At 42.9% G+C, this 225616-nt stretch overlaps 1 protein-coding gene across 1 annotated transcript; it reads left to right on the forward strand.

Moving 5' to 3' along the window:
- The first annotated feature begins 13326 nt into the window (after positions 1-13326).
- Positions 13327-190964, forward strand: FES (FES proto-oncogene, tyrosine kinase). The gene is made up of 19 exons (XM_073653191.1): positions 13327-13533; positions 47677-47957; positions 66503-66676; positions 79282-79378; positions 84159-84342; positions 86683-86820; positions 88852-88971; positions 90563-90679; positions 93639-93825; positions 95411-95488; positions 106862-107071; positions 108621-108743; positions 124344-124397; positions 131969-132087; positions 165828-165922; positions 177919-178042; positions 182796-182953; positions 185336-185458; positions 190094-190964. Exons 2-19 carry the CDS (start codon positions 47727-47729, stop codon positions 190234-190236), a joined length of 2475 nt encoding a protein of 824 aa, XP_073509292.1. The 5' UTR covers positions 13327-13533; positions 47677-47726; the 3' UTR covers positions 190237-190964.
- The last annotated feature ends 34652 nt before the right edge of the window (positions 190965-225616 follow it).

Here is a 225616-nt window from a genome sequence, read left to right on the forward strand (position 1 = left end):
TTATTGTAGAGGTGAACAAAAAGATTTGCCAGACCCAGGTCAAACAGCCTGTAGGACAGACAATATATAAGAAATTCATATACCCCATAAATACGGTAATAGTAAATAAATAAGTGTAAAATCGGATACGCATAAAATGTAAACTGATTTGAATTGGAGTGCTAAAAGAATGATACCATGAAAAAAGGTAAAAAAAAAGTATAGAAATAATAACAATAACATAGGAATGGTTCACCCACCAAAAACACCTGTCATGTGTTTCACAAATGCTTTGTCAGGTAGTAGAGGTTTCACAAGGCTCTGGACTGCCGATATGGCTGCTGGACCAGGGTCCTGATAATTGGCAATGAGCAAAACTATAACAAAAGCAATACCAGAATTAGTTATTGTTTATTTCGTCTTACAAAAGAAAAAAGTCAAATGTACCCTTAAATCAGGAATGTCAAACTCAAACACACAGAGGGCCAAAATGAAAAACTTGGACAAAGTCGCAGGCCAACCAATATACTGTATCATGGGCCCCACATAGTCCTCCATACAGAATAATGGGTCCCACACAGTTCTCCATACAGTATGATGGGCCCCACATAGTCCTCCATACAGAATAATGGGCCCTCATAGTCCTCCATACAGTATATTGGGCCCCACAAAGTCCTCCATAAAATATAATGGCCCCACATAGTCCACCATAAAGTATAATGGCCTCACATAGTCCTCCATACAGTATTATGGGCACCACATAGCCCCCCCATACAGAATAATGACCCCACATAGGAGTGGTGGTTCTGGTGTTGCGGGCCAAATAAAACCACCCTGAGGGGCCAGATTTGGCCCACGGGCCAGAGTTTGACATGTGTACGTTAAATGGTACTAATAAAAATGTTAACACATCCTACAAAAATCAAGCCCACGCAAACTCCATTGACTGAAAAGCTCCATTGTCTGTACTTGCTTCCATTTTTCTTGCGATAATTCACACAAATTTGTCGCACATTTGTTAGACCTGTCACATAATATATTACAGGGAAAATATATATTTTTGTACCGTGTTAGCCAGTAGATAGAAATATATTAAGATTTGAGAGATTTTAATGGCTAACTGGAAAGATGGTAACTGGTTGCAAGCTTTTGAGATTAGTCAGGTCTCTTCATCAGGCTAGTATAACACAAAATCTGAAGACTCACATATTTATACACAATGGGACACAGAAATAATGTAATAGATGAGACAGGTAACGTAAAGCAGAGCTATTACTGTGAAAGAAAGATAAACAGTTCTAGCCGTAAATATTGGATTAGTTCATAGATAAGGACTGTGAAAGTTTTATTGTCCAGTGATTGAGGTCTGGTCCAGGGTTATGATGACCTCAAAGTTCTGAGGACCACATTCCTTAGTTGATGTAGAATGACATAAATCCATGCACCACATTCATTCCTGCTCTGAAGGTGTCAAAGGTCACATCAGTTTATATTCCCAAACTTTTCTGTCTCTCTGAGATTTGAAGTTACCTTTTAATACCAATAATTTTATGTCTGTGATGTTGTGATCAGGGAAACAAAAATGCTTGGCCACAGGTAGATCTATTTTTTCTTCTTTTATTGTGTGGCGATGAGAATTAATCCTTGTCCTAAGTTTTTGCCCTGTCTTCCCTACATACAGACCCCCAGATGGACATTTGATGCATATAATTAAGAACACTACATTAGATGTGATGCAGCTGAAAGTACCTGGGATCTTGTAGGCCAGATGTGAATTGGGGATCTTTATCTTGCCTGTGGTAATAATAAATGGACAGGTTTTAAATTTTTTCTGGTTGCAGGGAAATGTACCTGTAGCTGGTGGAGATGACTGGGAGCTTCTGACAATGATGCTTGTTAAATTTGGGGGCTGCCTGAAACACAGAAGTGGGGGGGTCTGGAAATATGGATTGTAATCGGGCATCTTTATGTAGTAAGGGTTGTAGTTTCCATGCAACTCTCCTTAGCACCGCCAGATTTGGATTGTAGGTGACTACTAGAGACACCCGGTTGCTTTCTTGTTTAGTCTTGTAATGTAGGAGATGATTCCTTGATATTCTGGTGGCTCTTGTAATCTGGTTCTCAATTGTTCTTGGATGGTAGCCCTGATTTAAAAAGGTGTTTTTGAGGCCACCAAGGTGTTTGTCTCTATCCATAGGGTTGGAACATATCCGATTGTATCTTAAAGGTATTTAAAAGGTATCAACCACTGAGGACTCTCAAATCTTAATATTTTTCTACATATATTGGCATTCAACAGAAACACATAGCAGATATGTAGCATCCTGTATGGTTCAAAATCACCGATGGGATTCGGATGGCCACTACTCCCTACAATTTTGCTAGACTTATACATCAACCATCTTGAAAATCTGTATGCCGTATATGTGCTATCTTAGACAGTGATGAAAAGCAGACAGCTTCTCTCAGGCCCACACAAAGCAGGCAATGGATTGCAACTAAAGATGAGCGAACCCCATCTTAAAAGTTAGGGGTTCGTACCGACAGTTAGTGTCCGATGCTAAACGCAGAACATGGACTTTCCCCGAGAGTCCATTGCAATGTTCAGATTTCAGGGAGGTGAGAGAGAGAGAGAATTTTCCAGCTCAAAAATTCAGGTCCCCATTCTTTTCAATTGGTTCGGGTTCAAGTTCAGGTACAGTTCTGATACCTGAACCCAACTTTGGAATAACGTTCGGGTCGGGTACCAGAACCTGAATTTCCATGGGTCCGCTCATTCATAATCGTAACACATTATATATTTCACACAGAACCTCCATATTATGGCCAATTGATATGTCTTTGTATTATCATCACCTACAAGGAGCGTAATCCTGACTCTATAATTGATGGTTCAATTTACAGAAAAGATTTTCTTTGCGGACACTCGAAGAGTCAGACACTGTGAAAATAAAAATGCAGAGAGAATTCTGAGAATAACCCATAGAAGATAATAGAGACTCCAAATAATTGCATCTATAAACGGATGAGAACATACAATTTTGATTTGTATCACAGACCGGACAATAAAGGATTTTATTCTTCATCATTTCTGAGAATATGTGCAGACATTAAAAAACAAAACGGATGCGATACGCACCAAATATATATACAATGAGGAAAATAAGTATTTGATACACTTCAGATTTTGCAAGATTTCCCACCTACAAAGAATGGAGTGGTCTGTAACTTTCATCGTAGGTACACTTCACCTGTGAGAGACAGAATCTAAAAATAAAGACCAGAAAATCACATTGTATGATTTTTAAATAATTAAATAGCATTTATTGCATGAAATAAGTATTTGATACAGTAAAAAAAAACTAAACTTAGTATTTGGAGCAGAAACCTTTGTTTGTAATTACAGACGAAAGACGTTTCCTCTAGTTCTTGACCAAGTTTGCACACTGCAGCAGGGATTTTGGCCCACTCCTCCATACAGATCTTCTTCAGATCTTTCAGGTTTTGGGGCTGTTGCTGGGCATCATTGAGTTTCAGCTCCCTCCAAAGATTTTCTATTGGGTTCAGGTGTGGAGACTGGCTCGGCCACTTCAGGACCTTGAAATGCTTCTTACGGAGCCACTCCTTAGTAACCCTGGCTGTGTGTTTCGGGTCATTATCATGCTGGAAGACCAAGCCACGATCCATCTTCAATGCTCTTATTGAGGGAAGGAGATTTTTGGCCAAAATCTCCCAATACATGACCCTATCCATCCTCCCTTCAATACAGTGCAGTTGTCCTGTCCCCTTTGCAGAAAAACACCCCCAAAGTATGATGTTTTCCCCACAATGCTTCACGGTTGGTACAATGTTCTTGGGGTTGTACTCATCCTTCTTCTTCCTCCAAACACGGCATGTGGAGTTGATACCAAAAAGTTCTATTTTGGTCTTATCTAACCACATGAACTTCTTCCATGCCTCCTCTGGATCATCCAGATGGTCATTGGCAACCTTTAAATGGGCCTGAACATGTGCTAACGTGAGCAGGAGTACCTTGCGTGCCCTGCAGGTTTTTAATACATGATGGTGTAGTATGTTACTCACAGTAATGTTTAAGACTGTGGTCCCAGCTCCCTTCAGGTCATTGACCAGGTCCACCTGTGTACTTCTGGGCTGATCTTTTTCAGAATCATCCTTATCCCACAAGGCAAGACCTTGCATGGAGCCCCAGACTGAGGAAGATTGACAGTCAACTTGTGTTTATACCATTTTCTAATAATTGTGCCAAGAGTTGTTGCCTTCTAACCAAGCTGCTAGCCTATTGTCCTGTAGCCCATCCCAGCCTTCCACAGTTCTACAATTTTGTCCCAGGTGTCCTTAGACAGCTTTTTGGTCTTGGCCATGGTGGAGAGGTTAGATTGTGATTGAGTGTGTGGACAGGTGTCTTTTATACAGGTAACGAGTTGAAATACACTACCGTTCAAAAGTTTGGGGTCACCCAGACAATTTTGTGTTTTCCATGAAAACTCATACTTTTATTTATCAAATGAGTTGCAAGATGATTAGAAAATATAGTCAAGACATTGACAAGGTTAGAAATAATTATTTTTATTAGAAAGAATAATTTTCTCCTTCAAACTTTGCTTTCGTTAAAGAATGCTTTCGTTAAAGAATGCTCCCTTTGCAGCAATTACAGCATTGCAGACCTTTAGCATTCTAGCTGTTAATTTGCTGAGGTAATCTTGAGAAATTTCACCCCATGCTTCCTGAAGCCCCTCCCACAAGTTGGATTGGCTTGATGGGCACTTTTTGCGTACCATACGGTCAAGCTGTTCCCACAAGAGCTCAATGGGGTTGAGATCTGGTGACTGCGCTGGCCACTCCATTACACATAGAATACCAGCTGCCTGCTTCTTCCCTAAATAGTTCATGCATAATTTGGAGGTGTGCTTTGGGTCATTGTCCTGTTGTAGGATGAAATTGGCTCCAGTCAAGCGCTGTCCAAAGGGTATGCAATACGTTGCAAAATGGAGTGATAGACTTCCTTATTCAAAATCCCATTTACCTTGTGCAAATCTCCCACTTTACCAGCACCAAAGCAACCCCAGACCATCACATTACCTCCACCATGCTTGACAGATGGCATCAGGCACTCTTCCAGCATCTTTTCAGTTGTTCTTCTGTGTGATCCAAACACCTCAAACTTTAATTCGTCTGTCCATAAACTTTTTTCCAATCTTCCTCTGTCCAATGTCTGTGTTCTTTTGCCCATATTAATCTTTTCCTTTTATTAGCCAGTCTCAGATATGGCTTTTTCTTTGCCACTTTGCCCTGAAGTCCAGCATCCCGGAGTCGCCTCTTCACTGTAGACGATGACACTGGCATTTTGCGTGTACTATTTAATGAAGCTGCCAGTTGAGGAGCTGTGAGGTGTAGATTTCTCAAACTAGAGACTCTAATGTACTTGTCTTGTTGCTCAGTTGTGCAGCATGGCCTCCCACTTCTCTTTCTACTCTGGTTAGAGCCTGTTTGTGCTCTCCTCTGAAGGGAGTAGTACACACCGTTGTAGGAAATCTTCAGTTTCTTGGCAATTTCTTGCATGGAATAGCCTTCATTTCTAAGAACAAGTATAGACTGTCGAGTTTCACATGAAAGTTCTCTTTTTCTGGCCATTTTGAGAGTTTCATAGAACAAACAAATGTAATGCTCCAGATTCTCAACTAGCTCAAAAGAAGGTCAATTTTATAGCTTCTCAAATCAGCCAACCCGTTTTCAGCTGGGCTAACATACTTGTGCAAGGGTTTTCTAGGGTTTTCTAAACATTTATTAGCCTTCTTACACAGTTAGCAAACACAATGTACCATTAAAACACTGGAGTGGTAGTTGTTGGAAATGGGCCTCTATATACCTATGTAGATATTGCAATAAAAACAAGACGTTTGCAGCTAGAATAGTCATTTACCACATTAACAATGTATAGAGTGTATTTCTGATTCATTTAATGTTAGCTTCATTGAAAAAAAATGTGCTTTTCTTTCAAAAATAATGAAATTTCTAAATGACCCCAAACTTTTGAACGGTAGTGTATGTGTGATTAATACAGGTAATGAGTGCAGAGTAGGCGGGCTTCTTAACCCCTTTGTGACGTGAGCCATAATAATACATCCCTGCGTCATGGGCTTTATGGACCAGGTACGTATTATTACGTCTCACATATAGCGCCCACACAAAGACTATGCGGATGCGATCGCAACCGGCAGTTAGCTGATTCTCCCACCACTCCCGGCACTTTAACCCCCTAAATGCTGTAATCGTTGCAATCGCAGAATTTAACGAGTGAGCAGGGGGACAAAAGCCCCTCTGCTCTTGGATCGGAGACCCTGCAACTTCATCGCGGGGTCCCGATCGTTGCCATGGTGACCCGATGTCGTCATGATGACATCTGGGTCACCATGCACTAGCAAGGTAGTTTGATCATGCACAGTGCATAATCAAACTATCTTGTTTCTGCAGGGCTGACAGGTTATAAGGTATAGCAGTGATCCTGCACTGCTATAGCTTATAACTGTGATCAGATTGCAGAAAGTGAAAGTCACAGAGTGAGACTAAGTAAAAAAGTGGAAAAAAAGTAAAAAAAAAAAAGTTGTAAAAATATATATATATATATATAAAAAAAAAAAAAAATTATATACAGTATATATATATATATATATATATATATATATATACAGTTTAGATATATATATGGTATCCATAAATATCTATTATTATGAAAAAAAAAATCAATAAAAGTACACATATTTGGTATCGCGTTGTCCGGAACAACCTGACCTATAAAAATGTCCCACTAGTTAACCTCTTTAGTGAATAGGGTAAAAAAAAAATAAACAAAAAGCAAAACAAAAACTGTGCTTTATCATCATACTGTCGAACAAAAAATGGAATAAAATGAGATAAAAAAGATGAATGTAAATAAAAATTGTACCACTGAAAACTTCACCTTGTCCTGCAAAAAAACAAGATGCCACACAGGTCCATCAGCCGAAAAATATAAAAATTATAGCTCTCAGAATAAAGCGATGGAAAAATTTTTTTTTTTTCTATAAAAAAAGATATGTGTGGTATCGCTGTAAACATACTGACCAGAAGAATAAAGCTGCCTTATCAATTTTACCACACACGGAACAGCATAACAAAAAAAATCCTGAATTGTTGGATTTTGTTTTTTCTGCCTCCCAAAAATCGGAATAGAAAGCGATCAAAAAATGTCACGTGCCCGAAAATGGTACCAATAAAAATGCCAACTTGTCCCACAAAAAAACAAGCCCTTACATGACTTTGTCGGCCGAAATATGGAAAAATGATAGCTCTCAAAATATGGCAATGGAAAAACTAGTCTTTGTAAAAAAAAAGCTTTTTAGCGTGTGACAGCAGCCAAACATAAAAACTCGATATAAATCTGGTATCGCACCGACCCAAAGAATAAAGTCATCTAATCACTTATACTGCATGAGGGACGGCTTAATATATATAAAAAAAACATAGAAAACCAATTCTTCACCTGCTGCTGATTTGTTCATTCTGCCTCCCAAAGATCGCAGTATGGCTCTGCTCACATTTATCCTGCACTCTGCTCTGAGCGCTTAAACCGAGGTTTCTGTGTAAATCTCTGAAACATGCGGGCCCCGGAGCTGCGCTCAGCGAGCGGTGTCCTGTCACTCACTGAGCTCAGCACAGAGCAGGGGCCCGCTCGCTGGAGCTAGTCATTCTTCCTGGCTTCTCTGCATGAGCGGTCAGGTGGATTACAGCAGGGGGACATCTTTGGACAGGTGAGTATAAGGATTTTTTTATTTTATTCTTATTTTTATGCCAAGACACAGCAGGAGCAGAATACTACTCTCATCATTGTCCCTTGCTCGCACTGATTGCAGTGTTGGCAGGGGACAATGATGAAGGCAGCATTAAGCACTTGGCACTTGGGAACAGCGCTATCTGTACGCTGATTCCCTGGGCGCCGGTACGTGTCACACTGATGACACAAGGATGTCATCCGTGTGTCATCAGTGTGGGATGTTTTGGGGCCCATGCAGCGCAGAAAAAACGGACATGTCATCGTGTTTTACCCATGGACACACGGTCCTCTTAGGAGTTGTATATGGAGTCTGAATACTATTGTAGGAAAATCTGAGCTCCAGGAGGCAAATAGAGCTCAGTCCATCCCGAGTCTTGCCATGTGGCTAAGCTGTACTACACAGTCACATATGGTTTATTTCTACATTCAGCAAAATTGTGTGACACATTTTGGTGCCATTGTTATCCATTTCCCAGTGTGAAAAATGTAAAATCTGGGGCTAAAACAAAACTTTGGTGGCAAAAATGTAATTATTCTTTCTTCACCGCCCAATGGTGTAAAATTCTGTGAGGCACATGTGGTGTCAACATGCTCACTGCACCCCTAGAGTAATTCATTGAGAGGTGTAGTTTGTAAAATAGGGTTTCTTATGAAGGGTTCTGCTGTTCCGGCACCTTAGGGGCTCTGCCAATGTGACATGGCACCGTCAAACCAGCCTAGCAAAATATGAACTCCAATATGGCACTTATTCCCTTTTGAGCTTTGCACTGTGCCTCAAAAGTAGTTTTCTGTGGTATCTGTGTGCTCAGGAGAAATTGCACAACAAATTTTGGGGTCCACTTTCTCCTTTTACTCTTGTGAAAATATATATTTTTTGGCTAAAAAAACATTTTTGTGGAAAAAATTAGATTTTTTTTATTTCATTTTCACAAGTCAACATTATAATTTTCTGTAAAGCACCTGGGGGTACAAAGTGCTCACCACACATCTAGATAAATTCATTGGGGGGTCTAGTTTCCAAAAAGGAGGCACTTGTTTGGCATTGCCCAAACAGTAGTTTTCTCCCACATATGGGGAATCAGTATTTTCACAGCTCTACGTTATAAACTTTGTGAAACACTTGGGAGTTCAAAGTGCTCACCACACATCTAGATAAGTTCCTTAAGGGGTCTAGTTTCCAAAATGGGGTCACTTGTGGGGGGTTTCAACTGTTTAGGCACATCAGGACCTCTCCAAACGTGACATGGCGTCCGCTTTCAATTCCAGCAAGTTTTGCATTGAAAAAGTCAAATGGTGCTCTTTGCCTTCCGAGCCCTGCCGTGCGCTCAAACAATGGTTTTCCCCCATGTATGGGATATCATCATACTCAGGAGAGATTGCACAACAACTTTTGTGGTCCAATTTCTCCTGATACCCTTGTGAAAATTGGGGCTAAAAGATCATTTTTGTGGAAAAAAGTGTTTTTTTTTTATTTTCACGGCTCTACGTCATAAACTTTTGTGAAACACTTAGGGGTTCAAAGTGCGCACCACACATTAAGATAAGTTCCTTAAGGGGTCTAATTTCCAAAATGGGGTCAGTTGTGGGGGATTTCCACTGTTTAGGCACATCAGGGGCTCTTCAAACACGACATGGCGTCCGCTCTCAATTACAGCGAGTTTCTTCCCTTTCGAGCCCTGCAATTCGCCCAAACAATGGTTTTCCCCAACGTATTGGGATTTGGCATGTTCAGGAGAAATTGCACAACACATTTTGGGGTAAATTTTTTCCTATTACCCTTGCAAAAATAAAAATAATTGGGTCTAAAGTAAAATTTTGGTGAAAAAAAGTTAAATGTTCATTGTTTTCTTCCACATTCTAAAAATTTCTGTGAAGAACCTGAAGGGTTAATAAACTTCTTGAATGTGGTTTTGAGCATCTTGAGGGGTGCAGTTTTAGAATGGTGTCACTTTTGGGTATTTTCTGTCATAAAGGCCTCTCAAAGTCACTTCAAATGTGATGTGGTCCCTAAAAAAATGGTTTGGTAAATTTTGTTGGAAAAATTAGAAATCACTGGTCAACTTTTAACCCTTATAACTTCCTACCAAAATAAAATTTTGGTTCCAGAATTGTGCTGATGTAAAGTAGACATGTGGGAAATGTTATTTATTAACTATTTTGTGTGACATATCTCTCTGATTTAAGGGCATGAAAATTTCAAACTTTTCACCAAATTTCCAATTTTTTCACAAATAAACGCAAGTGATATCAAATACATTTTACCATTATCATGAAGTACAATATGTTACGGAAAAACAATCTCAGAATCAGTGGGATCCGTTGGAGTGTTCTAGAGTTATTACCTCATAAAGTGACAGTGGTCAGAATTGTAAAAATTGGCCTGGTCACTAACATGCAAAAAGCCTTGGGGGTAAAGGGGTTAAAGAAATACTAACAGGTCTGTGAGAGACAGAATTCTTGCTGGTTGGTAGGTGATCAAATACTTATTTCATGCAATAAAATGCAACTTAATTATGTAAAAATCATACAATGTGATTTTCTGATTGTTATTTTTTGATTCTGTCTCTCACAGTTGAAGTGTACATACGATAAAAATTACAGCCCTCTCCATTCTTTGTAGGTGGGAGAACTTGCAAAATCGACAGTGTATCAAATACTTATTTTCACCACTGTACATATGGTTGTAATATGCAGGACAGCACAGTGGCTCAGTGGTTAGCACTGTTGCTTTGCAGCATTGGGGTCCTTGGTTCAAATCCAACCAAAGACAACATCTACAAGGAGTTTGTATGTTCTCCCCGTGGGTTTCTTCCGTGTTCTCCAGTTTCCTCCAACAGTCCGAAGACATACTGATAGGGAATCTAGATTGTGAGCCCCAATGGGGACAGTGATAATAATGTCTGTGAAGCACTGTGGAATTAACAGTGCTATATAAGTGAGTAAAATAAATAAATAAAAACTAAATAATATACATACGGGTGTAATACACAGGACATGCTTACAGTGCTATATACAGTACAGACCAAAAGTTTGGACACACCTTCTCATTTAAAGATTTTTCTGTATTTTCATGACTATGAAAATTGTACAACCTAAAATATAAGACATATTTTCAGTTGTTTCACACTTTTTTGTTAAGTATATAATTCCACATGTGTTAATTCATAGTTTCAATGCCTTCAGTGTGAATGTACAATTTTCAAAGTCATGAAAATACCGAAAAATCTTTAAATGAGAAGGTGTGTCCAAACTTTTGGTCTGTACTGTACATACGGGAGTAATACATGCGTATATGCTTATGATGCTATATACGGATAATATACAATGCTGGGCAAAAGTATTGGCACCCCTGCAATTCTGTCAGATAATACTCAGTTTCTTCCTGAAAATTATTGCAATCACAAATTCTTTGGTATTATTCTCTTCATTTAATTTGTCTTCAATGAAAAAAACACAAAAAGAATTGTCCTAAAGCCAAATTGTATATAATTCCACACTAAACCTAAAAAAGGGGGTGGCCAAAAGTATTGGCACCCTTTGAAAAATAATGTGATGCTTCTCTAATTCGTGTAATTAACAGCACCTGTAACTTACCTGTGGCACCTAACAGATGTTGGCAATAACTAAATCACACTTGCAGCCAGTTAACATGGATTAAAGTTGACTCAACCTCTGTCCTGTGTCCTTGTGTGTACCACATTGAGCATGGAGAAAAGAAAGAAGACCAAAGAACTGTCTGAGGACTTGAGAAACCAAATTGTGAGGAAGCATGAGCAATCTCAAGGCTACAAGTCCATCTCCAAAGACCTGAATGTTCCTGTGTCTTCCGTGCGTAGTGTCATCAAGAAGTTTAAAGCCCATGGCACTGTGGCTAACCTCCCTAGATGTGGACGGAAAAGAAAAATTGACGAGAGATTTCAATGCAAGATTGTGCGGATGGTGGATAAAGAACCTTGACTAACATCCAAACAAGTTCAAGCTCCCCTGCAGTCCGAGGGTACAACAATGTCAACCCATACTATCCGTCGACATCTGAATGAAAAGGGACTGTATGGTAGGATACCCAGGAAGACCCCACTTCTTACCCCGAGACATAAAAAAGCCAGGCTGGAGTTTGCCAAAACTTACCTGAGAAAGCCTAAAACATTTTGGAAGAATGTTTTCTGGTCAGATGAGACAAAAGTAGAGCTTTTTGGGAAAAAGCATCAACATAGAGTGTACAGGAAAAAAAGAGGTATTCAAAGAAAAGAACACGGTCCCTACAGTCAAACATGGTGGAGGTTCCCTGATGTTTTGGGGTTGCTTTGCTGCCTCTGGCACTGGACTGCTTGACCGTGTGTATGGCATTATGAAGTCTGAAGACTACCAACAAATTTTGCAGTATAATGTAGGGCCCAGTGTGAGAAAGCTGGGTCTCCCTCAGAGGTCATGGGTCTTCCAGCAGGACAATGACCCAAAACACGCTTCCAAAAGCACTATAAAATGGTTTTAGAGAAAGCACTGGAGACTTCTAAGGTGGCAGGCAATGAGTCCAGACCTGAATCCCATAGAACACCTGTGGAAAGATCTCAAAATGGCAGTTTGGAGAAGGCACCCTTCAAATATCAGGGACCTGGAGCAGTTTGCCAAAGAAGAATGGTCTACAATTCCAGCAGAGCATTGTAAGATACTCATTGATGATTACCGGAAGCGGTTGTTCGCAGTTATTTTGGCTAAAGGTTGTGCAACCAAGTATTAGGCTGAGGGTGCCAATACTTTTGTCCGGCCCTTTTTTGGAGTTTTGTGTGAAATGATCAATGATTTGATTTTTGCTTCATTCTCTTTTGTGTTTTTTCCTTGCAAGCAAATTAAATGAAGATAATAATACCAAAGAATTTGTGATTGCAATCATTTTCAGGAAGAAACTGAGTATTAGCTGACAGAATTGCAGGGGTGCCAATACTTTTGGCCAGCACTGTACATACCGGTCTAATACACAGGACATGCTTACGGTGCTTTATACAGATAATATACAGTACATACGGGTGTAATACACAGCACATGCTTACTGTGCTATATACGGATAATATACATACAGGTATAATACACAGGACATTCTTACAGCGCTATATACAGCAGATAATGTGGTGGACATTTTCAATGCACAATGTTTTTTCATACAGTTGAGTGAATTAAAAATCATCATCATCATTATCATTATCAGCACATAGGAGATGCAGAATGGACCCTAATAGTTTATGGGTGCCGTACTGTAGCCCCATAAAGCACAGATCTGTAATGTACGTCCTGCAGGAGCCTCAGCTGCTGAGAGAGGACTCTGACAGCCCCACACTCCAGCAGTATCATTAATAGACATGCAGCCCCCTAATAACAACTTCTCATTGTTGGAGCTCTGTTGCTCCCCCTTCGTCTCGCTTGCTGGCGCTCACTGTATTCCCGTACAGGACACTCGCGAGCCGCAGGTCCTCCTGGCACTGACAGGGTTAATGTGACACGAGGAGGCAGAGTTACAGGCAGGCTTAGTGTCAGGGTGGGAAGTGCTGCCGTGACATTGCCACTCACCACAGTAAGTCTGTGAGCAGGAGCAGAGGAGGCAGCTCAGAGGGAGAACCTGCACCCGGACCCGCCGACCCCACAGGAGTGCAGCTCTGAAGGACAAGGGATGTAAGCGGAGCCGGTACCGGGCGCAGGGCATAGTGCCAGGCTGTGGGCAGACAACACAGGTACGTCCTGGCATATAATGTGCAGTGTGTGCCATAGTGTTAAGGGCAAAGGAGCGCCCGCGGCTAGGGGGCAGTAGCAGTCAGTGGGGCAGGAGTGACAGCCGGTCTCCTTGCCCCTAGTGCTGCCCGCCCGGAAATGTGCCAAGGCACAGAGCAGAAACCTGTGCAGAAGTGTCCCAGCAATACCGCTCTGCCTGCCTGTCATTGTGGAGGGGAAGTACCAGACTGCCCAGATGTTGTATGGGGCACAGGGGCCATTGTGTGGAGTGGCACAGCACAGGTACCATAGTGTGGAGTGGCACAGGTGCCATAGTGTGGAGTGGCACAGCACAGGGGCCATTGTGTGGAGTAGCACAGCACAGGTACCATAGTGAGGAGTGGCACAGCACAGGTGCCATAGTGAGGAGTGGCACAGCACAGGTGCCATAGTGTGGAGTGGCACAGCACAGGTGCCATAGTGTGGAGCGGCACAGCACAGGTGCCATAGTGTGGAGTGGCACAGCACAGGGGCCATTGTGTGGAGTGGCACAGCACAGGGGCCATAGTGTGGAGTGGCACAGCACAGGGGCCATTGTGTGGAGTGGCACAGCACAGCTGCCATAGTGTGGAGTGGCACAGGTGCCATTGTGTGGAGTGGCACAGTACAGATGCCATAGTGTGCAGTGGCACAGCACAGCTGCCATAGTGAGGAGTGGCACAGCACAGGTGCCATAGTGTGGAGTGGCACAGCACAGGTGCCATAGTGTGGAGCAGCACAGCACAGGTGTCATAGTGTGGAGTGGCACAGCACAGGGGCCACTGTGTGGAGTGGCACCTTACAGCTGCCATAGTGTGGAGTGGCACAGCACAGGTGCCATAGTGTGGAGTGGCACAGCACAGGTGCCATAGTGTGGAGTGGCACAGGTGCCATTGTGTGGAGTGGCACAGTACAGATGCCATAGTGTGGAGTGGCACAGCTCAGGTGCCATATTGTGGAGTGGCACAGGTGCCATAATGTGGAGTGGCACAGCACAGCTGCCATAGTGTGGAGTGGCACAGGTGCCATAGTGTGGAGTGGCACAGCACAGGTGCCATAGTGTGGAGTGGCACAGGTGCCATAATGTGGAGTGGCACAGCACAGCTGCCATAGTGTGGAGTGCCACAGGTGCCATAGTGTGGAATGGCACAGCACAGCTGCCATAGTGTGGAGTGGCACAGGTGCCATAGTGTGGAGTGGCACAGCACAGGGGCCATAGTGTGAAGTGGCACAGCACATGTGCCATAGTGTGGAGTGGCACAGCACAGCTGCCATAGTGTGGAGTGGCACAGGTGCCATAGTGTGGAGTGGCACAGCACAGGTGCCATAGTGTGGAGTGGCACAGCACAGGTGCCATAGTGTGGAGTGGCACAGGTGCCATTGTGTGGAGTGGCACAGCACAGATGCCGTAGTGTGGAGTGGCACAGCACAGGTGCCATAGTGTGGAGTGGCACAGGTGTCATTGTGTGGAGTGGCACAGCACAGATGCCGTAGTGTGGAGTGGCACAGCACAGGTGCCATAGTGTGGAGTGGCACAGGTGTCATTGTGTGGAGTGGCACAGCACAGATGCCATAGTGCGGAGTGGCACAGCACAGATGCCATAGTGTGGAATGGCACAGGTGCCATTGTGTGGAGTGGCACAGCACAAGTGCCATAGTGTGGAGTGGCACAGCACAGATGCCATAGTGTGGAGTGGCACAGCACAAGTGCCATTGTGTGGAGTGGCACAGCACAAGTGCCATAGCGTGGAGTGGCACAGGTGCCTTTGTGTGGAGTGACACAGCACAAGTTCCATAGTGTGGAGTGGCACAGCACAGATGCCATAGTGTGGAGTGGCACAGCACAGGGGCCATAGTGTGGAGTGGCACAGGTGCCATAGTGTGAAGTGGCACAGCACATGTGCCATAGTGTGGAGTGGCACAGCACAGCTGCCATAGTGTGGAGTGGCACAGGTGCCATAGTGTGGAGTGGCACAGCACAGGTGCCATAGTGTGGAGTGGCACAGCACAGGTGCCATAGTGTGGAGTGGCACAGGTGCCATTGTGTGGAGTGGCACAGGTGCCATTGTGTGGAGTGGCACAGCACAGATGCCGTAGTGTGGAGTGGCACAGCACAGGTGCCATAGTGTGGAGTGGCACAGGTGTCATTGTGTGGAGTGGCACAGCACAGATGCCATAGTGCGGAGTGGCACAGCACAGATGCCATAGTGTGGAATGGCACAGGTGCCATTGTGTGGAGTGGCACAGCACAAGTGCCATAGTGTGGAGTGGCACAGCACAGATGCCATAGTGTGGAGTGGCACAGCACAAGTGCCATTGTGTGGAGTGGCACAGCACAAGTGCCATAGTGTGGAGTGGCACAGGTGCCTTTGTGTGGAGTGACACAGCACAAGTTCCATAGTGTGGAGTGGCACAGCACAGATGCCATAGTGTGGAGTGGCACAGCACAGGGGCCATAGTGTGGAGTGGCACAGGTGCCATTGTGTGGCGTGGCACAGCACAGATGCCATAGTGCGGAGTGCCACAGCACAGATGCCATAGTGTGGAGTGGCACAGGTGCCATTGTGTGGAGTGGAACAGCACAGGTTCCATAGTGTGGAGTGGCACATGTGCCATAGTGTGGAGTGGCACAGTACAGGTGCCATAGTGTGGAGTGGCACAGGTGCCATTGTGTGGAGTGGCACAGCACAGGTTCCATAGTGTGGAGTGGCACATGTGCCATAGTGTGGAGTGGCACAGCACAGATGCCATAGTGTGGAGTGACACAGCACAGGGGCCATAGTGTGGAGTGGCACAGGTGCCATGGTGTGGAGTGGCACAGCACAGATGCCATAGTGCGGAGTGGCACAGCACAGATGAGATAGTGTGGAGTGGCACAGTACAGGTGCCATAGTGTGGAGTGGCACAGGTGCTATAGTGCGGAGTGGCACAGCACAGGTGCCATAGTGTGGAGTGGCACAGTACAGGTGCCATAGTGTGGAGTGGCACATGTGCCATAGTGTGGAGTGGCACAGCACAGGTGTTATAGTGTGGAGTGGCACAGCACAGGTGCCATAGTGTGGAGTGGCACTTTTTACAACTGAGAGAACAGGCTACAAACAGAAGAACTACCAGTATGTCCTATGGTGCCCGCTGTGGGTTATGCCAGGTGGTCCTAGTCCACTACAGCCATCACTTAGGAGCAGAAGGAAGGAAAGCGGTGTGGCTTAATTCCCATGATGAGAGTTTGGTGCATATTTTCTGTTGCTTATTTTTGTAAACAAAAACCGCAGGGTCTTACAGTTCCAACAATGTCTCTGAGATTAAGTAAATCTCATGCCCCCCATGCTGTTTTTTTCAGGCTGTGGAAGCTGACCTGCGGTGTGTTCTTGAGATTTGCAGTGTGTCAATTTCTCTTGCTGTAAATCTGCATTTTATTTGCGCCTTTTCACGATAGACTTGAATGATGTGCGAAAAATCCACAGATAAAAACCACGTAAATGTTTTTAGTGTACTACCGCACCTGACTTTATCAATAATTAGATAACGCCGCAAACAGGAAGTTTCCAAAGCAAATCTGCTTTATATAAAACTTGGTATAGTAAGAAGAGACAAAAACTGCAGCTGAAAAACATTCAGCTGGTAAAAAAAACCACTCAGAAGCGGAAGTAATCTAATTTTGCTAATTATGCAGAAATGCTGTAGAAAATTTGCAGCATTAAAAAAAAAATACTCATCTTTGGAACTTGGCCATAGAGAACAGCGGACCCTGCAAATCTGAGGGTCATCTAGGATTCTGCCTGGGGCGCCATCTGAATCCATGAAGGATGGGATTCAGACTAAAACCCCAATGGAGCCATAGTCTGCATTGTCAGTGTTTGCTGATGGTGTCCATTTTTTTCAGATGGACATAGGACGGACATCTTCAGAAAACAGCACCGAGTACAATTGGATTTCATTTTTCACCATTGCACTCTGCTGTTCCTAGTGGGGGTCCCATGTGGTTCCTGTGTTTCCGTAACCCCGGCTAAGTCTAAGGCGCACTGCATAAACTCAGTGTGAATAGGTCTTAAGAGTTATGCTGTGACTAAAATGGTGCACAGATCTCCTACTGAACCCCGTGCACAGTCAAAACTGCTGGCAAGTTCCTTTTAAACCAAAACCAAATCCATATAGAAACATATACTGTATTAGTCCCATCTGTTTCTATGGAATGAAAGGCTAAAGTAGTGATCAAGTAGTGATCCAAACCCATAACAGCCTTTTCTGCTTTATGTAAACATACAGTACAAAGTCTGAAAAGGAAAAAAAGGAGTAATACCACTTCCACTTTATATAAAAAGGATCAGTTTTCTTAATAGACATCAGAAGTTATTTTTTTCCATCCTGTTAGAGAATCGTAAGTTGCTTCTTAAAAATTAACTTTTGTATCTCCTTCTTTATGCCAAAAATATGGTGTGTACATGAATGCAGTTAAAGGGGTCTTGCACTTTAAGAAAAGTGGACCCCAAACTTTTTCATGTATGTAACATAGTAAACAGAGCAGGTACTTTCCACTAAGTCCAGTGTCGGCTCTCCGCTGCAGTGATGATGTCACCCCTATGCCATCTACATCAGCGGAGCCACTGAGCTCAGTGATTGGCTGCAGCGGTGAAGTGAGCTGTCGATATGATGTCACTGCAGCAGTGGCGGAGAGCTGGAGGTGGAGCCAGGGTGGGTGACTTCCTGATCTGTTCTTTATGTCACATATATAATGCCATTTGGGGAACACTTTATTTAAAGTGGATAACCTATTTAATGATCAAGAAAGTGAAAACATGACCAGTTAAGGTTATATTTATAGATTTATATTTATAGAAATCCCATCCCCACTGTGCTTCTTTTTAACGCTGCATAAACTGACCTGCATTATGGGTTTCCGAGCTGCAGCATGTCAATTTCTGTAGCGGAGACGCTAATCTCCTCTGCGTATTTTCCCTAATAGACTGTCATTAGATGCGGTAAAACCGCATAGTTACAAAAGACAAGTGCGTAATGTAGAACGCAGCGTTTTGGACACAGTGAAAATATGCTGCATCCAAAACGCTACTATTCCTTATCGTGGGCATATACCTTAATAGTCCAAATGATCATAGATCTCTAATACTGCTGGTATCCAATCATTGTAGTGATTACATTCTGAGACATCATTTTATACATTTTGCAGTCCTTTTTGTTAGAAGAGCCTTTCCAGAATAAGGTTTTCAAAGGTTGTCACACTGTTGGGACCACCAACCATCAGCTGTTTTAATAGGGGAAATGTGGCTGCAACTGTGAATTTCTCTGCAGTGCCTTTACAGGGGAAAGAAAGCATTACACAGTTCCCATTTAAAGGGAACCTGTCACCAGTGCATTAAATGCAAAAGCTGTTGATTTAAAGGGGAACCTGTCATTAGTTTTTTCATGTCTGAACTAAGACTAGCACCTTAATCAGCGCCTGTAGTGCATTCCATAAAGGGGTATATAACCCCCCTGACTCCCGCTGTATACCCCCCCAAAACCTTTTGAAAATCTCCTGTATCATATCCGGTCTGAGACTACAATCCTCCTTCAAAATGTGAAGCTGAAACAGGACACCTGGCTGAGCAGGTGGTTCACCCGCCTCATCAGCTTCAAAAGGAAAAAACCTCACACCCTCACTCAGGATGACCCCCTGCCACACACTGTGTAACTGCTTTATTCCAATTCCCCAGTCAGATGGGAATTTCATAAGGAGATTATGAAGTTATGTATGTCATAGCTGTATACCGGTTACATTTTCAATATTTTGGAAATGGGCCGAACGCCTGTCAGGGTCTCGATCCGTTCTAGCACCCCAGGGTGGGGAGATACGTAGAATGGCTAGTAGAAGCCAGGTAGCAAAGCTGAGTTTGGACTCCAAGTGTAACAGGGGCCCGGCTGGATCCGATGGCACCAAATCCGCCACCCTATGACATTTCGTTGAGAAGTTATGATCCATAATAGGTTTTGGAACTTCAGCTACCAATAGCCCAGGTGAGGGGAGACTAGAACCATCCTGGGGGCTTGAAAGGGAGAGTCTGACCAAGGGGTTAAATGATCTTGTGAGGCCATGTGGCTCTCTCTTCTTTTCCTGCTGTTTACTTCTGAGAGGGGTCACGGCGTGTATCATGTTGGAAGGAGCTGGAAACAACTAGCACCCCACAACCCCCATCTGGTCCAACTCTAAACCCGAACATCAAGCTGGTAACTAACATGTTTCATCTGCTTATACCTTGTGTACTACCTCCTGTATTTGCATATCTGACCATTGTATATGTATAACCATTGTGTATATAGTCTTTTGTCTAGTGTGCCCTTAAGGCAATTAAATATATAATTTTTAAGAATGGGAGAAGTGAGAGGAAAGTCAGCTCACCGTTGTTTGTTGCACCTTATCTGAGAGGAGATCACCACATGGAGCTGCCCTGGTCAGGGATGTTTCAAATGTGAACAAAGGAAGGAAATAAATTCTCCAGCGTTGTCCATATAATTAAAACTTCACATTTATTGCTAAGTCATAAAAGCTAATGTAATGGCATACCACCAAGTGCCCAAGTTACAAACCGATGCATTTCAACTGAAAAGTCTTATTCATTATACGGACAACGCTAGAGAATTTAATTCCTTCCTTTGTAAATATATAATTTAACCTTGGGTTGCTCTTTCATCTCGATCCACGAATTCACACGTCCGTATTCTTGGTTTAACTTCACATGCTAATGGGGCTGATTTCTGGCACAATATAATCCCGTTAACGGACCGGGGTTATATCTAACGAGGAACTGAGGCAGTCCTGCCAGGCTGGCAAGGCTCTGTTTCACTGGTGCTAGTGAAACCCTCTCAGCCTGTCAGAGTTGTGAGAGAGTGTTGTGCCATGCCAGCGGCTGCGTGGGCCACCCTCTCTCACTCCCCGTGCATCCCTGTGCCTGTGTGGACAGGTGGTGTCTATGTAAAACTGTACTATGCTAACCTTACATATCCCCAGGGGGGGCGAAACGTCATGTTGATGAAAGTGGGGAGACCTACCGGGTGATCCCTCCGATGTAATAGTGACGTCAGGCGGGGCTGCGAAGTGTGGTTCATCACATATTTGTGGCAGCGGTGCTCTGATTGACGTGGATGACGCCTCCTGCGTCATCCACATGACTAGTCAAAATCTCGCGCCTGCGCGGAGACATCGCCAGCTCACGCCTGTGCACTTTGCTCTGCCCTACTGTGGGCAGAGCCTAAAACATAAGGGCGCATGTACACTTATGTTTTAGGCTCTGACCACAGCAGGGCAGAGCAAAGTGAGTAGGCGCGAGCCAGTTATGTTTCGGTACAGGCACAAGATTTCGCCTGGCTATGTGGATGACGCAGGAGGCGTCATCCACGTCAACCAGAGCAGGAGGACGGCGATCAAAAGCCGGGAGTAAGGAAGGACGCCTATCGGACCGGCAAGATTTACATAGAGCGCAGGAGAATTGCAAAAGTTTTTTGGCCGGTATACAGGGGGAGTCAGGGCGTTATATACCCCTTTATGGAATGCAGCACAGGCACTCATTAAGGTGCTAGTCTTAGTTCAGACATGAAAAAACTAATGACAGGTTCCCCTTTAAATCAACAGCTTTTGCATTTAATGCCATGTGGTCTTAGGTCTTGTCCTCACAGAGAGACACTCTTTGTAACTGCTTTAACTAATTCATGAGAGACCTGAACAAAGGTCTTCTCTACTTAAACTCAGAATTTGAAAATATAACCTTAGTCTATATTCACATTATGCTAATACTCTGCGCTGATCATTCTGTCTCTGAGCCCATTGATTTAGAGTACACCAAAAATGTAGCAATAAGTATAGACCTGAGCCCACTGCAGACATTTTTTGTTTTGTTTTTCGCCTTTGTTTTTCATTCCAGTCTTCCAAGAGACATATTTTTCCACCAACAGAGTCGTCTTTTCGAATGGCACCATTTTTTTTACTATAATGTATTGAATAGTGAGGAAAAAGTCTCCGTGGGGCGTTAAGGAGAGAAAAAAAATACATATCCCACCATATTTATTTTTTTTACTTATGGCATTCACTGTGCTGTAAAGATTACATGTTATCTTATTCTGTGGGTCACGATGATTACGGAAAAAGCTAATTTCTATGTATTTTTTATGTTGTACTGCTTTTAAGAGAATAAAAAACATTTTTACAAAATTATTTTTTTTCTGGCTTATAAATAATGGCATGATTTCATCTTTTGTCACATTTCGGGCATTAAATTGGCATTGTTCTAGAAGTACCAGCTCTTTGCAAATGGAATGTACAACGTCTACATGTATTTATAAAACAAATATATAAAATGTACCAGTGATGCTATTCTCAAATTGTTACAGGTGTTCAGTCTTGCAAAATGCCCCAACCTCTCTCCCACTCACAATATTGAAATGTTTGTTTTTCCTGGTACGATTGCCTTGTGTACCTTACTTTACCTTTGTCATTGCTGCTGACAGGTTATTATGGTTTCCTTGTAGCATAGGATATTGAAACCTGTTTTATACAGTTTGATTATCCTTTTATGATTCAAGTTAAGCCTCATTCAGTGATTTTTCTCATATGCAAAAAAAAAAGTTAGATTTTCATCAGTGTTTTGGATCCTGGTTTCATCAGTGTTTGCTCCGTTTTTTCACTTTGTGTTTCATTAGTGATTTACTTTTAAGCAGAAATTTTTTTTTTCAAAGCTTCACCTACCCATTACATGGTTAAAATCTTAGTCTATGGAGCTTCATTCTTGCTCTCATAGACTTGCATTGAGAGCTTGTGACCGTTACCTGTGACTTCCGGTCAGTAAGGAGTTGCAGTCACAAGATGGCACCACGGGACCGGAGCGGCAACAATAAAAGGTTAAGATTAGTAGAACCACTCCAGTGCTGAAAAAAAAACCCCACTGGAGTGGTGTTTTAACCCGTTTCCGACATGTGTTGTACATGTATGGCACATGTCGTGTCTATCCCTTCAGCACGGGCTCCGGCGCTAAGCCCGCACCTTTCTGGGGACAGGATGGCTGATCTGATCAGCTGTCATGCGCTCCTAACAGCCGCGGCTGGAATCGCGATCCACCCGCGGCTGTTAACATGTTAAATGCCGCTGTCAATCTCTGATAACTGCATTTAACATGGCCACGACGGAAGGACATGATAAGTCCCACCCATCGACGCCTGTGTCACATGACCGCGGGTCGCCGATGGGTTGGCATGACAACCCAGGGTCTGCAGGAGACCCCATGCGGTTGTCATTGCCAGGATGCTATGAGCAATTCTGCTATTTACAGGCGATCTGATCATCTCAGCTTCTAGTCTACCATGGAGACTATTGAAGCATGTAAAAAGTAAAAAAAAAATGTTTCTAAAAATTTAAAAAAATATATAAAAATTCAAATCACCCCCCTTTCGCCCCATTTAAAATAAAGCAATAAAATCAAATACACATATTTAGTATCACCCGATCTATCAATATATAAAAAGAATTAATCTGATTGGTAAACGGTATAACGAGAAAAAAAAATCAAATACTTCAGAATTACGTTTTCTTGATCGCCGCAACATTGCAATAAAATGCAATAATGGGAGATCAAAACATCGTATCTAACCCAAAATAGTATCAATAAGAATGTCAGCTCGGCGCACAAAAGATAAGCCCTCACGCAGTCCCAGATCCCGAAAAATGGAGACGCTATGGGTCTTGGAAAATGGCAACTTTTTTTTATTTTTTTATTTAACTTTGGATTTTTTTTTTCACCACTTAAATAAAAAAGAACCTATACATTGTTGGTATCTACGAACTAATGACCTGGTGAATAATGGCAGGTCAGTTTTATTATTTAGTGAACATGGTAAAAAAAACAACTGTGGAATTGCACTTTTTTTGCAATTTCACCGCACTTGGAATTTTTTGCCCATTTTCCAATACACAATATGGTAAAATCAATGGTGTCATTCAAAAGTACAACTTGTCCTGCAAAAAATAAGCCCTCACATGGCCATATTGATGGAAAAATAAAAAAGTTATGGCTCCGGGAAGAAGGGGAGCAAAAAACGAAAGCACAAAAACGGACAATGGCCCGAGGGTGAAGGGGTTAATTTAATCTGTGACTCAGATCAAAATTGGACGTTTTCATGATTTTTTTTACAGACACACAGTCTGTAAAAAGCACGGACATGAAAATAGCATCATAGACTACAAAGGGTAGCTGTTCTATCCAAGAAAAGCACGCACAGAACACGCGTGTGAAATGCTGGAGTCTGAATGAGGCCATTTTAAGAGGAACTCACAAAATGAAAACCCTTTAAAACCTACTTGTTCTTTCAAACAAAACCTGTAACAAAAAAGCACAGATTCGCTGCCATCATTTTTCATAAGTAGTTTAAAGTGCTTTTGGGGCACATACCTGACTGATATGTCCAGGAACTGTCACAATTTTCATGTTCTTCCCATCCACTCTGAGTGGGTGTCTCTTCTTCATCAGCATTCTACCAGCACTATAGGTGCAGGAATGTTGCTTCACTTCCCAGCACGTGATTTTTTCGTCACTGTCCAATGGCTTGCCTACCCAGATCGTTGTCCTCCCTATTATGTCTGCATGCAGTTTCACAAACTGGAGAGCAGTAGCAGAGGGAAAAAGACCTGCCTCTGCTTTCTGTCTCAGTGTCCCTGGTGCTAGAAATGAATTACATTTGAAAATAGACAATGAATCTTTCACATGAAACTAAGTTGCTTAAAAAAAACATTTATAGTAGGGTATATTGCTACTTTGGCATAGTCCAAGTCAAAGAGGTCCTATGGAGCCATTTTGCACATGTGCCAAGTGCCTTCCCAGTACATGTGTAATGTAATTCATACGTACACAAAAATGAGAGGTAGTGGGTGTCTGCATAAAATGTTTTGCAGGTGAGTGAATGAGTGACCAGAAGGCCTAGTTTCATAACACCAAAATGCAAAAGAGACGCACACGAGCAAGTGTGAGCTTCATTGTTTAGGAATAGGTTACACTGTTCTACATATTTTCAAAAATTGTCAAGTTGAGGAATGAAATGAGTCATTTCTTAATGATTTTAACCTGAATTCAAATCTGACAATGAACATTTAGTTGCCTCTAGTTTTTATGACATCAAAGAGTTTTCCTTTTACTGCTACATATAATTAATGTAGAAAAGTTGCAGTGCTTTGATACATTATTATTTTTAGAAATATAAAGATGCAGAATATTTTGTTATGCCAATTTTCTGATATTTATTTACAGGAAACTTAGCAACAATTCAAAAAACTAAAACATGTCTAAATGCTATTGCGAATTATTATTATTTTATTATTATTTATTATTATAGTGCCATTTATTCCATGGCGCTTTACATGTGAAAAGGTGTATACATAGCAAAAACAATTACAATAAGTCTGATATGTTGGGGTAGAGAGTTCCAGAGTAGGGTGGATGCACGGGAGAAATCTTGTATGCAATTGTGGGAAGAGGAGATAAGGGGGGAGTAGAGCAGGAGATCTTGTGAGGATCGGAGGTAAGTACCAGGAGACTAGGTCACAGATATATGGTAGAGACAGGTTGTGGATGGCCTTGTATTCCAAGGTTAGGGTTTTGAACTGGAGTCTCTGGGCAATGGGGAGCCAGTGAAGAGATTAACAGAAGCCGGCGAATTGCGTGGGCATAGGTGGATCTGTCGGGCAGCAGAGTTTAGGATAGATTGGAGGGGTGTGAGAGTGTTAGAAGGGAGGCCACCGAGCAGGAAGTTGCAGTAGTCGAGGTGGGAGATGATGAGGGCGTGCACTAGTGTTTTTGCAGATTCTTGGTTGAGGAATGTGCGGATCCAGGAGATATTTTTGAGTTGGAGTCAGCAGGAAGTGGAAAGGGCTTGGATATGTGGTTTGAAGGAGAGATTAGAGTCCAGGGTTACACCGAGGCAGTGAGCTTGTGGGACTGGGGAAAGTGGACAACAGTTGACTTTGATGGATAGGTCAGTTGGGGGGGGGGGTTGAGTGAGATGGTGGAAAGATGATGAATTAAGTTTTATCCATGTTAAGTTTGAGAAATCTAGCAGAGAAGAAGGATGAAATAGCGGACAGACATTGTGGGATTCTGGTTAGTATGGAGGTGATATCGGGTCAAGAGAGGTAGAGCTGTATGTCATCAGCATAGAGGTGATATGTATTAATTATATAAATTAAATGAATTATAAACAGTTACAGAAATTGCACTATAAACTTTGGTCCGCGTTCAGTGACAACTCTTTTTTACTTGTCTCTTGTTCTTCTGCATCGGATCATCTCTTAAAATTGTCCAGCAGTAATTTGCAAGCATTGATGGTTCCATTTTCCTTGATATCTGTTCTCCAATATCTTGGTGAACACATAATGTGTCATAATAGCAAATAAAGAAAAAAGAAAAAATACAATGCAGTTTAGCAGATATTAACATAAATGAATGCAACTCACACTGTACAAATTGATATAAATTCTATTCGGCTCTTTAAATTTCATATATTGTTCAAAATTTATATCATAGCCTGTTAGAAGCAAAAATATGAGATCATCAGAATATGAAGCCAGTATACAGACATAAGTTACATATAGGGAAGGATACATGATATATAATACCCAGTATAGGTCTCTTTGTACCCAGCAAATGGTAGGACCTTAGAGTTATGGTGATAATCATATGCACGACGGCGCAGCATAGTGTGCAAATTAAAGCTAAATCCATAAAAAGGAGGTGGGGAAGGGGGAAATATATACGTATATGAATGTAGGAACCCAGTATTAGATAAGCGTTAGCAGATTAATTACGAGCTATTAAGTCTCCTCTTAACCTTCTTTTTCTCAAGCTAAACATTCCCAGATCCTTTAACCGTTCCTCGTAACACATACTTTGCAGTCCACTCACCATCCTGGTAGCTCTTCTCTGAACTTGCTCCAGTTTTTCAGTCTTTTTTAAAATGTTGTGCCCAGAGCTGGACACAGTATTCCAGATGGGGCCTGATCAAGAAGGAGTAGAGGGGTATAATTACTTCACGTGATCTAGACCTTATGCTTCTCTTACTACATCCCAGAACTGTGTTTGCCTTTTTTGCTGCTGCATCACACTGTTGGCTCATGTGCAGTCTGTGATCTATTAGTGTACCCAAGTCTTTTTACACATACAGTTGTTTAGTTCTATTCCTCCCATTCTATAGATGTAATTTTTTATTTTTCTTGCCCAGATATATATAGAATCTTGCATTTCTCCATGTTAAATTCCATTCTATTAGTTGCTGCCCATTGTTCAAGCTTATCTATCTATCTATCTATCTATCTATCCTTTTTCTGTCTTCTCTAGTGTTAGCTATCCCTCCTAGCTTTCCATCTTCTGAAAATTTGATTCGTTCACCTTCAGTTCCCTTATCTAGATCATTTATAAAAATGTTGAACAGCACTGGGGCCAGGACAGAGCCTTGTGGTACCCCACTTGAAACACTCTTTCAATTGGATGTGCAACCATTTATTACCACTCTTTGAGTACGATCACTGAGCCAGTTACGAATCCTCCTAACTGTAGCCTTGTTGACAGATCAGTTGACAGAAACCCTTCCTCCCCTTTTATGACCATTGTATCTAGAAAATTAATTTCACAGTAATGACGATGCATTTCAAATTTTAATGTGGGCCAGACAACATTGATATATTGATCAAAGTCAAGCAAAGAGTCCAAAGAGCCCACCCAGATGCAAAAAATATCGTCAATGTATTGACGCCAGCATCTCAAATGTGTTCTGTACAAGGGATGTGTGTAGACAAATTGTTCTTCAAAGGAGGCTGTAGAGATCTGAGGTTGTGGGTTGTAAGTAATCACCTAGGCAGGTTAACGATGCAACAATATTTTATTAATCACAGCCATGATAATAAAGCAATTCCAGGTAAATGGCCAAAATACAGTTGTCTCAGTCCTTAAGTTCTCAACCTGGGATCAGTAGTTCCCCTGGCTTTGTATCAGGTGATACTGTCTCCCAACTATTGGTTGGCCCACAGATTTCGTATCTCCAGCCAGTATGGTCTGTAGCCACAGTCCATGATCCTCCAGACGACAGATAAAACAATTAAAGCACAGATATCCAGTAGCAGCAGTCCTTCAATAAAGTTTAAATCCAAATGACATATCCACAAATGAAGCACGTTTATCCACTTTAGTTGATAACAGCTCTTCAACACTCCGTAAGCCATCCATCCATCAGCACCAGGAGCACAGCCATAGATCCTAACCCTCCGGTATCCTTCCACCAACTCCCCAAACTAAAACATGTCTCTCCTCTCCTTCTCTGGGGTCAGCCCCCTCCCAGCTCAGAAGTGATGACACCCTTTCCCTTAAGCATTTACTGTTCGCTAAAGCAATGAAGAATATTCTAGAAGCCTTCATCTGAGACTGCCTGTAAGACCGCCTGTGGTGACAGCTACACTGTGTCTACAATCTACACTCACCTAATGAGATTATTGACTGTTGAAACAATGGACTCCTGAGATAAAGATGAGATTAGTGAAATGCTGGACATTTTACAAGTGAATCTTACATACTGACAAGTAAGCAGAACTATATAAAACATAACAAGTAAATCATTAATAACACACAATAATAATATTGACGAAAATGGTGGTCCGTGCTGGAAAAGTATCATAGTCTTTAGTAAGTGGGCAGCTCCTCACAGAGGCCATGTAGCATTTTGCATATGGGGGGCCACATTGTACCCCATTGCCCTGTATCTGCAAAGAAAACGTGTTCTGAAAGAGAAAAAATGTTGACCTTAAGAACCGTAATTCAATACAAACATCTGTAGCCTCTTTACAATTCCCAGAATGATGCACTGTAGATATACCTTTGTTATGTGATATCAAGGTGTAGAAGCTAGACACCTCCCAAGTTATCAAGATGGCTTCATCTGTTAATTTGTCAAGATTCTTTATGCATGTAAGAAAAGACCCTGTGTCAAGCAGAAGCAAAGTAGTTTATTTAATAAGTGGGGTTAAGACTCTTTCTAATAGTATGGCCAGTGGTGATAATGTTCAATTGGTTGAAGAGACTATTGATCTTCCTGGAGGTTTATCGAATTGTTTATGAATTTTGGGTAAAACATAAAAAAGGGATGATGGGATTCTTTTTTTTTACAAAAATTCTGATGTTTTCTTATCAATGATTTGTAGTGTACTGTTGTGATAGATTACCCTTTTGATTTTATCCTCTATAGATTTAGAGGGATTGTATGGCAACCTACGATAAACCTCTGTTTAGATAATTGTGACAAAATTTGCTCTATATTATTGATTTTGTCCATCACTACCGTTGGCCCACCCTTATCTGCCGATATAATGACTAAATCCTTGTCATCTATAATGTCTGTCTGTCTGAATCATTAAGATTGGAGGGACAATGTAGGTGACTTCTGTCTATGTTCCTCCTTAATTCTGCCATATTTTTTTCTGAAAGAACCATAAATGTCTCCACCGGGTGAATATTGTTTGGTGACATAAAAGACCTACTGTGTCTAAGTCACAAACTCTGAAGATTGGTAGACCCTTCACTTCCCGTGACACCTATCATTCTGCCTTCTTGTGAGGAGAATAGTGCTTTTAATCTGAGATTACGGTAAAATCTCTGTAAATCGATTTCCAATTGTAAAAAATTAAATTTGTATGTCATAATTAATGGAGTCCCGGATTCCATTTTATTTTATATTTTAAGAGGTTGGGACCCTATCGGTGCACCTACCAGCTAAAAGGAGTTCTGTAGTTCTTTCTATTTCTGGTGATTATCATTGTTTGAACTATACAGCTACATCAGCGCCGCGCATGCTAGTCCGACTCCGCCCCTTCCTTTGATAAGCAGCTCACTGTCTATAGACTATGGACATAGATAGCCTGGTGTTGGTGGGGACATCTGTGGTGTGGGCGTGATCAGCTTTCTCAGCTCTGCTGTATGCTAGATCTAAAAACTCTTGCTTGTGTCATAACCGCTTAATCCAATAAACTAAGTGATACATCGTTGGATTCAGAGTCTCTTTTTCTACATCATGCTGCTCTCAGATGAGATAGCAAAAACCTGGTGACAGATTCCCTTTAAGTAGTTGAATGTATTAAACATTAAGTTGGATACTTACACTGTAACTCTCACCAGACCATACAAATAGACTGAAATCTATCACTAATGTAGAAGTCCATTAATCTATGAATTTATATCCATTATGGATTATTCATCTTTTTAATTTTTCCTTATCACAGTCTAAACATATCTCAAGCTTTCTGCTGTTAACTCTCTCCTGTAATCATTTGGAACACATGCAGAAAACCGTTATGTGCCGATAAATTGCCTTTTCTGTTTTCTCAGTTCAAACATTTGCCCTGCAGCAACCAATTCAATTCCCAGCATAACTAGCATAGTTTGGGAAACATTGCTCCTTAAAGTGGTTTATTGAAATGAAAAGAATTACAGGACGTGCAGAGACCTGTGGATGGAAAGCTTGAAGAAAGCTGGTGCCATTAATGATAATAATACAATAATTGTACTATTTACAACCCTGTAACTGCTGTACTGCTGTCTGCACAGGAATCAATTACTACCACTCACTGCTGTTTGTCCATCGCTTTCTGTAACACCTATAGGCTTCAGTGAAGACGATAGCATGCATGTGCGGCCACCTTTCCTAAAACTCTGTTCAGACTTGAGGCCACAGTCATCACTCATCAGACTCTGTTTTTCTCCATATTTGAGGGGCATAGACCTATCAAACATATGTGGCATACCTACAGGATGCTTAAAGGGCTATTCACTTCATTGAAAGTTACCACAACTTCCATAGATATGTGATAACTTTCTAATCAGTGGTTCTCATTCCTTTGAGATCCCCATTGATCTGAAGAACGGGGCTCTGAAATTCTAAACACTGCTTCATTCTTTCTCTAAGGGACAGCCAAAGATGGTCAAGTGCAGCAATTGGCTTTTCCAGCAATACTATAGAAATCTGCAATTTAAACCCCAGGGTCCCTGACTTCTACTGCCAGTCAATAAGTTCTGCTTAACTGGCCTGTAGCTTTAGTCCTTGCTCTTGTATTGTCTTCCTCATTTATCCCGTTTTCTGACCTGAGGTTGTATTTTCAGCTTTCACTTGCTTTTCTGATTTTGTCCATGACTTGACCTCTTGGCATTAACACCACATGGCGACCCTTCTTTCCTTCAGATTGCTCCACAGGTCAGCAGCTGACTTGTGTCCGTAGCCCAGGAGATCCCTGTACAGTGGTTAAAGGGTGAAGGCCAGGGCAACCCTTGGGATCTGGTAAACAGAGTGTCCTGTCCTTGGAAGCTCTATTAACAGCCACCAGGCTTCCACAAACAATGCAACAGTCTCCCTTTTAGGGCAAATTGGCTTATCCCTTTTGTTTTTTTGCCTTTATCTATATCAGTGTTCCCCAACTCCAGTCCTCAAGAGCCACCAACAGATCATGTTTTCAGGACTTCCTTAGTATTGCACAGGTGATGGAATTCTTGCCTGTCCAGGTGATTTTATAAGGGTGGCACTAGCAATATATCATTTCTTATACAGTACTGTGCAAAAGACTAGGCAGTTGTGGAAAAAATGTTAAGAATTCTTTCAAAAATAGAAGTGTTACTAGTTTATTTCTATGAAGTAGCAAAACACAAAGTGAATGAGCAGAAAAAGAAATGTGAATCAACTCAATATTTGGTGTGACTGCCCTTTGACTTCAAAACAGCAACAATTCTTCTAGTTACACTTGCACGCAGTTTTTGAAAGAACTCAACAGGTACGTTCTTCCAAACATCTTGGAGAATTAACCACAGATCTTCTGTGGATGTAGGCGTGCTTTAAATACTTCTGTCTCTTGATGTAATCCTAGATATCAATTCCTGGACTCTTTGCAACATTTCTCCACATTTGCCTACAACTTTTGCACATTACTGTATATATTGAGAATAATGGTTGGGTTGTGCATGTTCAATTTGTAAGATCTGCCAGTAAATATGCTACAACAAAAGCACAATTTTCACCTGTCCCAATATTTATAAGGTAACGTCAAAAGGGCATTTTTTAATTTAGACAAGAATTAGACATGCTGTGCATCTGTTACAGCCCTTGCAAATACTTTGATTCACACTTTGCTTGGACAACCTAAAAATGGTTACTGCCATGATGTATAGAAGAGCTACATACTACTGTCTCAATGTAACACAAGCTTTAGAATAGGTGAGAAACTCTAGAGCACAATATTGGTGGATAATCATGGTCACTGGATGGACAAAGTGATATCAGAGAAGAATAATAGGTATAATTAATAAGCACCGTAATTAATATTTGTAAGTATCGTATTACACACATTTAGCTCCTGTTTTTTCTGCTATGGTGGCATGTATTTCCTAATGAGAAGATACTGGAGGAAATTCAAACTATTTCACCATTTTATCAAATAAAAATTTGCAGACCAGCAGCCAGAAATGTGACAAGAAGATGGTTGAGATTATTATCTGTGATAATTTTCTTCAAAGTTTGTAGGAAGTATTAAAATAAATGTGAGAAAAGTTTTTCTGTAAAAGTCTGACAATGTATATGACAGGGCAGGAGCCTGTGTTTAAACCAGCCATTTATGTTTTAAAGCATATACTCAATATCAGGGTCACAGGACCACTTTCTCTCCATCCCTGAAAAACGGTCCAATTAACCTGATCACAGTTTGATCAGAGTGGCATCAGTTTTTCTCAGATGTTGAGAGGTAAAAAAAAAGATTCTCCACCTTCTCCAGTCTGTTAGCCGTGATGTCATCCGAGTGCGATCCGATTTTTTTCACTGACCTATAGATTTGCATTGCCGACACTTGGATCAAAATTGGACATGTTTCCGATTTTTTTTCTGCTGACCACTCAGTCCGAAGAAAAAAATCGGATATGTACACAACCCGTAAGATATCATAGGTACGAATGCTATCCATGAAAGCTACAAATAACAATCATATGAGATAAACGGTTGAGTGCACAGACCCAAACACTGAATTGTTGCAGAGGAAAAAAAGAAACATTATAAGAACATTTAAGGGGAGAATAAAATGTCACGTTTTGCATCTACACATAGATTGTGTCATTGGTTTGCATAATACACAACAAGGAATTATGAAAATGCAAGTACTAGTTTCCTTCTGTATTTGTGTGACACATGAAAGGCACAAATTCCAGGAAGCCCACTCATCACCCATTTACTCACATTACATTTCATAGTCCACAGACACTTGTAAAGTGACGGTGCATTTGCCTTGCTATAATAGGGAATTGTTTATTGGGTGTGCCGAACTTGGAAAGTGAGTATAAAACGAAGGAGTTTACAATTGACTTGGTTAGAAATTTGTTGGAATTTTTGGATCAAAGAAACATTTAAAGGGAACCTGTCATGTACAAAAAGGCTTTTTACCTGCAGATTTGGGGTTAATTTGCTGGTAAATAGTGTTAAAATGCTGTCTGGCCGCCTTACTGAAAACGCGACTAGTGGGAGTATTGTGAGCAATAACTCTAACCGCTCCGTGCACACCACTATGACTGTAAGCAAGCGGCTTCCAGGAGGATATAAGTTCATTCCCTCCCTGTAGCCATGCTTTCAGTAGGGCGGCCAACATGTTACTTAATTCGGTCTTGGGTTCATTGGAGGACATAGTATCAAAACTAGTGATGAGCGAGCATGTTCTGTTAACCCTTTCGGTGAGCATGCTCTGTGTTTTCCGAGTATCTTCAGCGTGCTCGGGTGTTATGTTTGAGTCACTCCGTGCACATGATTTGCAACTGTTTGACAGCTTTAATACATGTGACGAATGCGTAAGAAATAGGCATTCCTCACATGTATTAAAGCTGTCAAACAGTCGCAAATCATGCACATGGAGTGACTCAAACATAACACCCAAGCACACTGAAGATACTCTGAAAACACCTGAGCATGCTTGTAAATCTCGAGTAATGAGCATGCTCGCTCATCACTAATCAAAACCCAGCATTAGTGTGCCATAGTATAAGGACCCTGTGCTGGATGAAATTCTTGTTCAGGCATCAGGAGCTTAGCGCGCTCCATTCCCGGTAGATTATGGCTGTGTCATTTAGCCATCATCTGCCTCTAACAGCCGTGAGTGGATCAGAGCTGCACGCCGCTGTTAACCAGTTAAATGACGCTGTCATTCTCTGACAATGGCATTTATGGCGCTCTGTTCTAGCTGCTTATCAGTGGCCCTGTGAAGTGATTGCACAATGCCAATGTGGGGCCATGACGTCCGACGACCTCTTATGAAGACCCCCGTTCCTGTCATGACAGTACTCCTGTGAACCACAGCTTCTGGCTGGGGATAATGGGAGACTATGATTTGTGATACATACAGCATTACTGTGGTGTTTCTGTATATAGTACAAGTGATCGGATGATTGCAGGTTCAAGTCCCCTAAGTGGACTAACAAATACAATAAAAAGTGGGAAAAAAGGTTTTAAAAAAATCACAAAAATTCAAATCACAACCTTTTCCCACATTTAAAATAAAGATCTTACATTTTATTTAAAAATAATGCACATATGCGGTATCACTACACATATCTATAAAAATATAAAATTAATTAACCTGATCGGTAAACGCGGTGAACACACAGTAAAAAAAAAATATAGAAACGACAGAATTGTATTTTTTTTGTTCACCACAACTCTTCAAAAATGTAAGTAAGAAGTGTTGTTACCAAATTAGTATCAATAAAAACATCATGTCGCCCTTCAAAAATCAAAATCAAGCCCTCACTCAGCTCCATCAACTGCAAAATGAAAACGTTATTGGTCTCGGAAAATGGCTACAAGCATTTTTTTTTTTTTTTCAAATGTAAAAAAAAAATGTCACCACTTAAATAGAAAAACAAATATGCAAGTTTGGTATCGCCTTAATCATACTGACTTGTAGAATTATATGTCAAAGTCAATTTTACTGTAAAATAATGGCATAAAAAAAATAGAGATTATATGTTGCTGAACACTCACTGGTCTGCCGTGAAAAGATTTCTCCTTGGATACCATTGCTTTATCAATGTACGGAATTTCAGAATTTATAGCTTATTATTTTCTTGTATCTTTTATTCTATTTTTTTTTCTGAACGGTAGTATGTGTATTCTCTATGTCTGTAATTAACCACAAGAACTGCCGACTTTTCTCTGTTCTACTAAAAATGTCATCGCATTCAGCACATTTTGTTTTTTTAACACCACACATTTCCTCTACACTATTTGGAAATGTTGTGGTAATTTAACCTGTTCTAGCACAGAAGTAAATTCTTGTAAGTAAATCTTCCGGCGGCCGGACCTGGTCAGTTGGGGAGCGGCACAGATCAGCTCCGTCAATTGTATAGTGTCCACAGCTGGGTACTGAACATCCATCCCCTATTGGAATCAATAGGGAGCAGATGTTCCATACCTGGCCACGGGCACTGATCTGAGACAGCTGATCAGCGGGGGTGCCAGGTGTCACACCTCCAACCAATCAGACATTGATGACCTGTCCTATTGATAGGCCACAAATCTTGCAAAGTCCAGAACAACTCCTGTAAGCAGTAATTAAGGGTGATACAGCCATTTTTCCTGAATTAGTCCTTTGTCATCCCAGTTTCATGTGCTTACTAGACACAGAGCATTGTAATAATGGGAAGATAGAGGCCAGTGGTGCAGAATAGGAGGTGAAATTAGTAAGCTAGTATATTGCAGAGTTACAAACTTTTTAATTTTCTAAATATTCATGGGGCTTTTAGCTCTGTCCAGATCGCAGGCATCAGCAAAGATAGAAAGATGGCACCCAATAAGGCAATGTAGAAATTACAGATCTGTTACAATTTCCAAATTTATTATTATAGATGAGCGGACTAGTGGAAATTTGGGTTCTGGTACCCAAACTTGAACCAGAACCCAAACCCCATTGAAAACAATGAGCACCCGAACTTTTGAGCTGGAAAATTTCCCTCTCTCTCCGGACTCTGAATATTGGTACGGACTTCTGGGAGAAGTCCATGTTCGGCGTTTAGCATCGGACACTAACTGTCTGGTACGAATCCCGAACTCTAAGTTTGCGTTCGCTTATCTAATTAATTATTATTTCATGTGTAACCTAGAAATCAAGATGTAGAGTGAATTTCTAGAGCTGTTTCCTTCTCCTGAAGATATTGCCAACGACTCATTATTGCATTTGGATCAGTTTTTGTCTAGTTTTGTGCCTTTTTTTGCATCCAATTCATTATTGTATTTTGAAATCTATTTTATATGAGCTCACCTGTTTTTTTTTCTTGGTTTTCCGTTTTGTGGGGGGAGTTTAGCGACCTCAGGTGTTTTCCACTAATTTATCCATTGAGACTTTTTAAAAAGTTTCAAAATTTGGCACAACTTCACTCCAGCCCCCCCCCCCCCCCCCATCCTATTGTATTTCTGATGAGACCCAATTTTTGGTACACTTTTTGCAACTTTTGGAGCTAACATGCAACTTTTGGCACCAAAAATCACAAAACAGTGCAAGACAAGAAAAAAGCCCCTTTTTAGACTGTGCCAAATTCATGGATCACATGCACCATTTTGATGAATTTGGCACCAACCAACAAAGGCAACTAATACCACAAGACAAAAAAGGAAAGTGATTTAAAAAAAATACAAATTATGAATCTGGGCCATTGTTTCAGGATCTCTATAAATCATGTAATTACTGTATATCTAAAAATACTTCTCAAGTTCTTTAGTCAGAGCAAAAAGTTGTCTTATCCCATCAGGATGAGTCATTGTGAGAGGAAACATACTTCTATTGATGGATAATGATCCCTTACAGCTAAACTCATCATGTGCTAACATACAACAATCTGAAGATCTGCCATGAAGGTGGAATTCCCCAATCTGCACCCTTTGTTTCTGACTTAGTTTTGCCTTTCTTTTGTACCATAAAAGCATACCGCAAAATGTATATTCTTCACTTTTCTGATACACCCAGTCACCATACCTATGCTGAGATGCAAGGCAAGGGTTCAGTCTATGCTTGCAGATTTAAATAGGTTAGATGCTACTTTTAGCTCATAGGAAACCTTCCCAAGCTGGTTACACTGCATTCCTTGAGTGTCTGTTGGCTTTAGCTACCAAGTGATCATGCCATAGTGCGGTAATGCTTTGTCTTATTGTGTTAGTAGTGTAGAGTGGTGCAGAGGCTCAATCATAGGTGATGTGTACTTGGAAAGTAGTTTTGACAGAAATAAGCATATGGTATACAGGCAATTCTATAGTTATACTATTATATCCTACCAATAGGTAGGCAGCCTCAATTATGACAGTCCTCCTGTTATAAATCTGTCCTGGCTTTGGCGCCGACCCTGCTCGCTTTTCCTATTGCCTTCTTCCTTTTCTGTGGTTCACACCAGGTTTCACAGGTTGCACAACAATATCAACACTTATGGCCTTTTAAGGCCTTCTCTCACACCCATGTGTATGTGAGCATTGAGTAAACTAGTATTGTTACCCTGTGCTTTGGAGGTAGCTTCATCAATTCTCTCACCTGCCTATTTTCTCTACAAACTCCTCTGAATTTCTACAACCTGAATCTATCTTCTGGCTCAGGCTTGCTGATTAACCCTTTGTCTGCTATAAGTATAATAAACTGTTCTTTGGACTTGTTCATATTTGAATGCTGCTGCTTCTAAGAGTATCTTATCCATTAAACAATTTTGTTTCTTCATCTCTGCTGCCATTTTCTTGCTGATTAGCCCTTCATCTGATGTAAGTATAACTCTCCTCTGGATTTGTTCACACTACAAACACTGCTGCAATTCCTGGACTTATATATATTCACTTCCTGTGTTTTCATACAAGCCTGGCTCTTTGTCTTCTAGTGTGTCCTGCTCCACTTGTCTATCTGCCATCCAGCTTATCCCATTGTCCTGGTTCTCACTGTTCTTCTTGCGCAAGTCCTGCTCACTTCCTGCTCATTGTGCCATCGCCTTTGGTCTGTTAGTTCACCCTGACTTGCAGCTTAGTGAATCTACTTCAGCAGTTGAGCCCTTACACCTCTACTACACCAGGATAGTACCAACTCTTACCCCTGAACCACCCACAAACACACTCAAGCTGTCCACTAGAGCTGTGGAACAAAACAGTCTCTCAGTCTCCCTTAATCAAGACTATTGGTGAATAAGATAATGACATTGATTGCAATATGAACAGAAAGATCGAAATTTTTCAACTCTAGGAGCTGTATTTTTCTAGACTATATCCTGGAGCTGCCAAATATACTTTGCATTTGCATATATCATTATTTGGGGAGTCTGACGTACAATTTTCACAGATTTTACCACCATTAATATTTTGTAATATTTACAGTTATATGAAAAAGTTTGGGCACCCCTATTAATCTTAAGCTTAATGTTTTATAAAAATTGGTGTTTTTGCAACAGCTATTTCAGTTTGATATATGTAATAACTGTTGGACACAGTAATGTTTCTGCCTTGAAATGAGGTTTATTGTACTAACAGAAAACGTGCAATCTGCATTCAAACAAAATTTGACAGGTGCCTAAGCATAGGCACCTCACCAGGAAAGTGACATTAATATTTAGTAGATCCTCCTTTTGCAAAAATAACAGCCTCTAGTCGCTTCCTGTAGCTGTTAATGATTTCCTGGATCCTGGATGAAGGTATTTTTGACCATTCATCTTTACAAAACAATTCCAGTTCAGTTAAGTTTGATGGTCCCCGAGCATGGACAGCCCTCTTCAAATGATCCCACAGATGTTCAATGATATTCAGGTCAGGGGACTGGGATGGCCATTCCAGAACATTGTAATTGTTCCTCTGCATGAATGCCTGAGTAGATTTGGAGCGGTGTTTTGGATCATTGTCTTGCTGAAAGATCCATCCCCTGCGTAACTTCAACTTTGTCACTGATTCTTGAACATTATTGTCAAGAATCTGCTGATACTGAGTGGAATCCATGCGTCCCTCAACTTTAACAAGATTCCCGGTGCCGGCATTGGCCACACAGCCCCAAAGCATGATGGAACCTCCACCAAATTTTACTGTGGGCAGCAAGTGTTTTTCTTGGAATGCTGTGTTTTTTTGCCGCCATGCATAATGCCTTTTTGTATGACCAAACAACTCAATCTTGGTTTCATCAGTCCACAGGACCTTCTTCGAAAAGAAATTGGCTTCTCCAAATGTGCTTTTGCATACCTAAGCCGACTCTGTTTGTGGCGTGCTTGCAGAAACGGATTCTTTCGCATCACTCTGCCATACAGCTTCTCCTTGTGCAAAGTGCGTTGTATAGTTGACCGATGCACAGTGACACCATCTGCAGCAAGTTGATGCTGCAGCTCTCTGAAGGTGGTCTGAGGATTGTCCTTGACTGATCTCACCATTCTTCTTCTCTGCCTTTCTGATGTTTTTCTTGACCTGCCACTTCTGGCCTTAACAAGAACTGTCCCTGTGTTCTTCCATTTCCTTACTATGTTCCTCACAGTGGAAACTGACAGGTTAAATCTCTGAGACAGTTTTTGTATCCTTCCCCTGAACAACTATGTTGAATAATCTTTGTTTTCAGATCATTTGACAGTTGTTTTGAGGAGCCCATGATGCCACTCTTCAGAGGAGATTCAAACAGGAGAACAACTTGCAAGTGGCCACTTTAAGTAGCTTTTCTCATGATTGCATACACCTGGCTATGAAGATCAAAGCTCAATGAGGTTATAAAACCAAAAAAAGTGCTTTAGTAAGTCAGTAAAAAGTAGGTAGGAGTATTTAAAACAAGAAAATGATAAGGGTGCCCATACTTATGCACCTGTCAAATTTTGTTTGAATGCAGATTGCACATTTTCTGTTAGTACAATAAACCTCATTTCAAGGCAGAAACATTACTGTGTCCAACAGTTATTACATATATCAAACTGAAATAGCTGTTGCAAAAACACCAATTTTTATAAAACATTAAGCTTAAGATTAATAGGGGTGCCCAAACTTTTTCATATAACTGTATATTTGATATCTCTAGGGTTTATCAGTAGGCTGTGCTTAATCCTGGCAAACACTGTCTGTCACAGATGGCTTCTCCTAAGCAAAATTCTTCCCCTTACACAAGTCTCTGGCAAAGGTTGTTACTAATGTTGATCGAGCACTAAAATGCTCGGGTGCTCGAAGCACGGGCCGAGCTCACTGTGATACTCGAGTGCTCGACCCGAGCAATGAGCCCAATGTTAGTCTATGGGAGACCCGAGCATTTTTGCGGCGGCACCCCTAGCAGTCTGTAGAAAGCCTGAAAAGTGCCAAAAACTATAGTGACAGTGCTCAAAAGACATGGGGAAAGCATGGCCATCTCCCCAGGAAGCATTTTTGACCCCCAGGTCACTGCTGTCAACAACGTCGTCAGAGGTATTAAGCCTCTTTTACGGGCTCACAATAAAACGTTCAAAAACGAAACTGAAACGGTTTTCTTGTGAAATATGTTAAGGAACTTCCTTTCCAGAGTAAAGACTTGTGTATAAGGTAAAATAAATAACCAAAAACAAAAATACTCCTCCACACCTTGGGCTATGTTCACAAGTATCATTTTTTATGCGTTTTTGCACTTTTGTATTGCTTTCAACCGTGACAAATGCATTCACCGGGAAATGTCATTTTAACATTTTACAACCTTATCTGGCCATGTGCTGTGTGACACATGCATACAGTGCTGAAAAGACATGGGAACAGCATGGGGAAGACTCCTGGAAGCATCTCTCTCACCCAGGTCACTTCCTAAAAGTGTGCCCATCAGAAGTGATCCTTGCCGCATCAGGAGATGCAGACTTGCAACTATCCCCGTGCAAGTCCTTGTCCCAGGGCAGTGTTCAATTGTACCTCCCCCATTCCTTGCAATGCAAGCACAAGTATGCAGCCTGCCACCCACCCACCCCCAGGATGCAATACCATACTGCTTGCTTGCTTGAACTTGAAATTGGGCCTTTTAGGCATGTGGAGGCGGAATCTGGCCACCACGTCATGGCTGCGTCGGTGGCCTGGTATCCATACTCAGTCCCCAGCCGCCCGGCTGCCGGGTGTCCACGCTTGGTCCCCAGCTGCCAGGGGGCGGCCGGATGTCCATACTCGGTCCCCAGCCGCTCCGCAGCCAGGTGCCCACACACAGTCCCCAGCCGCCTGGGGGCGGCCGAGTGTCCATAAACGGTCCCCAGCCGCCCCTATTTGGGGACAGCCTAACCACAAACACGTGGACAAGTGAATGTGGCCAGGGATGGTCCATCTGACTGACGCCGTCACACTGGATTAATATTGTGGAAGCCGGGACACAGCTGGACACTGGGATGCAAGACGTTCTCCAGACATAGAGAATTGTGGGTCCTGGGTCAATCGGGCTTCAACACAAAGTTCAGAAGGTAGAAAGCAGCAGTGGTCGACCTCCTACACAACGAGTAAATTATTCATGATCATGAGGCCATCCATCTCCTTAGCTTTCTGCTCCTTGGAATGCAAGCGCATGTATGTAGTAGCGGCTAGGCCTGAGGTGGTCAGATTTTTGGCGCATATCCTACCTCCTCCGAGGATTGCTGGATGTTTTCCTGCTACTATCCTAGTTCTATGACTCCCGTTAAAACAAAGCTTCAGGTGATGAATGATGGATGAGGTGGTGGCAAAGGAGAAAGAGCAGGAGGAACAGGGACCATTCGCATCAATATTAGACCAGTCAACCACACATGTCTTGTAGGATATGTTTCTGTACCAAAAGGAGCAGTTCGGCTACACAGTTAAAGGGCATACAGTGAGTGCAATGCCTACCAAAAATTTCGAGACACTCCAGTGCCCCTTGGAAGTGACATGGAGGTCAGATGGCCTTAACTAAACCTTTTTTTCCATTTATAGCAACTGGGTCTCCTGTACACTGTTGGCCTAAGCAGTGAATGGAAGGCTTTCCAAAAATTATGAGGAACTGCAATGCCCCTTGAAACAGACGTGTATTACAGCGTACTAAGAACCTTCTACCCATTATTGGGGAGTGGGTCTCCCTTAGTGTTCGCCTATGCATTGAAAAGCAAAAGCTGACTAAAATTAGGAGGAATTGCAATGCCCGTTGGAAGAGTCGTGGAGGTTAGAGTTAATTAAAAACAACATTTCAATGCCCCTTGGAAGAGCTGTGGCGTTCAGAGTGGTTTAACAAGACGCTTTTAATGCCCCTTGGAAGAGTGGTGGAGGTCACAGTAGCTTAACAAGACGGTTTTAAAGCCCCTTGGAAGAGACGTGGAGGTCACAGTGGAATAAAAAGACAATATCAATGCCCCTTGGAAGAGTGGTGGAGGTCTCAGTAGCTTAACAAGATGGTTTTAATGCCCCTCGGAAGAGATGTGGAGGTCGCTGTAGCTTAACAAGACGGTTTTAATGCCCCTTGGAGGAGTGGTGGAGGTCACAGTAGCTTAACAAGACAGTTTTAATGCCCCTTGGAAGAGTGGTGGAGGTCACAGTAGCTTAACAAGACGGTTTTAATGCCCCTTGGAAGAGACGTGAAGGTCAGAGTGGTTTAACAAGACGGTTTTAATGCCCCTTGGAGGAGACGTGGAGTTCAAAGTGGTTTAACAAGACGGTTTTAATGTCCCTTGGAAGAGTGGTGGAGGTCGCAGTAGCTTAACAAGACGGTGTTAATGCCCCTTGGAAGAGTGGTGGAGGTCACAGTAGCTTAACAAGATGGTTTTAATGCCCCTTGGAAGAGACGTGAAGGTCAGAGTGGTTTAACAAGACGGTTTTAATGCCCCTTGGAGGAAATGTGGAGTTCAGAGTGGTTTAACAATACGGTTTTAATGCCCCTTGGAAGAGACATGGAGGTCACAGTAGCTTAACAAGACGGTTTTAATGCCCCTTGGTAAGGTGGTGGAGGTCGCAGTAGCTTAACAAGATGCTTTTAATGCCCCTTACAAGAGCCATGCAGTACAGCATATTCAAAACATTATTCCCATTATTGGGGAGTGGGTCTCCCATAGTCTTTGCCTATGCCTTCCAAGCAAAAGCTTCCAAAAATTAGGACGGAGGAACTTGAAATGCTGGCAAACAAGAACCATGCAGTACAGCATATTCAAAACATTATTCCCATTATTGGGGAGTGGGTCTCCCATAGTCTTTGCCTATGCCTTCCAAGCAAAAGCTGCCAAAAATTAGGACGGAGGAACTTGCAATGCTAGCAAACAAGAGCCATGCAGTACAGCATATTCAAAACATTATTCCCATTATTGGGTAGTGGGTCTCCCATAGTCTTTGCCTATGCCTTCCAAGCAAAAGCTGCCAAAAATCAGGACAGAGGAACTTGCAATGCTGGCAAACAAGAGCCATGCAGTACAGCATATTCAAAACATTATACCCATTATTGGGGAGTGGGTCTCCCATAGTCTTTGCCTATGCCTTCCAAGCAAAAGCTGCCAAAAATTAGGACGGAGGAACTTGCAATGCTGGCAACACGGACCACGGTCACCCTGGTGGTATAGTGGTGGTGGAGGCTGAGGATAACGAGAAGAGCAAAATACAGCCGAAATGCATGTGTGGGTGTGAAGCGGTGCATGGGAATACACCTCCCGAAATAACACAGTGGATTTGACTTTATGTTACTCTGCTGTCATTTGGTGGTGATGAGAAGTCTGGCCCAATCCAGCCCTTGTTCATTTTGATAAGGGTCAGCTTGTCAGCATTGTCAGTTGACAGGCGAGTGCGCTTATCTGTTATAATTCCCCCAGCGGCACTAAAAACACGCTCCGATAACACGCTAGCGGCAGGGCAGGCCAGGACCTCCAAGGCGTACAGAGCGAGTTCATTCCAAGTGTCCAGCTTGGATACCCAATAATTAAAAGGCACAGAGGAATCACGGAGGACTCTGGTACGGTCGGCAAGGTACTCCCTCACCATCTTTTCAAACTTTCCACTCCTTGTGAGAGTACCCCCCTCCTCAGGGCCTGTAAGCTGGGCGGGTCTCAGAAAACTGTCCCAGAATGTTGACAGTATTCCCCTGCCTCTGCTGGATTGGAGTTGCGTCTCTCTCGCCTGTATGCCTTGGTTGGTGAACGAACTGTGACCTCTGCTGCTAGCGTGTTCAAATGGGAAATTTTTTTAACAGTTCTGCAGGAAGGGCCTTCTGGTACTGCCCCATTTTTGTAGACCTCTCCGCCTCAGGAATAAGAGAGTGAAAGTTCTCCTTGTAGCGGGGGTCTAAAAGTGTCACCAACCAGTAATGACTGTCACCCAACATTTTGACAACACGAGGGTCACGGTTAAGGCAGCGTAACATAAAGTCAGCCATGCGTGCCAGACTGGTAATGGGTAAGACTTCCGTGTCCTCACCAAGATGACCACTGACCATGCTCTTCTCCTCCCCCCTGTCCTCAGGCCACCCACGCTGAACCGACGGTATGACAGTTGTACAGGTACTACCGTCTACAGCGCATGATACCGGCTCCTGTTCTTCCTCCTCCTCCTCTCCCTCATTGTCCGCCAAAGCACGTTTGGATGAGATGAGGCTGGGCTGTGTGTAATCGCCCGCTACAGCTTCTTGATCCATCTCATCATACTCTGGCTGTAATGCCTCCTCTTTAATTCTCTGCAGAGAGCGTTGCAAAAGACAGACAAGTGGGATGCTGATGCTAATGATGGCGTCATCGCCACTCACCATCTTGGTGGACTCCTCAAAGTTTGTCAGGATGGTACATATGTCAGACATCCAGGCCCACTCCTGAGGTCTTATGTGTGGAGTCTGACCTGTATATCGACGGCCTTGTTGCAGCTGGTACTCCACAACTGCTCTCTTCTGCTCACAAACCCTTTGCAACATGTGGAGGGTAGAATTCCAACGTGTGGAGACATCAGACACCAATCGGTGTGTCGGAAGCTGCAAACGCTGCTGCAACACAGCAAGGGCGGCAGAAGCTGTAGCCAACTTCCGAAAATGAGCTGACAGGCGGCGTACTTTAACGAGCAGATCTGGCAATTCGGGGTACGATTTAAGAAACCGCTGAACCACGAGGTTAAGCACATGAGCCAGGCATGGTACGTGTGTGATCTCGCCTCGCCTCAGAGCCGCCACCAGGTTACGGCCATTGTTACACACGACCATGCCTGGATGTAGGTTCAGCGGTCTCAGGTACAGATCTTCCTACTCTTTCACAGCTGTCCACAATTCACAAGCAGTGTGAGGTTTATCACCTAAGCTCATGAGTTTCAGCATAGCCTGTTGCCACTTGGCTGAGGCAGTATTGCAGTGCTTCCAGCTTGTAACTGATGTGGTGATATCTGAGATGGAGGCTGAACATGAGGAGGAGGAGGATGATGCGCAGGAGCTGTACACTGTGGGGCCAACCCTGACTGACATAGGGCCCGCAATCCTCAGTGTGGGGAGGATGTGTTCCATCCCAAGGTCCGACTGGGTCCCGGCTTACACTTTGTTTACACAGTGTGCCGTCAGGGAGATGTAACGTCCCTGGCCACAAGCACTTGTCCACGTGTCCGTTGTCAGGTGGACTCTCCCAGTAACTGCGTTGTTGAGGGCACGGCAGATGTTTTGATGTTTTGGGACACGTGCTTGTGTAGTGCGGGGATGGCACACCGGGCAAAATAGTGTCGGCTGGGGACCGAGTACCGAGGGACGGCCACCGCCATAAGGTTGCAGAAGGATTCCGTCTTCACCAGCCTAAATGGCAGCATTTCCAACGCAAGCAGTCGTGAAATGTGCAAATTTAGGACTGTGGCCTATGGGGCTTTGGCTGCGAATTTGCGCTTTCGTTCAAAGGTCTGGGATATGGACAATTGAACGCTGCGGTGGGACGTGAACGTGGACTTTGATGCTGATTCTTGAGAAACTGCCATAACAAGTGAAGACTGAGAGGAGAGGGCATCTTTGCATGCAGTATGGACAGGGGATTGCCTTGCACGCACAACAGCGGAAGAAGCAGTGGTGACACCCGTTGACACTGGTCGTAGACCCTGGGGTTCACCCCACAAAGTCGGGTGCTTTGCTGACATGTGCCTGATCATGCTGGTGGTGGTCAGGCTGGTAGTTTTGTCACCCCTGCTGATGCTGGCATGGCAGGTGGTACAAATGGCCTTTTTGGGGTTATCAGCAAAGTCTTTAAAAGAATTCCAGACTCTGGAAGACCTACCAGTTGTACTGGCAACGTCCCTCGTGTTGGTGTTACGGGAATTGTTGCCCGCCTTCTGTGTGCGGCCACCACACTGCTTCTTCCTGCCTGTTGGGGTACTCTGCCTCCCTCCCCCTGTGCGCTGCTGGCCTTGCTCTGCATGTCCTCCTGCATCCACCACCTCCTCCTCTTCCACTTGCGCACCACGATCCTCCTCCTCACTTCGTGGCAATTGTGTCTCGTCATCGTCCACCTCTTGTGACAAATTGCCAGCGTCGACTTCCTCTGGCCGTGGCTGTTCAAATATTTGGGCATCGCTACATGGGATCTCCTCTTCCACCACTTCAAGCGGAGCAGGCGAGGGGCAGAAATATGGAAATGGACCAGTGAACAGCTCTTCAGAGTGTCCAAGTGTGGGATCAGTTGCTGTCTGACGACACACGGCATGGTGGGAGGAAGGAGCATCAGGGTGAGGAGGAGCATGCAGTCGAGACTCACGACTACTAAAACTTGACCGTGTGGAAGACAGACCGGAGGTGGTGGTGCCCAGGTAACTGGAAATATTATCTGCTATCCAATTAATAACCTGTTCACACTGATCAGTTCGCAATACGGGTGTTGTAGTGTGCTTCCCTAATAATTCGGTCAAAAAGTGGGAGCGAGAACATGTGGCTGTTGGTTGTGGCACATGTTCACCTTGGCCACGGCCCCATCCTCTACACACACCATCACCAGAACGTCCAGTTCCACGTCCCTTGCCACGCGCCTTGCCCATTGTAAATGAAGTAAAATAGCTTACACTCGCACTATCAATGGAAAAAGGGTAATAAAAAGGAGATTAGAACGTGGAAGAGGAAAACCACAGTTCTATTTCTCTGGCCTACACCAGACTCTTTTAAATAGATATATTTGTGTCTGAACAGTCAGGGAGACACTATTACAGTTTTTTTTTACGGAAAAAATGCCAAAAGCAGGATAATACAGAGATTTGAACCATGGAACTGCAAAACCACAGTTCTAGTTATCTGGCCTACACCGGACTCTTTTAAACAGATATATTGGTGTCTGAAAAGTCACAGACACACTCAATTTTTTATTTTTTTTTGGGGGGAGGGGATACCAAAAGGTTAATAAGATGCGTATTTGTACAGTCTGACTGAGGGAAAAAAAAACTACAGGATTTAGATGAAAAAAAAAGTATTTTTCCTGGCCCGAGACCCGGGAATAAGTCTAGCAATTTGACCAGCAGGAGCACACAGGACTGTAATGCAGTGTTTGTTGGTATAACCACTGCGTCTCCTATACAGCCTGCCTGCCTGATATCTGGGATGGATATTAGTCCTGAGAAGGACTGTTTGTTTGATTTGGCAGGCTTTAGAGACCCTACACTAACTATTTCGGAGTATAAATCTCTCCCTAGCTCAGCAGCACTGACCCTGTACTGGCTGATCCGGAGCGACTGTGTCCAAGATGGCGGCGCCCGGTTTTAAATACTCGAGGTGACGCTGTGCGGCGAGCCAATCACTGTAATGCCCACATACAAGACGGCTGCGGCATTACAGTGACTGGCTGGCAATCCCTGCATGTTCATTGGCTCCCTCCCGAGTAACCCGGAAATGCTCGGTGCTCGCCGAACATCCCGAGTAGTGAGATGCTCGGGCGAGTACCGAGCAGTGTCGAGCATGCTCGCTCAACACTAGTTGTTACACAGATTGTTTTTTTTTAAGGTGTATCATTTTGTATCTTCATAGCTTCTTCTGATTATAGAATGCCATGTTACAGGTTGCTGCCTTATCAATAGAAAAGATTATGGTTTCTACCATTGTAGCTAGGTTTGACCATGAATGATCGGAAACCATTCATCTGTGTGTACTCTTTTATAATGTTATATATTTTCTTCACTTCCTGAGACCACCTTCTTCTTTTTTTTTACAGAGAAGCTGTGAACTTGACAGCGTGCAAAAAAGTTGTGATCATCTTAATTTATGATTATGGGGTTTGCAACTGAATTTAGTTGTCCCAATGGATACAATGCTTTGCTTCGCCTACAAGACTCTGAACTGAAATTGATGGAGTGTATGAGAAAGTGGATGATACAGCGTTCAAAGAGTGACAAAGAGTATGGCTCACAGCTTCACCAGATGTTCACTCTGATAGAGAAGTTGGATCAGTCATCAGTCTCTGGTTTGTCAGAGTACTCAAGTCCACTGAGTCAGGTAACATTTACTATGAGAATGACCCTTGATTCTAACTCTAAAGAAGGGTTATCAGCTCTCCTGACATGTCAGTTTTTAGCAAATATTTGGTATTTTTTTTATTAAATAAGATATTTTTATTAAATATTTTTATTAAATAAAAAGCCTGGAGCATCTTTTCATAGAACTGACTGTTGTGCCGTTCTTCTGTTATTCTTTCTAGAAATGTAAAAAATAAACTGGGAGTTACAATTATCCTTGTCAAAGGGGTGTGTCACTTAAGAGACTGAAACTGTCAGCACTGATTGGGCAAGAGATACACAACCCAACAATTAGTAACTTCCAGCTGTCAAATTATTGATTTGTTTCTAGGAGGAATATCAGAGGAACAGCACACGCTAGAGTCCTAAGAAGTAATGTGTGAAGATTGTCATATTATAGGGAATACCATTATTTGCTAAATCAGACATGTCCCTTGTCAAATTATAATAAGATATTAATAATGTCAGTGGTGACAAGGTGTGTAGTTTTATAGGAACCTGCAATCACAGATTTCCCAGAGTAACTACTGTCATGGTAGTACAGCGTGTGTTATTTCCTTTTTAACCATGCCCTTGTTGCAATTAGTGGTGTGACTGGATGTCAGATAATAACCTCTTTAGATATTAGTCATCTCCAAGCACTGAACAGTCATGGCTGTATTTAGTGTCTGGGCTGTAATGATGCCCACTGGTCCTTAAAGAGGTATTCTCATCTTGTTCATTTACAGTCATATGAAAAAGTTTGGGCACCCCTATTAATCTTAAGCTTAATGTTTTATAAAAATTGGTGTTTTTGCAACAGCTATTTCAGTTTGATATATGTAATAACTGTTGGACACAGTAATGTTTCTGCCTTGAAATGAGGTTTATTGTGCTAACAGAAAATGTGCAATCTGCATTCAAACAAAATTTGACCGGTGCATAAGTATGGGCACCCTTATCATTTTCTTGTTTTAAATACTCCTGCCTACTTTTTACTGACTTACTAAAGCACTTTTTTTGGTTTTGTAACCTCATTGAGCTTTGAACTTTATAGCCAGGTGTATGCAATCATGAGAAAAGCTACTTAAAGTGGCCACTTGCAAGTTGTTCTCCTGTTTGAATCTCCTCTGAAGAGTGGCATCATGGGCTCCTCAAAACAACTGTCAAATGATCTGAAAACAAAGATTATTCAACATAGTTGTTCAGGGGAAGGATACAAAAAGCTGTCTCAGAGATTTAACCTGTCAGTTTCCACTGTGAGGAACATAGTAAGGAAATGGAAGAACATAGGGACAGTTCTTGTTAAGGCCAGAAGTGTCAGGACAAGAAAAACATCAGAAAGGCAGAGAAGAAGAATGGTGAGATCAGTCAAGGACAATCCTCAGACCACCTCCAGAGAGCTGCAGCATCAACTTGCTGCAGATGGTGTCACTGTGCATCGGTCAACTATACAACGCACTTTGCACAAGGAGAAGCTGTATGGGAGAGTGATGCGAAAGAAGCCGTTTCTGCAAGTACGCACAAACAGAGTCGGCTGAGGTATGCAAAAGCACATTGGAAGAAGCCTATTTCTTTTTGGAAGAAGGTCCTGTGGACTGATGAAACCAAGATTGAGTTGTTTGGTCATACAAAAAGGCGTTATGCATGGTGGCAAAAAAACACAGCATTCCAAGAAAAACACTTGCTACCCACAGTAATATTTGGTGGAGGTTCCATCATGCTTTGGGGCTGTGTGGTCAATGCCGGCACTGGGAATCTTGTTAAAGTTGAGGGACGCATGGATTCCACTCAGTATCAGCAGATTCTTGGCAATAGTGTTCAAGAATCAGTGATAAAGTTGAAGTTACGCAGTGGATGGATCTTTCAGCAAGACAATGATCCAAAACACCGCTCCAAATCTACTCAGGCATTCATGCAGAGGAACAATTACAATGTTCTGGAATGGCCATCCCAGTCCCCAGACCTGAATATCATTGAACATCTGTGGGATCATTTGAAGAGGCTGTCCATGCTCGGCGACCATCAAACTTAACTGAACTGGAATTGTTTTGTAAAGAGGAATGGTCAAAAATACCTTCATCCAGGATCCAGGAACTCATTAAAAGCTACAGGAAGCGACTAGAGGCTGTTATTTTTGCAAAAGGAGGATCTACTAAATATTAATGTCACTTTTCTGGTGAGGTGCCCATACTTATGCACCTGTCAAATTTTGTTTGAATGCAGATTGCACATTTTCTGTTAGTACAATAAACCTCATTTCAAGGCAGAAACATTACTGTATCCAACAGTTATTACATATATCAAACTGAAATAGCTGTTGCAAAAACACCAATTTTTATAAAACATTAAGCTTAAGATTAATAGGGGTGCCCAAACTTTTTCATATGACTGTATGTATAGTAGATGCTGATTCCATCACTGGGACCCTCATCTGTCTTGAGAGAGGGGGCCACTTTGTCAGTGGAGTAGTTGTTGGAATTGCATGGAGAGAACCACACATGTGTATGGGAATTTCAACCACCTCTCCACTGACAGCTTCACACATCAGGCGTGTTCTGGAGATTGTGCAGATCCCTTACATTGCTGTATAATCTATAAATGTACAAGATGGAAAATTGACACTCCAGACGTCAATCAAGGAACAGTGGGTGTCAATTCATCTAAGACACTGAGCACATCATTGAAACATTGTTTAAAATCATATTTAGTGCAATTTCTTAATAGTGTATATAATATGTATGTTATAAGGGTGCATTCACATTGGGCAAAGCAACGTTCCAGAGAGTTGCAGCATTATTGCAGTGCAACTAAATGTCATCATTTTGGTTAATATGTGGTTCTACTGTAAAATTTGCAGCGGTGCATTAACAGTGCAGCTCGTTCTCACATCTTTCTGTCCTTTATGAATACACACTTAAAATTAAATAGTAATTGTGACATGCAGAAGTAACACATGCACATGAGACAGGAAGTGTTGTTCTCCAGAAGCATCCAGCAACTAGAGGGGTTAAGACAGTCACAGGAGAAGGGGAGTGTTTTAGCAGAGCCCCAGGGGGATTGTGGGGAAGTTTTTTACTGTCTGGCTAGAGCCGAAGAGAAAGGCGGTGTGTGTGTTCTGTATCTCCCAGAAGCGCCCCTGCAAGTGAAAAGGATTCAAGTCATGGAGTGAAGCTAAGCACAGGTCAGGTAAGTTCCTGAACTTGCAGTGCAGAGTATTGTCAGGCAGAAAGATAAGGACTGGAAGAAATGGGGTCACAGGGATCATCTCCCTCAGCAAACCCTCCCCCCCCTCCATCTCACTGTGCTGTAAAGAATGCTGTGTTCATTAATGTGCCTTTGCATTAGAATTGTGCTGTCCCGTACTACTGGGAAGACTGTAACCTGCTGTGCTTGTAAGGAAACTGTACTGTTTGTCACTGGAACCTGTTGCTCATAAGATTTAACTTGCACTGGCTGTGTGGCTTCTTATTAAATGCTACTGTTCTACCGTTTATGAGGACTCTTGTCAAGTGTGTCTGGCCAGCAAAGTGAAACAACATTCGTGTCTGTGCCTGAGGGTCAATACCCCTGTGTGCCTGAGAGAAGTTGCAGCACATGGTCTATGGTCGCCCTGAGTAACAGTTCCCCCAGGATTCCAAAGAATTCATGTAACCTGTCTCGCCCCTATCTGAACCTAGCGGCGTGCATGTAACATAATTTTTATAGTAAGATTGCATACCACATATCTCCATTGCCACTTTATAGTATTTATGTTGAAATCACTTACGGTACATCTGGAGGAACTGAGCGCTGCTGCTCTCTCACTTCTTCCGGATGTATGTTTTACATCCGAAGCTGGGGAGAGGGAAGCAGCCGCTGATTGGCTGCAGGGATTGCGTGACATAATAAAGTCATGCAATCCCCTGGAAACACAGTGATGACACTGCTGGAACAGCAACGGCACCAAAGGTGAGTATAAGCGTTGTTATTTTACTGGGGGAAAACATATGGAATGAGAAGGGGTTGTGCGAGTAGTGGACAACTCATTTAAAGCAAGTATTGTCTGTGTAGACAATGCAGCAGGGTGTGTGCTTTATAAGAACTGCAATGAATGGGAGCTAATGGTCAGAGAAATGTCACAGATTATTATCGTCTTAAGGAATGGGTTTCTGTCCCCTTACACCAAGTCTAGAGAGTAACATGGGAGATGGAAATGTAACCCTATCTTAGTTTATAGTGTGTAATGTTTCCATTCTGCTTTCCTTTGGGATCCAGCAGTACAATAGATCTCTGTTGATCTTGTCCCAGGCTACACAGCAAAGCTGTCAAGTGAACTACAGAAGGCAGCAAAAATCAACGCATTACATTTGCTCCTGTGGTCATTGTTAAAACTGAAATAGTCATACTAATCACCAGAAATATTTTTACTAATATAATATATTATATGTATATATAATATATATATATATATATATATATATATATATATATATATATATATATATAGTATAAAGTCAAGTCATTATATGAGAAGTATGACATTTTCTAATGCTACACTGCCTTTAACCTTTGCACAAAAATAAATAAATAAATCAGGCCTCATCTTTGAAATCAAACCCTGGCAGGACATGGTCATATGGCCTAAAGCAACAGTTCATAAATTAGGTTTAATTTTCTGAACTGCAATGAATAAAATGGAGCCAGGATTTTGACCTGTCACTATGAACTTTTCAAGGCAGTTTGACAAATACAGTAAGTGTAATTCAAAAAAGGGGTCGGCACTTCATTATGAATCGTGGTTCATGTGGAAACCAGCAATCCATAGAAATTCACAAAAGCCCGGGATGGGCTGAAACGTTTTTTCATGTGGACCTTCATTAAAGCGCATTAACATACAGATGTGTGCTGGGATTTATTTGTTTCTATGACAAATACAGTATGCCATGCTGACCACTTGTGAAAATGTGTTTATACACATCCACCCACATACACAAACCAGAGTTGCTAACTTGACAATTATTTTTCTGGACAGCTTATCAAAAAATCACGGACAGACAATGTTTTCTACGGACACATTGGAAAAGAATAATAAATCATTTTGAAGTGAATCATGCCTGCAGCCCATAATTCTGATATGAAGACATTAGCTGTATTCACTGTAAACTGTGAAATGCTGACAATTACAGTCAAAATAATCTGTATAAGTTTCTTGAGCCCCCCCACCCCCCCAAAAAAAATCACGGAAAATATAAAATGTTATTACAGACAGGGCTAAAAAGTGCCCTATTTTTACGCACTGATCAGGAATTTCTGGACTTTTGGCAACCATGACACAAACCCATCTACTAATGTCTAGAGCAATATATTTGTACGTGTAACTCAGATATGTCTGTCACCTTCATTATACAGAACAGATTTATTTACACAACATTGTGTTTTCCTGGCCGCTCGCCCTGCCTGAGAGCAAAGCAAACACCTGAGCAGCTTAGGGCTATAGTATATATAATATCATTGTTTTTGCTATTACTCAACTGCACTAAGTTTAACGATAATGGAAGTGACAATCAGGGTTGCCAGCTGTCCAGAAATACCTGGATAGTCTGTACAAAGGGGCACTTTTTTCCCTTAACCGTAAAGAAATTCAGATGTGTCTGTGAAACTTGAGAAACATGCAGAGATTCTTATGACTGTAGTTATCATCCCTTTATTGTTTAGTCTGAATGCAGCTAATATTTTCATATAAAAAATTTGGGCAGTGGACAGATATCACTTAAAATCTTAAAGGGGTTGTCCACTACTTGGACAACCCCTTCTTGATGAAAATGTTTTGCCCCGATAAAATAAAAAAGCCTATACTCTCCTCCCGTGCTGGCACCGTTCCCTTGGTGTCAGCACTCCCGGTCCTGGGGCGCCCATGCGGTTTTTGTGACACGTGAGCCCAGCCCTGGCATCACTGTCTCTGGCTTCGGGCAAATCGAACATGAAGAGGAAGTCCGGGCTGCAGCTGATCTCTGACTTCCTCTTCATGGCTCAATTCGGCAGGAGGGGGGGACAGTGACCCCAGCACTGATTGGGCTCCGGGGTCACGTGTCACAACACCGCACAGGAGCCCCAGGGAGAGCGAGTGCAACACCACGGGAACGGCGCCAGCACAGGAGGTGAGTATAGGCTTTATTATTTTATGGGGGCCAAGCGTGGGGGATGAACAGAGGTTGTCCTAGTAGTGGACAACTTCTTTAATGATTTACTTGGTTTTTCTATGTGTCAGTAAAAATAGTGGCTGTCCATTATTTTTTTGAAATCTGTCCAGAAAACCTGAGAGTGAAGTTAGCAACCCTGTTGACAATATCCCCAACACCCTTAGCCGTGAGGTCATAATACCTATATACTGTAATTTACTGGTTTTAAATGGATATTACTGTTTCTAGTTAATAGATCTCAATATGTTTGAGTCTAAAAATGATTAAGGTTGTGTTTTCCAGAAGAAACATCTATGCCATATCAGTTTAATATGCTATAGAGGGTCAGACCACCAGTACCTCACCAATGGGCAAGAACAGGGGTGACTGGTTCCCTATTTTGGGTGGCAAGTTGCCTGTTCACTGTCTTTTATAGGAGATACAGAAACCTAGTGCAATGAAGCAAACGTAAGGCCTAAGCAAAGAAAATCTTGACGTGCATTCCACTTATGCACCAGCGTTGTCAGTAGGTGTAGGAGGGTATATCTCAGTAGGTGTAGGAGGGTATATCAACACTCTTCGAAAATTTAAATTACAACACCAGAAGGAAAAGTCGTGGAATTATGTAAATAACAGGATCTATAGGCTTGTTAATGATATGCAAAAGATGAAAAACTTTAACAAAATTTTCAAAATATCCAGTTTATTCAGTACCGAGTATGATCGCCACAGGCAGAAATACATGCCTTGGCATGTTATCATTGCAATTATTAATGGTTGTCTGAGGAATGTTCTGCCATGCTGAATGCACTTGGGCATGCAAATCATCAAGATTCGCTGCTGACAGCTCCCTTTCCAATTGCTAACTTGCCGACTCTACAGACCATGGTAGCACAAGCCACATGTGTCCTGGCGTTGTCATGTTGAAAAGCAGCTGTTGGGACACTTTGACTTTCCCTCATGAAGGCCTCTTCATTGTGTTTTCTATGTGATCTCCAGACATATTTCTGGCTATCATTGTGTCCAAGACAAAATCGAAACTCATCGCTAAAGAGGATAGACCTCCATTCAGCCTACATTGCCGTCTTGCTCTGCACCCTTAAGAGTGGTGGCATGAGGTCAATGAAACACTTGTAGCTGGACATCTGGCTCGTAGCCCAACATCATGCAAACATCTTCTGATGCTTTGTGTAGACACTCATGCCTTAGGCTTGATATGTCATGTCTAATTTCATTTTCAGTGCAGATTGGATCACTGCTTGCCATTCTTCAAGTCTGATGAAATTATGTGGGGAACACCATGAAGAGGCCTACGCAAGGGAACATCACATTGCTCCTACTCTCGGGATTATGGTGTGAGGTGGCATGATGTACATTAGCCAGACCAATCTAGTATTCATTCCAGGTACACTATCAGTTCAGCATTACATTGATTTGGTTGTGAAACCAGTGGTATGGCCAAATTTCCAAAGTGTCCCAGGAGCCATTTTTCAGCACGACAACTCAAGACTGCATGTTGCTCGTACTACGGTGAGCAGCCAGCATGGTCTAAATGTGCTGCATGGCCTGCAGCATCTCCAGAACTTGTCTCCCCTCAAGTACATCTGCAATGTCATTAGTCAGCAATTTCAAAGGGAGCCGCCAGCAGCGAATCTTGATGATTTGCCCAAGTACATTTAATGTGGCAAAACATTCCTCAGACAACCATTAATAACCTCATTGATCGCAGCCAAGGTGTGTAAGTGTGTGTATTTCTGCACGTGGTGCTCATACTTGACAATGAATAAATCAAGATATTTTGAAATTTTTGTTTTCATTTTTACAACAGTAGCATATCATTAACATATCTATCCATCCAGTGATTTCCATAAATGCAGGATTTTTACTTCCTGGTGTTACAATTTAAATGTTGAAGAGTGTATATTTCTAATATTGTTCACTACTGTATAGTGTCATTTATCACTTCTGGTTTTTCTTCACTTCAGGGCAATGTCAGATACACGCCCCTGGTGCTAGCCAATGTTAGGGCTATGTGTGTGATGCTGAACACAATGTCCTGATGCTGGCCAGCGGCAGAAACTTGTTTACTGGGGTCTCAAAAGGATGGATGTGACAAAATAATTGGCTTTATGACTGGCAGTATTATAGGGCATTGCAACTGACACAATTATATAGTACTGAAAAAAGGATATTTTGAGTGTGTGTGGTGCATAGGTGTTATATTTTTTTATGTATTTATTTCTTAAAGAAGTTGTACTCTACTTATACATTAATGCCCTGTCCGTAGGATAGGGCATCAATGTCTGACTGGCCGGGTCCTGCACCCGGCACCCCTGCCGTTCAGCAGTTAGCGGTTACGGCGGCCGCCGGCTGGAAGTACTTACTTGCGGAGCTTGGCTGTCTAGTTGTAGTGGCCGCCGTGGGGTACTACACATACCCTCTCCCATTGAATTGAATAGGAGGCAGATGTGTAGTACCCCGCTGCTGCCACTACAGCTAGACTGCCAAGCTCAGCAAGTAAGTACTTCCAGCCAGCGGTAGCTGCCGCCGACACTGGAAACAGCTGATCGGCTGGGGTGCTGGGTGCCGGACCTCGGCCGATCAGACATTGATGTCCTATCATTCAGATAGGGCATCAATGTATAGGTAGTCGACAACCTCTTTAAGATTGGAGAATATGTATGCTCTGTTTTTTAATTGAATCTTCAGAATAAGAAAATTGCAAAAGAGGTGTGAATACATTTGTAAAGTTATCCCATGACATTTGCTGGTACCCAGGCATTTATTATTTTTAAGCCTTTGCAGAAGTTACATGGATGAGTCCATCTTATCAATGTTATAGAATAAATTAGTCAAAAACTTCCTGTATGTCAATCTGTAGCAAATGTAAAGAATTAATCAGCATGTTCTTAAGTCATAAGTTAAAACATCACCTTACATGACATAGTTTACCAACCTACAATATTTATACTGATGGATGAGAAATCTGTAAATGGTGGAGATGAGAAGTCTATATATGGTGAAGATCATGCTTATTATACATAGATGATATAATAGGTTAAAAAGTTTTTTTGTTACTATATTTGTTGTCATATGGAAAATGGAAGAATGCTGCTATTCTACAAGGCTTTATACTTAACATGGAAAAATTAGTTATGAATATGAGATTAAACATTTATTAGACTTGTTCAGTCACTATTAATAATGCGATCGGATAAAATAATCCAGAGAATCTGACCTGAATGAACATTTCACTGACTTCCATGCATTTGTGTGTTTATTTTTAATGTCTTACACTTTTTAGGGTTTGGCATTATTTCTCCTTTTTTCACCGCAATTCTATGAAATTGATACTGTGTGTTAGTATACCTTAAATGCTTCTTATGCTGACATTGCAGCTTATATATTTCTGGAATGTCATGGTTATGCGAACACTTATTTCTTAATTCTCCACTTAGATGAGGTTACAGCACAGTTCCTCTATTTTTAGAAAAATTCTATTCAGCTAAAAAAGTCAGGTCAGGTTAAGGGAGCAGCGGAACACTTGAATTTTTCAGCAAATTTATCAGCAAAATCAATTGGATAGTAGCATTTGAAAAAGGGGGTACAACTGAAACAGGTTGCAACTACTAAATGTAATGTTATATGGGCTCATTAGATCATTCAGGTTATGCACCAGTGACATTGAGCAGAGTTAAAATACTGAAGGTCTTACGAGGGAGCTTGTCTGCTTTGTTCAAATAATTGCAAAAATAGAGGAAAAATGAGTGGCACTCACCACTGGCGCATTATTTTGTGCTTATTCATTCCATGGTCATATGGGAATACAGAGTGAAGACACACAGACTGGGCTACAGCTGCTCCGCTTCTAATTACGCTTCATCCGGCTCTGTGTAAACAGGAGGAGCTGATCAGATTGATATACATTTTTCTTGGAAGTTTCAGTAAAACTTGAATTTTACTCATTGAAATCCCTGGTGTTTGTATGCATATTAGTTCAGTGGGTGGTCCTATTCATTGATTGACAGTTTCCCTGTAAGATTGTGCATGCAGACATCGCTGTCAGTCACTGAGTAGGACCACCCCACTGGACTCCTATTCATTTAAATCCCTGTATGCATGAAATACAAGTTATAAACTGATTTTTCCCCACAAACCTATATATCATTCTGCACAGCTTCTCCTTCTCTGTACCGTGCTATCCACAGATTAGCCTGCATGTGCAATCTGACAGGTTCCCTTTACAAGAATATTTCCATTTTATTAAGTGATGGCATGTTTTATTTTGTTTTTTTAAACTCCGTGACTTCCAACAATCTTGAGCATGAACGAACTGAAAAGTTATTCTGGTTCTCTTTCCTCTTTAATTTCTTTAATTCTTTCACTGCACAGTGGTGCACCAGCCACCAGCTGTGCAGCAAACTACAGTCATTTAAAGGGTTGTCCCACAAACAAAGTTCATTTCTATCAATACATCTTGGATTAAAAATAAGTTCTACAATTGGATTTCTGTAAAAAAATGTTCCTGTGCTGAGATAATCTTATAAATGTCCCCCTGCTGTGTACTGTATAATGGCTGTCTCTGACCGTACAGGGACATGGTCTGATCATACTACATCTCCTAGGCAGGGGGGGGGACACAAAAGAGTATACAGACAGGACAGCAGGGGATCACAGCTGATTCTTTCTGTGAGGTAAAACATTTCCCTGCCTGTTTTTAAAAATGTTTTACCTCAAAGAAAAAAATGGCTGTGATCCCCTGCTGTAATGTCTGTATACTCTTTTGCTTCCCCCCTGCCCAGTAGCTGTGGTATGATCAGACCATGTTCCTGTACGGTCAGACACAGCCATTACACAGTACACAGCAGGGACACATTTATAAGATTATCTTAGCACAGGAACATTTTTTTTTAAAAAACATCCAATTGTGGAAGTTATTATTATTCCAAGATCTATTGGTTAAAATGTACTTTGTTCATGGGAAAACCCTCCCAACTGGAATAGAAATGTGCTGTAGTTCTCTGTGCAACGAGTGACAGGTCGTGTTGCTATTCAGGGAAAATCGCTAAAACAGCCACTGTGGTAAATCACTGCTGTGGCCCCTTCATTTCAGGGCAAGGGATCTATCACAGCAATCACAAAGTGATAAGAGCCTGGCAATATACTATCTTTAAGGGGATTGTCCTTGACTTTAAAATTGATGGCCTATGCTTTGGATAGGTTATCAAAGTCTGATTGGTGGGGGTGCGACATCCAGCACCTCCGTTGATCATGTGTTCCCAGTGTCAGCCGGAATTGCTCAGTTATGGAGCTGCACAGGACAGCTCTATCGCCTGCATAATGGCCGCAGCTGGGTACTGCTCATTTACTCCCTATTGATTTGAATAGGGGGGGATATGCAGTACCCGGCCGCAGCCACTATGCAGGCGACAGAGCTGTCCTGTGCAGCTCCATAACTGAGCACTTCCAGCAGACACCGAGAACAGCTGATCAGCGGGGGTGCCGGGTGTCACACCCCGAACGATCAGACATTGATGGCCTATCCTAAGGATAGGCCATCAATGTTAAAGTCCCGGACAACCTGTTTAATGAGATTGGAATAACCCTTCAAGTGCAGGAACGATTTCACTTACTTCAGCTAATGACAGCCTGTATGAATTCATTTATATAACATATTTCCTTCTACTGGAAGTTATTTGTAATCCCCTATTACTCATTCAGTAAAATAGCTCTAACATTACTGATGAGCTGGTCTTGCCAGTTTTGTAGTGACTTTGAATCTTGAAATTCACTTTACACAAATGCCCTCTATGCCTATGCCCATGTCTGTCTTTGTTCTCATGTGCTGCTGAGGCTAAACTCTTACTGTCATTGAAGAGATTGGAGCAAATTAACAATTATGAGATCAGATGGCAATAAAGATAAGCACGCATGCTTTTTCTTTTCTCCCCCTCGTCTGATCCAATAACAATTCCAAGTACTTGATGACTATTAAATAGCATTGCCTATGGGAACACAAGCAGACTGCTGCCAGTGAACTCTGACTCACAAGCTCTTGGCACATATATCCAGCATGAGTTACTATAGACTCATCTATAACTCTGTCAATGCTACAGTTTTCATTTTAAAGTTTATATCTCTCATTTTTGCATAAACTGATATGTGTTTCCTGCTGAGTAAATATCATGAGCAGTTCTGGTAAAGAATTAGTGTTTCATAGACTTTTAGGGATAGTTCACTGAACCTTTCAGAACTTATTAGAAACTGAAAGTTCTGGAAAAAAAAGTAAAACATGGTGTAATGATTAAATCTTGCAGTTCCTTCAAAGTGATTACTGACCTCCCCGTGGCTTCTTTTCACAAGTCTCCTTGGTTTCTTCTGGGAGTTTTGAAGAATAACGTTTTCTAGACTTTTTGTGGTTTGATGTCTCAACAACTTTTGTTAAATTGGGCTTCACTAAAACATTACAGCACGAATATTGCTTTGTATTTTTTATCTAAAGTCACAGAATAAGAATAAGTAGATTGACAAATAGTAAATGATACATGTATTTAGTAACTGAACAAAATGCTATTTTGAATGGCTCTACACTACACAGCACTATACCTATTGCTAGACATGTAAAAACAGAGTTCTTGATTTAGATTCGAATAATGTCTATAAACCATCTGTATGTGTTCACAAAAATATAGAAATCCATAAAATGCCGTCAGTAAAATCCCAAACCAAGGACCTCATTAATATGTAAAATGTAATATAATGTCTAAATATATAAATTGCCTCTTCAGAGAGGAAGAAGATTTGAACTCTAGCGACACCAGTTGGATGCAGCAGTCCTAAAAGTCAATATCGACCCTTTAATGAGCTTTGCCACATGACTTAGGATAAGATGACAAACCAGAAATTGCTTTTGAGAACACATATTTCAGGGTGTTTGCCCCTGCTCAGTGCAAAGCAGGAGATCTGCTTTAGGTAGGTGAGAAGCCTCAGACTGGAGGTCTAAGGGGAAACGTTTCTCCTTGTGGAGAGAGCCAAGTAAGGAGACTTATAGGTCATGCAATGCCCCTGTGGGAATTTAAATATGCAAACAGCCTCTTCAGAGAGGAAAAGGACTTGAACTCAAGTGCCACCTATTAAATGTAGAAATCCTAAAAGTAAATATCAACCCTGTAATGAGCCTTGCCACATGACTTAAAATAAGAGGCCAAACCAGAAACTCCATTTGCAGAGACATGTTTTGAGGGTGTTTAACCCTCCTCAGTGCAAAGCAGGAGATCTGATTTGGCTAGATGAGAGGCCTCTGAGAGTGGGTCTAAAGGGAAACATTTCTTTTGTGTGGGGAGTGCCTATAATTTTCCTCTACGATGTCCCTTTTCAATTTAGACTGAATTAGCCACTGAATTAGTCACTATTATCTAGTTTAAGGCTATGTGCCCACGATGCAGAAATGCTCTGGATTTTTCCTGAGCGTTTCTGCATCTCCCTGGCTGAAAAAACACATGCGAATTGTACATGCGTTTTTCCTGCCAGGGACAAGCGAAAGTGAAGCGTTCTTCACATGCATTTCCACATGCGGGTTGTCAAGCGCTTTCCAAGCGATTTTAGCATCACTTGGAAAGTGCTTGACAACTTGGTCACACTATATAAATCCAAGCAACTGGCATGGATTTTATATAGTGTAACCAAGTTAGTTAAAAAAAAGAATAAAAATGGTTAAAAAAAAAACAAAAACATATACTCACCTTCCGATGGCCCCCGGTCTCCTTATCCGATGCGTCCGGTCTTCCCGGTATCTCGCGGTTGTGTAAAAGGACCTTCCATGATGTCATTTAGTCATGTGACTGGTCACGCGACTAAATGATGTCATGGCAGGTCCTTTTAGACCATCGCGAGCTGCCGGGGAGCCATGACGCATCGTTATGGAGACCGGGGGCCATCAGAAGGTGAGTATAATGTATAATCGCTCAATATCCGCATGTGCACATGTAGTCATGCGAATATTAAGCGATTCTATGCCAGTCAATGGCGGTGAAAATGCCGCGATTACGCAAAATAATTGGTAGTGCTGCGTTTTTTTCCTCAATGATAATCCGCAGTGGAAATTTCCGCTGCATGTGCACAGCACATGCGGATTATCATTGGGGAACATGGCAGGCCTTCTACCATGCATTTTTTAAGCTTTTCTGCAGCGGAATTGCCGTATATACCATACATCTGTATGAAGACCATAGGTCGGGCACAGTGCAGACTACTATTTTTCAAAAAAGATCTCGGGCAACCCAGTCCTTTATGCCAAAAGTTGTCATCCTGCGCACACTATAAAATTGTTACCTTATGGAGAAATGTTCAAAAAAATAAGATGCTCCGATAATAACATTTGTAAACATGAACAACGAATTTTCAACGAAAGATTATTGAAAAGAGGCTATGACGAACCTCTCTTTGATATGGTTATAGCAAAAGTCAGTGGTAAATCATGAGACTCACTATTAAAACTTGTAGTTACCAATAGCAACAAAAAAAGAAAATGCTCAAATGACTGTTCAGCACACAGTTTAATAAAACAAAAAACCTTGTTTTCAGGTATCTGCCTGTCCTCTACCAGGATGATACTCTGAAACATGCTTACTAATGGTTGTCAAATGGTTCCAAGAAGGAGCAAGTCTTTGGGATTTTATCTCCGAGCCTTTTTGTAGATAAAATCCCGAAAAAAAAGTGTCTCAGTCTGCATAGTTTCTAAAAGTGAAGGGGCAATAGAAGCAACGTTTGCAGCCCTGCGATTACAACATTGGAGGTGCAGATGCCACATGGAGTGGTTGGTGGTATAAACAGCTTTATTAACTGCGATACACACCATGTTATCTGTTGTGTAACATTCCTTACCTGCAATATCTGTTATGTAGGATGCACTGGAAACATAAGAAAAGAATTGCGGAACATTAATCTTACATCTCTAAAAAAGATACCATGTATTCATGGGTTACTAATCAGTTTTTACATATGCATCATGGTGATATATAACAAATTTAAGATTTTGGGAAATAGAGAAAGTGGAACATTCAGTGTGAGGTGGTGATTGGTGGAGATACCTGCTAATTAGGGAGGCATCATGAATGCTACATTTAAATTCTAGATTGCCCAATGAATTACAATCATGATTTATTTTTTATTTATTGAATTTCATTATACTGTTCTATACCTTTTTGAAATGTATCCATATTTGTCTAACAAATATTGTATTTAGTTTGTGTATATTATGCTTTAATTAAAGGGAACCTGTCAGGTACCTGTGCCCTCTAATCCATCAGTATTCAGCCAATTGTGATAAAACCCCCTCCCTAATCAGCCCTGTGTAACATAATTCTGTTTAATATATGCTTTAAAAAAAGCATTTATAACCTCCGCTTTCCGGAGATTTGACTAGTCAATGGGGCGTTAGTTACCCAGACTAGTCAACCCTCTTCCATGTTATCGCGCCCCTGTGGGCATGATAACATAATTTGCAAGAGCTGCATCATTGCAAGCTAATGTATATTTGCGCATGCGTGCTCTCCATTTTTCCAGAAGTTCAGAAGACGGCTTCTAGTCATGCGCAGTGCACCTCTGAAGCCGGGAAGCGTACACCTGGCTTCAGAGACGCAGTTACTTTGCCGGAATGAGTGGCGCGCCTGCACAGATCTGCTCGTGTAAATTATATTATCATGCCTACAAGGGCGCGATAACATGGAAGAGGGCTGACTAGTCTGGGGAACTAAGGCCCCATCGACTAGTCAAATCTCTCATTAGCATAGGGAAAGCCGAGGTTATGAATGCTTTTTTAAAGCATTTACTTAACCGAATTATGTTACACAGGCCTGGTTAAGGAGGGGGTTTTATCACACTTGGCTAAATACTGCGAGTTTAGAGGCGACGGGGGACCTGACAGGTTCCCTTTAAGAGGTTAATATATGCTCTATATATACAGTCATGGCCGAATTGTTAGCACCCTTGAAACTGTTTTAGAAAATGAAGTATTTCTCCCAGAAAATTATTACAATTACACATGTTTTGTCATACACATGTTTATTTCCTTTGTGTTTAATGGAAACAACACAAAAAAATGAAAAAAAAGGCAAATTGGACATCATTTTACACAAAACCCCAAAAATGGGCCAGGTAAAATTGTTGGCACCTTTCCAAAACTGTGGGTAAATAACTTTGTAGGATAGCTACTGCATACACTTCTTGGGAAAAAAAACTTACATATATGTTATTTAATTAATGTTCCCATCTACCAAAGTGACAGATTGTCTTCAAAATATTTCTATGACAGAACAGATTGTGAACAGTATACTCATACTCATATGTGACTATTGTAAAAAAGATTAGTTCTGATAGGAAGTTAAGATACTTTTGAATTTGAGGCTGTACTTGTGAGTTTAGAGAGTTCAGACCTTGCATATCATCTTGGTTATCAGTTCAGGCATTAATATTGCCCTGGATCAACTGTGCTTCGGTGCGGAGTCCCTGAGCTGATGGGGGAGAGTGCTACTGAAAGGGGTTGTCCACTACTAGGACAACCCCTTCTCAATCTGAATGTTTGCCCCTGTTAAAATATAAACACTTATACTCACCTCCAGTGCTGCCGCCGTTCCAGCGGTGTCGGCACTCGTGTTCCCGGGGTTACTGTGAGGTTGTTATGTCAAATGAGCCCCGTGCCCAATCAGCGCTGGCTTCACTGTCCGTGACTTCAGACGTATAAATAATCAAGAGGAGGTGAGCAACCAGCCGCAGCTCTCGATTCCTCTTGATTACCCCAGCACTGATTGGGCACAGGGCTCATTTGACAAAACAACCTCACGGTAGCCCCGGGAACACTAGTGCCGAAACCGCTGGAATGGCGCCAGCACTGGAGGTGAGTATAAGTGTTTTTATTTTAATGGAGGAAACATTCAGATTGAGAAGCGGTTATCCTAGTAGTGGAAAACCTCTTGAATTATTCTGTCTGATCATTTGGCTAGCCTCTTCTGTCTTTCCCCTCTCTACATAGTTCTCTATGATCTGTACATGTAGAACGTAAGAAGCTAAGCAATTATTGTTCAGCTTCTTATTACAATCAGGACAATGCTGGATCCTACAGAGGTAAGTAACCCACTGGACCCCGATATTAAGCATTAATGCTTTCACTGCCCTCCATGGGGAAACCTTATATTAACTTCTAAACCAATCTAGACCACCAGGAATACTGTAAATAACCTTTTTTGCAATAGGCCACCAGGAAGGCAGACATGATATACTATAAATGTCTAAGATAAGATAATCCCTTTAGGGTAAGTTCACATGTAGCAATATTTTTTCTAAACTCTTTTTGCAACTTAAATATCAACCATACATTTGAAATTTGCTGTTTCTGCAGGATATAGATGGTTTACTGCAAATTCCATTAATAATATTGGTACAGTCACTCATTTTCTGCAACAAAATCAGCCATATGTGAGAGTATACAAAATGTTCCAGTTATTAATTAATACATTGCTAGCCATTAATAATAGACTGACTGTTAATTATGATAAATGATCTGATTATTGACCATGATGCTTATGAACAATGACATAGTAGAAGGTGAAACAACTGTTTACTGAGAAAAAAAAATCACTTAATTAAAGGGTTTGTCTTACCAGAGACGAACTCTTTAATATCAAGTCTGGCTTCCAAAAGGCCTGCAAACAGCTGATGCCTTCAGGGTAAAATTCAGCCATCCATGTAATATATGTGGTTTGCTTAGGTCCATCAAATCAAGAGCTGCTGCTCGTGAGGTCTGGGATGTCTGTCTACATATACTATAGCATATGGACAATAATTCTCCTGATGGGTCACCCAATTATCCAGTAACCTAATATTGAAGAATATTTTATTTTCAGGCCAGAGACCAACTGATTTGTTGTTTGAAGGAAATACTATCAGGAAGTATAGCAAAATGTGTGTCCCAAAATTTTTTTAACATCATAATATATATGAACATTAAAAGTCATAGTAACGTAGGTTGAATAAAGTCCTCGATCCATCAAATTCAACCTTCCTCCCCAATTGTACATTTTCCCTAATTTAACTGTAACCCACAATCTTATGTGTATCGAGGAAATCATCCAGCCCTTACGTCATATAAGTCATGAGTAGCCATATAAGACAGTACAGTTTATGGGACTTCTGAATTAAAATTATAGAGATAGGAGCCTGCACCGTTAGTAGCATGGTAAAACTTGAGCTATGCTAATGTTTGGGAATGAATTTACCTCTATTATATGTGGCTACAATTTGACTCTTTAGTTAATACAAGTAAATTAGACCTGAATTTAGTAAACTCTCTCCACTTTGTCACCTTTTCCACATTGTTTTGCATTCACAGGCCTGGTCTAGAATGGTAACCCAGACAGAGAACCTGAGTCACATATTACGGAACCATTCCGACACTTTAAATTCCGGGCCTCTGAAGAAGCTCACTGATCTCATTAGGGAAAAACAGCAGCTGAAAAAGTCATATACTGAACAGTGGCAACTTCTCAACCAGGATTATTTGAAGGTAACTTATTCCATGTGCTTGAAAATTCGGGTTAGTGTACTGTATTGATATTGTTATTTGACAGGAGAATGAATTTCCATTGCGTGACTAGAGGGCCGGCATTATAGTAGTTTAATGCGCTGGCACAGGGAAAGGTCTGATCCTCTTTCCAGAAGCTGAAATACCAAAAATGTTCCCTCTTTAAGTGCGTATCACAAGGCCTATAGACTTAATGTTTGCAGTGTCACTAATCATACAGACTGGATTTTCAGAAATGGTAAGGGGACAGAATAGAAGTGGAACCAGACAGATACTTGTTTCCTTATAATGGCACAATATGTTTTAATTAATTTCCTGACCTTAGGTGTAAAGCTGTGCTATTCATTATAGCTTGGTATGATAGCCACAAGTATTAGAGTAGACTTGCCTACATGCTTGATTAATTCCTACCTATATAAGTACATTATATTCCAAAGCACTGTACAAAGAATGCTTTCATGAACACCAATAATTAAATTCTTCCCTTAGTCAATTGTGGATGTGCTTCTTAGTAATCTAGTGAATGCTTTTTCCTTTGGGCAAAAAAGACTCCTTATACATATAATATACACCTAATAGGCTATGTTCAGTTGCAAGATCCGTTATTTGAATGGGTTTTTAATTTCAGAAAATGTCATCTGTTTGCATTTGATCCGTCTCCTATATGTTTTGCCTGGATGAAAAAAAAAAGCAACTAGTCTGTACAACTTCTTTTTCCAGCTAAAGAAACAGATAGCAGACAAAATATATACTTACGTTTTATTTTTGAACTTTAAAGTCCATGGGAAACAGATTGTAATGGATGGTCATCCGTTTGGCTTTCCATTTTAAGCACTGTACATGTCAAGAACCAGGCTTTACAGAGACCCGTCTTGAATGAAGCAAAGGTGCGCATGCTGAACCTTAACTCATTTGATAGTCTATATGGAGATGGAGAAAGCCGAGCACATCACTTATCTAATTATGGCACTTTGATAGACAATGAATGGAGAGGACGCTAAGGATGAGCACCTCTGCGCCATTCAAGACAAGATTCTGTAGAACTTGTTCTCTGGATCCCTGTGGTCCAAGCTGTCAGTGCTCCAGTGATAAGAACGTTTTCACAAATCCTATGGATAGGGGGTAAACTAATATCTTGGAAATTACCCTTTAATGTTACAATGTGAGGATCCGAATTTGGGTTCGACTTCAGTGTTATTAGTAGAAAAAGCGAAAAAACGTTGATCATTAGTCCAAAATAATCAAAGAATCAAAATGTATTAAATAATTGTATACAGGACAAGGGGAAACAGGGATACACACATGTGAGGAATGAACATGTAGAGAGGCGCTGGTAAGGAGCAATGCCAAGTATGGTAAATATATCATATAGAATCAATCATCATGTTAATATTACATGACAGATCAGCCCAACATTTCTCCAAGTGGAGAGAGGTGTCTAAAGTGCATGTGCATATTAATTAAAGGCAAAATATAATGATGGTACTTAATGAAGTATAAAATACTTTATATGGACATCAACATGTACAGGGGCTCCAAAACAGCAGCGCGCCAGCCCCGACGCGCGTTTAGGACCTGATGGTTTGATTATTTTTGACTATTGAACGTCGTTTTTTCGCTTTTTGTACATTATTCGTATGACGATTTGTCCGCAACTGTCCTAGCATATAAATATCATGATTTACACATTGATATACCTTTCATTCTATTATTCATACTGTTGTGTATCATGTTTTTTTTCCATGAGTAATTTATATAGTGTTATTAGTAGGCCTGATTCCAGATCCTAGTGTGAAACAGTCCTGTGCGCGGAGATCACTGCTTGTCTGCACATCTTGGTGTGTGACTATGTTTTACTGTGCTAGCAGCAACATCGTATGTATATTATTTAAAACATGAAACCATTCAGCACTTCCTTATCCATAATTTATATTGTACTAGATAGAAGTGGAAGCAGTCCTCTGGTGCATAGTAATACCGTATGTAGATAGTGGTATATGAACATCAAAGGGAGTGCAAGGTTTCAAGTGAAGGCAGCAGATTCATTGCGTAATACGGAAAATAGCATTTTATTATAAGGTACAGTGCTGTCTCAAAGCACAACACATTTCTAGTAACTAACCCTCTTTTCCAAGTGATCATAGACATAATGCAGGGTGGACAGCAATCCTGACAGACTGTCAGCCCTGCATTATGTCTCTGTTACCTTATAAAAATTAGGCCAAAATGCATAAAAAGGTGTTGTGCTGTGAGACTGCATTGAGTCTTATAATAAAGAACTGATTTCTTTATTCTTTGTTCTCTCATAGACAACACAGGATTGCTTGGCCAAGCCTATCGTTCCTGTTTATGCGGGAGTCAGGAGAGATAGATGTCAGCTGAACTATAGTTTGGGGCTGAAGTTACCCCCCAGCTCATAAATGTAGTGGACTCCTGTGCTCATACATATAATTTGGACCACTTCTAATCTACATTATGATATGAGCAACTAATAAAAGTCCCCAGTTTGTATTGTTGATAAAGGAGAGGTGGTTGGAATTCTGATACATTTGCTTGGGAATTTGTCTTCAGTGACAGCAGAGTGCGTCAGGGACCCGATCTCAAGCGAAATTCAGTGTCAATGGTGGAATTCCCATCTATTATACACACATTTAGACAAAATTGTTGGTACCTTTCTGCTGAAGTTTGAAAAACCCACATTGGTCACTGAAATAACTTGAAACTGACAAAAGTAATTTTCAATTTAAAATTTACTGAATACCAACTGATGAAAATCAGACATTACATTAGAATTTTTGTTCAATAGAAAATAAAAAAAACTAATGAAAATGACCTGGTCAAAAATGATGATACCCTTAATTTAATATCATTTTGCACAATCTTTTAAGGCAATTACTGCAAACGATTTCTGTAACTCTCAGTGAGACCTCTGCACCTTTCCACAGGTATTTTTGGCCATCTACTCATGAGCAAACTTCTCCAGCTGTCTCAGGTGTGAAGGTGGCTTTTCCAGACTAAATGTTTCAGCACCTTCCTCAAATCATCAATAGCTTTTAGATCAGCTCTCATAGAAGGCCACTTCAGAATAGTCCAATGCTTTGCTCTTAGCCATTTTTTGATGTTTTTAGCTGTGTGTTTTGGGTCATTATAATTTTGGAGGACCTATGACCTGTGACTCAAAACAAACTATCCGACACTGGGCAGCAAATTTCGCTCCAGAATGCCCTGATAGTCCCAAGCCTCCTCCATTTTTCACAGTAGGTACAATGTTCTTTTCTTTGTATGCTTTATTTTTGTGTCTGTGAACATAGAGCTGATGTGACTTTCCAAAAAGCTCCAGTTTTGTTTCATCTGTCCAAAGGAATTTTTCCATAATCTTTGTGGTTTGTCAATATGCATTTTGGCAAATTCTAGTCTTGCTTTTTTATGATTTTCTTTCAACAGTGGTTTCCTCCTTGTTAGTCTTCCGTGAAATCCACTTTGGCCAAGACAGCAATGGATGCTGGAATCTGAGACTGATGTATCTTGGCCTTGGAGTTCACCTCTTATCTCTTTGGAAGTTGTTCTGGGTCTTTTGTTACCATTCATATTATCTTTCACTTCAGTTCATCATCAATTGTCCTCTTTTGGCCACGTCCAGGGAGGTTGGCTACAGCGCCATAGACCATAAACGTCTCAATAATGTGTGTAACTTTAGTAACAGGAATATCAAGCTGTTTAGAGATGATTTTATAGCATTTAGCTTTAACATGTTTGTCTATAATTTTCTTTATAATCTCCTGAGACAACTCTCTACTTAGCTTTCTTTGGTCGATTTTCAGTGTGGTGCACTATGATACCAAATAGCACAGTGACTACTTTTCGCCTTTGAACTAGACAGACTGATTGATTAAACGTTTGTAGAAACCTGTGATGATAATTACAGGACACACTATTGTTTAACATGTCCCTATGGTCATATTATTTGCCATCATTTTTGTCCAGGCCAGTTTCATTAGTTTGTTTTATATTTTTCTGTTGAGCTACAATTCAAAAGCAATGTCTGATTTTCATTGGTTGATATTCAGTAAATTTTAATTGAAAATTACTTTTTTCAGTTTCAATTTGTTTCTGTCTATTCTGGAATGCTGTTTACTGAATTGAATATTCACGTCCATTCATCACAATTCACACTTTCTGCCTTTTCTGGTGTGTCTGCTGTTTCCCTGCTGTGTATTTAGTAAAGTTTCGTATTCACTCCTGTCTGTTAATTTTTCCTATATCTCTAATCTTACCTGCATCCCTGTGGCTCCTCCCCTTTAGTTTCACCTGGTGTCTGTGTACAGCATTATCAAGTACACAACAGAAATATACAATAAATGTCTCAAAAATGACCAGAACGTAAGAGCTACAACTGATTATTAACTGTGCTTACCTCTTTATCTTCCTCACTTACTTTTCACCATTCTTGCTTATGCCCTTACAGTTTTTGCTCCACTAATCCTTACTCTACTTTGCTATCTCCAAACTTAAGCAGTCTCCAAACTAATAACTATCTCACCTTCCCTCCTACTACTCCACCTGATCTCATCTGCACATTTGCTTGTTAACCTCAGTGTTTTAGTAGAAGCCATTTCTACTAAAACACTAAACAAGGTGGCCACTCTCCTTCTCCCACCTCTTCTCCCTCTCTCTACTTCTTCTCACTTATGGTGATCTATCCTATCCAATCTCCACAGCTAGTACCCCCCATTAATTCTCCCTCCTATGACTCCCCGCCTACTAGAAACCACCGCAATCTCTGCACCATCAAACCCATTCCTTTGACCCCCCCCCCCAACTCTGCACACACCCTTTCTCTGGAGCGCTTTGGAACACCCGATCCGTCTTCACGTCATTCACAATCTCTTTACCTCTTGTAAGCTATCCTTTCTGGGCCTCACTGAAACATGGTTAACATCCTCCAACACAGTCTCACCCGCTGTGCTGTGTTACTGTGGCCTTCACTTCACCTACACTTCTCGCCCTGGCAATAGACATGGTGGAGGAATAGGTCTTTTTCTTTCTAACAACTGCACCTTCAACCCAATCCCACCTATACCCTCTGTCATCCTCTCTTCTTTTGAAATGCATTCTGTCCGTATCTACTCTCCCTGCAACCTCCAAGTGGCCGTCATATACCAACCCCCGGGTCTGATCACTGCCTTTATTGACCACTTCTCCACCGGGCTTCTCTCTGCTGACATTCCCACCATCATCATGGGTGGTTTCAACATCCCCACTGACTCCCATCAGCCTGCAGCCTCCAAGCTCCTGTCCCTTGCTTCATCCCTTGGTCTTACTCAGTGGTCCTCCGCAGCCACCTACACAGACCGACATACATTAGACCTTATCTTCTCCCACCTCTGCTCCCTATCTAACCTCATAGCCTCACCTCTCCCCCTATCTGACCACCATCTACTCACCTTCTCATCCCTGTCCTCTTCACCTACCCCCCCATGTTCAGAAACTAGCACACCCCCACAGAAACCTTGCACACCTAGACATTCACACACTCACTGACTCTTCTCTACCACTATCCTCCATATCTTCACTCCACGACACAGACAACACCACCATTTTCTGCAATGCAACAATGGCATTAGCTATGGACTCAGTTGCCTCTCTCGTGCATGGCAGAGTGCAACGAATCAATAGACAACCCTGGCACAACAACCTCACTTAAAAAGCTTCGTCAAGTGTCCAGGGTTGCGGAGCGGCGTTGGAAGAAAACACACTCTCAAGAAACTTCAAGACATTCAAAACAGCAACTTTAACATTTAAATCGGCCCTCACCTCTGCTAGACAGGTCTATTTCACAACCCTTGTATCTTCTTTATCCCACAACTCCAAACAGTTATTCAACAATTTTAACTCCCTCCACTACCCCGTCCGACCTCATCTCTGCCGAAGGCTCTGACGCACAATTAAATAATAAGGTCGACCAAACAAGGCAAGTCTTTACTGCCCATCCACCACAACCCCTATGTCTAAAAGACCACTGCTCCTCCCCCATAACCTTCCTCCCCACCATCACTGAATGAGAACTCACTCATCTCCTCTCCAAATTGCACCTCACCAGTTGTGCACTTGAACCCATCTCATCCCACCTCCTCCCTCAACACCATGCTTATCCCAGCCCTAACCCATCTATTCAACATATTGCTTAACTCTAGTACCTTCCCTTTTGCTTTCAAACATGCCACAATCACACCTATTCTAAATAAATCATCCTTCGACCTGACCTCTATGTCCAGCTATCGCCCCATATCGCTGCTTCCGTTCGCCTCCAAACTCCTCGAACAGCATATCCATGCTGAACTTTCCTCCCATGTCTCATCTAACTCACTCTTTCACAACCTACAATCCTGCTTCCGTCCTCACTATTCCACACTGCCCTGACCCAAATTACTAACAAGTTATTTACAGCCAAAGCTAACAGACAATTCTTTGAATTCCTCCTTCTAGAGCTGTCATCTGCCTTCAACACAGTCGACCACTTCTTCGTACTACAAATCCTCTCTTCCCTTGGCCTCAAAGACCTCGCCCTCTCCTGGATATTCTCATACCTCTCCAACTGCACATTTAGCGTCTCCCACTTCCACACTACCTCCTCATCCCACCCTTTCTCTGTTGGTGTCCCTCAAGGCTCTGTTCCGGGACTCCTACTCTTCTCCATCTATACCTTTGGCCTGGGACAACTCATAAAACCCCATGGCTTCCAGTTCCATATATGTCCTGATGATACTCAGCTCTATCTTTCTGGCCCAGACATCATCCTCTCTGCTGTCCAAAACCCTGAGTGTCTATCAGCCATATCCTCCTTCTTATCATGCTTCCTAAAGCTCAATGTCGACAAAACAGAACTCATCACCTTTCCTCCTTATCACCTAACTCCCCTACCTGATCTATCACAATAAATTATATCACGCTTTCCCCTGTACCGCAAGTCCGCTGCCTCGGACTAACCCTCGATTCTGCCCTGTCCTTCAAACCACACATCCAAGCTCTTTCCACATCTTGCCGCCTCCAACTGAAAAATATTTCCAGAATCCGTCCTTTCCTCAACCCTGAATCTACTAAAATGTTAGTGCATGCCCTTATCATCTCAATCTTCGACTACTGCAATATCCTCCTCTGTGGCCCCCGATTAACACTCTCGCACCTCTCTAGTCTGTCCTTAACTCTGCTGCATGACTAATCCACCTCTCTCCTCGCTATAACTCTGCTTCTCACCTCTTCAGATGTCTTCATTAGCTCCGAATTGCCCAACATTTCCAGTTCAAAGTTTTGGCATTGACCTACAAAGCCTTCCATAATCTGTCTCCTCCGTATTTCTCCGAACTAATCTCCTGTTACCTTCCAACACTTAATCTCTGGACCTCTCAAGACCTTCTTCTCTCTTCTACTCTTATACGTTCTTCACCCAATCACCTCTAAGACTTATCCCGAACATCCCCCATACTCTGGAATTCTGTGCCCCAACACGTCCAATTATCCGCCAGTTTCAAAACTTTCAGACAACACTTGAAAAGGCATCTCTTCAAGAAAGCTTACAGCCTGCAATAACCCGGGTGCCACCTCACCACCACCAGAGCTGCCGCAACCCCCAAACCTACTATCTCCCCATTATCTTGTAGAATATGCAAATTGTCTCTTCAGAGAGGAGGAGGACATGAATTCTAGTGCCCCTTATTGGGAGTAGCAATCATACAAGTCATTACAGACCCCTTAACGAGCCTTGAAATATGACTCAGGATAAAAGCCAAATCAGAATTTCAATTTGTAGAAACGGTGTTCTGGGGTATTGCCCCTTGTTAGTATAAAGTATGAGATCTGATTTGGCTGGATGAGAGGCTAAGACTGGGTGAGGTTTCTCCTTGTGGAGAGTGACATCCCAGGTCTAGCACGCCAGTATGAAGAGACTTAAATGCCTTGCTTGCTCCTTCAAACATGCCACAATCACACCTATTCTAAATAAATCATCCTTCGACCTGACCTCTATGTCCAGCTATCGCCCCATATCGCTGCTTCCGTTCGCCTCCAAACTCCTCGAACAGCATATCCATGCTGAACTTTCCTCCCATGTCTCATCTAACTCACTCTTTCACAACCTACAATCCTGCTTCCGTCCTCACTATTCCACACTGCCCTGACCCAAATTACTAACAAGTTATTTACAGCCAAAGCTAACAGACAATTCTTTGAATTCCTCCTTCTAGAGCTGTCATCTGCCTTCAACACAGTCGACCACTTCTTCGTACTACAAATCCTCTCTTCCCTTGGCCTCAAAGACCTCGCCCTCTCCTGGATATTCTCATACCTCTCCAACTGCACATTTAGCGTCTCCCACTTCCACACTACCTCCTCATCCCACCCTTTCTCTGTTGGTGTCCCTCAAGGCTCTGTTCCGGGACTCCTACTCTTCTCCATCTATACCTTTGGCCTGGGACAACTCATAAAACCCCATGGCTTCCAGTTCCATATATGTCCTGATGATACTCAGCTCTATCTTTCTGGCCCAGACATCATCCTCTCTGCTGTCCAAAACCCTGAGTGTCTATCAGCCATATCCTCCTTCTTATCATGCTTCCTAAAGCTCAATGTTGACAAAACAGAACTCATCACCTTTCCTCCTTATCACCTAACTCCCCTACCTGATCTATCACAATAAATTATATCACGCTTTCCCCTGTACCGCAAGTCCGCTGCCTCGGACTAACCCTCGATTCTGCCCTGTCCTTCAAACCACACATCCAAGCTCTTTCCACATCTTGCCGCCTCCAACTGAAAAATATTTCCAGAATCCGTCCTTTCCTCAACCCTGAATCTACTAAAATGTTAGTGCATGCCCTTATCATCTCAATCTTCGACTACTGCAATATCCTCCTCTGTGGCCCCCGATTAACACTCTCGCACCTCTCTAGTCTGTCCTTAACTCTGCTGCATGACTAATCCACCTCTCTCCTCGCTATAACTCTGCTTCTCACCTCTTCAGATGTCTTCATTAGCTCCGAATTGCCCAACATTTCCAGTTCAAAGTTTTGGCATTGACCTACAAAGCCTTCCATAATCTGTCTCCTCCGTATTTCTCCGAACTAATCTCCTGTTACCTTCCAACACTTAATCTCTGGACCTCTCAAGACCTTCTTCTCTCTTCTACTCTTATACGTTCTTCACCCAATCACCTCTAAGACTTATCCCGAACATCCCCCATACTCTGGAATTCTGTGCCCCAACACGTCCAATTATCCGCCAGTTTCAAAACTTTCAGACAACACTTGAAAAGGCATCTCTTCAAGAAAGCTTACAGCCTGCAATAACCCGGGTGCCACCTCACCACCACCAGAGCTGCCGCAACCCCCAAACCTACTATCTCCCCATTATCTTGTAGAATATGCAAATTGTCTCTTCAGAGAGGAGGAGGACTTGAACTCTAGTGCCCCTTATTGGGAGTAGCAATCATACAAGTCATTACAGACCCCTTAACGAGCCTTGAAATATGACTCAGGATAAAAGCCAAATCAGAATTTCAATTTGTAGAAATGGTGTTCTGGGGTATTGCCCCTTGTTAGTATAAAGTATGAGATCTGATTTGGCTGGATGAGAGGCTAAGACTGGGTGAGGTTTCTCCTTGTGGAGAGTGACATCCCAGGTCTGGCACGCCAGTATGAAGAGACTTAAATGCCTTGCTTGCTCCTCTGGGAAACTAAATATGCAAATTGTCTCTTCAGAGAGGAAGAGGACTTGAACTCTAGTGTCACCTATTGGAAGTAGCAATTCTACAAGTCATTATCGACCCTATAATTTGCATATTTACATTTCCCAGAGGAGCATGCAAGGCCGTTAAAGTCTCCTCATACTGGAGTATCACACCTGGCATGTCACTCCACAAGGAGAATCCTTACTCCTTAGATCCCAGTCTTAGCCTATCACCCAGCCAAATCAGATCTCATAATTTGTACTGATGAGGGGCAATACCCCCAAAACGCGGTGTCTACAAATCGAGATTCTGATTTGGCTTTTATTCTAAGTTATATTTCAAGGCCCTGTTAAAGGGTTGATAATGCGGTGGAGAGTTAAAAGACATGGCCATAGACAAACACACATTCATGCACACAAAAACACATACACACCCTTGTCAATCACAGTGCCCTCAAAATATAATCCATATTAAAGCATATTCCTTAGTATCCTCATTTTCGGCTCTAGCCAAAGTTCCCCATAACAATAACAACCATATTCCCATATTTCATTAATTTTTAGAGGCATGACGGATGATAAGTTACCACTTTTGTATGTGTTGCATCTATTCTTATGGTGAGGGGTTGACCCCATAACCTCACACCCATTTTGTGCTAGTCTAGATTTGGATGCAATACACCATGTGAATCTAGAGATAGTGTGAGGCTAATATGGTGCAGAATAAATAATAGACGTCTTAGGCCCTGTTATAAATAGTTGCCATGTTGTATATATATGAACCGAACCTTAGTCATTATATTGTTGTGATGTTGTTGTGAGATATACACTGTTCACCATTACAGAAGATCAAGTTTCCTCTTTCCTCTCCAAATCACACCTCACCACCTGCAAACTTGACCCAATCCCGTCCCACCTCATCCCTAACCTTACCACAGTTTTCATCCCAACCCTAACACACCTCTTTAACCTGTCACTAACAAGCGGTGTCATCCCCTCATGTTTCAAACATGCCTCAGTCAAATCCATCCTCAAAAAGCCCTCACTCAACCCATCCTCTCTGACTATCAATCATCCCATATCACTTCTCCCGTATGCCTCAAAACTACTGGAACAACACGTCCACCTTGAACTGTCCTCCCACCTCCCCTCATGCTCCCTCTTCGACTGCTTACAATCTGGCTTCCGACTGCATCACTCCACTGAAATTGCCCTGACTAAAGTCACCAATGACCTACTAACCGCCAAATCCAAGTGACACTACTCCAGCCTCCTACTCCTGGACCTGTCATCAGCCTTCGACCATTCCCTCTTACTACAGATTCTCTGATCTCTTGGCATCACGGACTTGGCCCTATCTTGGATCTCTTCATACCAACAGACCAGACATTCAGCGTCTCCCACTCACACACCACCTCCTCATCTTGCCCCCTATCTGTCAGTGTCACCCAAGGCTCAGTTCTAGGGCCCTTGCTCTTCTCCATCTACACCTTTGGTCTGGGACAGCTCATAGAGTCTCATGGCTTTCAGTATCACCTCTATGCTAATGACACACAGATCTACCTCTCTGGACCCAATATCAGCTCCTTACTAACCGGAATCCCATAATGTCTGTCCGCTATTTCATCCTTCTTCTCTGCTAGATTCTAAAACTTAACATGGATAAAACTGAATTCATCATCTTTCCCCCACTTCACTCAAACCCCCCCCAATCTGACATATCCATCAAAGTTAATGGCTGCCCACTCTCCCCAGTCTCACAAGCTTGCTGCCTCGGGGTAACCCTTGACTCTGATCTCTCCTTCAAACCTCATATCCAAACCCTCTCCACTTCCTGCCGACTCCAACTCAAAAATATCTCCCGGATCTGCACATTTCTCAAGCACGAATCTGCAAAAACACTAGTCCATGCCCTCATCATCTCCTGCCTTGACTATTGCAACCTCCTGTCTGTGGCCTCCCTTCCAACACTTTCGCACCCCTCCAATCTATCCTAAACTCTGCTGCCCGATTAATCCACCTGTCCCCCCACTATTCCCCGGCCTCTCCCCTCTGTTAATCCCTTCACTGGCTCCCCATTGCCCAGAGGCTCAAGTCCAAGACCCTAACCCTGGCATACAAAGCCATCCACAATCTGTCTCCCCCATACATCTGTGACCTAGTTTCCCGTTACTCGCCTACATGCAACCTCTGATCTTCACAAGATCTCTTTCTCTACTCCCCTCTTATCTTCTCTTCCCACAATTGCAGACAAGATTTCTCCCATGCATCCCCCCCACTCTGGAACTATCTACCCCAACACATCAGACTCTCGCCTACCGTGGAAACCTTCAAAAGGAACCTGAAGATCTGCCTCTTCCGACAAGCCTACAACCTGCAGTAACCACCGCTCCACCATACCACTGCACGATCAGCTCTAACCTCACCTACTGTGTCCTCACCCATCCCTTGTAGATTGTGAGCCCTCGCGGGCAGGGTCGTCTCTCCTCCTGTACCAGTCGCTGACTTGTTTTGTTCAAGATTATTGCAATTGTTTTTGCTATGTATACCCCCTTTTCACATGTAAAGCGCCATGGAATAAATGGCGCTATAATAATAAATAATAATATGCCAAGATTCAAGTAAATCAGTTATCCCTAAACTGCAGTACTGCAAGGGACCACAAAAGAGACCACAAAAATGAATTTTTCCTTTTCTGAATAATGGTAATTGGTCACTACGTCAATTCAACTGTGATTATACCGAGAAATTATAAATAAAATATGGTTCCTTTTCATTATAAAATGAAAGTTATACGCAATCTTCATATTGCAAGTGTTTGATATTTCAAAAACAATTTAATGTACCTCTGGCTTTTCATTCCACAGACGACTCAACAGGAAACTGAAAACCTGAAGACTCAATATCGTAGTAAAGTAAAAGATACAATACAAGCTAAAAAAAAGTACCAAGAGGCAAATAAAGGTGATTACACTACAAATAATAAACATGTAAAGCCTATCAGAGGTGTATGCTACATTTATTTTGGCTGAGCCTAAAAAGAGCCAGTAGCAACAGACTGACCCCATAATTTACTGAATGTGGGAGCAATAGTGCTAGTCCATATAGAGATTGTATACCAATATAGCCAGAACATATCCGGTATAGAAATGTATTGATATATACCTTTTAATTTGCAATCTGCTGTGGGACATATTGGTGCTATAGAAATAAAATTATTATTATTATTATTATTATTACTACTACCTTTTAACACCATTTGGCTTATAGGTCTAAAATTCTGTGCTGATTATTTAATTATATATATATATTTCTGCCTAACTGCAGCATTCGGTTTGGGACACTTAAAAGTTCACTGCATACACATTTATTGTTAGGTTAAATGTATAAATTAACATTCATTTGTGGGGCTACAACAGTCAGAATTTGTATTTAAAGAGAACATCTCAACAATTTAAGCATATTAAACTGGAATCGTTGATTAGTGACTTCAGGTTATTATTTATGTTATAGTTCAATTGGGTGTTAGCAGAGATTTGTCTCTGGGGGCTTGTACTTCTTCCCCTGCATGAGGATGACTAATCCTAAGCAGACAACAGCATGCAAGGGAAAAAAGAACACGGCCTCCTCTCCTTACTGATCTCTGTAGTTACTGTATACAGATAGAGCAGAGCTGAGTTCTGTATCATTGCAAACACTTCCAGATCTCATCTCGCAGCAGTCAGTATAGGGGGGTAGACTGAGTGCTGATAGCAATGTCAGATGAGATTTGGGAATGTAGGTGTAATGTCTGCCTGAGGTCGCAAGCGCAAAAGGCTGACTCGGTCAGATTTGGCACAAGCCACTCCGTCTGACAGACTCCAGAAAAATCCAATACCCTTTAACACCTGTACAGGGATCTGGTTTTACAATAGGACCCAGTGGAATGCTACCATGGAAGGGCTGACGTTCAGTGGTAGGAATGGTTGCCAAACAGGGTCAGAGCCGAGAGGTCACATCAAGGACAAAATGAGGATCCGTAAAAATAGTCAGAAACGAGCTGGGGTCAAAACAGGAATACACTAAACAAACCAGGAGGAGAAGACGCACACCTAGCCGGGAAACGCTAAGGTATATCTGGCAGCTTCCAGCAGCAAGCCGAAAGCTTCAGTAGGGTGTGGTGCTCTCCAGTTGTCTAAGGGCTCTTTCAAATGTCCGTGTTTCCAGTACATGTGGTGACAGTTTCCACACGTACTGGAGACACTGACACATGCAGACCCATTCAAATGAATGGGTCTGTGCACATGTCAGTGTGTTTCCACGGACCGCGTGTCCGTGTGCTCCACACGCTGATGTGTGTTTTTTTGCGGATACACGGTCCGCAAAACGTCCAACGTAGATGACATCCATGTGACGCCTGGGAATCAGTGTACAGTTAGCTCTGTTCCCAAGCACCGAGTGCTGAACACTGCCCTCATCATGGCTCGCTGCCGGTGCTGTGATCGGCACCAGCAGGGACAATGATGAGGGTAGTAGTAGTCTGCTCCCGCAGTGTCCCTGTGTAAAAATAAGAATAACATAATAAAATCCTTATGCTCACCTGTCCGGAGATGTCCCCCGCTGTAATCCTCTGACCACTGATGCTGAGAAGCCGGGGAGAAGGAGCCGCTCCGGAGCTGCGCTCAGTGAGTGACAGGACACCGCTCCTGAGCTCAACTCTGGAGCCGCTCGCTGGAGTGGCTCATTCTCCCCGACTCCTCTGCGTGAGCGGTCAGAGGATTACAGCAGGGGACTCCCTGGACAGGTGAGTATATGGATTTTATTATTTTATTCTTATTTTTACCGGTGGATACTGCGGGAACAGACTACTACTACCCTCATCATTGTCCCTGCTGGCTCTGATCGCAGTGTTCAGCACCCAGCACTTGGGAACAGCTCTAACTGTAGCGCTGATTCCCCGGCGCTGGTACGTGTGACCCTGATGCGACACACGGGCGGCACACGGTTGTCACACGTGTGACACACACGGACACACGGGACATGGACATCTCCGGTACCTGTTTTTCCGATACCAGAAATATACGGATGTGTGAAACTGGCCTAAAGCAGGGAGCTGATAACTTCAGCTGGAAGCACACACACATACTGCCAGACTGGGTGGCCCTACGGGTCCCAGCCACTCTAACCTTAGTGTCTGGACAGAGCCTGCCGTTCAGAGCTTCTGGTTCTTCCTCTTCTATCACCAGCACTGCTCACAGAGTAAATATTGTGACGCCTGGCGACAGAAGCAGAAGTCGCAGGAGAAGGTTCTGGTGGAGATGTGACAATAGCTAATGATACATAACTCTACGGCTACTGTTTAGCAATACAACTGAGCTAACTCTGTTACTGCGTTCACAAAACATATTAAACTAAAACCAAGTTTTAATCTGAAGCCTCTGGTTCTATTCACATTTCTTTCGCTGTCATTTATGACTTGATACAACTTATCATAAGCCCTCTTGGTAAAGACCATAAAAATTAACACTAAATAAAAAAGCTGATATCTATGGAATCTTATTGTAATGTGGGTGGGTGTGGACCCACTTCACCACGGGCCGGCTTACCCTGGAGGGGCGTAATAAGTGATTAGCTGGTATTTACTAGAGCCTCTGATGGTGAGGATAGGCCTGGCCACAAGTAGTTACCAAATACCACTCCAGGGCACTCCCTGGGTTTGCAGCAGCTGACCGGAGGGTCAGAGGCATGGGTATGAAGTACAGGGGGACGAAGGCAAAGATGTGGACAGACAGTCCAGAGTCAGGGCACAGGTTCAGTATACGATCAGAGTCAATAGCAAGACAGACAGAACAAACATGCACCCACAGGATCCAGAGACAAGCAACTAGGAACTAAAGATCGGGCAAGGAGTGTTGGAAGGAGCTGCCTAATAAATCCCCTGCAGCCTAGGAATAGGCTGGGGAAGGCAAACCCGGCAGGTCACAGCAGGGTTAAATCCCTGTAGGATCTAGTCTCGCATCCCTATAGCCAAGTGGAGATTCTCTCGGCGCAGAGATGGCAGTAAGCACAAGGCAGCTCAGGGAGATGGTCTGAAGCTGGGGAAGCAAAGTGTTGAATGCAGTGAGTAGGGCAACGCTGAGAAGGTGTGCGAGGCATCGGAGTGACACTTGTGGTAGACTTAATAAAAACACAAAAAAAACAGAAACCTCAGGGAATCAGTGGGAATAAAACAAGAGCAAAAATTTGCCACATTTGACTTGGTGAAAAGTCCTCTTTAAAAGGAATCTGTCAGCTGAGTTTTGGACTATAGACCCCCATATAATAGAGCTATTAAAGCACCACTCCAGCGTTTCTGTTTTTTTCACTGCTGGAGTTGAGCTTTAAAAGTAAGTCCCCTGCCCCCGGTCATGTACTCACCCTCCAGCGTCTTCACCATTTCTCAACTCCGCTCTGGTCCTGTGGCGCCATCTTGTGAGCCAGGTTCTGACTGTCCGGAAGTCAGAAACGACATCACAAGCTCTCAATGCAAGTCCATGAAAGCCAGAACAGAGATCTCATAGACTTACATTGATTAATGACCTCTGGCTTTCTTCATGAAACACTGGAGCAGCCAGCAGGTCACAAACTGTAGGAGATGGACCGGAGCGGTGGCGAAAACGCCGGATGTATCAGACAAGGGGGACTTGGATTTTAAGCACCACTCCAGCGGTGAAATAAAAAAATGCTAGAGTGGTGCTTTAAAAGACAACCTGTGAGCAGCTTTTTTTGCTATTTATTCTGAGAGCAGCATACTGCAGATCAAGCCTGATTCCAGGGACATGTCAGTTATTAGACTATGTATTGTAGTTTCAAAACAATCAGTGTTTTACCAGCAGATTATCCTTGCCTGACTATTAGTCTCACGTGCAAACTTAGTCTCACGTGCAAACCAGTCAGGCTAATCTATGTGACCCCACCCCACCACTGATTGGTAGTTGCTGACAATGCACAGTGAACACAATAAACTGCTAATCAGGGGTGTGGGCGGGTTATACGCAGCTCAGCATTCTGAGCACTACTACCTCTACAGCAGAGAAGTAAGTGACACATCGCTGGAATCAGGCTTTTGCCCCTACTTCATGCTGCTCTCAGACTATATAGCAAAAATCTGCTGACAGATTCCCTTTTTTAGCGTGGTTTTAGTTATGCAGGTTAATATTTATTATAGCAGAAAATGAACTTTTCACTGTGTGCTCGCTGTGTCATAATTACCCTGAACAAGTCATCTGGGAGGAGCAGTTTGCCTTAATACTCATGTAGTTCCATTGTCTATGATATTATGTTTCTTGGTCCTATTACCATACATTAGCATTGTCTAGGGAAGTGAACGGAGCAGGCAGGCAAACTCTCATTTGGTTACATAAGAATGCTTATTCCGCTCAACAGTGCTATGTAGAAGACAGGCACTAGATAAGGAAAAATAGGGTAAATTAATTTGTAAGTTAACTGTTTCCACTTTTTTGTATGGCACATTGTGATCCATATTAAATATCCGGAACAGAACTTATTTCTAGTACTAGAGACTGGATCATAGGAAGACATTTGGTAGATTAACATATCAGAGAAGAATCTCTGTATAAAAAATAAATGCAATCTGAAACCTTTCATGTCTCTAAGACGTAAGAATTCTTCCACTTTAAGCTTCAGAGAAATGCAGACATCTTCACTCATATCCTGTTTTATCTTGCTAGTTATCATAAACTATGTCTTATTGTGTCTTTTCCAGACAGAGATCGGGACAAAACTAAGGAGAAGTATGTGAAGAACACTTGGAAGCTGCACACTCTCCACAACCAGTATATCTTGGCTATCAAAGCTGCTAAACTGCACGACGAACACCACCACAGTCTGAGCCTGCCCAACTTACATGAGTCCATGCAGACCCTCCAGGAGAAGATGGTGTTCATCATGTAGGCATAAATCAAATTGTAACTTTGATGGTTTCCTTGGAGGGTTGACCTGTACATTTATTGGTTTATTTTTGATATCCTGTTATGTAGAAGTGCTTCTCACTAAATTAGAATATCATCAAAAAGTTAATTTATTTCAGTTCTTCAAAACTAAAAGTGTAACTAATATATTATATAGAGTCATTACAAACAGAGTGATCTATTTAAAGTGTTTGTTTCTGTTAATGTTGAGGATTATGGCTTACAGCCATTGAAAACACAAAAGTCATTATCTCAGTAAATTAGAATAATTAACAAAAAACACCTGCAAAGGCTTCCTAAACGTTTAAAAAGGTCCCTTAGTCTGTTTCAGTAGGCTCCACAATCATGGGGAAGACTGCTGACTTGACAGATGTCCACAAGGCAGTCATTGACATACTCCACAAGGACGGTAAGCCACAAAAGGTCATTGCTAAAAAAGCTGGCTGTTCAGAGTACTGTATCCAAGCATATTAATATATTAATGGAAAATTGAGTGGAAGGAAAAAGTGTGGTAGCAAAAGGTGCACAAGCAGCCGGGATAACCACAGCCTTGAAAGGATGTTTAAGAAAAGGTCATTCAAAAATTTGGGGGAGATTCACAAAGAGTGTACTGCTGCTGGAGTCATTGCTTCAAGAGCCACCACACACAGATCTATCCAGGACATGGACTGCAAGTGTCGCATGCCTTGTGTCAAGCCACTCATGACCAATAGGCAACACCAGAAGCGTCTTACTTGGGCCAAGGAGAAAACAACCTGGACTGTTGCTCAGTGGTTCAAGGTGTTTCTTTCAGATTAAAGTAAATTTTGCATTTCATTTGGAAGTCAAGGTCTCAGAGTCTGGAGGAAGAGTGGAGAGGCCACAATCCAAGCTGCTTGAGGTCTAGTGTGAAGTTTCCACAATCACTGATGGTTTGGGGAGCCATGTCATCTGCTGGTGTAGGTCCATTGTGTTTTATGAAGACCAAAGTCAGCGCAGCCGTCCAACAGGAAGTTTTAGAGCACTTCATGCTTCCCTCTGCCTACAAGCTTTTTGGGGATGGAAATGTCATTCTCCAGCAGGACTTGGCACCTGTCCACACTGCCAAAAGTGGCAATACCTGGTTTAAAAACAACAGTATCACTGTGCTTGATTGACCAGCAAACTCGCCTGACCTTAATCCCATAGAGAATCTTCCTTGTCAAGAGGAAGATGAGAGACACCAGACCCAACAATGCAGACGAGCTGAAGGCTGCTATCAAAGCAACCTGGGCTTCCATAACACCTCAGCAGTGCCACAGGCTGATCGCCTCCATGCCACGCCGCATTGATGCAGTAATTGATGCAAAAGGAGCCCCGACCAAGTACTGAGGACATTTACTGAACATGTATTTCAGTAGGCCAACATTTCGGATTTTAAAAACATTTTTCAAGCTGTTGTTATAAAGTATTCTAATTTACTGAGATAATGACTTTTGTGTTTTCATTGGCTGTAAGCCATAATCATCAACATTAACAGAAATAAACACTTGAAATAGATCACTCTGTTTGTAATGACTCTATATAATATATGAGTTTCACTTTTTGTATTGAAGAACTGAAATACATTAACTTTTTGATGATATTCTAATTTAGCGAGAAGCACTTGTAAATGTAATATTTGATATTTTTTGTCTAAAGTAAAATTACATAGTATATTTTTCTCAGTAATGCCATTTTGCACATTACATTTTTCATAGGTAGTATGTGTTAATAGACCAAGAGATATTTCTTTGTAGGCCTTGTATTAAACACTACAGATGATATAAACTTAAAGCCTAATATTGAAAAACTTCAAAATAAAATAATTTACATTTGGTCTGGGGTAATCTAATGAACCCACAAATACAAAATTCACAGCTCATCAATTTCTGACCTTGGCGTTATTTTTTTCTTTAATTGTAAAGTGCTGCGGAATATGTTGACGCCATATAAATAAAAATTATTATTATTGTTCTGAGCAGTCTCTGCATCAGCTGTCGGATGTGTGTAAGGTGTTCTATGTGTTTTGCACAGTGATAGACCTGGAGAACTGTATTTTTTCCACTTTAAGTCAAGCCAAATAAAATATTACCAATGCAAACGTATGGGGTTCATGTCAGTGGTGAGATCTCAGGAGACTTCATATGAAATTGCTTTCATGTGGCTGCTATTCATAGAATACCAACTTTTTTTTTTCGAGCGAACTTAAAAGAGGTTTGGGAAAGGGTCACAGGGCACAGACTACTATGTCTATCTGCATATGCTGTCAGCAGACGTGTCTGTGTCTTTCATTTACAGTACTTTTTTTTTTTTTGTTAGCAAAGACATCTTGCAAGAATACCACAAGATCACAAGTCTTGTACAAGAGGAAATAGCAACTGTTCACCAGGAGATAAATAATGCAATAATAAATATCAATCCAAGTAAAGAATATGAAAACTTCATCCAGATGAACCGGTAAATAATACTGTCATGGAAGCTGATATTGCTGTCAGTGGAATGTATCAGCAGTAAAGTCAGTGTATAATAATGCTTATTATCAGCGTTCTATGCTTTTATGTAAATGAAGGCTGACCATTGTAGATTGGAAAGTCATAAAACCTTGGTTACAATTCATTATCATTTTTAAGATCTCTGCAATCTTTTAGTAAATAGAAGCACTCTTACTTACATTTAAAAGGATGAAAACTTTTTTTGTAAAGTATGCAAAATTGCAGTGATCATTAAGGGGTTTATCCTGGACAAGTTTTTTTTAATATGGGACCAAAAACTAACAGGCAAGTAGTTGCTAACTACCTGACTGTTCTACCCAGCACTGGCACAGAGCGGTTACAGACTGCTCCTGCCAGCGATTCAGCTGATCGACCGCCAGCTCCCCACAGTTAGCAACTACCTGCCTGTTAGTTTTTAGGCCCCTAATAAAAAATAAATTAGTCCTGGATAAACCCCTTAACACTCCTTATCTTGAGAGCTACAGTCAGCAATAAGAGAGTGAAATCTAAAGCCCCCCCGGTAGTGACATCCAACTTTCTCAGTAGTGACATCCAATGTCCCCCATGCAGTAACAACACTCAGAACCCCCCATTACCTGTATAATAGCGCAAAAGCTTCTCCACAGTAATCACATTGAGACCTTGTCCACCACTCTATTACAGGTACCATACTTACCTCCTGGGCTTCCCAGCTTACTCCTATATGGTATTCTTATCTAACACTCCCACCACACTATTGCATCTAGCTTCAAACACCCCCTCCAACCAGCAGTATCATCCTATTTCCAGCTTACCATATATATCATTCCACCCCAATGGGCAGTATACGGGCATCCAGATTTGCTCTTCTGTGATGTTTTTTTTTTTCAAAGGGACAGTATGGCTGCAGAATTTCCAGTAACAGTCCCCATCTGGAGACCTGTTTTTTCATAGCAGTCTTGTAGACCTGGTTCTAATGCACCAAGTGAGAGGACAGTCACATATTGCTCCCAAGTCATAGGTTGCAGATTCCTGCATTAAGAAGTTTTTTTTCAGTTTATAAATACATTAGTGTCTTTATATACAAGGTGTGAAGTGGAGAATTGACTCCCTGGTAGCACCATTGAACAGCAGAGTAATTAATCCCTGTATTGTTTTCCTCAATGTTTGTCCAGACACAGGGAATTTCTCCATATGTGCTGCCATGCCTCTTAGGCTTAGTGCCCACGATGCTGAAATGAAGCAGAAATTTTCCTGAGCATTTCTGCATTTCCTTGGCAGAAAAACTCATGCGGTTTGTACATGCGTATTTGCATGCGTATTTGCCATGTGTTTTCCCAATGCATTGTATAGGCAAATGCGCATGCAGAAACGCACAAGAATTGGTCATGTCCGTATGTTTTCTGCGAGTAAAATCTGTGCAGAAAAAATCCTGACCATGTGCACAGAACTTGCAGAATGTCATAGGAATTCATGGGATAAGGTATGCAATGCGTTTCTGGAGCGTTTACGCGCTGCAAATACGCACCAAAAAACGCATCGTGGGCACAGAGCCTTACTTTCATCTGGATGAGGCTGAGGAGCTTTTTTTGATAATGCAACTTTGGCTCAGGCCACCTTACAATTATGATCGGAGGGTAGCCCTGAGGTTTACACCAGCACCAATGAGCAAGTTTTAGCATACCTATAGTTGACAACATTTCTGGAAGTGTTTAATTCCACCCCCAATTCTCCCACCGTCCCTCCTGGGAACACCCCCATCGATCCTAGGAATGTCCCAGACCCATCTAAGATGCTCACTGGGACATTCTCAGGATTTACATAAAGTCCTCCAACCAAGCATATCCTAGTGATATTTTGCCAAGTGCAACGACAGAAATGGTAGATACGGAGAAATAAGATTTTAAGTGAATTTATAGCAAAATGTTTAGGTTTAGAAATGGATTCTGCAGCTACTCCTGCTAGCTGGAGAATTGTGAATGAAACACGTCCTAAATCTAGATGTGTTGTTACACAGGTCATCAGCGAGCCTACCACCAATGGTAACCTTTGATACAAGTTTATTAGAGGACACTGACAACCTAGAGGAAGAGGAACTTCAGCTAAATGACCTGACAATAGAGAATGTTCAGCATACGTATGTATGGGTGGGTCTTATATGGCTATGTCTGGGTTTGTGTCAGGATTTATATCCATGTAGCCAAAATGTATCTTTGTATGTGTGTATATGAGGATGTTGTATTTATATTCCCCATTGCTTACCCCTGCTTTGCTTTTCAATGCTCCTAGCTTCTCTTGTATTGGATTGTTATGGGATAATGGTGGTGATCCCATCCATAACGCTCAAGATGGCAGCGGTCACATGATTTGCCTAAGTGAATGCCTAACCTGCATGCACGGATACAGGTAGCAAAAATCTCTTTAACCCCGTCTTTAACCAATTTCTGCTACCTTCAAAGCCGGCGTACTACTGCAGGCAACAAGGCAGTAAGTAAAATGCACAACCGCTGCTATCTTGAAAGCTATGGACGGGATCACTGCCACATTCAACCAGTTACAAATCCAGTCCAGGGATAGAGGGAGGCTTTACAATACAATGTAGGTAAGCAATGGGGGTACTTAGAATTGTCTTTGTCAGAACAGAGATGTTTAGGGTATTTTTGTAATTCTTTGGAAATTGACCATGTCTTCTAATATTTCTATGTGGCTAAAACTTTAAATGAACAGTCATTTTATATCTGCCTGGTCCACAAAACCAAAACTAGCAAGATTTATTGCTTTATTGAATATTCATTACATATTGTTATTTGGGGTCCATAAGGTTAGTTTGCCTAAAGCCCACAAGACAGTATTTTCTCTCATCCAAGAGAATGGGGCCGAATATACTATTCACACTCTGATCAGAGTTTGATCGTAGTGTGATCCAATTTTCTCAGATGAGAAGATGGAAAAAAATGTCTCCATCTTCTCCATTCTGTCAGTCAATTAAAATCGGATCGCACTCGGATGTCATCGGAGTGCGGTCAGATTTTTTGGGAAGGACTCATTGACTTGCAAGGCCAAGTGCGATCTGAATATTGGATGCAAATCGAGCATGCTGCATTTTTTTTACTCAGACAGACAAAGTCTTCTGCACCAGTCGTATAGAATAACATTGGTCCAATTGTGATCAGAGGTTTTGTCAGATCGCACTCGGACCGAAAATACGGTTGTCTGCATGAGCCCTTAGGCGGTGTGCCCACAATGAGTTTTTGGTGAGTTTTTGACGCTGCCTATTTTAGCTGCATCCAAAACGCAGTGTTAATGTTTGAGCAAAGTGGATAGGATGTATAGAAATCTCCTGCCCTCTGTGCTTCTTTTTAACTCACTGTAAACTGACCTGCGGTGCGAGTTTCAAATCTGTAACAGGTCAATTTCTGTTTCGGGTACACTGAGTTTTCTGTATGGAATTTTCCCATAGACTTGCATTAGATGCGAAAAATTTGCAGTTAAAAAAAAACACGCATTCATTTTTGGTGCGTATTCGTGGCGGAAACGCATCAAAAATGCATGTAATCCATACATGACTATATCATAAAGTTTTGTCACCGGGGAGTATCAAAAACTAAGCAGTTTTGTTTATACATGATATACCAAAAAGACACAAAAAATGCAAAAAAATCGCATCTAAAAAAATGCACCCAAAAATGCAAGTAGCCTAAATGTTGGCAATGTGCTGTTTTTTTCAGGTTGACATCCATTGAAGAGGAACTTGCAATGGTCACTGAAACAGTTAACATTAAACAAGATGCCGTACAACAGCTAAACACTGAGATTGTGTGTGACGAAAGAAGTAAAGTCGACCAGTAAGGAGCATCATCAGTTTTTTACAAACATGCTAATGTTAGATGGACAAAGTAGATGATGAAATCATGTCACTTAAAGGATAGTTTGTGATGAAAATACATTGTTAATCTGAGACACTGGGGCATATTTATGAATTTGTGCCTTTGTTGCCCAGAGCAACCAATCACATTGCAGCTTTCATTTTTCGAGAGTGGAATATGAAATAAAAGTGGCTCTGTGATTGGTTGCCATGGGCGACAAAGAGTTTTTCCTTTATGTAGTATCAGATATCTCCCCTAACATATACTCTGGATGACCTTAAAGGGAACCTGTCATGTCGGATAACGATATTAACCTGTAGATATAGGGTTAATCTGCAGGATAATAGCGTTAGGAAGGTGCCCGGCCGCCATACTGAAAGTGTGGCACCAGAAAATGAACTTTATACCACCTGGGAGTCTCCAGCTGTCAGTCATACAGGCATGTTGGCATGGCTACAGTCACCAATTAGTACACAGTGAACAACTGCTATAAGCATACCCCAGCACTTTGACTGATAGTCAGCTTTGCAGTGCATCAGTACAGAGCTGGCTGTCAGTCTGAGCGTGCGCTAACACACATGTATGACTGAAAGCCAGCGGCTCCCGGGAGGAATAAAGTACATTTTCTCCCGGGTGCCGCCCTTTCAGTATGGTGACGGGCACCTTCAATTACCCTGCAAATTAACCCTATTTCTGCAGGTTAATAGTGTTCACCGACCTAAATGGTTTCTTTTAATTTAGACATATATTAGAATTCCATGGTGCCATTGGGATTCTCAATAATACAGCAACTTACATACTTGCCTGCAAGTACCATATCTGGAACAATCATCACATGAGACTAAAGCCCTGTTCATACTTGCTGGACTTGCCACAGATTTCCCAATCAATACTACGCTCAAATCTGCATCCAATTTGATCTTTCCAAAGCTTATGAATGGAATTTCTGCTGCAAACACTAATCTGCAATGTAAATGAGAGCATGATGCTTTTTTCACATGAAAAAAAGTGAGGATTAACCTCATTGTATGACAGTGGAGCTAGTCCTTATGTGGATGTGCTGCTCAACCAGAAGGAAATCCGTGGCAGAAATGGTTTTAGGGCTCGCTCACACTGGCATATACAGTATTACGGAGGCGTGCACTGCAAGAAAATCTCGCATTGCACTCTGACCAGTGTTATTCAATGAGGCAGAACAGATTTGATTTTTACGCACCCATCTCCTAGAAAACCCAACATTTCATCAGCCGAGTACAGTAAATTCACAGCGTGACCCGTCAGAATAGTATAGATACTGTATATACTGTACATAGCATAGAAATATAGAAAGATGTCAGGGACATTTATAATTAGTGCAGGGCTTGTGTAGTTTAATGTTCATGTATTTAGCTAATAATTCAATAAATTAAAGAAAAAATGGCGTAGGATCCCCCACAATTTTGTTAACCGGCCGAGGGAAAGCCAACAGCTGGGGACTGATGTTTAAAGTGTGGGAAGTGGGTTATACACATGGAGCTTTCCAGGCTATTAATATCATCTCACATCTGTATACCTAGCCTTTACTGGTTATTAAAATGGGGAACCCCCCAAAAAATTGACGTGAGGTCGCCCCTATAATTAATAACCAGCAAAGACCTGGCAGACAGATGAGGGCTGATATTAATAGGTTAGGAAGGGGCCATGGATATTGGCCCCCTACCAAACTAAAAACATCAGCTCTCAGCCACCCCAGAAATGGCGCATCAATAAGATGCCCCAATTCTGGCGTTTAGCCCCCACTCTTTCCACTTGCCCTGGTGCGGTGGCAAGTGGGGTAATAGTATTGGGATTGATGTCAGCTTTGTATTGCCAGAGATCAAGCCCAGGCCTTAGTAATGGAGAGGCGTCTATAAGACGCCCCCATTACTAACCCCATAGTTATATTGTAAAAAATACACATCCAGAATAAAGTCCTTTTATTGAAAGAAAGACACAGACTCCATTATTTGAAATAAATACTCCCGTCCATCTATTTCCCATTTATTATTGTTAAATATAAAATTAAAAAAAAAACATATTCCTCACCTGTCCATCGAGAAGATAATCCATTTGTCCTGCGACGAGTCTAGCTCTGCTACATCTAGATGCCTTGCTGAACGGTGGAATGAAGCGACCGTTCAGCCTGACATCCATAAGAGACACTGAGCTGCGCTTGATAGCGCAGCAACAGTGCCTGGCGGTGACGTGAATAAGGTGAGTGGAGTTCATAGCCGATGAACTCCGTTCACCTCACTAACATCAGCACTAGCGAGAGAATGGGTGCGAATGAAACATCGGACTGCACTCGGATGTCATCGGACTGCGCTCGGATGTCATACGAGTGCAGTTCGATATACTCGTACAGAGTCAATGGAGAAGATGGAGAAATTAAGTTCTCCAGTCTTTTCTGCACCTATGCTGCGATTCTCCCATGTGAGAGAATCGGATCACAGTAAGATGACACTCACATCAATCTCTGACACAGTTTTATCCAAGTGTCATTATCATAATTGGCCCGATTCTCTCACTAGAGAGAATATACGCCAGTGTGAGCGAGCCCTTACTGTGGCAATATTCCAGCATCCCACAGGAAATAATGGAGTCAAAAGTGATTGTGATATAAGGTTACTTATAACATGAGACTGTTGTTTTCTTATCATTAAAGTAGTAATATTGCTTTCGCTCAGGAGATTCTCACTATATAGCCTAATATTAATTAGTTATTAGTAGCCAACCCCTGATGTAATTGGAAGGATCAGTATTCCTCGCTTAGCAATCCAGATAAATATATGTCCCTAGTGTGCAATTCTTATGAAAATAGACAATATACAGTAGCTATTTTTTATTTCTTATATATACACTGTATAAATGGTAAGAATAATAAGAAACCTTTACCATTGTTTTATTTTTTTCACAACAGAATTAGCCTCCTAGCCAAATGTCAGTATCTTCAGGAAGCCATTTTGCATTATAACATGTCACTATGTAGCAAGATCAAGCTGCAGGGTCAGAGAGATATTCTGAAAAAGAAGATGTGTGAGCTTGGAGCCAGAGATCCTCCTCCAGCACTTCAGCTGCAGGATGATGGACAATCGATTTGCTCAATTGTGAGTTTTTGCTTGTTTCAAATCATAAAAAAGACAAAACTAACCAACCTGAGTATGGTGCATTGTCACATTTTATAGCACATGTATCTAATTTGTAGAGATTCCTTATGATGGTATGTTCACTTGCTGCAAATTGAAATTAAAATCTATAAGAAAAGGGTTATTTCTGCAGCATGCAGATGTGAAACAGTGCAAAGTACATATGTATGTTTTTTACAAGCCTTATTAACATGTATAAGGCAGTCAAATGCATTACTGCCGCAAATCTGCCACATGAGTATGTTCATTCCCACTTCAAATACACTTTGAAAAACTTCCTATAGATTTCAAGCACCACTCCAGCTTTTTTTTTATTTTACCGCTAGATTGGTGCCACTAATCTAAGTTCCCTGCACCTAGTATCATACTTACCAGCCGCTGTCTTCTTCTGTTATCTCCGCCTCTTCGGTCGGTCTCCACCAGCTTGTGACCTGTTGGATCGCTCCAGTGTTTGCTGGGAGAGCCGGAAGTCACAACTCAATGTAAGTCTTTGAGAGACGGAATGAGGCCAGAACAAGGATCTCATAGACTTACATTGAGAGCTTGTAACTGCTACCTCTGACTTCCGGTCAGTCAAAAGTCAAAAATTGTGGTCACAGGATGGTGGCGTGGGACCCAAGCGGCGCCAGGAATAGCTGAAGACGGCAGCTTTTAAGTATAGTACTAGGGTCAGGAAACTTACATTACTGGCACCACTCCAGCACTGAAATAAAAAAAAATGCTGGAGTGGTGCTTTATAGGAAATCTGTCATGTGAAAAATCGCTATTAGCCTGCAGATATGGGGTTAATCTGCAGGTTAATAGCGTTTTGAACATGCCCGGCGCCCGCATGTAGAGCCCCGCTGCCGGGAAGAAACTTACTTTATTCCTCCCGCCAGCGTTCGGGGTTCAGTCATGGGGGCGAAGCCAGTGCAGGTTCAGCCATCGCTCCATGTATAGAGAGCGGCGGCTGTAATCGCTCCTTCAGCATTGACCGACAGCAGCTCAGCATTAGGTTTACAAAGGGGCTACTCCTCGTGTAAACCCAATACAGTGCAGATGGCACAATTTCAGCAGAATAATAAGAATACCATCTATTGGCCCTGTCAGAACTAGTATAAGCATATATAAACTTCATTGAGTAGCCATGAAGAAGTGATGAGTATTCACCCAAGACATGTCATGCTTTATCTTTTATGTTCACATTTGATAATCCAGTTCGTATGTAGACAAATAAAAGTGATGGCACTTGGCAGTCTTTTCAGTCTTTTTTTATTGACGCTTCACAGTGGATTACAGTAGTATTTTCCATTTGCAGGGGAGAGAGCTGGCGCCAAGAGGTGATGGCCTCTATTGCACTCCACACGCCTCTATGGCCCTCGCTGTAGAAAGTGTGTGAAACGTGAAACGGCTGTTGTCTTTGGGCATTAGCTCCTTCTCCTGCAAATAGAAAGATTGATATGAAGTATCAATAATGAAAGATTGAAGAGACAGATGAGTGCAATCACTTTTTCTTATCTACATATGAAGCAACGCAATTAATATTCATTGTTTTATTTTCTTTTAGGATCGGGAGAGTGGTATAAATCACACTCTGGAAAATATAAAGAATCACATTTCTGGGATATTTCGACCAAAAATTTCTGTGAGTACCATATATCTCGGGTTTTATTACCCAATTTTTTTTTAAAATGTAGCAAATAATCTGTGTCTTAGAAAATAGAGTGCACAAAGAATACTTACTGTTTTGCTCCATTTACTACTAAAACTCTAGACTTAATAGTGTCTGTCATTTTAGGTAAAACCCATAGTAACTTTTATTTCTTGAGTCATCAGTAGATAAATAAACAATTGGTCTGGGTTTCCCACTATATGAGGATCCCCTAAATCTTGGCAAGTCTACTTTTACCTGCTTTGTAAACTCTTGATGCTATCCTATGATTGTACACACAGACTTTCTAATAAATGAAGACTGAAAAATTTAGTAATTGGTCAAAATTAATAATTTCCAGCTTCAAGTTATGGGTTGGTGGGATTGTCCTTGCTAAATTGTAGTGGCATACTAGCGTGATTGTACATGTAGCACCTTTTGCCAATTAACTAGAAACCATTTAGCAAAAATCTCATCATTTTACCGCAAATTGCTCTTTCTACCTCAAGTGAAATACATAAATTTAATTTTCTTTACTCATACAAGACATGAAGGTCCCTCCCCTACACTCCGCAAAAAATTAAAAATGTGTCAATTCATGGTAAAACCACATGTGTTTTTGACCGTGCAGTTCTTGGGCAGGTATGGGGCACAACCACTACCTATATGGCCCCATTATTGTATCAGAACCTGAACCTGTTTGTTGACAATTGTAACAATAATAATATAAAATGCACAATTTGTTGTATTTTTATGACTTTTTATCCCTAAGGATAAGCTTACGTGGATAGGAAATTACAATGAATGATATAAGGTTTATTTGCCACATGAAAAAAAAATGGATTCACAGCTGGTGAGCAAATGGCTAAGACCATTAGACACAAACTGATAGTTCCCCAAACAGGTCAAGAGGTACACTGGTGTGTTGAAATAATTTCACTTGCTTTGACATCTGTTTTCATTTTGGGTGACTGTCAAAATGTTCCACATGAAGTAAGGGGTTTTCCAGGATTACATAAATATTGCTCATATGAAAGACAATGTAAACCATATCAAATCATATAATATGTTTTGGTATATTGTCTGATTTGCATTATATCTGTGCCATGATCCTAGTTTCCTAGTATTCACCAGATAGGTCACTACTTGGATTTAATAATGGTGGTGTGAAATGGTGGATTGTCCTTGCAGAGGAAGATGATAAATATGGTACATAATAGGTATATGAGTGTATAATGAATACAAAACCCTGATCTCAGGAACTCAGTGTGTTTTTAGACCTCAGACGAGATCATAGTGTGTTTTTAGACCTCAGACCAGATCTTCGTGTGTTTTTAGACCACAGACCAGATTTTCGTGTGTTTTTAGACCTCAGACCAGATTGCAGTTTTTCAGACCACACACCAGATCTGTGTTTTTAGACCTCACACCAGATCATAGTGTGTTTTTAGACCTCAGACCAGATTGCAGTTTGTTTTCAGACCACACACCAGATCTCTGTGTTTTTAGACCTCAGAACAGATTTCAATGTGTTTTTAGACCACAGACCAGATCTCAATGTGTTTTTAAACCACAGACCAGATCTCAATGTGTTTTTAAACCACAGACCAGATCTCAATGTGTTTTTAAACCACAGACCAGATCTCAATGTGTTTTTCAAACCACAGACCAGATCTCAATGTGTTTTTAGACCACAGACCAGATCTCAATGTGTTTTTAGACCACAGACCAGATCTCAGTGTGTTTTTAAACCTCAGACCAGATCTCAATGTGTTTCTTGACCTCAGACCAGATTTCAGTATGTTTTTAAACCACACACCGGATCTCAGTGTGTATATAGACCTCCGATCAGAGCCACAGTTACCGTAGTTACTACTTCTTCCTCCAATGGCGTGCAATACTCTTCACTTCAGGTTGTTGTTGCACACAATGCCCTGATATGAAGGGATTGATCAATCGTTTGGAATTAAGGCATGTTGACCGGAAGACTTGCCTGCTCTTCTGGGAATCTGGGAGTCGTCCTGAAATACCAGTCGAGTAGTCAAGTATGATTACTGTAAATCCCATTTAGGTTGCTTATAATAATTTACGCTTGAATTGATTGAGCTCATTATTTTGTGGTAACTACTTATTGTTGCCCCTCCTCTGTGTACACTTTAGAGTAGCTCAGCAGACATTCCCCCTAAACCGTGTGAGCTGTCTATCTCTGTTAATACCATAAAATGTTCTCTCCACTGCAGTCCTATAGATTTGCACTTAAGAACCCTCTCTGTGAGAAATGGCTTTCTGAAATGTTCTCGTGTATCTCTGTTAGACTGCTAGTTTACCAGAATTGCAGAAATGTTAGTGAAAAGATGAACAGTGATTACTTTCATGTTTTATATAGAGTAAAATCCTAAAGCTAAGAGCTCCAATGGATGTCAGATTGCTGAACTGTCTGGGTTGTCATTGAAAACAGATTAAAAAAAAAAGAAAGCATAATTCGATAGTATTAAAGTAACGTAAAGGGTTATTGTCAAATTCTTGAATGATTAAAACTGGAAATTGTTTGAAAAAATATACAACTTAGCAATTTACTTCTTATTAGGGCTCGCTCATATGACTGTAGATTCTCTCATCCGAGAGGATCTGGTCGATTATGCTAATGTCACTCTGATCAAACTCTGATCCAAGTGTCAGCATAGTGTGATCTGATTCTCTCAGATGAGGGACTCGAAGCACTCTGTGAGGAGAAGATTGGGAAATTTTGTTCCCTATCTTCTCCATTCTGTCAGGCCGCATAAATGTCATCCGAGTGCAGTCCGATGTCTTCCACGCACCCATAGACTTGAATGCATGAGTGGAATCTGATTTCAAAGTGAAATCGCAGCATGATGCAGATTCTGTCAGTTAAAAAGATTGTGCAACAGCACCGCCTCATTAAATAACATTGTTCCGAGTGCTGTCTGATAAAACATCGCGTAGCACTAGTCTGATGTATATGCTGGTGTGAGCGAGCCCTTAAAAATACTTTCTTTTTTCAGGAACAGAGACATTTTTAATGATATCGTTTACTACTTGTTGCCTAAGTTACTAGCCACCGCTATAGTCTATCAGAGATGGATGGTTTCCTAGACAAGGGGCACAAGCTTTTTACTCTACAGCTTGTAATCACAGCAAAACTGCCTCATATGGCAGCATCAGTGAGCATACAATGCAGGCCAGCAGCGCAACCATGATGAACTGTCATTCATTAACGAGTGCACTGCCACTGCCACAAGATGGCAGGGAGCCCAGAGGCTGAGGAGCAGTGCGCTCCAGAAAATCAATCAGGAGACAACCCCTTCAAGTAATTTTGTAGATCATTTTCATTACTGTTTTGTACAGAAAATTATTTTGTTTCTATTTTTTTCCATTTATTTCAATAATTGGGTTTTGAATATACAAACGCATGCTTAGATCACCATGAGAGAATTAAAATGGATTTCTAGACATTTCTGCATAAATGTAATAGATGTTCCTGTAGTTGAAAATCAGTTTTGTTCATCTGAATAGAGTTGTTTTGACAGCAAGCACATGATTTTATGCAAAATTATGATTTTAAGTTTCATTCACGTAAATGGGCAAGGCACAGAAATACCTGTACGCAACCTGCTGCATGTCAATTTCCCTATGGTATATGCACACAACATCTTTCAGGCGGCCAAAAATGTCTGTTTTTCAATAGGTACTTCAGGAACCTCTCATTTTCTTTGTTGTTATGTTAAAGCATCTTTTTTTATGTGTTTTGATCTTTTCCTGAGTACTTTTTCAACATTTTGTCTGAAAGCGATTATTTAAGCATTTTTCCATTTTTTTTTGGGGGGGGGGCGTCTTTTCTACCCTGAATTTCCATACATTTTTGTTCACTCTATTTAACGAATGCAGAAACTGCTAGCTGTTTATCAAGCAGAAACACTGACAACATGCTTAAAAAAAATTGTGGGTGTCTTTTATGCGTCATTTGAGTTTTCTTGTTGACATTTCTTGTAAGTATGAATCATCTTTCAAGTGGAAGTCTCCTGAAGAATGATTAAGTCACTTCTTTTAACCGCTTGTCATCTTTGGAAACCTGAAGTTGTTAAAAGACACTTAAAATCCTGAACATATAAGCAGCAAATTGTTTTATATGGATAAACCTTCCTGAAAAAGATGTTGTGTTCACATACCCTATGGTTTCCTCAACACGTGTTTGTTTTTTCCTTTGTGTTCTTTTTTTCTGGCTTCAGCCAAGATTTTCATGCATTTTTTATAAGTTTTGTGACTGTAGTTTTTTTTCTATACACAAATTATTTTTCATGCATGTTTTTCTATAAAGAAGCCTATCGGGGAAACAAGAGAAAAAAGACTACACCTAGAGCTTGCTTCCTTTGGAAAGACAAGGACTAAAAGATAGACCAGAACTACACCAGAAGTGTGAGAAAACGCCACACAAACTATTCGTACTTCATTTCATATTTTCCAGTTGCCTTCCAGCCAATATATGGCTACAACTTTCTATGCGACAAAAAACAAGAAAGAAAATGCAAAACTAACCTAAAAGTGAATTCACAAGTGACAGATGATGAGCAATGTATGAAATTACCCTAGCCATGAATTCACAAGTGACAGATGATGAGCAAGGTGTGAAATTACCCTAGCTGTGAATTCACAAGTGACAGATGATGAGCAACGTGTGAAATTACCCTAGCCTTGAATTCACAAGTGACAGATGATGAGCAACGTGTTAAATTACCTTAGCCATGAGTTCACAAATGACAGATGATGAGTACCATGTGAAATTACCCTAGCCCTGAATTCACAAGTGACAGATGATGAGCAAGGTGTGAAATTACCCTAGCCTTGAATTCACAAATGACAGATGATGAGCAACGTGTGAAATTACCCTAGCCCTGAATTCACAAGTGGCAGATTTGTTACAGGAATATTTCTGGGACTGAAATTCAGTTCCATTCATCTACATGGGTTTGTTTTGGTGGTTACAACATGAAGTTTTGCAAGCTCCATCCAGATGATTGGGACATTCGAAAAATTTCTGTGATAAATCTGCCACATGTGGAGTCACCATGACAATCTCTATGACTAAAGTGATCACATGATTATATTAAGTGATTACTATAATGTGGTTGCAATTCACCTTATCTGTGATTTCTATATATAAGTTTACCCTACGAGCAAGAGTGTACAATGTCAGGATCAGGGCAAAATTGCTATTCCTATCCCCACGTGATACATTTCAGATCAGTGGGGCCCCACCTTTGTGACCACTATCAATTATTAGAACAAGCCCCCCAGTATTCCTCACTGCAGAGACAAGAGATTTGAATAAATTGTTAAAAGGTTTTTCCCATTTTCGTGCATGGATATTGTCGAATAGTGTGTGTAAAATATACTGCTTACTGAAATTTGCAGCCGTTCTTGAGATAGTAACATTTTTTTCTGCTGTTTATAGCTAGTTGCCTATGAGACTGACCACCACTGCTGTGTAGCTTGTAAGGAGAGGACTGAAGCTGGACAGGAAGTAACAGCACACTCCAGTGATCCAGCTTCAAAACAGTGCTTACAAGCTCTATGCATGTTCTGCTGTCTAGCAGCAGCGGTCGGTTTCCCAGGCAACGAGCTGTAAACAAAAGAAAAGTGTTAAGAAGCACTTCCACTAACATTTTTATTGTTTAAATGTATGTGCACTTGCAGTGTGAGTGTATTAATATACTCCCTTACCCCCACTCTCTCCTATGTCCAGTGCCGGTCTTCTGCTCTTCTCAGTGACGTCACCACAAATGAGATCTGCCGGCTCAGTCTACATTCGCTGTTACAATGAAAGCCTATAGAATCTCGTTCTGATGCTCCATAGACTTACATTGTAAAAGCGCAGAGCGCAGCGTGACACAGAGGAGTCTGCAGAGCGGTGACATCATTCAGAAGAGCAGAAGACTGGCTCTGGACACCGGAGATAGCAGCGGTAGTGGAGTATATTAATACACACACTACATTACATGCGTATATACACACATTTAAACAATAAAAATGTTAGTGGGAATGCTGCTTTAATATCTCAAAAAAATCTGGAAATTTTAACAAGCTGTAAATTGCAAAAATTGCTTACATTTAAAAGCATTTTCCAACAGCACCGATTTATGAAGATGGGAATATATCCCGTTGATGTCTACAGGGCTAATGGAAACACTCAAACACTGTGCTCAGTTGTCCCTGTCAAGACTTTACATGGATTGGTTCTTGATGTTCGCTTATACCAGAGAATTTTTTTTTAAATTTGCTAAACACTTCAAGGGATTGTCATTTATGTGATTTCTTAAAGTATTTGTCTCATCAAAACAGTCCCTATCCATATTATACCACATTTTTTATTATACTACTTATTATACTTTTGTTGTGCTACTTTTTTTTGCAGTGGACACAGGGGCAGATCCATCGCGCGACCAATCATTCTCTAGAGGTTTTACACCCTACACTCCTCACAGCTCCCTCTTCCCTAGACAGTATGCCCAAAATCCAAATCCTATCTGCTTTATAAAAGCACTGAAAAAAATAAATATATAGCATCATAAAGCACTATGGAAAACATGTGGAATCATAAGGTATTATACTGTAAAATTACATTGGGAAAAAATCAGGTGGACTCACAGGGATCAACGCTTCACCAGGGGAGCAGTGGGAAACTCCAGAGGTTACACCTTTACTATTAGTATAGATTTACCATTTCCTACATTATATATTTTTTAATTAAGAATACTTTCAATTGTTTCTCACTGTGTAATGGATGTTTTACAAAGACATTTTAATATATTAATTCTTTAGTTTGCACATTTCTATGCACGCTGCCTACATAATAATCAGGTATCTTTGACATACACTACTTGGTGCATGTAGTGTCTAGTTGCTTTGATGCTGATATTCTGTAATCGTTGCATAAAGATGCCTGACAGTTATTTTGTAGCATAGGTCTTTCCCCGTACCATCGAATACGTCATGCTGCTCGTGCTTTTATCTGTCATTTTAAAGGTTTTTTAGGACTTCATTATACTATTCAGGCCAATTTCCTCATTTTTCTATCTCCTGTTCAGCTATATATCCTTCCTGAAGGGTTTTTGATTAACAAACTCCAAAGCAGAAGTGGTAAAATATTTTTTTTAATGCTAACGTCTTCCTCAGTGGCTTATTGTTATTCTGTATTGTGTAGCCTGAATACCCAGGAGAACATTGAGAATTTATTTGATAAGATTTTGGCCTATTAAAAAAATTATTTGGTGAAGAAACGGCAGATGAGCAGAGGCACATAAAACAAGATGAGCAGACAACAAAGATTTTTATCTTGCGTAGTCTCGGAGAGTTGATGAATTCACACTTAGTTTTCTTCTTGCCCAGACAAATGTGTAAGCTGTACATTTCTGAAAACTGGAGAGAAACATTGCCCTCTAGTGGTTGTCTGAGCGATTACTTCTCATTTTACATCAAAGAAATGAAAATCCAAGTAAAAACTCCATCGCCTATACTTCTTTAAACGGCTACTTAGTGAGGGCTAAAGTTAGTATATTGTAACTTCCACATATATTTGCCAGAACATGCTCTATAAGGTCAAAAAATATTTTGTTACGTCCTATTGCAGCAGGTGTAAAAAATCCGACCCTTCGCCCTGCAGGCTGCCTTTACATTTGAGACTGAATGGCTCATTCTAAAGTGCTCACTGATACCTGCACAGTGCTGTAATAGGAGTCACCAATGTAACAAGTCTGTTTGTGAAATTTCTTCCTTCCTAAATATTCCACTCTCAGCGGTTAGTGGTATTATAAAGTGGAAGCGTTTAGAAACCAAAGCAAGTTACAAAGAAGAGTTGCCAAGAGCTGAGGCGCATAGTGCATAAAAGTCACCAACACTCTGCTAACCACATACCTCAGGGGTGTCAAACGCAAGTACACAGAGGGCCAAAATTAAAAACTTGGACCAAAGTTGCAGGCCAGCATTGATATTTATTAAAGAATGTCTACAATTGAGGAATTTTTTCCTTATCACCAAATTTAATGATGAAAATTTTCATATGGAAACAAACTTAAAGGGCTTGTCCCACGAACAATTTTAATTAATAAATCTTAGAGTAAAATTAGCACTTAATCACAAATGTGGCATACTGGAATAGTATAAGAGCAGTAAAAAGTATACGGCCCAATGGCTTAATTTAAATATATAATAATAAAGGATAAAAACCATTGAATTAATTAATAAATAATATAGATAATAAAATGATACCAACAGAAGTGCCCCCAAACACAGTATGATACAAAAATGAATTCCTCCACAGTATCCTCCACATGCATGGTACAATGACCCTACTGTACTCCCCAGCAAAGTATGATGACTCATCACAGTATGATGCCCCAACTGTGATCCCCACACAGTATAATGGGCCGTGCATAGTCCTCCATACAGTATAATGGCCCCCACATAGTCCTCCATACAGAATAATTGGCCTCACATAGTCCTCCATACACTATAATGGGCCCCACATAGTCCTCTATACACTATAATGGGCCCCACATAGCACTCCATACAGTATAATAGACCCCACATAGTCCTCCATACAGAATAATGGGCCCCACATAGTACTCCATACAGTATAAGGGGCCCCACATAGTCCTCCATATAGTATATGTCACGCCAGGTGTGGGGAAGACTTAGTGCAACACAGAGGGGAAAGGGAAAGGGAGCCCAGACACTAGGGAAAGGGGGGAAGTGGAGACCTCCTAGTCTGGTCTAGCGTCACCCTGTCTCAACTATCGTCCCTATATTGCCTCCTTAGCAATTGCTGCACGCGTGTCTCGCCCTAGTCTCCCTGGCGTAAGGCTACTGCTAGGGATGGAAGGAGATGAGCACTAGTCAACCTCCACTAAACTCTATAGACAACAAGGGTGGGCAAAACAGGGGAAATGGCTTAGCTTTAGATGAACTCTAAATAAGCACACGGCCCAAGCTCCAGAGAGGACGAAGTACTGCTTCTGCTAAGTTTCACAAGTAGAAATGGATATAGCCGACGACTCCCTCTCAGTCACACCAGGTATATATACACCCAGGCCAGAGAGCTAATTAGCAAGAGAGAGTTAGCCGCTCGGTCCTAAAGATAGCCTCTTATCTAATAAAAAGTCTGCAAATCCAAACGTAGAGATCTCCTGCAACCCACTGCAGGGCGACTGTCTGTCACCTCTGACACACCCGTGACAGTATAATGGGCCCCACATAGTCGTCCATACACTATAATGGGCCCCACATAGTCCTCCATATAGTATAATGGGCCACACATAGTCGTCCATACACTATAATGGGCCCCATATAGTCCTTCATGCAGTATAATGGGCCCCACATAGTCCTCCATACAGAATGATGGGACCCATATAGTCCCCCATACAGAATAATGGGCGCCACATAGTCCTCCATACAGAATAATGGGTCCTCACGCAGTCCTCCATACAGAATAATGGGCAACACATAGTCCTCCATACAGAATAATGGGCCCCACATAGTCCTCCATACAGAATAATGGGCCCCACATAGTCCTCCATACAGTATAATGGGCCCCATATAGTCCCTGGCATCACGGGCAAAATATAATCACTCTGAGGGACAGATTTGGCCCCCGGGCCAGAGTTTGACATGTGTGCCATACCTACAGAGTCCTCTGCCATTAACATCAGCACTAAACCGGTGCATCGGGAGCTTCACTGCATGCAAGCCTTATACCACCAAACACAATGCTAAGCATTGGGCTCTGGAGCAGTGGAAATGTGCGCTGCGGAGTGATGAATCACTCTTCTCTAGTTGGCAGTCTGACGGACGAGTCTAGGTTTGAATAAAGGCCCAAACATTACCAGCCTTACTGCACTGTATCAACTGTAAAGTTTGGTGGAGGAGAGATACAGTTATGGGGGTTGGTTTTCTGGATTTAGTCTTTGTTCTAGTGAAGAGAAATCCTAATAATTCAGCACACCAAGACATTTTGGATAATTATAGCTTCCAACATCGTGAGGACAGGTTGGGGAAGGTCTTTTTTCCTGTCCCACCATGGCTGTGCCCCAATACACAAAGCAAGCTCCATAAATTCATGATTCATCAAATTAGGTGTGGTCTACACAGAGCCCTGACCTCAACCCCATCGAACACCTTTGGGATGAACAAGAGAAAAGATTGTGAGCCAGGCCCTCTCATCTAACATAAATGTCTGACCTCACAAATGCTCTTCTGGATGAATAGGGCAAATTTTCCCACAGACACACTCTTAAACCTTGTAGAAAGCCTTCCCAGAAGAGTGGAAGGTGTTATAGCTGCAAAGCGGGGACCACCTCCATACATATTAATGCCCATGGGCTTAGAGTTAGATCTCAAAAAAGTTCCTACAGATGAAATGAATAGATGTCCTATTTCTTTTATCTGGCTGAAATCTATCAATGAGTTTTTATTCTCTCTCTTTTGCATCCCGAAACAAAGATATCTCACATCCACCCACTACATGTTCCTATTCTTGCTGCTATTACACTAAATAAATGTTATCTATTGTGTGCAAAGTCTAAGCAAATTATTTTGCTTTTAAATTACTTCTCAGGAAAACTGTATATTTTAAGTGAATCTCCAATCGTCAAGAAGAGCACCCACAGAAAATTAGACCTTACCATGACTGATCTCTCCTAACACTCAGATTGCCGCTGGTTCCTAAATTAGAGATTTTATTAGTAGATCTATGTATATTAGGGAATGGTTGTGATATTGTGATACCCCTAGATTCACCTACATGGAACATCATTTTATTGTATTTTACTGTTTTTTTATCGTGTGTTTTGTGAATTTTACGTCCTTTTTGTGACCATTACCTTTGTCATTAAAGGAAATCTGTCAGCAGGTATTTGTATGTAATCTGAGGACAGCATGCTGTGGGGGTTAAAACACTGAATTTAAGGTTGTGTCACTTATCAAGCTATGTGCTGTTGTTTACTTACAATGAATGTTTTATCACTAGGACATTATCATTGCTGTGACTAGCTGGCTTGCGAGCACTATCCCCTCCAATGATAAGCAGCTCCCTGTCAATAGACATTTACATACAGAGCCTGGTGTGGGCGTGGTTAGCTTTCTCAGCTCTGCTGCATTGCTAAAACTAACAACTCTGATTGTGTCACAACTACTGCACCCAATAAACTAAGAGATATATCCTTGGATTCAGGGTCTATTTCCTACATTATGCTATTCTCAGAAAAAACCTGGTGACAGTTTTCCGTTAAATCTAAATTGTATTAGTGATTGAATGAGGTTGGTAGTGATCACAATCATGTCATTTATTTTGCACAGCTGCCACCTCTTTTGCCATTGGTTCCAGAAGTCCAGAAGCCGCTTAGTCAACAGAACTGGTACCATGGGGCCGTTCCACGAACTGAGGTTCAAGGATTGTTAATAAACAATGGTGATTTTCTTGTTCGTGAAAGCCAAGGGAAACAAGAATATGTGCTATCTGTGCTGTGGGATGGCCAGCCAAGGCATTTCATCATTCAGTGTATAGATGTAAGTTTCCAGGGTTACACAACATAATAGGACATTTCCTAATTCCTGTGAACTCACAAGAATTCTTTGACCCTTTTACTGTTACAGTGATGGAAGCATCCCTCTTCGTATTTAGTGTTACCAATGTATCTTGGTCCATGTCTCCTTGGGCACCTACAGATGTGTTAACCTTTCTTGAATTGCGTTAATTTATACAAGTTGTCATGATACCAGCTTAATACAATCTCTCCATCCAGTAAAGAGTACATACGTTAAACACATGTGTTTTTTAACACGGCAGCTTTGATTGACAGATGGTAAACAGATGGCGTTCATTAGAGGCATCCATCATGCCATCTAGTTAAAAAAAATGTGTGCAACAAACTATGCCAACTGTGGTCGTGTGAAACACCTCAAAATATTTAATGTTTAAAGAAAAGTTAAAACATCCTCCTTGTAGCTTCAGGCAAATTTTCAGAATAATGTGTCATGCCGGTAGAGGAGGAAGCCTCTACCACTAATTTTCAGTTGTCTCTGAGTTAGTGGGTGGAGACTAGCTGCTAGATGTCTCCAATAAACCATAGAGACACACATGAAGGGTTCCTACTTAATGTAGCACAAAGAAAGCAAAGAAGCATAAGCATGGAGCATATTATACAGCAGTACTGAGCAGTGTAACAGTGATTACGGAACTGGGGTGAGATTAAACACTTACTAAAAAGCAGCTGCAATGTCTCTCTGCTTCTTTCTCTCTTTTTTTTTTGCTCCTCCCTTTTCATTGCCCTTATAATATAATCCCTTGGTGAATTGGCAGTCCATCTTGTCTTAGCAAGGATGATTTTAACTATATTTCGAGTAAATGATGAGTTCAGGAGGCAGGGAAAGGGGATGATTAAAGGCTCATAAAAGGAGAAAGAAGCATTTTTGTAATTTACGAAATTTGTTATATTTGCATGTACTGTTCATTTATACAAAAATTGTTTAAATGGCAATGACCATTAAAGAGGTGATATAGGATCACAAAAGATGGCTTCTTTCTTCAAGGAAAAGCAATGCACCTATCAACTGGTTAGGTCTGGTATTATTATTGTTCAGGATTAAAAATACCTGCTCCAAAAAATAGCGTCACACCAGTCCATGAACTGTGTGTGTTTTTTGCAGCATAACTCTACTAAAGTGAATGGGGCTAAACTGCAATACCATACACAACCTGTGGACAAGTGCGGCACTGTTTTTGGAAGAAAGTAGACTTATTTATTTAGTTATTTTTTCAATCAACAACTCCTTTAAGGAAAGATACATCTATATGGAAGAGAAAAGGGCATTTGCCAGAATTATGGCCCTCAACACGAACACAACATTGCTAGATGTGATAAACTATCTAGTTATAGTAGTACCCTACCTTACAACTTTTTGGCTTATATATCGTTATATGTTGAGTAATGAACACAAAATGTATACTTTTTTTTAACTGTTGTGTATTTGTATATTTATTTTATAAAGTTTGAATAACTTGTTGATATAATATTAAATCAAGTATTGGCTTTTCTTTTTAATTTGCAATTAAAAGAATCTCTACAGACTGGAAGGAGAAGCATTTCCTACTATCCCTTTGCTAGTTGACAATTTTCTCAAGACTAGACAAGTGGTGACAAAGAAGAGTGGTGTTATATTATGTAAAGCCATTGTGAAGGTAATGTGAAAAAATCTTAATAGAATATCTGCATATTTGGATATACACATGGACATATACCTTTATGTGGTATGTTGTAAAGTTTGCATGAATGTAAAAGTTTTGTAGATATGGGCGTGGAAGAATGAGTCATTTCTTACCTGAGGTGTAAGTAGTATACCGTGCACATGCCACAGCCCCTAACGTGCGTTTCACGTGTCTGCTTCCTCAAGGGCTCTCAAGACTTAAATCCCCCTGAGGAAGCAGATACATGAAAAATGCATTGGGCTGTGGAAAACACACATTATACTTCCTAATACGCTGTGGATAAAAACTGTGTTTACATTTAATGGTAACATGTCACTCAATTCATGCTGTTAAAACCACGAGCAACATGAATTGGAACCTGGCTGCACAATTAAAGTCAGGTATGTTTTTTTCTAAGGCTATGTACCCACGATGCAGAAATGCTCAGGATTTTTTCCTGAGCGTTTTTGCATCTTCCTGGCAGAAAAAACGCATGTGGATTGTACATACGGATTGTACATGCGTTTTTCCTGCCAATGACAAACGGAAGTAAAACGTTCTTCACATGCATTTCCGCATGCGGGTTATCAAGCACTTTCCAATCGATTTTAGCATCACTTGGAAAGTGCTTGTCAACTTGGTCACACGGCATGGATTTATATACTGTGACCTTAAAGAATGGTAAAAACTAAAAAATAAATGTATACTTACCTTCTGATGGCCCCCGCAGTCTTGCTTCGCTCCGTCCTGGCTTGCCGGCAGCTCGCGGTACACTACACTGAAGCACCTGCCGCGAGCTGCCAGCCAGTGAAAACAAGGACACCGGGGGCCATCAGAAGGTAAAAATAATATTTATTTTTTATTTTATTCTTTTTTTCACAGGTTCTATGGTACTCGGGTCCGGAGGAGAGTCTCCTCTCCTCCGGACCCGAGTACCATCCGCACATTGAAACTCATGGATTTCGCATGTACAGATCCAGTGATGCGGAATCCAAGCGTTCCAATGAAAGTCAATGGCGGTGAAAACGCAGCGCTTCCACAAAATAATTGGTAGTGCTGCGTTTTTTTCCGCAATGATAACCCGCAGCGGAAATTTCCGCAGCATGTGCACAGCACATGCGGATTATCATTGGGGACCATGGCAGGCCTTCTACCATGCGTTTTTTAAGAGTTTCTGCAGCGTTTTTGCTGCTGCGGAAACGCTTAAAAAACGTATCGTGGGCACACAGTCTAATTTTCAGATCAGCTTTTAATCCGTCCTTGCACTATGCAAATCTGTGAGGACTAGTCCAGTGGGACAGTGCTTATCCCGGACTAATTCTCCCATTCATCTTATAAGCATGCCCCTTGGACCCTGGGATGTGACTGACATGATTTGGAAGAGTGATGTCATTTTCGTTTGCAAATCTCTTGCATGTGGGATGTTGTACTTTCCTGGAAATGAACAGAGAAACAGAAAGTTGCGCGCATTTGCAAGATTTGCAAAGATTCAGTGGTATTTTTTCACTGACAACCTTTCAGTCATTTTGAACCAAGGAGGCCGGTGGCTGGTGTCTAGATAAAGATCATAAACAGTAATGCCATGACATGGTGCACTTCTCTCTCCACTTCTCCCACACTGATCAGTCTGATTGGAGCAGAGAGGAGAGGAAAATACCAGGACCAATACATCAATGCCGATTAGTTGAAGGACTTTTCAGGTCATGTGGTCAGCCACATGCCTAGAACGAACGTGGCAGTATATACAGTTTACTTAAAATCAGTGCATTTATGTGTGGAGTGCTCTGTGTGTGTGTTTATGTATCAGAACCGTGTGTGTTTATATAACAGAACTGTGTGTGTGTTCATGTAGCAAAGCTGTGTTTATCTCTGTCTGTTTGTAGCACAGTTGTGTGTGTGTAGCAGGTCTGTGTCTAAGTAGCGAAGCTTTGTGCGTGCATGTAGCATAGCTATGTGTGTATTTTCAGAGCTTTGTATATGTAGCAGAGTTCTGTATATATACAGCAGAGCTGAGTGTGTGCTGTGCAGCAGTGTTTGTGCGGCAGAGAGTACAGCGTGTAGGTGCTTGTTCACACTGGTCACTTTTTTTTTACCTCCCTAGTCCTACTCTAACCTAGTCCATGAAAATTAGTGGTACTGACTCCTATACTTCTATGCACAACGGTTAAGTTTTAATTGGAAGGAAATATGTTTTCCTATTTTCTGATATCTAAACCTGGGGTGCGTTTTATAGTACGGTGCATCCTATAGTCCAAAAAATACGGGACTTCCGAATAAAATAAATATAGCTGTATTCCTATTACTTTTTTAGTATATATTCAATTTTCTTGTCCAGTACTTTTAAATGTGCTCAGAAATTCATTGTAACAGGTGTTTTTTTATGTTAGATGTTTAAGATATCTTTACCTGATTTATTCTCTAGCTATTGCTCAGCTTTCCACAGTATTTCTTAGAGCAGAGAATCACGGAAGCTGCTTTATTTCTTTTTTCTCACTTGCTCGATATGTGAGATTCACTTATTCCATTTTACTGACAGCTGTTAGAGCCTTTAACAAATGGCCTTACAGCACGGAAATGTCTCATTCTGCTTTAATATGGGTGAGATCACTTTCTTACAACTGGGTTTCACATCAGCAGGCTGGATATGTCACAAAAATTTATTGGTAGCAAAGGGAAATCTTGAAATGATATAAAGACATGCAGCCGTGATTAAATGTGAACTATATTTTACACAAGGGTGAGACAGATTAGCTTTAGTGCACTGGATTTAATACAGACGTATATTTATTCATGAGTGATTAATACCTTTGAATGATTTTATACTTTTCAGTTACAAAAATTAATCTTTTAACATTAGACTTAAGTGACATAGAAAAAATGTTATTGAAGTGTTATATACACATATCTAAGATTCTTATACAATTGTGTCTCATTGTCAAGCGAAGAACTTACCTTCCAATTACTTTTTGTATATTGTTTTATTAGTTTACCCTTGTTGTTCCAGTGAAAGGTGAAAAGCACCTGTATGTCATGGGCCCACTTGCCTATGGGCTAAAACAAGCAACTGTGGACCTCTGTACAAAAACAACATGTAGGCCCACTTTGACCAGTATGCCCGCAACAAATTCTCATATTAAGGGCTCGCTTACATGGCTGTAGATTCTCTCACGCTAAAGAATTAGGCCCATTATGCTAATGACACTCGGCTCAAACTCTATAAGAGTGTGATCAGAGTGTCAGCATAGTGAGATCCGATGCTCTTGCTTGAAAGCATCAGAGCACAGGTGTGGAGAAGACAGAGAACTTAATTTCTCCGTCTTCGCAATTGTCTGTGTAAATTGGACTGTACTTGAATGACATCTGAGTGCAGTCCGATGTTTTACATGCACCCATAGACTTATATAGGTGCGCATAGTCTGATTATCGGATGCACTTGCAGCATTATCGGAGGCATGAGAAAATAATTGCAGATCTGCACTGCCCCATACTATGACATTGGGCCAAGTGCTATTCGATAAAACATCGAATAGCACTCGGCCGTGTTATGTGACTGTTGTGAGCGAGCCCTTAAACGTAATAATGGCTGTATAAACAGATTGATAATTTTAATATCTCTGTAGTAATTTGTCAGCCATGCTTATAAAAGTAAAAAAACCATAAAAGTAAAAAAAACCATACTTACCCTCAGAATTGGCTTTCCTCAGCGCTCAGCACTGCCCCTCTGACAGATGCGTCCTCCATTCTGCTGACTATGCAGAGAATTATTGGCCTTCAGCAGTCAGGTTGGTCACTGATGGTCACAATGTTATCTCTTCCTGTTCTGCGGAGACCATGGATGCATCAGTGTTGTAGAAGAGGGTGAATGCCCCAGGGAAAGTATGCCTTTTTTATTCCTTCCCACTGTTTTTAAATAGCAGCGAAAATAAACCTTTAATGCAGACCTGAGCGGACTGGGACAACCAAAGGGCTGGATACAGTGGTGTACCACAGCACGCGGCCACCACCCCCACCTGGCGATTCGATTTCCGTGGTATCTGCATTCTTGGGATCCAGATACTGTTGAACATAATAGTGTAACAGTGAGCCCTCAGCATCTGAATTTCGGCAGAGCAGCCACAAAGACATCGCTGTATCGGTCCTGCTGCACAGTATACACAGTAAACAGAGCGGAGCAGCGTATTAGGACTAGCCGAGTAGGTTTTTTTTTGTTTTGTCAGTCAATACTTGGGGGGAACTGCGGTGACATCATACTGTGTGGGGTCTGTGGGGATCATCGTACATTGTAGTTGGGCTGCTGGGACATCTAGGGTCCATCATACCGTATGTGCTGGCCATCATACTATATTTGGGGAGCCGTTGAGGCATACTGTGTGGAGATCTGTGGGGGCATGTTGTGTGAGGGGCTGCAGGGACATCATACTGTCAATCAGAACTTGTGGGATGGCTGTCCTACTGCATGGATAGCTGTGTGGACCATCTCTCTGTGTGCGGTCCATTATACTGTGTGTGGGATCCATTGTACTGTCTGCAGGCCATCATAAGGTGTGTAGGGGTTGGTCTATGGGGGCCATCAAACTTTGTGTGTGGGCTGTGGGGTCCAACATAATGTGTACAGGACTGTAGAGTCATCATACTGTCAATCAATCCGTATGGGGAGGGGACTTGGGAATATCATACAATGTGTGGGGGGACTGTGGTGTCCATCATGCTTTTTGGGGCCATCATACTGTATTGGGGAGCTGTGGGGGCATCATACCGTGTATGTCGGGGGATTGGGGCATCATATTGTGTGAGAAAATGAGGGAGAGAAAAAAACTAGTAAAATCTGTTTCCCCATAATAAAAGTTAATGTCCGTAATTCCCAATGCTGGTATAATGTACATATGGGTCAAAATTGTACTAATATATAAAGTTGTGCACAAATTTGGAACTTATCTCTGAAGTAAATGTTCCTGCAGATGTTAATACACAGTCACATATCAATCAGTTGTCTTCATTTCCACAGGAGCCGTTTTATACTTATTTGTGCTCTAGAAAATAAGATGAATGTAACACGGTGATCGACAACAGTGACAATCCACAATCTGCTGAACCAGAATAGAAACGCAAGATTTATTTCTACTTACAAAATGGCATTGATAAAACAGCATATCATAAAACTCAGGAGCCCATCAAGGGATCTCAGCAGCCCAACTCGAGTTTCATCTTTTATCTTTTTCTGAGGCATGGGAAACAAATGACATTATCTATAATTTATACTAACCGCCCTCTCAAGGTTAGGTATTATTTAAAACAGCATTAAAAAATTCAAATATAGACATTATTTCAAGTCTTAATCTGGAAAGAATTGCCAGGAACAAATTATTTTTCTTTTAAAGTGGGCTTGACAAAATTATCCATTTTTAAAAAAACAAAAAAAGTTATAAAATTAAATATCATTTTCTAATGAATTATTAGTTGATATATTTCATTTTAGAAATGTTTTGATAATTTTTGCAAAACATATTAAAATATAGAAATATTTTCTTCTTATGGATTCTATCCAGACTGACTTGACATTGTCTGTATTAGGATTTCTTTTCTACGCTATTTAAATAATCCCTATACCTGAGAGGGCGGTTACTATAAATTCTAGATGATGTCATTTGTTTATTATGCCCGGTTAGAAGCCGGAAAGCCGCTGACGTCAGCAGTCAGCTGATGGTCGCGTGACCATCAGCTGACTAAATGACGTCACCGCAGGTCCGGCCAGTACACCACGGGCCGCCGAGGAGAGAGGACGCCGTCTTGAGCAGACCGGGGGCTGCCGGAGAGGCGAGTATGAATATTTTTTTTTATTTTTTACTTTACAATTCTTTTTTCACTTGCGGGTACGATGGAACCTGGGTCGGATGAGAGTCTCCTCTTCTTCAGACCCGGGTACCAACCACGCACTGAACCGCATAATATCCGCATGTATACAAGTAAACATGCGGATGTTATGTGGTTCAATGCAAGTCAATGGGCGCCATTTCGCCGTGTAATCGCATCAAAATGGGTTGTGCTGTGGATTTTTCTGCAATGATAATACGCAGCGGAAATTTCCGCACTATGCGCACAGCACATGCGGATTATCATTGGGAAACATGGCAGACATCTTAACAAGTGATTTTAATGCGTTTCCGCGGCGGAAATGCCTCCGCGGAAACGCATTAAATCTGCATCGTGGGCACACAGCCTTTGTAGAAACAAATCTTGCGCTTTTATTCTGGTTCAGCAGATTTTCACTATTGTGGATCCCTGTGTTGCGTTAATTTTATTTTCTACAGCACAAACAAGTATCTATCGGCTCCTATGGAAGTGCAGACTGGTCTATAAGTGACTGATTTGATGTTAAAGAACAATCCGCCCATTAACATCTGTAGAAATAGTTACTTCAGAGATCTGTTCCAAATTTGCACCTAACGTTATATATTACAATAACAATACTCGAAAAGCACATATTACGTATCTAGGTTGGGAACAGTAGAGTATTCCTCTAATTATGAACACTAAAAGAACCAACTGATGGAGTAGCCACAAACCACCAATAAGGATTTAAAATATCAAAAAGAAAGCAAACACCAGCTCACCCTGACTCAGGTGTCCCGAAGCACAGGATAGACAAGGAACCACTCGCCGGCAAATTGCAGGGAAAAAAAGGGAGGAATTCCAGCTTCTGAAGTGCAGCAGACAAAACTTTATTCCATCAAAACATATTCCATGGTTAAAACAGGATTAGCTTACGCGTTTCGAATGCTCCAACCTGCGTTCTTTTTTACAGCTCTGAAAAGCTTTGGGTTCAAATCCCACCAAGGACAACATCTGCAAGGAGTTTGTATGTTCTCCTGTGTTTGTGTGGGTTTCCTCTTGGTTCTCCGGTTTCCTCCTAAACTCTAAAGAAATACTGATAGGGAATGTAGATTGTGAGCCCCAATGGGAACAGTGCCGATGTTGTCTGTAAAGCGCTGTGGAATTAATGGCGCTATATAAGTGAGTCAAATAAATATCCAAAATTTGTATACAACAACCAGCATACACCAAATGAGCAGTCCATGTAGAGAATCTTTCAATTATAACCTCAAAGTGACCATGACCTAAAGTGACACATGCTGTTCAATGTAACGTACGTTGCTTACCCATGATGAGGAAGAATAGATGAACCCACCGCGCTGCCTGGTCGTTGACTAGCCGTAACAGCGAGTCAACAGACTTAATTCTGCTAAATATTAAGTGATAAAGATGAATATAAAATAATAATAATATTGAACAGAATTAAGTTTGACCCTCCACAATAGTTACAGTCTCTCATATAGCCCAACCCTGCTTTAATGGAACATCCATTGTGATCCATGGCAGCAAATAGTCTTATGGTTTTATCCCTGATGGTATAAGGCAGTGCAGGGTTAGTAGTAGCATCCCTGGTGGACTAGGGTACTGAGATGGTTAATCTTAAAGAGGTTATCCGGCCTTAGGCTACAAGTGTGCGCGCTGTAAGGATTTGGTGGCGCCGGGATTTGCCTCTTTCAATACATGTCTAGTCAGAATTTATCCAGTTGTATATATATATTTAATTTGCACAGCTAGTATTTCAGGTTTTATAGACCATTTCAATGGTACCTGTCAGCTGCCCTCGGCCCCTAAACCTCCACCATGTCTGTACTCCACCCTATACCTACCATTCTAACAAGCTACTTCTTGTAACTTAGCGATTGCTCTATAATTATAAAATCAAGTTTTAATCCGCGGTCACACTATGCAAATCTGAGAGGACAAGTCTAGTGGGGGCATTGATTCCCCCTTACTAATTCAACCTCCCATCCTGTAAGTATGCCCACCAGAGAGCATGCTTATAAGATAGTAGGCAAGATTAGTCTGGGGAAATCAACACCCCGCCAGACTCGTCCTCACAGATTTGCATAATGCGAGTACAGATTAAAACTTAATTTTACAATTATAGAGCAATTACTAAATTATAAGAAGGAGCTTGTTAGTATGTAGTAATAAGGTCAGTAGAGGCATGGTGTTGGTTTAGGGGGGCTGTAGGGCAGCTGACAGGTTCCTTTTAAGATTTTATGTGATGTTTCTTGTAACATTTCTAGCTTTCCCCACATGGTAATAGTTAGGCGCATGCTGTCATTATGCAGAAATCCCATTATGCCTTTCAGAGATATTATATGGCTTGTTATTATATTTTTATATGCATTACATTAATAATTCAACCTTCTGATCTCTTTTCATGCCCTTGGTAGCATGCAGGAAATTGCTTTTTTTAAGTATAAGCAATTGAAGGGTAGAGTTTTGAAATCAGAATATGCACAATTTTGGATACACAACATTTTGCATTATTCTGATGAAATTCCTCAGAATTATATTGGGAAACGAATTATAAATCCAACAACATAGAGCTGACATATGGGAAAAAAACATAGAAACTTATTTTGTATTTATTTTTAGACATCACAAACTACAGTCATAAAATGATGTTCAGACAAATAGAGAGTGAATGAGTGTATGCATCGAGCATCACTTGCAATGTACTTCAAAAAGACAGAATGTCATTACTTCTCACAAAAGGGAAGTATGTCATTTTGTAGAAGAAGTGTCGATTAACGATCACGAACATCTTGAACTAATACCTAAGATGCTTAGATATTGTGAAATTTACTCTGGAAATGGATTGGATTATTATGTGCGGTAAAGCAGTATATCTGGATTCAGATCTCGACAGGAGATCCTTGGCATGAAGTTTGTATATTGCCCATGTGGAGAACATACAACCTTCCCTTGGTTTTCTTATGGGTGCTGAATTTTTCTCCCATACAGTTAAGTTTTGTCAACATAATAAACTTAAATTGTGAACCCAAAGGGGTTGTCTGAGCTAATGATATTGATGACCTATCCCAGAGATATTCCCATCAGATCAGTGGGGGTCTGCCTCCTGGCATCACCACGGATCAGCTGTTTTTAGCTATGGTTGCTGCCGGATGTAAAGAATGTATGGAGCCAGTACAGAAAAAGTCCTCTCACTGCGTAGTGACCATTCAATATTTAATGCAATAGGATTTAACCTGCAGTTCTCAGCATTGGCCACTACACAGTGAGCAGCGCTGTTCTGTTCCAGCTCCATACACTGTTTTCATCCAGCGACTACTGAAGCTGATTACTGCTGATCAATGAGGATGTTGGACCCTCACCGATTGGATATTGATCACCTATTCTAAGGTCGTAAACGGGGTGGTCCGAAATATAAATTGATTTTCATCCTAAATGCCTATCTATTTCATGCCATAATCTAATCTATTTTCTAATTAATAATTCCCTATCTTTCCCTAACTACACTATAACTGCTTTTCACTGCTTTTAAGTGTGGGTATTTTTGCAGCGTGCACTGATGTTGTTGCCTGATCGTTTCTACTGATTTGAGCCGACAAGAGAACGCACTGTTATTGTGCACATTGCACAATGACAGCCCAGGGACTAGCCCATCCCCTGAAACAAAGGTCATTCATGCTTCTTTTCATGGAAGGAGCAGGGGCTGCGGGAGTGACGTAAGCCTCCCCCTGATGACGCTTCGTTTTAGTATCCCAGTGATTCTCAAACAAAGAGTCATAAAAAAAGTTGTTTAAAAAGAAAAAGAAAATTAGTTAGACAGTGTAGTTAGGGAAGGACAGGGAAATTTTAATTAAATTATGTTTGAAAATATATTAGATTGTGGCATTAAATAGATAGGGATTTAGGATGAAAATGAATTTGTATTTTGGACTAATATCAGCCTAGACAATCCCTATAATGTCTCTTATTGGAATGATATTTTAATGACCATGTAGATTTACCTGCAGTCCTATGAAAGGCATACATTAGATTTTGCAGTCAGTGCCAAAAGACGAGCACTATTCTACCAAAATCTCCCATCTCCAAAATTCCATCTTTTCTTTCTTTTTTTTTTGCATAAGAGAAATACAGATGGCGCACGGATGACAAAAACAGACCCACAGACCAAATCGCGGCACATGCTAGTCTCATCCATTTTTTGTCTCTCCCTTTGAACTATCTATATATTTCAATGAAAACGAAAAAAAAAGATGCTTTACAGGAACCATCTTTATGGCCTCCTTTTTTAAGGCATCAGTTGCAATTATTAACATAGGAAACTTTATTTGGCATTGTATAATTTTTTTAATTATTGATGTATAAAAATGGATGACATGCGGATGTCAGAAATAGACGTGATGGCATCCGAGTGGCATATGGGTGGCGATACAAATGAAAAATTGTCAGTTTTTTGTCAATAAAAAAATGATTTTTTATATTCCTATGGGAACTTAACAGGGAACACAAGCAGGGGTGTAAGTACAATAGGTGCAGGGGTTGTAATCGCACTCAGGCCCTGGAGTCTAGGGGGCCCAAAAAGTTCCTTTGGCCTACAGTATATCAAAAGACTAATTCTATTAAAGACTTGCAATAATTGGGGTTCTTGTTGGAGATTTTGCATTGGGGCCCATGAATTTCAAGTTATGCCGCTACCTAAGGGGGAAATAAATCCTGTTTGGGGAAATTAGGTACTGACTAGTGTTGAGCATTCCGATACAGTAATATCGGGTATCGGCCGATATTCGCGGTATCGGAGTTCCGATACTGAGTTCCGATATTTTTACAATATCGGATACCGGAATCGGAAGTTCCCATAATGCCTGCGCTCTGCAGTGTCTCTGAAGGATGACAAGCTGGATGGCAGCGCTCAGCTGCGATCCAGCCTGTCATCTCAATGCCATCCCAGCGTGGGAGAATTCTCCTGATTGTTTAAAAGCCGGCGGCTTTTTACCGCCCGCCGGCTTTTAAAACAATCACTCAGCCCCATACTCGCTTCCCCGCAGCCTCCCACCCCGATCCTCCGCTCCCCTCGCCACCTCCCATCCCGATCGTAAGTTAGGACCGGGCGGGGAGCACAGCACCAAGGAGCGGGGAGCGAAGGACCCGGGCGGGGAAGCCGGCAATGAAAAGACTTCACCGCCGGCTTTCCCGTTCTGTGCTGCGCTTTCCCGCCGGTTATTTCAAATGAACAGCTGAGGTATCAGGTGATGCTGATCAGCTGTTCATTTGAAGTCGCCGCGGTGCCCTCAGAGGGTTCATGTGAGTTCATGCTTGACTGCATTGCATGAACTCACATGAACTTTCCCACGGCCGCACAGGTCAGCCTCACCTCCCAGACCATCAGACCCGTCATGATTGGTGTGTGCGGGTGTCTGTGCGATGTCTGCGGGTGTGTGCGTGCAGGCAGACATAGGCCGATGTGACACTACTACTCCCATCGGCCTATGTCTGTCCCCCGTCCACTCGTGCCAGCAGGATCAGCTCGATGGGAGCAGTAGTTCCCATCAGCCTGATCCTGCTATTTAAATTGCCCTACTGTGTCCGCAATAAATTTTAAATACATTTCATTGGTGGCCAGTGGTTACCTAAAATAAATTAGTTTATACATTACCTGTCCCCGCCGATTGCCACCTAAAATAAAGTCAAAAATAAAAAAATACACCTATACTCACCTAGACACCTAATTCCCTGAAGCCATCGATCTCCTGTAATAAAATATAAAATAATAAACCACAACCTTATCCTTACCCCTCCGTAGTAGTCCACGAGTGTCCCACGATGATCTCTAGTTTAGAGCAGCCACATAGAATGTGACCGCTCTGAACCGCTGCCGCCGCTAGAATGACGGGGCCGTAAAGCAGCCCCGTCATTGCATAAGCGGGTTCGCCGGAGTTCAGGCAGCGCTGCTCCGGTGAGCTCCTTTACGGCCCTGCTGTACCGTGAGAAATTCCCACGGTACAGCAGTGCCGTAAAGGAGGTCTCCGGAGCTGCGCTGACTGAATGCACTCCGGTGACCTCAGTCAGGGGCTCATTCTGCCGGGAGCGGACGTGTTCCCGGCAGTGTGAGCTTACAGCAGCCATGCACAGCTGTCACCATCTCCTGATGTGACAGCTGTGCATGGGAGATCAGCGCAGAACGTGGACAGGTAACTATTTTTTTTTAGTAAATTAAGAATTAAATAAAATGGTGTGTTTTATTTCAAATAAATTATTTTTTTCTGGGTGTAGTGTGTGTTTTTTCTTTTTAACACTTTGTAGGTTAGTAATGGGGGTGTCTTATAGACGCCCATCATTACTAACCTGGGCTTCATGGCAGCTGGCGCTGACATGAACCCCAACCCTATTACCCCCTGCCACGGCACCAGGGCAGCGTGGAAGAGCGAGGCTAAGTGCCAGAATTGGCGCATCCTACTAATATCAGCCCCCAGCTGAATACCTAGCCTTTGCTAGCTATTAAAATAGGGGGTACCCCACGTCATTTTTTTGGGGGGGTCTCCCATTTTAATAGCTAGTAAAGGCTAGGTATTCAGCTGGGGGCTGATATTAGTAGCCTGGGAAGCTCCGTGGGTATTACCCCCTTCCCAGGCTTCAAACATCTGCCCCAGCTGTCTGCTTAACCTCCGCTAGAGACTAAAATTATGGGGGATCCCACGCCAATTTTTTTTTTAATAAATCCTTTATTTTAACACTAAATGACACTTGAGGGGTTAATAAAGATGCAGTCCCTAAATTATTATTTATTTTTTAATTAATTTTACCCAAAAATGTTGACGTGGGCTTTGCCATATTTTTGTATGCCAGCCAGGTACAGCATCCAGGAACGGGCTGCCCCCAACTCCCAGCTGCCTATTTGTACCTGGCCGGACACAACAATATAGGGAAGCCCTTTTTTTTTTATTATTATTTCATGAATAAGGAAATTCATGAAATAATTAAAAAAAAATTGATGTGGGGCTTCACCCTATATTTGTGTCCAGCCAGGTACAGCAGGCAGGAATGGGCTGCCCCCAACCACCAGCTGCCTATTTGTACCTGGCCGGACACAACAATATAGGGAAGCCCTTTTTTTCTTAATTATTTCATGAATTTCATGAAATAATTGAAAAAAAAAATACGTGGGGCTTCGCCCTATTTTTGTGTCCAGCCAGGTACAACTAGGCCGCTGGGGACTGGAATCTGCAGCTCAGGGAGGCCCAAGCTTTCTGGGCCCCACCCGCTGCAAATTGCAGTCCGCAGCCACCCCGGAAAATGGCGCGTTCATAGAAGCGCCATCTTCTGGCACTGTACCCAACTCATCCAGGGCCCTGGTGCGGTGGCTCACTGGGTAATAAAGGGGTTAGGGCCAGCTTGGCATTATCAGCTGGCCCTAAGCCCGAAATTCATGGGGTCACGCCAATATTAGACATGACCGCCATGAATTTCTAGTAAAGTATTTAAAAAAAACCACAAACACCCAGAATAAAGTCCTTTAATTGAAATAAAGACACAATTCTTTATTGTTCTAAATTAAACCATACTTACCATCACGCCCATTCCAGCTGAAGCCAACGATCTCCTGCAATATAAGAAAAATAATAAAGCAACATCATCCTTACCTTTCCATGGTTCCCAGGACAGCTTCAGCTCTGCTACATCGAGATGACAGGTTGGACCGCAGCAGAACGCTGCCATATAGCCTGTCGTCCCGCAGACACTGAGAAGCGCAGGCATGCTTGCGCTCCTCAGTGTCAGGCTGTGACGGCATCCAGATGAGCCAAGTCTCTCACGCTCACCGCATGCGCAGGAGAATTCTCCCACGCTGTCAGTGACGTGCATGAGGTGAGCTGAGTTCACTGTCGGCTCATCTGGATGCCGTCACAGCCAGACACTGAGGAGCGCAAGCATGCCTGCGCTTCTCAGTGTCCGCGGGATGACAGGCTGGATGGCTGCATTCTGCTGCGGTCCAGCCTGTCATCTCGATGTAGCAGAGCTGGAGCTGTCCTGGGAACCATCGAAAGGTAAGGATGATGTTGGTTTATTATTTTTCTTTTATTGCAGGAGATCGTTGGCTTCAGCTGGAATGGGCGTGATGGTAAGTATGGTTTAATTTAGAACAATAAAGAATTGTGTCTTTATTTCAATTAAAGGACTTTATTCTGGGTGTTTGTGTTTTTTTTTTAACTTTGACTATGGGGTTAGTAATGGGGGTGTCTTATAGACGCCTCTCCATTACTAACCTGGGCTTGATGTCAGCTGGCATTATAAGCTGACATCAACCCCAACCCTATTACCCCACTGCCACCGCTACAGTGCAGTGGGAAGAGCGAGGCTAAGTGCCAGAATTGGCGCATCCTATGGATGCGCCATTTCTGGGGCGGCTGACGGCTGGTGTTTCTAGCCTGGGAGGGGGCCAATATTCATGGCACCCTTCCTGGGCTATTAATATCAGCTCCCAGCTGTCTGCCTAGCCTTTGCTAGCTATTAAAATAGGGGGGACCTCACGTCATTTTTTTGGGGGGGTCCCCCATTTTAATAGCTAGTGAAGGCTAGGTATTCAGCTGGGGGCTGATATTAGTAGCCTGGGAAGCTCCGTGGGTATTACCCTCTTCCCAGGCTTCAAACATCTGCCCCAGCTGTCTGCTTAACCTCCGCTAGAGACTAAAATTACGGGGAACCCCACGCCAATTTTTTTTTTAATAAATCCTTTATTTTAACACTAAATGACAAGTACAGTAACCAACACTATCACTGTACTTCTTATATATGTGACTGACATGTTTCTATCTATCTAATCTATGTGTGATGCTCTATCTTTCTGTTATAAATTGTCGGGTACCGCTGCTGAATTGCCGGCCGGCTTTTTTAAAGAGACGGTGCATGAAAACACTATTATTTTTTTAAATAAATCCTTTACACTAAATGACAAATACAGTAAGCAACACTGTCACTGTACTTCTTATATATGTGACTGACATGTTTCTATCTATCTAATTTATGTGTGAAGCTCTATTCTTTCTGTTCTAAATTGTCGGGTACCGGTGTATGCCGCTGCTGAATTGCCAGCTTTTCATGTTTCACTGTGAGCACTGTACCCATCGATTTGGGCAACCACCTCCCCCAATACATTCTACATTATAGTTAGTTGTTTTCTTTCATGTAGAATTAACCTACAAGGAAAGAAAGGGTTTATTTTCATTCCGATATTTGTGTCCCATTGACTTGCATTGGTTTCCGGTATCGGAATCGGCGATATCTGATACTTTTTGGGTATCGGCACTATCCAATCCGATCCGATATTTCCTGATATCGGAAGGTATCGCTCAACACTAGTAGTGACATATCTTTTTGGAAATTTGCTTTTTATATCCCCTTTTTTCCTGTACTCATTATCTCTTAGCTTACTTTAGTGAGCCATAAGAAATATTGCCTGATAATCCATTACGATGAGTCATATTCCATTGGTTGCAGAATATAATCATTAAGATTCACAGGGATATAAATGGGTTTTACTTCTAATTGTATTATGTTCTGTCGCCTCAATATATAAAATGTTGCACTCTGAAATTGAAATCATAATTAACAACTGCCCCAAAAATGTCGGGGAATTGAAAACATAGAGAAACCAGATGAGAATAAAATAGTAAGATCCAGAGATGGAGGGCTACAATGTATCTCCTGCTGCAGCTAGAATATAATATTTCTTCTTCTTTTCTTCCTAAACAGGATAAATGGGTGCTGGAGCATGAAGAAGTTATCTTAGGAGAAAGGATTGGACGGGTGCGTAGCATAAGCTTTTTAATTTGATTCCAACTCATTAAAATCCATCATATAGGAGGCAGCTGATAATAACACTGCGCTGGATAAAGCAAACAAAAAAAATAAACAAAAGCTTAATTAAAACAACAGAATTCAATTAAATGTGTTATATCAAAAAGTTTATCAAGTGTAAACCTTATTACGGAGTCCATTGTAGAATTAATTATCTGCAAAGCAGATCTACCCGCTGGTGCCAAGATGTATAATCGTCTTAGAGAAATAATGCACTGCGAGCATCCACCCAGAATCTTACTTATCTAGCATGAGTAAATGTTCTTTAATGCAGTAAGCCACAACTTCCTATTCATAGTCCAGGGCATATAAATGGGGGACCGTGATCCGAATTCTGAGTGCAAATACCAGCTGTCTGCACCTCTGCTGTCTGGAGCAGGACATCTGTCAAGCGATTTCACAATACAAACTGCAGACATTATTAAATAGATTTCTTAGACCTGATGATGCTGTTGTAGTTATTTTGGAAATCAATGTCAGAATGACTGTATAATTCCTTTTTGAAAGTTTTCCCGTCTGATATTAAAACAAGCATTTTATTTTAGAGTTCAGCTCTCCCACCTCAATATTAAGCAAGAAAGCTTTTAATTTTTACTATACAGCCATGGATTTTAAAAGCAAGTACACCCGACCTATCAGGTCTCACTGTAAGAAATCTATTCACTAAAGAACTCATTTTGTATAAGGCTGGCTTAAAGGTGTTGTTCACTACTGGATATAAGAATTAAAAAAAATTACCTCCCAGACTGGCACTGCTCCTCTGTTCCTAGCCCTGCATCTCCCTCCAGTCCCATGGTATCAACATCCAATGGGTTCAATTAACTGCTCCAGCCAATCAACAACCACTGACTGGCTGCAGTTAACAAAGGGTTGTTTAGTGTCGGACAATACCTTTAAAAAGATTGTTCACCTTTGAGGACATTTTTTTAAATGCATGTATTCAAAGCTAAAAATCAATAAACATTTGGTTTCAATAAAAATTTTGCACTGTTAGACTTTTACAGGCTTGTCAATTTCCTGTACATTCAACTTTTACATGGTCTGTGGTCATAAAACAGTAGAGAGGAGCTAAAAAAAGACAAAGAGATACAAACTCTCGCATTTGGCCATTAGAACAAGTTCACTGATAGATTCTAAGTTAACTCATTCTACATCCAGCAATGTAACATTGTGCAACAGTGAGACTACAAAAGGCAAACTTCAAAAGTTTTAATGAAATTAAATTACAATAATTATTTTTAACAAAAACACAGGCATTTACGTAAATAAATAATTTCCCAAAGATAGACAAACTCTTTTAAGACAAGGGAACAAACTGTCCAGTATGTGGTCTGCGTGGCTTGCCCATATTCATCATGAAATACACTTTGTTTGTACTGCTTTAATAAAGCAGTTTCCACCAAATAACCTCCCCAAGTGGCAAATGAGGAGAAAGAAGATTGCCTCGTTTGTCTTAAATGTTCCTGAGTTAAAGAGAATCTGTCAGCGGGTTTTTGCTACCTCATCTGAGAGCAGCCTGATGTAGAGAAAGAGACCCTGAATCCAATGATGTATCGCTTAGTTTACTGGGTGCAGCCGTTCTGACACAATCAGAGTTTTTAGATGTAGAATGCAGCAGAGTTGAAAAGCTGCCCCCCCTCACCCCACCACACCAGGCTCTCAGTGTACATAGTCTATAGACAGTGAGCTCCTTATCACAGGAGGGGGCAGAGTCAGTCGTATGCACATCAGACCTGGCAGTGATAATGTTTTGGTGATAAAACCTTCAGTGTAAGCAAAGGACGGCACACAGCCTAATAAATGACACATCATTGAATTGAACAGTGTTTTAACCCCTACCTCGTACTGGCTTCAGATTACACAACAAAAACCTGCTGACAGATTCCCTTTAAGATTGTGAGCCCCATGGGACCAATGGGAATAATGAAAATATCTGTACAGTTCAACAGAAAATGTTTGCACTATGGAAATGAATATAATAATACCATGCAGAAGTAGTTATTTTCACTCTGCCCAGTTCTGAATGACTCACGGAGGAGAAGAGACTGCAGTGAGTCTGCTTGGCAGTTTGGGGAACTGTATAGTTGGCAGGGTTGAAAAGACATGGACCGCACATCCAAAAGGCATATATTAATCTATGGCGGCTAAGCAAAAATATTACAAAACTGAACATGAGTTTGTTCGTTAACATTCTGATCAGACTGTCTGAACCCCACTGCCACATTATTGTGAACCTCATCTTGGGTCCCTATTAAAGGTACGGCACCATGCAGTGTCCAGTGTCCAAGTAATACTGCATCAGGGGGAGCAAGGCAAAGCACCCCAAGGCCCCAGTTCACACCACCCACAGGCACAGCAACACAGCAAAAAGGGCCACCACAAAACTTCATCACCTTGGGGAAGAAACTAAAAAACTCACCTTCCACATGTTCTCAGGCAGAAAGCTGAGCGCAAAATAGGTGGTACTCTTCTTGTTGTCTCCTGCTTAATAAAAAAAAAAAAAAAACTAGTTTTCATAAATCTTTACAATCAATCCTTAATCTAGAGGGAGCATTTCTCTTTATTCTCTTTAGAGATCACTCATCAGTGTAGAGGATGTGCTTATGTATTATGTGGGGTGATTTCTGAGCTGTATTCTCAGGAATTGTAGGTTCATCCATTAGGTCTGTATACATGGATGATAAAAAAGTTCACTATCTTCTATGTGTATGCAATCGGCATCCGTAGATGCACATACAGAGGGAAAATAATATTTGATACCTCCGATTTTGCAAGTTTTCCCACCTACAAAGAATGGCGAGGTCTGTAATTTTTATCGTATGTACACTTCAACTGTGAGAGACAGAATCTAAAAATAAAAACCAAAAAAATCACCTTGTATGATTTTTACACAATTAATTTGCATTTTATTGCATGAAATAAGTATTTCATACAATAGAAAAACAGAACTTAATATTTGGTACAGAAACCTTTGTTTGGAATTACAGAGGTCAGACATTTCCTGTAGTTCTTCACCAAGTTTGCACACACTGTAGCTGGGATTTTGGCCCACTCCTCCATACAGATCTTCTCCAGATCTTTCAGATTTCGGAGCTGATACCAAAAAGTTCTATTTTGGTTTCATCTGACCACATGACCTTCTCCCATGCCTCCACTGGATCATTCAGATGGTCATTAGTGAACTTCAAATGGGCCAGGACATGTGCTGGCGTGAGCAGGGGGACCTTGAGTTCCCGGCAGGATTTTAATCCATAACGGCGTAGTGTGTTACTAACGGTAATGTTTGAGACTGGTCCCAGCTCTCTTCAGGTCATTGACCAGGTCCTCCCATGTAGTTGTGGGCTGATATCTGACCCTTCTCAGAATCATCCTTACCCCACGAGGTGAGACCTTGCATGGACCCCTTGACTGAGGAAGATTGACAGTCATCTTGTGTTTCTTCCATTTTCTAATAATTACGCCAACACTTGTTGCCTTCTCACCAATCTGCTTGCCTATTGTCCTGTAGCCCATCCCAGCCTTGTGCAGGTCTACAATTTTGTCCCTGGTATCCTTAGACAGCTCTTTCTTTTTGGCCATGGTGGAGAGGTTGGAGTGTGATTGATTGTGTGGACAGGTGTCTTTTATATAGGTAACGAGTTCAAACAGTTGAAATTAATACAGGTAATGAGTGCAGAGTAGGAGGGCTTCTTAAAGAAAAACTAACAGGTCTGTGAGAGCCAGAATTCTTGCTGGTTGGTAGGTGATCAAATACTTATTTCATGCAATAAAATGCAATTTAATTATTTAAAAATCATACAATGTGATTTTCTGGTTTTTATTTTTAGATTCTGTCTCTCACAGGTGAAGTGTACATACGATAAAAATTATAGACCTGTCCCTTCTTTGTAGGTGGAAAAACTTGCAAAATCAGCAGTGTATCAAATACTTATTTTCCCCACTGTAAATAAGTTTACTACATCAGAGTAATAAATACAAAATTCTATAGTGTTTTATCAGCAGGAGATTTTCACTAGTGAACTAGTTGTTTCCTGCCATGTAGTCCTGCTGCTCTGTGTAGCCACACCCCCACTATTGATTACCAGCTTTCTGCCAATACCACATAGAAGGGACAAAAACCACCACACCATGACAAGACCACATATTACCACCACATTGTCACCGAATACTACAACACTGATGATTAATAAAAAAAACAAACACAATACTAATATTACCATAAGTTACATTATACACGGGAGCTCTGTACATGGTATACAGTGTATAATGTAAGTGTACAGGTAATATAGTGATCACCAGTGACATTATACACAGGAGCTCTGTATGTAGTGTCAGTGTATAGGTAATACAGTGATCACCAGTGACATTATACGCAGGAGCTCTGTATATAGTGTCAGTGTACAGGTAATACAGTGATCACCAGTGACATTATACACAGTAGCTCTGTATATAGTGTACAGGTAATACAGTGATCACCAGTGACATTATACACAAGAGCTCTGTATATAGTGTACAGGTAATACAGTGATCACCAGTGACATCATACACAGGAGCCCTGTACATAGTATATAGTGTATAGTGTCAGTGTACATGTAATACACTGACTCACTAGTGACATCTCTAAGTGAAGTCCTTCATCTTTGCTTTTCTCCTAAATCCAGCACAGACCTCCATCACTTCTTCCAGCCAGGACTTATCTCTGCATAAAATAACACACAGTTATAGAGCACATTCCCCAACTACTACATTACACAGCTGAATACAGATGTGCACCCACCATTAATATATAATTAGTCATTATGCAACCCACCATTCCAAATATAAATTGTAATCCACCACAGTGCCCCCACTAACTGTAAATAGCCACTTTCCCCACCTAATAAATATATAAATGAATTAGAACCTGTACTCTTTCCTCCAATTTATTACCAGTCACACTCCTGGATCATCAACGCCCCCTACTCCGTACCTCCTGCTCCCCCGATTCATTATATTTACAGTACATGCACCCTCTGGCCCAATTCATTATGTCATGTCCGTGCTCTCCCCACCCCCACCCTGTATTCATTTTCATTTACTCTCCCCCACCCCTATTTGCTCTCCCCATCCCCCCACTCCCAATTCATCATGTGCTCTCCCCACTCCCATCTCCCAATTCACCATTTGCTCTCCCCACCCCCAATTCACCATGCGCTCTTAGACAGATACTGTTTAAGGAAAAAGTTTGGTCCAATATTTGGATCGCATGCAAGTTGAGTGCGTGGGAAACATCTGCCTGCACTCGGATGACAGCCAAGTGCAGTCCGATTTTCACAGACTGACAAAGTGGATAAGATGGAGAATTTTTTTTTCTCCTCATCCGAGAGAATCGGAGCACACTATGCCCCGTGCATGTAAGAACTTTATTTTTGGAAATGACTTATTAGGATAGAGATGCATCAAAACTGGTGCAAAGGAAAAGTGTAGTAGTTTCCCAAGGCAACCAATCATGTTTTTTTTTTCCATTTCCTAAAGGCAAAAAAATGATTGGCCTCTAAATGAATAAGATATGAAATTTGGTTGGTTGCCAAGGCAACTACTTCATTTTACTTCTTCCTTTTCACACTATTTGATACGTCGAGACATTGACTTCTATAGGAATATTTTGTGTGCTTTTTGATTGGGAAGCAATGGGGATGAGATTACCTGTGACCTGTGCGTATAGGGAATGGTGGATCATGTGTTGTCTATATACTAGTGGTACATTTCATCGTAATCATTTCTGTGATGATAAATAATGTAGATTGCTACTGAGAAGTGAAGTTTGCAGAAAAGGAAGTGTAAGCCTATTATTGGGCGCAGCAGTCATAGTGAATACTGCAAGACTTCAGAGTTTTTCGTTTAGATTGTGAAATAGCTAAAAAATAACCAACAAAGTATTTTTCAAAAATTTCAGCCATTTTGTTGATACATGTTATGTCATGTTATTATGATACTCTTTAAAGGGAATCTGTCAGTAGGAGTAACCCTCCTGAGCTGTCTATATGGGCACATAGGTTATAGGAAGCTGAATAACATGATACTTTGATGTCTGCAATCCAATTTCTTATTCTAGAGAAATACATATTATTCGTCTGTGTAAATGAACTGTTTAGATCCCTTGGACGGACACTGATCTCCCTGAGAATCTTACTCCAGGGATTGTTTTACATGAAAGGGGGCATTACCAGTGTGAGACATGTAATGACTGACACTTTTCTCTCATACACACAGCACTGCGGTGTGATCACAAGTAACACAGTACAGCAGAGCTAACACAGTACAGCAGAAGTGAACATTTGCATCGACAAGTATCCTCTTACAGTGCTTCAGCTTCCATCGCACAGGCAGCCAGTATGGGGAGAAGGGCAGTACAACAGAGCTGACAGTACTATGAGAGGACAACTGCAAATGGGATTGTAATGAGACAAGGTTCAACTCAACTCTGCTGTACTGTGTTAGTTCTGATCTCCTTGCAGAGCTGCGTGTGATTATGAAAGCAAACTGTCAAGTCATTACTTGATTCAAACTCGTAATTTCATTAAAATAATCTCTGGATTGTATTGTGATTGTAACAGAGTTGTGTGTGTACTATGGCTGTAGCAGAGCTGTGTGTGTTCGTATGGCATTTATAACATTCATATTACAAATATGTATTAGTATCATATCTATAATATGGACGAAAATGATGATCGCTGTCCCACTTCTCTTGATTACTGCAGTAGAAAAAGTGTGGTAACTCAGTAAGCACCCAGGAAAGCAGATGGAGCGGCACTGACGGGAAGCAAGGTGCTGCTGGGAATTGTACTTTTAGCAGATAAGAAAAGGACTGTTCATTCAGCTCTGTGAAGCTGGATGCACAGAGGGGCAGAAGTAGATGAAAAAAGACACAAAGATACAAAAAAGAAAACTTAGGTTGTACTTGGTCTATATAGTAACTACAGATATGCTGATACTGTGCATTGTGAAATATAATGTGATTGTAGAAATAAATAACATATTATGTTGATTTTTTTCTAGAGCTTGCATTAATTTTGTAGTCAATTGTGAAGCAAGGCATTAGCTATTTAAAATTGATTATAGTTCCTTTATTACCTTCAACGATCTAATTTGTAAATTTATCAAGGCACTGCTCTGTTCCTCTGTTATTCCTCCAAGAAATATTTGAACAAATTGACAACTGGGCATGACAATTCTCCTAGTCAGTAGGGTATGTCCCTATACAGCGTGACACTGTCTGTTCTGATTGGATAGTATCATAATAAATAGGGGCAAATCAATTAACACATATTATGGTATCAGCCAGTTGGCAATTTATTAATACATTTTCTAAGAGGAATAAAAGAGGATCACAATTTTTAGGAGAATATAAGTATTTCCTAGAAAAGATATGTAAGAAGACCTTTTCGGATCCTTTTTAAAATGTTGCAGCAAACCACATATGTTTGGGGAGGGAGCCATATACGAAAGTCTTTCATTTCTGAATGTAATTTCTCATACAGGGTAACTTTGGTGAGGTTTTCAGTGGACGTCTTGGTGCTGACAACACACCAGTTGCGGTTAAAACTTGCAGAGAAACCTTACCCCCGGACTTAAAGGACAAGTTTCTATCAGAGGCCAGGTAAGGACACTGATCTGTGTCTTTCTTACTGTATAGAATGTAATTACATTTTCTGCTACAGCTACAAAGCAGTGTTCCAGGCAAGTTATTCCTTTCTGAGCTCCATAACCATTAATTTCGTTCAATTGCTCTCGTCTAACGGACATATCCAAGCGCTGCTCATTGATCTGACACAGTAACAGCATGTAGAGTCATTAGCTGCTGAGATTGTATATCAAATTACAATCAGTGGACACATTAATATTGATTCATTTTTCACCTGTGCTTGATACGCTCGAAAAGGCTGTCAGGTCTGGGCCTGTACAAAAGAACATTGCTACTACTGGAAAACAGCATCAGACAGACATGACGAATGTTTCCACTAGCGACTGTCACATAACATTTATGCCTCCTACCAGGCAAGTTACTGATTAGCCAGACACAAAAAAAAAGGGGAACAAGAACCTATGGCTTGTAGATAATATTTTTTGGCAGCGTGCTAGAGGAACTAATGCAATATTAGGACACTATTTTTGTACATGTGTGAACGCACAAAAATTGGCAATGGATATTGGTAAGGCCAGTTTCACATCACATCTTTGCCACATGTCAGTGGCTCTGTTGGAGCTTCTGTCTGATGCCCTGAAAAATGGGATTCAGGTGTATCCGCTGATGGGGGAATTGACTTTAATAAACTTTGTGCTGTTCCTGACTAGTGTTGAGCCACCCCCGTAGTGTTCGAGTTCGGTTCGGTTCGTCGAACACCCGTGTGTTCGCCGAACTGTTCGTCGAACTGTTCGTCGAACACCTTCGAACACCGTTAAAACCAATGGCAGGCAAACAAAAACACATAGAAACACATAGAAAACACCTTCAAAGGTGTCCAAAAGCTGACAAACTGCTCAGAAGACACAACTAACACATGGAAAAGTGACAAGTACATATAGTCATGCGAAAAGAAAAGAGGTGGAGGAGTAAAAGGAGGGGGAGACACAGATATAGGCATGTCATGCCCTTCTAAAATCCAAAAAGTGAGAAGCCGACACGTTCAGTCCGCTCCTGCCCGTGCCACCTCCGTGTCGCCGGGTTTGTGCCAGAGCCGCGGTGAACCCTGACGGCCAGCCCCCCTCTCCCAATACTGGTGCCTGTCCGCTGGTGGGTCGAGCGAGCCCCCCTGTGGTGGAGGCAGCTCTAAGCTTTTTAATTTAAATTGTCTCTCTAATTTGAATAAATACACTTTAAATCCATTTACAAGGATCTATTGGAGGGCAAGTCTCATGCCAGCAGCCGCGTAATTCCAGCTCCAGTAGCGTCCACTAAAGCTGCTGCAGTTAAAAAGCTTTTATAAGGATCGAGCTCGGCTGTCCACCGCAAGGCATCCTACTGCCAGTCCCAGCCCCTATGCCTTGGGGTGCCTCCTGATGCTCTTCACTGAGTATCCCGTGGTCCCGAAGCATTTCCTTTGAAAAAATGAAGTGTCCAAACTACAGGTGGTGTAGCTTGCTTAACAGCCGGGATAATCCGCTGACTAGCAGACCCTGCTACTAGGCACAAAGTATTTCCTGGGCTAGATGCAGTTAAAAATTTGTAATTAGATACTCTCGTTGGATGCTGAGAAAGCATTCCATAGAGTCTCCTGGCACGCCATATATGATTCTCTTAAAAAGCTTGGGGTAGGGGTCTAGGGGACCCTTTTATAGCCAAAATCACGGCCCTGTATCGCAATACGTCACCTAGGCTGAAGGTAAATGGAACTGTAGCACCCTGAGGGCACGGTTGCTACAGAGGTATTGCACCTCACCCAGAGGTGTGATATCTCACTCTCAGGTAAGGATGTAGTGTGGATCAGGACCCGACACCTGCATGCATTACACCACATTGCCGTGGGGCAGGGCGACCAATATGCCCCTGAGATGGGCACGACAGTCCCTGTCCCTGGCTGGAGTGGGGGGAGGGAACACTGAGGAAGGGGAACCCTGTAGTGCAGGAGCAGGGAGGAAGCAGTTCCTGGGTGCATTGAGAAGGGAGTATAAAAGGTGGGCACCATCTTAGTTCAGTGCAGAGAAGTCTGAGCAGAAGTGGCAGGGAGCAGGGGCTCTGCATGAGCTCTGCTCCGGAGGCGGGCCTAGTAACAGAGGCCCAGGCCTGGAAGAGGGAGAAGGAAGGAAGAAGAGCGGAGAAGGCTCCAGGAACGAGGAACGAAGGGATCTCAGGGGTGCGGACGGGCGAGTCGCCACCGCACGCCCGAATCCACCTGCGTGGAGGGGTCAGGCCAAAGGGGGAGACCGGTCCCCGAAACTAGTGGAGGCAGGAAACGACCCTCAGCTAGAAACAGGAGGCTGTGACATTTTATGTGGCGCAGCCCCTCGCTACACCCGCTAGGAAGGCACCACATAGGGTCAGGGAAACTGGCGCCAAGTTTACCAAGAGGAGGCCCGAGGCAGCCGGACAGAAGGGTTGGTAAGAAAGGCCAGACAAAGGACACACAAAGGGGGTCCTGTGAAGCACTCCAAAGTTATCTGGGAGTTGTCTGAGCCCCTCACCTGGTGAGCACAGTACGACGTGGGCAGCCGTTACCTGCAGACGTGGTCTGGATAATAAGAACTGTGAGTAAAGGCCCTGGACTGCATCACTGACTCCGTGTCATTACTGCTGCTGCCCTGCACCATCACCCCCATCCTCCGCATACACTGCCCTGAGGCTATACTCCTCCCGTGGGGAGTTATGCTACGCTCTGCTGCACCCACAACACCAGCCTCAGCGGTCTGCCCTGGAGCGGCGGTTCACTCTGACCGCAATCCACGGGTGGCGTAGTCGGACATTTAAACATCAAAACCACATAAATAGTTCCGCCACTGGTTTGACCGCCCTGAGTCACGGAACCGGGTTGCCGCCACGGAGACTACAACCACCAGCATCCACCAAAAAGGGTCCCATTGGTCACAATCACCAATGGGACAAGGCAGGGATGTTCTCTGTCCCCTCTCTTATACATCCTAGTGACGGAGCACCTGCTCTCATCAATTCGCCATAACGCCAATATTAGGTGGATTGAGGTGGGAGGCACCGAGTACAAGTGCTCTCTATTTGCTGATGATGTCCTAGTATATATCACTCAATCACATATATCCATCCCTGCTGTTATGGCTGAAATAGATCACTTTGTTACATGGTCAAATTTTAAAATCAATGCAGCGAAGTCTGAGGCCCTCGATGTCTCCCTCCCCAAATCCATATAGGATTCCATCCAGTCCAACTTTCCCTTTGCCTGGCCCTCACAGGGTATCAAATACTTAGGAATTCCTATTCATAGAGACCTCTCCCATCTATGTTATCTTAATTTTGGGCCCTTTATTGAACAACTCCATACAGACCACGGTTGGCAAGTTAGAACTGTAAGATTCACTACGTGAACCACTGGTGTTTTGTGAAAAAGCACATGTACACTGTGTTCCAAATTATTATGCAAAAAGTGTTTAGGAGTGATAAGGGAAGAATTTGTTTGTTTGTCAGTTAAACTCATTGATGGTGATGTGTGTCAGGGCTCTTTATATCACTGTAAGCAATTGCAGACACCTGTGCTAATTAGTTTGGCAGGTGTGTCCAATGAAAGGCAAGACTACTTAAGAAGGCTGTCTCACATTATTAAGCAGCCTACATTTTCTGCCAAAATGGGAAAGAAAAAGGATGTGTCGGCTGCTGAGAAGCAACAAATTGTGGAGTGTTTAGGTCAAGGCATGACTACAATCAACATTGTGCGATGATCAGTATGAAGTGTCTTGGCAATCAAGAAGTATGTAGCTGATTCACAGTACACACGTGTGCGTGCTGATAAGGGCAAATTGAGGACTCTTTCCTACAGGCAATTACGTCAGGTTGAAAGCGCAGCGGCAAAAAAGCCTTGTCATAGCAGCAGACAAGTTTTTGAAGCTGCTTGTGCCTCCAACGTCCCCCGAACAACAAGATGCAGGGTCCTTCAGAGGTTTGCAGCTGTGCATACGCCATCCTGTCGACCTCCTCTATCCACTTCACACAAGCAGAAACGGCTCCAGTGGGCCAAACATTACATGAAGACTGATTTCAAAACTGTTTTGTTCACGGATGAGTGCCGTGCAGCGCTCGATGGTCCAGATGGATGGAGTGGAGGATGGCTGGTTGATGGACACCCCACGCAAACACGGCTACAGCGCCAACAAGGAGGAGGTGGAGTAATGTTGTGGGCTGGAATCATGGGGAGAGAGATTGTCGGCCCCTTTAGGATCCCTGAAGGCGCTAAAGATGAACTCCATAATGTATGTGGATTTTCTCAAACAGCACTTCCTGGCATGGTTCAAGAAGAAGAACCGTGTATTTCACAGCAAGATCATTTTTCTGCATGATAATGCACCATCTCATGCTGCACATAAAACATCTGCATCTCTGGCTGATATGGGCATAAAAGGGGACAAACTTATGGTGTGACCCCCATGCTCCCCTGACCTCTACCCCATTCAGAACCTTTGGAGCATCATTAAAAGGAGTGTCTATGATGGCGGGAGGCAGTTCACATCTAAGCAACAGCTCTGGGAGGGTATTCTGTCCTCATGCAAAACAATTGAAGCAGAAACCATCCAAAACCTGACAAATTCAATGGACGAGAGAGTTCAGAAGCTCCTTTCGAACAAGGGGTCCTATGTGAAAATGTAACATCACCTAGAATAAAGTTTTGAGTTGAAAACTGTTTGATTTCAGTTTCTAACAACCTGCTAATGCTTATAATTTCAAAAATGACCATTTTTTTGGTCTTTATTAAAATGAAAAGGTTGATCGAAAAGTTTGGGGGATCTAAGAGTGTGGCAACCCAGTAGTCATGATTACTTCGAATTCTGACAATATGAGGGTCATGCTGCAGGTAGTGCAGCAAGAAGGCACTTATGTGTCTTGCGCTTCTCGGAGCCCCAAAATTATTTTCCGGGCTAGATGCAGCTAAAAATTATTATTAATTTTAAATCTGGTGAAGCTTTAGTATAGATGGCCTAATAGGATCAGTGCTGCACACTGCTACAAAGCCCAAATTATTTTCCAGCCAAGATACAGATAAACATGATTAGTAATTTGAAAGCTTAAAACGGTTGGTAGGGTGATTTTAACCAATCATCAAGCTTTTACTCTCCCCAGGATGACACAGGGGTAGAAAAGTCGTTTCGGATCCATGATTTGTTCATCTTTATGAACGTGAGTTTGTCTACATTATCAGTGGAGAGCCGCGTGCGCTTATCTGTCAGCACACCACCAGCAGCGCTGAACACACGTTCAGACAGAACGCTGGCTGCGGGGCATGACAAGATCTCCAAGGCGTAAGTGGCTAGCTCCGGCCATTTATCCAGATTGGAAGCCCAAAAAGAGCAAGGGTCCAGTGACACAGTCATGGCTTCAATGTTTACTTGGAGATACTCCTGTACCATCGTCTCTAGGCGTTGACTATGTGTCAGACTTCTTGTCTCCTGTGGCCTTGCAAAGGATGGGCTAAAAAAGTGGTGAAATGATTCCGCAAAATTGATGTTACCAGCAGATACTGTGGTTCTGTTATGGTTTGAGTGCTGAACACTTGACGGTCCCACGGTTGGCAAGTTGGAACTGTGAGATTCACTACGTGCACCACTGGTATTTTGTGGAAAAGCACATGTAAGATTCTGCAACAGTCTCTGCTGATACTCCTGCATGCGTGCATCCCTTTCTATGGCAGGAATAATTTCTGCAAATTTACTTTTGTACCGGGGATCTAACAGTGTGGCAACCCAGTAGTCAGGATTATTTCTAATTCTCACAATTCGAGGGTCATGTTGCAGGTAGTGCAGCAAGAAGGCACTCATGTGTGTTGCGCATCCAGGAGCACCAAGTCCCTGTTGTGTTGGTGGCGAGGTAACAATCATGCTTCCTTCCTCTGTCCTCTCCCCCCAACCTCGCACAACAGAAATGTGATCAAGGTCTCCCTCATCTGATGAGTCTTCCATCAGTTCGTCCTCCACTTCTTCCTGGGCTCCTGCACCTTCCTCACTAGTTTGGCTGCTACCATGCGCCCTGGTAAAACCATCTCCCCCACCCTCACATGCCTGCCGCCTTGGTGCTGCCGACCGTCTGGACCTTGCAGATGTTAGCCCTTCCGCATACAACTCCTCCTCCTCTACTTCCTCCACCTCCTCTTGTGCCACCACCTGACTCCGAATTCTGTTTAACATGTGCTCCAGCATGTAAATCACCGGAATAGTCATGCTGATAATGGCATCGTCAGCACTAAACATCTTCGTCGCCATTTCAAAACTGTGCAGAAGGGTGCATAGGTCCCTGATCTGAGACCACCCCTCCAGCGTGATTTGCCCCACCTCTGGATCTCGTTGGCCCAGGCTATACGTCAGAACGTATTGCACCAGGGCTTGTCGGTGCTGCCACAGTCGCTGCAACATGTGCAGAGTTGAATTCCACCGGGTAGGCACATCGCATTTTAGCCGGTGAAGTGGCAGGCCCAACGACTTCTGTAGAGATGTAAGTCGCTGAGCTGCGGGATGCGAACGGCGGAAGTGAGCACACAGCGACCGTGCCCTCTGCAGAAGGCCATCTAGTCTGGGATAGTGGGCTAAAAATTGCTGGACAACCAGGTTCAACACGTGAGCCATACAAGGCACGTGTGTGACATTGCCCCGGCGAAGGGCCGCACCCAGGTTTGCAGCATTGTCGCACACGGCCTTCCCTGGTTTCAGGTCCAGTGGAGACAACCATTCATGAAATTGGTTCTCCAGAGCTGACCACAACTCCTCAGCTGTGTGACTCACATTTCCCAGACATTTCAATGTAAAAACCGCCTGATGACGTTGAGCCCTACTGCCAGCATAGTAAGGAGGTGTGCAGGATCCCTTCTGCGCAGTTAGAAAGCTTGTGGCATGACCAGACAGGCTTTGGGTGCAGGTGGAAGACCGAGAGGAGGTTGAGGAGGCAGAAGCAGTGGAGGAACTTTGAGATAAAGAGGATTGACGCACAACTCGTGGGAGCGGCAAGACTTGGACAGCAGCCCCTTGTCCTGCTGTCACCATAGTTACCCAGTGCCCAGTCAGCGACATGTAACGCCCCTGTCCATGCCTACTCGTCCAAGTGTCTGTGGTGAAATGCACCCTGTCACACACAGAGTTTCTCAAAGAAGCGGTGATGTTGTGTGCGACATGCTGGTGGAGCGCAGGCACACCTTTCTTTGAGAAGTAGTGCCGACTGGGCATCTGGTACTGGGGCACTGCGACGGACATAAGGTCTCGAAAATCCTCTGTGTCCACCAGGCGGAAAGGCAGCATTTCTGTAGCCAAGAGCTTGCAGATGGTGAAATTCAACCTCTTAGCTTTCTCATGGCTAGGAGGAAATGGTCTTTTACTTGTCCACATCTGAGGGACCGAGGGCTGGCTATTGTGCTTAGACGGGGTTGATAAGGGTGTCCCCGGCAAGCTGCCGGTCTGTGAGGAAGATGCAGGCGGACATGTTAGGTTGCCTTGATCCAAAGGTGGTGCTATCGATGTCGGACAGCGCTCAACACCAGCTGGTGTTACCACCTCCAAAGAAAATGATGACCTGCCAATCACGCTGGCTGTTGCGGGTAAAGAGGTGGCAGGTCTGCGCACCAAAACAGGTGTGACTGCTGTCCCCCCAGTCACAGAGGATGAAGAGGCCGCGGATGCACAAGATATGGCAGACGGTGGTTGGCCCGGCCGGCTAGGCCGCATTGTAGCACACTGAGCTTCCCACTGCAACTTATGCTTCATGTCCATGTGCCGGTTCATGCATGAAGTACTCAAACTATGTATTTTTTGGCCTCTACTTAGCTTTTGCTGACAAATGTTACAGATAACACGAGTTGGGTCATCTTTATCGATCTGAAAAAATGCCCAGGCTATGCAAGGCTTAGCACCCATGCGACCTGAAGAGCCACCACGACTTGTGGTGAGAGGCAGAGTTGTGTTTGAGGATGCAGTTGTTGACGTGCTTCCAGTACTACGTCTCTGTCCAGGAAGGCGCAACCTGACCTCGTCGTCACTAGCATCTTCCTCCACCTCCTCTGCTGACCTCATCTCTTGGCTGACTGTGGGTTGACAGTAAGTGGGATCTCCAACCTCATCATCATCACCCTGTGCGTTATCACACCCGTCGTCCTCAGAGCCAACCTGTTCCTGCCCTGACAAAAAACTAAAGTTGTCGCTCCAATCAGGTATTTGAGTCTTATCATCGTCTTCCTCATTGTCTCCACCAACAGGAGTTACAGTTTGGGAATGAGGGTCTACATTATGGTCAGAACCTTCTGCGTCTGGTCCTGGATCCGACTCATAAAGATTCTGGGCATCAGTGCAGATCATTTCCTCGTCTGGATTCACAGAAGCGCTGGAGTCGACCTCTGATTCCCAGGCTATAGTATGAGTAAACAGCTCTGCAGACTCAACCATCTGTTCTACCTCATACTCAGACGGGCAGCTGGAGATTTGGGAGCTGTGAGGAAGCAAGTGCGATTGGGGTGACACCTTTGAGGACTGGAGTATTTGTTTTGTTGAAGTTGATGTGGAGGAGAGCCCACTTAAAGGAGCACTTGATATCCGTTGAAGCACCTGCTGTTTTTGTGCCTCATCTGGAATTTGTAGCGATTGGCGTGGCCGTAAGAAAGGGATCTTATCACATTGTCCGCTAAAAGAAGTAGACATTTTAGTTTGGCTGGAAGATGGTCTTTCTTCTGCAGATGTTACTGTTGCTTTAACACCTACCCCACGGACACAACCTTTTTTCCCCTTCCCAACACGCCTATTCCCCTTTCCACCAGCAGCAGGCCTTTTTCCACTCATTTTGGTGGTTAACTAATTAACAACTCTGGAGTTGTTTGCACAAAAAAACAATGGATGGGAACCGAGCAGAGCTGAGTGGCCAAACTGTGGTATTAGGCCAAAACTATTGGCTGGGTTAGATGCAGAAAAAAATTATATTCAATTTGCAACCTGATGGAGGTCAGTATAGATGGACTAATAGAGAAAGTCCCACACACTGCTAGAAGGCCAAATATTTTTTCAGAGCTAGATGCAGATAAAAATTATTTTTAATTTGCAACCTGATGGAGGTCAGTATAGATGGACTAATAGAGAAAGTCCCACACACTGCTAGAAGGCCAAATATTTTTTCAGAGGTAGATGCAGAAAAAAATATATTCAGTTTGCAACCTGATGGAGGTCTGTATAGATGGATTAATAGAACAAGTCCCACACACAGCTAGAAGCCCAATATTTTTTCAGAGGTAGATTCAGAAAAAAATATATTCAGTTTGCAACCTGATGGAGGTCAGTATAGATGGACTAATACAACAAGTCCCACACACAGCTAGAAGCCCAATATTTTTTCAGAGGTAGATGCAGAAAAAAATATATTCAGTTTGCAACCTGATGGAGGTCTGTATAGATGGACTAATACAACAAGTCCCACACACAGCTAGAAGCCCAATATTTTTTCAGAGGTAGATGCAGAAAAAAATATATTCAGTTTGCAACCTGATGGAGGTCAGTATAGATGGACTAATACAACAAGTCCCACACACAGCTAGAAGCCCAATATTTTTTCAGAGGTAGATGCAGAAAAAAATATATTCAGTTTGCAACCTGATGGAGGTCAGTATAGATGGACTAATACAACAAGTCCCACACACAGCTAGAAGCCCAATATTTTTTCAGAGGTAGATGCAGAAAAAAATATATTCAGTTTGCAACCTGATGGAGGTCTGTATAGATGGATTAATAGAACAAGTCCCACACACAGCTAGAAGCCCAATATTTTTTCAGAGGTAGATGCAGAAAAAAATATATTCAGTTTGCAACCTGATGGAGGTCTGTATAGATGGATTAATAGAACAAGTCCCACACACAGCTAGAAGCCCAATATTTTTTCAGAGGTAGATGCAGAAAAAAATATATTCCGTTTGCAACCTGATGGAGGTCAGTATAGATGGACTAATACAACAAGTCCCACACACAGCTAGAAGCCCAATATTTTTTCAGAGGTAGATGCAGAAAAAAATATATTCAGTTTGCAACCTGATGGAGGTCTGTATAGATGGATTAATAGAACAAGTCCCACACACAGCTAGAAGCCCAATATTTTTTCAGAGGTAGATGCAGAAAAAAATATATTCAGTTTGCAACCTGATGGAGGTCAGTATAGATGGACTAATACAACAAGTCCCACACACAGCTAGAAGCCCAATATTTTTTCAGAGGTAGATGCAGAAAAAAATATATTCAGTTTGCAACCTGATGGAGGTCTGTATAGATGGACTAATACAACAAGTCCCACACACAGCTAGAAGCCCAATATTTTTTCAGAGGTAGATGCAGAAAAAAATATATTCAGTTTGCAACCTGATGGAGGTCAGTATAGATGGACTAATACAACAAGTCCCACACACAGCTAGAAGCCCAATATTTTTTCAGAGGTAGATGCAGAAAAAAATATATTCAGTTTGCAACCTGATGGAGGTCTGTATAGATGGATTAATAGAACAAGTCCCACACACAGCTAGAAGCCCAATATTTTTTCAGAGGTAGATGAAGAAAAAAATATATGCAGTTTGCAACCTGATGGAGGTCAGTATAGATGGACTAATACAAGAAGTCCCACACACAGCTAGAAGCCCAATATTTTTTCAGAGCTAGATGCAGAAAAAAATTATATTCAATTTGCAACCTGATGGAGGTCAGTATAGATGGACTAATAGAATGATGCTATGCCCAAAAGATTTTACTTCACTAGGTGCAGTAAAAAAATTGGTATTCTATACACAGGTGGTATATCTTGCAACACAGATAGGCTACTCCACTGACTAACACACTCTGCAATAGGCCAAAAAGGATTAGCTTTGCTAGATTCAGCCAAATGCTGTGAAAAAAACTTGCACAGCACTGGCACAGACCTGCCTGGCAAAAACTGATAGGAACTGATGTAACCTAGTCCTGAAAAGGACTCCAATTACAATTATTCTTTACTCCCACAATCTATCTATTTAAGAGCACAGACCTGCCTGATAAAAGTCGTAGGAAATGCTGTAACCTAGTCCTTAAAAGGACTGCAATCACAACTATTCCCTACTCCCAAGCTATCTGTAGATTTGTGCGAAAATTGGCTTGAAATTAACAAGGTATAGCGCACACAGCAACAGCGGTGCCGTCTAACACGCAGCTGCAGCAGTGAGAAAATGGTGGCGACGGGGAAAATGGCTTGGTCTTATAGGGCAAGGACATGTGACATACACTGCCAATGACACATGCCCTTGCTTGTGTGAAAAAAAGCACTTTGCTCCGTGTGTGCGCTGCTGATAGGCTGACAGATTGCACCTCCCCACTGTAAATACGGGAAAGAGAAAAAAAAAATGGAGATCTTCATTGTTCCTGCAGAGATCCATCCCCTGCCCCTCCCCCCACCCCGCTGTACACTCAAACTGCGTATTAACATTAATTTTCATCATTACTGAGAAAAAATCCAGTTATGATTTTGGTGCACGAACAGTTATCGAACATAACCTCGAACAGTCGAATTTTTCTCAAATTGTTCGTGTTCGCCGAACGGCTCGAACACCGCCCAAAACAGCTCGAATTTGAGATTGGCGAACAGTTCGAGTAGAACAACGCTCATCTCTATTCCTGACCTTCTTTTTGGCAGTGTCCACCTTTTTGAGACAGGGTTGCCAACTTGATTTTTTTTTTTTCTGGACAGCTTCTCAAAAAAGACATGGATAGACAACTTTTTTTTAACAGCATATTAGATGACCACAATAAATCATCATAAATAATAAATCATTAACACTATAAGTGATAAATGTCTACAGACCATAAATTCTATATGAAGACATTAACTGCATTCACTTTGAACTGTAAAATGGTGATAAGCACAGTCATGAAAATCTAACATAGTAACAGTTTTTAAAGTTGAAGGAAGACTAAGTCCATCTAGTTCAACCCATAGCCTAACATGTTGATCCAGAGGAAGGCAAAAAAAAAACATGTGGCTAACACTAAGCTCCACATTGGGGAAAAAAAATTCCTTCCTGACTCCACATACGGCAATCAGACTAGTTCCCTGGATCAACGCCCTATCAAGGAATCTAGTATATATAACCTGTAATATTATACTTTTCAAGAAAGGTATCCATGCCCTTCTTAAATTTTAGTAGTAAATCACTCATTACAACATCATGCAGCAGAGAGTTCCATAGTCTCACTGCTCTTACAGTAAAGAATCTGCGTCTGTGATTATGATTAAACCTTCTTTCCTCCAAACGTAGAAAATGACCCCTTGTCCCCCGGTATTGCAGACCCCCCAGTCCTCTAATAACCTTCTCTGCACCAGCTCTAGTTCAGCTATGTCTTTCTTATACACCGGAGACCAGAACTGTACACAGTATTCTAAGTGTGGTCGCACTAGTGACTTGTATAGAGGTAAAATTATGTTCTCCTCATGAGCCTCTTTTAATGCATCCCATTATTTTATTTGCCTCTGCTGCAGCTGCCTGACACTGGCCACCAAATGTGACCTTGTCATCCACCAATACACCCAGGTCTTTTCCAGTTACAGTTTTGCCCAGTGTTTTACAATTAAGCATATAATTATACATTTTATTTCCTCTGCCCAAGTGCATTACCTTACATTTATCCCCATTAAAGCTCATTTGCCATGTATCAGCCCAAGCTTCTAGTTTACATAGATCCTCCTGTAATATAAAATTGTCCTCCTCTGTATTGATTACCCTGCAGAGTTTAGTGTCATCTGCAAATATTGAAATATTACTCTGTATGCCCCCTACAAAGTCATTAATAAATATGTTAAGAAGTAGGAGGCCCAATACTGACCCCTGTGGTACCCCACTGTTAACTGTGACCCAGTCTGAGTGTGTTCCATTAATAAACACCCTTTGTTTCCTATCACTGAGCCAGTTCTTAACCCACATGCATATATTTTCCCCTATCCCCATTGTTCTCATTTTATGTATCAACCTTTTGTATGGAACCGTATCAAAAGCTTTTGAAAAGTCCATATACACAACATCCACTGCTTTTCCTTGGTCCAGTCCGGAACTTACCTCTTCATAAAAGCTGATCATATTAGTTTGACATGAACGGTCCCTCGTAAACCCATGTTGGTATTGGGTCATGAGGTTATTCCTCCTCAGATACTCTCGTATAGCATCTCTTAGGAAACCCTCCAGGATTTTACCCACAGTAGAGGTTAAGCTTACTGGTCTATAATTTCCAAGTTCAGTTTTTGTCCCCTTTTATGAATATCGGCACCACATTTGCTATACGCCTGTCGTGTGGTACAGACCCTGTTATTATGGAATCTTTAAAGATTAAAAATAATGGTCTATCTATGGCGTTACTTAATTCCTGCAGTACTCGCGGGTGTATCCCATCCGGGCCTGGGGATTTGTCAACTTTAGTGATTATTAGATGCCGCCGTACATCTTGCTGGGTTAAGCAAGTGACATTTAATGGAGAATTTTTGTTATCACTGATCATGTTTTCTGTCATGCGATTTTCTTGTGTAAATACTGTTGAAAAATCATTCAGCATATTGGCTTTTTCCTCATCCTCATCCACCATTTCACCCAGACTATTTTTAAGGGGGCCAACACCATCATTTTTTAGTTTCTTACTATTTATGTAGTTAAAGAATATTTTGGGATTATTTTTACTTTTTGTGGCAATGATTCTCTCTGTCTCAATCTTTGCTGCCTTGATTTGGTTTTTACAGAATTTATTTGATTTTCTGTATTTATTTAATGCCTCATCACTACCTACTTGCTTTAGTTCTCTAAATGCTTTCTTTTTGTCACTTATCACGCCCCGTACAGCTTTATTTAGCCATAGTGGTTTCCTCCTATTTCTAGCATGTTTATGCCCATAGGGTATACACTACCTTTCAAAAGTTTGGGGTCACCCAGATAATTTTGTGTTTTCCATGAAAACTCATACTTTTATTTATCAAATGAGTTGCAAAATGAATAGAAAATATAGTCCAGACATTGACAAGGTTAGAAATAATGATTTTTATTTAAAAGAATAATTTTCTCCTTCAAACTTTGCTTTCGTCACAGACTGCTCCCTTTGCAACAATTCCAGCATTGCCGACCTTTGGCATTCTAGCTGTTAATTTGCTGAGGTAATCTTGAGAAATTTCACCCCATGCTTCATGAAGCCCCTCCCACAAGTTGGATTGGCTTGATGGGCACTTTTTGCGTACCATACGGTCAAGCTGCTCCCACAACAGCTCAATGAGGTTGAGATCTGGTGACTGCGCTGGCCACTCCATTACAGATAGAATACCACCTGCCTGCTTCTTCCCTAAATAGTCCATGCATAATTTGGAGGTGTGCTTTGAGTCATTGTCCTGTTGTAGGATGAAATTGGCTCCAATCAAGCACTGTCCACAGGGTATGGCATGGCGTTGCAAAATGGAGTGATAGCCTTCCTTATTCAAAATCACATTTACCTTGTACAAATCTCCCACTTTACCAGCACCAAAGCAACCCCAGACCATCGCATTACCTCCACCATGCTTGACAGATGGCATCAGGCACTCTTCCAGCATCTTTTCAGTTGTTCTGTGTCTCACAAATGTTCTTCTGTGTGATCCAAACACCTCAAACTTTGATTCGTCTGTCCATAAAACTTTTTTCCAATCTTCCTCTGTCCGATGTCTGTGTTCTTTTGTCCATGTTAATCTTTTCCTTTTATTAGCCAGTCTCAAATATGGCTTTTTCTTTGCCACTTTGCCCTGAAGGCCAGCATCCCGGAGTCGCCTCTTCACTGTAGATGTTGACACTGGCGTTTTGCGTGTACTATTTAATGAAGCTGCCAGTTGAGGAGCTGTGAGGCGTCGATTTCTCAAACTAGAGACTCTAATGTACTTGTCTTGTTGCTCAGTTGTGCAGCGGGGCCTCCCACTTCTCTTTCTACTCTGGTTAAAGCCTGTCTGTGCTCTCCTCTGAAGGGAGTAGTACACACCGTTGTAGGAAATCTTCAGTTTCTTGGCAATTTCTCGCATGGAATAGCCTTCATTTCTAAGAACAAGAATAGACTGTCAAGTTTCACATGAAAGTTCTCTTTTTCTGGCCATTTTGAGAGTTTCATAGAACATACAAATGTAATGCTCCAGATTCTCAATTAGCTCAAAGGAAGGTCAATTTTATAGCTTCTCAAATCAGCCAAACCATTTTCAGCTGGGCTAACATACTTGTGCAAGGGTTTTCTAGGGTTTTCTAAACATCCATTAGCCTTCTTACACAGTTAGCAAACACAATGTACCATTAAAACACTGGAGTGGTGGTTGTTGAAAATGGGCCTCTATACACCTATGTAGATATTGCAATAAAAACAAGACGTTTGCAGCTAGAATAGTCATTTACCACATTAACAATGTATAGAGTGTATTTCTGATTCATTTAATGGTAGCTTCATTGAAAAAAAATGTGCTTCTCTTTCAAAAATAATGAAATTTCTAAATGACCCCAAACTTTTGAACGGTAGTGTATATTGTGCACAGGTCCTATTCAGGATGCTAATAAATGTCTCCCATTTGCTTTGTGTAGTTTTATGTCTCAGAATATCATCCCAGTTTATTGCACTAAGATCATCTCTCAACCGTTGGAAATTTGCCTTCTTGAAGTTTAGTGTCCTTGTAACCCCTCTACTACACATTTTATTAAAGGATACATGAAAACTTATTATTTTGTGATCACTATTACCCAAGTGACCCCCAACTCGTATATTTGATATGCGGTCTGGCCTATTGGTTAATATTAGGTATAGCAGTGCCCCCCTTCTAGATGGGTCCTGAACCAGTTGTGAAAGGTAATTGTCTCTCATAGTTGTCAAAAACCTATTACCTTTGCTTGAACTACAGGTTTCTGTTCCCCAATGTATTTCCGGGTAGTTGAAGTCCCCCATAATAATGACTTCTCCTTGAGTCGCTACTTTATCTATTTTCTTTATGAGGATATTCTCCGCTGCTTCCATTATTTTTGGAGACTTATAACAAACCCCTATCAGTAATTTATTATTTTTTCCCCCTCCCCTTATCTCCACCCACAGGGACTCTACATTTTCATTAGATTCACATATATTCTCATGCAAGATAGGTTTTAAGGATGATTTTACATATAAACACACACCCCCCCTCGCTTATTTGTACGGTCATTTCTGAACAGACTATAGCCCTGTAAATTAACTGCCCAGTCATGGCTCTCGTCCAGCCATGTCTCAGATATCCCCACCATGTCATGTGAGGCTTCTGGCATTAGTGTACATGCATTTTATGTGTCTCTCTGTACCTCTATTCCTTCTTACTATATTGACTGTTCTAACCCCATCCCCAATTTCTTTATTTGTGCCCAGGTCACTATCTGCACTATCTTCCCCACCTATAAAATGAATACCCTCCCCCCAAATCCTCCCTAGTTTAAACACTCCTTCAACCTTCTAGCCATTTTCTCCCCCAGCACAGCTGCACCCTCCCCATTGAAGTGCAGCTTGTCCATAGCGTAGAACCTGTAGCCAACTGAGAAGTCAGCCCAGTTCTCCAGGAGCCCAAACCCCTCCTTCCTAAACCAATTCCTGAGCCACTTTTTTATCTCTCTAATCTCACGTTGCCTCTCTGGCATGGCACGTGGTACAGGCAGTATTTCAGAAAATACCACCTTGGAGGTCCTTGCTTTAACCCCTTTACAGCTTGGGGCGTAATAGTACGCATCAGGCTGTCACCCCCTGTTCAGCGTGGGCTCCGGCGCTGAGCCCACACTGAATCGGGCACATGTCAGTTGATTTATATAGCTGACATGTGCCCGCAACATCCGCGGGTGGAATCGCGATCCACCCGCGGCTGTTAGCATGTTAAATGCCGCTATCAATCTCTGACAGCGGCAGTTAACTTTGCCACTCCGGAAGCGCGTCACTTACCCCGCCTATCGGTGACCCCGTCTTGTGATCGCGGGTCACTAATGGGTGGGCATGACAACCCTGGGTCTGCAGCAGACTCCAGTGGTTGTCATGTACTGATCGCTATGACCGCCACCTAGTGGTCGGCACTCATAGCACAGGAGCATTTCTGCTACATAGAGGTGATCTGTTCATCACCTCTATGTAGCAGAGGCGATCGGACAGTTGCTGCTTCTAGTCTCCTATGCAGACTATAGAAGCAAGCAAAGAGTGTAAAAAAATGTTTTTAAAAATATTAAAAAACAATAAAAAAAATATAAAAGTTTAAATCACCCCCCTTTCGCCCCATTCAAAATAAAATAATAAAAAAAGAACCCACATACACATATTTGGTATCGCTGTGTTCAGAATCACCCAATCTAGCAATATAAAAAATGATTTAATCCGATCAGTAAACGGCGTAACGAGAAAAAAATTCTAAACTTCAGAATTACGTTTTTTGGTCACTGCAGCATTGCAATAAAATGCAATAACGGGCGATCAAAACATCGAATCTACCCCAAAATGGTATCAATAAAAACTTCAGCTCAGCGAGCAAAAAATAAGCCCTCACCTGGCCCCAGATCTCGAAAAATGGAGACGCTACGGGTCTTGGAAAATGGCGCCATTTTTTTTTTATTATTTTTTTTAGCAAACTTTGGATTTTTTTCCACCTCTTAAATAAAAAAGAACCTATACATGTTTGGTATCTACGAACTCGTAATGACCTGGAGAATAAGAATGGCAGGTCAGTTTTATCATTCAGTGAACGTGGTAAAAAAATGTAAAAAAATATCTGTGGCATTGCACTTTTTTTGCAATTTTACTGCCCTTGGAATTTTTTTCCTGTTTTCCCGTACATTATATGGTAAAACCAGTAATGTCGTTCAAAAGTACAACTCGTCCTGCAAAAAATAAGCCCTCACACGGCCATATTGACCAAAAAATAAAAACGCTATGGCTCTGGGAACAAGGGGAGCAAAAAACGAAAATGCAAAAACGGAAAATCCCAGGGTCCTTAAGGGGTTAAGCTTGCAGCCTAATTCCCTGAAATCATCTTTAAAGACCTTCCACGTTCCTCTAACTTTGTCATTTGTGCCAATGTGCACCATGACTGCTGGGTCCTCACCAGCCCCTCCCAGTAATCTGTCAACCCGATCAGCGATGTGCCGGACTCGAAAGTTTTTTCCATTTTTTGAAAAAGTCACGGACACATCATTTTATTTTTCCGGACAGGGAACAGGGGTAAAAGGTGCCCTATTTTTATGAACTGTCCCAAGAATTTCTGCATGGTTGGAAACCCTGGCACAAAAGCAGAGTCGACAATGTTTTTGTGCCTACCTTAAAAAGGTCGGACACCTTGGAAAAAGAAGTTAGACAGAGCACAAAGTGACTCCATCTGCTTCATTAGAGTCAAAGGTCCCGTCGGCAAATACACCTGAATCATGTTTTTCAGGGTTTCGGACGGAAGCCCACACTGACATGTAGCAAAAACATGATGTGAACATAGCCTAAACCTGGCAAAACACTAGAGCTATCTGAGGTTTGAAAAGACCAATTTAGACCATTTTCTGATAAGCACCAGCTCTTTTTATGCCATGAGAGATGCTGAATGAAGACAGATATCAGTTGATTTGTTGTGTTCGACTTTTTTTTTTGGTTGATGTTGGGTAATGATGTTGAAAAGTTGCTAACGCAAAAACAAAAGATTTGCATCCCGTGAATGAAATCTCCCAAGCTGGTCATTTACATAAGATAAATCATTTTAAAATTATGTGCAAATTATATTTTGAGATGACATGTTGGAATTTTTCAACTCAATTGAGGCAGCTGCCATAAAATGCACCTTTGGACTTAAATAAACATCTGATTAAACTGCATTTTAAGTAAGTTATCAATGACATTGGAAAATAAATTGTTTTAAAATGCATTTTCATTTAAGATGACTATACAGAATACACTGTTAAGTGTGTACATTAGCAGAAACACTATTTCTACCATGTATATGGAATTGTGTAAATTTATATTGTCTGCTGGCTATAGCTCTAATTTTCAGTTGCCTCAGAGCTAGTGGGTGGAGACTTGCTACTATGCTGTCTCCCATACACAGAGCACACACAAACATAAGGGATTGCTGTTCTCCTGGCATCTATAAGGCATCTATAATCTAACACCTTAGTGAGCTGTCAGTCCATTTTCTCTTGAGCTTGACAGATTTTAGCATTTTTTTCGGAATGAATAATGAATTTAAGATGAAGGGGAGTGGAGAAGTATCTCAAAATTGCAGAAAGAAACATATTTATCTGATAATATATATTACATAGTTTATGCAAAAAAAGGAGCATGGACTGCACCTCCAAAAAATCATACATTTGATCTAATGCCTCTCGGCAAAAATATATATAACTGAACATGAGGTTCTTAATTTAACATTCTGATCAGACTGTATGAAGCCCACTGCCACATCACGGCAAACCTCATAGTGGGTCCTAACATTTCCTGCCTGAACGGGAGCGGAGCCGTGCGCCAACCACCGACGCAGCGACAATGCACCAGCAGGGCGGGTGGCCTGGTGCCTCACAGCACCCATGCTACAAGACCGAGTCTCAATGGCTCCAGGCCACGCCGCCCCACAAGCACAAAACCACAGCAACAATGGCCGACACACTGCCCCAACACCACATGAAATGAGCACTGTGACTCGCCTTCCTCAGGCTCTCAAGTGAGAGCAAAAATAGGCTAGACCCTCTTTGCAGTCTCCTGCTAATTAAAATCGCCTGTGCCAAATGGGAGGAGTGCTGGTCCAAGAAAGGGGAAAGAATATGCAATGCAAAAAAAAATATTTTTGGAGGTGCGGTCCATGCTTCTTTTTTTGTTTTACATAGTTTATTATATTCACTTGTACTATTAAACTATGTAACGTTTATTGAAACAACAGTGACATTTAAAGAGCACCTATCACCAATCTTGGGCTGCCCTTTTTATTTCATAAAACAATGGGCAGCCTCAGATTGGTGTTTTTTAAATATAATCCAGTAACAAAACCTTGCAGAATTAGCTCTAATGTAATGTATTCACTGTCACGTCAGGTACCTACTAGTGATGAGCGAGCACTAAAATGCTCGAAGCTCGGGTCGAGCACATTGGAATACTCGGGTGCTCGTCCCGAGCAACGAGCCCAATGTAAGTCTATGGGAAACTCGAGCATTTTTCTGGCAGTCCCCCCCCCGGTGGTCTGCAGACAGTCAAAAATTGCCCATATCGATGGGAACAGTACTCAATTAAACGTCAGGCAGGCAGAATATATAGGCAGACAGGCTGGCAGGGTATATAGGAGGGTGCATGAAAAAAGCATAGCTGGGCACTTGGAACACACTAGTGCCCTCCGATTTTCATACACCCGTCTCTTTAAAAAAGCCGGCCGGCAATTCATCAGCGGCATACACTAGAGTAGAGAGTAGAAAGAATAGAGCATCACACATAGATTAGATTGATAGAAACATGTCAGTCACATATATAATAAGTACAGTGACAGTGTTGGTTACTGTACTTGTCATTTAGTGTTAAAATAAAGGATTTATTAAAAAAAAAATTGGCGTGGGATCCCCCGTAATTTTAGTCTCTAGCGGAGGTTAAGCATACGGCAGGGGCAGATGTTTGAAGCCTGGGAAGGGGGTAATACCCACGGAGCTTCCCAGGCTACTAATGCCTGGGCTCCGCAGTGTCTCTGAAGGATGACAAGCTGGATGGCAGCGTTCTGCTACCATCCAGCCTGCCATCTCAATGCCATCCCAGCATGGGAGAATTCTCCTGCTCAAGCGGTGACGTCATTTGCCGGCACCGCATGCGCAGGAGACTTCTCCCACGCTGTCAGTGACGTGCATGAGGTGAGTTAAGTTCATTTGACATGAACTCGTCTCATCTGGATGCCGTCACAGCGAGACACTGAGGAGCTTCTCAGTGTCTGCGGCATGGCAAGTTGGATGGCAGCGTTCTGCTGCGATCCAGCCTGTCATGTCAATGTAGCAGAGCTGAATCCATCCTGGGAACCATGGAAAGGTAAGGATGAGGTTGGTTTATTATTTTACTTTTATTGCAGAAGACATTGGCTTCAGCTGGAATGGGCGATACGGTAAGTAGAGTTTAATTTAGAACATTAAAGGAATGTGTGTTTATTTCAATTAAAGGATTTTATTCTGGGTGTTGGTGTTTTTTTTAACTTTCACTATGGGGTTAGTAATGGGGGTGTCTTATAGACGCCTCTCCATTACTAACCTGGGCTTGATGTCAGCTGGCATTATAAGCTGACATCAACCACAGCCCTATTACCCCACTGCCACCGCTACAGGGCAGTGGGAAGAGCGAGGCTAAGTGCCAGAATTGGCACATCCTATGGATGCGCCATTTCTGGGGCGGCTGAGGGCTGGTGTTTCTAGCCTGGGTGGGGCCCAATATTCATGGCACCCTTCCTGGGCTATTAATATCAGCCCCCAGCTTTTTGTGGTCCCCCATTTTAATAGCCAGTAAAGGCTAGGTATTCAGCTGGGGCTGATATTAGTAGCCTGGGAAGCTCTGTCGGTATTACTCCCTTCCCAGGCTTCAAACATCTGCCCCAGCCGTCTGCTTAACCTCCACTAGAGATTAATATTACGGGGAACCCCACGCCAATTTCTTTTTTAATAAATCCTTTATTTTAACACTAAATGACAAGTACAGTAACGAACACTGTCACTGTACTTCTTATATATGTGACTGACATGTTTCTATCTATCTAATCTATGTGTGATGCTCTGTTCTTTCTGTTCTAAATTGTCGGGTACCGGTGTCTGCCGCTGCTGAATTGCCGGCTTTTCATGTTTCACTGTGAGCACTGTTCCTATCGATTTGGGCAATCACTGTAATGCCACAACCACCATGGCTGTGGCATTACAGTGAGTGGCAAACAATCCCTGCATGATTGGCGCTCTAAAGAGCGCCAAACATGCAGGACGGGGATCCGAGCTCCCGCCCAAGCATCGCGCAAGTACTCGGCGAGCTCCGAGCATCTCGAGTACTGAGATGCTCGGGCAAGTACCGAGCAGTGGCGAGCATGCTCGCTCATCACTAGTACCTACCTCACTACCAACATACTTCCCAACATTAAAATTCCAAATCTTGAGACAGTATACATTTTTGTATATGTTTTTATGGAGCAGGATAGTTGGCTGGTATGACTACCCAGCACACTTTCTCCACTGTGTTGCCTGATTACTATTAGATCATATACTATACTAGTCATCTAGTTTGTAGAAAAGCTGCTTAGGTCGCCTTAGGTTGCAACTTCCCTTTGGCCGTAGCTTCATTCTTGTGCTGCTGTCCACACCTCCCGCTAGAGGTTTATAACCAAGCAGCGTATTCCCAAGGCTTGGGACACAATTCACCGTAGGCTGGCTGCTGGTTTACTACATATATGTAGCTCACCCTTTTCTGTGTGTACCCATATCATGGACCACCACCCCAATATATAAACACTATGACAGTAGACATTTGTATGCAAAGAAAAAGCATACAACTGTTAGTGCCCATGCCGCACAGGTTTGACAAAGGGAAGAGAGAGTAGGGAAATAGCTCTGCCTAAGTGGGCTGGCGACCCAAGCTCTCTCAAGCCTTACTTTAAGGCCACGTTCACACGTTCAGTATTTGGTCAGTATTTTACATCAGTAATTGTAAGCCAAAACCAGGAGTGGGTGATAAATACAGAAGTGGTGACTTGTTTCTATTATACTTTTCCTTGGATTGTTCCCTCCTGATTTTGGCTTACAAATAAAGAGGAAAAAAGTCAGCAAAGGTTTGAACCAACCTCAAAAAATCTTTCAATATCAATAGTAAGAAATTCTACCAATTAAAAAACCTAGGAATAAAAGCCAAATGACGACTACAATAATTCTAATAAAGTGCTTGTGCTCAAAATCAACCAGTGCTCTAAGATAAGAAATGGTTTGGTCTCACCACTTGAAGTTCACCCCATAAACAGAGGGCTTGAGGACCAGGAGCCAAAAGCAAATCTGTGTATTTAGGGGGAGAGAGAAGGGTTCAACATATCCTATATTCCCCTGTCGTGCCCCTGCATTGCTCCCGCCCTCACAAAGGCAGTCCCAAAGTGTGAGACTGCTGCGGTATAACCCATCAATAGAAAATGTTATCCCATATATGAATGTAATGAATCCCTACACGTTTCCGCCTTCTTCAGGGGATTGTAGAGCTCATGGGCACTGATCCCTGCAGTGGCAGGAAACCAGGAATGTGGTCTGACAAGTTGTGTCAGAACCACATTTATCTCTGAATATAGGATATGTTGAACCCTTCCCTCTCCCCCTACATACACAAATTTGATTTTGGCTCCTGATCCTCAAGCTCGCCGTTTATGGAGTGAACTTCAAGTGATGATGTGGCACCCTGCTACAACAGGTACCACAGGACCCAAAAGGGTGCATGGACGGACTCCTCCACAAGAGGCCCTCATTACATTACAAACACCTCCACCCTTCCACCTCATACCACCAGAGAGAGCCCTGTTAGTGATATATATATGGAGGGTGGAGTCAGGCAGTTGAGTTCAGTCAGACAGTGTGCTGGCACTTAGACCAGTGAAGAAGCAGCACGTGAGCTGCTGTGTTCTGAGGGCCCCGAGTGTGGCCGAGGTGAGGAGAGAGGAGAAAGGAGTTAAGGGGGCAGAGGAGCATTACAGGCTCACCTCAAGACACAATCCGGACACCGGGTCCGCGCCTACAGGGTCCTCTATACCCAGTAAGGAATGCCGGCATACCAGGAGGCTTCCAGACCCCTGGTCATCCTGAAGCTACCATCAAATACAGGACTAGGAACCACGAAGGCCCCGGCGTCCAGGGATAGTGGTTGCCAAGGAAAAGTCCTACTACCAAGCGGTCAGGTGAGAGAGCAACACAACACAGAAGCTAGGCTAAGTTCCAGGTGGGCCAGAAGCTTAGGGAGAGGAAGACATGGATCAGGAGGCCTTATACCCGCTCACTGGGGAGAAGTCCAGAAGTGCACCCTTCCTAGCAAGTACCCTGAACCATACCTGCCGTTACACCAGTAAAGGTACTGAAGCGAATCCCCTGTGTGCGTGTCCGTCATTCCCCCTGACCCAACCGAGCCATCTCTCACCTGCATCCCATCCATCAACCCTGCCCCGGGGGCTCGCTCCGCCTGTGGGGAGCAGAAACATCCCAGCTGCCATCCCATCACCCCCGGAGGTCTGCAGCAGCGCCGGTAACCATTACCGGAAACCACAGGTGGCGTCACGAGACCCAGAGGACGGGCCCGGGAGCAGACTGCCGCGACATCCCAAGGAGGTAAAGGCCCGGGTACTGAGTCTCCCCCATATATCCCCCCTGGGCAAGTCAATGAGACCAAACCATTTCTTATCTTAGAGCACTGGTTGATTTTGAGCACAAGCACTGTATTAGATTTATTGTGGTCACCATTTGGCTTTTTGTTCCTAGGTTATTTAATTGATAGTATTAAAAGTTATATTTTATATATATACATGTTCTCTCCTTGATAAATTTCTTACAAATACTAAGGTAAAATACTGATAGCCTAATTGCTATTATTTATTTATTATGCTTCTTTATATAGCATCATTATGTTTCACAGCATTTTATAGACATCTTAATTACTGTTCCCATTGGGACACTCTAAATTCTCTATCAGTATGTCTTTGGAGTGTGGGAGGAAACTGGGGTATCCAGAGGAAACCCACGCAAACACATACAAACTCCTTGCAGATGTTCTACTAAATAAGATTTGAACTTAGGACCACCCCAGCAATGCAAAGTAACAGTGCTAACCACTGAGCCACCATTCTGGCCTGATTGCACCTAGCCGTCCTGTCTTGGAGCAAAATAAGCTGCTCCGGAGCACATGCAAGTCAATTACCGTGCAGAACTTGTTGACATTTACAATACCCTGGATTATGAGTTCCAATTAAGCATTGTATTACACAACTATACCGTTCAGATAGATAAACAGGTAATACATTTTCATCGACTTCCTATATTTCCTGTTTTTCTATTGTATAGTTGAAATGCACTTAGTGGACACACGTTACAAAAATATTTCAAATTTGATACAGAACCAATGGCTCCATCCAAGTATTCTGTTCTTCTACTAGGAAATGGGAAACTTGAAGCATGGAATTTTTATTGTAGACTCAGAATGCTTAAGTCACCTAGGAGACATTTCCTTTCATGCTGGAGGAGTTAAAGTTCTCCAATTTATGCAAACTTTAGTACAACTATTTATTGTCTTCTTGGCTGGCTTTAGACATGGCAGGAGTCGGTGTTCTTTTCTAAGCTATGCGCACTGGAAAGATAATAGTTAACAATAACATAACAGCTCTATCTGTCCTCAAAGTCTGACATTTTTAAAGGATAACTATATTTTCAAGTAACTTTTCAGAATAAGTTGTCATGTGTGTGTATGAAGAATAAATTCTGATTTCTTCAAATATTCCAGAAACATATCTCTGTCATTGCTATGGAGTGGTCGTCCATTTATTGCTCTAGTTTTTTAACATAGTGGTAGGGAAAAGAGGGATTTTTGGTACTCACCGTAAAATCTCTTTCTTGGAGCCTTCATTGGGGGACACAGGACCATGGGTGTATGCTGCTGTCGCTAGGAGGTTGACACTATGCAAAAAAATGAAAATAGCTCCTCCTCCGCAGTATGCACCCGCCTACAGGCACAAAGCTCACCAGTTAGTGGCTAGAGCAGTAGGAGAAGCACAAACTAACCAACTATGTAATGCCCAACGGGGCACAACCGTGAAAAACTAAATGAGATGCCCAACAGGGCCAACAGAACATATGTCCAAAAACAGGGAGGGTGCTGTGTCCCCCAATGAAGGCTCCAAGAAAGAGATTTTACGGTGAGTACCAAAAATCCCTCTTTCTCTATCGCTTCATTGGGGGACACAGGACCATGGGACGTCCCAAAGCAGTCCCTTGGGTGGGAGAACAGAAGATAGTCACAGACTAGGTCAGACTTCGGCAACTGCTGCCTGCAGGACCTTCCGTCCAAGACTGGCATCAACCGAAGAATAAGTGTGGACCTTGTAAAACCTTGAAAAGGTGTGAAGAGAAGACCACGTTGCGGCCTTGCAGATTTGAGAGGCTGAAGCCTGATGGCGGACCGCCCAAGAGGCCCCCACCGCCCTGGTGGAGTGAGCCCTTACTCCGGGAGGGGGAGGTTTGCCCGAGATACGATGTGCCTCCAAGATGGTCGAACGTATCCAACGGGCGATGGTTGACTTGGAAGCAGGGAGACCCTTGCGATGCCCCTCAGGGATGACAAAAAGGACATCCGAGCGCCGAAGGGAGGCCGTTTTGGAAAAGTACACACGTAGAGCTCTGACCAGGTCCAGTTTGTGCAGGGACTTCTCCCGTGGATGCACTGGAGCAGGGCAAAAGGAAGGCAAAACGATGTCCTCATTAATGTGAAAAGCGGAAACCACCTTTGGCAAAAAGGAAGGCACCGGCCTGAGCACTACTTTGTCTTGATGGAATACGAGAAAAGGCGACCGACAAGAGAGGGCTGCGAGTTCTGCGACCCTTCTAATAGAGGTAACAGCCACCAGAAAGGCCACCTTCCAGGAAAGGAGAGAGGCTGGAATGTCCTGAACGGGTTCAAATGGAGGCTGTTGTAGGACGCTTCGGACCATATTAAGGTCCCATGGTTCCACTGGAGGGCGATAGGGGGGCGCCAGATGGGCCACCCCTTGTAGAAACGTCCTGACCTGAGGACGGCTAGCTAAGTTACGTTGGAATAGAATGGACAAGGCCGAAATTTGGCCCTTGAGAGTGCTGAGAGATAGTCCCACCTCTAGGCCAGACTGAAGAAAAGCCAAAATGACTGGCAAAGAAAAGGACATAGGAGTTAGCTGATCTTGTTCGCAGTGGCGAAAAAAGGCTCTCCAAGTTCTGTGGTATATGCGCGAGGTAGCGGGTTTTCTGGTGTTAATTAGGGTCTGAATGACATTGTCAGTAAAGCCCGCCGTCTTCAACACCGCGGCCTCAACGGCCATACCATTAAATTCAGAGAACGAGAACTCTGATGAAGAATAGGACCCTGAGAGAGGAGGTCCGGACGGTCTGGTAGTCTCCAGGGGGAGTCGACAAGCAGATTTACCAGATCTGCGTACCAGATGCGTCTGGGCCAATCTGGAGCTACTAGGAGAACTGGTACTCCCTCTGTCTTGACCTTTTTGATGACTCGAGGGATCAAAGGTAGAGGTGGAAAGAGATAGGGCAGTTGGAACTGTGACCATGATATGACTAGCGCGTCCTGGGCGATTGCTAGCGGATCGCGGGATCGAGCTACAAAGGACAGAACCTTGTGGTTTAACTGGGACGCCATGAGGTCGACCTCATGGCGTCCCGGTGCCCCACCGTAAGCAGATTTGGTGAAACACCTCGGGATGGAGAGACCATTCTCCTGAGACGAGGCCCTGCCGACTGAGAAAGTCGGCCACCCAGTTGTCGACCCCTGGAATGTGGACTGCTAAGATTGCCGGGACCATCTTCTCGGCCCAAAGTAGCACTCTTGCCACCTCTTTTAGGACGGGCTTGCTGCGCGTTCCTCCCTGATGGTTTATATATGCCACGGCCGTGGCATTGTCCGATTGTACACGGACTGGGAACCCTGCCAGGATCCTCTGCCAGTGACGCAACGCCAGGTAAATCGCCCTTATCTCCAGAATGTTGATGGGGAGAGAGACTTCGTGGGGACTCCACCGGCCCTGGACCGTGTGTTGTAGAAAAACTGCCCCCCAACCGATGAGACTGGCATCGGTCGTGACCACCTGCCAGCGAAGTGGAAGGAATGATCTCCCGGGTCTGAAGGAAGAAGGGCGGGACCACCAGGTTAGCGACCTTCTTACTTGACAAGGCAACTTGATGTGTCAATCTAGAGATGACGGATTCTTGTCCCAAGCTGAGAGAAAGGCTAGTTGAAGAGAGCGGGTATGGAACTGGGCAAACGGAACTGCCTCCATGGCTGCTGCCATCTTTCCCAGGACACTCATGCATAGGCGAAGGGAGTGTGGACTTGGGTCGGAGAGGATGTGGATTCCTTGTCGTAGGGAGTTCATCTTTTCCCTTGGAAGGAGGACCCGGGCACGGGTCGTGTCGAACTGCATCCCTAGGACGGTTAAGCGTTGTGATGGGACAAGGGAGGATTTGTCCGTGTTGATCAGCCAGGATAACCGGCAAAGAGTGTTGAAGGTGACCTGGAGACTGTGGAGACAGTCCCTGAACGTGGGACCTTTGATTAACAGGTCGTCGAGGTACGGGATGATTACAATTACCCTTGTTCGAAGAATGGCCATAGCCGTCGCCATCACCTTCGTCAAAAACCAGTGAACTGGTAATGCGCGTTCTTGAAGGAAAAGCGTAGGATTGGGATGTGAAGGTATGCATCCTGAATATCCACTGAACATAGATATTCCCCGGCCTCCATTGAGGCGATTACTGACCTGAGGGACTCCATCCTGAACTGTCGGATGCGTACATGTCGGTTTAGCTGTTTGAGGTTCAGAATCGGACTTAGTGAGCCGTCCTTTTTTGGGACGACGAAGAGATTTGAGTAAAAACCGGAAAACCTTTCCTGAGCAGAAACCGGGACTATGACTCCTGAGCGCAGAAGAGAAGTGATGGCTTGGAGGAAACCGGGAAGCAGAGATGGTTGTGGGGGGCGGGACCTGAGAAAACGTGATCGTGGGCTGGAATAGAACTCGATTTTGTAGCCGGAAGTCACAATTTCTTTGACCCAGGCATCTTCTATTGCCGGGAGCCAAGAATCTGTGAACAGAAGGAGACGGCCGCACACCCTGGGAGAAGTCCCAGGTGGGAGTGACCCGTCATGTTGAGGAAAACCTGTTGGATCGTGATCCAGAGGACTTGGAGGAGCGACTCTTTGGGCGCCAGTTAGGCGTGGGCCTAAAGGAGGGTTTACGACTGTCCCGCTGTGCTGGAGTACGGTCCTGTTGAGAGGAGGGGTTCAGTAGAGCGAACTGATGAAAGGACTGGAACTGAAGGGGGCGTCTCCTAGGAAAAGGGCGTTTGGGTCTGGGCTGGGAGAGAGAGGTGCTCTTACCCCCAGTAGCATCAAAGATGATCTGATCTAGCTTGGAGCCAAACAGCCTGGAACCTTGAAAAGGAAGATTAGTTAGAGATCTTTTGGAAGCCGGGTCGGCGTTCCAGGCTTTAAGCCAAAGAATTCTACGTAAGGCAACGAGATTACTGGAAACCCGGGTTGAGCATGTAGCAGAGTCGAGGGACGCCGTATGCAAATATTTTCCGGCGTGGCCGATCTGATCAGCTAAGTCGGCCAGATCGTCCGGGGAGGCCCCTGCTAGGATGCCCTGTCTGAGTTGTTTGGCCCATGCGGACACCGCTTTTGATACCCAAGTTGAGGCAAAGGAAGGGGAAAGGGAGGTGCCTGCAGCCTCAAAGGCTGACTTAGAGAGGGCCTCAATCTGTCTATCCGTGGTATCCTTAAGGGAGGAACCATCTGGAAGAGACAGTACCGTCTTGGCGGAAAGGCAAGAGACGGGAGGATCCACAGATGGGGACTCCATACATTTGCTGACAAGGTCATTGTTAAAGGGGTATAGGACGTTTAACTGTTTCTTTCCTGTAAAGCGCTTTTCTGGATGCTCCCACTGCTTTTGAAAAACGCTGTCAAATTCTGCATGGTTAGAAAAAGTGCGTGCAGGACGCTTAATCTTTTTGAAGGAAACTGAGTAGTCCCGGGAAGGGCTCTCGTTTTCTGTAACATGCAGAGTCTGATTGACAGCCTTTATAAGGCTGTCTATCATGTCCTGGACCTTGGAATACTGGTCTGAGTCAGAACCAGAGTCTGAATCTGAAGCAGAGTTAGATCCCGGGGCGACCTCCGGGGAAGAGGTGTGAGACGCAGGGAGCATCTTGGAGTCTGGAGAGCTGGAGGATGAGCTTGCGTGAATCTGTTTCTGAGAACGTGCCGTCAGTCTGCCCCTGTGAGGAGGGGGCAGGGGTGCCTGCGAATCGTCTGTGGGGACGTTCGGAGCGCTGGTGGCAGTGGATAACATAGGCAAACGTTCTGGCAAGCGTTCTAAGACCTGCACCAGAGATTGAGAAACCTTGATGAGGTCAGAGACAGACTGTGACATAGCAACAGCCCACTCCGGAGGGGAGGGGGTTGCCACGTCCTGAGCGGCGGGGGGATCTTCGGGTGCCAGCATGGCGGGAGGTTTGCAGGTCGAGCAGAAGGCCGTAGTGAGACCCACGGGCCACTTAGTACCGCAAAGAGCACAGGCGTAGTATGTGACAATGTGAGAGGGACGGACTGAGGGCTCCCTGGGTTTGGGCATATGTGCCTGACCAGGGATACTGCAAAGGGGAGCGCTGTGAGCAGGGAGGGGTTGGGGGACAGAGCCTACCCGATCCTGCAGAGAAGCGGTCCCGTGTCCCCCTGAAGGCTCCGAAGGTGAGGCTGGAGCGGGTCACAGTAGGTGCCGACGGAGTAGGGAGCTGCGTGTGGCAGAGTGATGGCGTCGGTGCATAGGACGCTCGTTGATGACGGAGCGCGCGAGGCTCCGATAGGCAGATGGGAAGGAGGGCGGGCTTGAGAGGCCCCCCGATGATAGGTCCGCGGAAGGCACGAGGGCGTGACGGAAGCGTCACTATGCTCCTCGGCCCTGGTTGGTCAAATAGGAGGGGGCATATAGCCGTCGGAACGGGACCGCCCACCGGACACGCCCCCCCCACGGAGAAAAGCGCGGCAGATTTGCCGCGCATTATAGAGAAGAAGAAGGAAGTGGCCCAGGAAAGCGCTGTTAAGCGCCATGTTTGGAGGGGGGAGGAAGGCGGGTAACGCCGGGGGACTGGGACCTACAGCTGAAAGGCAGGGAAGTACCTGTCCTAGCGGGTCCGGAAAACGTCCCTTCCTTTCTCCTCCTGAGGATGGTCTCAGGATGCCTTCCTGGATAGGGGGGGATCCTGGCTTTTCCTCCTTCCCGCACTGTCCGGTCCTGGACAGTGCAGGAGACAGTGTCAACCCCAGAAAACTGGGGGAAGGTCACCCGCAGGGACCACCGTCTCCCTCCCAGGCCGCTCCGAGGAGGGTGCTGGGGTGGGGAACAGGCTAGGACTGGCCACCGAAATCACCCTGAGACACCCTAAGGTGACAGGGGATAAGTCCTGCCCAGCGGGTCCGAGAGTGGGCGATGTGGGGGTAGCCACATTGCTCTCTCGGTCGCAAGTGGGTTAACAGGGGACGCAGTGTGCCCTGTTAGCCTGAAGAGCTGTATCTGAAAGAGAAAAAACAAACATTAATAAAACACAACAGGGTTGGATCAGTAGGATCCAGGTCTACCTCCTACGGACACTAAGCTTAAACTGGTGAGCTTGGTGCCTGTAGGCGGGTGCATACTGCGGAGGAGGAGCTATTTTCATTTTTTTGCATAGTGTCAACCTCCTAGCGACAGCAGCATACACCCATGGTCCTGTGTCCCCCAATGAAGCGATAGAGAAACATGATGCAGAAAGCAGATTAATATGTAGCATTGTTTGAGCAGGGTATTTAAAACTGAAAATTGTAGGAAAACTAAGGAAATGTGCACACAATACCTTTTTCAGGTGGGTTTCGGAGCACTTAAATTTTTTTTTAAAAAGAATGAATCTATGTACTGCAATGTTGAAACAACTTGCTGTGCATATGTTCGGTCTTTTTGAGGTTCTCTTAACTGCTTCAGGCTTTAAAAGACACAAAGAGGTTAAAAGAAGTGGCCTGATCATTCTTCGGGTGACCTTCACTTTGAAGCCGCTCACTATTAGGCTGGTTTCACACGTCCGTATATTTCTGGTATCGGAAAAAATGGTACCGGAGATATCTGTGTCCCGTTTGTCCGTGTATGTCACACTTGTGGTAACCATGTGCCGCATAAAGATCACACGGACTGGCGCCTGGAAATCAGAGCTATAGTTAGCGCTGTTCCCAAGCGCCAGCTGCTGAACACTGCCCTCATTATGGTTCCCTGCCGACTCTGCGATCAGCACCAGCAGGGACAATTATGAGGGTAGTAGTGTCTGCTCCTGCAGTGTCCCTGTGTAAAAATAAGAACAAAATAATAAAATCTATATACTCACCTGTCCTAAGTGTCCCCCACTGTAATCTTCTGACTGCTGACGCGGAGGAGCTGGGGAGAATGAGCCGTTGCAGCGAACAGGCCCTGGAGCTGATCTCAGGAGCAGTGTCCTGTCATTCACTGAGCGCAGCTCCGGAGCAGCTTATTCTCCCCGGCTCCTCAGCGTCAGCGGTCAGTTGACTACAGGGACATCTCCGGACAGGTGAGTATATGGATTTTATTATTTTATTCTTTTTTTACACAGGGACACTGCGGGAGCAGACTACTACTACCCTCATCATTGTCCCTGCTGGTGCTGATCGCAGCGCCGGCAGTAACCATGAAGAGGGCAGTGTTCCGCACCTGGCACTTGGGAACAGCGCTAACTGTAGCGCTGATTCCCAGGCGCAGGTACATGTCACACGGATGACATATGGATGTCATCCATGTGGGACATTTTGCGGACCGTGCATGCGCAATAAAACGGACATGTCAGCGTGTGGAGCACACAGACACACGGTCCAAGGAAACACACTGACATGTGCATAGACCCATTCATTTGAATGAGTCTATGTGTGTCAGTGTCTCCAGTACGTATGGAAACTGTCACCACACGTACTGAAAATACGGACGTGTGAAAGAGCCCTTAGGGCTCGCTCACAGGAGCATAGATTCTCAGATGCAAGAGAATCGGATCCGAGTGTGATCATAGTGTCAGCTTTGCGTGTTCCAACTCTCTCGGATGAGAGAATCGTAGCACACTGTAAAGAGAAGAAGGAGAACAAAATTTCTCCATATTCTCCATTCTGTGAGTCCAAAGAAATCGGATTTCATCCGAGTGCAGTCCGATGATTTCCACTCACCCATAGACTTGATTGGGTGTTTGCATTATTTTTGTATGCTGAATCAGTATGAGAAAAGAAAAGCTGATCAACACTGCCCCATAGTCTAACATTGGCCCGACTATTATCCGAGCGAACCCTCACATACATAATGTAGGAAAAAAAAATGTTGGGGGCACAGCGCGAAAGGTACCAAAAAATACACTTGATGAAAAACTTCTCTAACTTTATCCTGACACTTCTTTTGTTTACAAAATTCAACGGGTACACCAGCGCCTACAGACGTCCTATGCACATACCCTTAGTGAGGTTGTTCAGGCTTATGGCAAAATTCTGCAGTCATTGTGTTGCCGAATGATGATAGCTTGCGGTGCTCACACTGTCACTATTCCCTGTGCTCGTCGGCTGTCTCGTTACCGGTGTATGCTATTTCTATACTTGTGGTTAGACATGTCTGGCTTTTCTCGATTCACTTCTACTGAGAGAAGCCTAATGAGTCTAGTCGGCACATGAGCACATTATGCAAATTGCATTCATCACGTCACTGCCGACCAGCAGGGGAAATTCAGGGAAATCAAGACAGTGTGCGCACAGTGTCATGATTCAGCTGTCTGCAGTCACATAATATAATATATTATTCTAATAATGTAATGAACCCTTCAATGTACTGTTATTTTGCACAATGAGGGTCACAATTATTTTCTTTTATTCTGATCTCTATCACATTTTTGTCTTCTTTGACAGAATTTTGAAGCAATATAGTCATCCTAACATCGTTAAACTAATTGGAGTTTGTACTCAGAAACACCCAATCTACATAGTGATGGAGTTAGTACAGGGTAAGTTTATTATGGTTCCTATTACCCAGTAATCTCTGCATATAAAAAACTAAAAGTTACAGTGCCATCGTGTGGCAGAAGGTGGTAATACTCATTGATAATACAGTAGCTTAGATAATAGTTGATTGAACAGGTTTCCATATATCCAGGTCATCCAGAATTGTTTTTTATGCCTCAACTGATAACAACTGATGCTTTTTCAGCAGTTTCTACGACAAACTGGTGAGCCAGATCAAAAAATGGAAGAGTGTTCTGATCCGGCTTTTTGAATGATACTGTATGCTGCAACAACTGGTGTGCCAGATGAATGTGTGCGATCCCATAGAAAACTATGTGATCTGTTCCCACACCAGTTTTCCTCCAGGGTTTCATTGCCTTGCTGGTGGAAAAAAATCTGTATCGCCAGATATGTGGAAACGAATAATAATTACTGTATATTGGTAAAATGCCTAAAATTAAATATTACTGCACGTATGTGGTGCTTCTCCAATACGATCTGTAATATACTCTGTGGGACAATACAGTGATGGACGTGGCAGTTACATGATGTATCCTCCAGCCGCTGTGCGTACTCTGTCTTCTGCCCGTGCATGTGCAAGCTAATGGCCTAATGGTTTTTTTATATGCTTGGCAGGCAGTAGGCGCTATGCACATGTAAGGTGCCAGAGGGCCATATTCGTGGGCGAGCTGCTGCTCGATGACACCCTGGCACTTTACAGGAAAATCGTGTCCCAGTTCTAATGTGCTGTCATGTGTGGGGTGCGTTACACTCACTTTCAGGCGGCAGCCATGTACAAGTCTTCAGTTTCAGGAGCCGCAGCAAATGAATCAAGGGACATCCAGTTAGTTTTAACACATAGACATTTACTCAGTAGTTCAAGTTCACCAGCACCCTCCGCTCCTTGTTTCCGTTAATACAGTACATTTTCAGCTTTCCTTTCCGTTCCACCTGAACTATTCCTACGTCCACTGATCCTGTCAGCCCCAGGGATTCCCAGTCCATTTACACAGTATTACTGAGATCCGTTACCTTTCCCACATGCGGTTCCACGTCAATCTTCCTCTGTACTGAAGGGCTTGAGGTACTCTCTATAGCACCTGCATCAAGACTTGAACTCCTGATTTTGCAGGAATGTCCGCAGGGAATTTTGTATGGCCTCCTACCGCCCAGAACAATATGTACTCGCCTTCTGTAATGCCAGGTATGAGTGCAACACAGAGAGTCACGCCAGGTGTGAGTGCAACATAGAGGGGAAGGGGAAAGGAAGCCCAGACACTAGGAAAAGGGGGAAGAGGTAACCTCCTAATCTGGACTAGTGTCACCCTGTCTCCCCCTAACATCCCTATACAGCCTCCGCAGCTGTCGCCGGTTACGTGCCTCGCCCTGCTATCCTTGGCGTAAGGCTATAGCTGGGGGTGAAAGGAGATGAGCACTAGTCAACCTCCGCTAGCACTCTAAAGACAAAAGGGGAATACGACACAGGAGAATTACAACTTAGCTTTAGAAAAACTCCAACAGGGCACACGGCCTCAAGACTCCAGAGAGGACGTGATGCTGCTTCAGCCAAGTTCCAAGTAGAAATGAGTATAACCAGCGACGCCCACCTAGACACACCAGGTATATATACACCCAGACTAAAGGGAGGTAGTCGCTGGGTCCTAAACACAGCCTCCTATCTAGGCAGCTGTCTGCATTGCCAAACGTGGAGATCTCCTGCAAACCACTGCAGGGCGACTGTCTGTCACCTCTGACACACCCGTGACAGTACCTCCCCCTCTACGAGTGGCCTCAGGACCGGGTTTCTCAGGAAAAGAGGTGTGAAAAGAGCGAACCAATCTGGGAGCGTTCACCTCTGACGCTGAAACCCACGTCCTCTCCTCTGGACCATAGGCTTTCCAGTGCACCAAGTATTGCAGAGAACGACGTTGGAGACAAGAATCTACTATCTTCGAAATCTCGAACTCCAAATTACCATCAACCATTACTGGGGGCGGTGGTAGAGGTGAGGGTTCAAGAGGTTCTACGTACCTTTTGAGTAAGGACCTGTGGAACACATTGTGAACCTTAAGGGCCTGAGGAAGTTCAAGACGAAGCGCTGCTGGGTTAATGACGGTGGTAATTTTGTAGGGACCAATAAACCTAGGTCCCAGCCTCCAAGAAGGAACTTTCAATCTTATATTCTTGGTAGACAACCACCCAAAGTCATTCACATTCAGGTCCGGACCTGGCAAGCGTTTTCAGCCATACGTTTATACCTGTCACCCATGGTCTTCAAATTACACAGAACACCCTGCCACACCAAGGAGAGCGACGAAGCAAACCATTCCTCTTCAGGAACTCCTGAAGCTCCTTCCCCACTGAAAGTACCAAACTGTGGATGATAACCGTATGCACCGAAAAACAGTGACCTGCCAGTGGATTCTTGACAATGATTATTGATGGGAAATTCTGCCAGCGATAAGTAGGATGCCCAATCCTCCTGATTTTCGGAGACGAAACACCTGAGGTATGTCTCCAAGTTCTGATTAACCCACTCGATCTGACCATTCGACTGAGGGTGGAAGGCAGAACAAAAGGACAGCTGCACCCCCAGTCGAGAACAGAATGCCTTCCAGAACTTGGAAACAAACCGATCAGACACCACATCGGAGGGAACCCCGTGAAGCTTCACAATCGCATTTATGAACACCTGAGCAAGTGTCTTAGCATTGGGAAGTGCAGGTAAAGCGACGAAGTGAACCATTTTACTGAACCAATCTACTACTACCAAAACCACCGTCTTGCCTGCAGAAACCGGTAGGTTAGTAATAAAATCCATGGAAAAGTGTGCCCATGGCCTGCTAGGGATAGGTATCGGAAGAAGAGTACCAGACGGACGGGTGTGCAAAACCTTAGAAAGCGCACAAATACTACAAGCAGCTACGTGTTCAATTACATACCAATGCAACCCCGGCCACCAAAAACGACGAGAGAGGAGGTCCGCAGTTGCCTTACCACCTGGATGCCCAGCAAGCACAGAGTTATGATGTTCCTTGATTACTTTACGGCGCAGATCAGGTGGTACAAATAACTTTTCTGAAGGGCAAGAGGCAGGGGAGTCCCCCTGAGCCTCCAGCACCTCACCCTCCAGTTCAGGAAAAAGAGCCGAAATAACTACCCCTTTCTGTAATATCGGGGCAGGGTTCTCATGGTCACCACCGCCAGGGAAGCTCTGGGACAAAGCATCAGCCTTGATGTTTTTGACCCCTAGATGAAAAGTGACAACAAAATTGAACCTAGTTAAAAAACAGGGACCATCTGGCTTGCCTAGGGTTGATACGTTTAGCTGACTGGAGATATGACAGGTTCTTATGGTCAGTAATAGGATGGACAGCCCCCTCCAACCAGTGTCGCCATTCCTCGAACGCCAATTTGATTGCCAAAAGTTCCCTAGTACCCACATCATAATTTCTCTCAGCTGAAGACAATTTTTTAGAAAAGAAGGCGCATGGGCGCCTTTTACCAGAGGACGAACCCTGAGACAACACAGCCCCAACCCTGACATCCAAAGCATCGACCTCCATAATAAAGGGTTGAGAAACATTGGGTTGACTGAGAATAGGTACAGTGGCAAAATGATTCTTTAAGGAAGAAAAAGCCTGGAGGGAAGCCTCCGACCAGTTGGAAAAATCAGACCACTTTTTAGTCATGTCAGTAAGGGGTTTCACTACCACCGAGTAATTTTGGATGAATTTCCTGTAAAAATTAGTAAAGCTCAGAAAACGTAGGGCCTTCAGGTTCTTGGGACGTTCCCAGTCAAGGACTGCACGGATCTTCTCCGGGTCCATCCGAAAACCTGAAGATGACAACAAGTCCCCCAAGAACAGCAAAAAAACATTTTTCTAGTTTGGCAAAAAGTTTGTTATCCCTTAATATATGGAGCACCTGCTTAACATGCCCCCTATGGGTCTCAAAATCAGGTGAATAAACCAAAATATCGTCCAGATAGACCACCACAAACCTCCCCACCAAATGATGAAAAATATCATTAATGAAATGCTGGAATACCGCAGGTGCATTGGTCAAACCAAAAGGCATAACCAGACTCTCGAAATTACCTTCCGGGGTATTGAACGCTGTCTTCCTGCCGCCACGGGCGAAGATCAGGGTCTGATATGTCCCTTCTCCAGACTTTCCACAATGAAAACCTTCATGGCTTGTCTCTCAGGGCCAGAAAGATTATATAGTCTGGACTTTGGTAGTTAAGCTTCAGGGGTCAGGTTAATAGGACAGTCATAAGCACGATGAGGAGGCAAATCCTGACACCCCTATTTTAGAAAAAACGTCCTCAAAACCAGACAGAAAAGCAGGCAGTATCCGCGTAGAGACAGCAGCAATAGAAACATTCAGACAGTTCTCATGGCGGTAATCTCCCCATTCAGTAATCTCCCCAGCTTGCCAACCCACCAACGGATTACGTTTAACAAGCCAGGGGATACCTAAAACAATCGGAGTAGGGAGATTTTCCAAAACATAGCAAGGGATGATTTCACAATGAACTGACCCCACCCTCAGTTTTTTACATTATGTACAATCTGAGTAAATGCTTTCTGTGCAAGTAGCGCCGAGTCAATGGCAAAGATGGGAATATGTTCAGCTAAAGCACAGCAAGCAAGACCATGAGTTTTCACAAACTCAGCATCAACCATGCTGACCCCGACTCTACTGTCAACAAACACAGAAATGTTTTTGATTTTGTTCTCTAGCACCACCTCTGCTGTGAGGACAAAGCGGGAACTACAGTTTGTCCACAAATGCACCCCTTGCTTATCCAACTCCAGACTTCCGAAAGTTAAACGAATCTCCTTTTGTTTAGAAATTGAAGGACAGGTCCCAAAAAAGTGGCCCTTTTTCCCACAAAAAAACCATATGCCTCTTTTCTTGTGAATCTCCGGGGAGATGTATGATGTAGAGACACCCCCTAACTGCATAGGTTCCTCCACCTCCCCCAGTACTAGTTCACCCCCAGATCGCTCTCTTGGCAAAGGTACACAACCCCGACAAGAAAGCCCCGGAGAAGAAGGTTGCACCTGTCTATCCCGAAGGCGCCTATCCAAACGTATGGGCAAAGACATGGCAGCCTCCAAGGACTGAGAGGTATCATATACAGCCAAGGCATCTTTCAACCTTTCAGTAAGCCCCTAACAAAATTGACTTTTAAGGGCTGAGTCATTCCATTTGGAATCCGTTGCCCATCTACGGAATTCCGAACTTTATGTTTCCACTGACCGAATCCACTGCTGAAGGCGACATAGCTTAGACACAGCCAAGACGACTCGGTCAGGGTCATCATAGATGAGGGCAAGAGCTCCAAAAAAAACCTCCACAGACTGGAGACAAACTGAGTCCTGCGGTAACGAAAACGCCCATGACTGAGAATCGCCCTGCGGTAGAGAGATCATAATACCAACCCGTTGCGCCTCATTACCGGAGGAGTAGGGACGAAGTGTGAAGTACAATTTGCATTCCTCCTTAAACACAAAAAACTTACCCTACCTCCTGAAAACCTAAATATTGAAACAGTACAAGGATACCCGTGAGAATATATTCCTGAAGGTAATAAAGGTATGCATAAATAGTGATTTCGGACTAAGTGTAAAGCAGAGGGACAGTCGGAAAAAAACAAGAGAAAGAGACAAGGAAAAAACCCGACCATGAAAGTTCCAAACGTCAATTGCAGTGAAAATTATTATTTATTTATTGATTACAGGTGACAGACAAATGGATAGCAACCAATGACAAAATAAAAACATTTAAAAAACAGGGGCGCATATCCGGGTTATATGTAGAAAAATTCATGTTGGGAGTAGCCAATTAGTAGTTTAGAATTACTGGTCCATAGGTAGCAAATAATAAATATTAAATATTTATACACATGATCGCCACATAGAAACATATAAGTGCAAGTGCATATACTATATTGCTCACTCTCCCAAAGTATATTATATGTGCGATATTTACACTATAAATCTCACTCACTCTCCAATGGTGTGCAAACCTGCAAATTGTATATCACATGATTGTATATCAGATAATCACATGATGTGCAAAGATTTATAAATGTAGTCTGACATTCCCACAAGATGCAGGATCAGCCAACCCCATACAGAGGGAGGAAGAAAACGGCGATCAGAGAATCATTGTTGTAGGTTAAGTTTTTAGAAAAAGGATGTGCTTGTAGAGTACCATTTATATGCTGGACCATATGCTGGACCATACAGCTTGCATATATCAGTTAGGCCTCATAGTTGGCAAATACTAAGCTGAAAAGCACTTACAGTGAGTGGCCAGGTGTCCCAATCCCGGGCATGCGTCCACCCCGACGCGTGTTTCGACAAGCGCCTTCGTAAACCTGTCCGGGAGGGCAACCTTGGGTTCAGACTGGACAGGTCTACCAGCAGAAACCCCTACATTGGCGGCCTGTAACCGGTGATACTGCTGCTGAACCTCACAGCGGAGGTCATTCACCTCCAGAGACAGACAGCGGAACTGCTCTGCGAGCTCTGCAACTGATCCCATACTAAAGGGAGTAAGGAAAAAAAAAGGTACACGCCCAAAAACACACAAAGAAAAAAAAAACAAAATGTCAATCTTGTGTCGTTTTTTTCTTTTTTTTTACAAAAAGTCACGCCAGGTGTGAGTGCAACATAGAGGGGAAGGGAAAAGGAAGCCCAGACACTAGGAAAAGGGGGAAGAGGTAACCTCCTAATCTGGACTAGTGTCTCCCCCTAACATCCCTATACAGCCTCCGCAGCTGTCGCCGGTTACGTGCCTCGCCCTGCTATCCTTGGCGTAAGGCTATAGCTGGGGGTGAAAGGAGATGAGCACTAGTCAACCTCCGCTAGCACTCTAAATACAAAAGGGGAAGACAACACAGGGGAATTACAACTTAGCTTTAGAAAAACTCCAACAGGGCACACGGCCTCAAGACTCCAGAGAGGACGTGATGCTGCTTCAGCCAAGTTCCAAGTAGAAATGAGTATAACCAGCGACGCCCACTTAGACACACCAGGTATATATACACCCAGACTAAAGGGAGGTAGTCTCAGGGTCCTAAACACAGCCTCCTATCTAGGCAGCTGTCTGCATTGCCAAACGTGGAGATCTCCTGCAAACCACTGCAGGGCGACTGTCTGTCACCTCTGACACACTCGTGACACCTTTGCTATCAGCCCACTACACCTTGAACTTGACCCTATCACTCTAGCCAACGAACTTGAACTCCCTACAAACAGGAAGCAGTCCCCTTTTACTCTCCCTACCCCCTCCCACTGTGGGCTAGTCCCAAACATTAACAATGTCTTATCCCATTGTCGTCATCTTACTACAGTTACCATCTTGTAACACTGTTACTGTACAATAAGCATATTACACTTACAATGCTTATCACACTCTATCTTTTGTCCTGAACCCTAACCTTTGTCTTTTCCTATACTTATTCTGCACTGTACACTACCCACATTATGCATATCCATTACATTAATCATACATTACCATATCACAATACATGGCAATTGCATGACTACCTAATACATTTCAAAACTGCAAGACAGAGTTTACACTTCACATTACACTATATAAATATATATCAAAACTCATAACACTATGTCTTCAGAATGGTGTCTTCAGGGGCAGGAACACGACAGTATAGTCCACACCCTTATACACGCATCCATCATTGCCCCATTCTTGTTATACAACATATATACACACAAAATTATTTTCCTGGTGAATCCCCTGCTGCCCCAGTGCTGATGCCCCAGTGGTCACAGACAGTCTTTGTTTCCCTGAAGTGAAAACATATCCTACCAGCACCTGACTGCTGCAGCTATTCCTGGCCTGACTGGGTACATGTAGTACAAGCTAGCTTTCCCGGTGAGACCATTGACTGGCTGCAGCAGACATGTGCGTCTATGGCATGTCATTCTTTAAGGCTGCGTGCCCACTATGCATTTTTCAAGCGTTTTTGCCGCGGAATTTCCGCAGCGAAAATGCTTACAAAATGCTTGGTAATGCGTGCCCCATGGTCCCCAATGATAATCCGCATGTGCTGTGCACATGCTGAGGAAATTTCCGCTGCGGATTATCATTGCGGAAAAATCCGCAGCATGTCCATTATTTTTGTGGACACGCGGCGTAATTGCCGCTACTGACTTGCATTGAATCGCTTAATATCCGCATGACTACATGTGAACTTGCGGATATTAAGCGATTCAATGTGCGGATGGTACCCGGGTCTGGAGAAGAGGAGACTCTCCTCCAGACCCGGGTACCATAGTACCTGTTAAAAAAAAGAATTTAAAATAAAAAATATACATTATACTCACCTTCTGATGGCCCCCGGTCTCCTGTATGGTGTACCTGGCTCCCTGGCAGCTCGCGATGGTGTAAAAGGACCTTCCATGACGTCATTTAGTCATGTGACAGATCATGCGACCGCCGATGTCAGCGGTCGCGTGATCTGTCACATGACTAAATGACATCATGGAAGGTCCGTTTACACCACCGCGAGCCGTACAAGAGACCGGACTCACCGGAGAGAAGACCGCGGGCCATCAGAAGGTGAGTATAATGTTTTTTTGTTCTCATTTTTATTCTTTTTTTTAACTATTAACTTGGTCACACTTTATAAATCCATGCCGGTTGCATGGATTTATATAGTGTGACCAAGTTGTCAAGCACTTTTCCAAGTGATGCTAAAATCGCTTGGAAAAGCGCTCGATAACTCGCATGCAGAAATGCATGCAAAAACGCTTGACAAACGCTTCTACCCGGCAGGAAAAACGCATGTAAAATCCACAGAGATTTTAGAGGGAGATGCAGAAAAAATCAGCAGCATTTCTGCATCATGGGCACTTAGCCTAAAGCAAACCTGTCAGCAGGATTTTGCAAAGCAAACTAAATACACTGTCAGGTGGGCACCGTTACACTGATTAAAATGATACCTGAATTGATTAAATCCGTGCTGTGGTTGTTGTTTAATCGTTATTTTCAGTTTGGAGATAATGAGATTCTTGTGCTTCAGGGCTTTATCTGGTGCTCTGCTTACATATTCATTTGTATGCTCTTATGACAGGTCACTGATCCTTCAGTGACCAACCTCCTATTTTTAATAGTATATATATTATGTGGGTTAGGAAAAAAAATGGCACCCGCGCAGGCACCACTTGCCGATAGATACTACTGTGCACCCCTGCGGCCATTTTGTTGGAGCAAAAAATAAATTAGTCTCCAGCAAAATGGCCGCGGCGCATGCACAGTTGCATCTGTCAGCAAGTGATGCTCTTAATCTGCACAAGCCCCGCCCACTGGTGGGCCGCGCTTGCGCAGATTGAGAGCATCGCTTGACGACAGATACTACTTTGCACTTGCCGCGAAATGCCTGTGGCGTATGCGCAGTTGCATCTATCGGCAAGCGGTGCTCTTATTCTGTGCAAGCCCTACATCTATCGGCAAGCTATGCTCTTAATCTGCGCAAGTCCCGCCCACAGAATGGCAGCGGCGCGTGCGCAGTAGTATCTGCCTGCAAGCGATAGATGCTACAGCGCCATTTTGCTTGATGTAGTTTTTTTTTTCTAACCCCACATAATGTATATACTATGTAAAAAAGTAGGCAGGTCACTGAAGACACAGTGACCTGTCAGAAGCCATACAGTGGAATACATAAGATAGAGCGCCCCCCACAGTCCCGCCACGAGCATATCATTATCTCCAAACTGAAAATAAAGATTAAACAAGAATCACAGTACGGATTTCATCAACCCAGGTATCATTTTAATCAGTGAAATGTCGCCCACCGGTCAGTGTATGTAGTTTACTTAGCACAATCCTGCTGACAAGTGTGCTTCAAGGAAAGTGGAATGTTGGTGTTTAATCAGGAGAGTAAGGCTATCTGCGAATAGCACCTTTTAGAGTTTTCCCAGGTGAAGCTGTTTCAGGAAATAATTACTGTTTTATCAGCAGGAGATTATCACTAGAGGACTAGTAAACCTGCTGCCAGGTAGTCCTCCACATTCATGAGCTCGGTATAACCCCGCCCCCACTACTGTGCCTATGCACAGTGTACACAACGAAAGCTGCCAATCAGTGGTGTGGGCAGGGTTATACAAAGCTTATATTTGCAGCAGATAAATGCGATGTTTTTTTCAAAACTGCAGAAAGCAGCCCAGTAAGTGATACATCACTGGAATGAGGGTCTCTGCCCCTACATCATGCTGCTCTTAGATGGGGTAGCAAAAATCATGTGAATGATTCCCTTTAAAACAACATAAAAGTAATGCTACTACTATCATATTTTCGTGCTTTGATCCACTTGGACCCAGATTCATTTTCTGTTCGCACTGATGAGCCAGACACTTAGGCAATAGTGTAATATGATTAAAAGGGGAGACAACCGGCTGTCTTTTTGAATAGGCAGCTGCTCTTATTAGAAAAGAATAAGCATACCCTTAGCTATGAAACTCCTTAGATAAGGGTGCAGTCATGACCAACCTTCTGAATACAGCCTTAAGAGTCATTCAGACATCCGTGCTCCCGACCCGAGCGTTGCAGCTACATGTATTTCTATGAGGCTGTTCCGCTCAGGTCTGGAGAGCCACGGCCAGTCCGTGCATTGTGGTCTGATCTCGGACCGATTTACACGGACATCTGCATGAGTCCTTAGGCCAGTTGCAGATGAGTGTAATGTGGAACCATTTCTCTACCTATGTAATGGATGCAAGCCCCAGCTCAAACATGGGTCTAAAAGCTGAATCTATGGCATCTTATCGCAATTATTCTGTTAGTTTTGGGTCATTTGGACCACAGTGGGGTCAGGATTTGCCTGCGTAGAATAAATAAATATGCCCGTATTATACTTGTTTCAGATATACATTAAAAATAATACAGTTAAAAGGGATGAAAAATGCAACTATATTTGTAGACAGTTATAAGGTATCTGCCATACACTCACATTCTAAAAAATATTATGTTCTTAAACAAAAATATAAAAGCCAAAACCTTCTAACTGTACGCCAGAAAACCCACTTGTACTATACATGTATACAATAGAAGACTAAAGCCATGTTCCCACATGCAAAAATTATACTGTATTCAGCTGTGTTTTTTCTGCTGGTGTCTGCAAGTAATTATTCCATAGCAATCTGCTCTGATTATCCTGTTTTTGCTATGTTTTTTATGCGTTTTCCCAGTTTGTTTATGCATTTTAAGCGTAGAAATGAAACAATGTTTTTAATGCATTTTTTAGTGCATAAAAGCTGGTACTCTGCATTTAAAAACGCAATTGCGTTTATTATTTGCGTTTTTTCAGGTTTACCATGAAAGAAAAAAATGCACTAAAAAAAATCCGTTAAATCACTTGTATTTTGCTTGAACTGCTGAATACAGCAGATTTTCTGCACAAAACAACGGAGCGGGAAAAAAATTATTTATGCTACATAGGAACCTGGTCTAAAGGTTTTTTCAGGTTTACCATGAAAGAAAAAAATGCACTAAAAAAAATCCGTTAAATCACTTGTATTTTGCTTGAACTGCTGAATACAGCAGATTTTCTGCACAAAACAACGGAGCGGGAAAAAAATTATTTATGCTACATAGGAACCTGGTCTAAAGGTACTATATAGTAGGTCTGGATATCTCTTCTTTGGATATAGGCTGACTTATACCTAATGTAGTGATAAAATTTGATGTACGCCTAGCCTAAGAAACATTGAAAAAATAAAAAAGTTAAATAAACTGTTTTAATAATGTTGCTCAATTTCCTGGTGGGATTGGCTGCAACTTTGGAGAGTTTAGCTGAGTATTTTTTATTTTTTTTTTAAGAAAAATTAAAACCGTATTATTATTTTTTTACTTATCTCACTCTTTCTCTTGGGTGATAATATAATATATGGGATTCATTTTTATCTCAGATCTATGATCAGATGCTGACAGCTGCAATAACTTTGTTCTCCTGTAGGTGGAGACTTCTTGACATTCTTGCGGAATGATGGCCCCAGACTGAAAACAAAGGAACTAATCAGGATGTCTGAGAACGCTGCGGCGGGGATGGAATACCTGGAAAGCAAACATTGTATTCACAGGTACAGACTCAATGGTTATGGCTTTGGTATCTCATAAAAATAATGCGCAGCTTCAAAGTTCCTTCACATGTAGATATATGTAATGGATTTTATATAGAATAAATAACGATAATAGCAATAACTGGATCTATATGAAATGCAGTAACAATTCAAGTACAATGTCTAATTTACAGTATTGTACTTCTACACCAATCTCTATGAAATATTTGACATACTCAAAAAGGGATTTTTGTCTTAAAGGACATTAATCTGTCACAGCCAGTTTTCACTTTTGCACATTCGTTATTTCCTACCGTTCTTCGAATACCATTTTAGGGTACATATAATATTTTTATTACCTATTAATGCATTTTTTAGGAAAGTGTGGTGACCGAAAAATGCAAATCTAGAGTTTCGATTTATTTTTATCTTCTTGGCATTTACCAGATGTACGAGCAGTTGCACCATTTGAATGCTGTTGTCAGTAGTTGACAGTAGCATTTAAGTGGTTGAACAGCAGAGATCAGAGCTCACTTCGGTTGCTACTGTTACAGGCAGGTGCCAGTTATATAGCACAGATGGGATCTGCTGGGTATGGTGCGGGCTCAGCTCCTGAGCCTGCTTCATAGGTGCAAACCCGACATTGGACATACTATTTTGTCCTACATAGGGATTTGTTACTGTAGTGCAGTGGCTCAGTGGTTTGCTGGGTTCATAGGTTCAAATCCCACCAATGACAATATCTGCAACTTCTGTTTGTATGTTCTCCTGTAATTGTGTGGCCATTGGCGGACACAGATAGAAAGAGCCCCTGTGCAAGAACAGTATATGGAGCCTTTGCAGTTCAATAACTCATCATAATGCGAAATTCCACCTGCTTTGGAGTTTGAAACGGGCCCCTCTTACCTCATGGGCCCTAGTGCAGCTGCACAGATTACACCAATAGTATGTCCGCCCCTTTGTGTGGGTTTCCCATTGGTACTGCAATTTCCTCCTACACTATAAAAACATACTAATAGGGAATTCAGATTGTGAGCCCCAGTGGGGACAGTGATGACAATGTCTGTAAAGTGCTGTGGAGTAAATTAAATAAATTAGTTAAATGATTATTTATTGATGGATATTGTTTGTAAGCACTGCTCTGCAGCAATTCGGGATCATTGGAGGCGCATTGTTAGCTCCTGACCATGGCCGGCTTCAGCTTTACAGTGCAGCTCCTCCATTGCTGTAGGGGAAATGCTGCCTCATATAGCGGCATCAGAGAGGACACAGTTATGCAAACAGCGTAGTTCAACTGAGCTCAGCTGTCTTCGTAACTCCCCTTCTAGTAGCCAGAACCATAAAGCAGTTATATCCATTTCAAACATAAAAAGCAGAGACACAATGCGATACACTTTATTGATCCCAAGGGAAATTGTAGGATCACTGCAGTGCAATATAAACAAGAGCATGAAATTACTTAATTAATAAAAACAAAACAGTAGATGGTAATAACTCTTCAATGATCTTTTGTGGTCTAGATAGTAAGTGGAATTAAGACTGTGTGCACACGTTGCAGATTTGGTGTGTTTTTTCCGCGTTTTTTTCCTGCACGGATTTGTGGCAAAAACTGATGCCAGCAAAGTGAATGAGAAACCTGAAGTGTCATGCACACGTTGAGTATTTTAGACTTGCAGATTTGGTGCAGAAAATAATCTGCAGCATGTCAATTCTCTGTTCATTTTTGCCTGCGTTTTTCACCCATTGAATGCACTGAAAAAACGCAGGCAAAAAAAACAGTGCAAAATCGCAACATTTTTGAGGCTGTGTTTTCCTACCAAGAGATGCAGAAACGTTGCACCAAATACTTAACGTGTGCACATTCCCTTAAGGTATATTTAGCAGTAGACAACCAGTGGGATAAAGCAATAAAAAAAAGCATACTCACCCCCACACTGGGCTCCCTGATCCAGTAATGCTGCTCCGACAGTCTCTGATGTGCCAGGAACGGCGAATTGAAATGATCACTGGAGCTGCTGATTGGCTGCAGGCTCAGAAGTAGGCAGTCAGTGGCAGCAGCGGTCAGTTCACTGAAGGTTGGTGACATTACTTCTCCAAGTCCAGCAGTGCTGGAGTGTGGAGCTGAGTGCAGGGGTGTGGAGCTGAGTGCAGGGGTGTGGAGCTGAGTGCAGGGGTGTGGAGCTGAGTGCAGGGGTGTGGAGCTGAGTGCATGGGTGTGGAGCTGAGTGCATGGGTGTGGAGCTGAGTGCATGGGTGTGGAGCTGAGTGCAGGGGTGTGGAGCTGAGTGCAGGGGTGTGGAGCTGAGTGCAGGGGTGCTTATGCATTCTTTTATTATTTGAACTCCCTGGTTGCCCTCTGATGAATTTACTTTTTGACCAGAGAACCCCTTTGATTTTCAGTAGCACCTATATTAAAAACTGCCAGATTCCTTCTCTCTCTCAGACCTGTGCCTTTCTCTTGATTCATCACCCAGGGACACTCTTGGTGGCGTGACATACATTTACATCTGCCAACTGCGGCAGTTAATCGACCGACTAGTGGGTCAATCATTGGCCTATTTAGATAGGCCAACCCGAATTATATGTGCGCACAACGATAACTAACACAATCGTTCTGTGTCAATGCTGCATCATATTATCAGCAGCAGCACATCACCTGTTTTTATGGGAAGATTGTAAGGGGGAAATTTGGCCAACTTCTATATCCGCGCCCCTAAACACCTTACATAGGGGTCCCTGGGTGTGTGTGTGGTTGTGGTTCTGTGGTGGACACCTTCAGGATTAGTTCTGGTGCCAACTGTACGGCACCGGACCCCTTTAAACTCAGGTTGAAGAAACCAGACGAGTTTGCAAAATTAAAGTCCTTTTTACTAACAATAAAACTTATGTACAGAAGGCAGCAGGAATAAAGCGTGCTTTTTTTCTTCTGTGCAATACAGAGGCACATTCTTAGTAGTTATGGACGGCGGCACAATACTTAACATTATAGATGAACAATAGGACAAATTGGGTAACTCCATCTTCCTGGTACAGAATCACACGGGTCAATGTGTTTCGCTGTGCCCACTTCACCCTTGTGAATGGTGTAAGGGAGCTCACACTAGCTACCACCTCACTGACGTGCTCCAGCCTGGCTGACCCCGTATTCCTTCACGCTTTTTTTAGCTTTTCCAGTTAAGTGCCCCAACTTGCCTGCTATGAGGAACTGCAACCACTGTAGGATTCTTGCTGAGACTTGCTCCCTTTTCTTGTCTGGGCTGCCACACACACACCCATTGATAATAACCTTCCTCTGAGGGTGTCATTTCTTGTCTTCTGTTCTCTAACAACTAACTATAAACCAGGAATTAACAGACAAGTCCATATTACTCCTCTCCGACTATGGGCCTGCCCTATAGTTAACCCTGTCATCTCTGGCTAACAGGAAGTGCAGCCTCCAGGAGGATAAAAGATGTAATACAGTACATTTTCTACACATTAAACAACAGGGGTCTTCAGAGGGATGTTACGGCATCTTCACCACATTTACAGGATGTCCTGCCGATAGCGATTGTTTTAATGGCCGCATAAACGATCCAATCACCGAACTAGGTGTTTTGTATGTTTTTGGAAGCCGATAATCAACAAACAAGTGTTGAAACAACATTCTTTCCCGATTACCGGCTCATCTAAAGGGGCTTTTAGACCCAGACTCTTCAGAATCAGCTATTTGTCAATCTTAAAGCAGATCTGGCAAAAATAAAGACTGTAAAGACTGATGGGAATGAGGCAGTGTCTGTGCAATGGCAGAGACCAGGGAGATTGTGAGCAGGGCCAGGAGGTAGGAAACGCAGAGGACTTCTTAAATTCCTAGTGGCCACCACCATCTTAGGCCCTCATATGACTCATCTGCACATTTTGTTAGGAAATATTGCAGAGAATTACGACTTTTCTGCTTCTCCAGCCCACATATTGATTTTTCTCAGACTTCAATGACTTGATAAAAACAAGCAAGCTGGGAGGAGATTCAATCAATAGTTCTTTAATGAATATGTACAAATGGGTCAACAAAGGCAGACCGTGCAAACTTTGATTAATAAATGTTTGCAAAATTAAAAGGACACCCAACACCTCCTGTTTAACAGGTATTACACATGTCTAAACCAATGACAAAGCATGTGCCTACAGCAACATAACATCATTAGATGTATAATTCTGTACTGGACATTCACCTGATTCAACCAGCTACAATGTTTTATTAGTAAGTTTTCATTGTTCCAGGGGCGGACATATTATTGGTGCAATGTGTGCAGTCGCACAGGGGCCCAAGAGGTTAGGGGGCCAACTTTAAAGTTAAATCAGCAAGCATGTCCTGTCATAGACACAAAGAAGGGCTCATATACTGTTCTTCCACTCTTCTTTCTGTGTCCGCCACTGCATTGATAACATGCTTGCATTTCATTTTTTCTGGGATGTACTTGGATGCCACTTAGCAGCAAAAGATTTAGGACCAACTAGGGCTGCACCCCATCTATCCAGGAATCCCATGGCCGGTAATATGGTTTTGCATGTGCAAAAAGCACATTTGTACACATAAGAGTGGTGATATGGCTTAGTAGGTGCTTTTGACCCAATAAAAATTATACCTTTTTTTGTAGATATCCTCTGTGCCTGTCATAAGAAATCTAGTGTAGACGCAATGTGTAAATCAAGCTAGAAGTGCATTGGGGACATCAAAACACTTGGACTACACTTTTTGCATTTTACACAATGTCTTTCTTTTTTTTTAATGCAGGGATCTTGCAGCACGTAACTGTCTTGTGACCGAAAAAAATGTCTTGAAGATTAGTGACTTTGGTATGTCAAGAGAAGAGGCAGATGGAGTATATTCATCCACTGGAGGAATGAAGCAGATTCCTGTTAAATGGACGGCGCCGGAAGCTCTTAACTATGGTATTTCTTTATATTAGGATTATGATGTTTCTCCAGGACTTATTTAAACTGAATTTAACAAAGGAAATAGTAGATCTAGTACACATTGTCTGCAGTCCGAGCCATGGCTAAGCTTTTCATCACATGTGCAAAAAGTATTGTTTGCTACCCTAACCCTGTATTGAAATACGTTGTTAGTGTACCCCGATAGAGGCCCCTGATGGATGATCTTCTAGATTGTCGATACAAATAGTTGTATAGAAATCTTGCAGAGAATGCAGGCATTAATTTCCTCCTGGTCACTTCTAATTTAATTTGGGACGTTGATTGCAGGATATAGCGTTCCTAATCTCCTCTTGCCTACAGTAATGAAGGGGGAGGTACCTGCTGCAGTAAGGTCCTCTACAGCCATATATTGTTTGGTGAATGGTTGGGAGACTGCAAAGTAGGATGGATGATCTCTAGAGACACACAAATGAATCATTTATACACTCTGCAACATTGAAATTGTAACACAAGGGGGAAAAATTGTGGAATCATGAAAATCACAGGATAGATAGACATGTTAATGATTTGAAAATTTTGTTTCCATTTTGTCATCATTTGCATAACATCTCGATTTATTCAGTATCGATTATGACTGCCATGTGTAAAAAATACACTTACACACCTTGGCTGCTATCACTAAGGTTATTAATGGTTGTTTGGAGAATGTTCTGCCACACTTCAAATCATCAAGATCTTCTGCTGGCAGTTCCTATTGCAGTTGCTTACCAGTGGTGTCCAAGGTGTGTTCAATGGGAGACAAGTTCAGAGACGCTGCAGGCCAAGGTAGCACCTTTAAGCCACACAGGCTGCATACAGTAGCACAAGAAAAATACGGCCTGGAGTTGTCTTTTAAAAAATGGCTACCAGGACACTTTGGACAAATGGCCATACCATTGGTTCCATGCTCAAATCAAAATAACATCAAGCTGTTAGTGTACATGGAATGAAGACTAGAGGGTCACCATACATTATATCATTGCACACGCTAATCCTGGGAGTAGGAACTGTGTGATATGTTCCCTATTGAAGGCTTCTTTATGCTATTGCCCATTTGAACAAAAGCAGGACTCATTGCTGAAGAGGATAGCCCTCCATTCCAGCCTCTATTTTCATCTTGCTTTGCACCATTATAGCCTCTTAGATTAGTGGTATGAAGACACTGAGGAGGCCTTCAATAGGGAATGTCACACCTGTCCTACTCCCAAGATTATGGTTTGGGCTGGCATAATGTACAGTAGCCGGACCCCTCTAGTCTTCAATCCAGGTACACTAACAGCTCGATGTTACGTGAATTACATTGGTCATTTCTCCAGAGTGTCCCAGTAGCCATTTTTCAACACTATAACCTCAGGCCCCAAGTTGCTCTAAATGTGCTACCATGACCTGCAGCAACTCCGGACTTGTCTCCCATTTAGAAAATCTGGGACAGCATTGGTAAACCATTGCAAAGGGAGCTGCCAGCAGCGGATCTTGAGATTTGCTTGCCCAAGCGCATTCAGCGTGGCAGAACATTGCTCAGACAACCATTAATAACCTCACTGATTGCAGCCAAGGCATGTAAGTGCATGTGGTGCTCATACACTATACTGAATAAACCATTAATGACCTCATTAGTCTCGCCAAGGTGTTTAAGTGCATGTATTTCTGCACATGGCGCTCATATTTGACACTGAATAAATTGAGATGTTTTGAAAATTTTGTTTCCATTTTATTGATCATTTGCATATCATTACCGAGTCTATCCATTCTGTGAGTTTCATAATTCAACGACTTTTCCTTTTTAGTGTTGCAATTTCAGTGTTGAGGAGTGTATACTATAGGATTAAAGGAGAGAGGAGTGTATTTTACATATTTAGTGTTCCCATTAATACTTTGATTATGCATTTAAATAAATGCTAGCATCCAATCAAACCTAATTTATATATCTTAGTGGAGCCACAAGCATAATTGCAAGTAATTTGCTTTAATGTTCTTCTTTTTTGGAATCTCAAGAAATTTTGATTGGCTCAAATGTCATAGACTGATTATTTTTTTTTATTTGGCAGTTTAATATGAGGATCTGATGAGTGATCCTTACCTCTAAAACTATGCACCTCATTTATAAACTGGAACAATACGTTGACTTGAACTTCAAATGGCTGTTAGTAGGATTGAGCTCATCTCAGTAGGCTAAGGGCTCCACATGCTGAACACAATGAAAGCATGAGCTGAAAGGGTCCTCATCTTGTGCCTTATGTTTAACCAGTTCAAATCTATAGATTATCCCATATTGTACAACTTCTGCAATGTTTATTCTAAATGTGTGGAAACTTTTGTCACCATAGATTGATAATACCCTGTGTAATTTTATTCTAGGTCGATACAGTTCGGAAACTGACATTTGGAGTTTTGGAATTTTACTTTGGGAAGCCTTCTCTCTTGGTGCAGTGCCATATACTGCTATGAACAACCAGCAAACTAGAGATGCTATAGAAAAGGGTAAATGCATGCCTCCACAATAAGAATTAGAAATAAGGAAAATAGATCTGACATAAGATGTGCTCCAGATTCTCAAAAAATAATTACAAGTCCACCATGACTGAGATCAATGTGATTGTTCTCACTGTACAGTATTCCCAGCTCTAGTCTGTCCAACTTTGATCACCATGTGCATTTCATGTCTCGGTATCTTGCCTTTACTGATCTTGTAGTCCATTTTCATTCAGAGCTGGATTCAGAACCCTGCTGGGTTATTCTTAGCTCTAAGCTCCCATCTCCCAGCAGCCCCTCCTAAATCAGAACCTGGAATCGTTATTTGTATTCTGGAAAGTGTATTCTTTACGCCAGACACTGTACAGTGATCTGATGTAGAAAACAATAAGTCTGCCGTGCATATCTGTATATAAGACAAGGTAAGATGTTACGGACATCTACATCAGATTGTAGCATTTAGGGTATGTGTGCTGTAAGGCGGCGGTGTTCACACCGTGCAGTAACTGAGGCAATGACCCAAGGAAGTCCAACATAAACAGCTTTATTCAGCCACTCACAGGTAAACAGGAGAGTCCTCCGGTTCGCAGACGGGTTAACACGAGTCTTTCAACAACGGTTGCCATGGGCAATGGCCGCGCCGGGCCGCTCAGAGCCTGACAGGTGCAAAGCCTTCCCAGGGGTGGGTTCAGCCACACTCAGTCCTGCTGAGCTTTCCTGCTGTGCTCCTAGCAGGTTCCAACATAGAACAACACTAATCCTAGTGCAGGGTTTTTAAAGGACCTGTGGCAGGAGCCACTGGAAAACCCGGGTTGGAGGGAGGAGGCCGCCCCACTTCCTCCTGTGACCTCCTCCAAGAAATGAAGGCCCTGTCAGGTTTTACTAATTTGCCTTAGCCAGATAGCCTGACCAGGTCAATGCTCACCTTCATTGCAGCCGCAGGTGAGTTTGTGACTGTGTGGCGCCCCTGGGGGTTCGACCGCCACAGAGATGCTGCACCTCTTTAATGGGGTGTGGTATCTCTCCTTCGAGGTAAGAACGGGGCAATTGTCAGGACCCCACCTCTACATCCAACACCACACTTCTCCCACCAGGGGGGGCCAATAGGCACCAGTGTGCTGCCCCTGCCGGGATAATGGGAGATTGGGGAACCAAAAGATAGGGGGAACCATGTAGTGGGTGAGGGTGGAGGAGGCACATATAGGTTACACTTAATAATTTATATTTAATAAACAGCCATCTTGGGCTCATGGTCTTTTGATTGTGATCTTCATCACTGAACGTGGCTTTCTGTGTGATCCTGCAGTTGATGGGGACACGGTCCTCGAGCTCTGGCCTTGAGTCGAGGAGCGGGTCTGAGTTAACGGCTGTCTCAACCCGGTCAAAGTCCCTGCCTAAGAAGGCCTGGAGCTTAGGAGTTTAGCTCCATCGCAAAAGGATCCCAGGGGGATGCAGACGGAGCGGTGTATGCCACCTGTCCTCGCTATTCTGGCCTAGTCAGAGGGATTCCGGCTGCAAGAGGGGTACCGGCCCCCGACACCTGACTTTGCTACTCTACGTCCTAGTCAGGGAAGCCCGGAAGGCACAGAGGATCCCACCAGGTAACGGAAGGAGCGGAGTGGCCACCCGTACCCTTGTTCTGCACCTAGTCCAGGGGGAGACCCGGCCTTTCTACACACACAAAGACAGGAGAGGACTCAGTTTGAAGTCTAGGAACACTCTGGTGCGGGGTCCTGATTAAGCACCTGAATTACTCGGAGGTTGTCGGACCCCCGTTCCTGGTGACCGCTGAACCCCTTGAGGAGCAGGGAGAAGCCTTGCAGCTGCACGCTCTACCGTGAGTAAAAACTCTGGAAGTCGACCCCTATGGCCTCTGGACTCTTTATTTCTGCACCGCACAGCACCAGACCTCCTTCACTACGACTCCCTCCATCCTCGTCTCTGCCCTGAGGCCCTGCTCCACCTGTGGGGAGTAGTATCAACGTCGGCTGCCACAACATCCCGCCTCAGAGGACTGCAGCAGCGCTGGTGGCCTTCACCAGGTGCCACAGGTGGCGTAGTCGATAGCAACCACTCAACCCTGATAGCCCATTACATCCTTTTTAATGTGACGGCCCTGGGCACGGAACGGGTCCAGGCCACGGCTGCAACCCACCAAACATCTGACCCGGCTCCGAGTAACCCCCCATCTTCCCAGGGTAGGGCTGTGAGCGTCACAACTGCAATGCACTCCAATGGTTTTAATAGGTCTCTGTACACATTCTGGGGGAGATATAACGCCCCTCGTATACGATCCCGGTCACTGCTTCACAGCGCACATTGAGTATTTGATTGCAGAAATTTCTGCATCTCTTGGCAGCAAAAATGCTGCGGAAAAAACGTGTGTTTCGCCATTTTTTTGGTGCGTTTTTGCATGCGTTTTTTGATGCGTTTTTGTACAGCAATGAATGCATTTTGGACCTAAATAAAGATATTTGAAAAAAGAAACGTGGGACATCGCTTTAACTCTTGGATTACTGTCGGACCTGGGGTGAGTATATTGGGTTAATTTAAATGATTAAAGAATGTGTATGTTTTATTTCAAATTAAGTGTTTTATTTTTGGTGTTTATTTAACTCTTTACTTACAGGTTTAGTAATGATGGTGTCTGGCTGACAAATTTTCATTACTAAACCTAGGGCTTGGCGTCATCGACACCTAATCTCATTAACTAATCCCATTACTCCAATGTAACTGCACCAGGGCATCAAGAAGAACCTGGGTTAAGCGTTAGAATTGGCACTTCAAATATGAAATGCGATTTCTGGGGCAGCTGAAGGCTGCTATTTTTAGCCTAGGAAGGCACCATTAGGTCAATATGTTCCCTGGCTATTAATAACCGCTCACAGCTGTTTGGTTAGCCTTTAATGGCTAGATTACGGGGAGACCCCAGAAAAAAATTGATGTAGGGTCCCCCTATAAAATCTAACCAGCAAAGGCTAAACAGACAGCTGCAGGCTGGTATTACTATCCAGGGAAGGGGTCAATACTCCCAAATGTCCCCTGGCTATTAATAACAGCTCACAGCTGTTTGATTAGCCTTTACTGGCTATTTTACAGGGGGACCCAAGAAAAAAATTGACGTAGGGTCCCCCTACAAAATCTAACCAGCAAAGGCTAACCAGACAGCTGTGGACTGATATTAATAGCCAAGGAAGGGGTCATGGATACTGGCCCCCTCCAAGGCTAATAACAAGAGCGCTCAGCTGCCCCAGATATGATGCATCAATAAGATGCACTAAACCTGGCGCTTAGCCTCGCTCTTCCTACTTGCCCTGATGCAGTGGCAAATGGAGTAATAGGGTTGGGGTTCATGTGAGCCTTGAATTGGCAGCTGACATGAAGCCCAGGTTAGTAATGGATCATTTATTTAAAAATGAAAAACACAGTTTGCTCACCTAACGCCTAATCCCCTGTAAAAAAACAGAAAATAAAAAAGCAACCTTATACTCACTTAACGCCTAATCCATCTGAAGCCATTGTCACCTGTAAAAAAAAACAAAACAAAAAAACATATCCCTCACCTGTCCGAGCGGATCATTTGTAGAACAGTCACATAAGCAGATGTGACGGTTCTACATGGCAGCAGGCTACACACTGACACAGCAGTCTAATTGCTCCTGAGTCAGTGCATATCGCTGAGCTGCCATGAGAGAGGTCACAGGAATTCATCAGCTGATGAGCTCCAGTGATCTCACTTACTGCACCACCGCGTGACGAGTCAATGGGTGAAAAATGCGGCAAAAACGTACAAAGAAAAAACACAGTGTGCATACAGCCTTAGGGTTTGTACACACGTTAAGTATTTACAGCAGAAATTTCTGCACCATTTCTGCAATTCTTTGCAGGAAAAAACGATGTGTAAAATATTTTTGCTGTGTTTTTCACATGCCTTTATTGTTGCAAATTTTTCCCCAATTATTAGTATGGGTGAAATTTGCAGCAAAAACACTGAAAGAATTGACATGCTACTTATTTAAATCTACAAATCTGCAAGGAAAAAATAAGCAACGTGTGTATGAGACTTCAGGAGACTCACTCACTTTGCTGGCACTATGATATCCTTCAGGTTTTGTGACAAATCTGTACTGAAAAAAAACGTGACTAAACTGAAAAGTTTGCACAGACACTAAAATGGTAGTCCCATTTCCTGTCGTTGTGCCATAAATGGACATAAGATGCGGGACCTTTATCTATCTTGAGAATAGGTCCTGACGCACGTCACTGTTAATGGAGAGGTAGTTGGAATTCCCTTCCCTCGGAATTCCTTACGTTCTCTCTTCATTTCTAAGGGATGTACAACTACCTCTACACTTACAGAAACACCAAGTTAAATGTGCGACCCGCAACTAATTTACATTTACGTTATATCCTGTGGATATGTCATAAATATATGAGATGATTATGCATGCCCCTTGTAATGTAAATGGTCATTAATATATGAGTCAGTGCCAAATTTATGAGGAAAAACTAATGGTGTGTGTATGTATGTGTGCTAATGAGCTAGCTGTACAATCGGGTTCTTTTCTATTGATGTGAGATGACATTATAGACAAAATCAGTCAATATTCTATGTTTAAATATTTCATTTCCTTTTGATTGCAGGAATCCGCCTCCCTGCCCCAGATATGTGTCCAGATGATATTTATAAGCTGATGTTGCGATGCTGGGAATATGATCCGAGGAAACGTCCAAACTTTGGCACTGTGTACCAGGAACTTACCAGTATCCGCAAGAAACACCGATAAAGCCCGTTGCTAACAGACTGTATAGGAAAGAGGGAGGCAATAATCATCTTATTGGTGGTTATCTGGTGGGATTTATTGAATGGACCTGCAGGACATAATGAACAGGGACATTAGTACTGCTCTGTACAGATAAGTTATACATACTGCTCATGTCATTGACGTCACTAGACATTTTCTTGCTATTATACGCTTTGTTATTTGTTCAGCTCATCATCATTGAATCTCTAAAAAATAAACGTTTTCATACCCACATAGCAAAATAATATAAGATGAAATTTTGTGCATCCTGCATCAGGATTACTTTTTGGAAATGCAAGAGGTAATGATAATGTGTATGATGTTACACATGTACAGAGCTGAGCTGTTTTATAGCACAATCCATTATGATGTCACTATGTGCCCTTTATGGTTTTTCAGCTCTGCTACATCTCCAGTTAATGCTCAAGCTATTCACTATTTGTTATCTATGTATCTTAATAAAAACTTTTTATTATCTGTATGCACTATTAAAGAAGTATATATTTAACATGATCCAACTGCCCTATCTCTTCTACGAGGTTCCTGAAGATACTGCAGAACTCCTTTTTCCATCATGACATGGGCCTTTATCCACATGGACCTTTATCAAGTGCAATCACTATCCAAGATGGAACTTTCCAATATGAATCAGAAAGAATTAGATTAGAGAAATATCATCTATTCCTCTCTGAAACAGCGTTTCTCTTCTCTTTGGACTATAATCAGTTTTGCTGCTCAACACTATTCACTTCAAAAGGGCTGAACTGTAGGATTTATTTATCGATTTATTTAACAGAAAAACTGTCTTTGTTGCCCACTGCAAGCAATCAGAGCTCAGCTCCCATTTCTTACACTGCTGTGGAAAGTTGTCAGCTGCACTGGGATGGGTTGCTATAGGCAACAATGCGAGTTTTTGTGTTGGATAGCTTTGATAAATGAACCCGACTCTCACATAATCTCTTTAAAGGGGTTTCCCAGTTTAAAAAAAAACTGTCCCCAGGCTCAGTTTGTATTAAAAAAATTGCGCTTTATTCATGCTTCTTGTCTTCTTTATTCATGTCTTCGTTACTTCTCCCAGTGTCATCTCAACAGCACTGCAGCCAATCAGTGAGCTCAGCATTAGTGATGAGCAGGCATTCTCATTTAACCCTTTAACCAAGCATGCTCGGGAGTTTACCGAGTATCTTCAGCGTGCTCATATATTATGTTCGAGTTCCTGCGTCTGCATGATTTATGGCTGTTAGCCTCAACACATGCAGGGATTGCCTGTTTGTTAGGGAATCCTTGCATGTGTTGAGGCTGTCTAACAGCCATAAATCATACAGACGCAGGGACTCGAACATAATATATGAGCACGCCGAAGATACTCGGTAAGCACAAAGTATGCTTGGTTAAAGGGTTAACAAACATGCTCGCTCATCACTACTCAGCATCTCTGAGCAGTTCAAGCAGTCTACTTAGGCAAAGCCGCTGGGCTCACTGTTTGGCTGCAGCGTTGTCGATGTTATGTCACCCCTGCAGCCAATAACAGACACTGGGAGCAGTGCTGGAGACTCAGCACTTGATCTGGGGAGTGTGAGTAAAGTGCGATTTGTTTTTGTTTTTTTAAACAATCTGCACCTGGGGCAGGGTTTTTTTTGAAAATGGGGAAACCTCTTTAAGCACAGATCTTTACCACATCAGTGTTGATCAGTAAAGAATGAGAAAAAGTGATGACCAACTCCTACTTTTCTATCACCAGATACTAAATAATGTAATCCAAACACTACATAAAATATAATCAGTCTGCTCATGTGAATGCAAGATACCTAATAATTTTTTACGTCACCTGTATACGACACCTGTACTCTCTAAATGGAGAGAAGATGGGATGTCGTTACATATTAAGGGCTCATTCACATGAGTTTTTCACTTACGAACTGTTTTTTGGTTGTTCACATGTCAGATTTTTTCCTCGGACTGATTAGTCCGTGCAGAATCATAGAGATACAGGTGCATCTCACAAAATTAGAATATCATCAAAAAGTTAATTTATTTAAGTTCTTCAATCCAAAAAGTGAAACTCCTATATTATATAGAGTCATTACAAACAGAGTGATCTATTTCAAGTGTTTATTTCTGTTAATGTTGATGATTATGGCTTACAGCTAATGAAGACACAAAAGTCATTATCTCAGTAAATCAGAATAATTAACAAAAAACACCTGCAAAGGCTTCCTACGCATTTAAAAAGGTCCCTAAAAAGGCACCTATATATCCGATATTGATATTGATCCGAGTGTCGGATCTAAATAAGTAATGCAAGACTATGGGTCTGTGAAAAAAAATCGGATAGCACTCCTATAACATCCATGTGCTTTCCGGTTTTTACTGACAGGTAGGAGAAGTTGGATAAACTTTTTTTTTTCTCATCAGTGAAAAACAACTGATGAAACTGACCAAACTCAGATGAAAATCTGAAGACACTGATGAAAATCTTATGAAACTTGGTCCATTTTTTTCATAAGTGAAAAAAAACTGATGTCTGAATGAGGCCTAACAGTAATCACTTCTTCATTAACAGGACACTGCCAGAAATGATAAATAGCATCTGTATTCCAGGACAGAGCTGTGGAGGTCATCCAGTTCATCTGCTTTTTTTTAACCCAGCACTAGGTGCCACAAGTGCCTGTGTCTGGTATTGTAGTGCAGCCCGATTTGCTTTAATGGGTACGAATCTGGAAAAGAAGGAAGAATTGGAAGCATTTAAAGAGACCAGGATGGATGAAAACAGAACTTAAACACTGGTTAAAAAGGAAAAATAAATGTATATTAAGTGGAAAGAGGGGGGCATATCTAAAGAAGAATATAATGCTGTCTGCAGGGAATGCAGGGCAAGCATTATAGGAGCTAAAGCCAGCAAAGAAGTGATGCTTGCAAGGGAGACCAAAAGCAATTAAAAGCGGATTTTCTGAGTGTGTCAAAAGCAAAAAAAAAGTCAAAGATGCTATAGGATTTTTACAGGATGAAAAGGGTGAAGTGGTCAAAAATGAGGTTGAGAAGGTCAAACTTTTAAATTCCTATTTTGCATCTATGTTCTCTAAGAAAGCAATTGTAACATCAACTAATCTTCACTGTGCTATCGAAGGAATAAAAGAATCCACACTATCTGTAAACAGAGAGATGGCGAGGGAACACTTAGCTAATTTAAATGAATTTAAATCTCAAGGTCCAGATGAATTACATCTGAAAGAGATAGCTGAGGAAATTACAGAACCACTAGCCAAAATCTTTGAAAAACCTGGAGAACAGGAGAAGTCCTAGAAGATTGAAGAATAGAAAATGTTGTCCCTATCTTCAAAAAAGGAAAGAAGATGGAGCCAGGAAAATACAGGCAAGTGAGCCTTACTTCTATACCAGGAAAGATCTTTGAACAAATTATTTAACAGTATGTATGTAAGTGCTTGGATAAGAATACAATAATTAACCAAAACCAGCATGGGTTTGTAGCAAACAAGTCATGCCAGACTAATCTAATTTCCTTCTATGATGGAATCAGTGACTGGTGGATCAGAGAAATGCAGTAAATATAGCACTGTACATCTCGACTTCAGCAAAGCATTTGATAAAGTATCTCATACTATCCTTATTGAAAAAATTACCAAGTATGGGATTGACAAGGCAACGGTTAGGTGGATTCATAACTAGCTCAGTGATCATACTCAAAGAGTAATAAGTGGTTGTACATCCAGTTGGAAGAGTGATTCAAGTGGGGTACCACAAGGCTCTGTCCTGGCCCCAGTGTTGTTCAACATTTTTATAAATGATCTAGAAATGGGAACTGAAGGTAAACTAATCAAATTTGCATTATAGCATGATAGCTAACACTAGAGAAGACAGAGAAAGGATTCAGAAGGATCTAGATAAGCTTGATCAATGGGCAGCGACTAATAGAATGGAATGTAGCAGGGAGAAATGCAAGATTATACATCTGGGCAAGAAAAACAAAACATTACATCTACAGAATGGGAGGAATAGAACTAAGAAACAGCAAGTGTGAAAAAGACTTGGGTATACTAATAGATCACAGACTGCAGTAGAGTCAACAGTGTGATGCAGCAGCAAAAAAAAGGCAAACACAGTTCTGGAATGTATTAAGAGAAGCATAGAGTCTAGATCATGTGAAGTAATTATCCCCCTCTTCTCCTCTTTGGACTGACCTTATCTGGAATACTGCGTCCAGTTCTGGGCACCACATTTAAAAAAAAAAATCAAAAAACTGGAGCAAGTTCAGAGAAGAGCTACCAGGATGGTGAGCGGACTGCAAAACCTCTTCATCAGGAATGTGGTTTGGTCCTGATGAAGAGGTTTTGAAAACCTTGAAACGCGTTGACAAAATAAACCGCATTCATGCTTCACCTTCCTGTGTGATCACATATTTGAACCAGTGGGCAGCGCGGATTCTGAACCACCTTACTCCACTTTTTATTGCAACGTATCTCCTTGGTGGTCCTGCAGCAGCCTTTATATGCCTCTATAGGAGTTGTGACTGGCACAAGCCCATCAGGTGAGCGTACCTATAACATTTTACACCACTTGGTTATAAGATAAGACCCTATTTGCGCTTTCTGTTTCCAGTTTTTCTAGTTTGCTTGAAATATTTTTTGTATTATTTATCCTGTAATAATAAACATTGGTATTTTTACACTTAATTCAATGGTCTGCATTTTCCTTATGTTGGTTACAGGTTTATAGACCACAGACCTTGCTGTTATACCGGTGATGACATAATAAAGCTGGTTGATCATTAATGGATACTGAAGCCGCCTTCTTTTACTTAGATTTTGGTTGGCAAAAGGGATCATCTCACATTAGGCATTCTACACGGTATTGAAGCTTGATGATGTCTCAACATGACCATTACTTCTCCTTACTGGTCCCTTCCAATACTAAAACCATTACCAGCCAATTACTGGCTGAGGCTTGTCACCATTGCATCCACTGACTGTGCCGGTATTTCCGGTGTGTCGAGGATTGGACCAGACAGAAGACACCAGCTAGTACCAGGTGAGCACTGGAACAGTACCTGAAGGGGATTAATGAAGGTATCACTTCTTATTTTGTTTTTGTTTTTTACCAGTCTGAGCATTTTCTTCAGTTGTAAAACACCTTTATTGTCTCTGGTCACCAAGACTCCATTTCTTAAATCACTTACGGTAAGCTTGTGAAAGGAGCAATTTGATTAAATAACATATATAGGGATTTTCTGTAAATGCTTCAACCATATCACTTTCATGCCAGCACTGGAATATCTACAATGCAATAATGACAGAGATGCAACTACTTATTAGAGTTCCCTCTACATTGGATCCTCAAAAGCGATAAAAGACATGGTTATTAGTACATCAGAGCGCTCTGCAATTTTTAATAATTGCTCCCCAGTGTGTAAAATCTACTGCTACCATTGTGAATTTAATGGTCACCTGATCCAACAGCCATCAAGCTGGAATCCTGCACTACAAATCTCAGTAATATTAAGGGATTACTCTATAATAAAAAGCTACAGTCGAGCTTACTGGATACTCGGTACAATAGACAGGGTGTTACATGAACCGCATAGAACTAATATGAGTGATCACAAAAGGACTTGCCACAGGAGGACCATTTTATTATGTTTAAAGAACATTGTGTTCTGCTCTAGCGAGCAAGAAGAGTGAGTCCGTTCTATAATAAGATACATTACCATAATACTGGCGGAGAAAGTGGCACTGTGCATTCGGTAAATAGACCAGAGAGTAAAACAGTTCTGTAATTGAAAAGAAACACAACAGAAGCCACAAAGCTAGGGTCTGAAACTATGGACTAAATGAGAGAAGGTGAGGGAAACTTTCAAGTTTATCTAAGTAATAGGAATGTTAATAGACATGTCAATACTTCGAGAGAACTCTTTTGCTGAAAGGGCGGAAACTGTAGAATAAGAAGAATGGAGTTCTGTATCCAGTATTCATCTTAATCTTAAATAGGGGTGTAATGATTGCGGTCGCAGACAGTGTGAACGTTAATGGGCCCATGCAGGAGGGGGGCCCACCAACGACAGCAGCTATTTGAGCTGGATGTGTTTCGAAGGAGGTGCATTCAGCTGAAATGTATTGCGGCACAGAGACCTGCTGCAATACAGAGACGCTGCCTCTTATTCAGAGGCCGGCTGCTGACGTCAGCGTGAAAGTCACTGGCGGTGCATGGCAGTGACGTCATGCGCTTCCCGACGCTTACACACTGAATTCAGCTGCTGGTTCCTGCGCGGGCTATAGAAGAGGATGCCGCACACTGTGGAAACGGGGGAAGGTGAGTGGAATTGTCTATTTTTTTTAATATTTGTTGGAGAAGAGTCGCAGAACAGGGACATTATTACTGGAAGGGACCCAGGATGGTGGACAATATACCAGAATGAGGGACATATATTACTGGAAGGGACCTAGGATGGTGACCAATATACCAAGATGAGGGACATATATTACTGGAAGGGACCCAGGATGGTGGACAATATACTAAGATGAGGGACATATATTACTGGAAGGGACCCAGGATGGTGGGCGTTATACCAGGATGGGGGACATATATTATTGGAAGGGACCCAGGATGGTGGGCGTTATACCAGGATGGGGGACATATACAGTGCTGTGCAAATTAATTGGGACAAAACCCAAAAAAAAATATTTTTGAATATTTAATAATAAAATGTTATAATGCACTGTTACATACTAATTTTAGTAAGAAATATGTAGTCTTTTAGCAGATATGAGATTTTCAATGCATTATGGCATTGATTCTACCAAGTTTTTGCATAAATTCTTCAATTCTTCATCATGGAACCACACTTGTATGGCACTGTTTATCATGCGTTCTTTGGTTGTACAGTCCATTTTGCCAAGACGTCTCTTCACAATGCTCCACAAATTTTCTATAGGATTTAAGTCTGGTGAATTGCCAGGCCAGTCCAGCACTTTTACTTTATTTTCTTCCAGGAATTTCTTCACACACTTGGAATTGTGGCATGGAGAAAAAGTACACTAAACCACTCCTCACAGAAACAAGCTCTCAACTGAAGCTGAGGGGGCAGCTAGCTGTTATTTTCTGACTAAAACCAGTCAAACCACATTTTGTTACTTACAGTTGTTCACTCACACCTGTTCAAAAAAGTTAAAACTGGTTTGAATCACTGACCGATAACCAGCTTACGATTTTACTTAAAAAATGCTTTGTCCCAATTAATTTGCACAGCACTGTATTACTGGAAGGGGTCCCGGATGGGGCACATTATACCAGGATGGGGGACATTTATTACTGGAATGGACCTAGGGTGGGGGACATATTTTACTGGAAGAGGTCCTGGATTGGGGGCATTATACCAGGATAGGGGACATATATTACTGGAAGAGGCCCAAGATCGGGGACATTATACCAGGAAGGGACCCAGGATGGAGGACATTATACCAGGAAATGGAGACGTTACTCCAGGAAGGGGTCCAGGATGGAGGACATTATACCAGGAAGGGGCCCAGGATGGAGGACATTATACCTGGAAGGGGCCCTGAATGGGGGACATTATTACAGAAATTAGCCAGGAGCAGGGACATTATTACAGAATGGAGGACATTATTAGATGAGAGGAGGAACACGTATGTCTTCATAGGATGTGGAATGCTACAAGGGCCCAAGGAATGCTACAAACATACAGGTAGGGGCCCAGGTACAAATTTTGCACCGGGGTCCATCAGACTCTAGTTATGTCACTGGTCTTACATATCCTTTAACCTCTACATTTTCAAAAGGTAGATGCAATATAGCAAAGTGTCTACAACCCAGTTTGACTCTATGCCAATATACAGTATTTTCAGATTTATTCACATAACTAATTTCCTACTATAGCATATATTTTACACTTTTTTTAACTGATTTTATGCGAACCATGCAATTCCATTTAGGGGCCTTGTATGGTATGTCCATGTTCATTTGGGTTTATTTGTGCTTACTAGCCCATTATTCTATTTCTTATAATATAAAGCTTAGTGTACCTTGATGCCTATAGTACCTGAATTAAAGCGTAATCCATGTGCCCATATACATACTGAATATATTGCTCTGATATAACAGAAATAATGATGATAAACACAGAACTAGACTATTATTTGTGTCTATTGTCTTTTGTCTATTTGCAGAAGCACACCCATGGTATAAGGGGATATCTAAAAAGATTGTTCCCTAAAATACTGAGATGACTTGAGGGCAATATAGGTCTTCAGTTAAGTTCTCACAATGAGTTTTTAGTGAGGCTTTGATGCTGCAACTAACAGTTCCAGCAAAGTGAATGGGATATATAGAAATCTGATGCCCACTGTGCTTTTTTTATGCTGCATATACTGACTTGTGGTGCGTGTTTGAAATCTGCAGCATGTCAATTTCTCTTACAAGTATGCTGAGTTTCCAATACGATTTTCCTTATAGGATTGCTTCAGATGCGAACTATCTGTAGGTAAAAAGTGTGTTTCTGCTCCAGAAACACACTAAAAACACATGCAATCTGCACATGACTGTATCAATATAATAAAGTTTTGTCAAAGCCAAATACTAGGAAGAATAAAAAACAAAGCAGCATTATTTAAAACATGATATACCAAAAAGGCAAAAAAAAGCAGCATCAAAAATGCAATAAAAATCCGTTAAAAAAAGCACTCAAAAACCAATACAAAAATCTGCAACATCAAAAATTCACCAAATAAAAATTCATCATTGGAACATAGACTTAGAGACATTTTTTCTTGCTTTGATGTTGTGTCCACTTGAACTGAAGCCATGGTCTTCATCATTGCAACCATATCAACATTTGTAATGTTGTTATAAATGTGTTAGTTGCCTTTACTATGGTACCTGTAACAGAAAAAAGGAGAAAAAGCATTAGAAAAAATATATTGTGACTTGAGAAGCACATTTTATAATTGTGAATGTTTGCATGCAGTACCAAATTCACATCTTAGGAGCCGGTGGACACTAGTCTATATACGAGAACGTCATGTAGGCCACACTATAGATGGTGGCACACTTAAAGGGAATCTGTCACCAGGTTTCTGGTACCCCAACTGAGAGCAGCATAATATAAGGGCAGAGACCCTGATTCCATGCTGAACTCTGTATAACCCCACCCACACCAATGATTGGCAGCTTCCTGTGTACACTGTGCATAGGCAGAAAGCTGCCAATCAGTGGTGGGGGTGGGTTATACAGAGGTCATAAATAAGGAGGACTACCTGGCAGCAGGTTTACTAGTCCGCTAATGATAATCTCCTGCTGATAAAACTGAGATTTTAGTAAAAAAAAAACTACAGCAAGCAGCCCAGTAAGTGACACACCTGTCACGCACAGATTAGGAAAGACAAGGTGCATCACGAAGGGATGAGGGGAAGGGAGCCCAGACACTAAAGACAGCGAGGGTGGAGACCTCCTAGGCTGATCTGATATCACCCTGTCTTTCCCTACCTTCTCTATATTGGTTGCTCACAAATCGCCGAGCAGTAACCTAAAACCTTGTCTCTCCCTAGAGCTAGGGTCTGGCTAGGGAACGGGGGGGATGAGCGCTAGTTAGTCCCCACTAACACTAAAGACAGCAAGGGGAGACAGACACAGGGGAAGTAGCTTAGCTTGAGTTGACTTCAGAGAGATATCACACACGTCCTCTTAGCACCAGAGAGGAAGTAAGAACTGCATTTGCTCCAGGCCTTCACAAGGGGTCATGTGAATATCACCGGCGCCTCCCTATTGCAAACTGAAGATATTTATACACCCAGGCTAGGCTGTTAATTAGCAAGAGGAAGGTAGCTGCTGGGTCCTAGAGTGAGACAGATCTAAGAAGGTCAAACAGATGCCCAATATATTATGCAAAAAGAGTCACAAACACACCAGTCATCAGTGGACTGGTGTATCGCGAGAACATGCCGACTCAAGCAATAAGAGGACAAAGGAGAAAGGAGTATAAAGGGCATAAAAAGTAAAATTTTATTCGTTACAACAATGTACAGTATAAATAAGTATCATAGAAAAATAACATGACAAAAGTGCAAAGTGCCAGGAAATACAGTGCTCCTGTTAGAACCCTCCTGTTTGTTTTTTCTATCTTGTGTTTTGCGGTCACGTGACCATCTGCCTTTATATTTCAGCTCCGCCCTTCTGGCTGTGCTGGACTTCAGTGTTTGACTCTTTCTCTAGTCTGGTGCTTCGGTGCCTTTCTCTGTCAAGTTCGCTTGGTCCTCTGTTACCTTTAGTACATTTTTGTCAGTTTGTCTTTTTGTGTTCTGCAACAACTTCTGTTTAGGAGGTGTCCCATTTTTGTCCCAGTCCTTAATTCTTTTAGGGACCCCTCCCTTAATTCTATAGGTCTTCCTTCAGACTAGCCGAGGACTAAGGCGTGTCTGTTCACTAGGAACAGGCAGCCCGCTACATCGTAGGGATTCAGCTTAGTCTTACTGTAGGGACAGCTTTCCACTATCTTTCCTTAGTACATGTTGCAGATCATAACAGTAAGTCCAGCCCAAAAAAAAAAGTAAAAGGAAAGAAATTTGGGGATCAGTATGGCTTCCGCCCAGGATTTGGCTCAACGTCTGCAGGGATTGTCTCTGGAGGTGGCCGAGCTTCAGCAACACGTGAGTAGCTGTTCTGGAGCGTGTTTTGTTGAACCCAAGGTAGGACTGCCTGATGTTTTTTATGGTAAACAGCAAGATTTTTTTTCCTTTAAAAATGCTTGTTTGTTATATTTTTGTTTGAGACCAAGATCCTCTGGGAATGAATCACAGCGCATTGTTTTTATTATGTCACTTTTGCGCAATGAACCACAGGGGTGGGCCTTTTCTCTCCAGCCTAATGATCCGTGTTTAAGGTCTGTTGAAGAATTTTTTCTGCTATGGGGCTATTATATGACGATCCTGATCGAATCTCATCTGCTGAATCAGAACTTCGACGTTTGAATTAGGGGTCAGATGATGATGAAAATTATTGCACACACTTCAGGAGATGGGCTTCAGAAGTTAAGTGGAATGATCCTGCGCTGAGATGTTTATTTATTGCTTGTCTGAGTGAAAGGGTTAAGGATTTGCTAATTGCATTCCCTGCACCTGAGACTCTGCAGGATGCTATGCAGTTAGCTGTTCGAATAGACAGGAGATTGAGGTGCAGGCTCAATGAGGTAAAGACTCTTGTAATGTCAGTTCCTAGTCCCCAGAAAATCTGCTCTGATGACCGGGAACCGATGGAGGTTTGGGGGATGTCACTCCACTCTCAGGAAAGAGACGGGAGGTTTGCCGAGGGATTGTGTCTTTATTGTGGTAAAGCTGACCATTTGATTAAGTATTGTGAGCGTCATTTAACTAAAGAAAAAAAAAAGGTCAGTTACGCCCGTATAGCTTGTTACACTCTGCAGGAGTATTTCTTTCTGGGAGTACTACTCTGCAGGAAGATTTGATTGAATTTCAGGTATTTGTGGATTGTGGTTCAACACTTAATGTGATTGATAAAGGGTTTTTGGAAAACCTTAAATTAAAATCCAAACCTTTGTCATCACATATTTCTGTGGTTGCAATTGATAACACTCCTTTGAAATGTATTACTCACAAGACTGCTGCATTTCCCCTCATTATCAATGGAGTTCACCAAGAAATTTTGGACTTGGTTGTTTTGGATAATTTGCGCTCTCCAGTTGTTCTAGGATTGCCTTGGTTAAAACTGCACAATCCTTTATTGGACTGGTCTACTAATGTGATTAATTCTTGGAGTCCTAAGTGCTATGATAAATGTGGTAATGGTCGCATTGCGGCTGTGGAAGAAGGGGAATTACTGGTACCTATTCAAGATTTTGGAGGGTTTTTTCGGAGGAGTCGCAAGTTTTACCTCCTCATGGGGATTATGATTGCGCCATTGAGTTTGTTCCGGGTGTTACTCTTCCCAAAAGTCGCTTGTTTAATCTGACTATCCCTGAAAGAAAGGCCTTGGAGGAGTACATAGAGACTAGCCTGGGTGCTGGTCACATTAGACCTTCTAAGTCGCCTGTGGCAGTTGGATTCTTCTTTGTTAAAAAAAAGGACGGTGGTTTACGTCCACGTCTGGATTTTCGTGAAATTAATAAGATTACCGTATGCAATTCCTACCCATTGCCGTTAATTCCTGACTTGTTTAACCAGTTAGTGGGAGCCAAGTGGTTCTCCAAAATTGATCTCCGGGGGGCATACAATTTGTTACGAGTGAAGGAGGGTGATGAATGGAAAACTGCTTTTAACACTCCGGTAGGTCATTTTGAGAATCTGGTGATGCCTTTTGGTCTTACCAATGCACCTGCATTTTTCAGAACCTTATTAATGACATCCTGAGACCTTTGATTAGTAAGAATGTGGTTGTGTATTTGGATGACATTTTGATTTATTCACCAGATCTAGAGTTCCATTGGCAGAGTGTATGTGAAGTTTTGCAGTTATTGAGTGATAATTCACTCTTTGCTAAGCTGGAGAAATGTGAGTTTGCTGTGCAGAAAATTAGTCTTTTGGGCTACATTGTCTCCAGCGAGGGCTTTGAGATGGACCCTGTGAAGGTTCAGGCTGTGCAGGAATGGCCTAGGCCTATTGGTTTGAAATCTATACAGAGATTTTTGGGTTTTGCCAATTATTACAGGAAATTCATTAAGAATTTTTCTGTAATTGTTAAACCTCTAACCGATCTCACCAGGAAAGGTGCGAATACGGCCCAGTGGACTACTGAAGCCATTGAAGCGTTTGAGTATCTCAAAGAGAGGTTCAGTTCTGCCCCTATCCTTATGCAGCCTGATGAGACCAAGCCTTTTTTGGTCAAGGTCGATGCTTCATTGGTGGGGGTCGATGCAGTTTTGTCTCAGGAGAACAAGGGTGGAGTACATCCTTGTGCCTTCTTTTCGAAAAAATTTTCGGAAACCGAACTGAATGATGATGTTGGAAATCGGGAGTTGCTGGCTATTAAACTTGCGTTTGAACATTGGCGTCATTTTTTGGAAGGCGCTAGATTTCCTATTCAGGTTTTCACAAATCATAAGAATTTGATCTATCTGGATGCTGCCAAGCACTTGAATGCACGTCAAGCTAGGTGGGCATTGTTTTTTTCTCGGTTTCATTTTTCTGTTACTTATATCCCTGGTACTAAGAATGTTAAAGCCGATGCTTTATCTCGCAGCTTCTCTCCTACGGTCGGTGCCGAGGAGGAGGAGAGCATTTTACAGAAAGGAGTTGTGGTGGCGGCTTTGGACTCCGTTTTGGAGAATGGGATTCTGAAAGCTCAAGATGATGCTCCATCTAACACTCCCCATGGGAGGTTGTTCGTGCCTAGAGTCTTTAGGAGAGATTTGTTTATGGAGTGTCATGAGTCTCGGTTGGCAGGTCATCCAGGAATTTCGAAGACTAAGAGACTTATCAGTCGCAGTTTTTGGTGGCCTGGATGGCAGAAGGAAGTCATCAAGTGGGTGCGTCAGTGTACTGTGTGTGCTAGGTCAAAGGCTTCACATACTCCTGCTGCGGGGTTGCTTTGCCCTCTGGAGGTTCCTAGCGCGCATCTCACAATGGATTTTATTACTGATCTTCCTGTGTCCGAGGGTTTTACTGTCATCTGGGTGGTTGTGGACCGTTTTAGTAAGATGTGCCATTTGGTTCCATTCATTAAGTTGCCCTGCGCCAAGACACTCGCTAAGGCATTTGTTAAGGAGATTGTTAAGCTCCATGGCGTTCCCACGGATATTGTTTCTGATAGAGGACCTCAGTTTGTGGCTCGCTTTTGGCGTGCTTTTTGTGACAGGTTGGGAGTCCATTTGTCATTTTCGTCTGGTTATCATCCTGAGTCTGATGGACAGACTGAAAGAAAGAACCAGGATGTTGAACAGTTTTTGCATTGTTTTGTGGCGGACAATCAAGAGGTGTGGTCTGAGTTTCTGCCTCTTGCAGAATTTGCTCTTAACAATCATACATCCTCCTCTGCTGGGTGTTCTCCTTTTTTTGGTTGTACTAGGAGACATCCGTCTTTTGGTTCGTTCTCCAAATTGGGGTCGGCGGTGCCGGAGGAGGAGAATTTTTCCGGTGATTTGGAGAGAGTTTGGACTAATGTACGTTGCAACCTTCAAGAGGCTAACAAGAAGTCCAAGAAGTATTTTGACAGGAAACGTAAAGAGGTTTTGTTTACTGTAGGGGTGACATGGTTTGGTTGTCCTCGAAGAACCTGCGGTTGAGGATTCCCTCTAAAAAACTGGGTACTAAGTTTGTGGGTCCATTTAAAGTGCTTCAGGTTGTTAACCTGTCTGCTGTTAGGTTGGATGTCCCTACTTCCTGGAAGATTAATCCTGTGTTTCATGTTTCCTTGTTGAAAAAGGCTGATGTATCTGATAGGGACGCCACTGTCACAGTTCCTCCTGTGGTGGAAGACGGCGAATATGAAATTTCTCGTATCTTGAATTCTAGATGGCATAGAGGGAGATTACAGTATCTTCTCTCCTGGAAGGGTTTCGGTCTCGAAGACAACTCCTGGGTAAGGACGGATGATGTCTCTGCTCCTAGGCTTGTTAAAGCTTTCCACAGGAGGTTTCCGGATAGGCCTGGGCCTGGAGCATCCGGAGGATCCTCATAAAAGAGGGGGTACTGTTAGAACCCTCCTGTTTGTTTTTTCTATCTTGTGTTTTGCAGTCACGTGACCATCCGCCTTTATATTCCAGCTCCGCCCTTCTGGTTGTGCTGGACTTCAGTGTTAGACTGTTTCTCTAGCCTGGTGCTTCAGTGCCTTTCTCTGTCAAGTTTGCTTGGTCCTCTGGGACCTTTAGTACATTTTTGTCAGTTTGTCTTTTTGTGTTCTGCAACAACTTCTGTTTAGGAGGTGTCCCATTTTTGTCCCAGTCCTTAGTTCTTTTAGGGACCCCTCCCTTAATTCTATAGGTCTTCCTTCAGACTAGCCGAGGACTAAGGCAGGTCTGTTCACTAGGAACAGGCAGCCCGCTACATCGTAGGGATTCAGCTTAGTCTTAATGTAGGGACAGCTTTCCACTATCTTTCCTTAGTACATGTTGCAGATTATAACAGCTCCACAGACGAAAAGGAAGGGGCAGATAAATAAGAATAAATGGCTACACATGAGATATCTTATAATATGTGCCACATAGTAAGAGTGCACATAAGGCCATGGTAAGCCACACACAAATAGTATAATAGCAGCCAATCCAACATGAACTCTTACCCAGAAATAGGTCACAAGAAGCTATGGAGCACAGGAAAGATGTGACTAACAGCAGAAAAAGCCTCAAATCTAAGAAGGTGTCTGTAATGCCAAACGAAGAGATCTCCTGCAACCAACTGTAACACAGGTACTTTAGATGCAGAGACACAGAAACACAGAGCAGCCAGTACAGGGTTAATAAACAAGGGAGATTTACTGTAATAGGGTCAATCTCCATGCAGGGAGTAACAGGGGAAATATGGGGACAGCAAGGGGAGTAGCAGGTAACAGACTATAAACGGCAATTCACAGTTTGGCTAGATGTAGCAGAGTCGACACGGTTGTAATCGGCAGTTTTACACTTAGCTGACTCTTGTTCCCAACAAGGCAGATGCCGGCTGATGCCGGTGTTTTCTTCTGGCTTCCCGCCTAAACAATGCTCTGTTCTGGCGGCAGCGGGCGGTCTCCGGTTTGACCCGCTGAGCCCCTAGTCCAAAACACTGCACCTCACTTGCTCAGCTCCACGTCTTCTGTCGGCAGCGGGCGGTCTCCGGTTTGACCTGTTGAGCCCCTAGTCCATAACACTGCACCTCACTTGCTCAGCTCCACGGACCTTGCATCTCTTCTCCCTCTAGTCGGGCTTGACTCTCACTGTCAACTGCCTGCTTTCCCGCGCAAAACTCCTTTTTCTCCCTCTTCCTAGACACGCCCCGCCCCCACCAGCCATGAGTGCGGCTGTGGAAATGTCCATCAGCGTGGGAGGGCTGCCCCTGAAACTGACTGTCACCAAGTTGCCCCAGGACCACCCCCAATGGGGGCGGGAAGTGAAGAAAACTGTGGGGCAGGGCACGGTCTGCATCAGTCTAGACAGACCGCACCCGGAAATGGAGGAAGCGCCCAGCAGTACCAACACCTTGGTCCGGAGCCTGCTGCAGGCCGCACCGCCATACAGCCTGGTGGAGATCCTGGCGCAGCTCCCCAGGGACCCAGAGCGTGCGCAGGCTGCGCTGGAGGACTTGGACCGGAGGGTGGTCCGGGTGCAGCAGAATGCGCTGGCCGAGTGGAGAAGAGAGATGGCCCGGCAGGCTGGAACCCGCCAGCAGGAGGCGCCACCCGCAACCTGGAGTCTGCCTGCCTCTGAGGACGGCGCAGGAGGAGTGAGGGCCGGAGACGACGTCGCGGAGGGAGCCGCGAGGACTGAGGCAGGTAATGGAGACGTCACCACCCCGAGCCCAGCAGCTGCAAACCTGCCCCAGCCTCCCGTCGCAGAGCCCGAAGCCCTACTCACCGTACCCGTTGCCGCGCCGCCACTGCTCCCAACTAGGCCTCAAGCGGCAGGAGCCGCGGTCACGCCCCGTTCCGCGCCACGCCCCTCGACCCCGGGCGCGGCAAAAGAGGAAGTACCACCGGCCTGGTCGCAAGGCCTGGTGAACCCGGGCGCCGCTGCCCCTCCAGCGCCCTCTTCCTCAACAGTGCCACCCCCAGGCCCGACCGGAAATTCCCCGGCCTGGTCGCAAGGCCGAGTGCCCCCGGACGCTGCTCCCCGACAGAGGCCCGTGGTGCCACCCCTGGGCGCAGACCTCTTTGCGCAACATACCGGCCCGGACGGGCTGCCCTTCGTGTGGCCACCGGAATACGTCAACCCCCGTCTCCGGAGAGAGCAACCCCTGCGTGAGCTTCTGATCCCGGCTCCGGAGCCCGCCAAAATCGCTCCGCCCCCGCTGGAGGACGCTCAATTTGCATGGGATCCCACCAGTGAGAATCTCATGGGGTTCACCCAGGAGACCCGGGCGGACGCAGCCCGGCGTGAGGAGAGCTGCCGTCAACAGCTGGAGGTATTTGAGAGGGAACGGCAGGAGAGGCGGATCCAAGAGGAACAGCTGCAGGCCCGGAGCGCGGAGCAGAAGCGCAGGGCCCGACAAGACCCCCGAGCCGCCCGCGGTCCCCGAGTCACCGGGACCGTAATAAAGTTCCAGCTGGAGCATGGCTGGGGCTTCATCAGAGACCAGAGAACCCCCGGCGACGTCTTTGTCACCCGCAGGGACGTCGAGAGCCACCTGCCGGAGGGACACCGCGGACGTGATCTCTACCCGGGTGATGTGGTCACCTTCACCCGGCACAAGTGTGCCAAGGGACCATACGCCCTCCACGTTCACCGGCTCACGGAGGAGGAGCTGCAGTACGTCCAGTACGAGGAAAGCCAAGAGGACCCGGACGGGTCTGAAGACTACCCTCAGGAGGGAGCGCAAGGAGGACATAGCTATTAAAAGAAAGCAGCGTGAGTAAAGAACTGTACAAAGTTTCCCGTTAGGGTACAAGGACGGTTTTTCTTTTGAACTGTTCCCATTAATAAGTGTGGTCCCCGTTGGGACAGCTAAAAGACTGTTACCCGTTTCCAAGATACCCCCTTCCTTACCTGGCTGAGGACTGAGAGCAGCCATCCCCTTTCCAACCGGCCGAGAACTGGGAACGGCCAACCCCTTGTAAATAGTTGCGCTTCTTAAAGCGCCCCCTACTGGTTTTATAAAAGAACTGCAACGTCTACCTCAGGACGAATTAAATGGACTGTTGCACCTTTGAGAGAAAGTGAACACCTGGTCGCAAGTTGCCCAGCGGCCAGAAGTCAAGAATGTGTTTTTGAAGAATGTTTTACTTGCAAAAGTTTTATAATGTGTCTTATGGTAAAAGAGTTCCGGAAGTAATAACCAAAAGTGTTTCATCAGAGTGTTCCCCATGAAGGGAATTGTACAAGTGTGTCTGTTTCCTGAGGTAAGCAGTTATTGAAAAAGTTTTTGCATACCCTGTGAATTGTTTTTGCTCTGTTCCAGCCCGAGGACGTGCTGTGCTTTACCAGGGGGGAATGTACCGCCCCGAGGACTTGGTCACTACAGAGGTATTGCACCTCATCCAGAGGTGTGATATCCCACTCCCGGGTAAGGATGGAGTATGGATCAAGGCTCAGTAGGCTGCATACAGCACACACACCCCATTTCCGAGGGACAGCTCAACAGTTCTCCCACTAGAAAGAAGTGCAGGCACGTAAGCATCTGTCCCTGGCTGGAGTGGGGAGGGGGGTGGAATACCCAGTGCTGTAGGGGCAGATAGGGGTTGGTTCCTGAGCATAGGTAGGAGCCCATTGGTTGCTAGTCAACTGGGCTCATGGTCAGAGGGAGGTATAAAAGGTGGGCACCATCTTAGAACAGGGTTCAGTTCGTTCAGTCTGTGAGGAGAAGTGGAGAAGACAGGGAGCAGAGGCTCTGTAGGAGCTCTGCTCAAAGGCGGGCCTGAGAAGAGGCCGGGGCCAGAGAGAGAGAGAGAGGAGAAGGAACAGTGGAAAGGAAAAGGGAACAAGACCAGAACAGGAGTAACAAGTGAAACAGAAAGGCTCAGGAACGAGAAGGAATAGAGAACCCTAAGGACCCAGGAGACTGCGGGTGACGGGTTGGCAGAACAGGGTACCGGATCCCAAATTGGTGGAAGCAAATCATCTTCAGCCAAGAATCGGAGGTCGTGACCAGCCCTTGGTGTGACCGCTCACTACACCTTGCTAGGAAGGCATACCGTATAGGGTCAGGGACGTGGGCACGTAGCCCTCCCAAGAGAAGGCCCGCGGGAGCTGGACATAAGCTTGGTCACTGGTGGGGCACGAGCCGGAGGAAGGACAGAAAGGAGCTTTGAGACATACTCTAGAAAGACCTGGGAGTTGACCGAGTCCCCTGCCTGGTGGACGCAGCACGGCTTGGGTGGTCACTGCTTCGCGAGAGTAGCCTGGAGAATACAAACTGTGAGTAAAAGACATTGGATTGCAACACCTTGTCTGTGACTTCTTGCTCCTCCGGCACTGTTGGTATTGGGACTATCTGCACTATCACCCCCACCATCCACGACACTGCCCTAGGGCTGTACTCTTCCCGTGGGGAGTCACACTACCTAAGCTGCATACACCATCTGCCCCAGCGGTCTGCCTTGCAGCGGCGGTCCGCACTGACCACATTCCACGGGTGGCATAGTCGGACATTAAACCACAAAAACCCCACAAAATACCGCCATTGGCCTGACCACCCTGAGCCACGGGACCGGGTCACTGCCACACGGAGACTACAACCCCCAGCATCCTACGAAAAGCCCGGTTCCGGGTGCCCCGCGGCCCAGGGGGCGAGTCATGTCCATGGTCTACTAGGGATAGGTAGCGGAAGAAGAGTACCAGACAGACGGGTATGTAAAACCTTAGAACGCGCGCAAATACTACAAACAGATACGTGTTCAATCAGATCCCGATGCAACCCCGGCCACCAAAAACGACAAGAGAGGAGGTCTGCAGTTGCCTTGCCACCTGGATGCCCAGCAAGCAAAGAGTTATAATGTTCCTTAATTGCTTTGCGGTGCAGATTAGATGGTACAAATAACCTTCCTCAAGGGCAGGGGTGTCCCCCTGAGCCTCCAACACCTCACCCTCCAGTTCAGGATACAGTGCCGAAATGACTACCCCTTTCTGTAATATCGGGGCAGGGTTCTCATGGTCACCACCACCAGGGAAGCCCCGGACAAATCATCAGCCTTGACATTTTTGACCCCTGGACAAAGTGACAACAAAATTGAACCTAGTAAAAAAAAGGTACTATCTGGCTTGCCTAGGGTTGATACGTTTAGCTGACTGGAAATATGACAGGTTTTTATGGTCAGTAATAACAGTAATAGGATGGACAGCCCCCTCCAACCAGTGTCGCCATTCTTCGAACATCAATTTGATCGCCAAAAGTTCCTTATTACCCACGTCATAATTTCTCTCAGCCGAAGACAATTTTTTAGAAAAGAAGGCGCATGGACGCCATTTACCAGGGGATGAACCCTGGGACAACACAGCCTCAACTCCCACATCCGACGCATCAACTTCCACAATAAAGGGTTGGGAAACATCGGGTTGACTGAGTATAGGTGCAGTTTCAAAATAATTCTTTAAAGAAAAAAAAAGCCTGGAGGGAGGCATCTGACCTTTTGGAAAAATCAGACCCCTTCTTAGTCATGTCAGTAAGGGGTTTCACAATTACTGAGTAATTTTGGATGAATTTCCGGTAAAAATTAATAAAGCCCAGAAAATTTTGTAGAGCCTTCAGGTTCTCGGGACGGTCCCAATCAAGGACTGCACGGATCTTCTCCGGATCCATCGGAAAACCTAAAGATGACAACAAATACCCCAAAAACTGCACCTCCTGAACAGCAGTTTAGCATAAAGTTTGTTATCCCTTAATATCTGGAGCACCTGTTTAACATGCCCCCGATGTGTCTCAAAATCAGATGAGTAAACCAAAATATCGTCCAGATAGACCACCACAATCCTCTCCACCAAATGATGGAAAATATCATTTATGAAATGCTGGAATACCGCAGGTGCATTGGTCAACCCGAAAGGCATAACCAGACTCTTAAAATGCCCTTCAGGAGTATCGAACACTGTTTTCCATTCATCCCCTTCTCTGATTCTAACCAGATTGTAGGCTCCCCTTAAATCCAATTTGGAGAATACCTTAGCTCCTACAACCTGGCTGAACAAATCAGGAATCAGAGGAAAAGGGTATGGATCACGGCTGGTAATTTGATTTAATTCCCAGAAATATAAACAGGGACGTTGACTGCCATCTTTTTTCTTCACAAAGAAGAACCCTGCCGTCACGGGCGAAGATGAGGGTATAATATGTCCCTTCTCCAGAGTTTCTACAATGAAATCCTTCATTGCTTGTCTCTCAGGGCCAGAAAGATTATACAGTCTGGACTTTGGTAGTTTAGCTCTGGGGGTTAGGTTAATAGGACAGTCATATGCACGATGAGGAGGCAAATCCTGACACCCTCTATCAGAAAAAACATTCTCAAAACCAGACAGAAAAGCAGGTAATATTTCCGTAGAGACAGTAGCAAGGGAAATATCTAAACAGTTCTCATGGCAGTAATCTCCCTTTCAATAATCTCCCCAGTTTGTCAATCCACCAATGGATTATGTTTCACCAGCCAGGGAAGACAAGATAATAGGTGTGGGAAGACTGTCCAGGACATAGCAAGGGATTATTTCACAATGAACCGACCCCACATTCAGTTTTACATTATGTACAATGTGAGTAAATGCTTTCTGTGCAAGAGGCGCCGAGTCAATGGCGAAGATGAAAATAGGCTTAGCTAACGTACAGAAAGCAAGACCATGAGTTTTCACAAACTCAACATCAACCATGCTGACTCCGGCTCCACTGTCAACAAACACAGAAATTTTCCCGGTTTTGCTCTTTAGCACCACCTCTGCTGTCAGGACAAACTTGGAACTGCAGGTTGGCAACAAATGCACCCCTTGTTTATCCAACTCCAAACTACCAAGAGTCTCCTTTTGTTTAGGAATTGAAGGACAGGTCCCAATAAAATGTCCCTTTTTCCCACAAAAAAACACGCACCTTTTTTCTTGCAAATCTCCGGGGAAATATATGATGTTAAGGCACCCCCTAACTGCATGGGTTCCTCCACCCCCGCAGTACTGGTTCACCACCAGACCGCTCCCCCGGCAGAGGTACATGACCCCGACAAGAAGGCCCTGGAGAAGGTGGTCTCACCCGCCTATCCCAAAACCGTCCATCAAGACGTATGGCCAATGTCATGGCAGCCTCCAAGCACTGAGGGGTTTCATATACTGCCAAGGCATCTTTCAACCTTTCAGTAAGACCCTCACAAAATTTACTTCAAAGGGCTGAATCATTCCATTTGGAGTCCATTGCCCATCTACGGAATTCAGAACTGTACTTCTCCACTGATCCATTCCCCTGCTGAAGGCGACGTAACCTAGATTCAGCCAAGGGACTTGGCCAGGGTCATCATACATGAGGGCCAGAGTCCCGAAAAAACCCTCTACAGACTGGAGACAAACCAAATCCTATGGTAAAGAAAATGCCCACGATTGAGGATCTCCCTGCAGTAGAGAGTTGACAATTCCAACCTGTTGCTCCTCATTTCCGGAGGACTAAGAACAAAGTTTAAAATACAGTTTGAAGGCCTCCTTGAATACAAAAAACTTGTCCCTACCTCCTGAACATCTGTCCGGGGGGCAACCTTGGGTTCAGGTTGGACAGGCCTACAAGCAGAGACCCCCACATTAGAGTCCTGTAGCCCCTGATGCTGTTGCTGAACCTCACAGCGGAGATCATTCACCTCCAGAGACAGACTGCGCAGCCGCTCTGCGAGCTTTGCAACTGAACCCATACCAAGGGAGAAAGGAAAAAAAAAAAACACGCCGGAAAAAAACCCCATACAATTAAACCCAAGTGTCTGTTTGTTTTTTTGTTTTTTCTCTAAATGTGCATGGCCAGTAATAATGTCACGCACAGAGTAGGAAAGACGAAGTGCAACACGAAGGGATGAGGGGAAGGGAGCCCAGACACTAAGGACAGCGGGGATGGAGACCTTCTAGGCTGATCTGATATCACCCTCTCCTTCCCTACCATCCCTATATTGGTTGCTCACCAATCGCCAAGCAGGAACTTAAAACCCTGTATCTCCCTAGAGCTAGAGTCTGGCTAGCGAACGAGGGGGGATGAGCGCTAGTCAGTCCCCACTAACACTAAAGTCAGCAAGGGGAGACAGACCCGGGGGAGTAGATTAGCTTGAGTTGACTTCAGAAAGATTACACACACGTCCTCTTAGCACCAGAGAGGAAGCAAGAACTGCACTTGCTCCAAGCCTTCACAAGGGGTCATGTGAATATCATTGGCGCCTCCCTATTGCAAAGTAAAGGTATTTATACACCCAGGCCAGGGTGTTAATTAGCAAGAGGAAGGTAGCCGCTGGGTCCTAGAGTGAGACAGAGCTAAGAAGGTGTCTGTAATGTCAAACAAAGAGATCTCCTGCAACCAACTGCAGGGCGACCCATCTGTCTGTTACATCTGACACACCAGTGACAATACCGATGGAATCAAGGTTTCTGTCTCGATATTCTGATGCTCTCAAATTAGGTGGCAAAATCCTGGTGACAGATTCCCTTTAAAAAGCTGTGCAACGTAGCACCATATTGTTAAGGAGCAGGATGACCTGAGCAAATTGATAGACACCTTTGCTGCTAATAAAGATTAAGATTGCTTTACACTTAGGAGTCCAGTGGGCTGCACTACTCAGTGATTGATCATTTTTCTTGCATGAGTGAGCATATAGAGACACCGTAGCTGATATTCACTGAGTAGAACCGGCCACTGGACTCCTAAGCAAAGGTGTAGAGCAAAAAATAAATCTCCTCAGATCCTCCAGCTATTTAACATGCTGCCTACTGATTGGATTGCATTATTAAAGGGTTTCAAGAATAATCACAGCCTGGGAAGGTCACGCAGATCCACCCTCTGTGACTTCTTGAGAGAACAGCTTTCTGCTGTCCCCCTATTGTCTGGACAATTGACCGATGATTAACGGAGGAAGCCACAGGCCGGTTATTCAAAATCTCACAGTGAGCGTATGATTTATACAGTACAGACTAAAAGTTTGGACACACCTTCTCATTTAAAGATTTTTCTGTATTTTCATAATTATGAAAATTATACATTCACACTGAAGGCATCAAAACTATCAATTAACACCTGTGGAATTATATACTTAACAAAAAAGTGTGAAACTACTGAAAATATGTCTTATATTCTAGGTTCTTCAAAGTAGCCACCTTTTGCTTTGATGACTGCTTTGCACACTCTTGGCATTCTCTTGATGAGCTTCAAGAGGTAGTCACCGGAAATGGTTTTCACTTCACAGGTGTGCCCTGTCAGGTTTAATAAGTGGGATTTCTTGCCATCATTACTTTAAGAAATGAAGGTCAGTCAGTCCAAAAAATTGGGCAAACTTTGAAAGTGTCCCCAAGTGCAGTTGCAAAATCCATCAAGCGCTACAAAGAAACTGGCTCACATGAGGACCGCCCCAGGAAAGGAAGACCAAGAGTCACCTCTGTTTCTGAGGATAAGTTTATCCGAGTCACCAGCCTCAAAAATCGCATGTTAACAGCAGCTCAGATTAGAGACCAGGTCAATGCCACACAGAGTTCTAGCAGCAGACACATCTCTACAACAACTGTTAAGAGGAGACTTTGTGCAGCAGGCCTTCATGGTAAAATATCTGCTAGGAAACCACTGCTAAGGACAGGCAACAAGCAGAAGAGACTTGTTTGGGCTAAAGAACAAAAGGAATGGACATTAGACCAGTGGAAATCTGTGCTTTGGTCTGATGAGTCCAAATTTGAGATCTTTGGTTCCAACCACCGTGTCTTTGTGCGACGCAGAAAAGGTGAACGGATGGACTCTACATGCCTGGTTCCCACCGTGAAGCATGGAGGAGGAGGTTTGATGGTGTGGGGGTGCTTTGCTGGTGACACTGTTGGGGATTTATTCAAAATTGAAGGCATACTGAACCAGCATGGCTATCACAGCATCTTGCAGCGGCATGCTATTCCATCCAGTTTGGGTTTAGTTGGACCATCATTTATTTTTCATCAGGACAATGACCCCAAACACACCTCCAGGCTGTGTAAGGGCTATTTGACCAAGTAGGAGAGTGATGGGGTGCTGCGCCAGATGACCTGGCCTCCACAGTCACCAGACCTGAACCCAATCGAGATGGTTTGGGGTGAGCTGGACCGCAGAGTGAAGGCAAAAGGGCCAACAAGTGCTAAGCATCTCTGGGAACTCCTTCAAGATTGTTGGAAGACCATTTCCGGTGACTACCTCTTGAAGCTCATCAAGAGAATGCCAAGAGTGTGCAAAGCAGTCATCAAAGCAAAAGGTGGCTACTTTGAAGAACCTAGAATATAAGACATATTTTCAGTTGTTTCACACTTTTTTTGTTAAGTATATAATTCCACATGTGTTAATTCATAGTTTTGATGCCTTCAGTGTGAATGTACAATTTTCATAGTCATGAAAATACACGAAAATCTTTAAATGAGAAGGTGTGTCCAAACTTTTGGTCTGTACTGTACACCTCCGTATTCCAACACATGGAATATATGTACATATCCGTATGGTCACTGCCAATTCCACTATAACCCAAGAAAGATTATTAGCTGACACCACCAGTCATGTTTTAATCAGGCTGACAGGAGACCTAGTAGGTAGCATGTGACTTCAAGGTGCGGTTTACAGAACAAAAAGAACAGAATTATTACATTTTATATTTAATCCAAAAGGAGGCAGTGTTTATAAAAAATATACAAAAGATTGTATAAAGGGGACAAAACAATACAGCATATACAGTTACAGAAAATAAAATTGATAAAACAAAAGAAACTAACTACGCCGCTCACAGAGACGAGTCAGCTAGCGGATGGAAACAATCCGGTTGGAAGCTTCTGGTTAACGGGATCAGGCTTACACTGTGTTTCTTCCTCAGCATTGAACACAGATCATGATTTGCCTTGATCTTTTGTCAGCCCCTGAGTTCCACCCCCACCCCCGTGATGACCTCAGAAGATCGAGATTGCCGCCATATTTTTCATCGGTCAGTTGTCAGTTATATGGTCAATATTGATTTGAGGCTTATAGGCAGGTGTCACAGTTATGAGAAAATATGTAACTTCTTCCATGGTTTTCCCTGGTGTGGTAAATGTATTTCTCATCAATATCAGATTTATTCAAATTTCAATATTCAATATTTCCTTTCAGAAACATTATAAGTCTGTGCTGGCTTATTGTAACATTTCCCCTGCAGGAAACCACAGTGTTACTTGAATCTAACATGCATTTCCTGTGGACAAAAGGGCTTCCACTGCTCAGTTTCTGTGTAAACACATGCACCCTTTTGTTGCCCAACTCTCTGAAAAGACTTCTTCTGTCTCAATTACCTGCCTATTGTATAGCTCTTTGTCTATGCACAATATACATCCTCCTTAGTATTACCAGGGTCTATTGTCACAAAATGAGCTCTTGCATGTTAACTAAGCTGGTTCACATATCTTTGTCTCCAATCTATACATTGCAGTCTTACTAATTTCCCATACGTTAAACTGTGTAATTCACATCTAATAGACTAAAGACTGTCAGCTCTTGTCGCATACTGCAACTCTGTGTGGAAGGAAAAAGGAGGGAGCGGGGAGAATGTCCCTCTCTAGTGTGGCTGCAGAGATGTTAATATTTTATATAACACATATCTTCTATGACGAAAGGGTTGTCCACCTTTGGAAAAAATTTTTTCTTATATGCATGAAATGGGGCTAAAAATCATTTTTGCACTTAGGTTTCATTAATAATTTTGCATTGCTTGTCTCATATAGCCTCTCTATTACACTGTCTATTGCTGGCTGCAGAATGAGGTACCGAAGTTGGCCACATTGTCTTTATTTTATCAAATGTGTTGGGGACATGATTTTGTCGCAATTACTATTATATTGGTATGACAAGTTCATCTCCTGCTCTTCTTAGTACAGCTTTCCTCACAGACCGCACAGTTCTCCAGTCCATACAATGGCTGCTGGTGGAGGAACATGTGACCTGTCCATCAGTCTCCTCCAATAGAAAATCAGTTTTCTCATGTGAGATTTTCAGTTGGACGAGGCTGAAGGACAGCTCTGATCACATGCTCCTCCATAAGCGGCCATTGTATGGACTGAAGAGCTGTGCAGACTGTGAGGAAAGCTGCACTAACGAGAGGCGGAGGAGAACCTGTTATACTTGTATAATAGTTAGTGCCACAAAGTCATGTCCCCAACACATCTGATAAAATAAAGATAATGTGGCCAACTCCATTACCTCATTCTGCAGCCAGCTATAGACAGCGTTATAGAGAAACCATAGGAGACGAATAGTGCAACATTTTTAATGAAACCCAATTGCAAAAATTATGTTTAGCCCCAATTCCATCCATATAACTAAGAAGAAAAAAAAATATAAACAAGGTGGACAACCCCTTTAAAGTCATTTATGGTTTTAAAATATTTTTTATATTTTTCAAATAAAGCAGGAAATTATGATTTGCTATTCCATTCAGCCGGATTCCTTTGTCTAGTGCTGCCTACAGAGCCAGAGGGTCAATATGACCTTAAAGTGAACCTATCACCAGAAAAAAATGCTGCAACGGTTACAACCGCTGCTCTCTACTCAGAGCGGTGACTGACCCAGTGCCAGCGTCACCCCCGTGACCGGTGCACTGCCAGGAGGAATAAAGTTAAAGGGGTTGTCCGGTACTTCTTTTAAGTTGCCCAATGTATTCGGCATGTGGGCATAAGTATATTTGTAAATACCTTGTGTTGCAGATACTGCCTGTGGCACTATCACTGGCTGCTTACAGGCATCACGTGACCGTGGCTGCAACCGGGGCTGACATCCGCTGACGTCACGACAAGTCCAGGCTGCAGCCGAGGGTCCTTCTTCCGCATTTCTCGGGTGGCTGCTGGGTTGTGGCGGGGTTATTCCCCTGCGTCACACCCGGCATCCAGCGCGCTCTCCTTCTCCCCATTCATTGGGAAAGCGCGTGGTGGATGCTGGGTGTGACGCAGGGAATAACCCCGCCCACAAACCAGCAGCCACCGCGGGGACCCCAGCACTGAGTCATGCCTCACTTGTCGTGACGTCAGAGTGGGGTCAAGTGATGCCTGTGAGCGGCCACCGATAGCGCCGCTCACAGGCCGTATCAGCAACACAAGGTATTTACAAATATACTTATGCCCACATGCTGAATACATTGGGCAATTTAAAAAAAAATACCGAACAACTTTATTAATTTTCTCCCAGCAGCGTTCAGCTTAGTGCAGGCACCGGGCAGGTTAATAACGCTATTAACCTGCAGATTAGACCCATATCTGCAAGCTAATAGTGTTTTTTTTCTGGTGACAGGTTCCTTTTAATTATGTGTTTCTATAAAAATTATTTTATAAACTTATTTAACAATGGAAGAAGATTCATTTGTATGCAGATGACAAAAAAAATGTGCATGAAAATTGTTAACATGACAGTGAGCAATTTCAAACCATTAACTTCTAATAGCACTTTATAATTTTTAATAACTCTGTAATTGAGAGAAGATTTAAATGGCACTGGCGGACACAGACAGAAGAGGGCCCCTGTGCAAGAACAGTATATGGTCCCTTTTCAGCCCAAGAGTTCATCACAATGCACAATTCCACCTGCTTTGAAAGTAGAAAGTAGGGACCTCTTTGATCCCTGTGCAGCCGCACAGTTTGCACCGATGATATGTGCACCTCTTTAAAGGGTGTATGTCAGCAAAACTGACAGTGTGAACTAAGCTCAATTTATAAATAACGTCTATAAAAATGTCTCCTGTAGGTACCGAATAAAGTTCTTACACCAGAAAACTGGCATAAAACACTTTGAAAAGACGCAAAATTTACATAGTTGCACAATAAACTTTGTGACTTTTGGCATTTCCACGCCGGTTTCAGGGACCTCTGTCAAAATGGGTAGAGCTGGTGAGAAGCCCTGGGGTGGGGTATGTCTATACCCGCCCGTCAAATTCATCAACAGTGGCAACATTTCTTACTCCACGCAGTGACTAAATTAACATTTCTGGTGAGGTGTGTACCTCTGACAAGATGTGCCAAATTCATTAAGCGGCACGTGCTGCTTAATGTATTTAGCGCATCTTATTCCTGCATTTCCCTCACTAAGACCAGTCTTAATGAATCGGGGCCTTAGCATTCTAATTGCTGCCTACATTCTGCAGAAACTGAAGTTTAATCAATTATTCTAATTAGGGTGCTCGGTGCAGCCTTGGTGTGGCCAAGAAGCTCAGTCCACCGTTCAGCCAACTGGGTTGGCATGTCCTCACCTCCCTCATCAGTTGACTTTGCTGGGCGGCCTGGAGTGAGCACTTTCTACAGAGAAAGCTCAGGCAAGCCAGCGCTTTCATTCACCTGTCAGGGAGGTGGCGGCATGCATACAATCTTTACAACAATCTGTTGTCTGCATCCTATTTGCAGACTATAGACTGCTGTAAGGATCAACCTTTAGTCTGCTAAAGAGAGCTCCAGCCATCAGCAGGGAATTTGTTATCCTTCACTTTCTTCATATATTCAGATTGCTAAGGTGGGCAACAGTGGACCCCAATGCAAAATTTCTAAGAGGGCCACCAACTATCACTGGTTTTTAATAGTATTGTTCCTCCCATATATGTCTAAGGAACCTTTTGGACCTTCCTAGGCTCCAGTGCCCGGTTGGTACTGCAACCCCTGCACCCACTGTGCCTACGTCACTGGGGGCAATTGGGTGAATACTAATATATTAGGGTATTACTGTATAGAACACATGCAGAACATTTTGTTTTTTTTTGTCTAAGCTCTGATCCATCCATGAAAGAGTCAAAGTAAAATGTATCTATCAGCTACATAATTTTTCATTTGCCAATTAGCCCAATTCCCTGTAGGCTCTCCTCCTTCTGTTTTCAGAATTGATTACATCCTCTGAAAATGACATAAATGTGTTTTTATTTTTTCTAGTCCAGTTATTTACCATGATGTACAAATATTGTCACTGTTCATTACAAGAACTATTGCCAAGAGACAATGTGCTAATCCAAATAATAATAGCAACATTTTTTTTATTGTTCTGTGAAATGCGCGGCCTCCTAAAGCTGCCGCCTGAGGGGGTCACCTAGTTTGACTCATTATAGAGTAGTTCCTGCTGTTTGCTTCCCGTGGAGGTTTCCTATGCAGCCTATTCTCTGTGATCTTTCATTAGAGGCCGATTTTTCGCCGCGTACACTGAGATGAGTTAGACTCTTGTCACACTTTGTTATATTTAGTGCTAAAACACCTTCAGCACCAGGAACTGTTAAACACTAAGGAGCACGACACTGTCAGAAAAACATCATGGACCCAGACAAAAACACAGAGGAATATCTAGTGAAGTGAGCTATTTTTGAGTCTTTGAACTCAATTATCAGCACTTTGTGACCCTAGCTATGATAGATCATCTCCAGCTCTCAGAAGCTGACAAATCCGTCAGCAGGATTTCACATCCCAAACTATTTATAAGCGAATGTAGCTCTTTCAAAGACAAGTCCAGCAATACCTTTACATGGCCAAGTCTGTTCCTCCATTACTGAGAAACTAGCACTTAAATTAATATGCAAATGAGGCTGAAGAGCTATTTGTAGATCTGAAGCCTCTGTCACTCCAGCTCTAATGCCACATTCACACATTTAGTATTTGGTCAGTATTTTACATCAGTATTTGTAAGCCAAAACCAGGAGTGGGTGATAAATACAGAAGTGGTGACGTGTTTCTATTATACGTTTCCTCTGACTGTTCCACTCCAGGTTTAGGCTTACAAGTACTAATGTAAATTACTGACCAAATACTGAACGTGTGAACATGGCCTCAAGGTGTGGCTGGACTTGTCTTTGAAAGAGTTCCAGTTATGGCCAAAAGTTTTAGCACCCTTGAATCTGTTCCAGAAAATGAAGTATTTGTCCCCGAATATTACTACAATTACACATGTTTTGTTATGCACATGTTTATTTCCTTTGAGTGCATTGGAACAACACAAAAAAAAGAGAAAAAAGCAAATTAGACATAGTTTCACACAAAACCCCTAAAATGGGCTGGACAAAATTGTTGGCACCTTTCCAAAATTGTGGGTAAACAACTTTGTTTCAAGCATGTGATTCTTGATCAAACTCACCTGTGTCACATAACTGTGGGCAATATGAAAATTACACCTGAAACCAGATAAAAAGGGGAGAAGTTGACTCAAACTTTGCATTGTGTGTCTGTGTGTGCCACACCAAGCATGGAGAACAGAAAGAGGAGAAGAGAATTGTCTGAGGACTTGAGAACCAAAATTGTTGAAAAATATCAACAATCTCAAGGTTACAAGTCTATCTTCTTGATGTTCTTTTGTCCACGGTGCGCAACATAATCAGGACATTTACAACCCATGGCCCTGTAGCTATTCCCCCTTGGTCATGGACGGCAGAGAAAAATTGATGAAAGGTTGCAATGCAGGATAGTATAGATGGTGGATAAGCCGCCCCAATCAAGTTCCAAAGAAATTCAAGCAGTCCTGCAGGCTCAGGGTGCATTAGTGTCATCGCAAACTATCCATCAACATTTGAGTTAAATGAAAGGATATGGCAGGAGACCCAGGAGGACCCCACTACAGACACAGAGACATAAAAAAGCTAGACTGCAGTTTGCCAAAATATACGTGACTAAGCCAAAATCCTTCTGGGAAAGCGTCTTGTGGACAGATGTGACCAAGGTAGAGCTTTTTGCAAAGCACATCATTCTACTGTTTACTGAAAATGGAATTAAACCTACAAAGAAAAGAACACAGTACCTACAGTCAAATATGGTGGAGGTTCAAAGATGTTTTGGGATTGTTTTGCTGCCTCTGGCACTGGGTGCCTTGACTGTGTGCAAGGCATCATGAAATCTGAAGATTACCGAAGGATTTTGGGTTGCAATGTAGTGTACAGTGTCAGAAAGCTGAGTTTACGTCCATTGTCACAGGTCTTCCAGCAGGGCAATGACCCCAAACATATGTCAAGAAGCACCCAGAAATGGATGGAAACTAAGCGCCGGAGGGTTCTGAAGTGGCAAGAATGAGTCCGGATCTAAATCCCATTGATCACCTTTGGAAAGATCTTAAAATTGCTGTTGGGAGAAGCCGCCTTCAAATATGAGAGACCTGAAGCAGTTTGCAAAAGAGTGGTCCAAAATTCCAGTTGAGTGGTGTAAGGGTATGTGCAGACGATCCGGAGCCGACTGCGGCCCTGAGGCTGCGGAGAAGCCGCCTCCGGCTTCTGCTAATTATGCAAATGAGCGGCTGACGTTTTTTTTCTCACAGGCTTCTCTCACCTAGAAGTTAGGTCTATGGGGAAAGCCAACATGCGGACCCGCAGGAGAAAATAGACATGCTGCGGTCTGGAAAGACGCACCGCATGTCTGTTTCCGCGGGTGTGCCGCAGACGCATAGTGGACATGCGATTTGTATAAATCCCATCCACTATGCTGTAACATCTGGCCGTTGCGGATTGCACGCAGCGCACTTGCGGTGTGTTCATTCCGCAGCGAACACTGATTGTGTGCACATACCCTAAGAAGCTTATGGATGGTTATAGGAATAAATTGATTGCAGTTATTTATTCCAAAGGGTGTGCAACCAAATGTTAAGTGAAGGGTGCCAACAATTTTGACTGGCCCATTTTTGGAGTGTTGTGTGAAAGTACGTCCAATTTGCCTTTTTTTCTCAGTTTTTTTGTATTGCTCCAATACACACAAATGAATTAAACGTGTATAACAAAACATGTGTAATTGCAATAATTTTCTGGGAGAAATACTCATTTTCTGGAACAATTTCAAGGATGCCAACACTTTTGGCCATGAGTGTACATGCACTTATAAATAATTTGGGGTATGAAATTCTGACAAATTTCCTTTAAAGATGATCTATTAGGAGTCACAGCCTTCTTTAATAACAAATGAACCTACAGCTGCTTTGTGTTGGGTGGAGTAGGGCTAGCCCTGTTTGTTCTCAATCTTTTGGCTATTAGGTGTTGGGAACCTGTGCAGAATTAAAATATACAGAGAAACTGCATGTTGGAGGCTTTATGGAAGTGAACAAAATATGTGGTTGATTTAGATTCCAGCCACTGCCCTGCTTATTTTCCTAATATTTTATGCAAAGGATGAAAGTAATCGTTAGCACCTTGACTGAACAGCACAACTCAAGCTGATTTATTTTTTTTATTATTATTTTTATTATTATTATTATTATTATTATTAATAAATAATTATTAGATGCAAGTTTCTTGATAGCAATAGTTAATTTTAAGAAAAATATATTAGAAAATACTTCCCATCATTTTACACTCATTTGAATATCCTTTAGGAACTCAACATGATGCTGTAGAAAAATTCAGACTGTAAGAACTCGACATACAGGGTGAAATCAAAGAGCCTAGGCAGACATGTAATGCTGCAAAACAAAGAAACATCAGCTTTTGAGGTTTTTTTTTTTTTACTAAACTGCATTTGTGGCACCCAGGGGATGGGGACTACTCGGTGCCCGGGCCTTAATGCCTGGCCTTGGGGGATGTCGCGGTGGTCGGCTCCCGGGCCCGTACACTGGTGTCTCTCTTAAAAAAAAGGGGTTAAATGGAAAATGAAAGTTTGTGACGCCACCTGTGGTGTCTGGTGAGGACCACCAGCGCTGCGGCAGTCCACTGAGGCCGGTGTTACGGCAGCTATGATGGGGTAGCTCCCCACAGGTGGAGCTAGGCCTCAGGGCAGCGGTGTTCGGTAAGGTGCACTATATGGCGGTGACCCAGCCGGGTCCAAGGAAAAATGGGAGACACACTCACGTTTGGCTTCAGTACCTTTTTACTGGTGGAGTTGCGGTACCGCCCGGAGCACTGTAGGGTGAGGGGTGCACTGCAGGTCTCTCCCCAGTGAGCAGGTATAGGGCCTCCTGTATCCTTGCCGCTTGTGTAGTTTATGGCCTGTCTGAAACTAGGCCTAACTTAGTCCTTGTGTTGCGCCGGCTGACCTGGTGTTAGGGCCTTTTGCTGAAGAGCACGCTCCTGGTATGGCGGAGCCTCCGTGCCTCCTGGTCCTGTTACGTGTCAGCTCCTGGGCTATCCTGAGACCTGAAGTCTTCCAGGAAAGATCCGGTTGTTTTCCACAGAGGGTATACTGCTCTGCAGACTCGGAGCCGGTGTCCGGTATATTTCTGGGGTGAGCTTATGAAGCTCCTCGGTCCCCGATGCTACTGTTCCACTAGCCTTCGGCCTACTCTGGGCCCTCACTAGGCTATACACACTGGCAGTAAGCGTCGGCAATGCTCCTAGCTGTCTCTCTCTGAGCTGCTTGCAGCAGACTCCAAACAACTCCTCTCAGCAGAAACCTGCTGAGTCACTAACCTTCTGTGTCTCAGCAGAGACTCCTGACTGGACTCACTCCTTAGACAACTGACTGAACTCCTCCTCTTCCTGCCTCCACCCTCCTTTATATATTCACTAAAGGGCTCCCTCTGGTGGTTCTGAGGTAGGGTGGAGGTGTGTGAATGCTCTGAGAGCCTCTTGTGGAGAAAACCTGAAATGCACCCCCTTTGGTCTGTGACTCCATGCACAGCAGGGCGTCACACATTAATTAGCAAATACTACTTTCATTTTCAAATTAAAGTTTTATTGAAAAATTTTCAAGAACAGAAAATCAATATAGAGAGATTGAGAACATTACACTAAGATACAACAATAAGTGTAAGGAAAAAGACCTGTTATGCATACAGGTGAAAAAGTAACATGCTAATAACATAACGGAAAGGAGGGAAATAATCAGTGACATAGGGAATCATAAGAAGGAAGAGGACGGGGGGAGGGAAAAATAAGAGGAAAATAGAGGAGGGAGAGAAAGTTTTGGTAGAAAAGTTCGGACCTGGGGAACAAGTAACGCCAACAATTAATTGGATGTGATCAGGGGCGTACATAGAAATCATGGGGCCCCATAGCAGCAGCTCTAATTGGGAACCCCCCTCCCACAAAAAAATAAATAAATATTTGTCTGTAACAGAAGAGCAGATCTCACAATTTTCCAGCCTTTACATAGTAATTTTCCTCCTGGTGAAGTCCTACATTCCTCTTTCATTGCCCCCATAAAGTATGATGCCAATAAAAGTGCCCCCCAAACACAGTATGATACCCCTATAGTGCATTCCTCCACATTAGCCTCCACATGCACAGTATAATGACCCTATTGTACCCCACTTCAACTCCCAAGGCAAAGTATGGTGACCCTAACACAGTATGATCCCCCAACTGTGACCCCCACACATCCCTCCATGCAGTATAATGGACCTACATACAGTATAATGGCCCACACTAGCCCTCCAAACAGTATGATGGAACCCACACAAACCTTCACACCGTATAATTGCTTTCATACAGTATAATGGCCCCCCACATAGCCCTCCAAACAGTATGATGGAACCCACACAAACCTTCACACCGTATTATTGCTTTCATACAGTATAATGGCCCCCCACATAGCCCTCAAAATATTATAATGTCCCCACATAGCCTTCCATATAGTATAATACGCCACCCATAATCCTCCATATAGTATAATGTGCCCCCTATAATCCTCCATATAGTATAATGCATCCCCCATAATCCTCCA

This window comes from Phyllobates terribilis, unplaced genomic scaffold, assembly GCF_046119375.1.
Source record: "Phyllobates terribilis strain yellow unplaced genomic scaffold, ASM4611937v1 Scaffold_11__3_contigs__length_659146591, whole genome shotgun sequence".
NCBI lineage: Eukaryota > Metazoa > Chordata > Amphibia > Anura > Dendrobatidae > Phyllobates > Phyllobates terribilis.

Bases quoted from the DNA above. Each gene is read 5' to 3' on its own strand.
- FES (XM_073653191.1), top strand. From the start codon at position 47,727: ATGATTATGGGGTTTGCAACTGAATTTAGTTGTCCCAATGGATACAAT. The intron at 95,489-106,861 runs GTGAGTACCATA...TATTTTGCACAG, and splicing joins TATTTCGACCAAAAATTTCT to CTGCCACCTCTTTTGCCATT. The intron at 178,043-182,795 runs GTACAGACTCAA...TTTTTAATGCAG, and splicing joins AGCAAACATTGTATTCACAG to GGATCTTGCAGCACGTAACT.